The sequence below is a fragment of the Cyrtonyx montezumae genome, unplaced genomic scaffold (genome assembly GCF_038088225.1).
Source record: "Cyrtonyx montezumae isolate F1298 unplaced genomic scaffold, pur_monq_1.0 scaffold_8, whole genome shotgun sequence".
NCBI lineage: Eukaryota > Metazoa > Chordata > Aves > Galliformes > Odontophoridae > Cyrtonyx > Cyrtonyx montezumae.
Genome location: NW_027072089.1, coordinates 97,101,231 through 97,333,495, shown reverse-complemented (window position 1 = coordinate 97,333,495; position 232,265 = coordinate 97,101,231). Strand labels below are relative to the sequence as shown.

At 40.1% G+C, this 232,265-nt stretch overlaps 1 protein-coding gene across 1 annotated transcript; it reads right to left on the bottom strand.

The window, feature by feature from the left end:
• Positions 1–80,665: 80,665 nt before the first annotated feature.
• Positions 80,666–231,430, bottom strand: BMPER (BMP binding endothelial regulator). Its single transcript, XM_065752353.1, has 15 exons — positions 231,319–231,430; positions 230,553–230,638; positions 209,178–209,277; positions 198,430–198,512; positions 196,810–196,900; positions 195,925–196,007; positions 154,408–154,507; positions 150,943–151,052; positions 150,184–150,324; positions 147,845–147,949; positions 142,365–142,410; positions 131,762–132,091; positions 125,065–125,401; positions 87,914–88,044; positions 80,666–82,516 (listed from the first exon to the last, which is right to left on the bottom strand). The coding sequence occupies exons 1-15, from the start codon at positions 231,428–231,430 to the stop codon at positions 82,335–82,337; spliced, it is 2,037 nt and encodes a 678-aa protein (XP_065608425.1). The 3' UTR covers positions 80,666–82,334.
• Between the last annotated feature and the right edge of the window lie 835 nt (positions 231,431–232,265).

Below are 232,265 nucleotides of genomic sequence, written 5' to 3'. Positions count from 1 at the left end.
GCTTCCAGAAAACATCCCACATCACTTTCTCTTTTCTCACCTTGCTCTCTCATATTTATGGAATAAACTAAAACTTCTTGCACCATCTGGTTGTTTGTTTGTTTGTCTCTTTGTTCCCACACAGCTGATAGGCTCGAGCGTATGACAGGCACTAAGAGCCTTCTCAGTATTTCTTACACTCCTGTCTCCAAGTATTTTTTGTCGCTGTCACTGACCTGTTTTATTGTTGTCTGTTTTGCTAAAAATGCTTTTCGTTGTTGTTTGCTTGTTTTTGTATTTATTTTCAGAATTTTAGGCCATGGGCTGTCTATGATACCATGTCTATAATTAAACTAATTGTTTAGGAAAAATATACTTACTTTTTAATCCTCTACAAAGTTGTGTTTGCTCTCTGAAATTTCATGCTTTGGGTTTGCTCCCTCTGCCCTCGCCAGTATTAAGCAAGCTATTAGAATACCTCTGAAATTAATGGTGAAACAGAAGACTTTCCTGATTGAATCTCAAAAGCCTGTAGCAGGCAAGATCAAATCCCAGCAATTCCTCTGTGCAGAATTGATTCCTACATGTGACTTTGTTTTCCCCAGCCAGGTATTTCAGAAATCTCCAATAATTTCAGCTTGAAGAGTTTTAGGTAGCTTTACAAAGGGAGAAATTGAGTTTTCCCACTGTTTTAACATAAAATACTCTCGAATTATTATTCTAACACATATTTTTTCTAATGCATAACAAAATGCAATAGTGCTTTCTTAACCTAAGCTGCTTCTTTTTTAAGTCTCACTTTGACAGTACACAACAGCATAAGCATGCTTCCTAAATAGGAAAGATCAAACAACTTTGAGATAATCCTTAAGCAAAGAAAATGGATTATATGTAAGAAGAACAGGGAGGGCTTCTTTCAGAGGCCACTTCATTGGCTATTCTCAGACTCAGAAGCCACACAAAATTAGGTTCATCAAATCTAGCTTTGAGTCACAGGACCAGAGAACTTGAGAGCACACAGTGGGGAGACCTGCAGCTGCACTGTGAGATGGAAAACAAAATCACTGCAGTGCTGCACACCATGTTGATAATTTCCCCAGATTGGACTGATCTGAACCTTCTGATGTGTTAAGTTGCTCAAAAAATCTGGTACAAGTGAAAGACACATTAAAAAAAAAAACAAAACCAAAAAACACAACAAAAAAAAACAACACATCTGCTCCAGGCAATCTACATTTTTTTTAACAGAGAATTTACTTTGGAGTTGACTTTTCTGCTTTTATTCAGCATCAAGAGGAAACTGACAAAATATTACCCAAATCTGTATCTAGTGTCTTTGGAAGAGGAAGGTCAGCCTGCTTAGCTGGTGTGTCACTGCTTCCTCAGCATTCGCACCCACCTCTTCTGGCCACTCCAGATAGAGACAACATCAAATTTCTAAATCTTTTAAGACATTAAGTGAAAATGATCTTTTTGGATTTAACTTGTGAGTTCTGAAGTTAGTAAGGGGCTGGCGGCTGGAGTAGAAGAGACTTTCCATTCTACAGAGAAATGACTGTTTGACTTTTGTTCAGAATCTTTACTTGCTCAGTTTTGATATATTCAAAGACTTAATGGAATGAGATGCCAAATCTCCACCTGAGTCAAGACTGGTCTCTTGACTGGTCAGCATCCATTGAGCTTCGGATCAAATCCCCAGACTGCCAGCATGTGGATTTTTTCTACCAAGTGAACTTTGGGAGGAATCTTTTGCAAAAATATGTACTTCATCCTCAGTAAAGAAGTAAGGGCATAGACACAGAGCATTTTTCTAATAGTAATAATGAACGATGAGTACTTTATTTCTGTTCCACAGATAAATGAATGCTAAAATAAGCTTTTTTTTTTTTTTTTTCATATCACCATTGCTGTTTGTGGTCTCAATTCAAGGTGGTCTATTTTACAAAAATAAATGAATAAATAAATAAAATAAAAAATGATAAAAAGAAAAAGATAGATGGCTATTTATCTGTATTTGCAAATAAACTCTTTCAGAAGGATAACCAATTCCTAAGGAACTATCTTTGAAAAGAAGCAAGCAGATGAAGAAAATGCACAGAATGCCATTGAATCTGCAGACTATGTTAGCAGAACTATCAGAACCCTGGAATTTCAAGTTTCTCTTCCCTTCAACATACCCAGCAAGAAAATCATACATTTCACAAGGTCCTGATCTCCATTCCCTCCTTCTGCTGTAGATCAGGATTACTGTTCAGGGACAGAACCACAGGTAGCTTTAATGAAGAGAAGCCAAGTTTCTTGATATGAAACAGAAGCCTTATAAAAGTGCATTTCAATAAAATATTGAGGCAATCAGCATTCTATTGTTCACTGTACAACAAAGGAACACTTCTGTGTTTTAGAAGCTGAGCAGGTATCTGTCATTCAATCCTGCCCTGACTTAAGAGCTGCTCCCCCATTGGAAGTCAGATGCTGACTGGAGCTGATGAACCTCTCTCTTCCTCTGCAAGGGATGGAGAATAATCTAATGGCTAAGGTACAGGCTTGCAGTTCAGAGAAGATATTAAACTCCTTGCTCCTCTGCAAATTCCCACCTTCCTTTGACCAAGCAGTCCCTTTCCCACAGCTATGGGCTCTGTCTATAGAATGCAGGTGGTAAGACATACTCACACAAGGCCCTTGAAGAATCCAACTATGTGCTTAACTATTGTTTTGATAGAGCCTCTACAAATGGGGAGCTAACCCTCTGCTAAATAGGACTGAGTCCTTGCACCATCAGAGTCCTTGAGTGCCCAATCTGAACCAATGAAATCAGCACCAAACTCAAACTCCAAAGCAGGGGCAGGCAAAGCCGTCACTACATCTGTGTTGTTCACTTCAGAGAAAACTGAGACTCAGCAATGAATTTCTGTTGGGTAGGAGACTTGAAGAAATAAAGTTCTAGACAAAGTTTAATATGAAAGTTTAAAACTTGGTAAAAAGCAGTAAAAGAGAAAAAACAACATTATGACAAGCTTTCAGACTACATCACCAACATTCTCAGCTCAAATGGTACTACAGAGGCTACAAAGAAAGGAATGAGACATGAGTGAAAATCAGTCTAATCTGTTAGTGTTACAATATTGAGAAGTCTGGCACAAACCACAGTGGAGGACAAAAAATGGAGAACCTCTGTGCACACAAGAAAGTGGGAGAACAAAAGAATTTAAAATGCCTGTATCCCAGTTCTCCTTTCTGTGGTAGAAGTTGTGTCTGAAGTAATGAATACACTCTGTCTTCTGGCGATGAGCAGCAGCCTGTAAGTGCAGATTTACAATGGAGGTGGAAAGCTGTTAGAAGGATTGCAGGACATTTTATTACCAATTACAATTTCATGGCAGGGTTATTATTTATTAAATATAGAAGCAGTCAGCTGAATTCTAACTGCTCCTAGGCTTATTTCCACTTATAAAACAGCTCAAGAAATTATCTAGAGCTAGAGAAAAAATCTTTTGCCATAGCAAGCATGTTCCTCATGGCCTTCATGTCTGCACACATGATCACACATGGAGAGAAAGAAAGCAAACCACTCTTCTGAGAGAGAATAGGCTACGCTCTATTTCCCTTTAATAATACCTAAGGTGCAGTAAAGTGAATGTATTGCTGGCACTAACAGTCTTGAGGGGGACAATTTGAGTAGCATAAGTTCCTTGATTACCAAAGCTCAGAGTTTGAAACTCTCCTGAGAAGTACTTCACCCATAGCTCTCCCCTCCAAAATGAGCATGCAGACTGAATAAAATCTCACAGATAGAATCTGCTTCACAGCAGACCTGGTCGGTATTGGCCACCACACTGAACAAATAAAGCCTTTGATTATCATAGAATCATTAAGTCTGGAAAAGACCACTAAGATCATCTAGTCCAACTACCATCACCACCGTATGCACTTAACACATCCCTCAGTGCCACATCTGCACATTTTTTGAACACCTTCAGGGTTGGTGACTCCACCACCTACACAGGAAGACTGTTCCAGTGTCTCACCACTCTGAGAAGAAATTGTTCTCAATATCCAACATCTCGATTCTGAAGCAATGAAGAAAGAAGAGGAAAACAAAATTGCTCAACACACTAACTTGAGGGCAGAAAGGATATTCAAAGAAGCCACGCTAACCTAAGAAATATACAAAATTTAGTAAGAAGATTTTGGAAATTCTTGTAAGTACTCATGCTCTCTAGTGACTGGACATGCAGCAAGTTGTTACTCAACCAATAAATTCAGCCCAGTATCTTTATCTTTATTGGCATTTCAGTAAGATGCACACAATAGTTTGGATACTTTATGCTAATGATTCTTTGTTCACCATGGTAAATATATCACAACACAAATGTTCAACAAATGTCACAATTGGCACAATAACCCATCTCACCACTTTGCTCTACCTGCAGTGAGAGTCATGGGCAGACTGTGCCAGGTCCTCATGGAAATAAATGAGCTTAGCACTCTTCAGCACACAGATTGTGCACAAGTGCATGAACTGCTGATCTGGCTTTCTGGTGCTGCCTTGGAGTAGGCTATTGATTTCTTCATATGTTCATGATGAGATTCTTATATGTGCAAGCAGAGCTGAATTACTGTTTACATAGGCAGATGAAAAAATTTCAAGACCGTGTCCAAGCATAACACTGAATAAGGTTGTATTGTTCTTGTAATAAAGCTAGATAGATATAAAAATAATAAGTATCCATGTGGAAACAGGAGTGCGATAAGTTTTCAGTGCTTAATAATGGAGTGAGAGGAGTGGCACATATGAGACGTGACTTCTTAGTCATTAAAAACAAACCTGATATCATCATGAGATGTGTTGCTTCCTGCTGCCCAGAGCCACGTTTTCCAAATTTCTAAAAGGACTAAAACTGTTCTTTGGAAAGGACTAAAAGAGTTCTTTGCTTTATCTCTTTGGAACACCAAGAACTTTTGAAAAATAATTTTTATTGCTACATGTTCACATACATACCAAATTAGGGAGAGATTAAATGAAGGAAAAGCAAACCATCTCTGCATTTGAAGCATTCATCACTCTTTGTAGCACGATTTGCTTTAGGAGAATATGGTGTTTTCTGTGGTTATGAAGATGCAAAATGATTCTGGTCTTTATATGAACTACTGCTTGGGGATTAGAGGAGGATTTAATATCTTTCTCAAAGAAAGGATTAATTAAAGTGTCTCCTCTTAGTGAAGGTGATGAGCAAAACAATACATAGAGCTTTTGATTTATTTCTCTACAGAAATAAAATGTGTATGATGATTTTTCATTTCATTTTCTTTAAAAAAGGAATCATTTTAGAAATTTATCTGTCATAGGAGTTGCTTAAGGGATTTTAACATGCTTCAAAAATGTCAGCTAAAACTGAACCATTGGGTCTCCTTTAGAAAACCTTGACAGTCTGTTGTTACAAGCTAAGAAAATACTGCTTAAGCTTCACTAGGGATCTGTCCTTTTCTTTCATTTTTCCCACGCTTAACAGTGGAATTGGCTGGAAAGCCTATTAGTTTGCTGACAGCACTCCCTGTATTATTCATTTCTATGATCATCTCATGAAAAGTTTTGCTATTCTTTTCACAGAATACCTCCATTTTAATCAAAAAGCTGAAAGGTGAAAAAGTGGAAAAAAACAAAACATTTTTATGTTGGCAAAGATTTTCAGTTTTCAACTTTTACAATGTAATTTTTTTCTAACATAAATGTCAAGGCAACATCTGCCATGTAAAATATATTTAATCAAGTTTAATCTAATTCTACATAATTTTCAGCATGTTTTTTTTTTTCTTCCTATTGTTCCTTGCTAGATTTAGGAATTTGCTCATGGGTTCTTTAAGACTCTGGTAAAACTTGGACTTCTACATCACTAATGCATGACTGCTTATTATCAGAATATTTGCTGAATCTAATAAGAATGATGATGAAAGAGTGATACAGTGCTTAAGGACATGGCTGTGATTTCATTTAACCTGAAACTACAAGTGGGATTAATGACCCCTATATTCCATATACTCTGGAAGAGTAGTGGTGCCTAACTGTCTATAACTCATTTAGGTGCCCTGCTTCTGCACTGTCCTGTCAGCAAATTGAAGACAACAGAAACTTGCGATATTTGGTCTGGAACATTTGCCAAAAAATAATCAAACTTTCATCCAAATGCATCTACACTATTCATGCTTGTTTTAAAGCATGGCTCATAGGATAATTAAGGTCTTACTTCTCAGACAACTCAAATTTTTGCATTTTCTTATTAAGTAAAGGTGATGGAAGGATCATCAAAAGTCAGATACTGTACATAAGTAGGGTTCATTTTCTAGAGCTCAGATTTGATCTGTACATAGATATTTAAGTATGAGGACAATGCATTCCCCATCAGCCAAAGCCCTGAACAACTGCAACAATCGTGTCTAACTTCCTATTGTCACAGTAGGATTTGTTTTTAGCAAAGTACTGTTTACACACTCTCTGAAGCTAAGTCACTACTTGCAGGTTAATTGGAAATCCTTTATATGTGTCACTAATAAGAAGAATTGCTGTGGCTGTATTGAATACACAATTCAACGTGGAAGCGTCCAACACATTTCACTCAGTTAACTGAAGGCAGATAAAAGATGCTTCTACTGAAAAACATAAAATTCAAGGGAATGAAAAAAAAATAATGGAGGAGGAGGCAAATGATAAGCTGCTGAGAGGACCACCACTCATGGGAATAAAAAGCAAGACTTTTATTTCTGTGCTGAGTTATTGTCAGACTGTGCAGTTTCAGCAGTCCACGCTGCTGCTGTTTAAATGACACCCAGAATGAAAGATCAGTGTTTTTATTAAAATTAGAGAAATAGTAAGGAAAATCTCTTTAATCTAAGTCTTCCATTCCAAAGATCTTTATACAAGGTTTTCTAAGATATATTTTCCATTACCAGTCATCTTGCTACCTACGTCAGCCAGCAGCCCACGCTGTTAATCCCATGTGAACTTCAGGTACAATGCCTTTTGCCAACCTCTGTCCAGGTTACAAGAAAATGTCAGTATGAGACATAACACTAACTCATTGGAAAGCAAGAAAATATATTTGCAGGCTTTACAACTGTTGATTTAAGGAATTCAAATGAAAATGCAATTAATCTGGCCCTACCTCAGGGACTGAAAATCTGGAATGACTTTCACCACCCTGTGTCATTAGAGCATCTCACAGGAAACCTGCTGGTGCCCAGCCCCCTTTTTTCTCTCTCCACAAAACAGCAATTTAAGACAGCTGCAGTGAAAAAATAGATCAGTAAAAATTAAACAGACAAAATTTTCTTATTCATCACTTTTTTGTCAAAATGCTTTGACACCAAACTAATTAATCTTACTCAACCCAAACAAACATTTTTGTGAAAGTTATTGCACAGGGATAACTTTTAATATCCTGACACAAGGAGCAATTCTTAAAACATACCTGTTTGGTATTTTTTTTCTGACATTATATCTGGAAATTCATATATACAGTTTTGTGTTAAGTGTAAATATGGTTGGTAGAACACATTCTGTTCTGTTAGACCAAATTTCAGACCTTTCTGCATATTCACATGAAGCCCGAGAAATGTGAAAGCTAAGTTAATTTAGCAAAACCAGAAGGACACTTGTGCTATCAATGCATATGCCATACCAGAAGGGGAAGAGATGATGAATGGCAACCTGAGAGTAGGCTGTAAACCACATTCAAGAAGGAAGGCTCAAACTTCACAACCTTTCATGTGCAGCTGCTCTCCTGTAAAATCCCAGGACCTTATTTGTATTTTCATGCCCCAGATGCAAGCTGGTTGAAGCTTGTTGACCTTGCTGCTTGATGATGATGAACACAAGACAGAGCACTGCTGTCCTCCACCTCAGCAGGCACAATCTCTGTCCACAGCACAGCACAGCACAGGTGAGAAAAAGAGGATATTTTCATGCAAATAAACAATTTGAGGAGCTACCATTTTGTTTGCATTCCAGGGAATGTCTCTTGTACAGAGAACTGGAAGATTTGCCCTTTGGATTTAAACACCTCAGAACTGAGCAAGAAACATTGGCCTGAACTTTATAAGCAATCCAATCCCATCATTTTAGCACAGATATTTCCGAGCGCCAAAGAAAGGATCAATGGTCAGGTCAGGAGTTTTACAGTCTCTGCCATGGTCTTGTGAGGTAAGCATTGATTAACTGTCCTGGATTCAATATTTAATGCAATAAAATCATTTTTTACAGGTATGGAAGTGTGACTTTGTCATGCATTTTAATTATGCTTCAAAAAATGTCATGTCAGCATCTAATTTGTTCTGTTCAAATCCTAACATGCTCCAAAGATACATGCCTTCTGTTTGAAGAAGGTTAAGATAGTCAAGGGAGCAGATCAAATAATTAGGTGAAGGTGAATTTAAAATCACTGTTCCAGACTGTCAAACAGATAAGAGTTCAAAGTCTGATCAGTAAATTATACATACATAAAATATATATGTACGATTTCTCATTCCATTTTTGTAATTGAATAAAATTATATATGTTATATTAATTCATCCGAGACTCTCATGATATTCAGTTGTAGGTCAGCAACTACATCAAATAAGCTGTAATGAAGCCTTTGGGGTGCCTGTACAGAATTAAATTGAGAGTGGGGGTGCTGGTTGACAGCTTGCTGAATGTGAGCCAGCAGTGTGCCCAGGTGGCCAAGAAGGCCAACAGCAATATTGGAAATAGAGTTATCAGCAAAACCAGGGAAGATTTTGTCCCTCTGTACTCAGCTCCAGAGAGGCTGTACCTCAAGCACACTTTTGGCCCCTCACTGCAAGAAGAGTTTGAGTTGTTTGAGCATGTGCAGAGACAAGTGAATGAACAGGAAAGCTCCTATGAGGAGCAGTTGAGGGAATGGGGGGCTGTTAAGTATGGAGCAGAGCAGGCTGGGGGTGAGGGAGACAAAGGGACATAGTCTAGTGGTGGGCTTGCAGTGTTAGGTGGATGGTTGGACTTGGAGATCTTGAAGGTCTTTTCCAACCTCAATGATTCTGTGATTCCACATCATTGCATACCTGTAGCTCAGACTACCTGACATGCTGTATGCACACACCTTCTGTATTAGTTTATGGGGCTATAGTATATAATGATGAGGTGAGAAGGCATCAGCTAACCAATACAGCAGAATGAAAACAGAAAAATTCAACTTTCTTGCTTCAGGTCAGGTAATCTTTTTTTTTTTTTTTTTTTTTTAAATCGAATTAAACATAGATAAAGCTATAATGTTTCAAGATTTCCAAAATGAAGAAAATGTAACATTCCACAGAAATAGCGCTCAAGTACTAATTTCTGTAATCTTTTATTTTAGCTTAAATTTTGTTAAGATGTTAGATGCTATTCTTACTGGTTCTTACTGATTTGCCTACAGTCAGACAGAGTTTTTGCTGCATGGCATCATTTAAGAGCATGAACCTGCTGCTCAGGAAAGAAGAATCATAGAATCATAGAATGGTTTGGGTTGGAAGGGACCTTTAAGATCATCTAGTTCCAGCCCCCCTGGTATAGGCAGGGACACTTCCCACTAGACCAGGCTGCTCAAAGCTCCATCCAGCCTGGCCTTGAATGCTTCCAGAAAGGAAGCATTCACAACTTCACTGGGCAACCTGTTCCAGTGTCTCACTACCCTCACAGTAAAGAATTTCTTCCTAATATCTAGTCTAAATCTATCCTCTTCCAGTTTAAAACCATTTCCTTTCATCCTCTCATTACCTATCATTTTAAAAAGTTCCTCCTCAGAAGAAGACTATTTTTTTTCTTCTGTGTTGTTTCTGGTATCAGCAGAGCTGACAGGTAAGGACAGGGAAATATTCATCCAACTCCCTTATCTGGGCTTGGCTGCTATATAGGGTTTCACCAGTGGGACAGAGACTCAGAATCATAGAATCATAAAGGTAGGAAAAGACCATTAAGATCATCTTGTCCAACCATCAGTTCATCACCACTATGCCCACTAAAACATGTCACTCAATGCAACATTTACCTTTTCCTTCCTAGAACGTCAGTGATGGCAGAGAGGGCCTTGAGGAAGACTGCTACTCCATTAATTTTACTGCGGAAACAAGTGAAAAATAAATGAGAATTACCAATACTGATGTTCAAAATCAGCAACAGCACCCATCTATCCAAACCTGTGGCCTCTGTGCAACCTTTCGCATTACACATTCTGAGGGATTCAGCCCATGGGGAAATCTCTGGCTAGTTTTTGAGAACTACCACATGAAGGACATTAAAAGCATTTCCTGCTCCTCAGCTCTGCTTCTCGAGTTTTCATCTACATGCCATCCTGCCTCTATGACACTGGTCTGGAGTGGTGTGCTCTGGGCTTTTCCAAAGGACTTAGGCCCTTGAGAGTCAGTCCTGGTATGGCCCAGTCAAAAGATAGGAGGAGTCTGCAGAGCATGATCTCAGGATTTAATTAACATGAAAAATTTCTGTCATCATCTCTCTCCTTCTCTGTCTCTACTGACATCTCTCAGAAGGCCTGGGGTATTTCCCATGCACCTAAGAAAATCAAGCTGCCCTCCTCTCACTTCACTTTAGTACGGGGGACAACACAGACCTCGGTGTGCAATATTGTTGTAGTTTTAATGGTGGGTATCTCAGATCTGCCTGCCCTTTCACACCCTGCTCCTCATCACTGGACCACATCATCCCCTGCCATCTTTACAACATCCACTTGTAGTTTCTACAGGCTCACTATTCCACCAAAAATGTGGCCAGCTGTCCCAAGTTTAGGCTGGCTGCCGATCATTCTTAGGCCAAAAAATGGTAACTGTCTTTTACAGTGAAACACAACAGAACTTTTTATTGATGCACACACATGAGGGATCTCCTACATTATTTAATATTATTCATCTTTTAAAGCCGTCTTCAAATAAAAGCTTTAAAAGTATCTGACACTATTGCATTTGGGCTCTTCTCTAAGTATATTCAGCTCATAAGTCCTTTCTATCCTGTATAAATAGCAAGCTTTGCTGGCCTTTCTCACAGAAGTATGGAGCTTATCAAAGCCCTCTGGGGACAAGAACTCCATGTGTTATTCACAGGAATAAGAAGGAAATTTCCCACAGAGGTCACAGGCTGCAGGATGGGTCTCTTGAGGTGGTTACAGGTGTCTGACACACCAGTCCCACCCATATGGTTTCAGTAAAATCTTGGAGGAAGGATAAAACCAACAACAAATTACATAAAGCTCATCATGGTATTAGTCACATTACCGTATGGTTCTTCTATATCACTGAACTTTCTGCTGTCTCATATCCAGGAATACAATGGCATCTTCAGGTATTCCCAGCTGCTACACAGACATATTTCAGTATCCTAACTTAAAGCAGGGAAAGTTAAAAAAACAGGGCTTCTAGCTCATGGAGACTTACTACTCTTCACTCCCACAGTCCCTAGTCTTCCAATTCACCTTTCCAAACTTTTGCACAAATTGATGGCCCAAAGAGAGCAACTGTCTGTCAAGAACCAAAAATTCATGAGCCTTTGGCTTACAAAATTCAGAGACTCTATTAGCTCTGGTGTGTTTCTGCAGGAACTGCTTGGGATTCAGAAGAAACATGCTGAGCCTGAGGTGTATTCGATCCAGTACTTCAAATAAATCTTTGTCTTTTGATAAAAAAGAATCCTTCCTTCTACTTCACGAGCAGCTGTTTTTTCAAGTTCTGCCTCTCAGTCACTAATGATCCTTTTTACTGCCTATAACCTGTCAATACCATAAATTGCAGCGTCTCCTAAACAAGAGGTTTTACCAGGAGCATCCGGTCATTTATATATTCTACTCAGTATAGTGATGAAAACAACCTTATTGGAACAATTATGAACTCACCAGGACTTAGCTTTTGCATCTCTATTCACTACCATCAGCTGGTGCAGCAGACAGCCCTGATTCAGCGGGTAGGCTCCACATGCACTGCACTGGAAGTGTTTGGTGTTTACAGCACAGATCCTGCAAGTCAACAGGAGCTAACAAGGAGCAAAACTGCAGTTCTGCTTAAAGACCAGCTGCATTTACAACATTGCTGTTCCCAGCTGCTAGAAGTCTGAAAGTCATAGCCCCTCCTGCAGTTGTTGGTCAGCATCACAGCAATTCCACATACCTACTTGAGTTCTCCACCCAGAGGAGCTTTGCAATAGACAGGAGCAAAGCAAGACAAAAGCATAACCTCTGTTCAGGAAATGGTCACAACTTTAAAAGCCTGAAGCCTTCGCAGCTCTAAAGCAAACACCCTCTTCAGTGTTCCCAAATAGCTAACACAGTTACTCATTCAATAACACCTTTTCCATTAGCAAAAGCAAAATAAATGCAAATGAATAGAAGACATATTACATATTATGTGAACATTAGTGACTACCTCATTTAATTATTAATCTTTAACCTTCATGAGTGTAGTGACAACACACAATAGTATTTGCTACAGGCAACTGTTCTTTCAAACTCACAAAGCAGCATTATTTATAGCATCAGTACACATCTGAACAACAAAGGAACATGAAAGGTAGTTATGAAAGATGTGTTGTACGACAAGCAATAAATCAGACAGCACTGGATTGCCAAATGCTAAAGAAAAGGAAGCCAGTCGAAAGAAACATTACCAAAGCCACTTTAAAAAGTGCTTAATGAAGAACACATATTTGTTTCTTACTGAAGTCATTGCAGTTTATGCTTTTATTCAGAATTACGTGTGTTCTAATTGCTTAACTGAATCAGGAACTAAAGGAGGATGACACATGATGATTTCCATCCAACATTACATGATAGACAATGTTTTCAGGCACATCTCAGTTGATAACAATGAATATCAGTGACTGAATAAATCCTATCAGCATTTATTTCAGATTGAATTAGTAGCATTCCTGTAAGCATTCATTTTTCAATTCTCACTGAAGTGCTTTTGCTCATGAAAAACTGCTTCAGGAGGCTTAGATACCTTCAGGATCTGTTACAGCTAAACTCTTCTCCCTTACCCATCATTCCCATGCAGCACTGGGGTAACAACTCAAGAAAGGCAGGAATGAGACACTAAATTCCTATCTTTGGTTTCTGTGAGGACTTCCTATGATTTTCATATGTGTGGCATTCTTTAATATGTACATGGGTCACTCTGAAACTAATACCTCTTCTTTATTTCCATGGAAAGCACAACAGGTATAAAGAGAACAACAACACCATTTGATAGAGCAAATTCCCAGCTACAAAAATTATTTTACAGCACAGTCATCACCAGTAGTTGTGCATTTTGGCCATAGTGAACAAAAGCCTGCATACTGAACTCATAAAAATCTGCTCCAACGGAGGTGATCTAATGTTGCTGCTTCCATTGCTGAAACACACCACCCACTGCCTCACTGTGCTCACATCCACATTTGATCTCCCTAGACATTCAGCAAGCATCAATGAATGTCAGTGGGAGCAGTTTTTTCTGTATGGAGAAATTCACCTACACATCTTGGCTTCAGATACACTAGATACACTTCCATGTCAGATGCCATTTAGTCAGATAGCCCCTCTGTTGCCACCTGGCACATGGCAATAAATTAAAACGGAATATTGGCAGGAAGTTTCCAACTCTACTGTGATACCACCAACATCCAACTAAGATCTTATGGACTGACAAAATAAAATAGGAGGCATTACTTTCGGAGTAGCCTTCATATATATGAATGTGCATATTACCTTAAATAATGCAACAAAAACATTTTAGTAAAGGTATCTCCATATTTTCCCAGTTTCTTAAAGAAGCATTGGTCTTTCTTGTATTTAGTATGATTATTTTATTCAAATAATTAAGTTTTAACTGATATAAATTAAAAAAAAAACTTTTATAGCAAAAATGATCAAAAACTCAGAGCAGGTGGTCTATACAAAGACAAAAAAAATCTGTTTTATCAGGAGAGGAACTGAATAAAGAAATACATAGAAGCAGTCTTAAAATCTGTCAACATAAGATGCGCAAGACATGATGGACATATATTGCAGCAAGGATTTTAACATGCATATTAGGAACTGAAAAAATTCTAATTATAAGGCGAAGGAAAGCTCTGAGATCAATAGCCTGGGGAACTAATGGAAGACCATCCCAGGTGGTTCTTGTTTTGTTAAAAAAACATCCATCAAAAAAGGTTTAGGAATAAATTTGTCTTGTCACAGGAATAGGAGACAGTCTCTTGAGATGTCATTCACATGTGTTTCTTTTGACTGTAGGGTAAAAGCTAAGCAGAAAGTATTCGAGAAAAGAGGAATGGAGGAAAAATCACTGCAGTTTCCTTACACCAGAATGAAGAGTCAGATACAGTACTGTTCTTGCATAGCTGTGATAGCCCATTACAACTCTATGATGCACACACTTTCATTTTGATACGACTTTGACATGGTCCCAGATGACATTCTTGTCCCTGAAATGGAGAGAGGTTGGGACTATTAGGTAGATAAAGGATTAGTTGAGTGGTCAAAGCCAGAGGGTTATTGTCAACAGCTCCACGTCCAGGTGGACCTTGGTGCCAAGTGCTGTCCCCTAAGGTCCATCTTGGGATCAAGGTGCTTCAACATCTTTATCAACATCATAGACAGTGGGATCAAGTGCACCCTCGGCAACCTTGCTGATGACACCAAGCTGAGTGGTGCAGTTGGTACAATAGAAGGGTAGGGTGCCATCCAGAGGGACCTGGAAAAGTTTGTAAAGTGGCCCACATGAACAAAATTAGGTTTTACAAGACCAAGTGTAAGCTGTTGCACTTGAGCTGAGGCAATCCCAGACACGTATGCAGACTGGGAAGAACTCCTTGAGAGTAGTCCTGTAGAGAAGGACTTGGAGGTCCTGGTAGACAAAAAGCTGGACATGAGCCAGCAGGATGTTCTTGCAGCCCACGAGGCCAGCTATATCCTGGGCTGCATCTAAAGAGGGGTGGCCAGCAGGAAGAGGGAGGTGATTGTCCCCCTCTACTCTGCCTTTGTAAGGCTCCACCTGGAGTTCTGCATCCAGCTCTGAGGTCCCCAGAACAAGAAAGGCATGAAGCTGTTAGAGTGGGTTCAGAGGGCCATAGAGATAATCAAAGGGCTAGAGCACTTCTTCTATAACAACAGGCTGAAGAAGCTGGGATTGTTCAGCCTGGTGTAGAGAGGAATATGTGGAGGCCTCATTGTGGCTTTCCAGTACTCAAAAGAAGCTTATAAGCAGGAGGGACACTGTCTTTTTACACCATCTGATAACGATAGCACAAGGGGGCATGGTTTTCAACTAAAAGAGAGGAGATGTACATTCGATATTAGAAAGAAATTTTTAACTCAGAGAGTGTTGAGGAACTGGCACGGGCTATCCAGAAAGGTTGTGGATGCTAAGCAGCCTGATTGAGAACCCTGCCTGTGGCAGGAGGTTGGAGCTAGATGGACTGCAAGGTCCCATTTATCCTAAGCCATTCTGTGATTCTATGATTCTATCACCTCAGGAGTAAGAAACAACTGCCTACATACCCTACAAAATACCCCACGGGGTTTAGGCCGAGGCAGTTTTCAAACTGATAATATTAGAATGGAATTATAATACCACCAGGCTATTCTCTCTACTCTCTCTACTAAGACAAATGCAAATGCACCTGCTCTCTCTCAGTGGAATTCTGTTTTTTGTAAAAAGGGATAATTGGCTTCATTCTCATTTTCATACACATACATGCCCAACATGCAAAACTAGCCATTCGTTATTGGTGTTTGGCAATGAGAAGTGATGTATCTGACTGTGAGAAGCAATCTTTGGTACAGCGAACACCCTCAATCACTAAATTAGTTGCAGCTCCAGTTTATTATAATATGGCAGTGTCTTTGGAATAAAAGGCATTTGACTCATTCTCACTTTAAATAAAGAGAATCTGAGCAGCCACAAAGGTCGTCATCAAAGCAATGAGTCACAAAGTGAGTTTCAGACTCTGTTATGTAATGAATGCAAGCATATATCCTCCTTTGCTCAGAAATAAAGCAGAACCTCATGAAACGAATGAAAAATGCCCAGAAGGTGAAAACAGTTTTCTAGCCTTTGATGTAAGTCACTGCTCTTTTTCAGTTTGAAGACCCCCCATAAAAGTTTTCCATTGAAGCTTTATATCCTCTTTAGTGAATTTAAGCCTTTGCTGATAGCTTTCTCTTGCTCAATACTCCTACTGATCCCTTAGATGTTGAAAAATACAGACATATGTGAACTCCCTGAATCCAGTGAAATTTACAAGGGAAGAAAAATTATGTTCTTTGCAAGCATGCCTGAAAACATTCATAATTACCCAGCTGTTCTGCTTGCAGTTAAGGAAAGCCCGATCTGCTTTCTGTAAATAATCTAAAATGAACAACTTTCTGCCCTCAAAGCCATGACACCAAGGGGTGTTTCAAAATACGTACCTCACAGCAGATATAGGCATCAAATAAGGTGTCCACTGATTGCTTTTCCAATGTCTTCACGCTAACTTAATTTCAGAAGAGTTTTGGTCTATTGTTCCAACACCCACTGAAGTCAATAATATTGTTATTAATGAGGAACAAAAACCTCGTGCATTGCAGTTCTAGCATGTTTCCAGTTTTCTGTGAACAAGTAGCTAATGACAAAAAATACTGGACAATTCTGCACATTTGCTCCATACAAGGCACTCACCTAGATATTATTCCAGCTGCAGCAAGATCTAGCCTGATTTTAAAATTATTTATTCTAAGTTTGCTAAATTCTGCATAGAAATATGTAAGATTTTAGCTATTGATACCTGGAACAATGTATGCAACTTTGGAACTAACTCAATACAGCATTCTGAAGGCTTTCTGCAATGAACAGAAACCCTCCTCTTTGATCATCAGCCATTATCCTTCAACAAGTTGGAGCTTTTATCAGGCCATTACAGTAGCAATGTAAAACACAGCAAGGACTACATGATAGCTGTTTTTTACATGCTTTGAACAGCTGCACAAAACAACACTCTGCAAAGAGAAAACAATGAGATTTGCCTTGCCTCCATCTGAAGCTTTTAACCATTCATCTATTATTTATACCAATATGTAAAAATGAGCTGTACTTGGCAAGCCTGACAGCCCTGGAATTATCTAGATGAAGTGATACTGTGCTCAGCAGTTGACCTTCCTGCAAGTGAAGCATACCTGATACATCCTGACTAATAAGACACAATAAATTGTATCTTATTTTCCAGTTGGAAACATATAATTCTCTCCAGTTTCATCTCTAGATATATTTTATATGTGGTTCCATCCCATTTAAGTGTCACAGCATATGTACACACCTGAGATTTTTCACCCAGAAGCAGCACAGAAATATTAGAGATAATTGCAGAAGTGCTGTATATGTTGTTATGTCAGCATGCTGGGATACTGATCCTTCTTTATCAAATTTCTAGCTTGAACTGAAGATGTGCTTTCCTAACCCTCCTCTGCTCTCTTTAGGGATTCACTTCAAATGCACTTAATTTAGAGCTTTTCCATTCACTTTCTGGGTCATGTCTAAATGGCTTCACACCCAATACATAAATTCTACTCTTAATCCTCCATCTTTCCATGTGTTCTCTTCTACAGCAAATAACCTGAACAACCACTTCCCTTCCACCAACTGAAAAAAAAAAAGCTAGTTTAATCCATGGCATCATCTAGATCCTAGATTTTAAAGCAAACTCCACACTTATCTTCTGACTCTTATCACATGTATGGTTTGGGGATGGTTTTGGCGTACTCTTCTTCATCAACATCTTCTGGAAGATGTAAGAAACACAAAGTTTTCTTCTAATACCAAACAAAATTTAAGGGCTTCATTATAAGTTACAGAAAATCTCATCAGTTACAGTACAGTGACAGTGTTATTTTGAGGAGAACAGCAGCTGTGTTACAAGTGGTTTATATCCATGAACAGACTCAGCTTTTACATGTACATATAAATTTTCATGTCTCCATGTGGATATTTTCATTTAAAACATTAATACTTATCTGCCCAGTGCTTGTTAATTTCCCATGTTAAGAACCAAACAAAATTAACCATTGAAACATTTGAAACCACTATTTAATACTAGTTAATGTACTGCCTATAGCAGTAAGCATATTTCTTTTTCTCTGTGAGCATGCCCCAAACTCCATGACATGGCGTCTATTGTCTACTTGGTACTGCTGGTATGGTTACTGCAAGCTAACAAGATACTGAGTTCTCCGATGACAGAGAATGCCCTCTTTCTGCTTTACTTAGAGGTAAAAGGCATTTTTATTGAATGACCTGCTGCCTCACTCTGTCTGGTAAGGGTGATCACCCTTAAAGACCTTTACATACACCTACTGTGTAACGGGCATTCAAAATCCCTTGTGTTTGCATATCCCACACCAAACATCTTGGCATAGACATCATAATGTCCTAATTTCTGACCTCATTCTTGCCAGATTATCTCATAATATACAATGATAATAATGATATATCATATTCACAGTAGGTAGGGGCCAGAGAGAGTTTTCCAAAAGAGTCATCAAGTAGGTAGGTGCAGGTTTTTGATTGGGAAGACAGCTCAGGTAGCACTTTGATTTTCCCAGAACTTACACTGATTGCAGGAGCTGCAGCACTCTTCATCAGAGACCTTTCATTTGCTATGACATACAATGATCCTGTTCTGTGAAGATTTGTCAGTATGAACTGCCATCAGAATAAGCAGTCACTCATATACAAAACATCACTTGCCAGCAAAATATATATGAGTATTTCTATAGCATTTCTTGAATTGTTTTGATTTTGCAACACATTCCTGACAACCATCCTCAGCCTATCTTCAAAGACAGAGTACAACTTCCCACACATACCTTTCTCAAAGAACAAGATATGCTGTTATTTACTTTCCATTTTCCTATTTTGTTCTCCTTTCCTTTTTGGAAAGTCAGAAAAAAAGTGAAAGAGTAGAACAAAAACAGACTGACAGAAAGGAATTGTATTTTTTAAACTAAATTGCATTTCTGCCATTATTTTTAAAACTTCCTCATCATAATTTTAAAATTTAATCTAAATCTTACCTCCTGAAGTATTGTGTTTTACGTTATGTTCCTGACCTTCGATATGATTCTTCGGTAGTTTAGAACTTGTTATACCAGATAAGTTGTTTTAAGAACTCATTCAAGAAGTGTTTTGTTTCCATGTTTTTACAGTTACGTTAGGTTTGGAGGCATTTGCTTTCCCATTCTCTTCCCACTGTATTCCTGGTCCACTTAGGGAGAAACAAAAGAAAGCAAAACACATTTTCAACCTAGAGTTTTGCAACTCTTGTCATTTATTCACTAAAAATCTTCAGAAAGTCAAGCAGCCAATAGTTATTTATTCTTCGTAAAAACAAAACCCCCAAACCGTTCAATTTCTTAGATAAACTGACATGCCCAATTCATCTTGGGGTAAACAAAGCCAAATTCAGGAATCTCTAAATCAGCCCTTCAGACGAAGTCATCAGATTTCTGGTCTCTTCAGTCATTTGCTCAGTCCTGTTTCTAATGAGAAGCAAGGTTTTTCAACGAAGGAGCAATGAGAATGACATTCAGAAGTCTTCAGCTGAATAGCCTTCGTCTGGCAACTATGACTCAGTGTAATTGTAAAGTTTTAGAGCTTGGCTGCTTCAAAACTAATCTTCTCATTAAATGTTTAAGGTAAATGCAGAGCACGTTAGTTGCACTGTATAGCCATGCAAATTTATCTGAGGTTGGTTATGACTGAAACAGTCTTCATTTAGACTATTTTTTATTTTCTTCTTTTTGCAACCAAAATCAAAATAGCTCTTTCATTATCATTCTTTCCTTTTATATTTTCTCAAAATTCACAGACAAGAGTTTATCAGTCAGTAAGTAATTCATTTATATGTTCGTGCAATGGCATGAGAGCAAGGAATGTCAACGTGCTGCACCCCTTACTATGTTTCAACAAAGGAGTCTCCTCTTTCATCTCACAACTCTATCAAATAGATTTTAGAAAATACAGTTTTCAAAAGTTTTCATATGAGGACTGTTTGTCTCAGGGTAACCTTTCTCCTTCCATTGTGGAAGTTGTTGGGGTATTTACTTCCTCTGACAAGGACACGATCAAGTGCTAAAATTGTCACCACATAAAGTTACTGAGTTTAATGGCTCCTTTTTTTCAAGGGTACATGTCTTTAATCCGGCTCTAAACAGCACACTGAACCAATCTGCAGTGACTCATGTAACACATTTGTCCTTTCAAACGGCATGTTCCCACCAGCAGTAAAATAACACAACTTTCCAATTTCTTCCACAGGCTGTTCCTAATAACTCTGCTCAGAGGAAGAAGCAAGTGAACATAGTTAAATGGGTATGTTCTTCAGGACTGAACTACACTCAGCACTGCAACAACACTCTCACACCTCCAAACCCCCAAAACCTGGACAGAGATGAGCATTACACAAACTCTTCTCCACCACACCACAGAGAGCAGGGTTGGTGGTGGAGGGATTATGATTTACCTGAAGATGACTTGGAGAAGCTTGGAGTGCCTTAGATTATTCTTGTTCTGAGCATTCCTTGGTGAAACTGTAAATGTAGTACTGGATCTTCACTTGCTTGCTGTTAATTTATTTACATTTCTTATAATTAATAAAGATACAATCTAAGGAAAATGGCCTGACAGAAAGACATGCAAATTCACTGGAAAAACCTTTCGAACAGATTGTTGAAGATCAGCTATTCCTGGTTAACACTGCTCTTTTTTGTGACTTTTTCTTTACATACGCCCCTTAACACTATGTGAAAGACTCATCTCTCCACCTATGATGAGAAGGACAAATTCTTGGGATGCAGCAAAAGACCATCAAGCCTCAATTCCATTCTAGCAGAGTGTGCATAACACAGTACCTTGGACCCTGCAGGGAGGCATAATAACACCAGATGTGCTAAGACTCTCACAGCCCCGAAGGAGAAGCAAGGGTCCTTCCTGAGTTATGATGAGTATTTTTGAAAAGAAATATGGTTAAAACAGCCTTTAACTTTCTGAAAAGCAGCTGCACTGAAATTTTACAAGGAATTTAATAGAGGCTTCAGATATAAGCCCTGCCTGGCACATCAGTATGCTTGATTGAAGGGACACAGGCTGGTCCAGCCAGGAGGCATGCTGCTTTTAGTTAATGCATGTTACTGTTGCCAAGTAACATAAATTTGGTGCAATATTCAAATACTGCCATAAGTCATCAGCTCTCCTCCAGCTAGTCATCAATCTTGGAATAAACTCTTGGGATGCAAACATGACCGTTTCATCATTTCTTCACAAAGGAATTTTGCTTTTTCCCACCCTGTTTTCTCCTCTCCATTTCTTTCTCCTCCCAACCCACTGCGGAATAAAGACTGACAAAAACATACACTGGTCTGTGACCAACATTTCTTTAATACCCATTACTAAGTTAACAGCTACTGCTCTCAGTCCAGGGTTTTGCTCCCTAATCAGCTCAACATACCCAAAGTCAGGACTTCCAAGAGTTTCATTCTCACTCCTGGTGTGGTTTACCAAATCAGCCTTGCTTACGTGACCCAGGGGCTGTGCTAGTTTTGTTCAGAAGGAAGTCCTTATGCTCCATAATGTACAGTGAAGCTGGAAGAAGCAGAAAAGATGTCTTCCTAGACTGCACAGCAGTTTCCAAACTAACTGTAACATACACCGCAAGTATCATTCCATGAATTAATCAGAGACAGGAAGAGATGCCTGCTTACATAGTCCCAGAATTGAGTTAAAAATAGCTGTAAGAATTTTTGAAAAATATGAGTGGTCTGAAATGCTGCTCAGTGGTCTTGAGACTCTAGTGATCTATCCATGACCCGTATACCTTGAATTCCAGTGCTGTATGCAAGATTTCTCCTATCTGCACATGGCCAAGCAGAAGGATTAAATGAAAAATTTCTCCCTTCCTAAAATGGCACAAAAGGTGGCCATGGCTTTTCTGTATTACCCCCATTCCATTTGTCATTCCTAAAATAGCTATATAAGGCAGTCATCTTTACTAGCTGTTTCTAGAAGAAAGATATGTTTTCAAGCATAAAATATATGTAGGTTGCTCCAAAAGTAATGCCTCCTATTTATTTACATGGAAACTGTAGTGGGTACAAAAAGTATAATAACTCCACCTGATAGAGTAAAATCTCAGCTACAAAACTCTGTTTTTCAACATAGCTATCATCATTAGCTATAGCTCTTTCTTTTTTTTTTTGCCAGCCATGAATAAGAATCTGAATGCTGTGTTCATTAAAAATCTGTACCAGCAGAAGTGACGCACTGTTTCACAACTGTTGTGGTTGCACTGTTACTAGAAAAACGTTGCCCACACAGTCCATCTTTCATTGGCACAAAGATAGAAGTCAGAAGGTGCCAAATCCAGAATATATGGTGAACATGCTAGAACAGCCCAGAGAATACGAGCAATATGCTCTGTTATCTTCAAACAGATGTGGGGCCCGGCATTGCCATGTTGCAAGAGAAAGATTGTCATTTTCTCTGGACTGATTCTGGAAGTTCAAGCCATCAGCTTAGTCAGTATCGCAATGCAGTGATCAGAATTGATGGTTTGTCTGTGCTCCAGAAATCCAGAAAGATCACCCGTTTTCCATCCCAAAAGGGAGTGAACATCACTGAGAGGTGTGTCTTGAACTCTTCAATGGAGAATTCACATTTCACCACTCCATGCCTTGCAGTTTGCAGAAGCATCACCCAGCTAACGCGCTTTGTTACATTTAGCTCTGTTGTAGTGTTCCTTCTGCCCCAGCAGCTCTTGGCACAGCTCAGCCTTTTCATCATCTGGATTATTTTCCAGCTGCTTCCTCCACTCTCTGACTCCTCCAGCAGTCTTCTGGCAACATAGTCCCTCAGGGGACTTCTGGTGCCTGTCCCTCGAAACATCCTCCAGATGGAAGATCACAGAAATAAAATGCTGATATTGTCAAAGCCCAAAAGCTCTGCTGGGTCTACTCGGACAGCGCCACCAAGTTCAGACTTCCACCTCTTGAGATCCAGCACAGTGCTCATCTGAAACCGGTACTGGACAGAAATTTTATGCCATTTGTTTTCTTTTTTATAAGCTGTATTAAATTTCCACATGATCACCTTACTGAGCAATTTTAATTAGAGGGGGCTTTCATTAACATGTTTATTGGAATGGTTTGTGTTCTTAAATCTTCTCTATGTGAAATGTAATATGCTAGACTATATTTCCTTTAGTGTCAGAAGTAACAACTATTATCCTGTTTCAAATCATTACTTTTCAGCTCTTTCGATGGTACTTTATGAAAGACCTCTTCAACATGGATCAGCATTGTACAACCTGCCCTGCACACCTGTTTCGAGTTACTCTTCTCTTGAGATATTAAGAGTTGATACTACATTTTCAGAACACGTAACTGCAAGAAAATACAAGAAATATTTCACATTGTTGATGAACACCTAAGATGCACTCAGAATTTATGCAGGATCCTAAACTCCACCGTTTTACAAAGGTGCAATGACCCTACATACCTTTCTCATGCTAGGCTGTGTTGTTCTCTTTATTTGCACGCTCAGCAGCTGTATGGATGTACAGATTTTAGTCCACAGTGTAGGATGTGTGGACAGTGTATTTTTGGATACCAGTTTCTTGTTCCAGCTGCTTGGAAGCAACACTGGTAAGTAATGTTCAACCAGCTGTACTGTTCTCTCTCTCTCATGTCAGTGGACTTTCTCCCTCCCCCATAGAAACATTTCCTCATAAAGACACAGCCATAGGTTACCCCATAATAACATTCAATCAAGAATCCTCTCAGTTGACTATATGATACACAGCTTGTTGACATGACTGTTCCTCCCCCATCATCATTCTGTGACTGTCCCAGTCTGAGTTCATCTTTCAAATGAGAAGACTGGAAGTTAGCATGGTTGTCCTGATAAGCCCTTACAATGTCTTGTCCAATGAACCAAGCTACATCCCTGTCTTTGTTGAAAAGATGGACATGAATCTAGATTAATTTCCTCTTTTGCTTCTTTTCCTTAGCTAAGTTTACCTACTTCAAGTCATCCAAACTTTGTGCAAGATATCCCAGCTTTATAGATGAAATTACCCAAACCCTGCTGAACTGCCAATAGGGAATTAATTTCACATTCTGAATTCCAGACAGTGCCTTCAGCCTCTTTCCTTAACTCTGGCTACAACACACAAAAAACAGAACTTCTATAATCATGTATGTAACTCTGGCAAGCTCATCTTTCACATGTTCAAAAGGCTATGCTTCACACTTACCTTCAGCTGGAAATCATAGAATGGTTTGGGTTGGAAGGGACCTTTAAGATCATCTAGTTCCAAACCCCTTCTATAGGCAGGGACACCTCCAATTAGACCACGTTGCTCAAAGCCCCATCCAGCCTGGCCTTCATTGCTCCCAGGAAGGGAACATTCACAACCTCACTGGGCAACCTGTTTCAGTGTGTCATTGCCCTCACAGTAAAGAATTCCTTCCTAATATTTAGTATAAACCTACCCTTTTTCATTTTAAATCCACTTCCCCTCATCCTGTTGCTACAAGCCCTTACAAAAAAATATACTACTTGAACCAGAGCTGCACACTTAGATTGGAAAAAAAGCACTTTGCGAGTTCTGTGATAAGAAGTAAACATGAGATCTCTGTATTCCTTTCAGGTTTGTGGGGAAGCTCACTAATCTACTTACTACAAGTCCAGGATGAGCTAGAAGGATTACAGACACTTCTATGTTAGCATTTTAGTTCAAAACAAGAGTGTTCTTCTGAAGTGAACCTCCTGATCATACCCACTTACCTGCTTTGGTTCAAAAGAACACAAAGCGAATATCTTTCAAATGCTATCTATCTGGAAAGAAGCTTCCCACGAGTGCCCTTACAACACTTCAGTCACTGACAGACATGAACTCCACAGCACCAGACTAAACTAATCGGAAGTAAATCCTCCTGAAATATGTGTATTGCGGATGTAAGGTCTCCAGCATTAATTGTTTTGCTGTACAGATCCACCCCCACTGGCCCACTGCACAGACATAAGCAGGCAGCCCAACAAAAACATCATGCTTCTCAGGCACCTCTTCCTATTGCTTCATTTCATTACTGTAAAACATCAGGAGTTTCAGAGCTGAAATTCAGCTACATCTCAGATAATTCAGATATTTCTTCAAACACATCTGTGCTTGTTAAGGCAGAAAAAAAAATGGTCTAAAAATATTGTATGCGCTTACTTACTTGCCAGAAATGTGGTATTTCTGTTGGAGGTAACATAATGCAGACTCTTCTGCAGTTTGAACAATCCTTCCATGTCTGGCTGCAAAACTGTGTGAAAAAAGAATAAACAAAAAGTCAAAAACAAATAATCAAACATCCCCCACTCAAGTGAACTGAATGACTGAAGTGGTTTCAGAATTGCACTTTTCTTACAGAAGGGGAAAAGTTGAGGAAGCTGAGTCTCTGTAGCTTGGAGGAGTCTGGGAGGTAACCTTATTAATATTTATAAATACGTAAAGGGTGTGTGTCAGGAGGATGAAGCCAGGCTCTTCTCAGTAACTTATAATGACAGGACAAGGGGCAATGGGTGCAAGCTGAAACATAGGAGGTTCCACATAAACATGAAAAAAAAAATTCTTCATAGTAAGGGTAACAGAGCGCTGCCCAGGGAGGTCTTGGGATCTCCTTCTCTGGAAACAAAACCATCCTGGAGCATTCCTGTGTGATGTAATCTAGGTGTTCCTGCTCTGGCAGGGGTTGGACAAGATGATCTTTGGATGTTCCTTCCAGTCCCTGATAGTCTGTGATTCTGCAATTCTGTGATTTTTAACACTACTGATGTGCCAAATTCAAAATAAGGGCTTATACTTTCAGGAAAAGGAATACAAACATAATCACACGTAAGCAGCCCACAATTATTATTTCATCCTACCCTGTCTCACACACATGTAGCTACAACTACATTTATCTATCCCTGCCAACGCTGGTCTCCAAGAGGAGATTACCATGTGCTATCGTCTTACAATGCATTAATTAGATCCAGGGAAATTATTAATAATGTCCAACTTCTCTACCGAATTTCAGCTTTGTTTACTGACTGTAAATACATACATCTATGAGTCCCAAAGTACTGATTGCTATGAGAGGTCTGCTAAAATTAGAGATGCTGCTAAGCCCGTGAGGGCATGAGTAGCCCTTCCTGCCCCCAGTGGCCTCTCCCAGGGACAACTCTGCCCATTGTTCAGATGGCTTCTAGTCTTCAGTACAGTGCTCAGGGTTTTCCACGAATACTGCTTCCATAAATGCATTGCTAGGACATTTTTGCATGATGACTTACACAGCAGGGCCATGTGTTCCTCTAAGCAGCATATGACAAACTTTCTTAAAATAGCTACGTTAATAAATTCATGGATTTATTTGCAAAACACTGAAAGTACAAACACAAACAGAAGTCATATTCAAGGCACCGGGTCCAATCAAATATCAACCAGAGTAATAAATATTGGAAGGACTGAAAAAATAAGAGCAACTCTTTTGCATCTCAGCAACTCTTTTGCATCTCAGAATTCAATGTCTAATGACAAGGGAAAGAGGAAAGCTTTCCACAGATAAAATTTGGATGTCAGTCCAAGGGACCTGGAGGAAAATGAATACTTCTGTTTCCTCTGCTCAGTCTGGGCTACCTAGAAGCAGTCCATAATAGAATAAGTATTTTCTTCTTTGAATTAAACCATATGGTTTTGTGATTTACGTTGTTGAAGAATGAGCTGAAGCAAAAGTCCTCAGTTCTGTCCCCGCGTAGCCCCTTCCACAGTTGGTTTAAAACCCAGTCAAGCTAATCAATAGAAAGACAGATAGACAAAGGATGAAGAATTAACTTTTTCCAGGTGTGTTTGCATAAGGAGTATACTTGGAAACAGCTGAATTTAGTTAAGAAATTGCTTATTGTGAAGTCTTTAAATGGAATATTCTGTGAAGTAATTTGTTTGGGACTTGGTTAATGACAAGGACTCCATGGAAGCTTTCGTAAACATTAAGTCCTATTTAATCAGAAGGGTAATGCTATATAAGCGATGAAGTATGAGGTAGTTGTCATTCACTGCAGCGGTGACCCAACTCTGAGTTGTCTTGAATAAAAAAGCAAACCTAGTGTGACCCAGACCGCTGTAATTTCTCCCTTTTACAAAGATTACATAGACTAATTCTCCAAGAAGTTCTGTCAGAGATGGTCTTTTTAAAATGTCACACTAAGCACAACCCACATCAATTCAAAAATCAGAGGTAATTCCCCAAAATTGTATTTTTTAGTCTTTGAGCTTAACAACAATAACACAGAGGACACAAGCAAACTCACTCACTCTCTGAATGGCAGAACCACTAATTTAAGTGAAATTCTTATGGTTGCGTAATCTTCCGTCAGTTAATAATGTAAGTGTGGCCATACTAGATCTTATCAAAGGTCTGCCTAGCCTCATAGTCTCCTGAGAGTGGCAAGCACAGAACAATATTAATTAAATCTGCTCCTCCAGCTTCCAGCAAGCTGTAGATCCAGCAGAACAAGAAGTTGCAACAAGGTCAACAAGAATGGCAGCCCCATAAAGGCTGTTCATTTGCATATATTGAGAATAGAAGGAAGTTAGCCTTTCAGAATGCTGCACGTGAGGTTTTCCACAAAGAAAAGCTTTCTGAAAAGCCTGCAATAAGATACACTCCAAGAAAACATATAGCCTTGGGATTAAGTAATCATGCTTGGTAAGTGGTGAAACAGATGAATGCATTAAAAGACTCATGAGGAATCAAAGACCAGTTAACTTGCATTTGATTTCCTCCCAAAAAACTAAGTTTATCCAGTGATCTTCATTGTTTGGATGTCATAATTGCTTTTTCCACTTAGAAAATATATGTCATAAGTAGATCTTTATGAAAAGTCTGAATATATCAAAGCAACTGTGGTTAGATGAAAAAGGGGATTTTACCCATTCCAGGTCTGAAACCTCAGTCTGGAACCAGCTGAATTCCCATGGCCAGTTAGGCTCTGCTGCAGATGCTGTTTTTGACACGTTCTCTCTTCCCACCCAACTCCTGCTTCCCTCTTTTCTCAGGGAATTCCTAGCAGCATCCAGAAGGAAATATCTATCAGCTCATTCTGTGGGCAAGAAAATAAGCTGTCCTTTGAACTGTCTCTAACATGGTAATAGTAGCTGAAAAAGAATCATTAAACAGAAAAAAGAACAGTCTCCTGAAGGACTTATTTCCAAATTAATAATGCCTGCACTAAAAAGCATACAAGAAAGAAAGCTAGATTAAACCAAAATTGTATACTGGGGAAAGTATCACTGTGACTGAGAAGCATTTTGGCAGTCCTGAGCATTCCAACCAGAAGGAAATGCAACACTGTGAAGGTAGTCCATAGGAAGGCATCTAACTCCTCTAGCAAATCCACATTCAACAAGGCTGCAAAGTCAGGTCAGAATTTACATTTCTCATCTTTTTCTCTAGTATGTATAGTACCACTGATGTATACAAAATCAAGCAGCAAAACACCTGCCAAGGAAGAATACTGTCTGCATGGCATTTGGTACATTCACATTTATATCCATATTCAGAAACACTTTAGGATTTGTGGAAGGTGAAATCATTCACCCAAGACAGGATACCACAGACTCCAATCCTAAGGTTCATATAAAGTAGTGGAATGAAGCAATTTTGCAGGGATTACTGATTAAACTCTCTCAGCGTTTGAGCCATTATTTTTTTAAACTCACTTCGAGGAGAGCACTTAAAAAATTTACAATAGGTCCCACTATGAACGTGGGAAGAAAGTGAGATTATTTCATCCTCCTCTACAGTGTCCTTAACATTGAAGTAAAGTCTGCTAAGATTCAACATGCCAAACACAACATAGTCTCTGAGAACAGAATTGAACACATCTAAAAGCTATCTATGATGTTACCTCGGGCAATAATAACAACCAAGATACTTCTTAGGCAGCTACACGATTATCCAGTGTATATCCTCTTCATGCAAGGATGAATTAAATTTGCAAAAGCTACATGAAAAGAGATATACATTGAGGTATACAGCTTCCTTGCTCATATTTTCCATAACCACTCATTCTCTTCTCATAATCAAGTCCATGAATTTAATAAAAGGAAAGAAAGAAGGATTGGTTCAGCAGTCAGTTAACAATGAACTGCATTTGGGACTCATTTTCATTTGAAGTGGTGGGCTTCATTCAGTAATGAAGCTATGAGCAAAAGACAATTTGTTATTGCTTCTGGCTCCACACTGTAGTATTAACACCAGAAACTATACTGCCATTACCACTACAGTAACTCCAGCTTCTGCTCGTGAATCAAGATTTCAGATTTGCATTTAAAATCTGCCTCAAAAAATAACAGAATGTTTGAGGTTGGAAGGTGCCTCTGGAGATCTCCAAGGAAGATCTCAAGAAGAGCTGCTTGCTCAGGATTGTGTCTAGAAAGCTTTTGAACATCTTTCAAGGAGGAGACTCCACAGCCTCTGGGCAGCCTGTGCCACTGTTCAGCTGCTCACACAGCACAGAAGTGCTTCCTTGTATTGAAAGAAAACCTAGGTTTTGTTTGTGTTCTTTACCCTCTTGTCCTTACACTGGACACCACTGGAAAGAGTCTGTCTCACCTTCTTCACAGTCTCCTGTCAGGTTTTTGTTTTTTTTTTTTTTACAGACATCGGTAAGATCCCCCATGAGTCTTCTCCAGACAGAACAGTCCCAGCTCTCTCAGTTTCTTCTATCCCTGCATCATCTTGGTGGCCCTACACTGGACTTTTTCTAGTGTGTTCATGAATCTCTTATGCTAAGCAGCCTAGAACTGGACCCAGCACTCCAGGTACAACCTTGCCAGTTCTGAAAAGAGGACAAGGATCCTATCATTCCACTTGCTGGCAGCTCTATGCCCAACACAGCATAGGATACCAGATCCAACACAAAAAAAAGTGATAAACATGCAGTACTAGGCATAGGCCACAGCTTCTATTAGCCTAATTCATGAGCAGCTAATGATAATCTAATAGACAACCTATCTTTTAAATATCCTTTCAAAATGTAGCCCTTCCTTCTCAAGTCAGGGTATCTCAAGTGCAGTGGAATCTAAAGCAATAGCTTGCAAAAGCAATCATCTTTTTGGCTTCTGACTGTCTCTCACCTTGCAAGATCTACTCCCTAATACTACAGATGAGCTCTGTTCTATAACTTTCCAAACTAAAGTGATTACAACCAAAATTTACTCTGAATAAGATGTGTAATCATAAAAGAAATCATTCATTCCTACTCTAGTCTCTGCTGGCTGTTCCTAAATAAAGCTGTTCCTAACCAGTTTGCATGGTAATCTTTATGCTAAAAGAGAGCATTTATAGGCTAATAAGCAAGATTTAAAAGCAGAAATCTTTGGGCACCAAGGAATAAAAGTCAATATATGGAAATACAGGGTCTAAATCTGTGATATTAACTCAAGTCTTTAAATGCTAATCTACCTATCTCAGCACAGTCTTTCCTAATACAATAGTCTTTTTTTTATACCCAGACTGGTATTTATGAGTCAGTAGGTAACCAAGGGATACCACTTAAAGTAATCTGTTTGAAGGAGGTATATGCATTGCTGGTTTCTAATCTTGACTACCAGTGAGGCGCCCCTGTGAGACCACATTCATACACAGGAGGAACAGTCTGCTTTTCCCTGGGTAGCTTTTTCTGTTTTTCTAAATGTAGGGTAAACACTCCGTAGAAGAGCAAATGTGACACAAGTGGATGCAAAGGTACCATAAGGGCAAAGGAAAGCTTCATGTCCACAATAGCAAGCCATATATACCATGGGGACAGAACTGCAGGGTGAAACACTTTGTGGTGAGGGTCCAATTTCAAGGCTGCACTGCAATTGGTTTTATTTTCAGACTAACTGTAGTCTGGCCTCCCAGTCCAGATGGCCATTTGTGGCTGCAGCACTGTACTCCAACACATCTTCCAACTTCAATTCCTCTTAAAACAGAGTGGTTCATGAGCCCTGAGACCACTCCATAATACAAAACAAACCACAATAAGTGTGGGTAACCAGGATATTCACTTCAGAAGTGCACTCTAATCCAAACAAAACATTAATGTATGTGTACGCTCAGTGATTAATTGATGCTACCAAAATGCAGTTTTAGTCCATGATATACACTGCAACGGAGGGAGAGAAAATAGAGGAGAGAGACAATAGAAAAGAGGAAACCACTCAGAAGTCTGGCCAACTTCAAAACCTTTTTGCCAGGAACCGAAGAGCTCATCAGTTAGGTCTTAATGGTACCATATATCTTTTCTTGTACTGAGCCATCCAATATTTTTGTTCTTGTCATTTATTACATTGCCTATTGGTTGTGCTTTATTGTGCTTTATATAGAAAATCACACCTGATTTCAGGCATTTGAAGATTGTCGGGCACATCTGTGAGGGAATAAGATTTGTTTCAGTAATCTCACAGGAGGAAAGACATACAAAACTCTTCCCCAGAAAGAAAAATTTTAAATGAAAGATGATATAGGAATAAGAGCAAAAAGATACTCAATGGCAGAAAGTAAACAGAACATGGATAATCAAGATGTTTGGACAGTGCAACTAGTTTCCTGCAGAACCCAAGAGACAGATTTTCAGATGGAAAATAATCATTTTCTAGAGGAAATTGCTAGAAATAGCTGCCTACAATGCTGGACTTCAAACAAAAGTCCCTCCCCGTTCTATATGGATTGCATCAAATCTCAGCATTTTGGAGGGTCATGAGCACCCAGCGTCACAGAAGTTAACCTCCTGCTCTTACAGCAGGATGGTGGTTTTGCATCATCTCTGGACGAATGCAAGGGACAGTCAGAGCAACACCATTAGACAGAAGTAAGCCTTCAGAATCCAGAAGTCACTGCCAGACCCTGTCTTGGCCAAAATATAAGTAATCGTGGGCTCAGCTTCATTTTAGACACCACAGATCTTTTACCTACACAGCATCTTGCTCCAACGTGCCCAGTAGAAGAGATTACTGTCTTTGTGAAGGATGCATTTCTGTAAACATGCAAATACCTGTCCTTACAAACTGAATTCTAACATATCTAGCACTGGTTTTGGACTAGTAATGTGAGTGCATACCAAACCACAGACCTACCTGCTTTCAAAGCGCCTTCAGGAAATATTGCCTGATGACACTACTTCATTTACAGTGTATTATTTGCTTTCAAATGCTGAGATTCTTCTTTTTTTAACTATATGGAAAACTGCTAATTACTGCATATAGTGGGTTTGCGTGTGCATATACCAAGAGAGATATAAACAATCTTTCTTTCATTAATGATTTGTTCCAAAGTGCTTTGGAAATGAAAGGAGATCTACTTCGGTGTGGAATTAAAAATATGCACTGGACTGTTGTTATGGTAATGCCTTACCCTTGTAAATGTCAGTTATATGAAAACAAAAAGGAAGCTGAAAAACTAGAGAATGATTTCCTGAATTATAATATATCAAAGGGCTACAGTGAGATAAGAAAGAGAGCAAAACAGGAAAGCTAATTGCTAGGGTGGGTCCACAATAAATGTCAGAAAGGAATCAAAACACAAAGGTTATCAGCTAAACCACTAGGAACATCTACTCTTGCTACCTTCCTTTTCAAAACTATCCCCTTTTATTATCTGGGGATAATTCAGCTGTTGCATACATATGTATAAATCATATACAGACCTGAATGCCATATTTTGGTCAAAAAAATCAAAATATATATGAATATTACTCATTTTATTTTGCACAACAATAGAGTTTTTTTAATATTCATAAGAGAGGTCTATTACTGTTTTAAAGTGCACACTCAGTGCAGAAGAATGCCATTTTGAAACTAAGCATTCCAATGCTTTGATTTAAGAAGATTCACACTTCTTTTGATGTAATTTTTTTCATCCTTACAGCTAATACTAATCATTGGCTTCTTCAGAAATTCTTTCAGGCAGACTGAAAAGAGACTTCTTAGAAAAAATGAATAGAGGTATTTGTAACAGAATAAAAATAATTAAAAAAAATAATCAAACTCTGTATGGACACATCCAATGCTTTTCACTGAATTTACTTTCACAGGTCTTACTATTCCTTTGGGAGCACATCTTGCATCCTTGGCAACCTGTAGCAACTAAGTAATTAGCAGTGGTGATATTTCAGTCCCTCTCCTTCTCTCTGATTTGGGGAAAAAAAAAGATTTTTGAGGTAAAAAAGCTGGCAGATGGCTTCAGTCACATCAGAAAAAAACATAATTCATTAGATAAATAATTACCATCATAATTATGATTTTGTTCATTAACTTTATCAACATTCTGTCTCTAATGACTTGTGTCATTATTCAGATGATTGCAATACTTGCCCTTTCGTTATCTCCTTTGCAAGGAATTAAATCCAAACAAATGCAAAAGATTTCCTACATATGCTCACGCTTTTATCTACTTTTAGTACAGTTGGCTTTTAACTACCTTTCCTCCCCACTTCCATAACTGCTTATCATTTATCATCTGTAAAATCACTTATGCTTGAGAAGTTGTAGAGTTTACTGGCATCATTAACAGTGCAGCTTTCTGTCTAGCATTTACATTTGTATTTACAGTCCAACATTTGTTCCACACCCTGAAGTAGCAGAAATACCATATGCAAGGCAGCCCCTGGGGGAAAGAAAAGGATGAGTGCACCTGTCTGTATGTGTGAGCACTAAACAAACCACAGATATGCGACACCACAGGCAAACTTCTTACCGTTCTCTGTCCAGGGGACATTCAGAGCTTTCTGCTCACTCTGGTTGATGACCTGCCTATCCCCATTGACTTTACATTCATATGCATCATGACAAATACACAGCTTACAAATACACAGCTTACATGGCTGGGTATATACATCATTTGCATACAGCTGACCATACTAAGATGATTTTTCCTATCTTCTTGCAGCGGGAGGTCTCCAAATACCTTCCAGGGGATGAGATGTTGTTCTGGCAAGGGGCAGTATCAGAATCACAGAATCACACAGAATTGCAGGGGTTGGGAGAGACCTCAAGAGATCATAGAGTCCAACCCTCCTGCCAAAGCAGCTCCCTAAGCCCAGGTTGCACAGGTAAGCATCCAAGCAGGTCTCAAACATCTCCAGGGAAGGAGACTCCACCACCTCTCTGGGCAGCCTGTTCTCGTGCTCTGTCACCCTTACTGTGACACTAGGGTACCTGTGATCTTTGCCAAAACCTTGTTTCTCCTGGTGCCTAGTTCCGTGCCCCAAGTGTTAGGTCATGTCACTCAGTGTTAGCTTCAGGCCATTGGGAGAATCTTCAAACCTGAGAACCAACCACTCCTTTGACTGTAGCATTAAACCAGAGGTACTCTCCATCATGTACTCAAAACGAACTGCAGTGTTTTCTTCTAAATGCTACAACATGCATTTTCCTTCCTCATCCCTCACACGTACACAGTTGTATACCTCCAATCCATCTCTGTAACATGTAATTATTTTCAGTAGTGACATCATATCAGACTTGTCCTTTTGTGCTTAAAATCTTACGTATGTTCCTATCAGTCTTCTTTGAAATAAGGAGGTGCATATGTTTAATTAAAAATAATTGGAGTTGAGCATACTGTTACTTTGAAAACAGCTCCTAAGTACTTGGCTACATTTTTAAGTACCTAAACATTATTAAAATATGGGCTGTTGTGAACACAACTCATTCACATTTCCTGCCAAGCATCATTTTTATTTTGAGTTATAGTGAAATGTTACCTCTGTTATCCTTCCAATACTTTTGGCAACCAAATGCCAAAAATAGCAAGTTCTAAATTAGGGTTGTGAAGATGGGATGGAGCATCATCAAAAACTTGCATAGTGATAGCCTGCCCTGGTCCAATGCAATCAGGGCATACTGCAATCACAGAAGAAGGCAGAGAGGCCAGACCCCTCCCCTGCCTCATTATACTACCTGTTGCAGCTCAGCAATGTTCTGGAGTGACATCTGAACCCTGACCCACAGCCTAGCCTGCTGGTATCAGAAGTGGAGCAGATTTTAAACTAACTTGGTATAAATATCAGTCCTCTTAACTTTGTTTCAAATATCCTTCTCTGGCTACCTACTGAATTCTGCAGTCTCTACTTCAAATGATCAGTAAAGCATATGCCACAAAGTAAGAAGAAATGCAAAACAAAGTGTTAATTCTCCATATTCTGAAAAATAAATACATAAAACGAGCATATGTTTCCATTCAGAAACTTAGCAGTTCACTACCTCTGCATCTATTCTGGATTTTAAAAACATCCACTCAAGACATTCCAGTGAACATAACTCACAGCCTTTAACGTGTCTAAATTCCCATCTTTTGGGGTTCTGAATAAACTACTCCTTTTTTGCCAGGAGGAGACCAACATATAAATCAGACATTCTTCTGCTGCAAACAAGAAATCAGCAATGTGCAAATCATCAAGGTTGGAAAAGACCTCCAAGATCGTCTAGATCAACAGTTCATCTACCACCAATACTTCCCTTCCTAATCATGTCCCTTAGCACAATATCTACATGTTTCTTGAACAACTCTAGGAATAGTGACTCCAACACCACCCTGGGCAGCCAGTTTCAGGGCCTTACAACTCTATGAGGGAAAGTTTTTCAACTTGAACCTCCCTGGAGCAACTTGAGGCCATTTACTTTCATCCTATTGATGTTATCTGGGAAAAGAGGCGAGGCTGACCCACATCTCATCACCTTTCAGGTAGTTGTAGAGTGATAAGGTCACCCCCTGAGCCTCCTCTTCTCCAGATTAAACAATCTCAGTTCCCTCAGCCACTCCTCATAGGGCTTATGCTCCAGACTACTCACCAGCTTCATTGCCCTTCTCTAGGCATATTCCAGGACCTCCTTTCTTGTAATGAGAGGCCCAAAGCACTATGCTTAAAAATCTTTGTCTCTCCTTATATGCCATAAGCCTCAAGATTTCCCCTTTTCCACTGCTAACACTCCTGCGTCAGTGGTGCCAGGTATGTAAATAGCACTCCTACCATAAGTAAATGATTCTCAAAGCAATATCTGCTATAGCGGTTTAGCTTGAAATATGTGGCTTCAAGAAAGAAACAAGGACTTGGATGCCCCAAAGTCCTTTCCAGTTCTGTTTCTCTTCATCTGCTCAAATATAAGCCAATAAAGAGCACCAAGCCTTTCTCCAGACCTTCATGACTACAACATAACTACTAATCAATAAATACAGTGTCTTCTACTAGGAGGAAAAGGCTGAGCTGAAACCAAATGACAGCAAACTGCAGGAAGAAAAGTTCTAGGCTCCTTTATTCTGAGGCAGCCTAGGCACAAATCTCCATCATGACAGTGTATGGTGAGATTAACATTTAGTTGTCAGAGAGATGAGGACTGAACAAGCATTCTACAAGCCAGGTTTTTATTTTAAATACATGCCTGTTTCTCTCTTCTCTTTTTAGAAGACTGCTTATTTGACTGAACTACTTTTATTTTTAGCATATTCACTGACAAAGTCTATGCATTTCACATGAAATTCTCTCTACAATTGCATGAAACAGTCTATCAGATTTACTGTTGTCATCTCTCACACAGTTCTGTAGTATTTTCTCAGCTTCAAATTATCTACTTTCTTGCTTATATATACACTTACATGTATTCTTGCATATATATTCTTACACTGTATTAAAGTAGTATTTTAACACTGCAGTAATGTCTGAAATTGTCAATATACACAATGTAGAAAATTTTGAAAAGAAGAAAATATTGCCCAATGAATTCCTCAAATCTAATAGTTTATTTTTGGAAGCTCGTCGATGAGCTGTACAACTGAAAAATACAGTAGCTATAATTGACCACTAAAAGCTTCTTTCAGATAGGAGACAGAAAGAACATTGTGCTGAAGGGATTTTTATGGTGAGCTTTCTGATGAGCTTAATTCTTATTTTGATTGCACTGATGAAAGTAATGCTCCAAGTACAACAGAAACCTGAATTGAAAATCATAAAGATTCCCTTGTTTTATTATTCTTATTAGAACGTTCATTTTTCCACCAAAAAGACCAACACCTTCAGTTTCAGCTAGGAAAAAATCTCACCCATCAGCTGCATATCTCCTGGGATTCACTGGAGGGCTGAAGGAAACAAAGGGTCACAAATCCAATTCCAGGTGATACAGCCCCTGTGCAGGACATTCATTCTGTCACATTATAGCCTGAAAAGAAAAAATCCTCTACATTATGACAATCATGTAGCTGGCTTTCAGTAACAAAAGAGAAAAGTTCATAGTAAATCTTCCCATGTCTTCCACGATGCATTGATCATCTCTGAAATTACTTTTCTCTCTAGTCAAAGGAAAGAACCTTGATGACAGTTCAAAGTGGATGAATAATTAACACAAGGACAGCTTTTCCTTGGAATTGCAGTGAAGGAAAGCAATAACTTGGCACATCGCTCAGCTGAAAGGCTGGGAAAAAGAGAAGTGAATCTATCTGCTGCAATGAAGGACACTTAACAGCTTGGTTACTTTCTCGTTTCCTGTCTATTCCATTGTCAGAATACTGATGGAAAGACAGAAGAAAAATACTGAGGCCTGCTATATGAGAAAAGGAGTAGATATTTCACTGTTGTTGATAAAAGAGTGCTGAAGTAAAGAAAGAATGAAAGGTTACAGGATTCATATAAAAATGCATATTTTTAAAACCTTCAAATTAAGTCTATCTAAAACCGAAATAAATGCACATTTTTGATTACTTTACCAAAGTAAATCATCTGCCAAAGGAAATGTATTGTGGAATATCCTTCCCAAAACAGAGGTTTAAAATCAGAAGGAAAAAAAAAAGCTGACGTCTAGCTTAAGTCTTAAACTAGGGGTCTGCTTCTTTAGCCTGGAGAGGCCATAGAGATCCAAGTGCAAAACACACGAACGCCACATCCACAAAGGCTGACTGTGTTTCTTTCCTAATCTGAGAGCACAGCTGCATTCCTCTCATACTGACTGCAAGAATATCAGAGAGGAGCTCTATCAGAAAAATATGGAGATAACTGGCTTTTACCTACTGTATCATTGATTTTAATCTCACATTTTGGCAAATTAATCACAATCCCCTTGATTTAAGCAGGTACCGGACGAACCCCATTTGAGCGAACATTGTCTGAATCTCTAACAGCTGTTTCCCAGGTTACCTTGGTAAAAAAATAAGAGCGTAAGGGCCATTTATTCAAGTAGAAAGAGTTTCCTTGGTTAGAGACATTGCAGCTGCCTTGAGACTACCTAGAAATTAACTGTTCAAAATTTGGATGACATTAATTAGCTCTTCAGAAAGGAAATGTGTAATCTACTGCCACAACCATGAATGGAAGACTTCAAGAAACAGCAATTTGCTCAGGGCTGCAGCTGTAAACATAAAAGCACCAGCGTATGCACAACACATGCTTTCTCCTACAACAAACAAACACTTGGGTTTCCTATTTTAAGCCTCTGAACCTCATTAAGATACACAAGTATAAGAATCATCAAAACACCTTCAGCAGCTCAAATTGTTGCAGCTACTTAAACTGATTTCAAGAGCCTGTTAAATTTGTTCTGAAATTATTGAACAATACATGGCATACTTAAAAACCACAGCTGAAGGTGGGTCACTTCCTCCTCCTGGTGTACGTGGAAACACGTGGGTGCATTGGACTGTTTTTAAAAGCCTCCATGGGCTTTTAGAAGAGACTTGTGGCAAGCAAAGTCAAGGAAGAGTATGGGAAGACTCAGGCAGCAAAAGGCTTGTCCCATGGTTTTGTTTCTTCGTGGACACGTGATGTTTTTGAGTTTTTTGCCATGGGGACACTTTAATGACAACTTCTTTGTGCCATGATAATTAGGGCAGGGGTAAGGGTTTGGACAAGAACTCAGCCTACTGTAATTTGGGCAAAATAATCAGAACTGCTGCTAAACTCTTGTAATTATTGAGTCATCTTTTTTTTTTCCCTGAGAACTTTCTAGAGTTTTGGAAAGAAGGAATATTTGGAAATGGGAAAATTGAGGAAAGGAGTTCATCCAATGATTTTAAGTTCTGGTCACATTTTCAGACTTCAAATTTTATTATAATTTTAACAATAAACTGGAATTTTATTTCAACTGTAATAATGATTTTAATTTTGCAATATGAATTCACCTGCTAGAACTTGGAAAATAACATTGTGAAGTACTACACCTGACACCAGAAGACCAGAGGTCTAAAACAGGGTCCCAAGTTTATTCACAATATGTTATATTTATCAGATTGTAGTCATAGTCCGTACGCTGTCAGGAGACCCCTCTGCTCCACAGTTTTCATCCCCGAGGAAGTTCCTTAGTAAGAATGTGCCAGACAAAAGTTCCTTTTCAAAAGAGAATTCTCTGCTGACTACATGCACTGGATTGACTGATCCACCAGGAAAATCTGTTCAATTAAGTTCCTGTGTCAAACTCTGAACTGTTATCTAGTCCAGGAAGCATATTATGATCATAGTATAATGAGATGTCACTAAATCTTTTTTTTTTTTCCTGAACTCAAAAGAACCTGGCAGTTCTACATTATAAATCTAATTTTACAAAAGAGCTTCAGAACATCCATATTTGAGTTGGACTATTCACGCAGAAAATCTCTGCTACTGCTCATTCAAATGACTTAAATGTGGCAGTTTTATCTTGTCATATAGAAACCAAGTTAAAGAAGGTATGTCAATCATCGTGAATATGAGTCTACTTAGGACCAGTATTTCCCATTACATTATTTTTGCACCCATGCAAACAGCTCTAGTTCAGAGTTAAGTTAGTCAATAACACAGTAAAGAATTTAATACCACTGCAGAACCCACAAATATAAACAGACTGGTGCCTGCCTTCCCATTTCTGCAGGTCTGAGCTGTTCCTTACCAGGGATTGTTTCTATGAATTGCTTCACTGCCAGGATTCAAGGTCCAAAGCAATAACGCTGAACGGAAACAGATATTCAAAGCAGGTAAAATGCACTGGGGAGCTGAACCTTAAGCTCCCTCTTCATCGTGCATTTAGGGCTGTGTTACCTTCTTTTCAGAGTTCAAGCAGAAGTTAATTTGGTAAGAAGTGAAGGCATGAGATGAGAGTGCCTACCTGCTGGAAGTTAGAGGAGTGCCAGGATGTGCTGGGGGGCCACCTGGAACAGCAGGGAGGTGGCTGAGGATGCAGAGAGCCCACCACAGATGTCCCATCATGTGGAACATGTGTGATAATATGTCCCCACTGAGGTCCCTGGGTGATTCTCAGGTGATTATGGGTCATACAGCTGCTAACATTCAGTGCCACATCTTTAAAGTTGAGTCAAGAGGAAAAGGACTTGCTTCTGCAGTGTATTTCCCTGTGAGGTAACAAAGGCTGTGTCATGGTTTTATGATTTTTGGTACTGGTATTCCACATCATAACACCATGTAGTGAATTTAGAGTTAAAGAGTTAATGCTCCAGCTCCGTGGATCATCGATAGTTCCAGGTATACCTGTCTCAGAAGAGAAGAAGAACTCCATTCCCCAGAGGACTTTGCGATGCTTTGCGTTCTTACGTGTTTACGCTCAGAGGGAAAGATAAAAACTGTCTGCGGTCACGGGACACTCTCTTTCCTTTGGGATCGACTCAGCAGTGGGTGCTCGCTGCCGTCCGCCTTCAGCGTTAGCGTAAGGCCTTCGGTTTATCGGACACTCTCTCTTGCTCATTTTATTTGATTTATTAGCTTTAATTCCAATTATATTGTATTATATTGTGTTATTTTGTTTTCCGATATCTTATTTAGTAAATTAGCTTTCCTCCTCAGATCGTTGCCGCTGTTTTGTTTCTAGGCCCATCTCCCTTTTCCCTTCTCCCTTTCCCCCTTCCCCTTTCCTGGGGCGTGGGTTCGTGGGTCCCCCGCACCAATCGTCACGGAACCGGGCCGAACCTGCCCGTAAACCGTTGACATTTTTGGCGCCCAACGTGGGGCAAAACCGGCTGCCTTAGCCGAGCAGAGACATACTTTTAGAGTGAATCTCTGTCTCTCGTTAGCAGGCTTATCTGTATTGCAGGTGCTGTACGGCAAAACACGACCTTGAAGTCTGGGCGTACTGCCAGTTGTCCTGGGATATTTGTAAACTTTTTTGGGTACTGCCAGCTAGTTTTAGAAAAGAAAAAAAAATGCTTTCTCTTTTTAAACTGGTCTTAAAGGGACTGCATTTCATCGGTTTTTCCCTTGTAATGCTCAGAACGTACTGGGACTTAATTAAGTTTGCCAGTCTGATCCACGGAGCTTGGTCTCTATATGATAAACTAAAAACACTGATGGACATACCTATCTGGCTTCTGTATATGATGTGGCATTCAGTTCCGGAGGGAGTAACTCCAGATGAAGTTGCTAACTCTATGGAACTTGTGATTTTTAAACAGACTCCTGGCCTCTCCTTTGAATTCATTATGCGTTTTCTGAAAGCCCATCCAATGCTTGTTATGACTGTGGTATCAGTCTCCCTGAATGTACTTTTACTCAGTATTTGTATTTATAATATTTTGAGAAAACCCTCTCCAGAGCCAGAGAATACTGACTGGAAGGGAGTTTGGAGGGACTTAGGAGAGACTTTAGAGAAATGGGCATCACCGGTGTCATGGAACTTTTCTCCTGAACACCTGCAAGATCCTGAGAACTTAAGTAGATATTTGAGACAGGGATGTTGCGGCTCAAACAGATCTGAGGAGGCCCAAATTATTTGGGGTCTGGCTTATGCTTACCGGGCCTTATTCAATGCTATCCCAGAGAGGCATAGAGTTTTTGAAACAGAGCGAGAGAGTCTCCGAGCCGAAAGGGACAGTTTCCTGATCCAGAAAGAGAGTCTTTTAACTGACAATCAGACTCTCCAGTCCAATCTAGACGCCCTCCAATCCGAGCGAGACGCCCTCCAGACCAAGAAAGACACCCTCCAGTCTCAACAAGAAGTCCTCCAATCCGAGAGAGACGCGCTCCAGATTGAGAGAGACGCCCTCCAGACCGAGAAAGACGCCCTCCAATCCGAGAGAGACACCCTCCAGACTGAGAGAGACACCCTCCAATCTGAGAGAGACGCCCTCCAGACTGAGAAAGACGCCCTCCAGTCTCAACAAGGAGCTCTCCAATACGAGAGAGACACCCTCCAAACTGAGCGAGATGCCCTCCAGTTCGAACTCAACAACCCTCAGTCTCAACAAGATGGTCTCCAATCTCAGCAAGATGCCATCCAGTCCAAGCGAGACACCCTCCTGTCTGAACGGTACTTCTTCAGAACTGAGCGAGGTACCTACCAGCCACAATAGCCCCTGCCCCCCAGCCAGGTGGGGGAAAGGAATAATAGAGTGTATTGGACTGTGTGGATTCGATGGCCTGGCACATCAGAACCACAAAAATATAAGGCCCTGGTGGACACTGGTGCACAGTGCACTCTAATGCCCTTGAGTCACCAAGGGACAGACTTAATCTATATTTCTGGGGTGACTGGGGGTTCCCAAGAGTTAACCATGTTGGAGGCTGAAATAAGCCTCACTGGTAAAGACTGGCAAAAACATCCTATTGTGACTGGCCCAGGGGCTCCATGTATACTTGGTATTGATTACCTCAAAAGGGGATATTTTAAGGATCCCAAAGGGTATCGATGGGCCTTTGGAATAGCTGCTGTGGATGCAGACAGCGTTAAGCAGCTGTCTGCTTTGCCTGGCCTATCAGAAGATCCGTCTGTTGTGGGGTTGCTCCAAGTGGAGGAGCAACAGGTACCGATTGCTACAAAAACGGTGCACAGACGGCAGTACCGAACCAACAGGGATTCCTTGCTCCCCATTCATAATTTGATTCGTCAGCTAGAGAGCCAGGGAGTGATCAGCAAAACTCACTCACCTTTTAACAGCCCCATATGGCCGGTGCGTAAAGCCAGTGGAGAATGGAGGCTGACGGTAGATTACCGTGGCCTGAATGAAGTCACACCCCCACTGAGTGCTGCTGTGCTGGACATGCTACAACTCCAGTACGAACTGGAGTCAAAAGCAGCCAAGTGGTATGCCACCATTGACATTGCTAATGCCTTCTTCTCAATTCCTTTGGCCACAGAATGCAGGCTGCAGTTTGCCTTCACCTGGAGGGGCGTTCAATACACCTGGAACCGTTTGCCCCAGGGGTGGAAGCACAGCCCAACCATTTGTCATGGGTTGGTCCAAACTGCATTGGAACAGGGCAGTGCTCCTGAGCACTTACAATACATTGATGATATCATTGTGTGGGGCAATACAGCAGGAGAAGTTTTTGAGAAAGGAGAGAGAATAATCCAGATCCTTCTGCAATCTGGCTTTGCTATCAAGCGAAGCAAAGTGAAAGGGCCTGCACAGGAAATTCAGTTCCTAGGTATAAAGTGGCAAGATGGACGTCGTCACATCCCTACAGATGTGATTAACAAAATCACTGCCATGTCTCCACCCACTAGTAAGACGGAGACCCAAGCTTTTTTGGGTGTAGTGGGCTTTTGGAGAATGCATGTTCCAAACTACAGTCTCATTGTGAGCCCTCTCTATTGGGTGACGCGGAAGAAGAATGATTTTGTGTGGGGCCCTGAGCAGCAGCAGGCTTTTGAGCAAATTAAGCAGGAGATAGCCCGTGCCGTGGCCCTGGGGCCAGTGCGGACGGGACAGGATGTAAAGAACATCCTCTACACTGCTGCTGGAAAGGAAGGCCCCACTTGGAGTTTGTGGCAAAGAGCTCCTGGAGAGACCCGAGGCCGACCCCTTGGATTCTGGAGTCGGGCGTACAGGGGGTCTGAGGAGCGCTACACTCCAACTGAGAAGGAGATCTTAGCCGCGTACGAGGGGGTTCGAGCTGCTTCCGAAGTAATCGGTACTGAAACGCAGCTCCTCCTGGCACCTCGATTGCCAGTGCTGAACTGGATGTTCAAGGGAAAGGTTCCCTCCACCCATCATGCTACTGATGCCACTTGGAGCAAGTGGATTGCGCTGATTACACAGCGAGCTCGGATGGGGAACCTCAGTCATCCAGGAATCCTAGAAGTGATCATGGACTGGCCTGAAGGTAAAAAGTTTGGAACAATACCAGCAGAGGAGGTATCACGTGCCAAAGAGGCCCCACCATATAATGAACTACCAGACAATGAAAAGAGATATGCCCTGTTCACAGATGGATCCTGTCGCATTGTGGGTAAGCACCGCAGATGGAAATCTGCTGTGTGGAGCCCCACACGACGAGTTGCAGAGGCCACTGAAGGAAAAGGAGAATCAAGTCAATTTGCAGAGGTAAAGGCTGTCCAGCTGGCCTTAGATATTGCTGAACGAGAGAGGTGGCCAGTGCTTTATCTTTACACTGACTCATGGATGGTGGCAAATGCTTTATGGGGGTGGTTACAGCAATGGGAACAAAATGGTTGGCAACGGAGGGGTAAACCTATTTGGGCTGCTGAACTGTGGAGAGACATTGCTGCCCGAATAAAGAATATGGTTGTAAAGGTGCGCCATGTAGATGCTCATGTTCCTAAGAGCCGGGCAACTGAGGAACAACAAAATAACCATCAGGTAGATCGAGCTGCCAAAGTTAAGGTGGCTCAAGCAGACTTGGACTGGCAACACAAGAGTGAATTATTTTTAGCTCGCTGGGCCCATGAGACCTCTGGCCATCAAGGAAGAGATGCAACATATAAATAGGCTAGAGACCGAGGGGTGGACTTAACTATGGATGCTATTGCACAGGTTATCCATGACTGTGATACATGCGCCACAATTAAACAAGCTAAGAGAATGAAACCTCTTTGGGGGGAAGGGCGATGGCAAAAGTATAAATATGGGGAGGCGTGGCAGGTTGATTATATCACCTTGCCACGATCTCGCAGTGGTAAGCGTTATGTGCTCACCATGGTGGAAGCAACCACTGGGTGGCTTGAAACATATGCAGTACCCCATGCTACCGCCCGAAACACCATCTTAGGGCTTGAGAAACAAGTCCTATGGCGACATGGCACTCCAGAGAGAATTGAGTCAGATAATGGGACTCATTTCAAAAATTCTCTTGTAAATACTTGGGCCAAAGATCATGGCATTGAGTGGATTTATCATATCCCCTATCACGCACCAGCTTCTGGTAAAATTGAAAGGTACAATGGGTTGTTAAAAACCATGTTGAAAGCAATGGGTGGCGGAACATTTAAGCACTGGGAGAAGCATTTGGCAGAAGCCACCTGGTTGGTCAACACTCGAGGATCCATCAATCGCGATGGTCCTGCCCAATCCAGATCTCTACCTACTGTAGAGGGAGATAAGGTCCCTGTAGTACATGTGAAGAACATGTTGGGAAAAGCAATTTGGGTCCTTCCAGCTTCTGGAAAGGGCAAACCTCTCCGGGGAACTGTCTTTGCTCAGGGACCTGGGTCCACTTGGTGAGTGATGCAGAAGAATGGGGATGTTCAATGTGTACCACAAGGGAATTTGATGTTGGGGGAGTGCGGTCAGTAATTCCATGTATATACATATATATGTTGTGTGTGTATTTAATGCATGTTAATCATTGTTCTTCTATACATATATATCAAACATGATGTAGTGATGTGGAATAAGGGGTGGAATGTCATGGTTTTATGATTTTTGGTACTGGTATTCCACATCATAACACCATGTAGTGCATTTAGAGTTAAAGAGTTAATGCTCCAGCTCCGTGGACCATCGATAGTTCCAGGTATACCTGTCTCAGAAGAGAAGAAGAACTCCATTCCCCAGAGGACTTTGCGATGCTTTGCGTTCTTACGTGTTTACGCTCAGAGGGAAAGATAAAAACTGTCTGCGGTCACGGGACACTCTCTTTCCTTTGGGATCGACTCAGCAGTGGGTGCTCGCTGCCATCTGCCTTCAGCGTTAGCGTAAGGCCTTCAGTTTATCGGACACTCTCTCTTGCTCATTTTATTTGATTTATTAGCTTTAATTCCAATTATATTGTATTATATTGTGTTATTTTGTTTTCCGATATCTTATTTAGTAAATTAGCTTTCCTCCTCAGATCGTTGCCGCTGTTTTGTTTCTAGGCCCATCTCCCTTTTCCCTTCTCCCTTTCCCCCTTCCCCTTTCCTGGGGCGTGGGTTCGTGGGTCCCCCGCACCAATCGTCACGGAACCGGGCCGAACCTGCCCGTAAACCGTTGACAGGCTGTTTCCCCTTTCATGTCATCTGGGAAAGGCTTTCAGAGACTGAGCACGATCTTGTGCATTAATGATAGTTTGTCAGAACACTGAACTATGAAGTGCAAAAAACACCCATGTGCACGCAATACCATGCCTTACACTTCAGTCATCAAAAAGATGGAACATTTAATGATTAAAGGGAAACTTCTAAGGTTAACCTATGTGTCTTTAAAGAATTATAAAAAGACGGAAATAACAGATAATAAACAGAAATGCTTCCAACTGTCCCTCTCCAGAATCAACTCTTTGCCCAACATCATACAACAGGATATTTGTAAGCACTTCCAAACACGTGGAGCTGCATTCTCAAGAACAGCAAACCTAACAACACTGGCAAACATTGCTTACCTATCTGCCTTCCCCTTAGTTCATTTCACTCAATTCTCCAATTACCAAGCCCCCATTTATTTGAGGTTTGATGCATTTTGCATGCACAGAAAGTCTTCCTGGAGTTGGAAGGATGTTCATTTAATTGAATCTGCCTGACAGATGTGATACAGTGAGATAATCAGTACACAGTTGACAGATGTCTATGCTATGTATATACACATATTAGGAACCAGGGACATATATTCCTCGTATGGAAAACAGAATGAGCTGCTCATTGGAGTTGAGCTCAAAGTGGTTGCAGATTTACTTCATTTTAGCTAATTATACACTTTAAGACCATGGTGAACTTGGAGAAAGTTCCAGGCCACTGGCTGAATGAATTAATACCATTAGAGCCACCACTCCTGGAAAGATCATCCACTTCCCCCTTTGGGCCTCCTATATCCTTAACAGTGGCTCAGACTCTGAAGCCCCTTCCCACACAACCTCAAGCACTGAGAATTGGCTGAAATGCTGCAGACCTTGGAACACGTAGCAGGGAGCATTTTTCTACTCTTGCTCTGTACCAGCGCGACCTGATGGAGTGCCCTGCGAATTTACACTGGGGACAACAGATCAAGACAAAGACAGACTGACTGGAGATGTCCTTAAATGTGATGGTGACATCTGATTGCAGCTGACAAATAATGTAAACCAATTACTCGAACCCCACATATCTTCAAGCAAACTCTGACACCATACAAACTAAGCTCAGGGAAGGACTGCAGATGAAGGTGCTATTTTAAGACATTGTCAACAGCAGGGTAGGGTCCCCACAGATTATATCCAAATTTAAATGCTTAGATGCAAACCACCCAAGTATGATTATCGCAGTCCCTGGTAATAATCTCACTACTTTATTTCTAAACAGTAGAATTTTGACTCCTGCTGTACAAAAGCTATGCCACAGACTGCAAGTCCATCCTTCCTTTGGCAGTGCATCAGCCTAGAATTTCCTCCAGAACACTTCATAGGACTCAGTTCCTAAGCCAACTTATTGTGCCAGTGTCAAAGGCATGAGAAACTTGGACCTTCTCCTAAAATGCTGATTATTGAATTGAAACTGAAAATTGGAAAGAAATTAAAAGTGGGAAAAAAACTCACCTCATTCAGGTCCACATCTGCAGCAATCAAAGCTAGGGATTATGTGAACAGAGCCTGCAGTGGGCTGGCATCCTTTCTGTATGCTTCATGAAGTGAATCTGACTTTAAACCACCCACATCTCTATGCTCTCAGTGCCCATCAGCCTCACAGGAACACAGCAGTGAACTGCTGAAGGACTGCACAGCCCCTTATCTGAGGAGATTCTGGAGATAATAGTTTGCCTGTTTCCCTTCATCCCAGATGGAGTGATTGCCATGAGTCTTGCAGAAGCCACATGAACATTCTGGGGCCATTAGCCATGTGTTTGAACGTTCCAGTTCCAGGCAGTGAGATGTGACGCTGTCAAAGAACAGCAACGTCCTGGATGGGGACTTCAGGGACTTCCGAGTCATACAACTCAAATAGATGCAAGGAAGTAGTTGTGTGTTTCTCAGATAATAAGCAAGCACATCATTCTGTAAGAATTAATAAATCCCACTAAAACAGGCACATAAAAAAAAAAGAGCAGAAGCTAGAAAAGAATACAACCTCATCTTCTAAAAGGGAAAATAAAAGGTACCAGGCCTTTTTGAACTCAAAACTAAACCTGTATCTCAGCCTTCTTCATAGGCCAACCCTTCCTCACACCGTTTCTTTTTGTTTCTTCCTTTTCCATCTGAGGGATAGATATACATTGCTTTGTGGGTTTACTCTCCTAGAAGAGTCCTCTCTGTGGAACATTCCAGCCAGACAGCACACTATCTGGAGCTAAAATGGTAGTGGGCCCACACTAAACAGGCATAGAGAAGTGTACATTTATTTCACACCATCACAGCAGAAACACAAGACTTGTTAACATCAAGAGAAGTTACTGTGACACCTGTATCTGTATCTATTCTTATGGTATCGGACATATATAGATACGGATATACACATTTACCCTTCAAATTTGATTAAACCCTTAATGTCTGAAATCTAAATCCAAATCCCATTTATACTGAATCATAGATTATCAGTTACTCAGTTATTAACACTTTCATCTGCAAGCTTTTGTCTATGGTTTTCTAGCTGGAGTTGATATAAAAGGCTAATATTAAAGATCGAACAAAGTTTTGTTATATTTGATCAAAAATAGTTCCATGTTAAATTCAAGTTTTGTCAAACCTATGGATCCGACAAACACCCAGAATGTTATTCTAGGCCATTAGGACAATTAAAATGGTACAGCTATAGAAAATGAAATAGAAACTCAATCAAACAGGCACGCTCTGTTCAAATTACAGAAGTGCTGAATAACACCAGCCCAGATCTACATATTGAACTGCTACATAGCATCACTTTTTGCTGTTCAACAGTAGCATCTCAGAGCTATTTCATGAAGTCAGTTTCCTCATCCATCTCCCAAAATCCAACTCTTTATCATGTAAGGCACTTTAACATAGCATATGCAAGCAGGGTATTAATGATAGCAAAATGCACAGAACATGACTGCAGTGTCTAAAACATTTTGGATGTATTTTGAGATCAGTAGAACGGAAAAATCTAAAGCACTTCACATAATTGCTTTCAAGGCTTGGCAGCATCTGGAATTAACATTATGCAAAACATTAATTTTTTTTCTTAAGTTAAAATTTGATGGTAAAAAAGCCCTACCTGATAAAATTTACACACTGTAATAAAACCTATGTAGACCTTTTCCATTGCACTTCCAGAAGGGACTTCAATAATGCTGCCAATACATAAGAGATTGTTGTTTTCTTTTTATTTGCTAAGAACCATTAGAACTCTTTTTTATAAACAAAGAATTTGCACAAAACAGCTCTAACCAAATGTTTTGTGAAGGTGTGCAGTGTTAGAATATTCAGTGAGCATTAAAAGCTTTATAATGAGGATTCTGCAGGTGATAAGCAGAGATGCTTTGGGGCTTTCTGGAAAAGTCAGATGAAAGCAAAATATGGACAGATGACGTTTTCTCTCAGAACTGTCCCATTCTGTCAATAAGCTGTCTTAAAAAGGGTAAGCCTAACTCATCTCCTGAATGAATTTGATAGGCAATAGATAATCAAGACACCCCCACAGAGAAGTAAAAAGTGAAAATGACAGTAGCTAGACTTCCAAACAGGGAGATACCACACAGATGCTGTCTGTGATGGCTTGTAGTATACAGTGAGTGAGTTCAGAGGCACTCATTTCCAAAAACACATCTCCATATGTTTCTGCACTTGAGCACTGTAACAGGTACCCTCCAGCTGTCAATCTTGGCAACCATTCTGCTTGTGCAACTGGAGGTTGTGCACCTGGTGTTGGAAGATCAATTAAAAATGCCTGCATGCTGTCAACTGCCAAATTTTTCATCAATTGTGAAAAATGCATTCAACATTACTAGATTTTTTTTCGCTATTTCAAATTTTATATTAAAAACAAAGCTACAGTAGCAGTAATAGGACAGAAGGAAACATTATAGTTCAACAGCTGCAATATCCTTCCTCCTTTTCCAGTGCCCACATCTCCAGCAGATAAAGTGTTCCCACACTTTAGGATTTCTTGTATTTCAGATGAAATATCCAGTTACAAAAATAATTATTGCTTTCAAAGATCTGTGATAACTATGGCTTTGCTACTCAGAGTACAGGTTCATATGCACTGATCACCCATTATGAAATGGGTATTATATAAAACACTCAATTAACACTCAAGTAGCTGATTGAAGGATACTAGCTCTAGATAAGATAGATATTGCTGGGCTTGCTGCTCCCACTGCCGAGGAGATGCCGGGATGCAGTTGCTTACATGGTCTATGCAGAATGGATTAAGGTATTTGTAGAAACAGTGAAATGACCTGGCTTACCATCTCTGTCATAGAAACCTCTCTTTAGCCCAAGTTATGGAAAAGATGTAGACAAGCTTTCACTTCATAAATTGCACCAAAGAACATCAGTTAAGCACACATATCTAGCTACAAAATATCATCTTAACTCCCAATTAAAAATCATCTGCATGACACTTCCATTATGAGGGCACCCTACAATCTATCTAACCTTCACAAACATCAGAGAAGAAACACATGAAAATGGTTGGTTAAAGACTAAGGCAATTGCAGGAAGAACAAAGAATTGATTCAAAAGTCAGGCAGAAACCTACCCAGCATTGATGTCAAAACTCGAGTTCCCTAAAAGTAGCCTCCACTATATTGTTATCTGTGCATACAGTGCTAGTACATTGGAGGCTACTGAAAGTTCAGCAATACATAAACTTTTAATAGTTTAATAGTTAATACACAACTGAAAGATGCCTAAACTGATTGAAATTTCCAAACATTTCAAATTCCTCTTCTAAAACCTCTTCTTATCTGATGAATGAAAAAACAGGTAAGAAAAATTTTATGATACAGCAATCTACAAGGATATAAGAAGGGCATTTGATTTACAACTGTTTTCTGCAGAGGTATTAAACAAAGCTCTGGCACTAAAGACAAGAACAAAAACTGTGAAAAACATTGAGGGCAAAAGCAGTCAAAGTCTTTACTTCTTTGTGTGTGTTAAATCACGTGTACAATCGCTATAATGAAAAATCATACAGAGAAACCCTGTCAAACTAGTTGTTAGTGAATGGGATGACTAGCCTCTGCAACTCTCTGGTAGCAAAACTATTTTCTGACAAACTGCAATTTACCCAATTACTGCAGTATTTTAGAAGTCACAATGCACTATTTCAGTAAGAAAGTGCTTGAGAAAAGGAATCAATTCCCCAAAGGCTGCAGTACAGGTGCAACGATAAAACAAAAACAAACAAAATAGTTTTGTAGTTAGAAATTCCACTTCTTGAAGCATTTCTCAAGCGTTAGAGAAGAACTCCAATGAATTATATTTTAATGAGAATTTATATCATGGCTTATTTACATTACTTAATGATGGCAATAACAAAAATGTTCTGAGATCAATGTGAATACATATTTCATTGCTCCAACACTTTCTCAGAAGAGATGCTTATCTCTTCCGAGTCAGCAAGGGCTCGGAAGCCCATAAAGGATCTTCCTAAGAATTTAATAGTACCACAATGCATTTACAGTGTCAAGGAATAATCACTGCAACCGCTTGCTGGCAACTATCCTCTTTCCTGCAATCAGTACCTGAACTGCTCACTCAACACCCAGGAGAGATGCTAGAAGAGCATCAGTTTTAGATGTATGTAGACTTCACAAGAGCTTTAACAAAAGAGCTCTTTCAATTTATTAGTGTACCCCAAAATCATGTCCATCATGCCTTTGAGTACAGGGTAAAAAATCTTTTGCAGTAATTTGAACAGTATCTTATAGAATAGTTTGCCTTACTTTTTTTTTTTTGTAAGGCTTGATAATATAAATGAAGTTTTAGACTCTCCTTAGAGCAAGTTTTCCAGATCTGCTCTGTTACTAAGGAACTACATTGAAAAAAAGTTCATATCTTAATATAAATCTCAGATGTCAGCAGCTACAGAGCCTTGAGATAGTAGATGGCTCTCACGCTAAGAAGTCACCTTCCATGCCCATCAGGTCTCATCCTTCTCTGTTCCCCAGCCAATCTTCTTAAGTGACCAAACAACTGTGTTCCTATGCTGCAGAACACTATGCTGCTTCCAAAAAACACTTAACAGACATATAACAAGAACCTCAACATCAGCTCAGGTGAGAGAAGGGACTGTCTGTGGCATGTCTTTACTTTCTATGAAAGGAGATATGGCCTTTAATGGCCAAACATCCATACTAAAATAAGTCATCTAATGATCTACTTAACTGTTAACATCCTCTCCAAATGAATCTAACAGAAAACAGAAAATGTGGAAGTGTAATATTGTTTTTTTTCCCCCTCTTTTAATAGTGCTTTCTCTTATTCAAGATACTATTAGTGGAAGATGACAACAATAGATTACTTCAGTGAACACAGACAAGGTTTTTATGCTTTCAATTAGTATATGGCAATATTCTCATTTTACTGTAGGTACCTTAGTCTCTGTTAAGACATTCCATCTTCTAGACTATCTAAAAAATTCCTCTTCGCTTGATATCCAAAACAGCACAAACCCAGAAACGTTCACTTCCAAACCCTACCAATCTGAACTCATTAATGATCTTGTAGTATTAAGCTATCTCCCCTCCAGCGTTGCATTCCTAACAGAACGGTAAACTATGAACTCTCTGGATTCAGTATAACCTGATCCAGACATGAGTACAGACAGTAAACTCCTGGATAACTGAATTCATTTTTGCAGCCAAGTTAACAATCAAACCATACGTATGAGCTGGGAGTGGCTGTGCAGCAAAATTCAGCTGTGCTTTGTCATGCTATCAGTCCAGTGATATTCCAAGTACTCACATGAAGCAAGCTTGAGCTAGACATGCTGGATGAAATCCCTGTTCAAGTGCAATGCTGAAAGCCAAGTAGTCTGTTTCCACTTCCTTTTCTCTAATTCTATGCATTTATATTTTTAGCTCACAGAAATACTTGAGAAAGGACTATTGTATTAACAATCCTCTAATAGCCATGTGTGTCAAGAGTAACCACCAAAACCACTTAAGCTGCACATGTATAAACTTCATGTTAGGCAAAAAGGTAAGTGTTCTTGTTTAGCTTTTGATATTGCATGGAGATATCAATTTGTGGAACAAACAAAATAGAATCACAGAATCATCTGAGTTGGAAGGAACCTTCAACAGTCATCAAGTCCAGCTCCCCTGCAATGAACCAGTACACCTACAGCTAGCTCAGGTTGCTCAGAGCCCCATCCATCCTGACCATGAATGTCTTCAGGGATGGAGCATCCATCACCTCTACAGGCAACCATTTCCAGTAGCCCAACACCCTTACTGTAAAGAACTTTTTCCTTATATAAAACAAATTTCTCCTCTATTAGTTTCCTCTTATCCTACAGCAACAGACCCTGCTAAAGAGTCTGTTCCCTTCTTTCTTATAGGCTCCCTTTAGAAACTGAAAGGCCACTACCAGGTCACCTCGAAGCCTTCTCTTCTCCAGCCTGAACAGCCCCAGCTCTCTCAGCCTGTCTTTATAGGAGAGGCATTCCACCTCTTGGATCCTTTTTGTGGTCCTCCTCTGGATGTGCTCCAATAGGACCATGTCTCTCCTGTACTGAGCTTTCCACATCTGGATGAATGAACTGGATGAATCCAGTTGAGGTATCATACATCCTGTGGCCTGCAACGTCATGTATTAAAATTCTCTTTGTAGACATAAAAACCTGGTGACTCTTACCCAAGTAAAATTAAACTCTTACCCAAGTACAGCTAATTACATTGTTTTTCATATCCTTTGTCAGCCTACAACTCTCACTAAAAGAGAAAAATAAACAACATGTAGACCTGATCTTATATACTGTCAATTTGTAAGGCATTTACTTTACTCTGGCAAATGTTGTTCTATTAAGCAGCAGGAACTGAACTATTGCCAGTAAATTAAGAAGAAAGCTACATGCCTCCCCTGTATTGTATATTATTATTCATTGCAAGAGGATCAGCTGGTAAGGAGAGACTGTAGTACTCCTGATCTTCATCTCACAGGTTTTAAATTTATGAGTAAAGAAGGAAAATCTCAATTAGAAATGACATTGTAATTACTTAACCTCTTGAGATTCGAAACAGAGAATTATAAAAGGATGATCATTAAAGTCATTCTGGTAGAAAATCCATTCTTCTGCATGAACTTTGTATTAGGGCTGAGAGACTAAAAAGTATTTTTTCCTCTCATTTTGAAGCAGTATCTTTCCCACTGTTATCTTTCATGCTCTTAGCAACAGCCTCTTTTGAAAATTGCAGTACTGTACAGGACTTATAGCATATCTATATCACCCTTGACCTCCACCAAAAAGAAATCACCCTGAAGTGGCATGAAAAACTGCATGAATAAGTGCTTGGGAAACATGCTCCTTCAGCTTACCTTTTCATATCTTTAATAGTTATCTTCTTAGACTCAAAGTTAAGCAAGAAATTTATTCAAAAGCTGCATAAATCCAGAGCCTTAAGCCTGAGATTTGGGCTTGGCAGCTGATCATAAAGTTAAAGATTATTGCTTGAGCTGATCTGTATCACTGTATGGCCACTGGCTCATTCAACCTTTCACCAAATCAGTTCAGCCTGGTTAGGCAGAAGAAGGGCATCCAAGAGCAGTGCAAAAAATCTTCCAGGAGTTAAATCAGCTTCAGGGATGGCCTCAGATGCTCCAGAGCCTGAGAGATTTTCCCTTTTTTTTTTCCTTGCATGGTAACTAATGGAGAACATAATTCTCAAACTGAAAAGGTTGTCTGTAATTGAAAATATTCCCTCCCAATGACTGTAAAAGCTCACATTCTACTATCTTTGGAGCTTTTTGTTCCAGCGTGAATTTAGCACTTTACCTAGTATGCATGTAAGATAGACAGCCACATATGAGGTATGCACCACAGACCACATTCATTACTGTCTAAATGTGGACAAACTTTTTAAAGACTTTTTTGCATTATCAAGCCTTAGACGTATCTACTTTGCTGAAGAAGGACTGCATTACACACAGCCTCTGCAACACTACCACACATAAGGAAGTTTATGTCTTCCACCACTGCCTGTGACATATTTTCCATGCTTTAGAAAAGGCATGTTCTATTCCAAAATTAAGACAGCTGATATATGTCAATTGGTATTTGGCTGAATACTGTTGTACTCTATAAACCCCAAATTCCAGTCCCATGACATAACAAAAATATCTGTGGCCTTTAAAGATTTCAATTGTATTAGCTTGTATGAGTTGAGAAGCAAGGCTCTGAAATCCTTTTTGAAAGAAAGTACAGTCCTAGGGAAGAGATATGCTCACGCTAAAGACAAACCCACGCTATGCATTTCCAGGCAGAGGTCCCACAGCACATCTGCAATGCACAGGGACCCAGTCAATAGAAAGCAGAATCAGGAAGGACTGGAGAGAAGCCTATGGGAGGATAAAAGAATGGTCACTTGTGCACCTGTGAGGATGAAGAAAATCCTGTGAGTTGCTGGACTACTTGAACATTCACTAATACATTCAGTAATTCAGACTGCATTTTTTAGTCATCCTTATGTTTAGCAGGAGATTTTCATCCCATACGAGCTTGAGATTTATTTTCGTTCTGAACTTCAAGGAGACCGTGACTAACAAATTATACTGTTAGAACAGCAAGCCTCCTAAAGCAATCCTTTTAAACATTTCTCCAGAAGGAGAACTGGAAAGCAGCAACTAAATCTGCTGGGAAAGAAGAAAGCAACTACAACAGGAATTATGAATTTAGGCACAAAGCTTCAGTGTTAGGCATTTGATAATCTCACAGTTTTGTTCTGAAAATAGATCAGAGGGAGTATTTCTGTGCATGACTAGTACCAGAGAAAAATTCATTTTTTAAAATACAGCTTATGCACAGACAGCTGCAGAATGATTGCTACCTATTAGTGCTTTTCATTCTGCATGAAAATTCTGACCTGCTAGGAACTCCCTCTTCTCCCACTCCAAAGACTTAACAGACAGACCCCGAAGAGATTTTATTGCATCATTAGGTCAATAATTATGGCATGATTGTTTTGTATTTCATCTTGTTTTAGTTCTTCAAATACAGAATAACTCTCAGTTTCCTTCATCCAACAAAGTTACAGTCGTCTTCTGATAACAAACTAGGGAGTCAGATGCCATCTGGCCATACCAATCTGTTTGCTGCCTGCACACATCATCCAGACAAAACGAAATATGACAGTAGACAGCCTAACTGCAATTTAAATGGTAGATATTTCAAGCTGCCATACATTAATGGCAGCCTATACTTTTGGTACACGTACCATTTATTCAGATTGACAAGGTATGCTCAGGCTGCAGTGAGGACACACCAGAAACACTCCAAAAAGGATTCCACTTCTGAGAACAAATATACAGCAATTCTGACAAAATACAGGGCTGACAGACAAATTACAGTTCCTTCAACTCAGACTGGGTTTACAATGAGGGAACAATTACTGACACAAGCAGGCTTGCAGATACAGATTCAATTTCTTTTGTTCCCCTTTAAGAACTGTGCAAAAAGTGACACTTTTAACACAATTATGCCATTTAATTTTAGAACACCTCACTTTCTGAGTAAAAATTTAGATTTAGCTGCAAAAACATATGCTCTGCTATGAGATCCTTTTTTAAACTCAGTTTTATCACAATTTGTTCTGGGCACATAATCAAGGCATGTCAGTGACTTTTTTTTGCATGCCTTCAAACGATAACTGTGCCTAAGTTCTGGCTGTCCCACCTATCATTTTTTCTCATTAAAAAGTTATTGACATAGGAACATTTATACATCTATACATTTGTACATCTATAATGCCTCCTGTAAAGTGGCATCCATTCCTACTTCTTATCAAAGCTGAATTAATATTGTTTATGGAAGGTTCGGAGAACTCCACATATGAAGGAAGGTCAAAGGAACTGGTTTTTTGCAGCCTAGAGAAGAGACAGCTCAAGGGCATCCCACGAGAGATTTACAAATCCTGAAGCATAATTATAGCAGAGAGGTAGGAACTCCCTCCACAAAGATGCAAGGTGACAGAAAAACAGCAATGGGTACAAACAGCTTTAAAGTCCATCTAAACAAGGAAAAGAATGGCACTTGCAGAAAAAAAAGTATTGGAATAGTTTGTACTAGGGGCTCTCCCTGTCTGGAAATATCAAGACCTAACAGGGCCCTGAAAAGCACAATTTATGGCACTGCACACAGCAAGAGCCTGGAACTTCTGTCAGAGGTCCCTGTCATCCTGGCCTTTGCATAATTTTACAGAGCTATGCAGACTCTCTGTCTGGTCCATATTCAGCCCTGACAGAAGTGGGGAAAAAAGGGAAGCAAAGCTTTTGGCTTTCAAATGGATAACGAAATTGGATTGGTAGCAAGGTTTCAAGAGGAAAAAAAGACAAGGAAGAATGGGATAGCTAATGAAAAAAGAGAGATGACAAAAAATTATGAGGAAATCATTCAAATTTTTAGCAGCTCATTTCAGTTTGATCAGAAAGCTTTTGAAGATTTGATCATTTCCTGTGCTATAAAACCAACCAACTACTAAAACAAATGTAGCTGATTTTTAAGAACAATGGAGACATTATAGGCTAATTATTATTTCTAATATTCCTGTGTGTGTTGTGGAATGACCAGCCCCTTTGAAGTGTCTGTCTCCTTCTGAAGGGTATCGGAAGACAAGATGCTGAAGTAATGATTTAAACAGGTTAAAGAGATTGTTCCACGTTACTAAATCACCACTTACACAGTTCCTGTGACTGCTAGCTTAGAAGAACAGCCAAAAAAATGTATAAATGTCTGTCCTGTGAAATAATTTATTGCTATTACTCAGGCTCAGTATTATACTAGTAAAATTGTATTCCAGAGTGCTGGAATCATAAAGAGAAAAATACAGCAGAATATACCCAAAGAGATAATATAGCTGTGGGTCCCTAAGATTCACACTTCACATGACTACCAGAAGATGGAAAGAGAGAAAAGAGAGAAAAGAAGTGGAGGAGTAAAATAAAATTTGGTATGCAAAAATAACTCTTCTTAAAGTTGCTGCCTTTGTGGTTTATGGCAAAGCACGAAGAGAGTGACAGCTACTCATCCACCACGCCATCAGTACAGTCAAGCTGACTGTTTCTGCTGAGTGGCTCCTATTCAGTGCCCTCACTTTTACAGAACCAGTTTGGACATGTCTTACTCTGAGTTTACACAGTGCACAATGGACTCTGTTTTACCTCAGGGCTGGGCACACGTACCAACTGTAAATACTCAGGCATTGTAACACCTATGTCCTTTCTTTAGTCTACAAATTAATTCCACACTGGAGAAAAAAATTTTATACCTAAATATACACATATAAAGTTATGTTGGCAGTTGTGTATAAAGTTCAGCTTTCAAGCTCTCCTTCTGAAGATCAGAAGGACGATATATTTATATGCCATCTTCTTCCATCAAGAAAAGTAATTATAGTCTACCCCTTAGCCAGTCTGAAAAGCAACTGAAGTTCCTTTTATCATTCAAACCACTCTTCAACTGAGTCTTTCAGCCTTTCTCCAGAACTGTCTATCCAGAGTGTTTCCAGAACACTGATAGCACTCCTATGGGAAAACTAACAGGCGACTGCGTGGGCAGTGGGGCACTCAGAGGAGGCAGAAGTCTTTGGATCCCCAGGAGCCTTTCCCTTTCCTAGTGACCCAGGCTCACCTGGATGCCTCTGATGAGATCTTCTGTTCATCTCCTTCAGCGTTAAAACATTATCACTGCTCCCTCTAGTGGGTGTCCTGATCGCAGCAAATACTGCCCACTGACTTCAAGGGCAGCGGCTCAATACCAAGAAATGCACAGCAACAAAATCTGCAGGTGGGCCATTCGAAGAAAAAAAATAATCTCCTCTGCTCCGCAACTCATATTTTGAATGAGCAATAGGCACAATTATTTTTCCAGATTTACTGCCCATAGATAAAATCCTGACTGGTTTAACTGACAAAACTCCCACTGAAATCACCTTCTCATTAAGAAGAAATGATGACACAAGTGGAACAAAACCAACACCACTAACTGGAAGCACAGTATTGATTTGCGTGATCACTTTAGACACCTTTTAACTGCAGCAGTATTTTAAATTATTTTAAATTATTCTTCCCCCTCCAATGGGAAAAGAATTAGAAAAGCATGTCATGAAAAGAGCCCTTCTGAATGCAAATCAATGCCAGATGAAGTGATGGAGGCAGTTATTAACAGGCATATTGCATTGTTCCCATGTTGTATAAAACTATAGCTTCGACCAAAGTTGTGTTGAAAACATCTTTCAAGCTGATTGATTGAATAGTTTGTAGTGACATCTCAAGAGATGCTCAGTTTAGTAGGAAAAATCACAGGCTGTTTTTAAACAAAGAGCCATATAAAGAACATACCCATGTTCGCTGACATTTCAGTGTTAGCACGACATTATCTCATCACAGAAAATACCACTAAAACTAAATGTTTTGAAGGTTACATGGTTACATAAGCTTAGTATCTTCCAACTGCTTAAAATTTGGGAGACAAAAAAAAATCTGAACTACTGACCAAGAAGCAATCTCCATTTCTCTGGACTGCTGTTGATCTTTTATTATTATTATCTCACACTCTCTTGCCTATCTTTAAGGACTCTGTAGTTAATAGTGCTATTTGCACAGCCATAGGACCATTACAGATAAGATCCTAAAAGGACACTGGCACTTGACCTCCCATACTTCCCATTTCTAAAAAATGAGATGACAAAACTCCAGATACAGATACTATCTTCATTCATATGCCTGTGGCTGTCTCAGCCACAACTTGAAATACAAACATACTCTTTCTTTTTCAACTACCCTTAAGGAAAAGGCAGCACAATTTATCTGACCATGAAAAAAGAGAGGATACAAAAATTAGTATCTAAAGCCACAAAACCTCCCATTAGAAAGCTGATGAGCCTACACAGCAGTGACAGATACAAGAGGAAGTGAAGATTTACCATTAACCATTGAAAAGAGTTGTGCTTGATCGTATTATATGAAAACTCTATGTAAGATAGCACAACAGAGATTAAAATAAATCATTAAGAGATAATCTGAGTTAGCAAACAGGCAGAAAACAATCACTGGAGTGAATGATGTTTCCAAAATCAAATCCAGTCTTTCAGACTTTAATCACGCTAATTATCTAGCCATTTGTCCTTCATTAGTCATGAGCCAATTATCATAATATCAAGCTCTGATTATTTATTACTTTTCAAGAGATACAATTTGAAGACATGAGAACCATTACCCTTTTGGTCTGGTGTTTCTCAAATTCCATTTTGCACATATCTACATATGTTAAGCTAGAAAGGACAAAAACCCCACTATTTTTGGAAATAGGACCTTCCAGTTTTAGAATTGTGGTGAAGCTCTCTCTGCAGGCCTCTGCAAGCTCCCCTGCAAGAGCAGCCTCATGAGGAACCAAGGCAGGAGGGGCCGGTGTTCAAGGCTATAGCTCTTCTACTCCTGGACGGGTGAGGAAGCTATTCCACAAAGTCTTGATCTTACACAAACCAGAGCTACCATGTGCACCCTGCTTCTCCCTGGAGATAACAGATGCATTGATGTGATGCTTAATGTCATGGTTTACCATCTTGGCAACCTTTTTGACTTGCCTGGGCTGCATTGAGTGAAGAAAAACTTACTTAGGCCACATACACAATAATATAATATGGCTGCAAAAGCAAAGAGACCAGCACAAACAAGGAGTTGCTACAAAAAAAAGGAAAATTACTACTCACCCATCTCCAAAGCTCTAGCTTCACAGGGAAGGAACTCCACAAAGGAGTGCTCTTTAACAAGAGAGCCTTCCTTAGTAGCAGTCAGCCTTTAAATGAGGTCTAAGAGGGGTGGCTCCAGCCCTTCCAGTCACCCAGGTGAATTGCCTTCACCTGTGCTCCCAGTGCTGACCAGATCTTTCCTTCAGGTGCTTATTCAGTGGTTCAGACTGTGACTCAGCAGTTCCCATACAATAGCTAATATACATAATTGACAAAACTTTTTTATTAAAACATTAAAACAAAAAAGAGCATCAAATACATAAAACTAGTAGAATATTTTACTTTGTTATTGTGGCAATTCTCCAGTTCAAGCATTTCTACTCATGAACCAGTTAATAACTGTGAGGAAGTAAAATACTGTGTTATGATTCTGTAGAACTATCTCTTTTACAGTTAAAAGGGTCTGTTTCCTATGTTCTTGATGATGTGTATGTAAAATACCCCACCACGCAGCAGAAGGTGCTGAGGCAGGGCAAGGAGACTGACTCTGTGTTGTGTGCAGTACAGTGTCTGTTCCTCAGGCTGAAATGAGGGCAGTGTGTCCTGCTGTAGGGTACATTCCTGCATATGGGAGACAAGGAAGGGATGTGGGAACCTACATACAAGCATTAAAGGTTCCAAAAAACGAGAGACGATATTTTTTTAATAATAGAAAAAATGCTTATTTTGTGTTTTTTTTTAACATATTATTATTTTTTATTATTTTGAATTGTTAGTTTAAATTGTTGGTTTTCTACTCTTGAAAAAATGTCCAAGTGAAGCATCTGGACTGCACTTTCCTGCTGAAGTTCAGGACTTCTTCCTGTCCAAACTGAAGTCTGATTCTCCACAGGAACAGCTTCCACCTCCTTTCTTCTTGGCAGGGATGAGGGAGAAGGACAGGCTCATAACAGCCCTGGCTGTCAAAAGAAGAATTGCCAGGAAATGGAGGCTCCATGTGAGCCCGCAGGATGGCCCTGAGATCAAGCTCTCCTGGCTAACAGCAAACTTATTGGATGGATCAGCACCTACATCAAGGCAGCTGTTTGGAGGGAGGCATATGGATCCCAGTGCCCCTGAGATGAATTCTGGGGCACAATCTCTTCATGGTTGGCCTGACACTGACGGAGTGATGACCTGTCTACTCTGATGAGGCGGATCCACTTCCATCAGGTCATCCTCCAGAGATGGATCCACCTCCTTGGGCTCTTCACCACTGCTATGGCTGAATGTCATCACCCATTTCCATCGTCTGCCTACTCTGAAAAGGTGGATACTTCATCCTCACTCCAGGAAATAAAAACTTGTATTGTAAAACACTTGGAGAGAAACTGTCACTGGCTGATTCAGCTCAGCAACTGGTGTTCTGTATGCAGGGTTTCCATATTTATACGGCTTGAAACAGAAGATGGTCATGGCAATAGGATCCTGAGTGTCCTGTGGTGACCAAAAAATGGCAGTTGAGAGTTGGGGCCCACGGTCCATTCTCTGAGATGGTTCCAAGAAGGTACCAAGAGGGTTGGGGAACGGGACTCACAACCCTTCTGCAGCTGCCTGGAATGTGAACAGAGAATAAAGGAAGGGAGTTCTCAATGACTCTGAAGCTGACCGGGGTAGAGCCATGCCAGACAGCAGCAGAGAAGGGGCAAAGCATACTGACACCCCACAGGCAGCCAAGGGATATGCAATCATTAAAAACTGTTGAGTTTTAATGGTTCCGTCAGCTGTCCTTTCCCATCCCTGACCTCTGCATCTGAACTGTGAGAAGATGGCATATCTTCTGCTCTGATCCCAAAGGAGAAGGATAGGGAGAAGAGGGCCTGGCATCCTCTGGGTGACTGTAATGGAACAGCTGGGGGTGCAGCAGAAGACCTGTGAGGTTCATGGGGCCTGGTGCTGGGGTTCTCCACCCTGAGGAAGAGAAAGCCAGTTAAGGATTGCTGCCCTCAAGATGCTAAGTTTGTAAAATGTTGTGAAATACATGTTAGCATGTTAACAAGTCTGAAGTCAAGAACCAAGTAAAAATAGTGCAGTTCCATGACAAAGTGGTAATGATTATAGTGTCTCTTATTAATTACAAGTCCTGGGGCTCTTTTATGAAGTTAAATGTGTCAAATGAACCTTAGGTCTTGAGTCACAGAGAATAAAATAACTGAGCAACAAGAAAGATGTAAAGAAAACCAATGCAGCCTTAAATACAGTTGTTTTTTTTTCTAAACAGCCATTCTTCTGATACTTTAAAGATACCTATATAGTTAACACAGATTCAAGACCAGAAATATAAATATCAATAAAACGAAAAACTAAACTAAAGAAAGAGAGGTACTGTCTCTACCAGATCTTCGAATTATTACTTTTTACTTACTCATGATCACAGCAAGGTAAAACGCAACTGTATGTGACACATCTGAAAAAAGATTACCTGGAAGGGTTTCACAGCAAGCAGGAGGCTGGACAAAAAGACTTCTGGACATTAATAGTGGTGAAACAGACTGTGGCCTTCAGGTCCCCAGTGCTCCTAAGAAACAAATCAGCCACCCAGAATTAACTCTGATCCAAAAGGGGAAGACTGGTTTTCTATTCAAACTGTAACTTAGCAGTTCTCTCTGTAAAATCAGTAGAAAATTGTCTTCAGTCAGCGGGTTGAGTAGGAACCTCAGGACTGAAAACCTGATTCACTAAGTGAAACATCGTGATCGTGTGTGTGCATGTGTATGTATATATGTAAAGGAAACAAAGGCGGTGACAGAGCCTTTATTTGAGGTACAGGCACTATAGAAGGAGATACTATAGATAAGGGGAATGAACTTAGCCCTCCTGGAGACCGTTTAGGCTAAGGAATGCGGCCACCTCTCATTCAAGCACATGTGCACCGGAAGGAAGGGAGCCAGGGAGGGGGAGGGGCAACCCGCGCAGGCTCTGAGCTATCTGTGGTCCCGGAAGCACTGCTGCTCTGGTCACTCACGTGCTCATTCACTGGTTCAGGCTGTGACCAGGCAATCCTACAATACGTATACACACGTAGTATGCGTATATATACAGACACCCACATCTTAGTACTGGATGAAGATGCTCCAGTGTAGCCACCATATTTGCATATATTGTGAAGCAGTTTTCCAGTTTTATAACAGGCAAAATCAAACCTTTTATACCGCTATTTCTAAACGCTTTGTGTGTTTTGTGGTGAAAGCTAGAGTACTGTGCTCTCTGTAGGTGGGTTAATAAAAAAAAAGATTCATGTTTAGGGATTTTTTTTCAAACAAAAGGTAATTCCCATTACAAAAACAGAGCATTTAATTTTGAAGAGATTCGCTTTTGGAAGGAGTATGGCTGTTACAATGCTTTGCATATATTAATGCAAATCACAGACGCTAGAGTGAACTAAAAAATCTATTCCCAGAGAGATTAATCCAAAATGAAATCTTACTCTGTGATACTGGGTCCCCCTTTCATCACAAACCAACCAAATCAGAATTTGGATTGGGAGTCTCATGTGTTCTCATAACAGGGAGTGTTTTGATATTTATTTGCTTTGTTATTTCTAAGGAACACTTGCCTCATACTTGGCATGTACACATTCCAACAGCTTTGTAGCAAACAAGAACTATTTATAAGGACCATTTTGTTTTCAGTGATAAGCAGGTCAGCCACAACTTGAAAGATAGAGCTACTGCAGGGAAGTCTGGCAACCTACCACCACGAAATTTCATACTCAGTGTAGTTGCCACTTGTGGCTATAATTTCTGTGACATCTTATTTCTTCACTGGTGGGAGGATCATTGCATTGTTAGAAGGAAACAAGTAAAAACCTAAGCTAGCTTTCCAGGAGGCTATGCCCCAAGCATCATTACAACTGCAGAAGAAAAAAAGATTAAATAAAGTGCTTTGCCCTGTCCATAGCAAAGCATTTCCTGGAACATGGTATAGAGAAGCAGTCTCTGGCGAAGCCCACTAATAGCATTCTTATGCACATGCATTTACCAGTAAATAAATAAAAATAAGTGCAGACATCACCATTTCACTCTGGAAGCTGTTTTTTCCTCTATTTCAGGTGCCTTTCTGTTCATAGCAGCCTGCAGCTAAACTGATCCTATTGAAATGCTGTAACATTCCCCCATCTGTACAGAAGCGCTGCGTAAAGTCTTTCCATCTGTAGAATGCAGCCTTTCCTTTGCCCCTTGAGGAGTAGCACATCCTGCTGCTCACATCACCATGTATGTTTGCAGTGACCCCAAGCTGAAGGAAAATGAAAACGTGCTGGAACAGGCAGATTTACAACTGCATGCCAAAACACTCTGAAACTGAAACTGCAAGTAAATTGTTTCATCTAGAAAGACACTCACTCTTTTCCCATGTGACAGCTGAGTGAGCTCTGTATTCCAAACCCCAGGGACGACAGCAACAGCTGGAAAGGCAGAGCACAGGGCTGCAAGCACCTGGCAAGTAACATTCCACAAGTCAGGAGGAGAGACTTAGTTCTATCCACCACACACACAACTTCTAAAACATTTGCTGAAAGTGAACATTTGGGTAAATAAGGCTTTGCTATTTCCTTGCAAGGGCTGAAGTTAAATTTGAGAGAGCCAGAGGAACTGCTGGTGTTACAAGGGCAGCATATAATAGAATCACAGGATCACAGAGTAAGATTTGGAAGTGACCTCTGAGGACCAGCTAGCCCAGCTCCCCTGCAATGAACAAGGACACCACACCTAGAACAGGTTGCCCAGGGCCCGATCCAGCCATGCCTTGAAAGTCTCCAGGGATGAGCCATCAACCACAACTCTAGGTAACCTGTTCCAATGCCTCACTGCCCTCACCGTAAAAGATTTTTTCCTTGTATCTAACCTAAATCTACCCTCTGATCTTGAAGCCATTTCCCCTTGTTCTATCACCACAGACCATGCTTATTAGTCTGCCTCCTCCTTTCTTGTAGCTCACCTTTAGATACTGAAAGGCTGCTATCAGGTCACCTCACAGCCTTCTCCAAGCTGAAGAGCCCCAGCTCTCTCAGTCTTTCATCTTAGAAGAGGCATTCCATTCCTTGTATCACTTTTGTGTCCCTTCTTTGGATACACTCCAACAGGCTCATGTCTCTCTTGTACTGAGGACTCCACATCTGGACACAGTGCTCCAGGTGAGGCCTCACCAGCGCAGAGTATAGGGGCAAGATTACCTCCCTCGACTGGCTGATCTTTTCTTGCATCCTAGGATACAGTTGGCTTTCTGGACTGCAAGGGTGCACTGCTGACTCATGTCCAGCATGTCATCCACCAGTCTCTTTTGGCAGGTCTGCTCTCAATCCTTTCATCCCCCAGTCTGTATTTGTAATGGGGGTTTCCTCGACCCAGCTGCAAGACCTCACACTTGGATTTGTTGAACCTCATGAGGTTCACCTGGGCCCACTGTTTGAGTTTGTCTAGGTCCCTCTAAATGGCATCTAGTCCCTCTGGTGTGTTGACAGTAGGCCACAGCATGGCATCATCAGCAAATTTGCTGAGGGTGTACTGAGCCCCACTATCAGTATCACTGATGAAGATAAAGAGTAATGGCTCCAGCACTGACCCCTGGGGGACAGCACTCATCACCAACCTCCATCCACACATCGAGCCACTGACCACCATTCTATGGACTTGATTCTGCAGCCAATTCTTTATCCACTGAACAGCCCACCCTTCAAATCCATCTTTGCAATTTGAAGAGAAGGATGTTGTGGAGTACAGTGTCAAAGCCCTTATTGAAGTTGAGATAGACAACATCAGTGGCTCTTCCCTCATCTACTGACGCAGTGACCCCATCACAGAAGAACACCAGGTTGGTCAGGCAGGATTCAACCTAAACACGGGACACATGGGGATGAGCTCATATAAAGCCTGCAAAAAGGCAGATTGCAGTAATCGAACTGGAAAACAATGAGCTCTGAGGACAGGGGCTGCTTGCTCAGAGCCATGCCCAGAGCTCTCGCACCTTGAAGCCCTGCGCACTGAGCACTGAACACACTGTACCCCATGTGGCCTCATGCCAGCGCAACATCCGAGCGCATTTGGCTGTGAGGCCATGGAGGTGGCCACCAGATCCATCAGGTGGATGAAAGCCTGCGCACCCCACTGTGGCTTGCAGAGATGTGATTGTGCCAGTTTGGGAACTCTGCCCGGCGAGTGCCATGGGGAAGCACGCTTCTGGCTTGCTGTGCTGCCTGGAACACTGGTCCATGTGTGGGCGAAAGGCTTGGAGGGAAGCATGCACCGAAATTGAGACGTGCTGCTGTCGGACAGTACTCAGGGAAAAGGTGTTTACACTTGATAGATAGCTACAGGTACAAAGTGCCAAACTGGTTCCCCAAGCTTACAAGCTTCAAAGTAAAATCCTTCATTTATTCCTTTCTTGGGAAACGAAGACCTACAGAAAACCCTCAGGAGCCCTCAGTCTCTTAGTTATTACAGTTTACTGCCCTTGTCTATCACTTGATGAGAATGAACTGGTATCCAGTGAGTTCAAATTGCCATTCATTGTTCATTGGATCAAAATCTCCACTCATTTACAACTAGTGAAGGCATTCATGGAAATACAGTCTGCAAAGTTAACCAGTCTACTTTTTTCTTTGTTCGTTTGTTTCATTTAGCTAAGAAGTAGAGCAATATTTAGAACAAAAGTCACTCCAGAATAGTTATCAGAAAATTTGCCCCTTTATATTGAATCTTTCTTCAGAATTAACTGCTTAACTATGGTGTGTGGCTTGTTTACAGCTAATGAAAACAGCTTGTAGAGAATGATTTGCAAAGCTTTTATCTTCAAAGTAACCTAAATAATATTTTTGTTTGTTTTAAATGCTTTTTAGAAAATATGTGTACTTTGCTTTTTAGAAGTGTACTGTTTGTATTTTAGTAGTCCAAATAAAAATTGTTCTGATGTATTTCCTGCTAGTATAGGTCATTCATTATGAGTTCCATTAAGTAGAGTTACGAAGTATCACAAAAATTATAGCTTCCAGGTAGAACTTCAGTTAATCTTGCCCATATAATTACAGGGGGAAAACCATTTATAATGCATTCATAGTCAATATTTAACATCGCTCTGATAACATAATCATTATTCATTCTACTATCGAGATGAACGTTCAGGGTCATCCCAGCGTTCAGTCCGTGTTTGTAATGACCTTCAGAAATGCTTTCTCACTGTCAGTTGTGTGAAGTATTTTTGCCACATCTTTCTGTAGAAGCTGTTTTGCTTTCTCTGCTCTCTGGAACAAGCTAACAAAGTTAGAATAGGCAAGTGTGGCTGATGGGAAGTTCAAAACAGGAAAAGAATTTACTGTATTCTTCACAACTGTTAATATTTTTAATGAAGTGTTCAGCCCTGAAAAGAATCCAAGGTTTAGGCTTTGCTTACCCATGGTATAGCAGCAGGGTATCAAAAATAAGGAGCTGGATCTGCAGTTCCCAATTCTGATTCAGAGCTGCCTATTAAAACTGTATGGATTCAGCTCTGCAGCAGTGTAAGCTGAATTTTTCTATCAAGCCCTCTTCAGAGCAGTATTCAGACCTGGCTCTGTGTTTTGATCTCCTTTAAAGACAAAATCATATCTGTTTTCCTTCTGAATGGGACGCTGCTCCTTTAAGTAGAAAATGGCAAGAGTAATTGATGCAGCTTTACGGAAGTAATATTTATGCAAATTGATTATTTGACTAATAACTGATTTTTCTAAAAATGTTCCTTTTAAGTGATCGTAAAGACTCTGGTAAGCACTCCATTAGTTGCCATGCTGATAGATAATCATGAAGGTGAGCATTAGGGCCTGTTGAGGGAAACCTCTGCACTTGGAAGGGTTGCAGGAACTAAGCATGGACCATAAGAGCTCTCTAACTTGTTCTAATGATTCCTGGGAAAGTGATTGCTCTCACAACTCTGGTGCATTTCTCAGATGTGTCCTTAATGGGTCGCTGGTCTTCAGTGATAGGGATTAAAGGGCTTTGTAGGTTGATACAAGCTGGTGTGGTCTGTTTCACTGGAGCTACACCAGGATTGGATGGGTTTTGAACTTTATACTACCAGGCCTCAGTTCCAAACACTTCTGTATAAGTGTTAATCCTTAGGCAGTTAGGCACAACTGAGCATTTTGGTCGTGTTTGTTTGGCTGTAGTAAGAAGTACTGCTTTTGATAAAATGATCCTGTTCATATACAAAGATGGGGAAATACAACCTTTATAAACACAATTCTGTGCAGATAAAGCTTTCCTTCCATGAGGCTTCACATACCACAAGTCTTTCAAACCCTTTTAAGTCTCACTCTCTCAGTGATTTCTCCTGCTGCTAGCTTGCTTTCCAATTCCTTACACACACCACTGCAATGAAAACAGTGCCCCTAGTGCATAATTGCTGCTGGCTTTCAAGGCACTCAGCGCTGAAATCCTGCTCAGGCCTTTATCATTACACTCTGTGCCTTTGTATTGTGCTGTCTATTGATCCAGTGACATTAAAGAAGATGTGTAATTGCCTTTCTGTTTTCTCCGAATAAGTCCATGGCATACCTTTAGGTTCAGTGAGAGCTGAGCTTGGATGTAAATTGAACAGCAGCCACCCATTGCTGTACAGAACACCTCTAGAGCCAGTTCAGTGATCCAAGCAGCCAGGGTAAGAGTTTATTTCCAAGCCAGCAGACACTTGCTTAACTTCACTGAAAAAATTCATTCTTCTTCAGCTTGGTTTGTGCAGTTCATGGGGGGAGAGATAAACCCGTAGATAAGAAAAAGCAACTAATGCATCTTTAAATGATATACCTCAATGCCATCTGCTCACAGAGACTCTGTTATTGGTGTCCTGCAGTTACAAATTTCACTCTGGAGAAAACAGTAGACTTGTGAAATCTATCTATATTTATACAAGCATAATAGATAACTTCCTTCCAAGGAATAAAACTCCTTCTAGTATGTCCATTCTAAATTTCATCTGTATCCAGGCAGTCTCTGTTATTTTATTTTTTCCTCAGTGGGAACTGTAACACTGAGTAAGCATCCTTTTTGAGGTGCTCTGATCAGATACTTGTAAGCACAGCTGTAAAACATGGTCTTTTTCAGTCTAATCAGGGCTTTGCTCTGCGATTCTTCTAAAGCTGCATTATTGCTAGCACCCTGGAAGCAGGTCTGCATAGAGCCAGCTGTGCATTTTCTTCAGCTCACAGCTGGCTGTGGTAGGGACAGAAGGAGACAGGAGGACTTGAGCTCCAGTTGAGTCTTAGACTTGGTTGCCTTGGGAGGGCTCAAAGTAGAGAAGCACCATCATCTTCCATAGTAAAGGGGGATATGTTGATTTGGGGGGTATAGGGGAAGGAGGAAGAAATTGCCTTTACCATTTATATGACAACAACTTTGTCTCAAAAATTCATAATCATAATGATTTGCAACTTAAACAACTGTTTTGTTGGCCTGGACTGTTCAGTGAGTTCAAGATTAAACTTGGATTTCTCGGTAGTGAGCTGAAATCAGAGCAGCATTGATTGCTGCCTCAGCAGGACTGTGATCCGCTCGCAGTGGCCATGGAGACCAAGAACTTAAACAAAGGGAGAAGATGGGCCAGCAGCTGCAGCCGAACTGATGCTTGTTCATGAACAGACTCCGGACGATTTTGGCTGTAGTTGTGAACTCCTCAAAACACTCCTAGTATCACTGCTCAGAGGCTCCTTCAATTGCCTCTTCTACTGTGCTTTCAGAGAAAATTTGGCCTTTATGTTTGGCTATACCTCAGGCAAATCCGCAGCATTTCCCATCATTTGTGAACAAGTGTGCCATCACATGCCACTGAGACACTAGCAGCGGCATACCCTCATCAGCCTTGGAGTGAGGAACAAGGCCCCTTCACACAGCTTGCCCATGTAAGGCCTAACAGACCATCAGCCTTCTCACTGAGTTGGTGGCAGGTCTTCCACTCGCATGATCTGGGGCTTCAGTGGACCATCATGAGTCATCCGTGGACCACTCATTTCTGCTCTCAAACCTGAACTCTGTCTTTACTTGATCAGCAAAGCTAATGTTTTTTTTCTGCCTAAAGATATGATGCAGGGCATCTTATGGCACAATGTATTTTCAAAGTTAATCTGATCAGGCCCGCATTTTGAGTCACTCTGTTTTCGAACCACAGTAAATCCACTGCAGATGGGAGACTTGTGTCTCCAGGTTCAACTGGCAGGTCATCACATGCATCCTTATGCAGATGCAGTGGAAAAGCATCCAATTCATACGTTTAATTCCTTGAAGAAATCTTAACGCCAGCACTAGACCTGCAGCTGCATCAGGCTGGCTTGCCTTTCAGACTGCTGCAGACAGGGATGAGGATGGTCTCCCCAGCTGCTGCCATACGATGTGGAGATGGGTATCCACACTCACAAAGAGAATCTTTGCTTTGGGGACTTTCAGAGATAACCAGTTGTCTCACTAATAGGGAACCTGTCTTTGACCCTAAGTTTGTGGCAGTTCTGTAGTGTTACTGGCTACTTAGCAAGTAAGCACAGCATCTAAAAATGCTCAATTCTTTCACATCAGTGCAAATCCAGGGATTTAAGCCAGTTGTTTAGGCATAAAAGGTCTTCTTGATGGGCTTTTTATGGCCGTTCCACAGCACATGGTCTTCAGCTAACCAAGTACCCTTTGGGTTAAGCAGAGATCAGACAAGGTTGAGACTGATACACAACTACTGGCAACTGATGTCTATTTTTCTATTCCTTTCTATCTTTCTACTCCTGCTGTTTGTACCTTATCAGCATTTGTGCACAAGGAATCTCCCTCTTCAAAAAGTTCATTGTGAGCCCTTTCAGAAAAAAAAATGCATTGTTTTTGGTAAATACAACTTCTTGGAGGGGGCAGCTTCAAAAAGAGTAAGCCTTACTTAAAACTTTACTAAGCCAGTTGCTTAATTCTCTGTGGCACCCTGACTCATTGCCTGCTATCACAGTATTCTGTTTGCTCAGGATAGCTTTTTCTTATATATAATGACAGCTGCCTTATTAGGGATTCATCTTGAGATTCTGACACTGCAGAACGTATATAGCACCCTGGAGCTGCAGCACCTTGCTTATCTTGCTAATAAGATGCCAAGAGGAGAAACAATGACGCAAGTTCTGGGTTAGTCATGAGAAAGGTGCCACCCACGCTCGGGTTGTGCACAGCCACAGCACAGGCTGAGCTGTTGGTGCCAGAAAAAAAGAAAAAAAAAAGCCTTAATTCGCTGACAGGTGTAGGAAGCAATGCTTCCCCAGCGAGCGTTCAGCAGCATTAGTCTGGGGCTCATCGCACAGTTTTCTTCCTCTTCTTTTGTCCACGTGGCAAGTAGTACTTGGGAGCTTGGATTTCTCCCATTCATTTAGTAAACCTTGATGAGCCTGGAGGGAAAGGGCAACAATCAAGAGAGAAACGATCCTGTTATTGCCTAACTCCTTTCCAAATGTATAGTTCCTTATAGCACACCAGAGGCTATTTTGGAAGAACTGCTGTTGTATCCTCATCCTTCAAACATTGTGCACATTGTGTACACTCAAGTAAGTCAATCCTGCTGGGGGCTTTTCGTTCGAATGGCTGTTTTTTCAATTACACAGAAAACAAGAAGCATGGTTAAATTTCAGATTGCCAGTCTGTTGTCAGACATTGGCTTTAAAACGTATTTGTTAAGCACCATCTGCTGTACGTTCAGAAAATAGCAACTAAACCTGCTAATCTCTTCCCAGCTTTTAATGAAGTTAAAAACTATTTAAACATTCTCTGTTATCAAATACATTATTTCAGCTGCAGAATGTTAAAACTGCATCTATCTAGTAGTCCAATTACATTATCTCTGTAGAGTTACATACAGAACAAAGACTGGAACAGGCGCTTGGGGGAGAAGCTGTGTTACACAATGCCATGTCCTAGGTCAGGACAGTGAAGGAGACAGGGAAATAATAGCTGTGTTGAGCCTGACTTCCAGATGTACTAAATAAAATGAGGTGAATACAACTAAAGACAAAACATGGCCTTTCAAGGGCAAATTGAATGTGCGGTGACTGCAGGACACAGTGAAATAAACAGAAGCTACATATCAGTTCAAGATCCTAAATGGAGAGTATTAGCTTTTCAGTACAGTTTAATTATCAGATCTGTTAGTACAAATGCTCCCAGCCATCGCAGCTCTACTGACAGTGAGCTGTAGGTGATGAAGGAAAGCACTCCAATTACCAGCTTGAATTGAGTGAAAAGCCTGAAAGGAGTAAATAAACACAGAAAACATTTAAATGGAAAACAGCCACTGGACATTTCTTTTCCCTCAGCTTCTGTGTTGGACTTTTCTTTCATCTTTTTTTAAAAGATGATTTTCTTTCTGAGCAAAAACAAATGAAAAAGGATTAACACAGGCTGACCAAAACAATGAAGAAGGAGTATCCTGATGCTCAAAAGTGAAACTTTGAATTCTAGCCTATTTTCCAGGAAGCTCTTTTGTAAAGCTGGGCATCTTCACTATTTGTGGTGCTCACACTTCTCTACTGCATCCTATAGACTTGGGGTCAGAGCACTTGCAGCAGCAGGAGGTGTCCATAGGATCTACATTGTGCCTCCAGGAGTAGCACAAGTGCTCAGGAAAAGGTCAGTCTGTAAAGCCTTTATGTTGAGCAGCAAGGAGTTGGCTGTCTTTGAGATTAATCTCACCAACAGCCCAGTGAAGTCTGGCAAGAGAGAAATGAGGGTGAGGAACTGCACGCTGCTTGGAAGAATAACACAGCAGCATTCTTGGTGGGGATGCCACATCTAAAACAGCTTTGAAAAATGACACTGAGAAAGCATCATTAATGAGGCCAAGGTTAGAAATAAAAGTAATATGTGGTCGTGCAAGTAGTCACCTACCAGGCCTGCTCACTCAGCCTGTGAACTTCAGAGCCTGTCACCTCTGCATTTTTTCACATCCCTATAAGGGTACAAAGACTGGCAAGATGAGCCTGGCCTTCTCACAGTGAGCACTCCCCATGCTAAAGAAGCCTGTCATTGGGGCTTCACATCAGTATACTTAGTATAGACCAAGTAGGGAGTCCTGTATCATTTCCCTTTACTGTACGCTGCTGGTATACTGTGTTCAGATTTGGAGTCCTCAGTACAGGAGAGACGTGGACCTGTTGGAGTGCATACAGAGGAAGGCCACAAAAATGATCCAAGGGATGGAACATATCCCCTACAAGGACAGGCTGAGAGAGCTGGGGCTGTTCAGGCTGGAGAAAAGAAGGCTCTGGTGAGACCTGTTAGCAGCCTGTCAGTATCTAAAGATGGATGCAGGAAAGAAGGGGACTGGCTCTTTATCATCATCTGTGATGATAGGACGAGGAAATAGTTCTACACTTAAAGATGGGAGATAGAGGTTGGATATAAGGAAAAAGTCTCCTACAGTGAGGCTGGAGAAGCACTTGAATAGGTAGCCTGGAGAGGTAGTAGATGCCCCATCCCTAGAGATATTCAAGGCCAGGCTGGACCAGGCTCTGGACAACCTGGTTTAGCTGTGGATATCTCTGTTCATTGCAGGTTTGTTGGACTAGATGACCTTTAAATGTCCCTTCCAACTCTAAGGATTCTATGATTCTATAGCTATGGAGCATGTAGCACTGCTAGCCCTATGAATTTAAAGCAAACAAACTCTTACCTTCTGTGCTCTCCCTGTCTCAGCCCAGGAGTGTGAAATCCACCAAAAATATCTCCTTCTCACTCAGTCCTGGCCATCTGGGTTTATGAATTATTTGCTCTTTCCAAAGCAAGGCAGATTCCCCTTTGTGATAACTACTTAGAAGCTGCTCCCAAAGTTTCAGTGATTTTTTAAAGCATTACCAGTTACCAGTTTCAGAAGTAAATGGCAGTAAAGGAAGTGGCCAAGTGGTATCACATTAGCCAGACACAACCAGAAAAAAAGGAGGCAAATTATCAGCACCTAAATTACAGGAATACCTAAAAACAAAACCTCCTCACTCCTCCACCCCCACCCAGGAAATTACTGAATTTAAGATCATTTCTTGGAGGACACGGCATCAGCTGTTGTGTGGAAGATGTTATTCTGAGTTAGGCCATGTAACTCACAACAGCTGTTTTCACTGATAGCTATGAAGTAATCAAGCCTAAATTTTTATCTGCATAGAGACAATAAATATAAAGCTTATAGGGGAATAGAGACTTTACATATTCATCACAAACCTGCTTTTACAAAATTATATTAGTACAATATTCTTTCAGAGATTGTATAGACATGCAAAGACAGTCATGTCAAAGTCTTAAATAGATATCATAGTTTGTGAATGCACCTCAGGTGAAATCTCTTCAACATTTAGCATGAGTATGCAGAGCAATTCTAAATATTAAAATATGAACATTCTGCAGGGATGCTCTTGACACCACAAAGCATTCTATGCAAATTATGTATCAAATATTTCATGTAACCAATACAAACATTAATGGCTTCAAACATCTAATATGTGTTATGCACACTGTAATTTTCCCTACAGCTTCTCTTCCCCTCGATCATTTGCAGGGTAACAGTGAAGTATAATGAACAAGAGGTCAAAAAAAACCCAAACCAACCATGTGAAACTCCACCCCAAACTAAAAAAAAAAACTCATGCCCTTTGACAGAAGTATTATTCTATGAGTTCCTTCAGGGTTATTGATGAACATCAAGATGAAGAAATTCAGGGCTATATATCAGACACGAAGTCCAAACCCTTGCATATTTACACCCCAAACTAGCAAACGCCCAGGTGTCTGAGATGGGAGAAGTACCTTCCTCCAAACACTACTCATTCATTCCTCTCTATTCAAGACATAGTGAATTTTTAGCTGCTGAACCACATTAGTCCATTAACACATCTGGATTTCAATCTGTATTCTGTTGGACCCAGTTTAGTGCTTCTGTAGGTTTTGAAAATCACTCAGTAGTTGTTAAAGAAGTTGAATACTTGAATGAAATGCAAATGAAATAAAATACAATATTTAAAAATCAGTGTTGAAATACTTTTTTATCAACAATTTCTATATTCACCCTTCCTTTCTCCTTATTAGTAGTATTTACCAATGATCTGCGAAAGCAAGTTAGCTGCAGCAAATTACTTTTATTCTTTCCTTCATTTGAAAAGCATCATCTCCTACAGCAAATTATACATATGATTTGGGCTGGAGCTACTTTTATTCCAACACGATGATGTCAGAAATTGATATTGAGCTACAGCAAGAAGCAATTAGAAGTGAAATAATTGAGGGCAGACACATCAGGACTGTAGCCTACTCCCACAACAGTTTAAAACCAGTATTGCTAGCAGCATTTAATTCATCAAAATTCTTCCTTCCTTCTAGCAGTATAAAATAAAATAAAATAAAAAATAACTCCAGAGTGTCCCTTTTCCTTAAACACCTCTTTCTTTTTAACAAAACAAAGAAATAAAAAGGAGTAGGGAATAAGAATGTATGAAATCACTGCATTTACATTAGAAATCAGTCAAAAACAATCGTTCTCTCATCTTTTGAAGTCTCCAAAAAGCATCGACTTCTACGATGTTCTAATAGCAGATAGCAGCATGATCATAAAACAGATCTACGTATAGAAATGGTGAAGTACAAAATATCATGCTGCAAGATTTAAGATTTGATGCTGCAGGTGCTGAACTCTCTGGCCCTGGCCCAGCAAACCATTTAAGCATGCGGTTAGGAATCGGCATGCACGTTACCCCATTGAAACAAATGTAGTTATTCAAAGTTAGAGCACACGGTTAAGTGCTTTGAAAGATTGGGTCAATAAAATACCAACCACTTACTTCCAGAGCGTAAGTCTGAATTACTGCTATGTACAGGCATTACGTAGCTGTTTGTTATAGGGCTTATATGCCACTCTCTGAAGCACACTCTGAAGCATTTCTTCGCCGCAAGAAAAAAAAAGCGGATCTTTCTGTACAGGAAATTTCTCCATTCCCATCACTTCACTTACATGTACAAAACCAAATTATACTGATGCTCAGATATAAGCATCCCATGGGGAACTCATATCACTATCAAAGGTAACGGTGGTTATATGATGCTGCTTACTCCATCCCATTCTCACACACTCCATTAGAGCCGACTTCCTCCTGTATGCAAGCCTAGCATAACAGCTTGCAATGAAAAGGGTAAAGTCATGCTAATGGAAAATGTCATATTTCATAAGAAATACTGCGTGGTGCTGAGCAACTCAGCTGCCTGGTGAAAGAGTTGTTATCAAAAAGAAAGCTTGTGCCTCCCTAGTACTGAGTAGAACTTGCAGTTCTGTCTTAAAGGTAGGAGGAGGACTATTTCTAAAAGTGCATTTGTAGCCTTTGTTCAGACTGCTGTAGACTGGGGAATAGCTGTGTGCTCAATATAATACATATGAAGGAGGAAACCAAAACACATTTGTTATGCTCGTGGAAGCAAGAGAACTGTATTCTGCAGATGTTTGCTGCTCTCAGCTCAGGAAATAAGATCCCTTTCCTCAACTGAGGTGACTTTTACTACTGTTATTTACGGGTTGTGAAGTTGGGAGAGAAGTTCCTAATTTTAATTTAATTATGCCTTTATATACCTGTCAATATATACCAGTTCAGATCTCAACATATGATTCCACTGTGGTTATTGGTTTGGTTTGGTTTTGTTTTTGCTCAGGGACTTCAGACCAATTTTGCCTTTGTTAGGCAACAGTTTGTTTCTAACTTGTAGGGAGAAAATATCCACATAGGAAAAGAAAAAAAAAAACAAAACAGAAAGTAAAAATCTTATTCCTGTTTTCTCATTTCTTACTTTCTGCCTGATTATGTTCATGTTGTTGTACCATCTTCACTCAACTACAGGTGCCTGGCCAGAGTTACCTCACCTTGATAGCAGAACCCTATCCTGCTGTTAAGGAATGCATAGTGCTCAGCTATCATGGTGATGATTGCACTAGAAATACTGATCTGTGCAACAGTCTTTATAAGAGAAGAGAAGGAATTCTGTAAAGGCAGTGCAGTTAGGTTTTTGTCCTGAAACTTTGCAGTATTTCTTCTGATGTTTCTCTATGAAGGCAGAAATCTCTCTCACCACACGTTAGAACCAAACTTGCTCAACAAAGACAAAATTGGTCTGAAGTCTCTGAGTAAAAACAAAACAAAACCAGTAACCAGTGTAATCATATGTTGAGATCTCAACAGAACTGGTATATATTGACAGGTATATAAAAGGGCTTTCTAACATGGTAAAATCAGGGATAGCAGAGCAAGCGTTTGATCAGCATTTGTAATGTGATGTTCCTGTTTGTCAAGTACTGAAACCCTGGAATAATGCTCACTTCATTGGAACAGTTCTTGAAATCCTGAAACATCTCACAGCTCTGGACTAAATGCTATTGTCTGCACCGCTTTCTCCACCTCATCCAGCTGCAAATGCATGGGCAATTGTTCACATATCCCTTATCTCTGATGTTACCTTGTCAACTATTCGTGAAGGAGAAAAAAATATAACTCAGCAGTCACTCATCAGTTCAGCTTTTGCAGATTTTGGCTTCTGTCAGTGAGGAGCTAAGCAATGCCTTTGAACCCTGTGTCTAGACAAAGCACAATGGGAATAATTTATTTTAGTTATCTATTTACATAAGGCCACATCTGGGCAGCATATAGGAATATTTTCATTTTTACTCCAAGTTCACACCTAACTCTGCAGAAGAAAGGCATTCTTGGAAGATGTGAGAGTACCTAGAGGGTCTTGGGCTACAACTCAAATTGCTCTGCTTGGCTGTGGTTTGTAAACCTCAATATATGTGACAAAAGTAGACACAACTGAAAGTAAATGAGGAAGTAAATGTATTTTACCTCAAAAATGCCAACTGAAAGCTGACTTTGAAGCAACAGGGTTATGGGACAGATGGGATTAGCTGATGCAAAGCAGACCTAGATAGATTGGTAAAATAATTGCTGACGTTCCCCCAGTGAGGTTTAGCATTTTAGAACATTTTCTACCTACAAACTTGAAAAAGGTGCATAAACACAAATATCTAATTTCCCCAGTGAAGTACAGTGTATTAAATGACTTGCTGGGGAACATATAACAGGTTAATGGCAAAGCTATTGATTTAAGTTGAGTCCATCCACTGGATTACAGCACAGTTTCTCATACATCCCTTCTGGATCAGTTTTTGGTCGGAACCTCTTCTCCTTCAAATATACTTCACTTCTATCGGCAAAAAGTTATGTGCATAGATTGACCTAAGCACAAACAAGATCAAACCCATCTGTTTTGTATGGTGAATATACCACATGAATTGTTGGCCTTATGCTGCTATGAAAAATATGTTTTTGCCATAGCGTACTAAAAATTGGAGTATCAGTGAATTTTGTCAAAAATAAATCTCCATCAACGTGCAGGAAGTTTCCAGCCCTAGCACACTAGGGGTAATATTTCATGAGCCAAGAGAGGACAACGAGAAAGAATGCTGCATAAAAGAGGAAGATAGGCTGTAACTCAAACTTTCTGAGGCCTGTGGCCTTCTTATTATTTCTGTTATTAAGGTAGACTTCCAGCTTCTGCACAGTGTGGAAGATGGGCAAATGGGAGAATAGAGTGTGACAGCCCCAGCTGCGGCTGGCGTTGTGTGAACGCCTCAGTTGCAAGTGTACCCTGATTAGAACAAGGTAACTAATCATAGATAGGGATAGAAAAACCCACACCAAGCTGAAATGTAGGGGCAGTCTTTAGAAAAGCAGAACTCCTTTAGCTTATCCTATACCCATGATCTAGGCAGATGATAGCCTCACCAAGGCCTCAGTAACTGGAGTTTGGAGGAAGAAGCTCTGCAACACAGCTGTAGGGCACAATCATAGCTTAGAAGTAAAACCATTTTCCTTTCTTCCTCGGTTTACATCACTGAAGCAAAAAGCAGGGGGCTGCCCTCAATTAGGCAGATGTAGAAAAGCTAAGCTGAGGAATGAGTCCTCATTTTGAGATGACATATAGGTCAGGTTTCAAACAGAACCATTTAGGATTTCAAAAATAGAGTTCATCCTACAGATAGTCTGCATCACCTCTTCACCTGGCAGCAATTAAGCACTGCTTGAATGCTGTTGGTAGCGTGAGAGAGCTGGAGGGTTCTCCCCTCACCTTTCACTCACCTTCATTAGTCAAGAGAAGAAAAGAGAAGGACGCCTTTATACACTGTTCATCTATGCAATTCACTGTGCATGTATTTTTGTTTTGGAAACACAGTAAGTAATGAAAATCAATCAGCACTGAAAATGAATCCCAGCCTAGAGCTGTGCAAATAACCTTTTTATTGGTTAAGACCCCATATCTCAGCACCTAAAACTCACAGGCTGAAATGTTCTGCAGTATAAGCTGATGCTTTAAATTATTTTAATGACTACCATTTTATGTTTGAACTCTATGGACCAATTGCAATTGTTCTAAATTTCAGCTCCACTGTTCAGTTATCACATGAGCCGCATAAAGCCCTCTGAGTTTCCTGCTCTGAAGGGATCTGCACATTTGCAATTCTGCTTCCCAGCGCATTTCTGTATGTGGCTTTGAAACCCCGTTTGCCAGTAAAACTGTATTATTTGATTGTTCCAAGAAAACAGACACAAAATGGGACATAAAAAGAGCAAGCTGATTTTATTCAAATTTGGATAAACATCCGTGGAATGCTCCTGGCATTATTTGCCAGGACAGGACTGCAGAAAGCTGTATAACTCAAATGCATTGCACCCACTCACTCACTGCACACTCAGACCCTGCAAAGCTTCCTGGAGGGTGAATTAAAGGAGAAAATTGTTCAAAGCGTTGCTACAACATTACAATGTGCAGTTTCGAATGGCATAATGGAAGTAACTGTGTGGGAGGATATTACTTCATTACAGATTTCAATCAGATGCCTGAAGGTTTCTGTCTTCTATGGAGAACATGCCATCAGGTCCTAACGGAGGTTTTCCAGTGGAAGAAAAATACACCTTTACTCGCCCTCCCTTCAGACTTGAGAAAGCTGTATGGCTTTTAAAAGAGTTTCTAATGAAATCTCATATTATTGCTTCTCCCCTGGGACACTTCAAAAGTTGTGCAAACTTCACAGAGCCCACGTGTTCCTAAACTGGTAAAAAAGACCAGTAAGGAAATAAGCTGCAGATCTCCAATTAGCATCTGACATTCTCTGCTGTTTCTTTGGAAAGAGGAATTGGGCTTTCTTCTTAGCCATGCTGATAAATTAAATTAGTTATTAAACCTGGTGTTATTTCACGTTTTAAGACACACCAAAATAAAAAACTCCAGTTCACAGTGGGATTTGCTTTCTGCATAATATCTGGGGGAAATATGAAACAAGCCCAGCAGTTTAGACCATGCTAGAGGGGCTAAAATGTGCGTGAGTGTTTTCTTCAGGCTCCTTATTGTGTATTCACAGCTACTGCCAAGCACAACAACATAAATGGGGTATTAGGATATGAAATGGGAAGTGGTCACATTTTCAAAGCAGGCTGCTGGGTGCTGAACACTTTTGAAAAATCTGGCCCCTGACTCTTTGGTGCCGTTCCAGGAAGAAATCTCTCTCTGCTGGCATTTGGCCAATCAGCTCTGGAAATCCTTTTGCACAGTTATTTCAGTAAGGCGTAAAAGCCGATCCCTAGCTTTCTCTGCGTGATTAAGCACTGTCACCAATCACTATGCAGCTCTAAGGTATGCATGAAATATTCCCAGATAAATCCTTCATCTCCAGAGAAATGTGTTTCCCGTACAACTGTAAATCCGGGTTCTGTGTTGAAACTAATCCAGTCTGGCAGTGCTGCAGCCCTAGAAAAGTTTCCTTGGAAACGACGAACTCATGCAACAGCAAAGTCATCCAATCTTTTCATGCCACTATATTATATTAAAAACACCTGGTTTATTTATACAATGACTTACAGATAAGGGTTCTAGAAGTAATAATACATAAACTTTATAGCAAAAAATATACATATAATAATTCATCCTTTTATGATATGTAGAAATGATGTAGATCTGTGTGTGTGTACATGTATATAAATATATAGGTCGTACTTACGTTTAGGGCACTTGTGTATAGATACGTGTATCTACATACACACAGTATACATTTATATAACTTTGCTGGGGCCATGTGCGTATACATCAACACACATAAATACACTCGGGAGCATATTTACACTCTGTGAGCAGAGCTGTACTTTGCAGAACCTGCACATGAACAGCTGCAGTCCTTTGCTGTCTGTGAGCCTCAGATGGGTCAGTGACATTAGTGTCCATGGAGAGAAAACAAATGTCATCGCTGAGGACATAGGACTGGCTTGATGCATCTTCCTTTGTGAAGAACTAAATTTGCTGGACAGTGGCATCCTGCAACGCAGGGCTTGTTGCATGGGCCAATCTCATTCCAGTTGTCACATGTCTTCACACATCCCGGACCACAGGTGTCATAAACTGCACCGTGTTTACACTGGGTTGCTGAAAGGCAGTCAAAAGAAAAAAAAGATGCACATTACACCAAGCCAGAGCGTTACATATTTGGTTGCTTACACTCTGTTGAAGGTATCTAAAAGAACTGTTTGGTATTATGATCACCTGGAGGAAAAGTTACTTAAAAACGGATTCCACTGCGTGAAATGCAACATGCATAACACAGCAGATGTAAAGATAGTAAAGTTCCTAATGAAAAAGGTATCAAGTTCCTAACAGACTTGAAATATTTGAGAATTTTAACACCGCCAACAGTCTGTAGCTGTTTGGCAAGGTTTCTGTCTAGAGGCAGAAGTGTGTTTTGTTTTTAATGCTCAACACTGTTTACATATTTGTTATATATAATGCCTTTTATCAAAAATTCCTGAAATATTTCCATGGCTAGACAGTTACCAGTTCCAGTCTTACAGGAACAAAAGATAGTCATTCACCACAATAGACTTTCTAAGATTATACTTTCAATATTGCACTTTGCAGCATATCAAAACAATGATGTTAATTCAGCAGTTCCACTTCTTATATATTTATGTGTGCGTGTGTGTATAAATCAATGATTTCCATCCTTCATACTATTTTACCAAGGGATCACTGAAAAATGAAGATTCTCATACTTAATGATTCCAGTACCCCTTTGTTGATTTATGTAGTTGACAGTTCAATGGATTTCCAACATAAAAGACCACTGAGGTTTCAGCTAAAAGCACTATAAGCCCACCAGATCAATACTTAAACTCTTAGCATTTTATATCCTGCCTTTTCAGTATGGAGAATAATGCATGGTTCAATAGTGAATAAAAAGCCTGTTATTCTTTCTAACAGCTGTGCTGATGGCAAAAACAAGTACTAAGAAAATAGTTTATAGATGGTAACAGGCTCTCAAGCATCCAGAAACATCTCTATTTACAGAGGGATGGCTGCTTTACAAAGATTTCTTCAATTTTGAGAGACTGGAGGTCCAGATTTTATTAAACAGCTCTGTTATGAACCAAAAATGTTGTTTTGATGTACAGAATAGCCTTAGAGTGTCACTACAGCATTGATATTATTCACAAAGAGAAAATATTCAGGGGCAAAAAAATAAAAAAACTGATTAAAATACTGAAGTCTGTAATAGTGTACCAGGAAGTATGGTGGAAGTCTTTGTGCTAAGGCATCATCAGTTTTAGGGTTCTTCTTCATCATTAACAAAATGATCTTCAAAACATTGAGAGTTTAACTTCTTACACATTTTGTAGCATCTATAGCCATGCAAAAAGGAAGGAATTCTGAAAAGAATGCACACAACTTTTTCAGGACAGATGTTAAATGCACAGACAAAAGAAAAAAAAACGAAAAGGACAGTACAGCAGGCAATAACTCTGCAATTACAGCAAATTAAAGAGCTGAATATTAGGTAGAAATAAGACAGATCTTAGAAAGTAAAGTTAGTAGCTACGAGTATGTGAAAGCACTAGAACGATCTTCTCAAGAACTCTGTGAGACACCTTTTATTGAACATCATTTTAGAGTAAGTTTGGAAAATCATCTTTCAGCAATATTCGAGATGATAAGCTTATTCTGCTTGTTTGGTATATATATTTTTGGGGACCTTTTTCTGGCTATGCATTTCTGCCCTGCTCTGCATAACTTCTGTGTGCACTGAAGAAGGGAATAAGCAAAATAAAAAATTAAAATTAAATTTAAACTAAAGGGGAAATTTAGAAAGTCGGAGAAGCTTGCAAGCAGTAGTTGAGCATACAGTTAAAAACTAGATTCACTACAAACTCTGCACTTTCATATTGTGTTAAGAAGAGACTGAATTTCTAGTGGAATAGAAACAAAAATACACAAAACTTCCAGGTTTTCAAGAATTATGTTAATACATTTTGTAAATGTACTAATTGTGTAGGAAAGTAGACCAAGATGTTCAAAGCACAACATGAGTTCATTTAAAGAGTCTGTGACCTTAAGTTTTTAGGCTGTATACAACCTGTAAAGCTTTACAGTAGTAGTAGCCAGCCCTTTTGTTCCACCTGAGCTAAGTTTGGTGCCTTGGCCAGCACAAGGTCTCCTTTCCACTTGCTCGTCACTGCATTGAAGTAAAGAGAATATACTACAGACTGCCTTCAGCAGCTGTGGTACTCCTAAGTACTTCCTCATCTCTACTCTATCACACATGGATGTCCTTTTGTATGCCCAGACACCTTCTTCTGTTTGAGATGCCACACAGAAGGTACGATGGCTTTATTCTCTGCTGTAGTCACTCCATAATGGTGTTACTAACTTACTGTCAAGGGAAAAATCAGAAGAGTACAATGGCTGCTGTTTACATTACCTGGATGGTTTTTATTGTTGAGTACTTTGGTTGTTAACATGCGGTGTGATTGATCCAGAACATTCCACTTCATCAACAGTTTAAAAAATAAAAATAAAGACATTCTATAGTAGGCTTCCCAGGGACTGTTTAAGTGAGTCAGTACCATATAAACATGGAAAACAGAAGTGATGCATTTGCACTCATCTTCTGAGGTAAATTTCTCTCTTATAGAGCTAAGTTCTGCTAGTAGTAACTTCTTCAGTGCACCAGCAAAAAAAAAATAATAATAATAAATTAAATAAACGTACAAAAATTACTAATAATACTGCCTTTTGCAACGTTACCAGTCCCAACAGGACTTTTTCACTCTTCTAGAATATGTGTTTGGCATGACAGATGTGAGGTTCCTTCAACCACTTTCTGGCAGGATGATAACCAGCTCCAGTCCACAAGCCATGCAGTCACATAGATACAGCACTGTGCCTTAAACCTGCCTAATGAGGCTATACAGGTTTCAGACAAGAGCTGGTTTATTCCAGCCAGTTTGGCCCTTTCAAAAAGAAAGCTTTGTGTCTGTTAGTGCTCGTCCTTGTAGACATGGACATGATTATTTAGGAGGAATTTCTTCCCAACACAACAGCCAAAGTACCTAACATAGAACTACTGAAGTCTTCCCTTGCAGGATGATATCTGGTTGACCTGGTTCCATAGAAATTTCTGAACTACTATTTGTGCAGCTTCTTCTGTTGATTCTTTGGGCTTTCAAGGTATTTCATAGGACTTTAGACATTATATTCCTCATGGTGCCTGAAGATCATCAGCAGATCTGAACGCTAAACTCGTGATACACGTGTGCTGATCTTTCCAACTTTCAGTGCTTAAGAAGTTTCCACTTAAAAGTCAGAATATCCTTTCTGATACATACAGAATAAAATGATTAAAGAAAAGCAAGTTGTAGCAGGTAAAAAGAGTGACTGGCCAGAAAATTTCACAGCAGAAAGGAGACCCAGGAAAGAAGAGTCAAAATCAGGTATAGCCTCATCCTCCCCTATCACATAGGGATGAAAGCAGAAAATTGTTCAGTTTTGTGAGGCTGTTAGAGCATTTCAGTGTATCAGTGCTGCCATGTGCACTTAGCACTCTCTGCTTAGTCTGTGTAGTCATGCCCATGCTAAATGACAGCTGGTGCTCCCTTTACCAAGAAAGCATCAAAAGCCAACAAGCTTTGCACTAAATATTTCACCAAGGCCTAGAGGAGAACATGCTGATGAACTGAAGTAGAAGGAAGAGCATGTAGGAAATTCAGCCTCCTAAGCATCCTGTTTGGCTGGCAGTTCAGACAACACAAGCTTTCTAAAGATTATAAAAATGAGCTAAGTGTACAGCAGTCAGAGTAAAGGAACTGGCAACCACACAAGATCAGGTTTTATAACACACAATAGAATAATTAAAACCTAACTTTGCTCATAAATATACTCCATTTCCATCAGAACACAGCTCCTCCAAGTATCCCACCAGCTATGAAATGTCAAAAAGGAAATGAAAGTCACAGAACGCTGAAGTTTTATTATGGATATATTGTTTCATACTCAAAAACTTTCATCCATAATTAGGACAAAAGAACTGTAACTACAACTTTGTGGAATGAAAAGGTAAATTAAAGAATTAAATTCTTGGTATTGGCTGTTGGTAACATAAGGATGCAGTGGATGCACTTTATTTAATGTAATGCTTACAGAGCAACTCATTATAGAACACTGCATTACTTGTTTGACACTGTGTTTTGAGGGTACTTGACCATGTACAGATAGCCCATATTTCCTGCTTAACAAGATTTTCCTTTCATCTCTGTAAGTCTGAAATGAGGTTAAAAAATTCAGGTGCATTTATGAAATTCTTTCATTAGCTCTAATGGAAGATGTATGTTTAAATTCCTTCTTAGTGTTCTCTCAAGAACTTTTTTTGACCTCGGTAAAACAACAGAAAAAATGTGAGCAGAAGACTAAATTAGTGAAGTCATTATATGCCAACACTTTCACAGACTCTTTAAAGCAAGTACTGGAGTTTTTGTATGTTTTATAGCATCTGCAACAGTGAGGTCTTCTTCTGAAGAGCATTGGTGAAAAAAAAAAAAAAAAAGGGAAAGAAAAAGAAGTCAGGCTGCTCAGTTCAAGGTCTGTATGTATCTGCTACTGGATCAATAGATTAAAATTGCTTACATTATTAGTGCTGAGACCACATCCTTGAACAGTGCTTTCACTTACTGACACCTTGTTTGGATTATTCTGTTCCTTCGTAAGAAAAGATGAGCCTTTCGGGAACAGTCAATCAAATGTAATTTGTGCTGTCACTCACCCATTCCTGCTATCGTGTCCTCCACAGGAAAGGAAATTGAAGATGAGAGAGTAGACCCTGGGCCACAGACAATCACCAAAATCGACCACAGAGTGCTCTTTGACCAGCACTGAGTATCTTTCTCTCATATTTTTCCAACTCAAATTGCTTTACATAAATCTGAATACATTTCCAGGCAAACCAAGACCATTATAGAGTACCCTAAATTACTGAGACCATCATCAGGGGAAAAATTCATCTGCAATACTGTATTTTACTTCAAGTGATCATGACCACAGGTGATCACTTCTCATGGAAACAATTACTTACAATTACTTGTAATTAATGCAGTCCTAATCACATGCAGAATTTGGTCCAAGTACCAGGATTAATGCACATATGCATTTTGATATTCCCATTAACGGCATTCTTTCTTCTTCCCTTGTTGAACCTTTTGCAGTCATATATATAATGTTGTCTAGGGAGCTACAGCTGTGATTTAGCAGTAGGCCAAAATAACTTAAACACCTGCAACCAAATGTGTAACTATCCTAACAGAGAATGGAATGCATTTCTTTCTGAAAGTACGTAAGATTGTGCTAGATGGCATTAAAAGGGACAAGATTTGTAACTAAACAAACATCTCTAGTATTTGATAATTCAAGGTCCTAGCCAGTTTATATTTGAACCTCCTTCACCAGTACAAGAATAAGAGCCTGTTAATGTAAGCACTGAGGGAGTTTCAAAACTCTTACCTGCACAGTGCTGCTCAGGTATCCACTGCACTTTCAGACCTTCCCGCTGGCAGGCTCGGGCATATGCCAGGAATGACTCGCAGTAGCAGTTTTTATGAACTGGACACTCACACATGTCTGTCACACATGACCTGTAGAACAAAGGCCCAAAAGAAATAAGCAAGGACAGATTTTTCAATAATATTGCTGAGGTTTGAATCCTGTATTCTCCAGACACATGGAACTCAATAGCTCAATGCTACAGCAATTTGTGCTAAGCGACAAAAAAGGTGAATGCTTTTGTGCTGCCAAATTCAAAGGGCTCATCTCTTTTTCAATGTGCTGCTCTAATTCAGAGATAGCTACAGAGCAACAAGGAGAGAACCGCATGGGAACTGAAGTGTGTGAATAATAACTAAGAAATGTCAGACAGAGAGCACTTAGACCACAGAGGGAGGAAGCGAGCTCCACTTTTGCAATGAAATGCATCAACACACAGTAAAGACTTCTTTCTCATTCCCTAGAAAGTAATATTGTAATAAAATGATTAGTAATTATGACAGCAATGTTAAATAGATGACTTCAGCAGTTCATGAGTACATGTCCTTCCATGAGAACTTCCATGGTGCCTTCTCTCTAGATTGCCTTCAGCTTCTCCCAACTTTGAAGACCCCAAAGCATCTGTATGTGTGTTTTCTAACGAGTAGTACTGCTAAATGACAAACTTTATAAAGGAGCCAGACTGATGCGGCATAGCTGAATAGTTCTTATGCTAGGAAACCTTCCAAGAACTTGTCAATAGCACCATCTTCTTCCACTGTGAAAGATGGTATCACCATAAAACGTGGCAAGGAGAAAAGCTGCTAACATGGCCCTAAGCAAAACTGCTAGTGTGTGTCACCACTATACTTCAAGTTAGCTCACCCAGAATGTGTGCACATTTGGCACAGTTCTAAAATACAACTGGCAAGAGATAGCAGATTTGCAGTTGACAGTTTCTACATATGCAGAATTCTTAAGTGCTTCTGCAGATACAGAAATGTAAATTCTGAATTGCCAAGTATCTGCTGCTCTGAATGAAAACGGGGACAAGGTGTGAGACAACACATTCAGCTCCTGGAAAACAGCCTTGGTTCCTCTGGCTTCCTGGAAGTGCTGTGGACTTTGGAGATCAGCAGGCATGAGCCCCTTGCTCCTTGCATATCCATGTCTTCTTCATTTCTGAGGGTATGAGACAACACTTGCGGCAGGCTTGGATCTTCTATAACTAGAGGCTGAAGTCACATATGAGCTCTCCAAATCATTTATTTGCTCTTGCTGTGGATTAAAGGTACAGCTGTCTTTCGGAAAAGGATAGATAAGAGCCGCCTTAATCAAAACTTTCCTCATAGCCAGTAGGGGAAGTATTTCAGGCAAAGTCATTTACAGCCCTAGTGCCCATAGGATACTCTGGACTCATTGGGAGCCCTTTCTCTGAAACAAGGAGAGTCGTTTAGTTGCTGTCAAACACGGAAAAGCTTCTTTCTGCACATCCAACAATGCATCCTTGTTGGAGTAGCTGTCTACTTCAATGACTTTTCATATGGTCATACTTCTAGTTCTGCTTGACGTTTCCATAAACTTTTTATCATTTCTGCTCTCAGTGAATTCCCATCATGAAAGTACCTAAAACTTCAATGCAATGAGTAAGCAACATAAGTGTTAAGAGTAAAAAGGTTACCTGTCCTGCACTTATTGATATATATGATATGCACATAGAATTACTTTTGATTGAATCTATAACGTTCACATTTACAGACCTGAGATTTTCATTTGTAATAACATTACTTTCCCAGGACACTGTAGTACTTCCCTTTAGTTCTGTGGTCCTTTTACATATTGTCCAGTACCAGAATTTGCTGCAGGCGTATCCCAGCTGTAAGGAATGGATCAACAATGTCCTTGATACTGTTTGTCACTGTTAACTTTTAGAAGAACTCACATAAGAACAAAGGATCACTTTTTTAACACGACACACTGAATAACTTCACACTTTTACCTTTGGCCACAATATGCCTGCAAGGGATTGCTAGCATCCTGTCATGCCCATAGCAGCAACCACTTCAAGCTCCCATGCCATTTGGGATCTGTATGCATTGTTTTACAGATAAGTACATGCTTACTTCCTACTGTAGAAAATTATTATCACCAAGAACTTTTGTAATAATGTCCACAGTTGGTTATCAAAATATAACAAAATAGCATTGTATCATCTTTTTGTTTCTTTGCTGTTATCAATCAGTCACATTTTGTGGCTCTCCACTAAGATTTAATTATTAATGCTCAAGGTCTTTAGGGATGCTTGCCAGTGCCAGGATGGTTACATGTTAACACACTTCCTATCTTAGAAATTACAAAACCCAAAGCCTGAGGTACTCCTCCTGTTTTTGAGAGCATAAATACATTCTTTTAGTATTACTTAGAGGGGGATGCTACCCCCTACACAATGAGTTAATACAGCTTCATCTAGCTCAGGTGCTTGTATCAAGTCAGGAAATCTCTGGGCTCACCACCAGTCACTCATTTGTTTTAATTAATGGCATGCTCAAGGCAAGGCTAGCACTCACTTTGTCCAGTCTGGGCATGCTTTGGAGAATTAGGGGGCAAGGGAACTGTTTACAGTCTGCAGGTTGGCAGCATAGCAAACACACTGAGTTTAGCCTCTGTATGCACTCTCTCTATGCTATATCATTAGCCCTTGGGATGGAAACAGCCATGGGCATCCAGACAGCCTCCAGAATGAAAGATCTCCATTTGCCTGGGATCAGCACTGTTTGCTAATGAGCTCGACACAGTTGTCCAGTAAAAGAGTCCCTGGAGCGTGTTCAGAGAAGGGCAACAAAACTGGTGATGGGTCTGGAGCACAAGTCTTATGAGGAGCGGCTGAGGGAGCTGGGATTGTTTAGTCTGGAGAAGAGGAGGCTCAGAGGAGACCTTATTGCACTCTACCACTTCCTGAAGGGGGGTTGTGGTGAGGAGGGGGTGGGCCTCTTCTCCCTGATAAATAATGACAGGACGAGAGGGAATGGCCACAAGTTGCGCCGGGGAAGATTTAGATTAGACCTGAGGAAACACTTTTTCTCTGAAAGAATGGTCAGGCACTGGAATGGCCTGCCTAGGGAGGTGGTTGAGGCACCATCCCTAGCACTGTTCAAGAAGCGTTTAGATGAAGTGCTAAGGGATTTGATTTAGTAGTTCAGTGGGTAGGGATGGTGATAGGAGGATGGTTGGACTAGATGATCTTGTAGGTCCTTTCCAACCTAATGAACCTATGAACCTATAAAAACAGTAGCATGAGACATCCATCACTTTTTGGATCATTATACAGCTAATTGTTTGCATATTTTTGTTCTTCTGAATTATTTTATCCTGGTGATACTGCTGGGCGCACTCTGTAGGCTTGGCCAAGGAGAAGTCATCAGACTGCATGTTTTTTTATGAATGAATTACAACTGAGCAGTTGTAATTTTAAAGGGCAATTATGATGAAATTACTTTTAAAGGGCAATAATGATGAAAAATGATAGCAGAGGAAACTATATCCACACCATTCAAGTTTAGTCAATCAAAATATTTTTCTTAATGAAATTCCTTGGTGGCAAGTTTAATGCATTGATACTAATTATAGTTGGATGGATTGGCAGTTTGGTAGGAAGGAAAGGGAGGCTGTTATATCACTTCCAAAATCAGAGGGCTATAAGGGGATGCTTCACAAGATAGATTTGAAAAACTGTTCTTGAAAGCTGTCCTGATTCTTCCCTCTTTCAACAACCTTTGGTATTCTTACACCTATTTTTTTTTTTTACCCTCCCTATTGGCACATTTCAGAATTCTTTGTTACCTTAAATTCTTCCTCCTCTTCATTCATTCACTGAAACTGATAAATGGATTCTGTGACTCTAACTGCATGTATACAGAGGTTTTGGCTTATATGTACTCTAAATGGACTGCACTGCTCAAACGACAGAAAAAAAATATGCTTTTACTAAAACCCTGGAATGAAGCTGACAGTGAAGCTACACTGTCAAGTTACCATACTGTCCACTGGTGGGGACTTTGGGTCTTCAACAGTGTTGTGACTTTTCTGAGACCAAAATGTTTGCACTAGTTAACTAAAAGTCAGCATACATTTAAAACATCAAAACATTGGAGTCATTAAAAAATAATCCCGTAGGAAGACTGCAGTGGAAGTTACTTATAAAATGAAGCCATTTTACTGACAATGACAATACACACAGGACACTTCATGCAGCCTTAGCTCTTACCATAGTGAAATCATATTGAGAAGCAGTGTGTCATTCAAGCTCATGCTCTCTTTTTAAAAGACTCATTGCCAATTGCCAGAATAATACACTCATTTACATACCTACATGTGGAACATTGCAGGCTTTCACTGTTCAGTAACTTTTCTCCGTGTAGTAGTTGAGAAAACTAATGAGAACTCTCAAGAACACTGAATAAATAAAAGGCTTTGAAATTGTTCACGTCCAACTAGGGAAAAGGTGCTGTTCTTCCTGTGAGCCCTCCTTCAAAAAACATGTTATTTGGAGTCCCGGCTCTGAATAAGTACCAAAGCACAGCCAACCTCTCAATCCTCCACTGACACTATAAGCTTTGCTGCGATTCCTTTTGATGCTGCCTACACTGCCTGCAGGGTCTGTGTTAGAGATGCCGCTAATTGGGTGCCTGTAATCACAAACTGTTTCAAAGGGAAATCCATGAAAGTAAAGGCATCCGGCAGCTGGGGGAGACACCCTTGAAGGAGACACATACATACACACACTGCTTCTGCATCTTCAAAGTGAACTGCATGAGTATGCTCCTTCAGCAACAGCCCTTTTTCACATTAAACCATGGAAAGTCTCCAAGTCCCACAAAGGGCAAAGAACTGACTCCTGTGCTACATGAAAAAGAAGGAAGAAAGATCATGGCAGTGAATCCTACAGCCTTAGTCTGTGCCATGCAGGATTGAAATTGCAGATGTTCAGTTTCACGTGCTGAACATCAGCAGTCCTTTTCACTTTGGAGTGCGCACAACTCCAGCCATGTTAGGATGGACAGTGCCTTTTGCATTTTATTTTTCTCATTTATCAGCGAGAATGTGGTGTAGCACATCTTTCAAACCTTTTGGTGCCTTCGGGCAGTGGTACCATGCAGATAAAAAGCATGGCCTCTTTACTGTTGCACCAGTAGGTCTCAGCAGATATTGCAAAAGCTCTTTGAGATCATGCATCACCATCCCCATTTTATGTATGTGAAAACTGAGACATGAGTAATGAAGAGGCTTTTTCTTAACAGAGATAAGTTGTGTGTTTTCAAATTCTGAAGGCTGAAATGCCAACTGCTTTCCAGTCCCACCGGCCTGTGAGAGACTTTTTAGAAGAACAGACAGTATGCCAAATAGGAGTTTCAGTACAAGGTTGGCCCAATTTAGCACTGGTTTTGAGAAAAGCCAAACTCTACACAACAGCCAGGTTGTATTCCTATAATCACAGTGGAGTGCTTACAGTTCAGCAGCACAACTCAGGATTCGTTTCTCCCAATCCCAGATTTTTGCCTTTTATAGGAAAAAATAAACCAATGGCTCGTGACTATAGCTACATTGTTCAAGAAAGTTTCATAGAAATCATAGAATCATAAGGTTTTATATGTCTGTGTGGGTTGTTTCTCCTACCAAGTTTCAATAAATTGCCACTACTTATTTCTCCTGCTAGAGAAGCAATTTAAACAGAAGATGAACCATATTCCAAAATACAATGCAATAGCTCAGGCTGTTGCTTTTTTAAGCTCTGTTTTGCATGTTTAATCTTACTAAGTATTGAAGCTTGTTATTTGAAGTTGGAGACTTTCTATGGCTTTGAGATCATTCTCACTTTCTCCTGAACTTACACATTTTAATACAAAAGAAACAAACTTGTGAAGGAGGTAATTTTGGAAGCTGTGGAAAATACAGAAGTCCTTACATCAACCAAACATTCATTCAAAATAGTTGCCCAGGGGACAGACTTTCATGCAGTGGAGGGTCATTCTCATGGGACTGTATTTTTCTAAGACCAGATAGACCTGCAACATTCTTTGTGATTTTACTACACATTATAACAACAATAGCATTTCCTTAAGTTTGAGGCAACCTACATGCATTTTGTACTGGATACCCCTTCCATGGCATAAGAACTCCATTATCACTGAACTGGATAAAATATAAATAAATTTAAAATGTGGCACAGAAACAGAAATCACAGCACATCTTCTGTGAGCAGTGCATATCAGATCTATTGCAGGTTTAAGTTTTCCATGGGTTAATCTCATTAATGTAACAAGAGTACTGGCCATAATGCTTGATAATATCACTGTTATATCTGGCAGATTGCAAAGGAGTTTGCAGCACTGGGCATTTGAACCATGAGTTCAAATTTCATCCCCATGCCTCAATTTTTATGTAAATTTGAGTCAACCATGGCCTGTGGCTGCTGTGTGGATCCCAGAAGAAAGAAATGATAAAATGTGCAACTCCACCAGCTACAGGAAGAACTGTATATGATCTAAGATCTTCTGGGCACAACAGTCATTTTGCACACACACCAAAGAGTCCCAGTTTAACTGAATGCCAATGTTCTTGCTCCAGATGTAGACTTGGCACTCAGAGTCAATTAAACAGAATCACACCAGATAACCACATCCATCCCTGCCATGCCAAGGCTCTCTACCATAGCACTTGTTTAGAAGAGTACGGTTGACTTGGGAAAAGGATGTTTTAAATGAAAGTTACAATTATTGTTTGCAATTTCCAACATAGCGAAGATAGATAGTAATTCAGTTTTGATTTCTTTACATATATAGCTGCTTTAAAAGAAGTCAGAACCCATACTTTCCTCACTAAGGGCAAGCAAAAATGACATTTTCCAGTGACACTGAAGAAGTGAAGGTTCATACAGACTTTTGAAAAAGCATACTGTGCTGCACAATAGTGCCATAAACCTACACTACTTGCTGCCAAATGTATTATCCAAAAGTCTTTGGAAAATGCCAAGAAGAGTACTGTGTATATTTTTAACCTTTATATAAAGAGCATGCTGTGTCAGATTTGTGTTTTATTGCCTTAACCAGTATTACCCACAAGAATATGGTAAAATGAACAATGAAACGTCCTGGACAATTGTCTAAAATGGCATCAGACTGAAGCTCTATGGACACCCCTTGCCCAACACCATATTTATAATCTTCCCTGACTATGTAGTAACAGTGGAAAAGGCACTTAAAAGGTGGGAAGGTGGGAAAAAAACAACAACAAACAGAAAACCAACCCTCTCCACTTCTTTTCTCATTATAATTCTCCAGGTAGCATGTCAAGTAGTCTTTTTCTATCTTGTACTTGGACTCTTACAGGCTCAACAGCTTTAAATGCTCTTTCTGATCCTGCAAATGGAAAAGGTTGGCTAAAATCCCTCCATGGGGAAATAGCTGAGGAAGACAATGGAGTCCCACAGTGGGCTCCAAGAAGTATCTATATGACTCAGAATATTTCCTAGAAATGAAGGTTACAGTACAGTTGAGCAGCTGACTTGCCACCTTTACAGAGAGTGAGTTTTGCTCAAAAAACTCCAGCAGAATAGAGAAACATCATCTACAATCCTGAAAGAACTGACCCCTTTCACTCCCACTCATTTTCAGAAGGAGGAAGAATTTTTCCCTTCTATTTATTTTTCTGTCTCAGCTGTGCTGAGCCATGCAGAATTTAACTTTTAAACTCATGGAATTTACGAGAAATACCTGTACATATGAAACTAGTTTGGTTTGAGTTTGATTTTGTATATAACATACGCCTCAAAGTGAAACAGTTAAAAACAACTTCTCTGTGCACGTGTTAAAATTTTTCATCCAGAATCACTGTCATAAAGACAACATCCATTTGCAAATATGCATCACAGAATTGGTAAAAATTATAGTAGTGCTATGTCTAATGCTATGGCTGATCAGGTATTTGTGCAAAGCTTTCTGGCAAAAAGTCTTGGCGCTCTGATATCTTAATATTCAAAGTCAACTCCTACAGGATTTTCTACCAAAAATCCCGTCTTTCATGGCCCAGTATCCTAAGGACTGCAGCCTGTGTCCTCACTACTCATTCTCTCTGGCTAAAGCTGTAAACACTGCTGCAGTCTTTCAACCACATCAACCTGTTTTCTGTCTCAAGAACCTCATCATGTCTTTCTCAGGAGCCACAATGTAGACAAATTCCCATACTGCACAACCTTTTGTTTTGAATGCATTAAACCAGTAAGATTTCTTATTATATATCCTGTTTTAACATAATGCAGCACTATTCACACCCCTTCAATTGACCACATCATACCAGTATTTCAAATGTGCATACAAAATCTTTCTTATGAGATGAAAAGATAGGGAAAATGTCCTGGTGGACCTTCTGAATATGCATACTAGTACTTTTAAATTTCCATTCTGCTTGCTGCATGCATATGCTCAGCTTAGCACTTAGCTGCTAATATCAATTTGGGATTTTCAGTGTCCTCTGGCTTAGCTAACATGGAAAATCCATCTTATTTTGCAATTTTTGCATTATATAACTGACATAAATGTTTCTCTTTTTCTCTGTGTCTAGGATCAAATTTTATAAAAGATTTTACCCAGTCTGCAGTGTTCTTCAAGTGGAGACCGAACAGTCCTATCTTTGAGAAAACAACAGTCAGTCCAAGAAAAAAGAACGGACACGTTTTAATATCTAACTTTGTAGCATTTGAGTGATGCTTTCAATCAACAGTAAACTTTGGTTCTGTGTTTTGTGCAGTGCAAATGAACAAGGAATATGCTAAATGAATCTAATATGACTGCATCAGCTTTCACTTTAGTAGACAGAGGGCCTATTAGTGTAGTCTGTGTGACAATTCTCATCCAAGAAAAACCAAAGGCTTGCCAGGAGTTTATAAACATCCCAGACAGAACCTCAAAAATTATTCAGAGGTTATAAAGTCATGGCCCCAAAGCAATACAGACCATCTAGATATTGCCACAGTCATGAAATAGCCATATAAAATACCACAAGATTTAAATCTTCTAAAATGAAAATTCAAAACAGGTGATCTCCTTTTCCCTACCAACTAAATATACTGTGGCCCTGCTGTGCTATCTGTCATAAAAATATGTCATATCCAATAACACGCACAATGAACAGGACGCAGGAAATATTTCCATTGTATAAATATATGCTGAAGTTATCTTCAGCTTTTGATGATGGCTCACTGTATATATTTCCAAGGAGGTCTTGTGATATAATAATAAACAGTCTGGCTAGTTTAGAAACTCATAATATTAAACTTTGCATATCAGAGTTTGTGGCTTAACTTATATGCAATTAACTACAATCAAGCATATTTTTCCTCTAGGTGGCTGCAGAGCATTTAAAAAGCTGCCAGCTCCAGATGGAATATGAAATAGAGAAAGCAAAGAAAAGAGGAGACTACAACTGAGAAAACAGCCTACCTCCTCCTCTTGCTTCCTTTACAAAGCAGAAGCCAAAACTGCATTTCAACAGTCAGGCTCACAGTGATCATGTCACACTTTCAGCCCGTCACACACTCACACTGCGTTTCATCTCAGATACTTTACACTTCGCTCTTCACCACAGATAATGGAACTTGCAAGAAGTGGCACAAGAGACATCTTATTTGTTCAAAATACAATCTCTTCCTGAATTTATGACTTCCTGTGTAGTCTTGGCCCAGACCCATAGGAAGACGTAGGCACATTCAAGTATGATTTAGGTAGAGTTCATACACCTGATTCTAAAACTGTGGTCCTGGCTCAGCTGCCTGGGCAAGGCGTCCTGGCAATGCTGGAGACGTAGTATCTGCTTTTACATTTCTTCAGGCACCTATGCTTTAACTCCATATGTTCCTAAGATGGCATTGGCAATAGCAGGCAGAAGCCCAACTGGCATCTCAATCCTGAGGGCATCAGTGCACAGAGGAGTACTGTCTAACAGAAGTGGCATTGCTGTCATGGTCCTGTTCCAGATTCAACAGATCAGGGAATGACTATGACAGTTCAATAGTGAATCAGCACTCATCCATGAGTCAGAAACCAGGCTTCTAATCTCTGATCTATGATCAGTTTGTCTTAGCTTGCACTTCATATACAAAAAGCTTTTGATAAGCGGCACTCTGCGAGGTACCTCAGACGTTTAATCTTCCTAAGTGCAAGATCTCAACTGTAAAACACCACACAGAGCCTGAAAATACAAAGCCTGAAAACACTGTTCATAAAATGTTGGCTCTGGTGAAATCAATGGGAATTTTCCTACTGGCAACACAGGAGCTAAGACCCAAGACTGTCATCAACCTTTCTTGCTGTACTTCAAGGCTTTCAAGGATCCAGACTCTTTCAGAGCATGGATATACATTAAATTCAATCTTCCTGAATTAAAATGCTGTGAATTAAAATTTCCTGTACTAGACATAGTGACTCCACAACATATTGGCCTTGCCTGGGAGCCACAGGAACCCACATGGATGTTGTAAAGTCAGAATGACCTAATCCTGGGTGAGGTGGAATGAGATGATGTGAGGACACAGAGCCAAGGTTTGTTCTCCTTCTTGACAAACTTACCTTTCAGAGTGTTGGCTTGGACACAGTAGTTTACTTTGCTAAATACAAAGAGACCTCTGATGTGAATCAGCAGTCTTTAAAGAGAAACTCTGGCCATGACCATGAGCAAACCCTCCCTATCACAAAATGATCACAATCTCATTAGCTCCACACTTCTGAATCATTTTCTTGCTACTCTGTTGGTGATGACCAGTGCTGAAGTTAATAAGACTACTTTTGAGGTTTGTTTTGTATAAAAAGTCCTGAGCATATAAATTTGAGTTTGCTTCTTTCTGTTGTCTAGGCAGAGACTCTACCAAGGAGATCTGTGCCTGTTTTGTTAGCCACTATGAGCACACTGTCTGATGGAGCCATAAAGCAATTCATTCTTTCATCACTTTTCACTCTATAACATCTTCCCTGGTCTTTCCACACAAGCAGCAGAGAGATCTCCGGGTTGTACCAGTTTGTTATGAAGCTTGCTGTCAAACTTGGCAGTGGTTGCAAGCTACTTTTAACCTTTCTCACCAGCAAAGTTTGTGGGTAGAAATTTTCAACTGGCTACTCCTTTCAGCCTTCAGAAACAAGGAAGCAGCACAGCTGTGGTGAAGCAGCCAACACAGCATGGCTCCTAGAGAAAAGCCCAGCTGACAGGAGAGGGAAATCCCAGAAGGAAATATGGAAGGAAGAGTTGTTGCTGGAGGTTACACAGACTTCATAGCTCATGTTCACCCTGAGTCCTCAGGAACCACAACGTTTGGAGTCCATACCTCTGGGAGGCCACAGATTTCTTCCCTCTGAGGTGAGCATGTGGCATCCACTCAGTAGTTTGCTGCTCCCATGGATCTTTCTACAGGTGACAAGCCTGAGGGCCCGTATGAAAGCACGGGTGGATTAGCTCTGTCAAAACAAAGATCCTGTTTTTGTGCCAGTAAGGGAAAAAAAGGAGGGAGCAGGGAAAACATAAAACAGAGTGTATGATATATAGAAGGAAAATTGTTTTTTAATAGAATCTTTTCAAAGTTTTCCATTAAACTTAAGTTGCTTGCAGTGCAAGTCTTGGAATGTAACTCCCTCATCCCCTCAGGATGGTCTGCATTTTATTATGTTAGTAAGGAAGCCTAGCTTATTCCTAGCAGAGCTACTGTATGAAACATTTCAATCTCAAGCCAATGTGGCAGGAGTAAAAGCCCCTTCTGATTAATTTTCAGCCACAATTTTGGGGCCAGTAATTTAACACATTTTTTATCACGTGTAGAGGAAACGTTTATTACCAAGCAATAAGTAAACCAGAAGGGATCACATCATAATGAGTGAGAGGATACATACCCAAATTTTACTAGTATGATCAATAGATTTCAGCTGAGGTACCTAACCAGAACGAGCAAAAGAGTGTATCAGAAGAGCAGAGGAGGTATTGATCATGAGTCAAGGGAGATGAACTATTTAACGAGAGAACACTAGAAACTCTTCCTTCCCTCCTTCCTTCCCTGATTATTAGGAATAGCTGTGCTGAAAGAAGGGGAAGGCACTCATGAAGGAAACAAGTTGGGAAGCAGAATGAGAAGCAATGCTTTAAGACCATCACAGGAGAGCATGCAAGTATGCAGAAGGTGCTATTATACAAATCAATAGTAATTTTTACAGTTCAAATACATTAGGGAGGCTGAATGAAAGCTACGCCTACCAAAAAGAAACCAGCAGGATCATATGTGTCTAAAGAAACCTGTCTATATCTGTACAGGTCATTCATATCAACTCTGTATGACAAGTAGCTGTGGTCTCTAGGGTTGCCATTTAGAAGATTTAATAAGCACTGGCAAATTGCTGCACACTTAAAAATCAGGGGAAATGACCTTGTCTTTAATGTACAATACAATTCACAACATAGCCAGAGTCCCATCTTCTCAAGGTGTCCCATCTCCAGACAACTTTCTTTAGTAAAGACTGTGCCTTCTGATTTGATTCCTGACAAATTCTTCAGAATAGACTACAGACAGTGATGTGGTTTCTCTGAAGTTATTTCTCTGGATGTAGTCAGCTTTGAACCACTGCTTTCTCACAGTTTCTCCCAGAGATATATGGCCAGGACTCATTCCACTGAGCTGAAACATGATGGTTCTTGAATACATCATCTAGAGAGATCTGTTCTTCAAAATAGTGCAGAAGAAACATGTCAGGGTATGCGCGTAGGTGTATGGGTATATAGATGTGACCCTTTTCTACGGCTAGGTCAGTAACATAATAATCTGTGCATTGCATTTCAGGTTAGACATTCATGTTTACTCAATTGCCCTTCTTGTGTTGCATTTAATATTCTTCCATTTGCTAAAATAAAAGCACAAGAAGAAGATCATAAATTTTAACAATAGTTTCCTTGTAAAATAGGTTGATGAAATCATATAACACTTCCATGGAGATTTGTGCATCTTTAGTACACTCCACATGGCTGTCAATTGTTGTCAGACCATACTTCTGTAAGTAAATAGCACCATACATGCACTTAGAGTTTCTTCATATCTTAACATCTTCTTACAGAAATTATGTTACTGTGAACATCAAACCAAGTGTCTCTTACAGGTCCCTTTATGTAATGGTAGTAGCAGCCATGGAAAGAAAGAATCAGGAGGCAACACAGTTCTTGATCCCATCTGGATGAGGAGTACAAAAGGAATCATCACGTCTGTGTGAAGAGAGCGATGGTGATGGAATATTAACAGAAGAGGCAGAGTCCCCTGAGTCAAACACTGTGGGAATGAGTAAAAGCCACAGAAGGAAATGGAGGCTAAAGAGAAAGGCCCAGTAAATAGCTACAGATGCTGTCATTTGAAATGTGGGCTGAACCAACGCGGATGAAGCTGTACACTCATATAGCACCTACTAGCCTTGGGAAAAAAAAATGGAAAAAAGCAGCCTCACTGGTGGAGGAATATTCTTTTTAAGATCAAAAGTCAAGCAGCAATAAAATCCGTGTCAAAAAACATAGACGGAGGAGGTTGTGCATGCTCACTTGTGAACATCTGCACAGAGAAGCCTCTTAAGTAACCATGCAACAGCATGGAAGAAACATCTGCAGTGTGTAGACCACCAGCTGTGCAGTAATAATACTTTGAATATCCAGAGCGCCTTTCATCTGAATACTGCAAAGCATTTTCCAAACAAATTAAGCTTCACAACACCACTGCGAGCTTCTTATTTAATGGTAGGATTATTTCATCCTGCACCAAAATGCTATTGCCGCCAGAATGAAAAGTAACACCTGTTTATCATCCCATAGAAATGAACAATTTTCATGATGAGAAGTGACAAAAAGGCTGTAAGTTAAAGTGCAAGACTTGAGGTAGTCAGAATTAAATGTTTAGGAATTAAAACAGAGTATTACCCCCCCTTTACTTTTTATGCAAAATGTAACATTAATTTTTATGTCCACATGCTCGTACTCTTTGGTCTTTATTTCACATCGGGAAGAGAAGATTTCCTTGGGCATATACTTGTAGGGGTGTCTACAGATGTGTTTCAGAAGTACCGAGCATACCTTTCTTGGTTGTGTATGCTCAATAAAATGTATTGCTGTGCATTGCTAATAGCTTTCCTTTGTACTCCTTCAGATCTGTTTTTATAAGACGTCTTGATGGTTATATTAGAGTGCTGTCTTCCAAGGCAACATGCCATCTTGTAAGTTCTAAAACAAACTTCTTGCTGTGTGTGCTTTCAGCCCCATAGAGTACTCTGTGTAAGCAGTTCTATCCTGACACTGCGGGATTTGCAGACTGTACATTTCTCAAGAGTGAGAAGAAAGGCTGGAGAATATGTCACTTGCAGATAGGAAATATTACAGACACTCCATTAGGTTTTCCTCTCTCTGCTTAATACATCCACTTTTCAATCTCATTGAAATGTTAGTGGAGGAAGTAGTATGATGAGCAAGTTTCAATAGCAAAACAGACTAGTTCAAATTAAGTTCTGTACTGGCATAACAATGTATAAAACTATATCAGATAAGCCATTCCAAATTCTTCCAAGTTAAAGAATTATAAATCTTTAAAATGTAAAATGACCTTCTTAACTGTGCCAGACACTAGCATTCTTCACCTGCAAGGAAGGCTTTTTACTGTAATGGTTAAATTGAAAAATAGCTTGGATGGGTAAGTGGATAACTGAATTTGTAAGACATTGTTAAGAGTATGTGGATATCAAGCAAAAAGCTCTAGCTTCGTATACAGAGTGTATTTTATAAATATCTACAATGATCATGTCCAAGCTGGTTCCATCTGGGCATGTGGTTAACCTCAGACCAACTTCTCCCTTCTTCTGAGAAGCTGGTTATAGGAGGACACTGCCTGGCTTGAGAAAAGAAGGCTCTTTCATGGTTAAGATTTTCCAATAACACTCAGTGTTGGTATAACTCTGTTCTGTTGAAGCCCAGGGTGATTTTTTTTTTTGTCTGCAATGCCAGGTAAGGTTGGCCAGCACCAGCTGCTTCTGACGTCTCATCCTACACGACTAGCTCTGAAAACGTTCTCTCATACTTACATACTGATTTTTCTCCAAAAAGAACTGTTTCTTTTCTCCATGGATGCAACAGAACACCTGTGCCAAGTTACTTACTATCCCGCCAGGACCGGCTACTTCATTTCAAATAAACCATAAAATGGCATGAATTACTTGTGGAGAATTAAATGTTCCCTTTCAGTATATGCCTTCATTAGTTTTTTTCTCTTGTATGCTGGTTCTCTGTTTGTTTTACATATGATTTTCCTTAGCCAGATTTCAAAATGGTGAATTGGAAGATTAAGTCTTAAAAAGGAAAGATATCCTTTTTTGTTCTGTCATATGTAGCATAAGCATCCATCTACTTTTTGATACACAATCTCAACCTGCCTACAGCTTCACCAAACTCATGCCAACAGTATACGGAAAGTGCTAGAGACTTTGAAAGATTTCTGTCCACTGGAATTTTAACATTTCTTACTGACACCTATTCCACTTTATTTTCTGAGACCGTAAAATTTGAATTTTATTTAGTGTTTCAGTTTGGATAAAATTCAGAATAGAGACGGTAACAAAGCTGAGACCTAAGCCATACACTCACCAGTTGAAATGATAGCATTGCATTGTTTCCACAAGACAAGGAGAACCAAAATCTTCAATTCCAGACCCTACATCTGTTCCAATTTAGTAACAAACTAAACTCATTCTCCATCCCCCATAAGCATATCCACACATAACGCACAATGAAACACTCAATTTTAAGGACATTTGCCTCTGGATCTGGATACATGTTGGGCCACTGCTAGATTCCAGACACAACCATAAATCAGTTCAGTTTCACTAGAAAGAACAGAGATTCAAAGAGAGCTCCAGGCAAGGATCTCTACCCAGCTTTCCTAGCCCCAAATCTGGCTCTGTGGTAAAACATTATATTTATTTTCAGCAGTGGAATAGTATCACATATATTCATAGTCTCACCAGGGACAATTTATGAGATGTTTCCCTTAATCCCTCCTACATCTGGTCCTTCACAAAGCTTGCATCTTTCTTCAGAAATAGCATGAAAAGCATGTTATTTTTCTAATTCTGCTTTGAACCCTCTATTATAAAAATACAGTAGCGAGAAGAACAAGAATTGCTGGGAAGGTCAGCAAGGCAGTGTGTGCTCTAGGAATGCTGGAGGCCATGAGTTTGCCTGACCTCATGACCAGAATCAGTTTCCTGCTACTCGGGCTCAGAAAATGCTCTTCTCCCCTCTCTTTCCATTCAAATAGAACCTGAAATTCAAGGAAAACAGAACTACAAAGCTAACATGCTCCAAAGACTGCAAATTGTGAGCCAAGGATGGGTCACCCACTTACACATCTGTTTTGCACCATGAACTATTTGAGGGTAACAGCCAACACACTTGGTGTTTTTAACGTTAATCATAAGCTGCAGTGATAGTGAGCAGCCCTGACTGCCTGAGATCAGCACATGAGATTCAGAAGCATTCCATTTTCCCATTTTCAGACTTCATTTCACATTCAAGTACATGGGCAATTTGAAGCCCAAAAGCCAATGCGTAGCTCAAGTCAATGCAGTGTAAAAAATGTTATAGCCCCAAAACATAACTACATTCATGTGCTAATACATTAATGTTTTTCTAATGTCAAAGTAGTTTGAAATGCCATTTTATCCTATTTTTTTCCCTGCTAAGCTTGTCCAGTTTATGTGTGTTTTAAACTGTGAAACATCTTAAATACCATATTTACGAAGTACTTGCAGGTTGAGAGCCTTGGCATTAAAATCTCCTATTTCACAAGAAATGAAGTAATGTATTTGCCACAGAGTGTTGACAATAATCCCACTGTAGAGGTGGGGAAAGACTCACAGCATCTTTACGTTGTTTTTTCTGAGGATGCCACTTGGGAAGTTGCTAATTATTTATGTAAGTATCTAATAACATAGGGAAAATCACCATTTCATTTAATGCAACTTGCATACTTCTCACTGAATAGAAACAGCTTTATGCACCAGGCTCAACTCAAAACAGAGGCAGCTGTAAAACTATTTGCATTCACATCTGTGGGGACAGAAGAGAGAAATGAGGCCAAGCATTAACTTCTTCAAAACATGAAGATAATGGGCAGCTCTAACTAAGGAAGCCCTACCTTCCCCTCAGGAACCGGTTATGGGGAGGCACAGAAATAACGATGACATGGGGAAGTGATTTCTCCCAAGTCACTTCTTCAGCAGAAGGAGAATTGGCTCTGCCACCATCTTCCTTCCTTCTATCACCAGGCACTTCATCACTACAGGAGCATTCACTTCAGATCATCTCTGTGTGACAAGCAGAGGCTCTCTTATTTTTTATTTTTACTTGCAACGCATTCCTGAGGATGAACAAAATGTACAGATCACACCCTGTGACCACAGAGTGATATCAAAATCATGTTTCTGGGATGCACATGCTTCCGAGGGTTTCCTCTGATGCTGCCTGGAGCACCGCAGACATATGCTATCCGGCCTCTTCAAATTGCAGCCCCCTGCAAGGGCACGCCCAGCATACAGCCTCCTGCATCTGACTTCCAAGAGCAGCAGGGAACATATGCAGCTGGGGAAGTCGTCCCTGCCACATCACTATCAGTGGATTACTTGTCTGGTATTTTCCACACTCTGTAGACATACGTTGTCCTGGCTATATAACTTCAGACTAATCAGGGCTGAGCTATCCAGGTCAAAAATGGGTTATTTAGTGGTAATACTCAAAATGGAGACTTCATCTCAACAGCAGAAGAAACAAGCAGTCCTCCATACTAAAACCTGAAATAACACAACAGCAGTTTTCCAATAACTTTGTGAAAATCTGTTAAACTAACTAGGCACCATCAGTCATGATGGCAATCCCAGCACATATTTTCTTTTTCCTGTTTTCTATGCTATCAAGAGACACAGAGAGGTTTTTCCATTCATTATACGAATGGAAATGTGAGGTTAAAGGCTGAAAAAAAGAGCTTGGCTAGGAGCAGCTCTTCTTGACTGTTATAATTATCTATGATTATTGTTATTATTGTTGTATCATCAAAAGAAATAGCTCTATTGTTTTGTACAGCAGAAGTTGCAGGCCCTGTGATTCATTGCATGCAGTTGTACAGCACTGTAGGCTAGGCTTAAAATATGCTTCTCTATTAATCCTAAAATGACATGAACCTGCACATACAATTTCCTGGGGTGGCCTCAAGCAAACCATCTCAACTGCAGTAAGACAGATGAAAATTGTGCCATTATGGTCTAACCCTGAGCTAATGGAAAGGGGATGAGAGCTATAGAAATTGTCAGGCCACAGGCTTGTACTGTGAGCATGAAAAGAAAGCCCTTCTTTCATTCCCTGGTGCCAGTAACAAATGGCATTATGTGATTCCTTGTTCTGTTCTCACATCCTGCAACACAAACGGACAGTTTCTTAAGACCTCCACTTAAAAAGCAATAGTTAAAACAAATTTCTCCATCTAGATATCCTGTTGCATTGTCAGTCACACTTCTATCTTATCTTCAGGGAATTTCCAACCTCTTTTTATGCTGGTTGGAGTTTACATCCTACCACATTAGGGAAACACTTCTGGCCCCCGGAGCAGCCCTTTTCCCAGAAACCTACGTAGGAAAACTCATGGCACTCTGAAAGACCACATGGTGGAACTGAACCTTTTCATTCTAAATCCACTTTTATTGCCGTTTCCAGCCATCACAGGAATCGCACAGCATGCAAGTCAGAAAACGCAGACACCAGAGATCAGCTAAGTGGAAATGTCTCACTTGTGATGTGCAGATCAAGCACCCAGCTGTTGTCCTCAGCATTAGCCTCTCACAGAGACTCTGAAATCTGGGATGACCTGAGTGCTGCACCCATCAGACTGAAAAAATGTGCCAATTTTAACATCTACAGCCTGCATCTCCAGCTTCCCTTCCTTAGAACACGCTCCCTAGCAATGCTGCCATGAGTTTAACAGAGAATATTGACATTAGTGAAGCTGCTAGGTTCTTTGGAGACCTAAACACAGGACACCAAGCCCCTCCACAACCACATTTCTACTCTCTGCCCACTAACTGGGCAACAAGGACAAAAGTAAAAACCCCAGTGCTGAGCCAACGGATAAGCCGCCAGGAAATTTCAAACTGCTGCAAGCATGATGGCCAACGGAAACCATGATGTAAAGTTCAGAAGAAGGTCACTGCTTCAGAATCTATTTCTAAAGAGAGATTTTGTTATGGTTTTCCTTTCGCACGCATGCCTCAATACAGCTAGAGTACCAGAGACAGACAGAGAAGAAGGGTGGATGTATAAAAGGCATCCAAAATAAATTCTGAAGTACTTTTTGCCTGGGTGGTTCAAGCAGATATTTTCAGTGTTTGGTACAATTTGTGAGTCTGAACAATTCTACAATGCTGGGCATTAAAGAAGCTTAAGTGTCTCCCCATGTTCTGCACAGCTGATAACCCATTTGCATCGCAAGGTTGAGAGACCTGGACCGACAATCTGGAGCTGCCTAACAACCATTCACAGGGTTCACTCCGAATTTGGAGACTTCATCTTGCATGCTCACATTTTAAGGCTTTGACTGAGGAGTCCCGCAGGGGATACTCTATATGTGATACATGGCAGAGTTGAGACCAAGCCTGAAACTCACTCATTCGTCCATGTCCAAAGGACCTCATGAAGGCATTGTTAAAAAAAAAATTATCTTTCATAAAAGCTTTGGAGATTCAAAATCTAATTTCTGGCAACCTACAGACAGGGTGATGTTACTTTTGTCCCCTCCTGTCTCTAATAGGGCTACAGTACTGCTTGCAGGTTTTCATTTGTTGTCATAAAAGCACAGACAAGTATTACACTGAAGTGGGTACTTTTCTCCTTCACTAGGACTTTCACCTTTGTATTAAGCAAAATTAAAAAAACAAAATGAAAAAAAAACAGTCCTGGGTTTTCTGCCAGAAGCTGTGTGCTCTGCTTTGACTTTGGTCCACTAGGAGCTCTGCACATGCTAAGACAGCAGATTAAAGTTGTTTTTCTGGTGCAATTTGGACGTAGACTTAGGTTTTTCGGAAGTAAAATAGAAATATGACACGAGTTCAGCCCCAGTTGTTTTTTCCTCACACTGTGTTTCATGGCAGCTTTCTATATTTGAAGGCTATCATCCCACATGGAAACTCATCTCTTACAGCAACCCATAATCATCTGTGTGGCTATCTGGATCATGCCCACATAAGTACTGTCTGGGATTACAATGACAGAACGCAGGTGCAGGGATGATACAACCATCACAGCTACACTTCTGAGAGAGCAGTCAGCCTGAAGGTCACCTGTAATCCTACTGGCTGTACACACATAATCTGCTAACTGGCCACTAAGAAGTTTTTACTGGGCTGACAAAAATATACCTACAACCCATTGTGGACCCTACTCAGGCTTATACTTCTCATGAGGTGATAACTTGAAATTTCTCTGAAGTACAGAACAAAAACACACAGCTGAACATTGAGAAAAATCATCTCTCCCAGGAGGAGAAAACAGCACATCTTCTCTCCTTCACACCCACCAGGTGGGCAACACCAATACGGAGTCCTCTGATGAAGAATTAAATAAGTGGTTTGTGGGTAAGAAATAACAAAGGATAATTAAAATTGTACTTAACTTTATCATTGCCTTTCTTTGGTGTTTTCTGCAACACAAATGTCAAAAGATTAATATGTTTACTGTGCACAGATGTAATGGTAACCACAATTGCTTCCCAAGGAACATTCAGTACAGCACCACTGCAGGTCCCCCTCTACCACCACCACAGCCTTTTTCCGTGGCATCCCCTGGGGACTGTCACAGCTGAGAATACCAGCATGCAGTTCTCAAAGCATGAGGAGCCCTTCCTGGGCCTCAAAAACCAGGTCTGCTAACAATATGGGAAAAAAAGAGACATTGTCTACCAGAAAAAAAAACCAAGAGACACATCATGCAACCATGGGCTAAAAAGCACTTTAAGCCAAAAAGACAAAACTTTTGCATCTCTGTTCAAATCAGTGTTAAGCTCATTATGCTATGCTGATCTAAAATTATTATCAGCGGAAGGAAAAGCATGTTTACAGATTAGCCATAGAAATGTTCCATACCAACACTGAACAACATGACTGTGTCCTTACAGACATGCACAAAGACTCACACAAGGGTTTTCACTGAAGCCAATCAGCAAGTATTCAGCCAAGTGGCTGCCAGTTGCTGCAGATAAAATGCTCATCACATTGCAGTCTGGCTCACTGTACGTTAAGCACATTCAAGTGAGAACGTGAGTGATTCGTTTGGGCTATTTTCATTTCTGGGACACGAATCTGACCTCAGCCATTTGAGCTGATCCCTTTTCTGAGTGACTATCAAACTTCTCACAATGGCGGGAGGAAGATCTCCTCCTAGGCATAGCAGGAGCTTAGGATGTGTCAGATAAATCCATCAAAGAGGAGATTATTCCTGAATTCTAAAAGCCCACTGGAAATATATATATGACAGCCCCAAGGCCGTCTGACACTAGCATCCCTCAGCTGGGGTTGTTAGACAAACAGCTCATATTTTACTTAAGAGTGAAAAAAATCACACACTCTATGGTTCTCTGACACTCTTTAATCTTAACACAGCTGCAAGCTTCTTTCAACAAAGAAACCTTCTGGGTGAATATGACCTTTGGATAAATCCTTGCATATTCTCTGTGGTGGTATTTACTGTTACAGTTAGGATAATGATTCACTCTGTGAACAGCCCTGGGAGGGACTGCATTTTCCAGCAGCCCCACAGACCTGTAAATATGTTCCTCCATCACTGTCACACCTGTACTGCAAAAGAGGAGAACAAAGGGTCAAAGCAAAATAAGATATTCCTTCTCACCTTCATTTGGGTTACTGCACAGTTGGATGATCAGGAGAAGAGAGACAACACTCATGTTTACAAGATTTTTTGCAGAACCTTAAGAACATTTATAGGCAACTGGCTTCTGGAAAACTCTGCAAGAAGTTATTACTTTTTTCTGGAAATGCTAGCTATCAGGCCATAATGTTTTCCTCAGCCAAAAGGAGAAGTAAAGCATCAGTGCTCTTGCAGAACATTCACATTCAAAGCAGATCATGGATGTTACAAGAGAGGAGGACAAATCAACGCAATCCTTGAAAATTAAACCTTGCAAGGTTTCAGCAATACCATTACTCTTCAGCTAAAGCTGGTTCTCTTGCAGTTGACACTCAATATCACACACGCACACACAAGTTTATGTTCCTATTGCACATAAGGAAAATAATCCTCTCTTGGTCATTTTGCCCTTGGCTCAGAACACAATCCTTTTGCTGAACCACCAAGAAGCCTGAATTCAGTCTGACCATGTAATTTGACAGGCTCCAGACTGCCAAGGAAAGGAGGTGTCAAAAACTCCTGGGTAAACTACTGTTCCTTCTCTAACTATTGAATGAGTTATGGGCTACGTCGTGGAACACACAATTTTCTGTCTAGAGCTCTGAGAGCTGAACTAACTTTACTCTCACCATTTGACAAAAGATGGATCAAAGAGCTGGTTCATGTCAAACTGGAGGGCTTTCTCACATCCGAATGTAAAGAGAACTTCAGAATGTTATTGGGACCTTAAGCTTAAAGATTGAAGGATGTGATGCTGCCAGCCTCAAGCAAGCATCTGCAGGAGATTAATTTCACAGAGACTGAAAAAATAGCAGCGTTCAGAAGTTTAGTAACGTATATAATTCAGACAATAGTCAGAAGCAGGCAAAAATACATATGCTGCATATTTAGTCACTCAATATGTTGGTTTATATGATCAGGCTCTGATCTCTGACTTTCCTGGCTCAAACTCTCTTGTGTTTAGACACCTGATGTTTTTAAATGAGCAAACTTCTAACACAAAAGGAAGAGTAGTTGTGACCTGGAAAGCCTTTAGCTGTGTTTTCTCGCTTTCCAGCATGGAGGAATCTGTGTCACAAAAGTGCCCAGACTGTTTGCAGTAATGAGGACATAGTCAAGGACCAAATATATTTGAGGATCATACCAACTGTAAACTTCGGAAAACTGTGCTGTCACAGCTTGAGATAGAAACATTGCAGTAGGACACCATAAGATGCTCCAATTACTGCTGTTCATATTGTACCCACTCAGCACTTTCTCCCTTAGACTACCAATCTAGCATTTTCATGCACTCTACATAACCCCACCAAATCTGTTTCAAAGGCCACAATTAAAAGGCTCTTTAAAGCAACACTGTAATGCTATATTCTATAAAGTATTACAACAAGCATTATAACAAAGTCAGTTCTAAAGTTTGATTGAAAGACAGAGAAACAAGTTCCTATCCTTGTAGAAGGTTGCTATTGGATGTCTATACCAAGCAAACTTCTGCTTTCAGTCAGCATCCAGACTTACTAGGCCTTAGGGGAAAAAATCAAACTTAGTTTCCTCTCAGTCAGTATTGGTTCTCAAGTCAATAAATCATAATATTGACCACAATAGAAACCAGTAACTGTTTAAGATCTTCTTCTGGCTTTTAATTATAAACACTGAGGAAATTTGTCAATTCCTGACTTCCTACTCATATGGAAAAGCTTTTAAGCATTCTGCGTAGACCACTGTCTATCAGACTCATCACAGTTATGGAACTAAAACATATTCCACCAACAACTCTTTGAGCATGTACACAGGATCTTTAACTTTGGGTACGACTTTGAACCCAGTGTCTGCATCTGCTCCAAGGATAGTGAGGACAGTGAAGATAATAAATAGCATCTTTTTATGTTGCAAGAGTTATTAATTCCAGTCCTATTGTTAAATTTCTCGTGCTCACATAAAACTGCAGCTTCCAAATACAGGGAATGTCAAGAGAAATCTCTGTGCTATTCCATAACTAGAAAGCACTCCTGGCCAAGTACTTTATCATTTGGAAAGAAAGCATATGAATAGCATTGAGAGACAAAAGAGACAGGTGAAGGAAAAAATCCGGACTATGAGACAGCACAGTTTGTATGCAGCTGATAAGAGAAACACGCAAAGTGAATTCCTAGCCTCAAAAACCAGATGGGAATCCTGGCCTGGCTACCTCATAACACAGGCTGAAATTATGGAATAGATTACGTCAGCTCAGATAGCAGTCTAGAGATCTTGGGAGAGAGTATGGTCTTACGAGACACTACCTTGCCAGAGAAGGTTGTCCTCCCATTGTGTCTGTGCCATTATGTTTTGTGTGATCTAGCCAAGCCACACAAATATGCTTGTCACAGGTGACTGCTATCTGCTTTCCTCACATGGAGGGAGTGGATGAAACACCAGCTTAAAAAGACTACTTTGTAGAGATCAAAGTAACCAGAGAGATAAACCATCCAGAGATCAGTGCAGGTGAGTGAAATGAGAGCTGGAAGACAAACCAGGTGGCTCATTATTACTGGGCTGAAATGCTTCTGTACTGTATTTCAATTTTGTGCTTGTGGGTGTTTTGTTTGTTTAAATTAGAGATTTGCTGTTAATGTTCGCAGCGAAGAGACTTCTGTAAACTGAAGGATCATGGTTCAGATGGTAAGAACTGCGTATTTCAAATGTTGTCTAAATACAGTCTAATTAATACATAGAATCTGAAGTCATGTTTACAAAACCAATGGCAGATGAAATAATCACCTGTTTGTCAGACCTTGTAATTTTTCTGATTACCATATGACCTTCAACTGATATTTTGGTGGTCCTTCCCCATATTGCCAGCAAGTTGCCAATTGTACAACACAGAACTGTGTAGGCAGACAGGTGAGCAGAAGAACAAAGCAGACTTCCAAACCTCAGCATGGATCTTGATTCCAGAAAACAGGGTATGTTTATTTTCTTATATATTGACACCTTCTGTTACATAAGCAAGCCTTCTATATTCCATGCCTCAGTCCATTATTAAGTTTAGATCTTTTATTAGGTTTTTATTTGCATAGCTATCTTACTGCATGTGTAATGTAAAACATACTACTTACTAGCTGTGCCTTAAAGAGCAGAGATCTAGTTCCTTAAAAAGCAGCAATACTTTCTCCTGGAAGTTTTAAAAGAACGTGCACTTGAACCAGAATATGACAGTACACTTTTTGTGCATGTGAAACCACTTATATACATCAGAAGGACTTGAGCTTCAGGCACAGAACCAGCCACTTTCAGATTTTAATCTCAAATCTACTCTTGGCTTCCTGTACAGCAAAGGACTCTTTCTTCATTTCAACAACTTTAAACCAAGGTGCAGTGAGAATTAAATGTTTACACTGCAATTTGAAAATATAAAGTGCTAAGAAGGAGCACTTAGGAAATGAACTTTGTAAACTTCTTCCTTGCTTCCATGGTATCCACCATCCTCAACAGCCTCTTATTTCATATACTCATAGAGTACATAACCTTAAACACTCACTCACTGTAAACTACATACCTCACTTCAGAACTGATGTACAAAAATCAGCTGTCTGAATACCTTAACGCTTACGAGAGTTTCCTCTGGACTGATCATAGGAGAAATGACTTGTTATTAATTTCCACAAGCTGAATGTATTTTAGCTTTTATGTTTTAGGAATATTTTATAAGCAGAATGTTAGTTATAGGAGTACCCAGGAATACAAGAAAACATAGTTCCAACTCCCTTCAGTAACCTCAGCACATTCCCCACCAATTTTAATTTCAACTGTCTTAAGTGGGAGAGCTGGGGAGAGACTTAAAAGTTTTCATCCTCTTTATATTAAGATGAAGATGTGAAATCACTGCACCTGCTCTCACATACACAGAGCCCTCTCACTCCTTTTGGATGAGGAAGGGATCATTTGCTGCACATTTCAAAACTGGTGGCATTTTAGAGAATCACAGAATGGCCTGGGTTGCAGGGACCTCAAGGATCATGAATCTCCAACACCCCTGCCACAGGCAGGGCCACCAAGCTCCCAGCACCACACCACTCTCATAGAAAGAGCTTCCTCCTGACATCCAACTTAAATCTTCCCTCCCTCAACTTAAAACCCCTTGTACTGCTGTTATCTACCCTTTCAAAGAGTTGACTCCCCTCCTGTTTATAGTACCCTTTCAGAACCCTATAGGTACTGAAAGGCTGCAATGAGGTCACCCTGCAGCCTTCTTTTCTCCAGGCTGAACAAGCCCAGCTCCCTCAGCCGGTCTTCATAGGGGAGTTCCTTTTTAGTTCCTCCCCTGCTCCAACATGTTAGCAAAAGGCTGCTCTGATGAGTCCACTAGAGGCACAGATAACGATAGCTGAGCTGTGCATACACATTTCTAAATCACATCTCAATAGTTTAAAAGCTGCTCAATAGTTTAAAAGGGAACCTGAAACAAACACATGTGCATGCAGTTTACATTATGCAACTAATCAGAACATTAGTTATTCTGATGGTAAATACTCAAGATGTGTAAATATGCATTCCTGTATAAGTACAACTGCCTCCACACATTCTTGTTTTATTTCCTACAAGTCTTTCCTTTAATGCACTGCTGAGATTTTCTTGAATACAATAACTCTGGTGTTAAGATCTGAGCATCCCAAGACCTCATCAGCAACAGTTGCGTGCTTGTGGTGAAACAGGCTGTGTCTGCTTATCATACTCCAGTGCCTGGCACTCATCTGCATTTGCTCCTGATGCTCTGCTGTCAAGGGAGCTAACATTTTGCAGGTGGAATGGCAGCAGCAAGGGCCCTCTGAATGCCCTTGAGCTGTGCAAGGCAATTAAAGAGGCAATAGGCATGAACTGGAATACATGAACACTAGGAAGTATTTCTGTGCTGTATGGGTGATGCAGCACTGGCATAGGTTGCTCGGAGGCTGCAGAATTTCATTCTTGGACTTCTCCAAAAGTGTCTGGACATGGGCCTGAGCATCCTACTGCAGGCACTGGAGCCCAGGATGGACCAGATGGACACAGAGGTCCCTTCCCACCTCAACTGTTCTGTGATACTGAGTGCTTACAGGGAGGGACAGAGATCATCATTACAAATTGTTTTTGCCACAGGTGCCTACTAAAAATCTCACAATATATTTTGATATGTTGTGATAGATTGATCTCTAAGACTGGGAACAGCTTTCTCTGCTAAAAAATACCACCAGAAAGCTTGCAGCTCAGACTAGCCCATTTAAAGCCTCCAGAACAACTCCCTCACAAGTGGCAAGTCAGTTCACCACAGTAAAAGCAGACAGGATAAGCTGCTCTGGGCTGTCAAAACCTTTCTAAGGCAAACTTTTTCTCTAAGAGTTTTTTTTTGTGCTGGTCACAGCTCATGTCCTGCTTTGTCTGGTTATCCTGCCAGAAGCATAAATGAACTCATAAGAATAACAGGAGGATTAGGTTAAGCTTATTTTTAAAACGTTTCCCACAAATTCATCTCATTTGCCTGCTTATAAACACTCTCGTTCATCTTTTCTGTGTGTCTAATTAGGCAGGATATACTGCAGGTGGCTTAAAATAGGAGCTGAAATATAGTAGCTTTGCAGTTATGCATGTTAAAAGAAAGGTAATTAAAATTTCATGCTATGAGCTGTAAACTGATCATCTCAAGGGCCTGAAAGGAATTTCTCCACCATAAATGACATGGCACAGTTGGCCAGCTACAGTATGGGTGTGTTTCCTCTTCCTTGCAACAATTACAAGCTTCAGCCCAAGGCAGAATATGAGATGGGATTGGTTAGTTTCCTGAATTATTTATTGATAGAAATAGCATCTTTGTATTTTATTTAAAATCAATACCGCAATAAATTAAAACATAAAAAGCTAAAATTAAATAATAATAAGAAAAGCTAGCAAAGAAAGCCTTGCTGTGAACATGTCCTAGAAGCTAATTAAAATAAGATCGAACAGAGGTCTTGGACTCTGTAGCAGCTGTAGTTAAAATTCTACAGAATCTGAGAGAGGCACAGAATATACTGTAAGGATGCTGACAGCTTATCTAAATAGCATCCTTCCAAAAAACAAAATTTATTTTTGCAGTTAAGAAGAATACTTCAGAATAACAAGTATTTTCACTTTGGGAGTGGATCAAGTTGCACTTACTGACAGGTGGAGTCTTTTAAAACAGTTTCACAAGGGAGGATACCACTCTGTTCCTCCCCACACCTGCTCTTCTTTTAAAAAAAATCATGCATTGAATTATATTACTGAGACATCAGGGATATTTTCCAAGAAGTGAAAGGGCCTTTTCAAAAAATAATTTACACAACAGGGATGTGCTTGTGTTTTGCCAAAAAGTAATAGTTGGAGTGCACACTCATGCTTACTGATATAATGGCACTTTAAGACTGCAGTTCTAATAAGGACTTTGGGGATGGGCAGCTCTGCATTATAGAAGCTAGGCCTGGGATGTGTTTAAAAGCCTATCACATTAGCTTTGAAAAATGCAAGGGATGGTAGTACCAAGAGTTTTAGAATACTTCTATGAAAACATGAAGGGTGAATACCCTGAAAGAATAGTACCCACACAAAATAATGAAGGTGGACAGCATATTTTTGTATGGCTTATCCAGATGGTATAAAGACAACCAGCAAATTAGGAAAGGCTCACCTGGAACTCCACAGTGGAGGAATCTCCAACAAGAAACCCTTCCCCAGTGGTGGTCAGCCCTTAAATGGGGTCTGGGAGAGGTGGAGCCAGACTCCACCCTTTCCGGTCACACAGGTGCATTGCCTTCACCTGTGCTCCTGCAGCTGACTCAGTGCTCACCTCAGGTGATCAATCTGTGGTTCAGGCTGCAATTCAACAGTTCCCATACAACACCTCAGAGCCGAGAAGAAAGAAATACAAGTGACTTCAGATTAGTGAGAAAGTTGTGCATGGCCAGCCAAATTATATTGCCTTATTCACAAAGCCACCTCTTAGATCTGACTCAACTAAAAAGTGACAGGCAGACAGGATCTGGGTTCCCCAGTCTGGATACATTTCACTTTCTTTCATTATTGGAGTAGACAAAATCTTCTGTCTCTGAACCAGCTTAATCTGTGGTACAGAAAATGGCAGAAAGACTACTAATGCACAGTGCATTAGTAGCACAGGACTAATGATGCACAGACCTGTGTACTAAACCTGGATAGGTCAGGGACAGTCATAATGATGAAATCATTTCCTTCAAATATAGCGAAGTTCCCATGGCCTTCAATGAACCAGGATTTTATCCCACAACTCCAGGGCACAGTGGACCAAAAAAAAAAAAAAATCAATGAACTAAAAAAATTAAATCCAAATTAAAAAAAAAGCCTAACTTATTTTAAAAGCAATCCAGGAACAACCTTTTCTGCAAATGCTTTCCATACTGGCAAATAAGAAGTGCATTTATGGCACCCTACTTGTTCTGTTAGGTCTCTACCCCTCTCCCTGCCTTCCCTACCATACTTTACAATCACTTCTGTCATAGTCAAATTGACCTTACACTTTCACAGAGAGTCTTACATCTGTCAGACAGAGGGCAAAGCAGAAGACAATATTTTGTTATGAAACACCTGACTTGAATTTCATTGAGACGAGTAATAAACCACAGACAAATTAAGTTTTACTAGGCAGAAGCAGGTTTTTGTAATAAGCCTCTATATATCTGCATGCACGATAATCATAAATTGAGCCCTTTCCTGGCAAAGAGCAGAAAAAAAGCCTCATATTACACTTGCAAGCAGTAGAAAAAAATATCTTTCAGTGTAAAGAGACAGCATCAGGTAGGGCTGTGATCATGTAATTAGTAAGAAAAACAGACACATTCCAGACATGCCATCCTTTGCAGCAAAGGAAAATTCCCTGAGTTTTAATCACAGAATAGTATGTTGCTTCATCTGGTCTTCCTATAAAAATATTTCCTTGTTAAAAAAAATAAAAAATCATTAGATTTCCATATAGGGAAGCTCAAAGTGGGTCATTGGGGAAGCATGCGTTTTTTGGCTGGAAGCAAGCCATGGATGGTCCCAGGTGAATAGTGTCTGTCCAACACCACAGTCTTGTCAGATTTTGGAGCTCTCTCCACCCTCCTCCTCCCCTCTGCCCGTTCCCAATACCTCAACAGGAAAGGAGACATCTGTGAATCCTCTGGCACTGCTTCAATGTTTTACAGCTGTAATAACCACTGATACAAAGAGAAGAATGTTTTCAAGCCCCAAATTCCTGAGGTATTTTTTCTAAACAGACACAAGTAGATGGGGCTTGGTTACATGAAAAATACCTCACCAGGGGCAGGGGTATGGGAGAAAGATGAAGAGGAATCATGATCCGCAGATAATCGAGCTCAGCTTAGGTTCAGATTTATCTTTCCTAACCACTCAACCTATTTGTCCAAATCCAAGCTTCTAATCCTTAAAACTAAGCAGTACTTTTCTGGCAGCTTGCACTAACTCTTGCCTAATTCAGATGAAAAATACTACAGGAAGAGGCTTAGAACTGTGTTGATCTATAGGTTTTATATATACATACAGTAGCATTTTCACAGTACTCTTTATCATCAGTATATAAGTAGCAAAGTTTGATACTTGCTTCTAGGAATCACCAAGTTCATCAGGCACCACAAAGTTTGTTTTCTCCTACTTGTTAGTGGTGTCAGGAACCAGAACTCAGTCATGGTGCCTCTAACCTGTGCATCAGCAAGTTCACCATGGCATTATGCAAGGTTCACAAGTGGGAATAACTTCAATTCCTATAAGGGCAAAAGTCAAAGCAGCCCAGCCAGATGCAGAGAATGTGTTCTCATGCACCTGTACTTTTGTAAGGTTTGGGAACACCAGCTCTCCCATCCCATGTTCAGGTTTATTTCTTGGCACATTTCTCCAATATAGATCTATAAAAGATCACCTTGTGTAAGTAGAACAACATAAAGCAGAGTATTTCTGTACAGAAAACTTGAGTTATTAAACATTTAATAACTTAAGCAGCTGAAACTTGGGATCACTTCAAATAGTGAAAAGTTACAACAACACTGAACAGAGCAGACTGAGAAGGGGAGCATCTAGCTCATGGGAAACTCAACTCCTGGTGAAGATTTGCTTAAAAAAATACGATTATAATTTCAAATATTTTTCAATTCCTTCCAAACCAGAAGCTCCCTGGGTTGCACAGCTGCTCAGTGACAATTTGCCCAAGAAGCTGAGTAAATTGTTTCAACCTGAGCTCCTCTATTCTGTGGTTACACTGCTGTTAGTTCTCAGAATTAGAGTCAGATTCAGAAAGGAGGTCAGACACGAGCAGGAGCATTGTTACCTCATCACAAAGGTGAGCAGGAGCAAGAGAGGTGTCTGCATGGGCACCATCCACAGCTTCATACCACCAATATGATTTTTGAGCCAGCATTACTAGCCCTGACTTGGGCACAAGGCAAGCTGTGCTATCAGGAGGTGGAGATACAGCGGCTGGGGCAGGAACTACCCCAAACAGCATTCAGGGCTGTAGCCACCTTTCAATTGCACCACATGAGTCTCAGAGCTGCCTGGCTTCAGCTGGAGCAGTGCAGGAGGCTGCTGTGCCCACATGACAGCCAGGAGCAGAAAACCTTACAGGGAGGATTTTGCAATATGTGCCCTTGGCAGAAAACAGAAGGCTACAGAGACCCTAATTCCAACCACTCCTTGAACACAAGTGGGCCTTTCTGAAGTCATTCTTCAGCTGACATTTCTTTTGCACTATCCCGCTGAGTGAACATAGAGGCATAACCACATGAATTTTACAGCTGTAGGACATCATTGTCAATGGGAAAAAAAGCCCTAAAAACTTTTGCTTCAAACCCTTGGTCTCCATCTTTTAAATAGAGCTTGTAATTAACTTAGTAATGCTGCAGTTCACATGTTCTTTGCAGCCATTCATGGCATATCTGTCAAACCTAATAAGAGGGAGCTGAGGGGCTATACAACATTGCAATTTATGCACTTATGTACAACAGTAACATTTTCTTCAGTTAAATGGAAAGTTTGAGGAAAATTAAGCGTCTGAAAAGTTAACTATGCAAGGTTAAGTGATTAACTGAAAAAGAAACTCACTAATTCATTACGCTGGAATAAAATCAGCACATTCAAAAGGAATATTTAAGACAAGAACTGCAGAGTTAATTTGCAGTTCCCAAATGTCTTGGATTCAAGTAAATGGATTACAGAATCAGAGTCGTTTGAGTTGGAAGGCACCCTTAATGGCTGTCTAGTCCAGCTTCCCTACAATGAACACCTACAGCCGTATCAGGTTACTTAGAGCCCTGTCCACTCTAACCTTGAATGTCTCCAGGGATGGCACACCCAAAACCTCTCTGGGCAACCTACTCTGGTGCTTCACTACCCTTATTAAAAACCTTTTCCTAATATCTAATCTAAATCTACAACTTGGAAAACATTTCCTCTTGTCTTATCATGAAGCTATGTTAAACACTGCTCATCATAAAACATTGAATATGATTACATTTAGGTGTTTGAGACAAAAAAACACACCTCTTACAACATCTACAAGAGAGAAAAAGGTGGGTTTTTTTGTATGCTACTGAAAATTAGGAATATAACAATAATACCAACCATAACAAAAAATTAACTGTAAGAGTAAGAATAATAAAAAGACGTGTCACGAGCACAGTTTTTCCTATCTCAAGTAAAGAAATCTACTGCATGGCAAAAGCAAGACATTAAATATTTTCCTAAATTTATGACAGTAGTAGGAGCCTTAAGCAATGCTTGGCTAGCTACCCATGAACTCAGCTGCCATGTACACATATTACAGATGAGTGACACACTAATACCATGTTGACGCCATATTCCAATTCTATCTCTGATACCAATTTATTAATAAGCCTCCTTATAAGGTGTGAGGTAAACAACTCTCAAGGATGGTACTTCACAAAGATATAGTATAGATGATGGTATATTTTGAGTAGTTCTATATAGATAGGATACAAATAATACAAAAGAGAAAATGGCTCACCTTCAGGATGTCAAGGCTCACAGGGGACTCCACATGGGAGGGATCTCCGAGAAGAGATCCTTCCCTGGTGGTGGTCAGTCCTTAAATGGGGTTTGGGAGAGGTGGAGCCAGGCTCCACCCCTTCCACTTACACAGGTACATCACCTTCACCTGTGGCCCCATGGCTGACTCGGTGCTCACCTCAAGTGACCAATCAGTGGTTCAGGTCATGATTCAGCAGTTCCCATACATAAGGGCAGATATTACTAAGGGTATTAGCCCTGTGACTCCTTTCACATTGTTTCCTTTAGCCCAACTGATTTCTGTACAGAGCAGTGCTGCTGCACCTCCATCGCTCCCATCTCTACACCCTCTGCTGGGTGCTGCCTGCTCCTATGTCTCCCAAAGAAACTTCCAAGGATGTTGGCCATGGTTGAGCAAAGGAGATATGGGCTATACCATGAACTTGTCCCCAACACCACACGGCTCCCTGGCCTCACTTGCGTCTCACATCTCCATGCCCCTGCTCCTATGCAGCTCAATTACATACAATGAGGTAAGCCATAGGAAAGACTTCACTGAACACTGTAAGATCTCATTTCTCAAATCCCCCCTAAGGTGAATACCCTGAAAGAATAGTACCCACACAAAACAACGAAGAGGGACAGTATATTTTTGTACAGCTTATCCAGATGGTATAAAGACAACCAGCAAATTAGGAAAGGCTCACCTGGAACTCCACAGTGGAGGAATCTCCAACAAGAAACCCTTCCCCAGTGGTGGTCAGCCCTTAAATGGGGTCTGGGAGAGGTGGAGCCAGACTCCACCCCTTCCGGTCACACAGTGCATTGCCTTCACCTGTGCTCCTGCAGCTGACTCAGTGCTCACCTCAGGTGATCAATCAGTGGTTCAGGCTGTGATTCAACAGTTCCCATACACCTCCAAACCCCTAAATCCTAATTCAAGATCTTAAACAATACCATGATGATTCTTGATAATGTGGTGAGTTTTTTTGTGTTAAGAGCAGCATGACAAGATGATATCACTTATTATTAGTGCTGCTTACATTAAAGGGCAGCTTCAGGAGTCTGAATGCAAATTATCTTGCATTCATGATCAAAATATCCCTCTCTAATGTTTTTTTTTTTTTTTTGTCAAGGTGTAATCCAGGATTCTTATCCATATTTATGAAAATAGATCAGAAGTATTGGTGATGACTATCACTGCTTAATCTCTTCTTCACACAGAATTTACTAAAATCTCCTTTACCAAAATCTTCAGAATTGTTTCCCTACTTAAACTTGCATCTGTGAAGTTCAACCCTAAGTGTTATTTTTAGAGCATTGCTTAACAATACTGAACAATGAGCAATGTGTGAAAAGCAAACAAAAAGAATACTAATCTCAAACAAAACACAACAAAACAAAATTAGAAGCCTGTAAAGCGTGTCTAGTTACAATACAAAGAGTGGTATAAAATTAGATGCTAGGTTTGTTAGTTCAGAGTCTGGACTATTTCAAAATCCTTTCTTTTAGTCTTACATTGTGCTTCATTTTTCCAGGCGCTTTACAGAGACACAAGTCACCGAAGTTACAACATCAAAAAAAGGTGAAGGGTAAGGTGCAGAACCATTTCTCATGAGACGTCAAAAATCTATCAAGGTCAAACTCAGCACTTAGTTGTTCTTAACCCCACAACCATGCAACAAGATCTTTACACTTTCAAACATTAACCATATCCTTTTCACCTAACAACTGAGGCAGTCTTGCTGTATATGTTTTTTGGATGGCTAACAAAAGGAGAAACTACAGCTGTAAAAAGAATGAGACTTCAAATGAATTTGAGATGTCTTCACAGAAATTTCATCAGTAACACAGTGTCAGACAAATGTTTGCAATGTATTGTTCGCTGCTTTTTTTGGTATTTGGAGAAAACACACCCTAGTTTGTCAGGTTCCTGCTGAGTTTATTTCTATTTCTGAGAATTCTTACTAGCAGCAGGTCACTAGAAGAGCAGCACAGTGAAAATGAGGCAATGTTGATAATATAGGCAAGAAAGACCAATAAAAAATAATTCTTCGAGAATGCAGGATTTTAAATGGAAAAAAATCCATAATATGTTGGAGAGCAAAAACTGAGAACTTATCCCAATCAGAGAGAAGAAAAACAGAAACCTGAAAAAAACCTGACAGCAACATTCTACTTTCTTCAATGCTTTTGTTACCAGAAGCTTGTTCATAATGAAAAAATAATTGGAAAAATTTAGTTAAACCAACCATGGTGTCTCTGAAAAACATTCAGGAAAAATGCAGCTCCCATAAGTACTCACATTATATATGTGAACACACATATATATTTATATGTGTAAATATTTCTAATAAAAAGCTCCAAATGTCAACCTACTTGGAGTAATTCCCTAGTACAAAAAATGGCCAAAAATGGTTGTTACAACTTTGTCAGTTTCTAACAAGCAGCAACATCCTACTAAAGCTCTTCATTTCCTTCTGACTTATATTTTATCTGTGACTCCCATATTTGCATCTGAACATTCTAATAACCAGTGAGATCTAAATAGAAGCAAACGAACAGCCACTTCTGACAGGATATGATGGTCCTTTCAATGTAAATTCTCCTAAGAGAAAAATAAGCTTTTCTCCAAAAGGACATAATCTAATCAAATACTTGCTTGATGCCATTGTCTTTCCAGGACAGGAGACAATATTGTAAAGGAACAGAAATGCTTAATGGTAATTCTCATGTGCAAGATTTTTTTTTCTGTCTGCTTTAGCCAATATATAAATCATTTTCCACTGTAGTGTCAGGAAGTGTATTGCAGTAAATCAATCACAAACTACTTTTAAAAAGGGACAAAAAAAATCAACTGCAAAATGAAACAAATCTCTATATGCCTGTTTTCCATTTGTATTGTCATCACTTACCTTCAGAGAACGATGGAAGTGAGATGGGAATGCTGCTGAAATGCATCCAACAGACTCTCTGTACATGTGTTAGCATCTCTAGCGGCCTCTGCTGTGTCCCCAGCCATTGGAAAAGACAAAGTATTACAGCCTACCCACTGTATAATTATTACTTTTTGCTGGGCTGCTAAGCTGGGATATTCTATAGGAAGCTAAATGCAGAAACACAAATTGCGTGATTTCTTTCAGCATTTCCTGGTACTCAGCAGTATTCTGCTAGAGTAGATAAAAGTCTTTCTGCCTCGTTATAAAAGAAGAGGAAAGGCAATTCATGAGGGAAATGGAATCATTTTAGAAAGCTTTTCCTAATAAGCTCAATAGTTGAGCAGATGTGTGTGAGTGGGGAAAGCTGGGAGCACAGAGAGCAGGCAGCTCCATCCGTCATCACACAACTGTGACTCGGCTTGCTTTTATCTTTTATGTCAGGCAATCAAATGAAAAGCCAATTTTATTTACTGAGTGAGGGGCAAATAAACTCATGCCAATTAAAGAACAGAAATGATGTATCTGTGGTTTAGACTGGAAACATTTTAAAAATAAAAACTCTTAAATAGTTCACTCAGACAAGGCTTCTGGATCCTTTTCTGTCTTCGTTTGCTTCTATGGCAAGATGGGCATGGAATGAACATTTTGTTATCTCTGTCCTTTCAAATTTTCACACCCACAAACTACACCATCTAAGAGGATGAAGCAGTACTCGATATCTCTGCTTTAATTAAGCGATTTTCAAAACCTTCTCAGGAAGAATTCCCGGACCACAAGCAACAGCAATTACAGTCAGCCTAAGCTTTATAGCTGACTTTGAAATTAGAAGGAGCTTACTGAAATGTTTTGAAGTCTTTTGTTACTTTTCCCCTTTTCTCAGTCACCAAAAGCACTTTTTTTGTTCTCAAAGTGGTCATAAGTCTGCCTTTCTCCCTGTTAGCTGCTCCAGTTTGTATTATTAGCTTAGGACTGTCATTTTCTGATCCCTGTGTCAGAAAAATGTTTTATAACATAACTGCAGGCATAAGTGTAAGCCTGTTCACTAGTTCTTTGCAAAGCAGCTCAAAACATGCACTGAAATTACTGAAATTGGGCAAATTTTGTGTACTTTTTTTCTCACACAGTAATTTTTATTCCCTCTCTTCAGCAAGCCCCACTTACCGGTAAAAAGTTGTGTAATCCACCGTCGAATGACAGCTCTGAAAATCCCAGGCTTTGAGCTTCTGGCATTCTCGGTGAGCCCGGAGTTTCACCCTGACAGTCCCATGGCAGAGCTCAGGCACAGGTTTCCTCTGCGGGCGACTGCAGAACTCATTAGACTCCACACGCCACGATTCAGCAAAGTCGTCCACGTCAAACTTAAAATTCCCATCCCCCCCAATCAGGTCATCTCGCTTGTGCCCATTGTAGTTACCACACAGGCCACAGAGCCTGCCCTTCAGATGTGGTGCAGCCATGACTTCCACAAAACTGTCTCCGTCCCATGAGATTTCCAGGCCTAACAAAGAAAGAGATGAGACAAAGAGACACAGTTTCAAAAAAGAAAAAGAAAAAAATAAATTGAAGTTCATAAACTGTACATTACATATGTGAAACAGCGTTTAAGGGCACTTAAAGCAATTGGTTTATTCCTGATAATACTGTTAGATTTCTATGTACCTCTCAGTAAGCACCTCTGGCGAGTGCAGTGTTTCTTCAGTCACAGTTTATTATAATATAGTTGTTCCTCTCTGTGTTTACTTTTGTTTCTTTTTGCTATTGAATGGGGTCATCCTAAAAAATCCGGATCCAAGGCAGAACTGCTCTCAGCACTGAATGATGGTTATTGTGATATTCAGCAAATTGAATTTTCTAAGGCAAACTTCTATTAGATTTCAGGAGTGCCAGAATTTCAGCCACTGTCACCCATTGCACAAGTCATGGGTGTACAAAGATGCCCATGGGACTCTGACAGTGAAAACATTCTTATTCTCTTGACTAAAGAGCTAATACTCATTTGGGTAAAGACAACCATTCCAAAATCAGTACTTTGTGCAGACAGAGATTGAAAGATGAAAGCAAAAAGATGTCAAATGATAAAACTGCTGTAAGAAAGCATTCTGAAATGGGTTCAGGTGGGTCATTAAAAAAGAGTTAATTACCAACCTTTTGAAGTTGACAAGTCAGTAACATGGAATGATGGTAGACATGGAACATTCATCTAGAGGCCAGGATTTAAGTGCCCTCGTACAATCTGTTTTACAGTAAGGTTTCATACTTCCAGTGCATCAAAATCAAAATTGCTTTCTGCGGTTGAAATCTATTTTATGTCTATACTCACCTAAAAACTAAATGTCTAGCTTCAGTCAGCTATCTGTGTTCTCTCTTTAATGGAGAGAAACAGGTAGTTCGAGGATCACAACATAGGTGTCTAATACAGAGGGAATAAACTACTTTCTGAATGTCCTTCTGTTTCCAGAAACATTTTAGATGGTCCATAAAGCAGGTGGAGGCTAAAATTATAATTTTAACCTGAGTGAATTTATATGAAGTGAATTCTATCATCCAAGCAGTAAATATGTATCTCATAAAGGAATGCAATTTTGATATTGTAAAAACAACACCAAGCATCACTTAACTTCCATCCTAATATGGCCTTTGTCTGATGAATGCTAATGCTTCGCAACTCAGCAGTGCCCTCCATCTGAAGAACAAAAACTACTTTGCTGATGTTAATTTATTCTCATTAAGTACCCATGTGAGGCAGTTTTTTAAGGTAAACAAAGGAACCTGCTTTTAAACAGGATAATCCAGATTTTACTCTCCTCCGCGTCTGGCCAAAAATACCAAACATCACCGCACTGCGGTGCAGGACCAGGGATTCGCTCCAGATTTCTGCATTTGCTGTGTGGGCTGGTTTAGCACCACCCTTTCCTCTTGTAAATCAGCACTTGTCACTGTGCAATCCAAATCCTCCTCTATGCTCATGCAAATAATTAACATACCAATGATTCAGTTTGAGGATGGAACCTTTCTTTTTGCAGCACATCCCTATCATCACTGTCTCCTAAGACAACTCCTACCCTATCCATGGAGGATCAGGGTGAGGCCTAATGGGCCATAATCACAGAATCATTAAGATTAGAAAGGACCACTAAGATCATCTAGTCCATGCATCAACTACAAGAGCCCCTCGATGGCTGTAGAAGGGGTGCTGTGCCATCAGTACAGACTATTCTGTCCCTGTGTGATTTACACCTATCACCAAGGGTTTGGGAGATTTACTCTGCAAGGTTTGAAGATAATTCAGCATCAGTCAATCACCACAAATTATTTCATCATGTTTTCTTATTGTTATAGATATGCAAAGATACTACTAATACATACAATGACTTTGCCTGAAAGCAGCTTCAAATTCCCCCATAATCCCAGAATGGATTGGGCCCCTTTCTCCTCCAGAGGCATTTTACACTGAACCAACTGAGAAATTGTGCAAGACTACATTTGTTACTGAGGCCAGCACAGTGGCAAGGAGGAAAGCTGCCTTTTCAAGCTGCTTCGTACATTATCATTGTTGGACAAATTCAAATTCCAGCTGTCTTTGCTTCTGACAACGTTGAACAAAACAAAACACAGCTTGATTTGGAGACACCAGATTAATACTGCTGTGCTGGCATTTAGAAAAAAACTTGCCATTAACATATAAACTAAGATTTTTTCAGACTTGAGAATCATGTAAACTTTCTCAAAGTTTGAAGTATCGAGATCCAAGTCCTCAGACAGCTCTCTTCAGAAAACAACTCAATTTTTAAAGTAGTTTTCAACTTCTTCCCCCAAATGAGCTCCCTCAGAAGCTGCTGACTTTATGGTAGAGTCACAAAAGTCAGGTTAATCATTTAATAGTAAGTTTTCTTTTATAATGTCTTCTTTTTCAAGTTGTGACTTACTGACTTGCAGTGAAATCACCTGTACTTACTACAAAAGGCTAACTCTAAAACAATCCTCAATATCTGTGTATCCTTGGTGAGACACTGACATCTTGTCATACGTTGTCCTGTGAGCTCTAGATATGCAGACACGAATAACATAAAATTTTGATTTCTAACATCAACATATAAAAATGCACACTTCTAAAACTAGACATCCCTGCTCTGATTATGGGATTTGATTCATAAGAGTCACAGTTTAACTACCAGCAATGGGCATACTTTCTCTAGTTAGATATAATGTAATTATATTAAATTTGCTGTAATTGCTAAGATGCAAGCTTAGCATAGGAAATTCATCATGCCAGGTTGTCTTTAGCTTTACTAACAAGATATCTAGCTTTAATGAACGGCCTAGAGGTTTCTGCCCATAGTGGAGCTTCTTCCATTTTGGGGTAATGAGGAAGGGTATTTCATCTAACACGTATAACTCTGTCAGTACCTGGTTGCCCCATGCAGTGTGTGCCTTTTGTTTGTTCACACGCAGAAAATTCAGTTGGTTTCTGTAAACCAAATAGAGCTATGACAGATGGGATTATGCTATGGAGCAACGTTTAAAATGGTCTCCTTGGCAGACAGAAATTGTTTGGAAGAGTTTCCTGGTGCCTATAACTGCCTCTCTTTCCCTCCCAATGGATGAGTTTCCCATTCACTTGGACAAGAATCAGAATCCAAGTAAGTGGTGAGACTAGAAGCCAAAGGATGCAGCATCTGTCTCATCTGGAGATGTGCAGAAAAGGAACATTCTCAGAGTTACTTTTTAGTATATTCCAATTTTCCTCTTTCTTTGAAGGACACTTAACCAACTTGTTACTTGATTTCTTAACTTGGCACACTATGTGCTCTACTGCATTTAAAAGAATTTCTTCTGGATTTATGCACATCACACACTGAGTTTCACATGCTGGGAACTCCCATCAATTGTTCTGCATGATTTTTCATGGTAAAGGCATTCTCAGGAACTGGCAGATCATTCCTCCCTGAAGATTTAGGGCCAACGTGGTACAGAAAACCTCAGCAAAGCAGATACATGAAAAAGATCCGCACAGAAGAAAAAGAACAGCAACAAAAAAAAAACTCCTGCACTGCAGGGACAGATGAAATAACATCAATCCTGTTACCATCAACTCTTTTGTCTTAATACATTAATACACTCATTGTAGACAAGGATTAAAGACTATGCCAGACAGTACCAGGAGTACCTGCAAGTTCATGGTGCAAGAATTGCCGCTGTGGCATCCAGAGATAGAGCTCATGAGGAATTCAGGAACAAACAGGTTTTCACAGGAAAATGCCAATTCATCAGAAATTAAATGCATCAGGGAGGGATATCAGATTCAATGAACTTCCAACAGAACCCAGGCATGGCTCCAAGCTGGTTCCATGCCAGCTCGCCTGGTGGGCTGTCTGGAAGCCTGGACTCTCAGGATATGTAACTCCAGGGCAGCCCTACCATGCAGACTGCCTTGTAGCCAGGGACCACAAGGCTTCCTGAAGCGTTGGTCTCCTGTTTTAACCAGAGCTCAACTCCCAGCAATGCAAAGGGAAAACCAAAAGCTATGGGAATGCTGACTGAGCTGTAAGCACCAGACTCTACACTTTCCAGCCCAATTTTACTTTCAATTTTTCTTCTAGTTCAGTGGCTTTGCTTATTTTTCATTATCCTCTTCCTTTTCCTCCACTAGGTTGAGAAAGCATTATTTTTTTAAAAATCCATGTTTCATTTTGAAACAGAAAATTCTAATTTTTTTTTTCCCTTGGCATTTGGAATTTCTTGTGGAACAGAAATTTTGTCTTTAAAACAGTTCCACTCAGCACATTCCTCCTCTCAACAGCCTCTCTGCTGCTTATCCTTTCCCAGCAAAATGGAGCTGTGTTGTTCTCTGCCTCTTTCCACATCTTCTGTGACGAGGGAAGGAGGACTTGGCCTATTGTGCGGCCTTCAGTAGAGAGAAACCTAATCCTTCTCCGTTAAGGGGAGGAATTATTTAGACTATAATTTGCAGTGATTACACAGTGTTTGGTATGTTGTCATATGCCATGTTTGCACTCCCTCTGCCAACACATGGATGAGGATGTGTGCAGTCATTTATTAAGCTTGCACCAGAGACAAATGGAAAGCGGGATTAGCTGTCATTCATCTTCAATTGAAAACCTTTCCATGGCCTGTGGTTGGCTAATGAAATCCACATCGCCAGTATTCATAGTGTTCAGCTGGCTGCAAAGAAAAACCCTCAAGATGCTTTTAATTAGAAGTCGTGAATAATGGTCAACTTGTGTGCATTTTACAGACAGCCACAAAAATCTACATTGCCACTTTTAGGAATGAACCCAGAGCTGGGATCCACATTATACAGACTTACATTTCAAGGGGATATATGAACAGGTGTCTAAATTCTCAGTTCAACAGTGGGTGCTAGTGTACCCCTTGAAAAAAAAAAACCAACAAGCCTCTAGATAATGAGTATGACTATGCTTCATGCTTGTGACCATACCACTCCATAAGAAAGACTAGCTTCACTGTTTGCACATGGCATTTAATTGAATTAACAGTAAATAGTATTCTCACTGAAACAGTACTTCACTATTTTAGTGAAATCTCCCAGGACTACAGTGCTACCTAACACATGCTAATGAGGAAATTCTTCCACTCAGTATTTATCTATGCGAGCATACTATAGTCTCAAAATAGTTTATCAAAACAAATGTAAGTCTTCTGGTTTAGAATTTTGACAATAAATGTATTCTTTAGGTCTCTGAAGACCTGAGAATCTGCTACCTTTCCTCTTCTTCCTACAAAAAAATGTGCAAGATTTTCTGAAGTTTCTCATTTCCCTTTGCTTCTGATGCTGCAAAGTATGTTCCACATGGAGAGACTCTTATCCAAACACAAAGTAAGAACAAAACAATGGCATTAAACAGCAAATCAAGCCTTGGTATTCAAACAAGGATGTCCATTTTAGCAGGTAGCTTCAATGAAATGCAGCTGCCATCAGGCCTCCACTCAGCTCCTCTGCTCTGGGCTGAACCAACTAAGGGATCTCAACCCCTCCTCACACACCTTGCCCTCTAGACCCTTCCCCATCTTCACAGCCCTTCTTTGGATGCTCTGTAGAAGCTTTATGTTCTTCTCAGACTGTGGTGCCCAAACTATATGCAGTGTTTAAGATGAGGCTGCACAGCACAGAGCACAGTGGGACAAACCCTTCCCTCACTGATCTGGCAGTGTGGACCTGATGTACCACCCCTGGGTACGGTTGGCCCTTTGGGCTGCCAGGGCACACTGCTGGCTCAAATTCAACTTGCCATCAGCCAGAACCCCCAGATCCCTTTCCACGGGGCAGCTCTCCTGCCTCTTGTCCCCAAATCTGTACTTATGTCCTGGACTGCCCCACCCCAGAAGCAGAATTTGGCTCTAACTCTTGCATAATTTCATGCACTTGAAGACTTCCCAGCCCTCACATTTGTTAAGATACCTCAGCAAGGCCTCTTTGCTCTTGAGGGTTTCAAAAACTCCTCCAACAAAGTGCCATCCACAAAATTACGTAAAATAACTTCAAGTCCTGTTCCATTGTCTTTAAATGATGACACTGAACAAACCACTCCAGTTACTTGAAATGAAAATCATGGCATGTTTCTCTATGCAGGTAGTTAATTGTCAACTGCAGAATGAAATATAGTCTAGGAAGTATTCTGCAAAGGATTCACTCACAGCTGGATTTCTGTCTGCTTGTAGGCTGAACTTTCTTTCAAGAGTTATCAAGCACTTGGGTTACTCAGATTTCTAATTAATTATGAAATATATTTTTTGTCACTGTTACGGTTTTATACCAACTGCTGTTCTTGTTGCACTTGAGATGTTTTCCTAGAAGACACGCACACAGTTTCCCTACCTGCTTTGGTTGTCACTTTCAGCAAATAACCATCCAAATCGATCTGAAATTGTGGTGTCTCGCAGGGTAGTGAAATACGTGTCCCATTCCACTTCACTGTGAGGTGCTGCTGGAGGCTGATGGTGTTTCTGCCCAGCACAAGGTCCACTGACTTTGTCCAGGAGAAAGAACGGGTCCGACGGGCATCGTTTTTCACCAGCACCTGGAAGGGCGAGGCAGAGGAGGAGCAGTCTTTTGTCAAAACGTACTGACATGTTCCCTGAAAGTTAAATGTCCGTCCATCAAAAGTGTTGTAGTGAGGGTCTCCAAACACAGTGCAAACTCCAGGCTCTGCAGGTGAGTGAGAAACAAAAGTGCTATATCAGGATCGATCAAAGCTTGAAAAAAGCAGTTGATAAGAATTTAAAGGATGCTGCTCTCAACTAATCATTTACCCTGCAAGGCAGATTTTTTCCGAGGACCTATTTGTATGAAAATCTCGTGGTTTTAGCAAAAATCTTTCCCAAAGCAAATGAAAACTAAATGCCAATCAATCCTTTGGTCAACATGAGAAGGTTAACCTGTAGCTAGGAACCACAGACAAATCTTCCAAACTACAAGGCCCTTAAACATAATGTACCACTTGAACAGCTGATGTTGTTGCAGTGCCTGTAAGACTGTTCAATTTCACTGACAAAAAATGCAAGCCTCATTCATGATATCAGAGCAGGCAGGTGTCCGGGCAATGCAGAGTCCATGTATCCCTGGACATGTGTGATGGGAGCCTTCCAACTTGACTCCAGCTTTCCAAGCATTAAGTGTCTACTCTGACCAAATCATCTGGTCTCCTTCTCACTAACAGAGAGAAACAAACACAACTAGAAAGTCTTTCATCTCACTAGTTTTAGACGTCAAAATAGATGCCTTTTATTCCTAAATAAAAATATTTAGGAAGTTGCTCTCTGAAGGAGCCTGTCTCTTTCTGCTACCTGCACTGAGAGCTCATCTGGAGGCACTCCTCTCAGATAGTCTAACTCACCCATAATGAACTTTCACCCCTCACTTTCGTTGTGGGAGCAAAGCCTAATCCAGAAGTAGGATTCAAAATATCACCTGTATACTTCCAAGGTTCAGTTAGAATGTCCAAGATTAGGCAAGAGTGATTCCTTAAACTTAAAAGCCTTCAAGCCACTTCAGCAGGACCCTGTTCTGTCCATATTTTCCATAGGTGCATGTGCAAATATTGTACATAAATAGGTATATTTATATTTTTTCCAAATCTTCTGTAGTACCACTATTTCATTGCTGAAATCTATCACTAAGGAAATATGATCATCATTTACTGTACACATACTTTTTTAATACTACAAACTGTCACATGTTATTTATACAAAACTGGATTTTAATGGTTATTGTTCTCTCAACAAAAGCCAGTAGTACATGAATAGCATGATGCAATGACTATCTAAGGGCATAGTATCTCTACTAGTTATTTGCATTTTTAGAATTAGAGGGAGATGACTTATTGATGCTTGCAGCTCTATGCTGGTCAGAGAAACCACAATTCTCAAAGGCAGAACTCGTCCACATTCATGTCAACAATTCTGAGTTACCCTGCAGTTACCCAGCAATTGATTGAATTGCTTAGCAGTTGAGAAGAGCAGTAATTCGCATTTCAGCCTTTGGGTATAACAATAGCTCCTAACCACATCTCATTGCCTGTGTTCCTGGAAGAAGGAAGCTCAGGACAGAGAAATGTACACTGCTGCTGCCAGATGAATACCCATGGGCTTAGGCTGCTATTGAAAGATGACGCCTGTTTTAGGGGGACAGCTTGATACAGTAAGAAAATTTGGCTCAGTAATCAGAGAGCTGAGAACAGCATTAATAAAAAAAAAAACAAAACAAAAAACAAAATCCAACAGCTCAGGGGGATGGAGAATACCAGAGAATACAATTTCTTAGCTGAAAAAATTATCATACAATGTCTTCTCTGAAGAGGCAGCTAAAACAAAAATGGGAAATTCAAGCCTACAAAGAAAGAAGGAGGCATACATGTTACGGAGAAGAGACACAGAATTTCTATGATGGAGTGTAATGTAGTTCTGACTAAGCAATATACCTTTTGCAATTGGCCTACTTAGCCTATGGGCACCATACCACACTAAAGCACCTGTATTGTTCCTGATGTTTTCACTAGCTTCAGTTAAAGGCCATCCAGGGATATGTATAGAAGATGTGGATGAAGGGGTCTCCAGGACACATTACCTCTCCTTTTTCCAACTGTAATGCAGAATCACCTATACCTACATTATTTCTGATATATATATGTACATACCCTGTTTTCATAGAGCAGTAGTAACATAAATGCCATCACTACCTCCTGCAGCTCTTAATGACCCTTACTGTAAGGTCTTAAAACTCTAAATCCAATCTTCCCCATTGCATAGTGCAGCACCATCACAGAAGGGGCACCTGGATAAGATTTGTAATGGACTCCTAGCTTGCCACATCCATTCTTTCTCCTTAAGCCTTCGGTTAAGCTAACAACTATTCTCGCCATCATTAGCATTCTTCTTTACTATGTTTCATAGCTAGGGACCAGAAGCTGTGATTTCTCAAGCACAATCATGTCAACAGATCCACTTGAATTCAAAATCACAAAATCACAGAATTGTAGTGGTTGGAAGGGATCTCTAGAGATCATAAAGTCCAACCCCCCTGCTAAAGCATGTTACCTAGAGTAGACTGTGCAGGAAAGTGTTGGTTGGGTTTTGAAAATGCTCACAGAAGGAGAATCCACAACCTCTCTAGGCAGTTTGTTCTAGTGCTCTGTCACCTACAAAGTAAAGCTTTTGTACATATTGATACGGAATTTCCCCTGTTCCAGTTTGCATCTATTGCCTCTTATCCTGTTGCTGGCACCACTGAAAAAAGCCTCATCCCACTTGACTCCCAGCCTTTAGATACTCATAGGAATTGATAAGATCTCCCCTCACTCTTCATTTCTCCAGGCTGAACAGATTCAGCTCTCTCAACCTATCCTTCAGGTATGGCCCAACCAGGCGGAGTAGAAAGGGAGGATCACCTCCCTAAACCTGCTGGCCATGCTTTCTTTAATGTACTCCAGGATACCATTGGTCTTCTTGGCCACAAGGGCATACTGTTGTCTCATGGCTAACCTTTTGTCCACCAGGACACCCAGGTCCTTCTCTGCAAAGCTTCTTTCCAGCAGGTCAGCCCCCAACCTCTACTGATGAATGCAGTTATTCCTCACGAGGTGTAGGTCTCCACACTTGGCCTTGTTGAACTTCAGAAGTTTTCTCTCTGCCCAACTCTTCAGCCTGTGCAGGTCTCAGTGAATGGCAGCACAGCCATCTGGTGGATCAGCCACTCCTCCCAGCTTCACACCATCAGCAATCTTGCTGAGGATGAACTCTATCGCTTAATCCAGGTCACTGATGAATCACATATGATCAACATCTATGGAAGTCAGGGCCTAAGGACTTTAAGAAGTGCCAGAAAACCAAGATGCCCGAGTGTGCTTTTAAAAAGCATGCATTTTTGTGAATCTCCCTTTCCCATTACTAACAATAAGGATATCAATCACTGCTTTCCAAACTCCCTAAAATGATTAATTAATTGCTATTTATCCATAATTTTTTTTTTTTTTGGAAACTTCAAGTGAAAGGAACAATAGAGCTTCTAATCAACAGTACAATTTTCACAAAGAGAAAAAAAGCTTCCTGGTTTTATACAGAGACCATCTGACTTCACTGCTACTAAATCAAACAAATAAGTTTCTGATTTCCTTATGTATTCACGCAATTATGCTGCATGATGAATATTAAGATACATTTTATTACCTGCTCAGATTCTATTTCATTTTTTCAGGTTTTAATTTTTCTTTAAATATAATGAAAACTTTTCTGAAAACAAGGAACCTATAAAAACAATTAAGAGCCAAGCACTAGTGAAGATTTCACAGATGAGAACTTGTTTGCATTTTTAGAGCCCAAGAACTTAGAGATGTTATACACGTTACTATCCCACATGTTGGGAGAAGAACAGTTCCTCACCTATGAAAGTAGCTAAAAGGCAAGAACGAGAGAGGAACAAACATAATTCAGAGATGTGCAAGTAAAATTGATAATACCAATGGGATCCAAAGGAAATATTTATTTTTAATTTCTAATGTGTTATGCAGAGTAATGTTTTATGTTATGTTACATCGTGTCACGTCATATGTCAACTTGATACAGTGCAGTTAAAATAAAAAAGAATGTATTTTGGATTGGATAGCCGAGTGTCTGATCCAAACATTGCTGTTTTCTTTAATAACCGAGGAAATGGGGGAAGGAAAATCTACCTAAAAACAGACTGAATAATTGATTCTCCGATATCACTTTATAAAACATTCTGAAAGGTTTACTAAAATTCTGGGTTTTTTTAAAAATAAACCCACACACTGCAAGAGTGAGTGTGACAACTCAGGCACTGCCAGTAAGAACTGTCTGCCCTCGAAAGAAACCTTAAATACAGGGAGTAATGAGACTGCAAAAGGCAGGCAACATAAAAAGTGTTCCAGCCATTCTTAGGTTTTGAGTTGTTTGAGTGGGTTTCAACCACATCATATTTTATGATCAATTTGTTTCTGGATTTTATTGTGTTGGTGCTTTGTTTTTGTTTTCTGTTTTCCTCCTTTGGAAATAAAAAAGGCCTTTCTGCCTGTTTTTGAAATCTATTGGAAACACTTGTTCTCTAGTTAGTGTCATGTGTGACTTGCTCCTCTGTTGAGATGTAGTGGATGGAGAGTACAACTCCATTGCCAAATCTATGCTTCCCAACATGCGAATGTGAGCTGCGCTAATGAATCAGAGAGCTGAGGATGCAGATCTCTTCCCCTACAGTAAATTCTTGCCAGCTTATTGCAGATACTCCTTGTCTCTATCAGTTGTCTAGAGCGGAGTTAGATGAGGATAATTATATGTGATGCTCCCCCTAAGACTCTGCCAGCCTCCAACTATTTCCAGCTTAGGGACTTTCTGAGCTAGGCATGGTTTGTCTTTATGTAGTAACCTTTAATAGATTTCTTTTCCATGAATTTGTCCAGTCTCTTTTATACCCAGAAACATTTTTAGCATCCACAACATCCTTGGGCACAGTGCCTGACAATTTACTGTCACTTTCTTGTTCCAAACCTGCCATCTCTCAACTTTGGTATCTTCTGCTCATCTACACATGCACGTTTATATGAAGGCAAATACACCCAATATTCCCTCTCTTTCCCTGATTTTTAAAAGCACCATAGAACTATGCACAAAGGGGTGTGATTTCCCAAGCACCTAAGGCAGTTAAGGCACTCAACTCTGATTAAACATTATTAGAAGCTGGCTGCAAACACCTGTAAATGTCTTTTGGAAATCCCACATTTAGGTGCCCAAATCAATTTTCAAAACTCCTGGCTTTTATATAAACTTCTGGGAACAAGGCAGTTTTTACAATTGTTTTTTTTTAAACAACAAAATATGGACTTCACACTCCTACATTTGATGGTCTTCATATGTGACTCATGCATTTTGCCTAGTTCCCACCTAAGGATCTATAGCTTTCTTGCAAACCCACAATAATAGTATTTAGGTGCTAAAGTGAATACAGTGGAACTTTTGGCCAGCTCTCCTCACGTTACAAATCATGCACCCAATTCAAATGAAATACTGACTTTCATTAGGAAAGTTAACTAACTGGGAAGGTAATTGTAGACATGGAGCACAGGATTTGAAAACACATTTATCTGTACAAAAAAAAAAAAAAAACCCTGAAAAAGAAACAGCAAGGAAAAGAAGTATTTAGCATTCTTTGAGGTTTAACATACTCTCTTAAGGAGGAAAGAAAATTCATGAAGTCACAACCCTTTTTGTCCAATTTGAAACAAGTCTGACAGAGAGATGCTCAAGTTCAAGTAAGTAGTATGCTGAGTAAAGGTAAGAAACACTTACTGAAATAACAGGTTGCCAAAAAGTACTGTTATGTCTAAAGGCTACTGCACCTACCTCAAAGATGGTATATGGCCTTCATGGAAAGGCTAAATAATAATATACACTGTTTAGTTGAGGCCAGACAGACAGAACACACATCCTGACCAGCCAAAGAGCATAAGCATATTGGCTGGCCAATTAGCACATTTTTAGCTCCAGAGCAGCCACAGGATATATTGTCTCTAGCTGCGTTTATTATTTGTTAGGGTATAAAGGAAATGGGACACAAATCCATAGGAAACCAGGCTGTTAGCTCTGGTGCTCACGGAATAGCTTGTTTTATTTTTTCAGGACATCAGAGCAGTCAATTGAAGTCCAAGATGTCCAGATGTCTGGTCACACTCTTCTGGGCTTGTAGCTAGTTAAGAGTGGCCAAGAAAAATACACTTTAAATTACAACTAAAATTGTTTTGGACACTTTCTAAGTACAGAGAAGGAGGAAAAAATAGAAGTTTACCAGTTAAGAGCATTCTTTTTGCACATCTATAATTCAAAAAGATCCCAGCTTTTTAAAAATAAAATAAAAGTTTGAATGCAATTAGCCCATATGCTGAACTAAGCCCTAAATCAAGCAGAACAGACTATTAACTTTTGAAAGTTAGCTACAGAACACACATAATAGCATTTCATTAGCTTTTCTTTAAAAAATGTGTAGCCTTGAGTACTTTCCTCAGAACTGGTGCATAGTACAGCTTGATATAATACACCTTATAAGATGTGGTGTCAAAAACTCCACAGGAGTCTTTATGGTTTATTTCATAAATAAAATAACTATTCCAATTTGTCCAAATACATATTTATACAGTGGGCCATCACAGCTGAAATGCACAAGGAGCTAAATCATGAACACCATTCCAGTATGAATAAACAACTACAGTCTTTTTGGTGATGTATTTCTCCATGGCAAGGAAATAACACAAGAAATGAGACCAACAGAGTTCTTTGTGACCCTTTGTCCTGATTACTGCTTTCATAGATATCTACAAAGCATAACACTATTTTTTTTTTAATCTTTTGTTGTTGTTTTGAACAGTCATCAAAATTTTTGTATTTCTGTAAAAACAAATAAATAGGATCTGCATATAGGAACAGGTAAAAGCACTAACCTCGCAGTCCTTCGGGCTGGTCAGCTGGAGCCAAATGCCCTGAGTTTGGTTTAGTGCTATATGTCAATTTGAAAAGCTGCTGAATGATTGGTGAACAAAAGTTTCTGCCCTTCCCCCCAAAAAAGGTCTTTACTACAGAATTAATCATATGTCCTGCTAAACTTAGATGACTGCAGTACATTTTGAAAAAGTCTTTGTCCACAAGACCTAACAATGACATAGGTATGACTGTGTTAGGAGCATTGATAATGATTAAAAAATATCTGCACAGTCACGGTAGGAAGCATTACTGCATGCTGTAATTTCAGCAAAAGCTATCAATTCTTCAATGTCAAGGACAAAGATTTAGTCTCCACTGCAAATTCCCAGCTTGGTCTGAGAGCAGTCTGTTAATATTATTTGAATTCAGGTTTAGTGTTTTCTTTTTTTTAATATGAAAATGACCTTGGTCTAACACAGGATTACTAATTTATGGAATTGACGTCAGTGGTGATTTTTCTAAATCAAACCCAAAAGAGTACATTTCATTACATTTTTACAGCAGAATAAACTAAACTGTTGAATTTTCCACTGGTATGACCACTGTGTTTAATTAGTGATAACTGTACACCAGCCATGGAGCTTAAACAGCAACATGCCAAAACCAACCATAGTTAACTTCAGCAACAGTAGACAAAAGGGACTCCCTAGTCCGCTAGGAGACAAGGTACTTTTTCTCTCTGCAACAAACTGCTTTGAAAATAACCCTTTGATTTTTTTTTCTTTTCAGTTTAAAATGTATCCTTTAACAACGTGACTGTTTTTGACCCACTTCATAGAAATTGGCTGCATTTAAACTGTACTCAGAGCTCTCCTGTGTACAGTATGTTCTTGTACCTCCTATGTTGTTTTTACTTTGGAAAATTAATATCTTCTGGACCAACAAAAATGTCTGGTGTGTTAACATGTGGAGAGAGAATCAGTACGAGTGGGTGGGTGAGGGAAATGGCTATGCATGCGCATCTTATCAGAAATAGGTTGAACTGGCAAAGTTTATAACAACTGGACTGAGATTGCGATCATCACTGAAACTTATGATTTTACCTGTCAAAATGTAGTGATGAGATTTACAGCACTTCTGGCACAAAGGTGGAATTAGTTCCTTGCAAATGGCAGCTGTTAAAATGCTAATGGCTTCTAGTGCTGTATGAGAGTAGGTATTTAAAGTCTTCGATTACATTACCTGATAAAAGCTTGGAATTACTTCTAATCATAAAGTCTTAGAATCAGATTAACGTTAGCCCCTCCTCCAAATGCTAAATGAGCCCATAGTGAGACACCTCCCCAAACAAGGATCCATTTCATGTGCAACAGAGGAACACACCACTACAGGACATTTAGTGTGCCTCCCAGTCACACACAGTGCTAGTGCAAATATAAACCCATAAGGGGAGGCTAAGAGAACAGAGTTGTTAAGCCTGAAAGTTTTGGGAAAACCAAGAGCAATCTGACCATACCTGCAAGTAGGTTACTGAGAATATGGAGCCAATCTCCTAATGGAGCTGCACAGCAGAAGGACTCGAAACAACGAGCATAATTCAGAATAAGAGAGATTCCAACTTGACATAAAGAATAGAATTTTACCAGTCAAACTTTGGAGAAGGCTACCCAGAGAGGTTGTGGCATCTCCATTCCTTGTAGTTCAAAACACCTGGCTGAACATCACATTCTGTCTGGTGCTGAAATCTTTTTGAGAAGGAGGTTGGCCACAGTCTTCCAACTGTCAAGAACCCATGAAAGAACTAGATGTGTCAATTTCTTTGTACTAGAGATTTTCCAGATGTCAGGAAGGTTTACTGCTTCCTCACACAGTGGACCCATGCATGCGAACTGGGGGAGATGCTCTAACAGTTGCTGAATTAGAGTCCAAATTCCCATGGTATCCCTAGAATTCTTCTCTCTGCACACTTGTTTGTGGAAAAAAAATGACTGCTTTTTAAGTAAGATCAAACATCTGCCACTTCATTCGTAACAGAAATACAAATTTAATATCTTCTGCTGGCTGCTGATACTCTCCCCTTAATTTCACATCTTAAAGTCATGACTATTCTCTTACATCATCAACAAGTTCTGACTCTAAGGTCACCTGGCTCCTAGATGAGGTATTTTTACTTCTAAACATACATATTTTTTGCTTGCTTCCCCCACAAAACAGTTGTCACAAGTTATCATTATCTAACAGGGTTTCTGAAGGAAATGCCTTCTTCATAACCAATTACAAAAGAGGATTTTAAGCACTTTGAGGGAATGGATGGCCCCACTATTTACCTCCTTCTAACAATAAACTGCTCATATTATAAAAGAGCACATCAGAAAGGCCAAATGAGACTGAAATATAAGAGCAGAGGCAAGACGGCAATCAATAAATTCTTGGCACTAATAACATGTCACGTTCAAGCAGAGTGATAGGGAAATATCATTACCCTTGAAACTGAGCATACATAAATTCAGCTGCTAGTCACGTCAATCTTTCATTTCTCTCTCTTCTTGGTATTTGTTATTTCAAGCCTTTTTGAGTTTGATATTTGTATCTCACTTCATTTTGATACTAAGATTTATTTTATTACAAGTTACACATTCAGAAGCAATTGACGAACAGAGTGGAAAAAGGTAGCATATAGAATTTGTGCAATCCAAGACTATCCAGAAAGGAGTAGTTCAGTAAAAACAATTTGACTTTAGACAAAAGAATAAGAAACTTTCTCTCTAAAAAACTGTTCCTAAATCATAAGCCCCACTTAAACATTCTGTTCCTATTTGGTAAAATACTTAAAAATGTCCTGAAGGAAATAGATAATTGTATCCTGATAACTTCAGTGAAAAGACAGGTCTCTGTGTTGATTTAAATAGGACAACCTTAAGGGTAAGTATTTGTGCAAGTAGGATTTGCTGAGTAGGAAAGATTGCAAATGATACTGGAAGATGGTCATTCCTGAAGTGAAGAGTAAAGGAATGAAAAGGTAACGGTTGAGTTAAACATCACACAGACAGAAGAACAGCTTCCTACTGTACTTTCCATTGCTGTTCTGTAAAACTATTGAATTGTATATATGCTTTTATTGTTTCCCCTCTCTTGCACAGCAAGGTTGTTATTTACAGGTATAAAAGTCACCCAATCCTAAAAGGTGCAACTCTATATATACTGCTTATCTCATTACCTACAAATTTCACAGGCCAGGTATGTCCTTCAAAGAGCAACACCTCAGATTTAGCACAAAAAGCATCACTTGGGGAAAAAAAATATATATATATATATATTTAGACATTTTATTTAAAATTCATAGACTTATAGGAAACAAACTGTAGCCAGAAAGTCACCTGCCCTTTAGCAATCTAGAAAAAGAAGGCAGAAAGAAAATATATTTCTACTATATTTATTCCTATATTTATTCTCTTTCAAATAATAGAAAAGAATTTTTAAAATGTGAAGAATGAACTTACTTTCAGTGCAAATAGGACAGCATCCTTTTCTGTTCAGGATTTTACCCTAGTTGGGAGAAAGACAGGCTGATTTAATGAAAGAGTTTTTGGAACGACGACTGTGTTATTTTGTAAGGCTGGATAAGCTTTTGAAAATAGTTTAAGTTGTGTTTGAACTCAATGCCCTGGTTACAGCTTCAAATATCAGGTGCTAAAAACAGACAGAACTATTCAAAAAAGCTTCCTGGCAGTCTTATTAGAAATGTAACACTAAAAGACTTCTCTGTTACCAGTTTTCTCTTTAGAGAGTGTGAGAGAACATTGGACTCATGTATTCACAGATATCTAAAAGCAGACTAGTCATTTAGTTACCAAGATCACCACTTATTCCCACCTCTCAAAACACATATATTTCCTAATGTATACTTAGACTTCTGCACACTTATGCCATCTGAAGCCCTCCACACCCCAACGCCCTCCCATGCCCCCAGATGATTCATTTTCCAACAGAAGGAAGGAAGGAGGCAAAAGTAGATATCTAGTTTGGCCAGATTTCTTTCATGGCTTAATCCTGTAGTATCTCTTACCGGATCACATTATCAATCTCAGACCAAGTTGTCTGATGAAGTAAATGGGCACATGTCAAAAGACGTGCAACATCTAAAAATTAAAAATTTGGTCTAATCACCAGATCATGGATGAAAGACTCAAGTATTTACTCACCACTTTGCCCATGCCAGTTTTATTTACAGCTGTGCCTTATACAAGGCTGGCTAAAAGTAGGAATCATGCTTCTTTGTACATGCATTCATGCTCTTTTTCAGTCACCCTCACATTAAAAGATGTTCTTTCTGATTTTACTTAAATTCCCAAAAGCTTACCATCAAGTCAGAGGATAGGCCTGGAAAATTTCAGACTGAATGATATGTTTTTCCAAGTAAAAACTGGCAGGGGTTGTAACAGAACTAATGGTGATATTGGAGCTCACCCACATTCTTTTAAGTGGAAGGAAGAGGCATATGGCGCTGTGCTGTTCCCCGGCACCAACACTTCAGTCCAATAGCAGAACTGTAGCTGAACATAGAAAGTCCCCTTTGTGTAACCACTGGTCCTGTTCCCCACCAAGCAGGCAAGCAAGGAGCAGCCAGTAAGAGAGAGCAAATGGAGCTGCGATATTGTTTGCTCCAAGCACACTCAGCAGTAGAGAAATGCTCATGAAGACAAACAAGGAAGGGGTGGCAGGTCCATGCAGACACAGAGAAAGCAGGCCTAGACTGTAAGCCATATTGTTATCTACACTGCTTCCCACCAAAAACACTGCCAAGCTTTGACATTGTGTATGGGGAGGAATAAGCTCCAGGTGATGAGTGTGCTTGAGCTCATCACCTGGAGGGCATGGGAGGGCATAAAAGTCCAGTGTAAGCTTGTTCTTGCATGTGCAACTACACATGGAGAGAATGGATTTTAGGCATGTTTGGTCTTGAGAAGTGAGATGAATTTGAGTTTCACTGGCACGTGGGCAATGCTTAGACATTTGTGTGACCACCAGGCTCCAGAGCAGAGAAAATAACTGAGGACCAGACTGCAATAAAAGACCTATCAAGCACCTGCTAACACAAAATCCTTTTAAGAAAGAACCAGTAAAACTCCACAGAAGCACAGATCCTGGCAGCATTTATTTATACAGAAGGAAGACACACAGCTAAATGCCACACACTGCACACCAGAGCCTTACCTCTGTTTCAATAAAAGAGTTGAAATCATCAGCCAAGCTGGAAGTGGCAAGAACTCAAGTGAAATTGGAATCTCCAAGACAGCCTGCTGAGGCTGGTTACTTGAGCCACCATGTTGGCCTGAGATCCTGTTTTTGTCTTGTAGACTAAGGAAACCCGTTATTGCTAACATGTGCTGCAAGAGTTCGTTAGCATTGAAGGTTCCCTTAGGAGTGGGCTAAGTGATGTGATCCCATTTTTCCCTATGAATATTTATAAGCAGACCACATTTGAGTCTATTTATTTTCTGGGATTTTTCTTCCTTTTTTATGAGGTTTTCAATTTTATGTCTGAGGTTTTTGGATTTTTTCTAAGGCAGGGCTAATTGGGGGAGTTGTTTGGTTGTGCAATAGCAACAGCTGTTGTTTTTTTGTGCCTCATTTGGCACTAGAGTAAAAACAGCAATTTTTTGTTTGTAACAATAACAGATGTGTATAACATTAAATACCGTCTGTGTTAAAGATGGAAGAACATGCTCTGAATAAATTTTCAACTCACTTCAAGTTCATGGGTTCAAAATTTACCCTAAAAATCAAACTCTTCAAATATCTTCACAAGCCATAAATTTAATTCTATTAACTTTTGAGCTCTGGAGATCAGAAAAGGTTGCATGCTGTAAAATATAACAGTCTCTTCTCCGGAAGTACAAAAAGTGACATTCATGACCAGTGACCTTCTCCATAGGGTGGCATTATTAGTGGGGAATACAAAGGCATAAGGAGAAGATGCAAGGAGGAAATAGATAATGACAGATAATTATAAGGAAGATGGCGCAAGGAAAGCAGAAGGCTGGAGCAAGGCTAACAAGTTAATAAATTAGGTAAGAAAAGGTCTAATTGATGTCTGAAATTCAGTCTTGCGAATTTGATTGTTGAGATTACTCCACTTCTATATGGCATGTAAGCATGTGTTTAAGCAGACATGGAGGACCTTCTGCAAGATCAGACACAGGCTTAACAGTGTTGAATGAGGTCTAGTATGCACTGCACCTTACAGGCTGACGCTCCAGGTAACTGAGAGGAAATACCAACATAAAATCAATTGTCAGAAAGCCAGAAACAGGAACGACAAGCCACAGGGCTCACTAGAAGCCCAAGAAGGACTGATTCTACTACAGCTATGACAAGAGCAATTGAATTTGCAAGAGATAGCTTTTTTCATCTGCAACAGGGGCAATATAAGAAAAATGCTTCCTGTAATTACTGATACAGAATTAAACAGTCCAAAAAGAGAAGGATAAAAGGAACGGAAAAAATATGTGTAGATCTATGAATAAAATTAAAGAAATTGCTGAAACAGCCTCTGAAAATATGGCAGCCTGCCACCAATAGAATGAATAATACAAATGGTTGCACAGAATTAGAAATTTCTTTTAAAACGTCACTTTGAAACTTATCTTTTCAAGAAATAATTGACTAAAATCTACATTAACAAATAATATACCATTGTTTGTTGTTGTTGTTGTTTTTTTTTTTTTGCAGAAGAACATTTAGGTCAAGGAACAACATCGTAAGTTGCTTGTGAATCTTCAGTCCTTTCACACTCACTTGTGTGTGTCCTAGCACAGTTTTAATGAAATAAATCTACGTGGACTGATACCCTAAGGGGCAGTAAATAGCATTTTACTCCACAGCAGGCTCCAACAGCCAATAGAGACTGCTTCCTACAAGAAATGTCGGGAAGAGAAAAAAAAATTGAGCTCATACCGCTACAGTTTTCAGAGACAGTAGCATAAATCTATTCATGATATCCAGACTCTCAGTATCAGAATCACAAATATATCTTTATCTTGAATAATGTGGTGTGTTTAATTAATGTTTATAGATTTGTGACAAAATCTCATCAAAGAGAGCACAGCACAGATGAAAAGTGAAAGATTTAAACCCATTAGCATATATTATTTGCTTTAAAATTACTTGAGGTGGTACCCACTTGGAATAGGAAAATAAATCTCACTCTAGAGTTTACATTCCTTCTCCTGCTTGTCCTTCCAATTTAGACTGAAAGAGGAGAAACATAGCTTGTATCTGTGGAGGAGGGTGGTTTCACATGCAGCCTGGTATGGGCTCCATTTTAAGAGGGCAAGCAGGGTGAACAGGGTGACTGTTTAGATGCTAGAGGGAAGGGTTCTGCAGCATAACATAATCTGATCTTTTTAGCCCTGAGGAGCTGAACCTTTTCTGAAGAATCAACTAAAGGTTCAGTGCAGTTAAGGAGTATGCATTAACCTTGGAGCAGTTCATGTAACAGCAGGTTGGTACACCAGTCGGTTTGCACATCAGTCAGTTATGGTCCCACAGGACAGCAGATGATGAATTTTTACCCAGTTAGTGAAAACAGTACTGTCCATGAACAGGGAATTCATTCACAGAAGCAACTTTAATTGATTATCTCAATGCTATGATATATATATATATATACACACACACACACACACACATATATATATATGTAGTGCTGAAGTGGTTTATTTCACTTAATTATATTACAAACTAGTTATTTGATCTCAGAACCATCTTGAATGTTTGAAACACATCTGCATGGGGAAAATATAAACAAGATGCAGCACGTGCCAGGTTTAACAACAAAGAATTTGAGGAACCCTGAAGGGTCCAATCTCTTGCCCTCTGCATATGCTGTGAAAAGCAAGGAAGTCTGATCACCATGGGCCTCATCTGGCTCCCAGTAGAAGATTTTTTTTTCCTTTTTTTCCTATTTCCTGTGTGCAGTATCTTGTATGAGGCCCATTAACAGAACTACCCTGTGCAGTGAACCAGAGTGATAAGGAAAAGATTGTCCACTTTCCTGAGGATACAGACATCACTCCTGCAGCCCACTGGCACAGCAGAAACAGGAGCACCATGGTACAGGCTTTTTATTCTACCACAGCTTCTGGCTGTCGAAAGTTCACACATATAAAATTTTACAAACTAGAGTTTGTCATTTAAAAATTTTATACCTAGGTGTCTGTGACTCATATTTTCCCAACTGGCTTCCAGTATGGAGAAGGAAACATTGAGAAGGTATAATGCTAACCACTTGGCTCTCACTTCTGCAGCTCTGTTCAAAGATCTGACCTTACATGAGGTGCTATTTAGAGCTCCCTCTTCTGAAAGCTTGGACCATTAAAACAAAGTAATTTGTCAGTGACAGAAATCCAAGAAACAAAGGCTGATTTTACCTCAAGGTTTCATATAATACTAAATTTTTAAGCAGTTAAGTAAAACATAATTACACCATGCTCTGGGTTCACTTCAGACACTCATATAGTTTTCTTTTCAGGCTGAAACCTCAGAGAACATGGCATAGTTAGATTGAAATAATTTGATTTCATTTAATTTGCCTGTCTAACCAAGTTTTAACCAAGAAAAGCAAGAACAACCTTTTGACTCTTGCCTCAACATCTGCATGCTAAAGGTATGTTTATATAGTCACCTTACCACTCTACAAAGCTACTTAATACACGTGAAAGAGATGTTCCATTCCAGATACTTGAGATAAAGAAAGAAGAAAAGGAACACAGTCTGCAGGGCAAAGACAGAGGTGAGAAGCCCTTATGCGGAGTAGCAATAGCACACTTGGAAAACACCAGCCTAAATTAATATGCCAAAGAATCTCTGCTTTCCAATCTACATGCCCCAGTGCTAAGCACACACTTCCAAGAAACATTGACAAACATGCTGGTGGTGAAAAGGAAAGAAGAAAGCCATGCTCTTTTAAAAAACTTACATGAGGACAGCTGCTGACTGGAATGCACTGCTTCTTGCGACACTCTGTCTTGCCTTTCACACAAGCACAGATGGTACAGTTCACAGAGGACCACATCTCTCCATCCTGCAAGAGGGAACATGATCTAGTATCAGCTGGGGTGGCAACAGGAAGCTATTTCAGCAATGTATCATTGCACAAGAAGGCCTAACTTTCCCTGTTGGCATTATGTCATTGTTTAGTCTAAATTATTTTGAGGTGTCTGTCCGTATCCAGTTGTATAAAAGACACAGATCAAATTCAGAGGGGTGCTCTTACCCTTCATCCCTCCAAATCAAAAACTTACTTTTCCAAAACTAACCAAATCATACCAGTGCTTTCCATCAGTGTCCTGATCATTTGCATTCCTCTTCAATGTGTGTCTAAGATGTGATCACACCTACCAGAGATTTTCATTTAAGCTGACATAATTAAAAAAACCTGATTCATTTGGTTGAGCGACATCTTTAACTTGTTGCACGTGAAAGTATTTGATTAAGATGTCAGCATATAGTGAATTTATTCCCAGATGCAGCATCATTTTGGCTTTGGGCAGGAATGGTTGAATAATGAATTCTAATTTATATTATTTACATCAATTTCATAGACACTTGATCTTCTAAACATCTGAAAATGTTTAGAAGAGATACAGTGCTGAACTCCTCAAACGTACAGCAGGTAAGAAAGTCTATGGCTCATGAAGTATTAGGTGAAGAGCAAAATATGGTCATTATCCTCTCTTACTTGGGAAAGACTGTTCGTGGAACTGCCCTGGCTCATTTCTCCACGGTGCTTCATTTGCCAAGTGTGGTTCCTAAAACATTCTGTCTCACTCACTTACAGTCTAGTGCTAGCCTGCTTAGAGCCAAAATGTGCATGTTTTCTGTTTGCTGGACCTCTGTGAAGAAGGGGTGAGGACAGACCTGACAGGAGCAGAGAACAGGCAGTCCAACCAAACAGCTGTGAATAATTATATGCCCACCTCAACTTCACCATTCTGACCAGTGAGAAAATCAGACAATATCCAATATGCCAAGGAGTCTAACTTATTCAGTGCAACATGCACAGCTAAAGGCGCTCTCTCCAATATTCTGTATGTCTCTCCAATGTCAAGATCGCCTCATGTTTCTGAGGCAGCATGCATTCTACTGCACTTCTAAAGACCACTCTCCAAACATCTGCTACGGTATCAGAATATTTCACAACCAACTGCTACCCTGATTTTTGTTTCACAGCCACTTTCGCACAGGAGGGAATGCAGCTCTGAATGACCAGTCTAGCAATGAACCTGTTCCTGTTCTACTAGTGTTAGGCCATCACCTTCAACCGAGCTACACCAGATTTATCTTTTCTCATACAGGGCAAGAAATCAATGTACCGCCTTCTTATTATATTACCAAGCATTATATTGAGTAAGAAAATAATATAATCTTCATGCAAAGCAGACTGTTTTATGTGGGTGCCTAAGATGCAGGCACTTGTTCTTGGAGCACAATAGTACCAGTGTGAATGTTCCAATCAGATCCAGTATAGTCTCATTGTACAGTAGGTTCGCATGTAATTTCCAGAACAAACACTTAAGCTATGCACACAAAAGACAGGAAAAAATGGGAAGCAATTCTGGCTGAGAAAACAAAGTATTCAAACAGGATTTAACATTTGATCTGATTCAAGAGGCTCTTAATACACAGATGGCTCATAAGGTGACAATTTTTTTTTCTGACAGCATTAAAAAAACTGCACCACTTGGAAAAACATACAGGGTCTCAGTGACATGAGAAGTGCTTTGCAGAGTGTCCCCTGTGATTTGAAAACATTGAGTGAGAGTGCAGTAGGTAAGTGTTATTATATGGCTATCCCAATATGAGATGTCAGAGGTGCTGTCCTCAGCAGAGCCGTGAAATCTCAATGTGTAAATTTCAGTCAAGATGAACTTTGCACAGCTCCTATTGCTCAGTTGTGGAAGAAACTGCCTGAGCAGATAAAGCCCACACACTTCTCACAAATAACTTATCCATAAATATCAGCATTTGTTAGGAAAGCAGAGCATAGAAACATCATACTAAAAATGTATTACTTGAAACTTGGAGAGACACCACATCACATCAAGGAGGAACTAGTCTTAATTGCTGTGTATCAGCAAAATCTGCAGAGACTCAGAAAAAAATAGCAGCTGGCAAATTTTGCTGTGCTTTGCCTCTAAGCTGTTCCATCATCTAAAATGTCGGTGAGAATTCTGCTAGCAAGCAAGTCATGACACTAATTTACAGTAAGCCTGTGTTGTTTCAGCATATATTCTTGAACCACACCTGAAACTGTACCTGGAATATCTTATTGCCAAACTTGCACAATTTCATTTCTTCAGGAGCGATGTAGGAGACACATTGCTTGCAGCAGTGGTCTTGGTCTTTATTGCATTCTCCAGGAAGTAAGCACCTCTTCTTACATATCACTGTTGAATCCTGGGAAAAAGGACAATAAAAAAATCATTAAACTATCAGCTAGGTTTTTCTGCTCCTGTGCATCTTCATCAAAACTTTTCTGCTTTCTCAGCCATTGCATCTAAGCAAGCTGAGAGCCCTATTGCTTTGGATAGGTCAGCTAAGAGAAAACAAAAATAATTTACTGGATTAATGGAATCTTTCATGGTCTGTGAAGCACTCTGTTTACCTGCAAAATGTTGACTCTGATCTGGTGACACTTTGTCTAGGTGCAAAAGTGCATATAATCATAGTCATGCTACATCAACCAGATAAAATAATCACTTCCTTTTAGCAGCAATGTGTTAGCTCACCATGTAGTGAGTTAACTCTTCTTCCAGTGTAATGCCAGCTCAAAGAGAGTCATATAACCTGAGTAACTTTATTTTGCATCACACTGATAGGCATCATGTCCTAACTGAGGCACTCAATAGCTTTTTAAACTTTCCTAGCACAACTGCAAGAGCTCTTCAGACCCGACTCTCAAGGACCACACAAGATGCCAAAGCAGAACCCTATCAAGGCTTACAGTTCCACAACTTTACAAGTTAATGCCAAGTCAGACAACCAGTACGCGACTGCAAAGCACTGTGGACTTACCTTGCATGTACACATTGTACAGTTGTCATAAATAAATGACGATCCATTATCATACACATTGCTGTGAAAAAGACAGCTTCCAAATGGGAGGTCAAACACTTTCCTCTGTCCTGAACATAAACAAACAATAATAGAAACAGAATGTGGTTGAAAAGATGCCATACTGACAACAAAAATAGTAGGGCTTATTGTCACTAGACCAAATTCATCTGCAATGTGACATTTGCTGTGTGCTTCCATTTTTGTGTGAAAGAATATGTACTTCTAACAGTTCTCTGTTCTTCTAGCACACATTCATCTATACAAATTTACTGTGGGAGGGAACATTAATATGATTTATGGCATGTTTATATTGGAAAAATCTTTCTTCATCATAAAGTGCACAGTGTGGCTACATGAATAAAAAGTAAGCACTGCAAACTCTTAGGGTTTGTACATTTAAACTAGTTTAAACAGTCTTTAACTTAATGTAATAACTTATCAAATAAAGCAGCCTAAACTGGTTTTTAGCATATCTGCCTCAGGGGTTCACCGCAGCCAAACTAAACCAATTCATTGACAGTAATGCAAAAAAGTCATACACGTTGCCCAGTCTTGTTAAAATGGCCGGGTGTACCATGCTCTTGTTGCAAGAAATATAGGCATCTGCATAGTTCACAAGAATGAAGCAACAAAAATATTTACTTTCTAGAACACATTAAAAAAAATGGGCTGCATGAGAGCGAGGCACTGTTTAGAGCACTGTACAGGGACAAGACAGCAGCAACATCAAATCCTTCCTGAAGTCGGGCAGAGCTACAAGCACTTCGAGATCAAACTTGGAACACGTTCCATGATTCAACAAGTCTCTCTTATTCCTTAGCTCCTTTCCAAGTAAGCTACTAAGTGACCATTATGATACATAAGCATGGAGTCTCGACAAAAACCCTTAAATCACTGTACTTATCATTCTGGTTTAGAATAACTTCCCCTGTTTACTTTTGGTGGCAGCTAACTATTAAGTTCTTTTAGAAGTGGCTGCCAGTCTCCCAGGTTATCATTTCTGAAGTCTGATGTTTAATAGGCATCAGTTCCAAGGTAGCACTGCATGTAAATATAAGTTAGTGTGTACAAGCCCAACAGTTTAGCTCCCAAACTGACAAATCTTGGCAGCTGGGATAGCTGAAGTTTGTCCCAGTGTTCCAATTTATAAGCCCTTCCTTTTCCATTAAGTCCTGATAAAGGCAGAGTAGTTTAAAAGAAAAAGCTTCCAGTTTCCTCCAAGAAGTAAGTGAACAGAAGGATAAGCACACATCAGAATCCACTGGATTAGACTTAAGCTTTTACAAATCTTCACATGCAAATAACTTTTTTAAGAAGATAAGAAATAATTGCTGTTGTTCTTAGACACAATTTCAATAAATGTCTTGCAAGATAGGTACCTTGGACTAATTTGCCCTCACACAACCAACCTCCTTTTTATTAAATATGCATACTTTAGCAAAGGCTTAATTTCTCTCTCATGACTAACATATGAAATCAGTTGAGGATGCTCAGTAGCCCTAAAAGGAGCTGTTCCACATCTATGCACCACTTACAGGCAAAGCCAAGACATACCCCCATCTGTAACAACACATCTGAATCTCTATGTGGGGCCAGGACTTCCATCACATAACTTACATCAGCAAGTTAACAAAAGTCAAGCTCTCTCTCATGCTGTCTAGCCATGCCTTGCAAACCACCCAACACAATCCTGGGTGGCCAACCCAGTTCAAATAGTTGGTAAAAAAAAAAAAAAAAAAACAATGACGAAGGACTTACCCTTAAAAAGATGTGGTGGTGGAGATATTGGCTTAATGGTCAGCCTTGCTGGCTTATAACCATAGTTAAACTAATAATTCAAGTCTCAGTGGAATCAACTGCATTCTTCTAACATATTTACGCTGAGTATCAGAAATCCAATTGCAGGGAGGTCTTGCACATGATACTTTAAAAACCATGGCTTGGCATCCCTGAAAACAGTTTTTTTTCCTGCTGCTGTGCTCTTTGCTATGCATCTCTTGGCTCTACATTGTCTCCAGAACGTTCAGCACTTCACTGTGAATAGACATTACCTAGTCACAGGTAACCAACATTCTTTAATGTGATGACTGCATAAAATGGAAATCATTGTTACTGGCAAACTCATTTACAGACATTTAAGTGAAAAAAAAAAAGAATCTGTACAAAAATCCCTATGAAACATTCAAATATCAAAGCTGGCCTTTGTACACTTAGATCAAAGAGGGGAAGGTCTTGTTGGGAAAAGCATGAGGTGGAAAGAACAAGGGGAGTTTGCAGAATGAAAAACATCCTCAGCCAAAATAGCAGCTCAAAAACTCACTATTTGAACTGTTCTCCTCTCAGTTTCATTCCTTACTCTGCTTCTCTCTGGTTCTGTGGTTAAACATTCCGGGCAGATACTTATTTATAGCATTTCTCAACTAGTAAATAAGTAAGCAAATTCAGGCTTATTTCAAGTAGTCAAAAGTGTTAATTATTCTGAGAAACTGGAACTTTGTGTGGCTCACTGCCTCCATGGCCAGTGCTTTCTCTACCCTTATTCCAACCCTAGAAACAGACGAGAGACAGGAGTAATTATTTGGACAAACTGTCAAGAAGTTTCTGCTGAAAAACTGGCAATTACCAGTCCTGAAAATTTGCAAAAACTTACTCATAACCTTACAGACCAAATTAAACCTAATTTACATGGTAAGATCCCTGTTTACAGTGAACCTTGTTTATGAAATAGAGGGTCACACGCTGAGGAGTGTTAACCTGCTAATCAGATGAAATGGCACAAGCAAAATAAGGGCTCTCAAGAACTGCTGCATTTCTTGGCACGACTTAGAAGAACTAAACCTTCTCAAAAGCCTCTGACTTACTCCTTCAAAATGTGTTGGAAAGATGTAATTGAAAATAGTGCTGGCTGAAACTGTGATTCCACCTTAAGAAGGCAACAATCAGGCAAATTTCTGGGTCCTGGCCTCTCTGACAACAACTTCTAAGAATGTAATTTCAGCCCAGAAGTTTTCTTTGACCTGCATTTCCGCAAAGCCAAGAATGGAAATGCACACTTAACCAAAAATCTGAGAGGGAGAGGCCTTTCCTTTTGTGGTACATTCCAATGAAACATTTCCTCTCGCCTCAACCTCCTTCGCAAAGTATGTGTAATAAAGGTGGGAAACATCTCTATATCTGTCTCTCTAAGCAAGCCAACTGGCATATACTCAAATGCTCTTCTGCAGCTGTTTGCTGAGTGCCATCCATCCCAACTCTACAGACAGACCCCGAGTACGTACTGAAGCCTATATACTAGAGCAACTCTTGTTTCTTCCAACTCTTAGAATTTATCAGTATCAAGATTCACCAGTATTACCACCATACCATATGCTGTGCAGAAACAAATTACATAAATTACAAATTGCCAGGAAGATAAACACTCACCTAGGCATTTGGGGCAACACTGTCCTGCAGGAATGTGACTGAGGTGCTGAGGACACGAGAGAATGGGGCAGACTTCTTGGATGCACTGTGTCCTGCCACCCTGAAGGAAAATAGGCACATTTAGAAAAAAGCAAAGTGTCAAATAGACACGCACACACCCATACATACTGCTAACAAGGCTTGAAAAGCCTTAGCCAAAGCAGTTTTTGCCAAAAGAAATTTCTTCTTGCATCACACGCACGTGGATTGCATATAACTGTCCTTCAACACATTCTGCATCTCTTGCAGAGACGCTAAATTATTTGTATTTTTTCGTTCTCTCAATAAATGAATGTAACAGTTGAAAAAATAATGTATCTCTCTCTATTTCTTGGTTTGGACATGGAAAAAAAAGAGAATAAAATTACCATCCATGAACCTTTCTGGGTGCTCAGTAAAGTTATTGAGCAGCTTTTATTTTTCCCCTCCTGTGCCACACCCTCATAGGCTTGTCTGGAATGGGGGTTAAGTCATGAAGGAAGATGAGAGCAGGTGTTCTTCCACTATGTCCCTGATCTCAGAAGCCAAGTAAGTCAAAATAATTTAAGAAAGTACATTTTAGTTAGCCACTCAATCCAACTATACAAACCCAAAAGGCCTGTTTTCTTCAAAAAACTGAAAATTGAGAGAGTATATGAAATGTTCAGAATTGATGTGGCAATAAATAAATAAATAAATAACCTGTACTAGATACATCTGTGAGCCAATACATATCGTGGAAAAGAGAGACGAAAAGAACAGCAAAGACAGAAGCACTGTATATCTCTATAAGATTAAGTGCAGTTAGTGAAAAGAGATCTTTGTTGTCATTCCGCTCTGATCCGTAAATACTTCACCATGTCTGTAGAATATCACATTTAACTCAGGACTCTTAAAATGTTCTTCATATGCTCTTTAGAGATGTCCAGCTTATTACACTTCAAAAATCAGCTCACATTCTCCTCAGCAAGAGTAGACAGCCTTTTTCATCTAGCTATCCTGCCTCATTTATCACTCTGAGCTGTGCTTATCCTAACAATAACCTTTGTGTTCCTGGATGCTGAGATGGAAAGCTTATGAACAGTCTCCTCCCACGTATATGCTGGATGCCTCTTGAGGCTCCCTAGGGAAAGATGGAAAAACTGTTCATTTTGAAGAGCTCTGTGCCTGAAATGATATGCCATTCCACTCCTAATGGCCTCTGAATCACGTAAAAGCTTTTACATAGGGTAAAATCCACATATACACTATTACATAGAAAACAACATATTGACTGTACCCCCATTCTGTAATAAGTTTTCAGGCACTGGAGTCTACCTGTCCCGTGGGGCTACCAAAGCATCCTGAATGCATATGGCTAAGATCTGCTCATAATTCTTTCCCTGCTGCATGCAGAAACACAGAGGTTATTGTAGACCAAAAAGACTGCTCTAAATTAAGGGTCAGACCAGAAACTTGACAAAATGAAATGAATTCCTCACTGAAGTTATGATGCTGTGGGAATAGCTCTGTGAGAAGAGACACAGGTGCAGGATGAGAGAATAAATATCAAAGGAGATTTCTCCTGTCATTCTGTTCAGGGAAAAAGGCCAAGAGAAGACGAAGTTCAAACTTTGGTGATAACTCAATGAATTGCAAAAGATGGCAAAGAGGCCTCAGTCAGCACAGTGCCAGAATCAGGAATACAACCATGGGAGCTAAAGGAATGATCCAGAACATGGTGATCACAGATCTCTTGCAACCTTGCTGCTGTATTTGACAGTCACATATCCCATGCCTCTACGTATTTTGTAGAGTCTTTCTTTTCTGACAGATAGAATCAAAGTTCAGTGTTATAAAATACTGAGGCATGCCACGCAGGCTGTTGCACAGACTTTTTAAAAATATATATGAAACTCCCTAGATAACTAGTGAGTGAAAAATATCAACTATTTCTTCATTTTTACTTTTTGTTTACAGCTCCCTTTTATTACCAGCAGTGGCTTCCTCTGCACAGAACATTTGTCTTAAGCCCAGTTTCATCTCTCCTCTCACTTCACTGTTACACTCAATTCCAGCCCTAATGCTTCTAGAGTTTTAACAGAAAAACAACTTTCTAGCTCACTGCTGTCTCAGATATGCTCTTCCAAGTTCAGAAATCATCACAGGTTATATATTCAAAAAGAGACAAATAAGTAAGAATAATCCTACTTGCCCTAAGAGCTCTTTGAACGCTATAAGGAAATGCCAAAATTTACACAATAATTCTGTCAGCCTCTTTAATCTTAAATTTTTTGTAGGAGTATCTAGCTTTAGTCATCAACATTCAATACTCACAAAGTAAAAAATTCAGAATACTAGTTCACAAAGCAGGATTACCTAACACTGCCAATTCTTTATACAGCATGAAATAAAATGTACAGAAAAGACAGTATAACAAAGCTCATTAAAAATGCAAGGGAAATATTAAATCCTGAGAGCAAAAAGATTGGCTCCAGATAAGAATAAACCAGGATAAGCATTGTACAGTTAACACCTTGCCTCCCTCACCTCCCAGCTACATCCACAGCTCTTAGCTCATATTTCCCTGTTAAGTGTAACATCTCCCAGGCAGCCAGAATATTCCAGGTCTGAAGCAACACTTTCCAGTAAAATCAAACCTGAATTGGAAGCCAGTGCAGACCAATAAAGTACAGTGACATCTCCTTCCTGTGAGAAATTCTACTCAACAGCTAGGCAAATAAATTATTGAGTGATAGTTAGATGAAGCCTTAATCAGGATGCTGTCACACTCCACAGTCCTCTGGAGGGAATGGATTTCATAAGAGATCTGAGGTGTAGAGTGCAGAGGTTCACTGTTCAAGGTGAAAGCAAACAATAACTCTAATAATCCCTGCTGCCATCTCATACCTGCAAAACAAAGCAAGAGGATCCCTGGAATTGGCTCAGAGGGCAATATGGACTGAGGTACTGTTCTGTCTCAGCAGCTTTCTTACAGGCAAGGGAGCGAGGAAAAGACAGACCATCACTTTCTAGCTGTTCCATAAGATGCCTCTCCTTGAGGAAGAACTGCCTTAATCTCCCCTAAAAAAAAATGGAGCTATTCAGCTGTCCTTCCATCCACTTCTGACCCTGACTTTGACTATGATGCTGCACTGTTCAACAGGGACAGAAGAAACTCAGCAGAGACAAGATATACACAGCCAGGCTGTGTCAGACATTAGTGGAGACATGGAATAACAGAGAGGGTATAATTTCGGGACATGCCCAGTGTATGGTGTGTATGTAGCCTGTGTACTAGGACTGATGGAGGAAAACATGTCTGCAGAAAAAAATTGTCTGTCCAAAAATTCTTGAAGGCTGAAGAGCTGCTGCCATTGAACTCCAAAAGTCTTGGCCTGCATGTACAATGAGAGCAATAACAGTGACTATCACACTGAACAATGCTCTCAGGCATCCAGTTTAATTTTTAATTAGTCCCACATGGAGCCAGGAGTTGTCTATAAAAGTATGAATTACAAAATAAAGATAATATGTTAACAGTTAATATTATCAAGAGCTATATCTCTTTATTGTAGGTAAATACCCTGAATGAATAGTACCCACACAATATAATGAAGATAGACAGTATATTTTTGGACAGATTATCTAGATGGTATAAAGACACCCAATAAATCAGGAAGGGCTCACTTGTCACCAAAGGTCAAGCCTCGCCTGGAACTCCACGTACAGAGGGCTCTCCAACAAGAGAGCCTTCCTCAGTGGTGGTCAGCCCTTAAATAGGGTCTGGGAGAGGTGCAGCCGCACTCTACTCCTTCTGGTCACACAGGTGCATTGCCTTCACCTCTGCTCCTGCAGCTGACTCAGTGCTCTCATCAGGTGATCAATCAGTGGTTCAGGCCATGATTCAACAGTTCCCATACACTTGTGAGCATATAATTTTACATTTCTCTTTCAGGCTTTATCTCTGTGTAATAGTGAAGCTGTAAACCATCTAAAAATGAATCCTCCCTAGTTTTCCCCTGTGTTGACCTTGTGTTTGAAAGACTGCAAAGTCTCAAACAGAAGTAAAATTTCCATCAGTTTTGCAGAAGACCATGTCTGTGTACTGGGACTAGGATTCAGCCCAAACTGGATTATAAATTATTCTTCACTTTTTTTTTTAGAAGAATGAATAGTTCCCTTGCCAAATGAGTCTATCCTTATCAAATAAAATAAGTAATTTATAAAGAAATAGCAAGATTACCTTTATCTCAACTCCAGGACACATATTTCATATATTTAGAGCCAAGCGTGGTCTTAACAAGGGTTGCCATAAGAACTAAGACAGATATTCAAGACTGTGTACAGCTTTGAATAAAGATCACCAGCATGAAAACTATCTTTGAGAGTTCAGCAGGACCACCAATCACTAAGCAAGTCTGGCCATGCTATTGGGAAAAGAAGCCAAATAAATACATATCGGATGACTGCTTGCTTTCAACTATTCTAGCATTTTGCTCACGACTACAGCAAACATCGATAGCCACAATAAAAAACATTATTACTTTTGTGACAATCATGGCACTAAAGCAATGCATGGAAATCTGCTGATAAAGGAATAGGTCTATCATTTGAGGACCAGATAATGAGTATTACCATTCTAGAGAAGAAAAAGGTAGTTAAAACATACTGGTACTCTTATTTCATTATGCCATAATTGCTGACATGTATGAATTGGATAATATATGACTGGTATACAATTATTTATCACCAGGAGCTACATCTGATGTATTAATTATTGTGTGATAGTGAAGACATCCTCCTACCTTCCAAACGCGCACTAAATATGTAAAACTAGTCAGCAACATGTATTACGCAAACATCTTCAAAAGGCCCCTTGAATCAGGCACTTGTAAACTCATGCCTTGGGTTTACAGTCAGGTCTACAGTCCTCCACTTGTTTTGGAGGTAGCCTTCACATGCAGAAGTGAGAGGGTATCATGATTCAGGTGTAGGTTTTATTTGAAAATAGGTGTTATCTCCCAAATCAAATGACAATTCTGTTCTTATAAGAACTCTGGTGGCAGACAGCCTCTGGGAATACCTTCATACTTACACAGTATTGGAGGGTCCCTGCAAAAGCCACACTGTGCACAGTGACAACTCCCTGGAAAGGTCACTGGAGGGGGAAGTGGGCAAAGGAGCAAAACAGTTCTCAGCACAAAAGCAAATGGCGCATCAATCAGCACAACAAACAGGCAGACAGACAAGCCAGAGCTTCCCACATCCCAGCAGCTTGATATGTTGTCTAGACAAGGATTTTAAAAATGTCTCTTTAGAAAATGTTGGATAAAATTCAGAATAAGGAGATCTTGAACTTTAGTTCAGCACAAGAGGTATTTAAACTGTCTTGTGTGTGCTTCATTTTCATACTCTGGATCCAGATGTTAAAACCCTGATTTCTGTAGTATTGCTGCTATAGATAAGCTTTTGAAGAAGGTTCTAGTGACAGCTTAAAGTGGTGTCATAAGAATCGGCATGTGCAGCAAGTGCTCTGAAGAGCTCTTCTTCATTTTAGTATCAGATCATGCAAATGAGTATGAATATAAAATATTTTCATAAATGTCTTAAACATTAGCTAAAATCCATAAATGGCAAACTGAAAGATTCCCATGAATAAATTGCTAGAGTAACTTCTTGACAAAGTAAAGGTACAATTCTTAGACAAGTATTTCTGTTTTCTTTGAACCTGATGCAAAGACATTCCTTGTCTTAGTCAAGAGAAGCCAAGAGAATCCATCGATCTGTACCACCACTCCCTTTATGTGCAGCCTTATGATACAAGTACTTAGATGCAGTGCTTGTATAATCAACCAGTTGTATTAATTATTCAGTTCAATTAGTTGTCTCCAACTAATATGAATTCACATACCCAAGCATATAGAGAATTGCAAGTGAGGTTGCAAAGTGTCATGTAGTTGCAACATCCTGACCTAAAACCAGCAACTCAAAGATCTTCCACTTGGAAATTAATAGGTATGTGGTTGTATCCAGCTGCTGATGAATTATCTAAATTATTCATTATTTAGTTGTATCCAACTGCTGATGAATTATCTAAATTATTCATTATTTAGTAGTTCAGGGTAGGATGAATCCACTGAGATAGTCATGCTTTCCATCAACTAAATAGCATGTACAAAGTGACTCATGTAAGTAGCAAGGCAACCCAGTCTTGCCACCTACTTGACTGTCACATTTCTTGGGATTGCTTAGATGGAAAAAAAAATCTCTCTTTTTCAGAGGGAAATGGTATGCTGTGTTTGTTTGCAAATGCATACTTGGAATATCACAGCATCCTCTTGCAGGGTGAAATATGGAATTCTGTGCTATGTTTCTCCACTTAGAAATCAGGTGTTCAAAACGGAATTCAGCTCTCCTGCACAAGGAGGTGGAGGACCAAAGTATCCAGGAGGTGGAGGACCGAAGTATCTACTGCCTTGGGTGAAACAGAATATTCTGGAGAATAAAATCAAGCTTTGCACAGTAGCTGTCTTATAGTATACAAGGCCAGAGACAGTGCTCCTAAAATTTCAGTTGGAACCACCGAAGGGCTCCTCAGGGAGAGTCAGGCAGAGCCCTGATCTCAGCTGGGGGCTCAGCACAACCAGCACGTGGTCATATTTCTCTGGTCTAATAGCGCTGTGCAGAAGTGTTGCTCAGATTATATTGCATCTGGCTTCACAGTCCAGCTGAAATCAAATCACCCACTGACCCAACAGCATAGCTGCAGAGTCTAGCAGCTGAGCAGCCAGCAGCCCTCTCCCCTCCAGGGTTTACAATTGGAGGGCTTTTGGCTCTGTTTAAAGTAACATTGTAAATAGCCCCTCTTCACTTGGAAGCCATGAAAGATTTAATCATAGTGCGTTCTCTTTTACTTTCGGGCTGATTTCCTGAAGAAGGAAGGACTGTGCAGGCACAAACCAAGCACACCTGTAGCTTGTGAATCCCCAGTCAGCTCCAAACACCAAGGGACTCCACTGGTACAGAGATAAAATAACAAAAAAATCGAGAGATATAAAAACTCTAGGACGTTAAATTTCTACATGTTTTGATAAAAACAGATGGCTGCAGTGAGTACAGAAACCTAGTTGCTTTACGTAAGGGACACAAAAAAGCAGCCTCACTGTTAGGCAGCGGCTGTCCATCTGGCAATGTCTTCCAGACCCAATGCCTTTTGCTTGGTGCTCAAGTCGTGGAGGAGCTGGAGGAGAGCTCAGATTTTTGCAATTGGGCCAGATAGAGGAGCAAAGGGCTATAGAAACAGCCCATCTGTTGAGTCAGACCTTAATCACTTCAGCTCCTAGGACAATGTCTTTATTTTTAGGTTAGCAGGGGCAATGAGACATGAGGCCGGTCTGTATCCGATACCTACTGCACCATTCCCATGAGGTGTGACATTTTTTTACCCGACTTTCCTCTTTTCTTCCTCAGTACCTACACAGATTCATGATACCTGTGTTCCAGACTGGCCTGTAACTGAGTGATGGATTCTTCCAGCTGGAGCCCATATATTCTGCTTCAGGATCTGTTTTTTATTGATCACTTTCCACTGTGGTTCAACAGTATTTTTCCAGGGGCAGACCTGTTTCTCTCCACAGTTCTGTACTTCATTAGGTACTATTTAATGTCTCTAAACTTACACGCAGAAGCCAGAGCTTTCAACTCTGTAATACAAATGTCTATTCCTTCTCCTGCTAGTTGATAGTGAGTTCAAACAATCGACTCAGTATCTCTTTACAGCTCAGATATGTCTGTATTCACAGCACACCTCAAATTCTTTTGTGGGCTGTTTAGTTATCTTGGACATTGTTTCCAACAACAGTTTAAACTTACTTCTCAGAACTTTTTCTTCTCAGTGAGAGAGTATCTAAGAAGCTATAATCCTTTTCTCAACTCTTCCCATAATACTAATGCTACAGGTCAGTCTTTGTTTCTAGCAAGGAAAGTTTGGCCAGCATCTGAAATCCATCTTTTCTCTAGTCCAAATCCTTTCATACCACTTCCAATACATCCTGTCATTTCACACACTAATCAAATTTTTTTTCCTTTGCTGCAGATCTCATTGAACTGATAGCTGTCACTGCACCTCATATATCTCATGCTGAATAGTAGTATCAAAAGTCTTCAGACCTGTGAAATTGAAACTTGTTCTTCATTCATAGAGTGACTTAAAATACATGCTGTGACCATGGATACCACTTCACACAACCTCCCAACATATCTTGGTGTTTTCTGTGAACCATACCTCCTTCCATAGGCTGTGCTTTGACTGCTAGACTCCCTTCAGTTGCTGCCCAGGACACACTCCAATTGTACAAAGTCATCTTTTTGACTGCTGCTAGAGAAAATGGAGTTAGGGATGTCACTCCACACAGCATACCCTACAGCAGCATGCTTTCTTATAGTGCAGGAATTTAGATGAGCACACTCGGTGCAAGAGGTGCCAGACCATAAAAAACAGTGGGAACCTTCCCATTGATTGTCAGTCTGCTTCAGAGGACAATGCTTAGAGCACAAGACCTGAAGTTGAACAGAACAATGCTGAAAAATGAGGCGAGACAACCACTTTGGTGGAATTGGGCAGGGGGCAGCCCCACACTGCAGGAAGGGGCAGAGAGCAGCAGCTTTGTGGGGACAGTAGAAGGGAAGCAAAGGCATTGGCAAGGAGACAATTCTGGCATGCCACTGCAGGAGAGAGTTCAGCTATTTGTGATTAATTCAGCTGTTACACCAGAGGTCTCCAGTGAATACAGAACCTTTTGTGTGAGCCACATGATAATTTATTTATCTTCTGAAAATTACTGTTTCTATGAAAAAAAAAATGCAATAAAACGTTATTCTGGAAACTGTCTGTGGACAGAAAAACTATTAAAAACCACTAACAAGAATCTTCAGCTCATTCACCTTCCATGTCAGATAATAAGAAACATGGGGTTAAATCCAAGGGACTTTCCTAACTTCAGTTATTTAAAGTGAAGCAGTAGCCTTCTAAATCAGGTCCTGGCTTCTAGCAGCGATGACTTTTCCCCTTAATCAGTTGGAGGAGGCTTTGCTTTCATTGGCACTAAGAGCACATGAAGCACAGTTCAGTGGGTATACAGTTGTATATACACCATCACTGTTTTTGTATGATATTTCAGAGCCCAGTCCTGATGCTTGCAAAATAATATCCACTGACACAATGCATTTAAATAAATAGCACTTGCTTTTCCTAAGATGAATTTGCACAGTTTTCATTTGTCTGTGTGAATGCAGAGTAAGTTTAGTGATACTGCCCTACAAACTTTCCTTGCTATGTCCTAAAGAAAAAGGTTCCTGTATAAGCCCCACATTTTGGCAGCTATCACTGCTGTCTTCACCCCAAATTTCAGTTCCCACATTTCAGCATAACACTGGTCCCAACTCTTGAGAATAGTTTTTCCTTCAGCACAATCTGCTTGCAGAGATATGCAGTTATTAAATCCTTGAAATGTCCCAGGCGTGTTTCTTGCACATACAGAATATTAGTATCATTGTGGTCCTGAGAAAGGTGACAACTCCGACTCTCACTTCATCATCATTCTTTTAAATTCTTGGTCACTACAAGAAACTCTACAGATGTATCCATACAGCTTTGCCTTAGACATTAGTTTTAAATAAGTTACCTTCAGTAATCTGCAGAACTAAATTGAAAGATTGGGCTGAATTAAATAGCAAAATGCCCAAGTTTTGACATCTGACATTTTGACAGAAAAATAAAGGCTTTATTTTTAGCAGTGTGGATAATTTCTTGTGAACAATATGAAGTTCCTTTCATTACATGGCTTGAAGCTTCATTTTTGGAGATGTAAATATCTAAATAAGGTCATGAATAAAACCAGCTAAGGCTGTTCTTGGAAAAGAGTACACAATTCAGAAGATGGTGCCTACACACCTGACTTTGGAAATGTTGTTACTAAGTCAAAAACTGCCAGAATAATTCACACCAAGTAGCTGTTTCATGTAAAGAGAACAGATCTGTTTCAGTGATCCAGGGCAATGAGATACTGGAGAGGCTGGCTTGATCCTTCACTGGCAGTTTCTGCAATTTATGGATGCTGTAACCTGAGGGCTTGGTGATAAAACACACTGATATCTGTAGGACATCTGTGGTAAAAGAAACCATCCTGTTGTATGTAGGTCACTCCAAAAGTAATGCCTCTTATTTATTTCCATGAAAACTACAGCAGATACAAAAAGCACAACAGCACCATTTGATAGTACAAATTCTCAACTATAAAACACTATTTTTCATCGCAGCCATCATCATTAGCTATGCATTTTCACCAGCAATGAACAAGAGCCTGCATGCTGTGCTTGTCAAAATCTGAAATAAGGATGACATACAGTTTTGCAGCTGCTATGATGGCAGATGGCATCGTTCTTAGGAAGAAAGTTGCCCATACAGTCCATTTTTCATTGACCCAAACCAAGGGAAGTAAGAAGGCATCAAATCCAGACTATGCAGTGAGTGTGGTAGGACAGTCCAGCCAAAACTGGCAACATGCTCCACAGTTTTTAAAATGGTATGGGGCCTGGCACTGACTTCTTCTCCAGCCTGACTCTGGAAGTTTCAGCCTTCAGCTTAGTCAGTGTTGTGATATATAACTCACAGTTGATGGTTTATCTTGGTTCCAGGAAATCCGTAAGGAGCACTGTCCTGTCCTCTCCTGTCCTCTCCCTACCCTACCCTACCCTACCCCACCCCACCCTACCCTACCCTAACCTATCCTAACCTATCCCAAAAGACAGTGCATATTACTTTAACTGCTGAGTCTTGAACTTTTTCTTCAAGAGATGGGAAAACTCACATCACCACTCCATGGTCTGTTGTTTTGACACATCCTGACAGACTTGCATATAGTATTTTTTCTGGTCCCATGTGAACATTCATGGTACCCACCTGAAACAAACTTTGCAATATTCTAATGCTGAAGCCGTCATTTCCAATGCATTGAAGCTGATATTCAGCTCTGTACACAGTTCCCTAGTTCTAATCCACTGATTCATGAGGATGAGCTGATCAAGACGCACTTCATTTCATGATGTGACAACTATGCATAGCCATCCTGAACATGGCCCTAATAGTAAAGACACTACTTCTGTCATTTTACAAGACCTTTAGTATATGCACACACACTCCTTAAATGTTGTGTTTTATGTGTACTGCTGAGGTAAACTCTGGAAATACAGGATTACATATGCACTGCTCCCTTAACGCATCCGTCAAAGATTTTTATTAACAGGAGATTCTGTTTGTCACAAGCACTTCCCAAATAAGAGTTAAAAATATACTTTAAGTGTTACAGAGACTTCAGCAGGAGAAAGTGTTAAACCACAGCCCAGTCAGAGGATTTCTTGGAAATATAATTTTAAGAAAACTATGCCCCCTTTATGAAACCAGTGGGTTATGAAACCATGAAATTCTAACAGGAATAGCGTCAGTCCACCTGAGGTGGTGTGGAATTAGGCCCACCATAGATCAACAAGATATTTCCATTATCACTGTGCACTATAATTCCCCTATTTTGTACTAAACTAGAGATGCCCTTCCCCAGAGGTATGGCTTGGCTGTACACCAGTGTGCAGTACACTCTAGCCTGAGATCAAGAGAAAATCACACATTTTGATATTAAACAGAAGCTTTAGCAAGGGTTGCTGAGGAATCTGCAGGTCTCCAGGAAAAGACTTGGGAAGCACTTTGATTAGGACTTTTTTACAAGTCCTTCTATCACTTCCTCCTTTATCCAGGGGTAATGATTTACAGAAGCATCAGTAGCAAATCCTGACACTTTCCAGTCCTGGTTAGCAAGACTGATAGAGGAATCACAGTTCTTCCCTTCTTCCTAGCTTACAAACCATCTGCACACACACAGGAAGAGGGTGGATGCAATCCTAACAAGTCCTCTTTCTTCTTTACACCAATGCATGACTATGTCATAAACTCAGATCTCCACCATCTTCCATTTTTTTATCAGTGGGATCCTGTTGCTAATTACTGAGTTCTCATTGGCAGCAATGCATCTGTAAAAGGTTGATGTCCAGATCTATAAAGAACATACATTTCTCAGGGACAATTTAGTAATGATATTGAACCCATACAAAGAAACATTAAACCATTTAGGCACCAAGCACTCTAAAGCTGGTTGTAGTTTGGCCAGGCCAGTTCTTGCACCTGCCTGAAGGTCTGCTGCTGTTCTTGCTCTGGATCAACACGAATATGACAAGCCAAGCAGCATGGCACTTACCTCTGACCTATGCTCACATGACATTCATAGTCTGATTAGTTTCATATCTAACTAACAAGGCCACGTGGAGTATGTTTAGGGCACAGAAGAATAACCTTCACAGAGGAAGGTCTTATTAAGTCTAAGAAAGGGGGTGAATTACAACACATACATGTATTTCACATTCTGACTCCTCATCAAAACCCAGTACTAATTGCTAACAGAGATTATAAGAAAGTATATAGAATTTGGTTAGGGTTGCACGTGTATGTCTGTCCTTGTTACTGGAAGTCTCCTTTGTACTTGTCTGATGATATAAAATGGTTAATCATCTTAAAATCATTTAAAGTAGCTCATTAAAGATTTCCAAAGTAAACAAAATCATACATTTTAATGCATAGGACTTGATGAACTACAGAAAAGGAATTAATTAGCAAATCAAGACATTTCAAAAACTGAATTATTTCTATTGTAACCCTTATCGCACATGCAGAGAACTTTGACAAATTACTTCCCCAAAAATTCTTGCCTTTTTTTTTCTCTGCTCTTTGTTTTTTTTTAACATGCTCCTGAATCCACAGCCTCCTCCTCAGCAAGTTTTCAGCATTTGCAGTGTTCTCAGCTTCATACGCTTTCAGTTACTAACTTTCACTCTACTCATTCTGGCCTTTCAGGAAAGTTTTTTGATAATGTGAGAAAGTGTCATTGGAAATTATTTTAAAGCAGAGAGCAGCTATACACTCCAACCTAATATTTTAAGTTAACATTAATGGAAGCTATACCTTTCAAAATGATACAGTGATTTTAACTATTTAAAAAACAGACTCATCATATAAAACAGCTGCCATGTTTATTTAGATAAGTGCTCCTCTGCTCTTATAAGTGGAGGCTGATGACAGATGTGTTTTTAAGGCAAAAATATTAACTCTAGAAATGTCAGCATCTGCTTCTTTTCAGCCCAGCCTTACAGATTCACACATAATTTTTCATCCACAAGAAGAGTTTCTTTTTTCTTACAGAGAATCTAAAAACATGGGTGTAAATTACTAATCCCAAGGCCTGACAGTTTTATTAGCATGTCACTAGTGCTACACGTGTTAGGTCTGATTAGACACACAGAGCTGCTGGTTTCCACGGCCTGTTCCTTATGGGATGAGGAAGGCTTTCACTTCCCCTTCAGGAACTTTCCAACTGACTACTCCACCTCTGTGAATCAGTATTTGCTCAAGAGATGCCATAGAAAATAACTGTATGTAGCTCCTGATGTTACTGGGGAAAGAGAGCAAAAAAACCCACAAAAGAACACAAAGCAAAATTCTTTACAAAATTCAAGAAAAATGCCAGCCTTCTAAAGCACATAGTTAGCATGCTATTCTTCCTTTTCATATATTTAATATAGTATTAAATAGTATATTAAATCAGTAATATATGACATAGATGAATCTGTATGGCTTACTCACTGCACACAAACAGAGAAGACCTCCTGTGCTTTACTTTACATGACAGTGGAGCACTGTGGATTCAGATTGCATATCTAAGAAATGCGAGTCAAATTAATGTGTTGTTAAGAACAGTTGTGGACAACCAGACCATGAAACTTCGGCACAGCTTTTAGAAGACAGCTGTCATTAGCAGTTCAAGATAAATTATCTACCAATTAGAGCAAATAACTGTAAGAATTGACCACAATAGTTAAGAAGAATGACTGAAAAGGCACACAGAAGTCACGTACTCATCACTAGCCCATGCTACTTGAGACTCTTTGAATATCCAAGACATTCTCATACATAATACTCAAGATATTCCCAGCATATTAAGAGATTTTCCATTGGAGATCATGAGGGCTACTCAACAGCACATAAAATGCTCAGGTTGAATAATCAAATGCAGTCCTACCCTGAATTGTAGCTGTTCTCCATAGCCAGTTATCTATACTTCAGAATGTTCTTTGCTTATTACCCAGACATTTTAGCGATGGAAAAACCATGCACAGAAAGCAGCAGACAAATCTCCTCCTTTCCCATTTTGAGCATGTTAGAGATGAGACATCATCTGTGGCTTGTATGCAGGTCTCCCTTGTCCTGCAGCATGGTACTGTACCTGAGGTAGTATGTCCAAGAAAGGGCAGACCATGGCCTGAAAACTTGAAACTGCCCATATCTGCTAGAGATGCAAGGGCAAAGCACTAGCACTAAATGACACAACAAAATTTTCCCAGTTTTCCTTGGAGTGAGAGAGTGTAGATCTTCTGCTGTAAGAGTAATTTATGTACTTATATATATGTGAACTATATGATATGAGATTTAAGCATCTACTAAAAAGCCAAAAAACAAAGTTCTTGCCTGATCAGATTTATTATCCAAATGGGCAACAACGAGGCAAAGCTATGGGAATGAATGGGAAGCAGCTTGACAAAACTGCACATACAACTGTCCCGTAAGCTTTGTGATTTCTTTATTTGCTCACATACTTCTTCAAGTTATCTTGCCCTTGCCCTTTGGCAAAAACATATTTTTACAGATGGGTCTAAAAATAGCAAGAGATGATAGAAACAGAGGACTGAAAAAGGCAAGAGTTGCCAAGTAAGCCTGCATGAGTTCTCCGCAATTCTGTCTCCAAGTTAAACTGATATTAGGACAGCCATTGCTGTGGATGTTCTATTTTTGTTTTTTTCTGTTGGTGACAAACACCTCTGTTACTGACTATGCTTAATATTCCTGAACCCTCAATTTTCAGAATAAAACAAATATTAATTTTTTAAGAAGTTATTTTAACTGACAGCAAGCTGTATTTATAAAATAATATTACAGAGTTTGACTAGCAATTCCACTTCCTTTGTAGTTCAAAGACTCTACAGGGACTTTATTTTCAAAATAATTTTATGTTTTCATTAGGAGAAAATGCTTTTTCTCTCATGAATATTCAGATTGCAGAAGAAGATAAGCTTGAATTTTTTGCAAGTGTTAGTATAACTCTGCCAAATCCTGGTTAGGATTTGAAAAAGATTATATTTTGAGAAGATTAGATTAAAAGGTTACTCTCCATTTGGGGACTTCCATTTCTCCCAAGGCCGCTAAATCATGCGGTAAGGTTGTCCAGATTGTAATCTGCAAGTGCAAACTGTCTTCCCTTTTACTAATTACATTTTATTTGCAAAGCAGAAAACAATCCAAATCTACTCAAAAGTCTACTGCACTTTTCAAGGAAGGAAAGTTTTGCAGACATTTTCAGTGGTTGAGGACAGCCATCACCTTCCAAGTGCCAGGTGCTTTCCAGGTGACACGAGCAAGAAAAGTAGCCTAGGAGAGGCAGAGTAGGGCAGAGAGTTTGGCTTAGGCATAATACGGTTTCCTTCTTAGGCATAAATTAACAGAAGAAGCAAAATAAGAATGAAGAGCAGTTCATCTGAGGGCATCCCTCAGAATGCGGCCTACTCTTTCCATGAATCATACAATCATAGAATAGCTTAGATGGTCTAGTTCCAACCCACTGCCATGGGCCAGGACATTGAAAGAGGTGCAAGAAGACCGCCTTTAAGTGAAGACACAGAAAGAAATCCATCATTATCTCTGAAAACATTATGATTTGTGTGTGTCTTTGTGAGACTTTCCCCCACAAATTTCTTCTGTTTTGGATAAACCCAAAGAAATGTAAAGAAAAAGGGATTATTTTTCAATTCCATCCTCCCCCCAGCTCTCCTCCCAAATGTGAAACACTTGCTTAGGAAGGGCTCCTCTTCAAAGCTAAATGAAATCTTCTCTGTATTATCCCCTCCATCCATGGCCCTCTCAAACATTCTTAATTAATTTTATTGCTGGTTTCAAAGAGCTCTCCAAGTTGGCTCAAATCCCTTTGGATCACATATCAGCATTAGCAACAGAAGATATATTACCACTTTCTCTTTCCCCTCCTTTTCCAAGAGGAAGAAAGGAAGGACGATCAGTCACGTTATCACCATAGAGTATGAGGCAACTACTGTATCTGAGGCAGACTCTGGACTCCTCATGTATAAATTTTTGTACAAACTCCTAACACGATAATGCTACATTAGGTGGGTTCTTTGTTTATTTCCTTTTTTGTTTGTTGCTTTTTTTCTTCTAAGTTTGATGTTTTGTGTGGCTTTCTTTTTCTTTTTCTTCTGTAGAAAATTCTAAAAAAAATCAGTCTATTCTGTAATAATTTCATTATGTCAAGACAGGTCTGAATGACTTTTTTTTATTTATTTCCTCCTTTCAGTTTTACTGTAAAGCTCACAAAATTAACTGTGATTTTTCAAAAGCACCAGAACTTTTGCATAGATACAATGGACTCTGTGTAAGCAAGACAGGATACTTCCTAAAGCAGGGATTTCTCAAAAAGAGTCCAGGAGCTTTCCAGAGAAGTCAATTAAAGCATTATGGCCAAATTCATACAAAACAGAGGGAAGTGCCATTCAAAGACAGGCAATTTGAACAGTGAAATAGCAGGTACTTATACCAAGGCTAAATTTGACACAAGTTATTTTAGTGGATTCTTAAAGTAATTCACTTTGTTCCTAAAAGAGTGAAAGAGAGGGAAGGAGGGAAAAAAAACTGTACATATGTTAGACACTCATTGAGGGATTCTTCTGCTGTAGTGCAAATTCTTTACAGATTGCACTATACATTTTGTACCATTTGCAAAATCATGACAAAAAAGAGAGAAAAAACACTTTTTCTCCCCAGAGTCATTTTTTTTATTGCAAGCAGGGCTTCAGAGTGCTATTTGAGTGGGATACAATGACATGCTAATTGCAGCTATTTTGAAATGCAGTAAACCAAGTAACTTTTTTTTTTTGGCTAAAGTGTATGTTGAAGATGAGTTCTGAAGCCCTCCTCCAGCATAAATTAGAAGAAGTAAGACAGTTAACATATTGTTAAAGAAATGTTTCACCTGTGAAATTTCAAAGGAAAAAGCACAGTTCTTCCCTTTCCTTGTTCTCACCAGTAAGACTAAATTAGAGATCTGTAACTTCTGCTTCTCTCTGTTTCTAATCAACTAAGGTTGGTTAAAGATAGTTCCTATACGGAGTAATTCAACAAGATCTGCAGGCAGAAAATTAGAAATGCTAAAGCCCAGCTTGAAATTAGGCTGGCTACTGCTGTAAAGGAGAACAGGAAACCCTTTTACAAATATATTAACAGCAGGAGAAAAACTAAGGAAAATTTTCCTCCTTTACTCAACGAGGCAGGCAATATAACCACAGATGATAAGGAAAAGGCTGAGGTTCTCAATGCCTTCTTCACATCTGTCTTTAATAGACAGGACAGTTATCCAAATGGTACTTGCCCTGACCTGGAAGTCCGGGACGGGGTGCATAATGCACCCCCTGTGATTCAAGCAGAGACGGTCAGAGATCTTCTCCTCCATCTGAACTGCCACAAGTCCATGGGGCCAGATGGGATCCACCCAAGGGTGCTGAGGGAGCTAGCAGAGGTGATTGCCGAGCCACTTTCTGCCATCTATCAGCATTCCTGGTTATCTGGAGAGGTCCCACAAGATTGGAGGCTTGCCGATGTGACTCCCATCTTCAAGAAAGGCCGTAAGGAAGACCCGGGGAACTACAGGCCTGTCAGCCTGACCTCGGTATCAGGGAAAGTTATGGAACAGATGATATTGAGGGAGATCACACGACACGTGCATGGCAATAAAGGGATCAGACCCAGCCAGCACGGGTTCACCAGGGGCAGGTCGTGCTTGTCCAACCTCATCTCCTTCTATGACTGGGTGACCAGACAGGTAGATGAGGGAAAGGCTGTTGATGTAGTCTACCTGGACTTCAGCAAGGCCTTTGACACGGTCTCCCACAGTATTCTCCTAAGGAAACTGGCAGCCCGTGGTGTGGACAGGTTCACTCTTCTCTGGGTGGAGAACTGGCTGGAGGGCCGTGCCCAGAGGGTAGTGGTTAATGGAGTTAAGTCCAGCTGGCGTCCTGTAACGAGTGGTGTCCCCCAAGGGTCAGTTTTGGGGCCCATCTTGTTTAATATCTTTATTGATGACCTAGATGAGGGAATTGAGTGTACCCTCAGTAAGTTTGCAGATGACACAAAGCTGGGAGGATGTGTCAAACTGCCTGAGGGTAGGGAGGCCCTTCAGAGGGATTTGGATAGGCTGAACAGCTGGGCTGAGCAAAATGGGATGAGGTTCAATAAGACCAAGTGCCGGGTCCTGCACTTTGGCCACAATAACCCCATGCAATGCTATAGGCTTGGGGCAGAATGGCTTGAAGAATGTAGAGAGGAAAAGGACCTGGGGGTGTTGGTTGATGCTCGGCTCAACATGAGCCGGCAGTGTGCACAGGTGGCTAAGAAGGCCAACAGCATCCTGGCCTGTATTAGAAATAGTGTAGCCAGCAGGAGCAGGGAGGTGATCATCCCCCTGTACTCAGCTCTGGTGCGGCCGCACCTCGAGTACTGTGTTCAGTTTTGGGCCCCTCACTACAAGAAGGACATTGAGGCCCTGGAGCGTGTTCAGAGAAGGGCAACAAAACTGGTGAGGGGCCTGGAGCACAAGTCTTATGAGGAGCGGCTGAGGGAGCTGGGATTGTTTAGTCTGGAGAAGAGGAGGCTCAGAGGAGACCTTATTGCACTCTACCACTTCCTGAAGGGGGGTTGTGGTGAGGAGGGGGTAGGCCTCTTCTCCCTGATAAGTAATGACAGGACGAGAGGGAATGGCCACAAGTTGCGCCAGGGAAGATTTAGATTAGACCTCAGGAAGCATTTCTTTTCTGAAAGAGTGGTCAGGCACTGGAATGGCCTGCCTAGGGAAGTGGTTGAGGCACCATCCCTAGCGCTGTTCAAGAAGCGTTTAGATGAGGTGCTAAGGGATTTGATTTAGTAGTTGGGTAGAGATAGTGATAGGAGGATGGTTGGACTAGATGATCTTATAGGTCCTTTCCAACCTTATGAACTTATGAACTTATGAACAAACAGAAGTAAGTGGAGTAAAAGGATGGAAAACAGCAGTAAACTCTTTCCTAGAAAATGTTTATTTGAACTTGAAAGTTAAAAATGTTAGGGGTTGAACTGAGACACGCTGTTGGGAATTTGGCTGTTGGTGAACAACCAGCCTCTGTGGCACTTCCTTGTTAGGAACCTTCTGCATGAGCAAAAAATTCTTCTCTGATTCATCCTTGCTTTCTCCCTTAGTTGAGAAGAAAATTTTTAATGAATCTTTTAAGTTCCTTAGATCTTCTTGGAAAACCAAATGCCTTTACTACTGCAAACCTGGAAGAAATGTTGTTTCTCATACACAGACCCAAGAACGTGGTGCAAAGACATACAGATGTGTCATAAAGCTCTTGGGAGACTCGGGAGTTCTCCTGATAATGACTTATTTGTGGGTATGGTCATTTAAGCAGTAACACAGGACTATACTAGTGCCCAGTGGAGATTAATTGAACAACATGATTTCCAGCATAACCACATGCCATGAGTCTCTTATTTTTGCCATCTCACTTAGTCTTTTCCTTCTCATCTTCAGAGATATGTGCTTTTCACAGAAACATTTAAATTGCCTTTTAAATCTCATGTCACAGATCCAGTCCCCCTCTCCTGCGTTGCCTTTGCCTCCTTGGTAGCACTAAAAGTGCTATGAAGCTGTTTGTTCAGCACTGAGCCTGAGTGACCCCCAGTAGCAGCAATTCATGCAGCAATATCTCTGCTGGGCTCTCTCCTGGGTTCCCAGGAATCTTTCATGTGGCCTCAGCAATAGGATGGCTGGGAACAGGGCAACATGCAGCTCTGCAAGTCAACCCTTCAGCCAAATCCTCCCACCTCCATGCCACTCTGCACCTTTGTTTTCTCTTGATGAGCTTTCTGTTCCCCAGGAGCTGAATTAGGGAAGACCATTAAAACAGCCCCATGGAGGTAGCTGAAATCTGTATGCTTAATTAGGAAATGCTTGCTTGTACAGATGAGATTTCTTCCAGGCATTTCCAAACATTTACAGCAATGAAGCAGAACCTAGCAATCTTTTGGCTGATCCTTTCCAGTAAACAGCTATCCATTTAACTCCAAGGGAAACCGAGATAAAAGAGGCTTATGAACAAGATGTTGTCGCAAACAAAACTAATTGCACAGAGGTTTGCAAACAAGGTGTCCTTGCTCACAAACTTCTACAGAAGTTTGCAAATTCCTCTCCGCTTGGTGTCTGTATACTCCCACCAAATATGGCTTCAGTTACAAAGGTCAATCGACAACTTGAACTTATGAACTTTGGGCTTACTGTGCAGGCTTAGTACGCTAATTAATATTAGCTTCTCCACCCTGGGCAGCATAAAGTTAGAATTAATTATACACGCAATGTGTGGTACACGTGGGTGCCACATCCCATACAAGGGGGAATGTGTATTAGGAAAATCAGAATGTCTGTAACCTGCAAGTATTTAAGTCAGTGAGGATAGGAGGAGGAATAATACAGTCATGAAGAAGGAGAAGAAAGAGGTTATGATTTTTGACAGATTCAGAGACCCTATGGGGAAAATGCCCCCAGCAGATTCGCCCTTTATTCAAATAAAGAAAACTAAAGTCTCTCTGTCTCTTTTCAAGGTAGAGATAGTTGAGCGAGCGTATTTGAGCAAAATTTTGCCAACAAAAACCAAGTACAGGTAAGTTTGTATCAGGCACCACAGACACAGGAAATTCTCAGTATTTATTCCCTATAACATCAAATAGAGAAAGAAAAAAAAAAATCTGCCTTCCCAAGGTCTGATCAATGACATGAGATCTTCTGTATTCAGTATTGAGCCAGTAAATTTCCAAACTAGGAACTGAATGCTAATTCGATTCAAAAATGTAAGGACCATAAAGATGATTAAAAAAAATATTTACCTCATTGCTGACCAAAAGAAGGGAAAGGGTAGGTGTGAATACAGGCAGCATCTGTGATCTAAGATCACCAGCTGAAGGTTGCCTTCCAGATCTAATCGCTGCTAACTGGAGGCTATCCCATACTATGAGTTTTGCCAGGGAAAGGGGCTGTATTAGCTTCAAGCAAAGGCAGACAGGTTATCTCAAGCTACCTATATAAGCTGCTTGAGATTATACAGCTGCCTTTGCCTGAAGCCCATTTAGTGTGTGGTGTGTGCTTACTGGATCCCTTCCACTGGTGGAGCTCAGGAGACAGGAATGTTTGCAAGATGGGAAAATCAAGCATCTGGAGATGGTAACATCATAACCAGCACAGCTGTCAGCAAAGAGAACATCTGTCTATTGCTGAGGTCTCCATTTGCAAAGGAAAGAAAAATGCTCTCTCCCACAAGCTCATTTGGTGACAATACAAGTGCTCACTCATTAACAATATGACTTATGCATGCCTGAGCTTTTCTCCAGTGTCAGTTAGGCCATGCAATTGCCATGGCTAGATTGACTTGGATACAAAAGTAAATTGGAGTATATTGAAACAGCAAAAATATCTCTCTTTTTTTTTTTTAATCCTAAGTTTTCATGTAAATGTGACACAGTAAAACTAGGAGAGGAAATTGCACAATGAAGAATATTGTCTGTGACATTTTAGCGTTACCTGTACTATGTATATGTTGGGTAATAATGATGCAATTCCCTCAGACTACTTTCTTTCCTAAAGAACATGACACGTGGTTCTTAAAGCTTAATTCTTTTTCCATCTAATAATTATATAAGTTGTCAAGCTGCTCTCCCATACACAGGCCAAAACATTGTTTATTAACTGCCTGGGGCTCTTTCTGAAGCACCATAGAGGATTTGGCGAGCCTCTTAGATCTAACTAACAGTGTCATGTATAGCCCATCTGCACTGACCCATTCATCATGCCAAAGAAAATGCTACCACAGGACATTTGTTAAAACTGAGGGCATTCTAGATTTAGTAAATCCAGAACACAAAAGCAAATCGTAGTCTCAAGCCTATCTCACCCAAGAACACAAACTGTGTTACAGTATTTCTACAGCAAGAGCAGCATTGAGCAGGAACACTTACCACCCAGAACTCAACAGGAATCTTTCTGGACTGGAAATATCCTGATCTCATGCCTCCCAGGCACTGCTGGCTTCACCCAGCATGAAATCACTGCTAATGCTGCCTGTGTCTCGCAGTAGTTTATTTAATTCCAAAATACAATCAATTCTTATTTTATTCCAACTTGCACATTCCTACTATGATTTCTTTAGGTTCTCTCCTATTCTCATGACATCAGTGAGAGGCTGTCTTGCTCTTATTAGCCAATAAGTTTTCAAAGAATTGTTTTAAGAGAGGGAATTCCTGCCTAAGAGCATAAGAAGCCATTTCTCTATCTGGCTGCTTCACATTTTTCTTTTATCAAATTCTGTTCCTTCTGAGCAATGCATTTCTGACTACTCCCCACCAGGTCAGTACTCCATACCTCATGGCACCTCTTTCCACTACTGCAAATTACACAGAAATGATTTGCTTTCCACCAACAAAGAAAGATAAACATATTCATGCTCTGCTTTTTCCATGCTTGCTTAAATACATCTCTGCTATTGCTCCTGACAGTCTGTATTGCAGAAGGAGCAACAGGGGAAAAAATATATAACCACTTTTTACTGAATTCCACTGTATAATGGTTCATTCTTCTAATACATTTCCTGTGTTTTGAGAATGTTCCATGTTTTAGGGTAAGGTAAATAAATCCTGTAACTCACACAAGTGTTCTATTTTTGACAGTTCTCAAGGATATCAGATTAATGGACAGTGTTCAGCATCACAAAAATACTGTGCAAGAAAAAGGGAAAAGCCATGTTCCCTGGGAAAATGCATGGAGATTAAGTGTTTCAGCATGAAATGTATTTCGCTGCACTCCTTCTGGCTCTTTGCCTACCTTCATGTGGGGAGAAAGAATAAGGTGTGAAGCCAGATCAAGCTTCCTCTTCTTCTCCAACAGGACAAGCCACAACCAAGGAAAGAACGCTGCCAATAAGCCCTGTGTGCAGATGCTTTTCAGGAAAGCAGGACGGGCAGTCCCAGTGGAAGGTGAGCTCACACTGAAGTGTGGTTGGCCATTTGCCCATTTTCTCCAGAGAAGGTGTTACCAGTCCAGGGATATACTGCAGTTGAAGTCATATGGATTTTTCCCTACTTCCTAAGATTCTTCTTCATTAAGGCCATCACTAAAGTAACATTAAAACATTTATCTTGTTTTCAGCAGGTACAGATATTATGTATTCCTGTTCACAGTTAAAACACAAGAAAATTCAGATACAACTTCTAATTCTGTTTCTCTTGCAATCAGCATATGTGCGAGAATATTTCCATCAACATAAGGCAGAACTCTGCTTGCAGGATGTAACTTCATTGAAATTGTCATTGTTTTGTCCAGCTTTCATTTGTAGCTATTCAATGAAAGCTTAACATCTGTATGTCACATTCTCTCCTCACACTTAGTGCTTTACAAAACTTGCCATATGCCAGAGTTATTGCTGGTCACTGGAAGATATTTCTTCATCTCCACTTTTTGGAACATCATCTCAGTAAGTGACCCAAGAAGCTTCTACAGAGACAAACAGTGCCATGTTTGGCCACTATGCAGTAGCATACTGAAAGAGCTGCGACCATCCCATTATCCCAGTTAAAGGTTCCCCCACTACGAAGCAAATGCATACTACATCATTCAGAACAAGTCCTATCAGCAAGTTTGAACACAGGTTAAAAAGGCAAGTTCACTTAAAAAAACAGATTAGAAGTAGTAAAGATACAAAAAAGATCATCCAAATGCACGGTTAAGCTTTTCCTAAATAACAACTTCAGCTGCTGTAAGAACTCAGGCACTTTCCACTTAAGATAAGCCAGCCTGACTCCATGCCCTCCATGCCCTGAAGACAGACCCTATAGCTTCTGCTATCTTCTCCATTTGTAAGTCCATGAAATATTATACTAATAGTGTGCTCAGGTGGCCAAGAAGGTCAATGGCATCCTGTCTTGTATCAAGAATGGTGTGGTGAGCAGGACCAGGGGAGTAATCCTGCCCCTGTACTCTGCACTGGTGAGGCCCAACCTTGAGTATTGTGTTCAGTTTCGGGCACCTTAGTACAGAAACGACATTGAGGTACTGGAGCAGGTCAAAAGAAGGGCAACAAGGATTGTGGAGGACGATCAGGACAGACTAAGCAAGTGGGGCTGTTTAGTCTGGGGAAGAGGAGGCTGAGGGGAGACCTTATTGCTCTCTTCAAATACTTGAAAAGTGATTGCAGTGAAGAGTGGGGTTGGTCTCTTCTCACTGGTGACAGGTGAGAGGACAAGGAGAAATGACCTAAAGTTGCACCTGGCTAAGTTTAGGTTGGATATCAGGAAACACTTCTTTATAGAAAGGGCTGTCAAGCACTGGAATAGGCTCCCCAGGGAGGTGGTTGAGTCACCATCCCTAGATGTATTTAAAAACTGTCTGGATGTGGTGCTCAGGGACATGATTTAGCAGTGGGTTGTTAGTTATTAGTGGGTTGTTAGAGTTATTGTTAGAGATGTTAGGATAGTATGGTTTGGTTGCCATTGGACTTCATGATCTTGAAGGTCTGTTCCAACCTGAGCAATTCTATGATTATATGATAACTATACAGTTAACCTTAGTGTCAAACTAATTGCTTTTCTTGTAATTTTCACTTTAAATACATCTGTGCTTTATCTATTATCTTATTTTAATATATTCTCTTACCTTGGAAGCCAATAAAAACGCATTTTCATCACCAACAAAAAGATGAAGTATTAACAGTGCAGGCAGCTACAGTTATACAGAGTCACTCTTGAGAAGCTGGAGTACATTCTGGGATTCTTTGTCAAGTGAACAGTGATGCATTTGAAAATAACCTAGTCATCTGCTGGAACAGATCTAGAAAACTGATGGAATTCTTAAAAGTAGTAAAATGTCTTATAAAAATTATACTTAAAAGTGCAGACCTTGAACTGGTCAGCCTTTCATGTTGTTAGGTGTGCTTCATACAAACTACACACCAAGACATTTTGGGTGACCCCATTTTCCATCTTAGTTACCTTAATAGGCAACTGAAGCTACTCTAGATGGCCCACCACACAGCCAACCAAGCTCCTACAACATTTGAGCACAGATGTTGTGCCAAAGGCATCCATGCTCAAAAAAAAAAACAAAGTTGGGAACTAAACCGGGCAGTTTAAAGAGCTGTAACTGAATAGCTGAAGTGAGTGCTTAAAGAAACTAAGGAATAGATATAAACACCATCAAATTAATCAGAACAACAGAATAATTCAGATTGAAAGGGACCATAGGAGGTCTCTAGTTTGGCCTCTTGCTCAAAGTTTAGACCAAGGTGCCCAGGGCTATATCCAGAGAGGTCTGCAAAGGATGAAGCCTGCACTACCTCCTGGACACCTGCTTCCATGCAGAACTGTTCTCAGGGGGCAAGGTTTTTCCCTACATACAGTCCAAACCTCAAACATTTCAAGTTATGTGCGTTGTCTCTCACTGTTCTACCATGCATTGCTATGAAGTGCCTGGCCCTGGCAGTAACCTCTCTACAGATGCAGAGGAACTCCCACCAGGCCCTTCTTGAAGCTACCCTCATTCTAATAGACAGGAGTTCCAGCCCTGGCCACCTTGGAGGCCTCCCCTGATGCCACTTCAGTTTGCTGATACCATAGAATGGCTTGTGTTGGAAGAGACCTCGAAGATCATCTAGTTTCAACTCCCTGCAAAGGGCAGGATTTCTGGCCACTACGTCAGAATGCCCAGGAATCCAACAAGCCTCATCTTGAATGTCTCCAGGATGCGGCATCCAAAACACATCACAGTGTCTTTCATGTATTGGAGGGCCAAAACTAGATGCAGCACGAACATATGGTCTGATGAGTGAAGAGAGATGCTCCCTTCCCTGGACCTACAGGTCATGCTTGAACCCATAGAGGCTAGATGCTGTCGGCCTCCAATGCTAGCAGATCACACTGGCTGGGGGCTCACATTCACCTCCCTACACACCACCTTCACACCTTCTCCTATAGAAACAAGGTAAATAGAATGTGAATGGAAATTACTGGGGCACAGATTGCTTCTCCTTCTAAACTGTCTTAGTACTTTGCACAGAGTCTCCTAAGTATTTAACTGAAGAGGTAGAACCTCCTGCTAGTAAAATCAAAAGAGCAAGGAGGCTGCTTTTCTGGGGATCCTGCTGCTCCTTAGATCTAAAAGAGGAAGGCCCAATGGTAGCATACCACCCGAGAGCCTATCTTCTTACAAGGGTGGCTGCAAAAGGCTCCAGTCCTTTACTCTTTTCCTTCTTCTTTTCTCAGCCTAGTAACAGTGTTACCAAACTTTATATGCATTACAGCACACATTTGCTCCTACCTACTGGCTCCAGTGGTGACTTGAATGATGACCAGCTCACCCGCATAGGAACATGGCTACCCACCGCACTTCAAAATTGAAGAATTCTGCTGAGTCCTAATGGCCTGTATGCAGGTGAGTTCCCTTGTCTGTATGGGCATTCCTTGCAAGTCAAATAACCAGACAGAAGGTTATCCTGCACCCTGAGAAGCTTCACCCTGTTTGCTGTTCCAGGCTATGTTCAGCCATGTTAGCTGCTACACCTTCTTGGGAGTTTGCTATACTTGCAGAAATATTTCAGAACTCTGCACACTGTAATCTAACAATTGGTGATTTCATTTATCTTCATTTTGAAAATAAGCAACAACTTGAACTTGCAGCTGACTGGAATCCAATTCAATACTACTCTTTTTAACTCCCCAGCAGAGTGAAACTGTTAAATGTCCTTCCTTTGTGTGCTCTCATTTTAATTAGGCTCAAAAGTCATATACTAGTACTTGTCATTCCAGTATTCCAATTTGTTATCAATTAATACATCTAAAAGTTTATTTCAAAAACCATAATGTCACCAGAAATAAAATCCAAGATTTTTTTCCCTGCTGACCTCTTAGTTTCATTACCAGAGACATGATTATGGGAAGAGGTGAAAGCAAAGAATAGGATAACTATTTAAAGGCATTACTCACACATCTGGGTAGAAATGCATACATAATAACATCATCAGCTAGGAAGCTAGCTCAAAAACAATCAAGTACTTTCATGTTCCAAGGAATTATTTTAAAATGATATTTTCACTGTATGCAGAAATGGAGTTGATGAAATCTCTGAATATGGTTCTTATTAAACATTTGTTGTCAAGATTAACTGTCCAGTTAGTCATAATGGATCATTTTTGTACTTAGCAGTTTATAAACTTGGGGACAGTCAAGCTTCTTGTAGTACTTCACAGTGCCTGTATGTTTCTGTAATGAACTGACTGCATCTTGGGTAACTGTTCCTTTTGTATTGCCCAGAATTACATTTCACTTTCTGCAACCACATTTTCTGCTGGAAAGAAAATATTCTTATTCCAGCCTTGATCATAGTCAAGAATAAAACCCTCCATTTTCCAATACCATAGGTTTGTAACATGTGGCCTTCTTTAAGGATTTCAGACTGGCTGCTCTGAAAGTAATGCCTCCTATTTTATTATGTTGGCCCACAACGTCAGAGACAGATGGTGGTGGTATGGGAGTAAAGGTTGAACCTTCTCAACCATATTTTGTTACATTTCGTTGTGTTACAGATGGCAGCAGAGGGGCAGTCTGACCAAATGGCATCTGACATGGAAGTGCATATGAGGCTAAGGGGCATCACTAAATTCCTGCATCCAGAAAAAAATTGTACCCAATGACATTCATGAATGCTTGCTGAATGTTTATGGAGACCAGACAGCAGATGTGAGGTGGTGGGTGGTGTGTTTCAGCAGTGATGACAGCAACGTTAAAGACAAGCCACATTCCTCCATGAACAGCTGTCATGCCACAAAAAGAAGAGCATCTTGATCAGCTCATCCATGCAAATCAGCAGACCAGGAAACTGCGTGTGGAACTGAATATGAACTATGGGCTGTTGGAAACTATTGTGGCAATACAGCACCAGGTGAGACACAAAGGATCAGAAAGAGCACTGTATGCAAGTTTGTCAGGATCTATTGATCCAAGGCTGAAGGTAAGTTTCTTGGATCACATCATTACCAGTGATGAGACTACACACTAGAGTCAAAACAGCAGTCTGTGGAGGGGTGACATGAACTCCCCATCAGTAGAAAAAGTTTAAAATTCAGCAGGTAAACTGATGTGCACTGCCTTTTGGAATAGGAAAGAGATGATCTTTCTGGATGTCCTGGATCTCAGACAAACCATCAGCTCTAAGCACTGTGGGGTAAACAACTCCCAAGGATGGTACTTCACAAAGAAATAGTATAGATGATCATATATTTTGAGTAGTTCAAAAGAGAAGATGGCTCACCTTCAGGATGACAAGGCTCACAGGGGACTCCACGTAGGAGAGATCTCTGAAAAGAGATCCTTCCTTGGTAGTGGTCAGCCCTTAAATGGGGTTTGGGAGAGGTGGAGCCAGGCTCCAACCCTTCCACTCACACAGGTATATCACCTTCACCTGTGAGCCCACGGCTGTCTCGGTGCTCACCTCAGGTGACCAATCAGTGGTTCAGGCCATGATTCAGCAGTTCCCATACAAGCACTACATCACAATGCTGACTAAGCTGAAGACTCAAACTTCCAGAGTCAGGCCAGAGAAGAAGACAATTTTTCTTTTGCAACTCAATAACATAAAGTTGCATGTCAGTGCTGGTACAGATATTGACAAGCAAGGTAACGCAGGCTCTTGTTCATTGGTGAAAATGCATAGCTGGGAGTGGTGACTATGTTGAAAAACAGTGCTTTGTAGTTGAGAATTTGTTCCATCAAGTACTGTTAATGTGCTTTTTGTATCTATTGTAGTTTACATGCAAATAAATACAAAGCGTTAATTTTGGAGAAAATACACTACACTACTTTCATCAAACTCCCTTAACTAAGCATTAGTATTTAGAGGTGGAATTTTGAGTGGTTCTAAGAAGGTCAAATTGGCTAATTAATGACTGTTTTCTTCTTCTACATTCTGTGTACAATTTGGTCTTAGATTGCACATGCACTTTGATGTTACGTATGTCTTTTTACAACCTGACTAATTCTGAGCACACTGAAACACTGCTGATACAGCCTTGCTAAATTTGGGCATCAAGGAAGTCAGAAATTCTAAAAAATCAATCTTGATTGTAGATAAGAAAAAAAAATTGCTCTCTAATTGCACTCATTTTTATGGCTTATTATGGCCTTAAAAAAAATGCCATAAAAATGTAGTTTACGTTGTTTTTAAGACAGCCACTTAAAGGAGACCATGGCCCAGACCACTGGCAGGATTCAGTCTTTCTGCATTCAGTGATTTACTGTAGGGAGCGTATCTGCTTTGTGAGAGAAGAAACAGAGGTCATCACCTGCACCCTCCAATTTTTTAATATTGCACTAGACATCTATGGGCTTTTTTGTTGTTTGGTATCTTTTTTGTTGTTGTTGATCTTTTTTGTTGTTTTTGATTGGTTGGTTGGTTTTGTTTTGTTTTACAACAGTTTACAGCATCTAAAACACCTAAAATTTATTGTAGAAAGGGAGCGCCGGTCGGCAGCATCCCTACAGCACCCAGCTTCTCGTGCTGCTGTTTTTCACCCAGGGCTCAGCGTTAGCCCTGCCGCCTGTGGCCGCTAGGTGGCGCTGTGAAACTATACTCAGCGCCCGCCCGCCCGCCGGCAGCGCCCCCACGCGGCAGGGCGGGGGACAGAGAGAGCACGGCAAGGCGAGAGAAAGGTGCATTCAAAAACGCATCCACCATCACCGTGCACACAATTACACACGCTCCTGAATATACAATACCACCTACAGAGGCACTCCCCCCCCCCCCCCCCCCCCCCCGCAAACACATACAAGTTTTTCCTGTTTCTCTGGGATGTTCCAGCTTAAAAACAACGACAACAACAAACACACACTTTCTCCCACTTCTCTCCCTCAAAATTATATTACTTCTTTTTGCAATACAGCAAAACAATCCATCCAGACTAAATTTTCTGTTTGACCTCCAAGCCATTATGCAAGATGTTTCTGTAAAGTTCACCAGCATTTTCTCCTGAGTATCAAAGCAACAAGTTACAAATGCAGGACTCTGTCTACCCTTGAATTAACACTACTGAAATGAATCTAATTAAACCAGGAAATCATACATCCTGTGGGATTACAGGGAAAGTGCTTTGTTTCTAAAAATTTACTGATAGTGAAGAACACTCTTGAAAGGCAGCAGGCTGTTGTTTTGACAAGGTTCTAGTAGTAGATGCCGAAATTTTGCAGCGATCACAATTAGTTTTCCATTTTTATACCACCCAACCCACACCTGGATTCCATTTTTATGAGCAACGTTATCTTAATTTTATCACAGAAAACCACACTCATTTTAATTTGTGTAACCTTTTAACTTTGGCCTCATTTAATTCAGGTGAAGAAGGAGACATCAAGTCTAAGTGAAATCAGCTTTAAAAGAGATAGAACAAACTTCTTCCCCAGGGCCAGGGATTCAAAGCCAGTGTTGGGAAGACTTTCTAACTTGAGTACAAGCTGGTGGTATCTATCAGAGCCTTATTTAAAGCTGTTTATATTTTCAATCTGAAAGCCAAAACTAAAAGCATAATCATAAGCTACTCTGATTGAAAATTTACATCCTGCTTTTCAATGCTTTCTTTTCTTCATTGAAACTGTAAGCCCTGAATCTTCAGACATCTTCATTTCTGTCAACAGACCAGAAGGAAACACTGTTTGATAATATTTCATAGGGCTGACACATTCTTATCCTGGAGTTCTGGCTCTTGAAGACACATTGTCACACTCCTACACATTTTCAACATTCTGATTTATTATACCAGTAATTTTACAAGCTTTTATGGAAGACTAAATTTTATATAAATTTATGTTCAGCATTTGGGGAAGCAGAGTTTAATACATTCAAAGTTATGCACTACCCAGAGAATGTGTTCTTAAATCATATTTAACTAATAGAAGTTACAGTTATATTTATTCTGTAGTTGAATCACAGATACGCTTTTTTGGCATTCTAGATAATGAAAAGTTCAGGCTATTCTGACTGAGTACATGTGGTACATTACATTTTATTTAAGTTCTCCTTCTGTGGGCAAGTGCCATCCTTAGGAGAAATTGTTCCATCTGATAAAAGATACTACGAATTTCAAATGAGCATTTAGAATTATTTTTGTGATACCACCTTAAAAGCTGCTACTTCCAGTCTTACTGGTTTATTTTGCTGGCAAGAGCATAGATACGGTGCAAATTCTGTACACAAGAAATTATGAATTCTCTTGCTGCCTTTGCTTTCATCTGCCCACTTCCAGGACACGTGTTTACTTCCCCACTTTAATAAGCACAAGCATTTATAAAGAGATAGAGCTCAAAATCGCAGAAGAGATGAAGGAATTAGTGGGCAGCTGGGAATTGCAGATTTTTATCTCTGTACCACCTGGATACCCCTAGGTTTTTGTGGGCAAGTTGGCACCTTGCCTAGTTGTAGTAACCCCAGGGTCCCACTGGGTTTGAATCATATTAACTCCCCTTCAAGCACCATGTTCTCTACACACAGTTCTACAATCCCAGTGTCATGAAGGAAAAATTTCCTTTCCTAATCATGACTTGTCTCCCTTCTGCTAAACCTTGTAACATCCTGAGAACATCCTCCCAATTGGAAACCTTTTACCTTATGTGAAGTATCATGCAGAAATCAAAAATAATGATCAGTGTATACAGGGCTGCTCCCTAAAGTCGTAGGAGCTGTAGCAGAGTACAAGAAAGAGCTGTCCAAATATAGTGTGGTACCTATGCCATCTTCTCTTTCTGTAAGTTTGAAGAAAGACTGAGACAAATGGTTTCCCAGAGTGTAACAGCAATGATAAGATAGTTAGAAATAGAAAGACAGGCACTCGTTACAAAAAAAAAAAAAAAAAAAAAAAAACCCACAAAATGTCTTTCTGGTCACTATGGGTATTAATGTTATCTTAATTTGACTCTCACCAGATTGAGAGAAATATTACAGAAAAAAAATAATCTCATGAGTAATAACAAACATGATATGCAGGTCCATGATAAGTTTGCCGTACTGGATGTACAAGTGTGTTTGTTCTCTGTCCTTCACCCTTCCTGTAACTTACTCTTCACTTTATGTAATTGCTTACTATTATCCCTGCTGCACTGAATACTTAGGAAGCAAGAATGTGTGCTTCAAACAGCATAAACACTTGAGCTTCAAGTGATGCCCATTTGAACACAGCATAAAACACCACAGCCCATACTTCAGGAAGCAGAGCTATTACTGCTGACCACAAGGAATGTAACAACACCAAGGGGAAAGAAAATGCCTGCCTGACTTGGTTTCCACCAGGTATCAACTTTTATGGTTCCTATTCCCATTTAGACACTTTACAGAGTGCTTGCTGCGTCAGAACCAGGCTCGCCATCATAAAGTCACAGAGGCAGACGCTCTGTAACTACAGCTGATAAGAGATTTTACACATCCACGTTAACTACAAAGTGCAGTGGATAGAAGAAAAGGTAGTAGGCGCAGAATTTTCCATCCCTGCAGGGTTCTAGATGTGTACATATCCACACCTACTTAAGTGCAGTAGTAAAAACCTAGATAGGGGAAGAATAGTAATTACAGGAATCTAGGAGAATCTTAAAAACAAGGTCAAAAAACAGAGAGCAGGGCAGTTCTCAATTGCCTGCTCAGAGAGCAAACAGTGATCATCAGCAACTGTGATTGCTAAAAATTGCTATTCAGATTCATCCTAGAGAAGTTATGCTGCAGCTACGAAAAGGGGCAGAGAACAAACTGAGCACTGAAAAGGAGCCTTAGGCTTCGCGTGTATTGTTTTACTTATTTTTTATTTTCAGCACGTTGAATATTTGGGTGCAGGGCTGAGGACAGCAAAAGAAACACTACCCTCATTGCTATGCTTACAGAGCAGAGGCCAGCTCTGAATTTTTTTTCTGTGAAGAAAGATATTATTGGCAAGGGCACATTAGCTTCTGTCCTACACACAAAAGAACTTCTGGTGCTGTGTTCTGGAGAAAGAAAAAAAGGGAAAAGAAAGCACACAAAGCATGCAAGCTACTCAAATCCTTCTGGGCTCGGTTGCCTCAAACATCAGATCTGAATCTTCTGAAAACCCCAGACTCTGCGCTTTATATTGCATTGGCTCTGACACACAAGCGCAGTTCATAAAGAAATTTCCATTTCAATTATTTTAGCACACAGTATCAGAAAATGCCACTAGCTAAGCTCCTATTTAAAACAAACAAACAAACAAAAAAGAAACAAAAAAACCCCACATCCCTCTACTTTCTGTGGAAAATGTCATTGCTCCACTACAAAGCTTCTGGCAGAGAGCTAAAAACTTGTTTTTTTTTTCATTGAAGTTTGGGCCTGTCAAGTTTAGGGTGCTCTAGTCATATTTAGAATGGAAGTTTAGGCAGTGTGGGAGTGGGGCTTTCTGGAAGAAACTTAGACATTTATGCAACATCTATCACCAGGGTTAGAAAACTTTTTTAAGGGCCCATCTTTCATATTTCAGCATCCACAGTGGAAGACGAGGGCTTAAGTTCTGCTGATTCCAAACTCAAGTTGCTCATGAGCAGTTCTGCATCCTTCCTACAGATTGATTGCCAAAGATACTACGGTAGTTTGGCTCCTGGTCAAAATTCACTTCTGATAGGTTAAAAGCAGAATAAGTAAATCATTGTCATGTCTCAAAGCATTTTTTTCTTTTCTGTTTCCTAAGCCTAATTTGATAGTCAATTATTCTGACTACACCACTTCTCAAGCCTAAAATGATGAGTTATATACGAAAGTTTCAGACTCACGTAGTCTCGAAAATCAAATTTTCTGGGTATAATTTTTCTCTCTTCCACAATCCCACACATTTATCACTTGTAATTAAATAGGAAAAAAATATGTAAAGGGGTCAGTGTTTTTCAGCTAGTTAAACTCTCTTGTGCAAATTCCCTTAGCAGTATCGTACATACTAAAAATTCTTGTCTTGGCACTCAGAGTGATGTGTGCAAGTTTAAAATCATTACCTGTTGTAATCCAATAACAAACTCCAAAGTTGTGACATCCAAGTTTATTTAAACTGAAAGAGTGACAAACATGAAAGCCAAGCACTCCCCTCAGTCTTTCCGTCATTGTAACGCCAGGCAGAAGAGACTTGGACTCTTCATAAAACGTTTGTCAAACAAAGGCCCTGCTAATTGACGAGCTATTGCTTTTACTGCTTCCTACCACAACTTGTGGGAATCTCTTAGACCCAAATCAATTTTGCACACAAGCGTTCCCACGAGATGCTGTACGCATACCCCATTTGAAGCCACTTACAAGAAATGCTGGAGCAGGCTCACATAAAGCCTTTGTGAAATCTTCTGAAACCATGTGCAACCCTTTCATCCCCTGCTGGCCAGAAGGTTTTTTGTTTGTTTGCTTATTCTAAGCAGCTTCTTTGTTTTCTGTCTTACTGCCGTGCTTTCCCAAAATGATAGTTTCTTGTCTTTGCAAGGAGTGAGTTATAGCAGAGATGTTTGCAGACTTCATTGAAGCCCTATGTCAATAAAAGTAGTCCCCTCAATGGAGACTGCTTGTTAACAGCTCTCTGTTACTATTAAAACTCTGTGTACTTAATTCTTTGTCAATAGGAACAATCGATCTCAGCCTGTTAATTGGGAAAAGTTTAACAAGACAGGGAACAGACACCTGACAGCATAAGCTCTATGTTCCTTTGCTCTCAAGAACTATAGCAAGCTACTCTCAATGTGTAAGCTTCTTTTATCACCATTTAAAAGTGCTCAACTTATTTTTTTTTCTTTATATGCCTTAGTAATGCAACATGCACCCCGCTATATGCATTCGTGTCATTTAAATGATAATAAGCCCTGTACTCTTTTCTCTGTACTGCAGCAGCAGTCATTCACGCAGGGCACAGACAGGAGGGGATGTTAACCAGCATTTACTTGGCTTCCTCAGGTACTTAAGAAGTTTTCATATCTTCTACTATCCCTTAATTCATTAATTATTGCAATACCATCTTGGGTCATCAAACTGCAAAGACAATTGCAGTCTAAACACATCATACCTGAGGAAATTAGTTTTTTTTCCCCACAATTCCTCAGTCTTTCCACTCTTCAATTAGAAAATATTGCCCTAGAAATCTGCCAGATCACCCATTCATCTTTCTTTAAACTCTTTTTCCACACTCTCTTCTCTTAGGGATGGGAATTGAGTCCTTCAGACACAATTATATTATAACACAGCGGACACTGGTCAAAGATCATAGATGCCATCTCAGAAAATATGAACTAGGTAATGTGACCTATGTGAAATGATGGAGGAAAGGGAGTACAAAGAAGCAAAGTCAAAGCAGCATGGAGCTTGCTGAAGTGTGGAAGGTGAATTTGAACTGATCCCTGAGGGGCAGGAGAGGCCAACAATGTCTTTGAGGGAAGAAGGGATATGACAATTATGTGATATTTTCAGGGCCCATTGTCCTTAAAGATTCACCTGGATCTTTCATAAGCTGCTCATTACCTCTGCTTTCCTGAAAATAAAACTTAATTTGGCGTGGGCTCTTGCAGCACAGAAAGTGCATCAATCCACACCAAAGTTAAAAAGATGTCAAGGAAACAGTACAGGAACAGACTTAGCTGGGAGCATACACAGATCAGGTGAGCTAGAAAGATCTACAGGTAGAAGATATGTAGGATGACATTAATTTGAATATTCGGATATTTATTCACACGGAAGGAAATCTGATCATGGAGATTCAAAATGCCTATGAAAGCAAGTCATTTATACTTAATAATTACACTGAATTGTGAAGCACTGCTAGTCTAGAGCATACTTGTCTTTCAGAAAAACTTTTTTTTTTAATAGAAGTAAAATAAGAAAGTAAAAATATAAAATAAATTTTATTTTTAACTTTGTTACAGCTGTAACTTAAATTATTTTTAAGTTCTTATCAAACACAGTTTTTTAGAAAAATAGATCAGATGCTTTGAGAGAAATCAGGACAAGATTTTAAATGGCTATACAGCACCTTCACTGGAGGAAGGGAATAAAATACTCAGTCTTCCAACCAATATTTAAAGAAATTCCCCAAAGTTTGAACAATTTCCTTTGTTTTTCAGTTTGTTGTTTCCAAAGTTAATGCGATTTAATATTTCAGACACAGTACATATAATGTATAATCCTCCAAGGATGCAGAAGATAGAAAAATAGTCTAAGTCTGAAGAAAACCAGATAAAGAACAAATAACAGGACATTGCTATCTGTCTGTGTCACATTATTTTTCTTGCCAAGTTCAGTGCATAACCAGGTCCATACTCTTTTACACCTACCATCACAGCCATACTTGTACACCTAGCTGAAAGGTTGTATTTTTATTAGGCTAGAAAAGCAAACCTTGAAGACTTGCAAAAAACCTGGAGGTGGGGGGGTTCTCAGAGAAACATTGAACATCTCTCCATATCCCATTTCTGAAGGCTTACTGCTCTCCCCTTTCATTGACATAAGACAAATACTTCTTACATCAACTTTGAGCAAATAAACACTATTCTTACAAAAAGATCTACTCCACTTTTTCATCCCGTCTAAAACTCAGTCTCCATCTCTTAGACCTCAAAGTGGAGCAGTCAGTATCTGCTGTAATTTGGAGTTGTATCAAAGCATGTCAAGTACATGGAAATTTAGAAAGATGGGCATTTGGCACTGCATCAAGGACGTGTATTTGAATTTGGACTTAACTGGTACTGCCAACCTTCACTGAAGATACACGTAATTATGCACTTTCCATGCTTAATTACAAGATTCCCTGTAGACTGGAGTTGTTGTGGGAACATATTTCAGCAGCTCCCAATATTTGTTAAAGTAAATCTTCTAATGCAGTATCAGGATGCTCCATCTTCTATCTGACTGCAGGGGTGGAATCCATTCCAGCTATCTTCAGCCATCTCAGGGGCTGTGGGAGCCACAAAGGCTCCCCCTATAGTTAGTGGAGAAAGATAGGCATCTGCAAGGGTAATCCATCCCACCTCTCTGTTAACTGAAGAGGAGCCCAGATAAGTAGTTAAGACTAGACATTTTTTTCTATATGTCCAGAGTTAGACAAGAATTTCACCCTCAGTGTTCAAAACACTAGCATATGCAGTTTCTCCTTATTTATCACCATTGCAACGTCTGTTACTCATTGATTTAGGAACAGATTTCTTGGTGCGATTTCCTCTTCTTTGTGCAAAACTTTCATTATGCAGTTTTTGCACTCTAACACTTGGGAACATAAACAACAAGACATTTCCTGCACAGACCCACAAGTACACCTGCAGACCAGCAGTGGTGTGCACACTGAGTCCCTCTACACAGGAGCACAAAAGCCCTTGATGTATGCATGAACATGGAGCTGAGGCCACTTTTAAATTCAGTTATCCAAACCCCTGTGTTCTGCTTTCATCCCTTTAAGTTTCACTTGTTTTGCAACGTTTCAGGAGAGCAGCCGTGAGGATAGCCCCACAATATGCATCCCTGCTGGACAGATGGGCGGCACAACCTATCCTGTTTCCAATCCAGCAGTAATACATGCATCCCTCCACCATTCCAGTAATACCATAAACTAGCCTGCAATTGTTCCCCAAACGCAACCCACTGATCGCAGCTGGGGCTTCAGGGGAAGACCTGCCCTCGGTGGAGATGTCTCCACAGCACAGCACACACTCAGCATGGCAGCACCTCGTATGGTTGCATGCCTCACATACCTGAACACACAGCGTCTATGGTCAGGGTAACAAGCAGAGTGAGACAGTGCCTGTGGTCAGAGGGGCTAGTTGTAAGTTTGGATACTGCCATTAAAATATAAGCTTCTCCATGGTTACCACTCTCATGTAAGGTCATCTTCCTGCTGAGCCTCCTCTCCTCCCTCCCTGTTTCTCTCTCCTGTCTTCTTACTATGAAGTTTTATTTTTTCAAATGTGCTACATCAAAAGAGAAAATGAAAACATTTAAGATAATCACAGTCTGACTACTTCAATGCAGGCTGTAAGAAAGGAAACATGTAAGCCAAGTGCTCTCACCATGCAAGCAGAAACACTCTCAGACTCATAAAAGTAGTATCTGAGAAATAACACTTGATTAAAGCAGCCAGTCCTTCACTTAAGTAGGTGCTTATGGTAGGGAAAATATCCAAGATCTCTTTAGACCACTCCACTGGCCTATCAAGAAAAGCAGGACCAGGCTAGACAGATGAATTATTGAGAGATAGCTGGGTTTCAGCCGACATGAGAGGAGAGATCCCTATTATCCTGTCCACCTTTCTTACACAAATGCATCTCCCCAGAGAAACTGAGTCATTAAAAGGCAGCTCATTCACTCCTGACAGGCAGTATGCATTGAGTGAGAGGTGATACATTTTCATTTTCGGCAAGAAATCTTAGTCACCCTAAGGAGTAGATGGCTCGGGAAAGTGGTAATGGTATACGGAGTCTTTCATCCCCATGTCACCCCTGTGAGGGCAGCCTGGCTTGGTAGCAACCCAAAAGTTATTAGCTAATGGGTTGTTGCAATGATCTACGTGAAATGAGCCTGGTGAGTTTGGTCTGGCTTTCAGTAGACAATAACAAGGATCGCAAGTGGTGATAAACAGAAACTGTGCTAACAAGTTGACAGCATGGCAGGCAAGTACTGAAGGAACTGCATGTTGCTTCCTTTATGGCCAGGGGCCTGCAAGGAGACAGAGCTCCCTAAGCCCTAATGCCCTGCTTTGTCCTGATTTGCACAAAAAATGCACATTTAAAAACAATAAAAAAAACAACGACCACTTCACATTCCTTGGGAGCTCAACAGTGTCTAGTAGGCACCACTTTGAGCTGAAAATACCACAGACTTGAATGACCAAAGAGCTTTATGAGGACTGGGCTCAGCAATCCTGAATTTCTGAAATATGTGGAGTGTTGAACACATCATTTTACAACTGTAAAATTTCCTTTTGTAAGTAATCACTCATTGTAATGGATTTATTAAGTGTGGAACAGCCCTAGTTTCTCTAGAAAAACAAACCACAGTCATCTCTCCTTGCTTTCTTCCAGTTTAGTGCTGCTTCCAGTCCCCAGGGACAATGATGGCCCTTTGTAGCTCAGAATAGTTCACTATTAGAAAAGTTCATTCCTAAGCAAAACCCAGAAATCATGCTTGAGTGAGTGTTTTGCACCATCACCATGCCAGAAATACGGAAACACCATACCTTGACAACAACTTGTGCCACTTCCTCCATTACATTTCTACAATTTACTTACTAAGTAGTTACAACTGCAAATCATCACAGAAGAAATCTAAATTGGAGCAAGGAGCTACCTTTAATCTTTTCAATCCTGCACAAGTTAAAGCACATCACACTCAAGCCTGTTCCCATCGTATCACAGGAGTAGATTGGTATCTGCACATCCACCAACTGCTTAGATAAGAGATTCAACTGGAAACTCATTCCTGAAAGAGCATGGATGCAAAGCAGGCAGTAAACAGCTACTGCAGCCTGAGGACGCTTCTAATTTAAATTATGCAAGAGTTAACATGGGTTCAAATTCTTTTAGGAAATGGGCAAAAGGTACTATAAAAATAAAAAAGGAACTATAGAGAGAAAGTAGGTGTAGAATACACAGACACTTTTCTTTTGCTGTCTATAAGATTCAGCCTTACAGCTGGACATTTTATACAGATATAATTACCATCCCAAATCATCACATTGCCTTCCTCAGAAAGGATCATTAAGCCTCTTGCTTGAGGCTTTAAACCTCTTACTATCTGTAGCTGATTTGTTTCCTTCTCTAATGTACCTGGGACTGGTTACTGTCAAGGAAAGGCCTCAGGTCTGACCCTATATGCCTATATTTCTTTATCTTTTCTCCTCAGAGATATCCCACTCCCCCACTGTGCTCTTCCAGGCGCAGCTGCTTTTGCTATTTAGGGAATAAAGGAAAGTTGATAGAAGAGATACTGGCACACTAACAACAGGGCAATATGCAGCATCTGTCATGTATTTAGGAAAAAGGCAAAGCACAGTCCAAGAAGACTCAAACTCGTCTCCACAGACTTGTTAACCACTCAGATTTGTCTTTCCCTCAAAGTATCACCAGGGAAAGCTTCCGTGTAAAGATGCTGCCTCACCACTGCAGCTGAAGGGCAAGGAGACCTGATGAGAATGCAGAGAACTGTACCCCTCTGCTCAGGACAGCAGAGCCAGGGTTGTAGATCACCACAGCATATTTTCATTATTACAGGATTAAACTTAAAAACAAACAAACAAAAACTAACAAAAAGAACCAACCCCGAGCTGCCCAGGTCTTATCAGGAGTGGTAATGATTTAGCGTACATTAGAATGACTTTTTCCACTCTCAAAACAGCCCATGTTCTCTGCAGTGTCTTCATTAAATGTGGGTGTATAAATACTTATTTTTTAATCCTATCATTCTTTTTTATTTTAATGATGCAGGAGAGCTGTGTCTGGTACTGACAAAACATTCCACTGAAAAGTAAAGTTCCCCAGTCTTGCATTTTCTGCTGTTAGCCAGCCATCATTTGCAACAAAAGCAGTGATCTGAGCTTTGCATTTTACTGATCTCACAGATCACACCAGGGAAGTCAAAGTTATCTACCCCAGTTACACAGCATTATCTCTTAGCTTGATGGAAGTGAAAGAGAGGCCTGTGCTCATTACCCAAAGGATGCAATTATTACTTCCCCTCAATATTGTCGCTAGTCAAGGATGAAATACAGGATATGACCTTTTCATTAAGCATCAAGTCAAAATCCATCTGGGACAGCCTAGGGAGGTTACCCTTATCCTTTCACTCAGTAATTCAGAGCAAAAGTCCTTGTTGCGGAAAGGAGTCCTTGCAAATGGTCAGCACTTACTAGATGTTTCCTTAAACTGATCAATGGAGGAAACCCATAAAGCTTTTTCTCTCCTGCATGATCCCATCACAAAAAAAAGCCACTAATTTTCCACATCAACCCACTCCCCAAATACCATGTTCCATCTCCACGCAGTGTGTGGTCACAAGAAAGATAATAAACTGTAAACATGAGTGATACAATATATTAGCGCAGGAAAAAACCTTCAACAGATATCTTAACTCCAAGAGAAGAGCAGCACTGAATTCCTTATATTTTTTTGTTTTGTTATGACAATAATAACATGCCTTTTGAAGTTCATACAGGGAAATACAATGCCAAAAGGCAAATACTTACAACACAAGAGCACTTGGTGCATTTATTTCCTTCAGGCCTAAATTCTTCTCCTTCATTGTAATGTCTCCCTTCAAATATGCAACCTAGAAAACAGTATTTGAGTAAGTTTAGCTCAGGATAGCACACTGTCTTTTTTACTGTAACACACCCTTCCACTGTGGATGGAATATGAAAAGTAGATCATACATCCTCTCTTATACAAATCACTCCAGAAGCCTTTACAAAGGCCTTGAGAATCCCAAAATATATTTTTGGGGAAAGCATTCTTCTAAAGCAGAAAAGTCGGTACCAATGAAGTTGAGGCTAAATGAGATCTTATTCAAAAAGCAGCTTTGAAACATTTCCTAAACTGTTTACTTTCTCTCGCTGCTCGTTCTTAGTCCTTGAGTTCATGTTAGATGTTGGCAAATATTTAAAAAAAATAAAGCATAATAAGCCCATAACTATCACAACAAGACCAGCACTTGCCTACAAAATTTCTGTTCAAATTAAATTAGCCATAGAACCAGGTTAATTTGCTATTCTGCTTCACAAAGGTAATACATACACACTATCTTTCAAAAAAGAACAATCTTTTAGGATTACTCTTCTATTTCCTCTCCTAACAAAATTTCAATCATCAGCCAGGAAAAAAAAACAACCAGCTGACTGACTCTGAAAAAATGATGTAAAGACATGCAGCCACTGCCACAGGCTACATGTTCTCTACTAAAAATACTAAGCATGCTCTTTTGTCACGTAGCTTATTACATGAGCCAGTAGCCCATATTTTGCTAACTAGTGAAGTTTAAATGTGGAGTTAGATCCACCTCCCAGGTAATACTGGTTACCATTACAAATGCAGTTGCATACATGGAGCAGCAATCTCCCCATGGAATATCTCACCTGGACACACAGGGCAACACATCCCCACAACTTTGGATGGGTTTTTGCAATGAACAACACACTGTACCTCCGACTCTATTATCACTCCCTCCTGCAAAAGAGCACATTGGACATGTTCATTGTCATTGTTGTGATTGCTTTAAGAAGCTAAAATCCACAGTTATTAACAGCACAAATACAGCAGGGCAAATGATGTGGAGAACTGGGTGCCAATGGCCCTTTTCTTTCTGTGGCTGCTGCCTGGTATCAGGATGCAGGTTAATCCTCAGCCAAAAGATTCACTTGAGTCTCCCTGACTCCAGATGCAGGATTTGCCTTAAAATGCACCAGGTAAGAAAGGAAGCACCTTTTTAGGAGAAGGAATCCTGCCTTATCAGGCATCCTTAGCTTTAGCAATCTGCCATGCAGCTTTGATGGAACCAGACACAATGTATTCTCCCCCTCTCCCCTCAGAGGAAAAAGACTTAACAGATAAAAGCATCTTGTTTTGTAGAGGTGAGATGCTTGTCTTTGATGCTTCTCCTGATAAGTATTAGTAAATTAACATTTCCTGTACTTCTTGTTCAAGGAGTCAAAGACCTTTTGAACAAACCTGGGTATGAGGATCAGTGCACAAAATGTTACTACACTTTCTTGCTGCTTGCAGCTTTGCATTTGGAGGCAAGAGAAACCTGGTGAGGTTTTTTGTTTGTTTGTTTTTTGTTTTTTTAAACCTGTGGGCCTAGGGTAAACAGAATTACTCAATTGTGCATTTAGGTACTGAAATAGGCCATAAAGAATTGCTCATTTCATGCAACTAGTAGTGGTCAGAATATCTTAAGTTCCATCTTTGAGTTCTTTGCATTAAGTGAAACAATACGAAATACTGCTACTTCATCTTTATTCTTCCTGGTGTATCTGTCTTTAAAAATATGCATTGGTTTCATAGAGTAGAAGCATCACAGAAAGAAAAAATTCAAAACCTTTTTCTCCTATTGGTGGAAGATCTTCATCCACAGTAATCTCTCTTGTTCGTAGCTGTGATTCTTAATAGCTGCCTAAGTGCTACTATTAGAAATGGATCAAGTTATCAGCAACAAATCACAGAGCTACTCAGGCAGAAACTAAAACTGCTCACACAATTACTTGTTCTGTGCCTGTAAATAGTCAGTCTTGCAAATATTATGGTTGCAGATAGATAGAAAAGCTGCCAAAAACATCAGTGTTAACAGCGCAGAAACTGAAGATTTGATTGTGGGTTTCTCCTGAAGGACATTCCAGGTATATGGACGACATACACACAAAAGCACTGAATTACTAAAATAATAATTTGTATTTCAGAAAATACTTGCTGAGAAAAGATGAATTTTTTCAAGGCCAAGACAGAAGGAAGCAGCACTGCAAGTTTTCCATTTCAGCACTGTTTAGGTTTCAGAGTACTCAGCTCACATACAACCTACAAATCTGGATGTCTGGATACAGTGGGTCATTTCTGAATGGATTTCAGGTAGTTTGAATGCAAAGTCGTTATTGTACTTGGAGTATAAAATATTTTGCGTTATTTGAACTGGATAACGAAGGCTCTGAGTTTCATGGGAAAAGTTCATGACTCAATTACTATGGTACTTATAACATGCTTACCTGACACTGGTATGTAATACAGGGATTGCTAGGGAGGTGCCATCTCATAGAGCTGTTGTACGTCTTTCCTCCAAAACTGCAGTCTGGAGGGAGAGAAAGAAGCATATGTCAGTCCAGCTAAATGCACCAATCCCCTGGAAGGCTACTGCTGAGGATCCAATTTGCCTAAAAACGTGCATCACTGGTAATTCAGTGGCTTGTTCAAGAGCAGACTGTACTCTCCTACAGTGGAGGAGAGAAGATGAGAAGAGTCAAAAAACGTCAGTTGTCCAGTCTGTCTCCATCCATTACCAAATCCCTCAGGACAGCTCTTCAGACAGTGCAGCTGAGAATGAATGCACTGACATCAACAGCACTTCCGCTCCTTTTTGCCTTTCCACTTTCATGACACATAAGATCAACAACCACGTAAACTAAAAGCCATCAAGCTCTCCATGTGGGGGGAGGGTAGAGACAATCTGGAACCCCAAAGGGTTTAGCTTTGTATGTCTTTCTGTATTACATTTTAATTTTGTTAACAGCAAACAGGTTGGTTCACCCACAAACAGGTGCTGTGCTCATTTTTTCTTTAATGCAATATGAAGTTTTGTTGAAGCCTTCCAAAAGGAAAAGAAAAAAAAAGTTCGCCTTTTTATTATATGATACTACTAGTTTCCTTCCCATTCTTTTCACTGTTTTCTGATATTTTGCAAAAGAGATAATAAACAACAACAAGAGAAGTATAAAATAAAACAGTGGAATTAAAAAGTAGAAATAAAGTATTTGTTAGCAAAAAGCTTGTTCGGTATCAAAATTGTACAAATTAAAAATTAGTTACTTGGAGAGAGAAAGCAATTCTGATCAAAAAATTTTAAAAGCAACACATACCCAAATTTCTACAGGAAAAAAAAAAATGCCCCCATTTTCCTTTTATTGCTGTTAACAGTTTTTTCCTAGACTATTTTATTGAAAATGGAATTGACCAAAAAGCCCAAGAAATGAGCAGAAGTCCTGACAGAGATTCTGAAACAAGCATATACACTGAATCATCAAGCACAAAAATAAGATGAGTCAATTAACGCCACAGAGCTATAGACCAACCTATACCTTCTATCAGTCACTGTCTGATGCTGGTGCCCTGTCCTGAATTGCTTTGGGCTACATTTTGCACCCTTCTGAAAACAAAGACAAGTTATCAGTCCTACACCAATAAATCTTCTACTCAATGTGCAAGAAAACTTTTGGATAACAGCTCTGAATATCTGATGACCTTAAAATACCAACAAAATCCAAACCAAAATTGAAAGGAAACCAGGTGTATCAAGATTACTTACAAACTCACTGACTACCTCCAGTTAAGGTCTTAAACAAAAGGAGACTTGTACTGCAGTATTTTCAGCATTTACTTCTATGCTAAGAGCAAAACAAGAGAATTCTGCAAGTAATCTGGCAATTTCACTAGCTTAAGCTAAAAGCAGTATGTTCTTAAAAACGATGATCAGTAAAATCTTAAGATCTCATCTTAAGATCCGGCTGTGATAACTCAATCCTTGACAAATACTGTAATACAGCTCTGATTCTTTTTTTTTCTTCCTCAGTAGCAAAGCCCCTACATAGTGATTCTGAATAATCAAGTGTTCACATTCTGAGTGTATTAATAAGGCTCTGTATGAGAACTTATACTTGGTGGTCAATATTAAGGAGGAACTTGAAGTCTTACACATTTCTTAATCATTTTTAAGCCCCATTCTGAAAAATATCATCTTTGTATTGATGTTTGTACCAAAAGAAAACAACCAAGATATGTACAACATTTGTCATAATCCTACTGCCCAGGGCAAATCCTGACAAATGCAAAGCATTTTAGTAGTCTATCTGCAGAAAACAGGCCATATTGGGATTCTGAGTGCAATTCAAGGAAGTTTAAACACACGCTGGTCCTCTAAGCACTCAAAATAGAACAAGTTATGTTGTTGAACACCCACATGTGTTTCACCATATAGGTCTAGACTCTTCAGTGCCATGCAGAACCACGGCCCCTCTTGGAACCTACTTTTGATTACAAAATAACTCACATATTTGCTCACCACTCATGTTCTTTATGTTATCTCTGTAAGAAAGTAAGCAATGCTGGGCTAATCTGTACGTACAGATTAAACTGAAATTTTAAGTTTAAGGATTAGACTGGCCAAAATCACAAAGGCAGAAGAAACACCAGCAAATATCTCTGCAGAAAGCAGCAATGTGGGAGCCAAGCTCCACCCGTACATCAGCCACATACTCCAGTGACACAAGGGGCTTGTTGTCAGCACTGCTTGACTGCACAACAAATGTCACTATGGCAGGGAGAGCTTGCAGGTAGCAAAAATAAAATTTTGAAAGGGAAACTAGAATGGAAAAGTCTTAAGACCTAGAGGTATTGCGACTGAACATTTGCACATGCCAGAGGGTTGAATGAAGAATTCAGAGCAACATTGTGTAAGCACCAAACTATGCCCAGCATCTCTTCTTCAAAATGGGAAGAAAACAAAGCCTACATATCAGCTAGTTTTATTGATCCTCAGTTTCAGCGTACAAATCTCTTATTTGACAAATGAGAACATACACCTGGACTAAGACACTTAATGCCAGCATGGAAGCCTATGAGCCTCATTCAAATTCATCGAGCCAAAACCTTCCTGCCCTAAAGTGCCAACTCAGTTTAGCCATCCTAGCTCACCCATTGTTAAAAATCCACCTTCATACTTGTCTGGTAAAGCAGCAGACACTGGATGATTCATGTCTGAAGACCTTAGTGCAGGTGCTGATACCTATTTCTACAGAGTATGTCCTAACATACTTCAAGCTCCTAAAAGCCATTTTAATTCCCTTTGGAAATATTATTACACTACATTACTATCTCCATCCGCCATTTGAAAGGGAGAATAGAGGAAAATAATAAATCAAGAAAGACCAGAACCTAGCACAATCCCTTGAACGCTAAGCCCTTACTTCAGACTGAATGCACACAAAAAACTCTGGAAGAAAAAAAAAATCTAGAGAAGGTTTCCAAGAGATGAACCTCCAAAAGCTCATGAGAAGAGATTCCAGTCAGTGCACTGTTAACCAGTAATTTTATTCTCATGACTTACAATCCACCAGTAAAACCTTTAGGATTCCACGTATGGAAGGACATTGAATATCACTGGTCTGTATCAATTTTAAATGGAGCTAATGTAATTCATACCAGTCAAGAGGTGTGACCTAATTTTTTAGTCTCTCCTGCTTCTTTCTTTAGGAACTACTGGTGTTTCATTAATGTAATATATTAACTTTAAGTTAGTTGTAGGTTTTGTTCCTATTACCACTTTCAATCCAAATAGTTCAGATAAGTCCTAGATAAACATGCAAGCTGAAGGTTGCTTATCTGAATCAAACCAAACACTTTGAAGTTGTTCAATTCTGATATATGCAGTGAAAACTGCAAATTACCTTAAAGTGACTTAATAAAGGCAAAATGATCCTCTAGACTTGAGTCATTCCTGTACAATAAATTAACAAAAAATGGTTCTAATTATAAAGCTTAGTTTCTTCTAATTTATTAACTTATCAGTTTTGGTTCAACGTTGTACACTCTTTCTTTGAGTCTCCTGGTTGCAAACAGTATAAACCAATCTTTAGCTGATTTAATTTGAAAGAGAGCAATTTAATTACAAAATAAGCACTCACCCAGACTTGGACTAAATTAACAAAATGTGCAAGTTACAGCAGATTTCATTAATTGCTTATAAGCAAGCTGACAATCAGGAAGCCATTTATCATTCCAGATCCTACAACATTTTTAAGTGACCATTCTTTCTTCCCCAAACACCCAAGCACAGAGCAGTACCATGAAAAGGGAAACTGACTGGAGAAAACAGTTTAGTAATGCTAAAACTCAACCCCTGTCCTCAGAAGTTCACTAAAAACAAGTTTTTATTACTCAATTTGACATTTCCTAATAAGATTCCAGAAGAGATTTTTGCTTATTTTAGGCTAATGAGGATTTTATAGACAAGTCACTTCCGTATTCTCCCAAGACAAAATGATGGAGCATGATAGACTGGCTCCCCATTCCTCATTTCTTCAGCATTTTTCCTTCTTCTATTAGTCTTTTTCTTGCTTTCCCTCCACTTTCTATTTAAAAAATAACCTCTCTATTGACATGGAAAATAAACATCAGGAAAAAGAAAACAGCCAGAAGACATGTTTTATTTAGTTTTTGATAAATTAATCCTCAGGGAGGATCCAGGCATGCTAACACTAAATACCAGATCTAGCCAAGCAAAAAAAAAAAAAGAAAAAGAAAAAGAAATCAAAACAAAAAATAACTTGCACATTGTGTAGTATTAAATCTGTTGGCAAAAATATGAGAACTCTGAATCACATATACACTTACTAGAAAATATATTTTCACGTGTCTTAACAATGGTAAAGCCACTGACAGCTACTATAAAATAAAACTTCATATTGGGTAATCCTGGTCTTCTTTCATCAACACAGAAGTAGAAAAATATATACAAAATCTCCCAGGCTTATTAAGTCATTCTCTAAACACTGACAATCCAACTCTTTCCCCTCTAACTGTGTACAATCAAGCCTATTTGCAGCTGAGCCACTGCAATCATCATGACCAAGAGATACGAGACTCAGGGGCCATACAAAGGGCGTTCAACACAGTGGAGTAAAATGGCCATGGGAGTGAGCTATGCTGGAACTGCAGCACTCAAAAGTATGTGATGCAATCCAGCTCATGTTCGTTGAACAAATAACAGCAGAAAGCAAGACATAACCCCCTCCCAGTGTTTTGGTTTTGCTCCCCACTAGAATTGAATTTTGCCTTTCCAAATGTTTCACATTTCACCTATAAATAGGAGTTGGGGAAAAGTCACTATGTGGGGTCCATCAGAACCTTGAAATCCAAAATACTGTATACTTAGATCTACCACTGAATCCTGATCTGATACCAAATGCTCTAGCCAAGACTGACATCTGGAGAACTACATCTGGAGAACTGTGACCTCCTATGGCTGTGAGGAACGTGATGAACAATGGCATCATTTATTCCTGATTTCCTCATATCAGCAAAATCATTCACAATCAGTACACCCTATAATTTCAAAGATCAATGTAAAAAAATTTAATTCCAGTCATAGTTTTTATTGTATTGTTTCAGAGCAATGTTATATGGAAAAGCAGAATTGCAAGTCATGAATTTTCTTCTGCTTTGCTGCACCAGACACGATGCCCACACACAAGGTATCAGTGCATCTGTGTATCACCACAGATGTCTCACACTGTTTTCTAATATGAGAATTCTGAACAACTTCTATGTGATTGCTAAGGTCTGGGTATCTGGTGTTTGACTGCAGAAGTATTTATGATAACGTGACAAATAGAGAATTAAAGTAATCAAGTGAACAAGGAATTCTAAAATTTAAGACGCTATGGTGAGGCCATAGTATATGACAGAAACTAAAGGGATACGTGGTGAGACTTTCATAAGAAAAGAACTCAAAGGAAGTGGTGATACAGAGACATTTTCTTAGGCATAGCCAGAAGTAACAAAAGCTGACACTACAAAGGGAGACGCTATCCTTAGTAGCAACCTGTCACTGCTACAAAATCCCTGCCTTTACTTGAAATCCAAAGTTAGAAACTGAATGAATGTTGAAGTTAACTTGAACCCTAGCCTCAAGAAACTGGCCTCCTGGCTCAGAACTGCATCATGTTAGCAGGAGTATGAGAGGCAGTGAGAAAAGCCAGCTGAAGAGTCAGCCTTGATAGGCCCTAAAACCATCTCTTTTCATACCCAGTTTCAAACTGATATCAGAATTAGACTATTCAAATGAAAGTTTTAAGTAAGACAATATATGATTATCTTCCCACCACATAGCCTTCCACCCACCTTTATCTCAAGAGTTTGCCCTTAGGTGTATAAGGATAGGCTGCAAGTTATAGTGCCCATCAATGCCCCCACACAAAGTTCACCACCAAACTGGCATTATCTAGTTCATACTGAGAATATTCACAAGCAAATTAAGTACTGAACATAAGGCTCCTTCAAGGCATTAGTAGAATAGTCAGGATAGCGATGAACTCATAATCTCACTCTAACTTCTTCTCAGGACAGCATTAGTAGAGGAAACCAGTTCATTCATAAAATATTATACCTGTAGGTTAAACACCCTGAATGAATAGTACCCACATAAAATAATGAAGGTGGACAGCATATTTTTATATGGCTTATCCAGATGGTATAAAGACACCTGATAAATTAGGAAGGGCTCACCTGTCACTGAAGGTCAGGGCTCAGCTAGAACCCCACACAGTCGTGGTCAGCCCTTAAATTGGGTCTGGGAGAGGTGGAGCCAGACTCCACCCCTTCTGGTCACACAGGTGCATTGCCTTCACCTGTGCTCCTGCACCTGACTCAGTGCTCACCTCAAGTGATCAATCAGTGGTTCAGGCCGTGATTCAACAGTTCCCATACAATATCCTTCCAAGAAATGTACAATTAACTGTGATAGCTGTGGATATTCAATATTCTAAGAAACTAGCCATGCCTTTGCCTGGACTTTGATTTCATTGTCTGGTAGACACCTAATAAAAGGAGAATAGCTGGTGAAACTCTAACTTCATTTATTTATTTATTTTAAATAAAGAAATTTACAATACAATAACTCTCCTCAAAAGTTAAAAAACGCAGAAAAAGCAAAATTGCATGTGGCAATTGAAAGAAATTTCAGAATGGTAATTGGTACGTGTTGTGACAAATACAGATCCTGTTTTTGCTTTGCAAATCCACGGAGTATTCATATTCATAGGATAAAAGTAGGCTATGGCGCACAATTTTAGAAATGCAAACTTTATACAGCCCTGATCTGGTAATACTTCTTCACAGAGCAAACAACTTATTATTGGAGGTGCAGAGAGCTCTATATCCAAGTGACAGGTCTCCAACCAACTAAATAAGAAAATGCTGCCAAATCTATTTCTATAATCTCAGTGATCTCATATGTTTTCATTAAACATATTAAATAAAATGAAAGATGAAAAGTGGCCTATTTATCCTATGCTAAAGTAATAAGAGGGCTTAATTTTTTTCATACTTTCAAAATGAATAGTACGCTAGAGGTGTATGGTATGTTTTATAAACTACACTAAGTATCTGTCAGAAGAATAATCTCACTGAAAGTTTTCCCTATTATGCTGGGTTGTTTACATTCTGCTTGCAGCAGGGAGCCATAATCACAGGTCTACATTTCTCTGTTCCAGACTTTGCACAAACACACAGTGAGCGGAGCCCTGCCCCATTGACTTCACTATCCAGGGTCCTCTGTGCTGAAAGTCAGGATCAGCATTAAAATACATTACTGGTCTGGAGGATTAAAATATTAAGTGAAGCCAAATCTCTTAATGTGTTAGGGACAACATATTGTTTTCATCACCATGAATGTCATTCTATTTTTCCTTCTGATTGCAAAAGCCGTTACTTGCTGCTGTTCTCATTTTCCTTTTTTTGTTTATGCACAGAAAGGAACTGAGTGCTAAAAATTGTCTAAGTAGCATAAAGATACCAAAGCAAGAGCAAAGGACTTATGTTCAGCATAAAATCATTTGCAGAAGAGATTCTCCATCAGCAATTCAGAATCTCCTGTGTGCAAACATAAAAACTCAGCTGGATGCACCACTGCAGGCATATGGTATTTCTTAATTCCAGTAAGGTTTATGCTATCAGAAATACTGGGCATACATACTCAGCCCTCATGCCTTCCCTAGAGCAGAATAAAATATCCCAGCAGCAGTGTCACAGATGACTCACGAGTGGTGGTTTCCATTCTGGAGACATACTCTTTGGTTTTGATGTTATCCTCCTGCTGTTCTATTCAATGACAGCAGCTACCCATTCATTCATTCATTCATTTCTTCACAAGCTATGAAGACCTGAAGCTATCTGAAGCAGCTGGCAATAGCCCATAAAACCTGATTAGGCCTTTCTAAGCTATGGGAACTATGCCAAGGGGGGGAAAAAAAAGCCATCAGGTTCTGCTGCCTTTTTTTATTTTTTATTTTTTGTAACATTTTTTTCATGTTTAGAAGAAACACAATCAGCAAAAATCAGTTTCCCTTTTCCTGCCTGCATTCCCTATGGACATTCTGGCAGACTGACAAAGTAGTAACTGAGAACAAACACTGCAGGGTCAATCCCAGCTGCAGCTGAACTCCATACTAAAAGTTCTGGAGATCTGTGAGGACACCAAAGGGAGCTGCTGTGACACTAAAAAGGGCTGAAGAGGCTCATAGCCAGGCTAGTGTATATATCCTTCACTCCCCAAATGCTTCCCACAGGTCACTTGTTTTAGATTTTTGCAAAGAACAGAACAGGAGTTTTAGCATCATTCAGAAGAGCAGGGAAGCAAGCAGCTTTCCCAAGGAGAAGGTGGTTCCATCAGTCTCTTTCTATGGCACCAGAGCAACCCAGATGCATTACATCGAGACCTATGCAGTTACACAGAGACAGATGCAGTTACACAAATGCATAGGTAGCTTTACCTTTTGCTTTACCTTTCAGAAAGAAAAAAGTATTCAGTAGTTCAGCATTTCCTTTGCAAGATTAAGCCCTCAAGAGCCTTTTTTTTTTTTAATTCTAAAATTTAAAGATGCCCTTGCATCTTAAGTACATAGAAACTGCCATCTTGAATCAGACTGAGCATCCTTCTAGCCAAGTACCTTCTCTCTGATGGCATCAATTTCCTTTGCCATTTTGTCACCAGCTACAAAAGTCCTCAGAACCTTCTGCGGTTCCTCATGGTTAGTTCCACTCTCATGCTACACTACAGTATCAGCAATCTTTTTGTCACTACACACTCTGATATATCATTTTCAGCATCTTGACAAGTTAAGAACCTTGAAGAAACTGCTGGTAACCTTTTTTCATTACAAAAGCAATTGATCATTGTCACCACCTGTCTGTTATTTGCTAATGAGAAGACTTTGTCTACAAACTTGGGGCTGCCTAGTTTCTGTAGGAGCATTTGGTGAGGAATATTGTTGGATGCCTAATCCAGGAAGATATCAGCTGTATCTCTTTGCCGTATACTTAACTAACCCATTCAAAGAACTCCAGCAGTTTTATAAGACAAAGCTCTTTCCTCTTAGTCTCCTAATTCTAATTTTTAACACTTTTATTAATTTTCCTGTTAGAGACACCAGACATACAAATCTGCAGATGCCAGTCTCAAGTCTATTAATAATGTATAATGTAATATTTACTCCAATTCAGGATAATAAAAACAATCTAACAAGGAATCTGAACTAAATTCTCAATCAAATGATAATACTTATATACACTAATGTTTGCATCCTCATCTTTGAAATATTAACTTTTTTTTTTTTTAGTGCAGAATCACTGTATGCATGAATGTGCATACATAAAAAAATTGCAGGAAACTGACCTACATTGAGCTACACATCCTTTTATCAAAATGGAGAACTAATCTCTAGCATAATCAAACCAAAAGTAGGATATTTTCTGCTATAAACCTAACACTTAACTAAAATTTGACGAAATAAATGAACTACATTTAACTTATGTAAAAACTACAAATTCTTCTTCAGTAATACTTTTTTTTTCCCATTTCATTCATTTTTCTTCTAAGAATCAGTCTTAGACAAACCTTCAGACTGGGGCTTGCCAATCCTATTCTAAAGTTGCAGCACGACTGAAGATTGGCTAGCATAATTCCGCAGTCATTTGGGAAAAACGCATATCCATCATGTTTCTTCTGTCTGAATTTCAATGAAACCTGTTCTGCATTTGTATTTCCTCTGGGAAGGCAATAAATGCTCACATTTCCCAACAATTTATCCTACTGCATCTCTCTTCTAAAGCCACTATAACACCACCAGGGAATTAAACAACACAGAAAAAAGAAGAAAAAAAAAGAGAAAAGTGAAGCTGTCTGAATTCCTCATTCTCAACCTCATGGGCTGCATCAGCAATCTCTCAGCAAAATCAATACTGTATATAACTTATTTTAAAAAGTCTTTTTCAAGTTAGTCTATTTTCACATTTTTCACATGTGCAAATATAATAGCTGGATACTGTGAATGTTTAAACAATTTATTTTATATATATATATCTGGTAATTAGCTCTTCCTAAAGAGCTTTGCGTAAACAATGTTGGTTGAGAAATACATACACAGTGTTTAGATTGTTACCTCATTTAACATTTAACAAAAATGTCACTGATATTACTATTTGAACTAGGAAACATTCAGTAAAATGAATGAAATTTGGTTTATCTGTTCCTAGTACTGGGAAAAAAAGAAACAGACATGGATAATTACAATGTTTTTTATTAATAGCAAGCATTATTCCTGCTATGTCCAAGCATGTGAGAAGTTAAAGAAATTCTTATGGACATAAGACCATAAGGAGATTGATTTTGATGTAAAGTATTTCCAATAGAAAAAGTCAGATCAAGAAATACTACTCAAAAGACTGACAACATACCAATGAAGTACAATCAGGATGTATATCTAGAAGATTGCCAAGATCTAATAATCGCAGAATGAATATGTGCATTTATATATCTTCACCAGCTTTTTAAATGTATTGATTATAATTGTGTTTAAAGCTTTGGCGACTAACTGAGAGCCTTCTGACTTCGTCCCATCTCTGGCAATATAAATTTGAACAGATAACACTTTTTTAAAGAGAGAAAAAAACAGAAAGAGCACCACACCTTTGCAACGTTCACAGCAAGCTCCTCTCTGCTTAATGACAAGAGCACATTCTTTGGAAAGCATGGGACACTTCTCTCTTCTGCATGTCACTTCCTTATTCTGAAAAAAAGAAAAAAGATAAACTACATCCATGGTTTAGTTTCTTGCAACTCAGAAAATCAAATGTGAGCTCAGCCATCTGCTCTATTGCTTCTGAAGTTTTTGTGATTGAAAACACCCTCTGCTCTTGAAGGACTGCACTAAAAGATAGACTCTGAATTGTCCAGAAGCATGAGTGAATAGTGTTTACTAAGACAGTAATTCATAACCACAACACATTACAGTATAGAAAATGTGCCTTATTGAAGATATCCACTTGAGGACTTGAGGTCCTGAAGTGTTGCCCCATGAACCACACAGTTTAAGACTCAATTTTCATGCTGACATAGGACAGACATCTGAGGGTGAGTTGGCATATTTAGAGAAACTCTCTGGCAGCACTGAAATCGTGTTTAGCTAGCAGTATTACCTGACTATGCAGGAGTACTTTGAAAGAGGCTGCTATACACTATATTATAAAAGAAAATACTGTGATTTATCTCCTTCTCCCCAAAATACTTATAATCAATTAAATAGTACAAGCAGGTAGAATTACTGTACATTATAGTGTTATCTTTCAACACCAAAGGGCCAGTAATGATGAAGGCCAAAGAGCACATTGGTCATATTAAGGAATGTCAATATAGGTTGTGTGACAATAAGCAGAAAAAAATGTTCCATTTATAGCCTGACTTTACCCTGTGGTGTTAACCACTCTGGTTAACCCTACCTTTAAATAAAGACAGAAAACAAATACTTTTGGGTTTTTTTTAGTCAAATTTTGATACTTGAAATTCCTGACTGAAATTAGACCTCTGAAGTGACCTTTGCCTGTAATTAGTAGCTCCATTCGTTAAGTGACACAGGTGGACGTTACTAGACCTCATCCAATCTTATGACTTAATTAGAGAGCAAACAGTCAAAGGACAAGAAAAATGTAAATCATAAAACTAAGCCATGCTTTCCAGTCCTTTTCTTTTGCTCCCTGTGGCCTCATTCAAGGTGCGAGTGGAGGATAACACACAGATTTTATTACACTCCCGCCCTTTGTCTAAATAAGAGGTTTATTTTCTTCAAAGTCACTGCCTGATCTGATGGGAGCTATAAAGGCTCTTCAATCTTATCAGTGTAAATGAGGAATAACTCCAGCCAAGACACTGTGAAATCAGTAAGTGAGAATCTGGCTTTAAATTGCTGCTCAGCTGAAATGCAGCACACTAGCTACTGTGAAGAGGCAGGTCACTGCTAGTCACCAATACATGCTGGTTGCTTTGCATTCCTTCAGCATTGCAGAGCAAGCATAAATGCAATGTAACAGGCTAGTTAGGTTGAATTTATGAGAATGCTCCAGTTCTGGGTTGGCACAAAGCAGCTGCATCAGCAAGACTGCCTCAGCAACTCCTTTTTAGAGCACAGGGTGAAATTCTGGTTTTCTTTACATGAATATAGTGCCCCTGATTTGCTTTAATTCAGCCTGATGAAAGACAGCAGAATCAACTTCAATGAATCAACTACACAATCCTATTTTGAAGGATTCTGATAAGGTCCACTTGTCTTTAGCAAAGTTTTGTTCAATGCAAGATTTAAAAGTGTAGTAGCCCCATTCGCTTTACCTGCAGAATAGTCTTCTGCACAGTGAAACTAAGTTTGAGGAAAAAGCAAAATTTATTGTGCAGTATGTTCCTTTGGAGAACATGACTGGCCTAGCTGAGACACATCGTAGTCTCACTGGATATGCAACACGTGGTGCTCCACTAGGCCAATCTAGCTAGGTAGAACCTATGTTATGGGCTTGGCAGGCAGCTGCCCATCACACTCCCTGAGGAAGGAATCACTACTGAGGATGAAAAGTAGAAGAGTAAAAGAGATCTATATAGCTTTTTGATCACTGATTCCCAGAATGCCCTGGAACAATGCTGGGAGGGACACTCAGGGATCACTGAGTCCAAATCTTGGCTCCACAATGGACCACCCAAAATACAAACCATTTGTCTGAGAGTGTTGTCCAAATACTCCTTGAACACTAAAAGGCTAAGGCCATACTCCTGCGGCAAGTGTCTCCCGTAGCCCAACTTTCCAGCTACCTTCTATCCCCTTTCTCTCAAGCATGGGCTTCCTTGCTCTGCCCTCTGGTGTATCCTGATATGGTCATTCCTTTACAGGAAATCTTCCTAAGGATGAGCCCAACACGCCATACTTAAGCAGAAGATGCTTGCTAGATATTGTTCCTAACTTTGGCCTAGATCACTTAAATAAGAAATAATCTTTGCCAATCACAAAATTTGGTACCACTGAGCCAACTGGGAAGTGCAACTAAATTTGGTCTCACTCTCTTTCCCTTATCATCAGCAACACTAGTGGCTAAAGCCCAAACTCATGACCTTTGTTTCAGGTAAGGATCATGTAACTGGAAAGAGAAAGAACTGAGTGTGAGTCACAACCCAGCTACAGACGGAAGATTCTGCAGTTCATGACCTGGCAAAGAGACCGAGGACTGTTTTACATTAAGTAGCTATTCCAAGTAGATCATTAAATGTTCATGGTACCACTTTAAAAATTAAAAAGAAAAAGAAAAAAAATTAAAAAAGGAAAAGAAAAAGAAAGAAAAGAGTAAGATAACTTTGTCCTTTTGAGAAGCAGCAGCAGCCTCCTGCCTAAAGGACCAGCTCTGTGTGCCCCAGGTAAACAGAGCCAGTCCTTTGCCACCAGAAGAAAGGCAGTCAAGCCTTGAAGCGGAGTGAGATTTGCAAAGCTGATGTTCCTCCTCTGCAGCCAGTGTTGCATGCAAGCACCAGAATGCTCAGAAACTGGTTGTGTCAGATACCACCCTAAAGGTGCCTAACTCCCTGTGCAAACAAAATATGGAAAAAATAGGCCAGGAGATGTGGAGGAAAGGGTTAATACTGTGCTGATCCAGCATAGGACAGCAGCAGCAGATAAAACAGGGCTGGTAAATCATTGTTTAGTCTATTGCAGTCAGGCATTATCCACTGCAGATCTCCCAGGCCCATGGGGTGTAAAAGTAAAAGGATAAAACAAAGAGCAATTGTCACCAGCAGCTATTTTTTACACTGTTGTCCAAAACACTGTTCTTAATGCACACTGTCCATCTGCTTGTTTCAATTTTGTTACCTCATTCCTCCCCCATTTCACGAGGGTGAAGCGGGGTACAAGAGCCAATGGACTTCAGCAACAAATCTTTTCTTCCCAAATGCATTCCCCTTCTACCCCCAGTAATCATAAAATGTCACTACTTGTCTCAACCATACATTTAAAATGTTGCTAAGTAGCTGCATGCAGGAAGGTTGTATTATCAAACCTCCATCTGTGTTGTCAACAGCGTCCCTGGAGTTGTTGAAAGCTCTCAGATGCTTTGATTTTTGCTATTCTTAACAGAAAACTTCTTAGACGGCAACATTCAGAAGCCAACAGTTACAGGAGGGTAGGAGATTTTTTCCTTTTGTTTAAAGGACATGCGCTCTGGCACCTAGAAGTGCGGAAGAGACACACGGCTCATAAATACATAAACCATTTGCTAAATCAGAAACCTGGGAGTCAGTCAAAATCCATAATAGGATCCCAAGATTCATAATAAATAACTTTTAATTATAGTCCTGCACAATAGTTATTTTAAACAGATGGCTTATAGAGTCACATCTGGGATTTTTTTTTCCTGTTTTTTAATTTAGTGCTCAGGCACACACACACACACACACACACACACACACACACACACACAGAGAACATCGCAAGACCTCAGCTAAAGTTTTTATTAGTGTTGGAAAAATACGTATTTTCTAAAAGAGGTCAGGGTGATCCAGAACAATGCTGCCACAGCTGATGCAGCTCCCCATGAGCACTCGGTAAAGGGCTCACACTGGAATCTCAGGCTTCCTCAGAAGGGAAAATGTAGGGATGTGCTGAAGCATCACCCTGGACCCCTCTCCTGCACTAACAGAGCCCAGCAGTGGAGAAGTTGTTTTTTAAAGCATCTGGAGAATATCAGGAAGTTTTGTCAGGTGCCCACATTTCTCCACTCTCCCAGACTCTGCCAGTGGGAACCAAAGGTCTCTTCTTGAACCTGGCTTGCAAAGGTGATGTCAAATTCCCATACAAGAGAGGTATATGAACCAGGGCTAATATCAGTGTTGCTGCTTCACGTTACCTCTCAACGTAATTTGTTCAGCTTCCACATACGCTTACATATACACATACATATTTTTACCTTCCGTCAAAGACCTCTGCACAAAATAGCCCTGTCTAGGGACAAAATATATCAAACTAAAGGCATTAAACTACAGTTAAATAAGATGCCAACACGAAAAGTAAAAAAAAAACAAAAAACAAAACAAAACAGAAAAAAACAACAACAACAAAAATACCCTAAAAATAAATCTGAATATTTGGCAAAGATCTTAGAGAGGATGTGTGCCAAACCACAGCTTGGAAGCTGCAGCCAACTTTCTACAGGGTTCCCCACTGGGCTCCAGCCGGCTCACAGCAGCCACCAGGAGGATGGTGCTTTTCAACCTGGATGTGGCTTGGAAGAGATAAAAATTGGGAGTCCGTTTCGTTTCTTCAGCAGTACTGCAAGCCCCAGCCTTGGCTGTCAGCCGGCTGCGGAAGGCCTTGCAGATGTGGATTCTCAGGGGGCTAGATTTCCACTGTGAAATTCTCAGTTTTCGTCTCTTTTTCTTTCCTTTTTTTTTTTTCCCCTTTTTTTTTTGTAAATGCTTTTAGAAGACTAGCACTGTGTTTCTGATATCCTGAGGATGTTGTGTATTCATACGGAAAAGGAAAAATGCTGCTTAAATTTTCATTTAATCAAAGAAAGTGATAGAGAACTTGTTGTAAAAGCAAGAGGGATAGATTTGGAAGAAGTAACAGCTACTGTTAATGGCTAATCCTGAAACTGTTCACTTTTGACCATTTCTCATCACAGTACCACTAGTATGCTCATCAGTAACACTCACTGATTGTACTCCTCCTGGAGCAGTTCAGAGCCTCCTGAAGCTCCTGCAAGAATAATCCTCCAAAACAATAACAATTTTCAAACAATGGTGAAAGCTACCCACAGGGAATTTGGGATGGGGCTTTCCAGTGTGAAGAAAGAGTTATTTAAAATGAAGGAGGCCTGTGCACTTCAGTCACTTCTGAAGCATGAGGCACGGTGTGGGCTGTGTCAGGGCCAAGGCAGCTTCACAGCACCCACAGAGCCATGCTCACCCACACAAGACACAGGGCCAACACTGGCCACAGGTTCTGTCCCTCTGCAAAGCTGAGGAGCACAAGCTTTGCACCCATTATATGCAGACAGCCCCAATATTGTGCCAGTTTGAACTCGAGAACAGGCTGAGGCACGTGCACAACTCATGCTCTAGACAAATCCTGAGGCACTTTCTGAAAATACACCCCTCTTCTTTTGGCACTCTTGCCTGGAATTTCACATCTCAGGGCTGGTCTGCAAACTTCCCTGCTACTGGGGAAGCTGATCATGCAGGTGAGACCTGCCTAGCACTGTGGGACTGCTGTCTGTAGGGATCCTTTCCCTGCCTGAGCAAGAGCTGCGCAGTATGGCCTCAGGGAGGAGACACCGCTCCCCAAGGAGAGCTGTTTGCAGGTATTTCAGACCACTGTCAAGGACCAGTGAGAAGGTCCAATTTCCCTTATTCCTTACAACTGTCCTTTTTTTTTCCTGCACAAAAACAGATTTCCTTGCTTAAACAAAAAATGGTCGAGCATACTAGATGTTCTTTCAAATTTCGGGTGGCAAAAATATTTATTAAGAAACAATAGCCATGGTAAAATGATACCATTCCTTTTGTTTACCCACATAAACTCACAGACACAAAGGCACACACTTCACCATATGGAGAGAGAAGACCTATTTATTTTAAGCATGTCCTCCATTTTAATGGATCTGTTCACGAGGATGCAGACAAACGTGGTGCAGTACTTCCAGCCCTGCCCATAGTGCAACACATCTATGACTTCAGCATAAATTGCACTAGACAGATGCAAATGACATTATTTCATCAGAAACAAAATAGGTCAGTACAGACAAGAGAGCATCTTTTTCCTTTTTTTAGCAGTGCATAGGGTAGCCTCTGATTCACTAGCTCATCCCTGTAACCTCTTTGGTTTATCTGCTTTAGTTTAAAGCACTAGCCCACCACACACGTAGAGCAGGGAGGGGGGCTGCAGCTCTCTGTGGTGGTACCAACCACTGACTCCCTAGGAAATGGGATTTTAAGCAAAGGTCCTGCTGAAAGCTGACACCAAAATTCACTGCAAATGGCTATTCCTCACCACTGAGATGAAGACATTAATAAGTGCAAGTCATTCAGGATACATCACTCACAACCCATTCTAGACTGAACAGATATTTTTTTTCACTGTGTTTAATGATGTTCACCAGCATGAGGAAAGTGACCTCTGTGGCTCACTTCAATCCTGATATTCCCTGACAGCAGCCTGCTGTACTATCACATGGTGAAAAGGAAGTGTTTTCCCCTTACGTTTGCTTGCATTAATGAAACTGCATAGGCTGCAGCTGGAATCAGGGTCCTGTAAGATCAAGTACTGTCTGAGCACACTGTAGGAGTAGTTATCCCTGCTCCAGTGTGCTTGTTGACAAGCTGGCACAGATGGATTAAATGACCACAACATCACTTTAAGCCAGAAGGAAAGCCAGAACAGGATCCAGACCTCTTTGCTCACCATCTCCCTATCTCCACCTCCACCTTTAAGTGTCACCTAGCCTTAGAGCTCATTAACTGTACAGCTAAAGGCAAAACTCTTCATGTGTCAAGAGAATAGTACATGATGATCATGCATGTTGCAGTCTTTAGAGTTTCCCAGAAGTTTGTACTGCACTCCAAAACACTACCTATAGTTTTCCAGGAATCAGGATTCATGGTAGACATACATTCTGGGGTTCTTGTAAAGAACAATACCTTTGCAATTCACAGTGTGTATGCATTTAAAATTCACATCTTTTTTTCCCCTTTCTGTCTTTTCAACAACAACAACAAAAAAGTGTTTTTTGGGCTTTGTTCATGGAGAACTCACATTAATTATAAAAGCCAGCTACAGCTGATGCAAATACCTAAAAAAAAAGAGTAGTTATAGGCAATACCTGTTAATTTAAAGCTACTGGTGGATACATGTATCTGTGATGCTAGAAAGGGTTGTGTCCCACTGAGCTCATGCTTTGCCCCTTGCCGGATATTTCCAGTCACTCAGATCAGCCAGTAAAACTGGCTGGAGAAGAATCAAAAACAAGATGTGCCAGAGGTTTAAAACAGATTGTTAAACCATGTGAATTCAACAAATTTTAGATCAAGCTACCAGGTCATGTTCTGCCCTGTCTCAAAAATTAACATTAACCTAGTTTAATCAAAAGAGCCTCCTAACAACATGCTACGTATTTTTCTTAACTATCACCATCCTGGTTCTATAGTCTGTGTCTATCTAATTTTCCAACAGACATACTACCAATAAAAAAAATGTAAAACCATGAAAACTGGAAGGAAAAAAGAAAAAAAAAAACATATAAAAATCTGAGACTACCAGTTCAGAATTCCCATTTTTTGGATGAGTTCACTGAAGCTGAATACTGATTGATGGTCATTTCTTTTCTACTGATGTAAATAAAAGTTCATTTGAAGATTATTTTAAAGAGGTGCGTGGACTGATATTTTGTAAAAAATCATGTCATCATATTTTGATGAGCTAAACCTACAAATGTATGTTGCCCAAACAAAAGTTAGTTGTCATTGTATCTTTATTGCCTTCTGTGTCTGAAGTCTGCTTACTCAGCCTTTACACGGGAGATTTAGATAGTGGCAAATATACCGGTCTTGGGTTTGAGCCTGTTCTAAAAATGTTGAACAAAGCAGCCCTTGAGGCAATGTACTTCTTAAAGAGTTTAAAAAGCCCAATGGGCCTCCTAACTTTGCAACAAGTCATATCCCATGAAGAAATTCACTTCTGTACAACACAAAAACGGAGCTAGATTAAAGAAAAGGGAAGAAAAAAAAGCAAGGTCCCCTGCTGCTCTGTCTGGCCAGAATCATGTCTTTTACTGCCCATATCCTCTAAAGAAACGATGCTCTCATGATATATTACCCTAATACATCACCAAGTGACAGTTTTCTCATGATACAGTATCCTCAAAGATGTGATGCTTGCCAGAAGCAGAAACAGGAGATTTTGGATGGGGAGGGGAGGGAAGGATTTTCTGTTTTCTTCCAAATTTTCAATCTACAATTTATTTGTAATGTTTTGTTGTTGGGTTTTTATATATATATATATATTTTTTTTTTCCCAGGAAAATCCTTGTCAATCCCATATTCATAATCCAGAAGACTCCAAGAAACTTCACTTTCAAACTGGAAAGCACCAAAAAAATCCTCTTCATTAAATTGAAGCAAGTTTTGAAATAGGACCAAAACAGTTGAAGAACAACAACCAAAGAAGAATAGTAGCCCAAAAGAAAGCAACAAGAGTCTGTTCTCTATTATAAAATCAGGACACTGGTCTTTTAATGAACTTTTAAGTAAGCAGAGCACTGACCCTGCATTTGTTTTCTCATGTGGTGTTGCCTGTGCTACACGGCGCTGGTTTTGGGGAAAAATAAATAAATAAAAAGAGGTAATTCAGAAAGAAACAGCATTTTGGCCAAGACTTGTCCGAACTGGGTAAGAGCTTCCAGGGTCTTGTTCTGCTGCCATCAGTTTATGGGGCTCATTCCTTACTTCTACAACTGCTGTGCCCCATCAGCATTTGGGAATACCTTCAACCAGTTGGTAGTAGTGAGAGAGGGCTGAGGCCATGGGAAAACTGAGCTAGCGAAAGATATGACACAGTGATGTTTTATGTGACACATCTCTTTACTATGAGTTCCTGCTTTAGCTCCACTCAGATTTCTGATGGACACAAAGGTTTACTGCTATAAGAAAGACAGTGGAATAAGCTTTCCCTTTGTTGTGTTCAAATTGACTTTGGATTTTGGCTTTCAAAGCTTCAGACAATGCTGCAAGTTACCAGGAGAAAAAACACATTTAGACTTGTGAACTGAGCAAAAGTGTTATGGAAGTCATTGAGAGGAAACAAAAAGACAAAGCTGTCAAAGTCACTTTCACAGTCCTTTTGCTGACTTTTTGTGGCCTGGCCCTTGCTGCTTTTGGGCGAGAGGTAGCAGCCCTCACTTACAGTGCTGCTTGCTCAGCCACATGACAATACCATTGCCATCAATTAAACCACCCACATGAATTCAGAGGTTTCAGCTGAGCTCTTCAGCACAGACACACGCACAATGCCCTATGTACTGGGTAGACCCAGTTAATTAAACAGCTATTTTTAAATATGGCTCTGGAAAGAACATTACACAACTACTTTCTGCTTGAAAAAATGCAGTGGTTAAAACAAGTTTTTGCACAATTTTTGCCCTGAAGGGAAAGTTCTCACTTCTGAAAAAGTAAATTCCCTTCTTTCTGTTTTGCACATGTACATACAAACAGATCTGGGAATGTCCAAAGCTGGTGAATCTTGACTATAATAATACATTGAATAGAGCAATAGATGCAGATTTTTCTCAGTCTATGTCCCCTTGACGCCTTCCTTCTTGCACTGCTGGAAGTTAAAAAAAAAGGAAGAAAAAAAAAAAGAAGAAAAAAGAAACGTTTCTGACAAGTAAATGGAGCTGACATTAGAGTGAAGCTATGAGGTGAATGGGGTATGCACAAGCCATTTGTCATCTTGACAAAGTGATTTTCAGTCACCAGTGGGACACTTTAAAGACATCTGAACAGTTGGCCTTGACCACCAGCATTTCTTATGGCTTATAAGGAGCCCCGTGGGATCAAGAACACAACCTGTTTTGGAAGCGATTCCTGCAGTGGTACCTCTTGATAGATGTAATAAAGGCAACGTGATATATCAGGTGCCATTAAGATCTTTGCTAGCAGATTATATTTACATAAGTATGGAGTGCAGATAGCATCTTGTTAACCCAATTAATGAGACTCAAATGTCAGGAAAGGGATTATGACTGGCTGGAAGTCTGGAGTGCTAAGAAATGCAGCCACAGATGACTTCATTGTGTGGGACAGCGCTTTTCCCTTTGAATAACAAGAACTCAGGCATCAGCACTACTACCCAGGCAGCCAGGAGGAAAATCACAAGGGAGGGGGAAAGATGGCCCAAAACCCTAAGGTTTCACACCTTCAGCATAGGCAGAGCTCTTTATGATGAGAGACTTTAGAGCCATGTAAAAATGAGAACCTGAAGCTGAACTGAAGAAAACTGAAAAGTAAATTCCCGAAGTCTTAGAAATTTAAGATTTTATTAGCTGTACCTTATTCTGCAGTATGAGAAGGCCCTCATCACCAAGTTATATCCTAGACTGGGTTGGAGGAGAAGCAACATTTCTTCCATGCTTCTCTAGCGTAGAGAAGATCGAGACATTTCTTGACCATAATCTCTCCATTCTCCAATCTCTCCATAATCTCTCTTGCTCCTGATGCTCTTTACAACAAGCTGTCTTACACAGTCTCAAATTACTAAGCCACACGACACAAGAGGAAATGCTCCAGTCATCCATTAGTGATTGACTGAAGGTCATAGCGGTGAACCCTAAATGGCAAAGAATGAGGTACTAGGCCCAAAAACAGAGAGGGGTTCAGGGTACAGCCTTGCACTTGGTACCTTCCATCATCTCTCTGCTCAGCATAACAACTTAAGAAATCCCATTCTGTGTTGTCTTCTCAGTGAAGGAGTTAAGACAGTTAGAGACTGCATGAGACAACTGCCCAGTCTAAGCAGTGTCTGGTAGGTTAACCTACATTCTTTAATGGGAACTGTATCTTACATGCTGTCTTGCATGGAAGAGGCGATGCCCAGCAAACAGACTGGAGCTGCCTACCCAAATCTGTAGCTGGATACCTTCCAGTGAACCTCCCTTTTGTTGTAGCTGATTTGCTTTATTTTTCCCTTTTTGGCTCCCACCTTTGCATGTTTCCATATGTGGACTGGTTTAATTACGCCAAGAAACCTGATAATATCAAAGATATAAATTCTATACTAAAATGATTATATACAGATTTAGGCAACAAAAACACATCCCTCTTGTAACAACATGTACATAAAACCACTCTAATTTTTTAGAACCATGGCCTGAAATTCCAGATTTTTTTTTTTAAATTTCCACTACAGATTGATTTTTGAGATCTTGCTTGAGGATTAGGAAACTTTGCCAAGTTAAATTGGACATATACAGATATTTTTCCAGAAGCTATACAAATTGCATGCTTCTTCTATTTCCTCACTGTTTTCTTGTCAAACAAGCTCTGGTTCACTATTAGTGCGCAATGCTACTTCTCATATGTCCACATCAGCAAGTTTCTCCAGAAATGCTTAATGAATTTAGATCACAGACAAACTAGGCCCAAAGCACACTTCTGTTAGAAAGGTTTCTTGCACTACCACGCTGAAACCATTTTAATGCATAATTTTAATTGTGCAGCTTATTTTTACCCACTGCTTTTATAAACCACTCATCCACCACCCCTTGATTTGCAGACTAAAAGCTTGCACACTTTGCATTCTGCCTGTCAACATAATTTTATTCAGCCACACTACCCTGTTCCTTCCTGCTCCAATGATTCCCAAGAAGCAGAACCTGGAGGTGCTTTGCTAAATGGCACCATCAAATCTTAACAAAGCCTTAGAGCCTGCTTTGTCAGCTCTCTTGCAAAAGATGCCTCAGTTGCATAAAGCCACTCAGACAGAAAAGGAGGAGACGATTTCAGGACATTCAGCGTCTGTTATTTTTCCTTCACTGAGAGCTCGTAAGATAAACCAGAAAATCAAATGCAAATGTATGACTCTAAGTGGACACCAGAATAAATTTGGGTGGTTCCAAACTCTGGAAATAGACCCAATTGCCATTGGAGCCACTTGGCTATTAGGAAAAATGTTCTTCTCAGATAGAGTTTTAAGGCATTAGAACGAGTTGTCCAGGGAAGTGGTGGAGTCACAGTCCATGGAGGTGATAGAGAAACATGTAGATGTGGCATTGAGGGACATGCTTTAGTGGGCATGGTGGGGATGGGTTGGCAGTAGGACTAGATGACCTTAGTGATCTTTTCCAACCTTAATGATTTTAAGATTCTATGAATAAAACTGAGTATAAAGATGCTAGGAATTATTAACAAGCACAAAAACCAATGAGTTGTCAGAAATCCCTTCTTCCTGGACAGAACAGGGTGTGACAGTTGCATCCTTCCTCCTGCTTCCATGCCCCACATAACATCTCAGCTACAAGAGAGAAAGTCTTTAACATTGAAGCTTTGAGAACATGCTTATTTAAAAAACTAGGACCTCAGTTGGTCAGTGAAAATGACAGATCTTTCTCATCCATTTTCTATATGCCATTTTATCATATATCCATCCTTCACGCTCACAAGATCTAATGGACTTCCAGCTCTAATGCTATTTACTGCCTTCTGTAGTGCTTCATGGCACAAATATATTCCTCCCTCTCTGAAAACTACAACAGACAACACAGAAAATGAACACCACAGACAGGAGGTTGTTGTGTAAAATAGATGTGGAAATGAACCTAGGAACACCTGAAGAGGATGCAAGTCACAGACAGCACATGAAAAAAATAATAATGTGCATCTTTTCACTGAGAAAGCAGTAAGCAGTCCTAGTTTAACAGCCCATTTTAGAGCACTATCTGAAGAGGATTCCAGACATGGGGGCAAACTGAAGGATGAAAAGGAGAAAAGAAAAAAAAATAGCAAAAACTGGAAAAGAAATCAAATAGGAAGGACAAAAAAAAAAAAATAGAGGTCTCAGAAAGTAGGCAAGGTCAACTCCTAAGGATGACAGAAGCGCAAGAAGAGACAAAGCTCACGTTGCACTTAGAGAGCTCAGCACTTGATTCAGACGGACACAAAATGGAGTACAAAGCTAAATCTGACAAGTGGTCAGAGTAGAGATTTTTTAACTGCAGCTTAATGCATGTGATGAAGAGGACAAGAGGCCTCAGAGGAAGTAATTACAGCAGTTACTAGGCACAATATGAGCAAGTACCAGCATGATAGTCATTTTAATAGTAGTTTTACAGGTAAAAGGTTTTATACAATATTGTTGAGTTGTTTTATTTTTTTTTCATAATGGCCTTTTATTTGACCGTAAGCTCTATATAATAAAGGTTGCATTTTCATTTGATTTTTTGGTTGTTGGTTAATATTTTTCTTCCCTCAAAAATTCCTATTAAAACATGACGGGGATATAAAAACAGATATTTTGTGGGGGAAAAAAATATCTATTTTTATATAGCAGCACAAAGCAGAACACCAGAAATACTGACACTGTGAACCATTCACTTACAGGACCATAATTCTTAAGAAGACTGTTAACAACTCAATGGAAGAAACTTGAAAGCTAATAAAAACTATATACAGGTAACTGTATGCTTTTAAAATGCCATTTTGATATTGGACCAGCTCTTTAATAATGTTTTTCTTATTGGCAATAAAAAAGTGCCTTAACTTTGACTGATCCATTTTGCACTTATTGTAGATACATTCCAAAGACATTTGCAATTTATATTACATTTTTCCATTTAGTTTATGGCATTTTTGTGCCCTTCATACTTTTCTCCATATCATTTATACAATTTAAATATGTTCTTTTGTATTTGAGCTCTCTGATCCATTAATTTCTCCAACAAGACTCATTTCCATATTTGATGCATCAGATCTTCATCATTATTGCGGTGACATATCACCACTCTTCCAGGAAAGTTTTGCCAAGACCTATAATCAGTTCAGCACTGTGTGCATATGTCTGCCTGCTTGATACAGCTGACTCTATGTTAGAAATGTGCAAGTAGTGATTTTCTCACTAGCCCACGTGGTCTGAGAACACCATGAAATAGCTTCTTCAAGCCTACAGATTTCCAGAAAGGCTTAACCACAAACTGTCATGTATGACTGCACACTGTCTACAAAATACATGTCATGATAAAGCATAATGAGCTAAGGGCACAAATACCTATTTAGGGATATATAAATCTCACCCACAGTGTGAAGGGTTTTGAGAAATTTTTCTTCATGTTAGCTCCAGCCTTCTCCTCTGGCTAAACACCCATCAGTGGCTTGAGTACCTCTTCCAACTGAGTTTCACAGAAATCAGAAATGCCAGCACAAGAACACTGGGTCGGCCTCCTGCTCAAAGTGGGACTGATGGCAGCACAGCACTTTTTGATCTGAAAGGAATCCAGCCTGCAGGCTGTGGGACTGCTCTGGGATGTGAAGTGATGTGAAGCAAGTGGACTTCAAAAGAGACACAGATGGCACAGACCCAACATACTGCTATTCAACCCATATTTGTTCCTCAGAAGTGAAAATTACCTGGAGATGTTACACGTGGTGCTACTTGGCCAGGGTGGCCGTATCTGTATATGGCACTAAGCTGTCTTGAACACTGCCTCAACAATGCTGTTGTAAACCTAGAGAAACAAGTCAGAGTCAACATCTTCTGCCATCAACTACTCATGTTTCGTTCTCAGATCAAAGTGTCACATTATGCACAGGTATTGCATTAGTTAAGAGCAGAATATACCTGAATCATTTTAGAAGAGCCTATCAAAGCAATCAGTTGTATAACAGATAATTAACCTGCTTTGGCTCTTGATTCAATTCACTTTGCACTTGCAAAACTATCTTAATCTACACATGCTATTCCTTGGTCTCCCTAAGAAAGTACATACTGGACTCCCAGTTGCACCAAACATGCAGTTTTAACTGGTTTTTGTTTTCTGGGTTTGTTTTTGGCACTGTATTTTTTTTCCTCCTCATTTATAAGATGTCATATACATCTGTATCTTTTTTTAAGTCGGATAAAAACTAATAAAGCTTTCATCATGTTGGGGCATGTTTGTGTTCCAGGAACTCTTCAAACATTGATCAAAACAATGTTTCCTTTTGCAGTAATACAGGGTTGAAAACTACTACCACACTACCGTATCTTAGGCTTTTTTGTCTTTTTGTTTGTTATTTTTGTGGGTAAAAAGAAAACTGATTATATTAAGCAGTAATAGAGACTGAGAGTATTTAAATTGAAAGAAGATGCAATCTTGGTAGATTCTCCAGTTGATGTATGTAAACTATTGAAATTATATTCAATAAAGTAGGTATGAAAGAATTGTTTGATGATTTTTTTTTTAATATGCACTTCTCCACTGAAAGTCATCTGGGCTGCATTATACCTTGACGCAACAACAATTGAATCCTGATGTACAAAAACACTACCATCTTCATGAACATGTGTCAAACACTTGCTCTCAGGCTAGCTATGCACTTTTGAATTGCATATTGTGCCATGGAAATCAACTATGTTATAGGTAAAGAATCTCAGCAAACCTAGCAGCTTTCTTGCTTTAGCCTACAACATGGAGTTGAATCTTATTGGGAACAAGGAGAACTGGGACAGAGGTTCTTTCTTCCTTCCATTTTTGGTTTGTTGCGCTTGGTTTCTCTACTGAGTTGGTTCAAGCTAGGTAGAACACTACATCTTATAATGAAAATTTTAACATGATTTTTTACAAGCAAAGGTCAAATTCTACATTGCACATTTGGATTTAAAAACGGAAATTTAAACTACAGAATGATGTTTCTAGCTGAATAAAACTTATGCCAAGCAAAACTCTGATTTCTAGTTTCTTGGGCTCCTGTCTCCAAACTTTCCTCAGGTTTCCAACACTTGGTTATATTTTCTGGCTCACATTTATTTCCTTCTGTTCTGGATTTAGGCGATAAAAGGTTGAGACATACGATTACCACTCCTCAGGTGCAGTTGGCAAATTTGAAGCACAGGCATGAGGGAAGGGAGAAAGGGAAAAGTAGGGGGAATGGCACTGTTGTAGATGTAGCTTGTCAAGATCACTGCTGGCTTTTATCAGCTGTTTCTTGACAAAACTCACTTTGTTCTAAAGCATTTAAGAAAATAAAATACATCCCTTCCTGACAAAATAAGAGTGATTTCCTGTCAAACTGAGATATGTTCTTGTGATGTACAGGATATCACTAGCTAAGGTGCACTTATCTATTTCCTTGCACTTCCTGGCTTCTCACCTATCTCTTTCAACTGGCATTTTTGAGCCACTCATTTTAAAATGACGTACATCCACCACCGGCCAATGAATAGGTTATTCTTGGATCCCTGCTTGCTTCTGGCAAGATGCTCAGGGTTCACATAGATGATGATATATGAGCCCAAAATGGCACAGCACTCCTCACCACCACCCATCAGCACTGTCATCCCTGAGCTCATCTCACCTTCACAATAGTCAGCACTCGAAGTTTAATTCAGGCTAAGCTAATTCTGGGAGGTTTTTACATTTTCATCCTAACATTATACACAGGTTCTCATTTCACCCATTTCTGTCGGACTATAGCATTTTTATGTCTTTTCCACACATATATATTTCTTGAAAGCAAATGCTATAATATCAGGTGTGAGACTACTTCTATTTTGAGTTTTAGATATCTTCCAGCCAAAAAGCTGTACCAACAAAAACTCTATTGCACTTGGTCATTTACTGTACTGTACCAAAGTTGAACTTAAAATATTCCATGCCTATTTTATATGCTCACACCCATATAAAAGAAATGTAATCAAATGTTCCCCCAATTCTCCATTAATAGCATTTTCCTCTTGACATTTCAAAATCCTCAGAACATATCTGCACTACAAAAAGACCAAAACTTACCAAAGGGTGGTAAATTTTCACATTTATGAAATTCTGTTTCTATATAAGACCAATTCACTCAAGCGTCTACAACCATCAGAATAAAACATTCATGTCTGAAATATTTAGGTCTGCATCTGAAGATGTGACATGTTTGGGTCCCCACAAAACTTAAGAAGTGTATAAAACCTTCCTCTGGATTGAAATAAGCACGTGTTCCCACGGTTTTGTAGGAATATTATAGAGGAGAATTTTTGTATTAGGTAGCCTAGATACAACCCCAAGCAGTCTTAAAGTATTTAATGCCTGGAATAAAAAAATCAATTTCTCAAACTGAATCAATGTAATTCCATTATGAGTACTATCAATGTTATACATTTTTACCTCAAATCTACCCACGCCCTCTTGTGAAGTGAAAGTGGATGGTTTTGTAGTCAAAGCATTGAACGAAGAGTTAGGAGACCTAAGCTTTCATCACGTTCCTTCAAGAAATTGCTTGTGGATAAACTACAGTGTCTCTCTGACTTTGATGTTTTTCTCTGATAAAAACGAAATTAAGAATAAATAAATAAAAGCTCACTCCTTGCAGTCAGTTGTAATTAACGATCATTTCTTTGGAGATCAAATTCATTCATTTTTAAGTACTTAGAGATGATTAGCTGGACAGCAGTATAACAGTGCTGAAGTATAACTGTAAAAGCTCACTTTGAAACTATTGCCTTACAGAGACCATTTTTAATGGGCATTATTGTGATAATAAAGCCAAGACATAGAGTATAACATAGAGACCTCTAAATTTTGATCTCGTCAGAATTTACCGTAATGAGTAATCACATCCAATAGGTAAAAGTTAAAATAACTTTATTAGCCATAAGTAAAGTGTAAAGCTTATAGTGACTTTATTAGTTCTCATCTTTCCTACCAGAAGATATTTTCTAGGACTTGTAACTTCATAGCAGTTTAACAACAGAAGGATCACAGGATCCTCTTGACTTGATTTCCTCTGTATCTCTAGCCACAGACTTTCATCTGATTACTTCTGTGCTGAACTGCATATTCGTAACTAACGCATACTTCCAATCTTATTATCGCTTGAAAGCATCACAAAAGCAAAAATCCAACATCATCTGCAATGCCTTGTTCTGCTGATATTTCTTGCGTACAGAGCCACAGTGTACATTCACACACACTCCTAGTCTGACCTCTGTTTCCATATATTAGGGACAAGCACCAGAATGGTTCTGTACACTCCACTACATTTCAGTATGACAAGTGAAGAAGTCCACAATAGTGTTATCTCACGATGGACACGGAGCCTTTCTATTAGAAAAGCATTACCTGTACTTTAGAAGTGAATGATTTACTGTGTGCAGCATATGAAATCTCCAGCACATGTCCCCCACTCTGAATTCCCTTATCACTGTAACTTCTTTTTCCACGTTATAGCAGATGCTTATGAGTGAACTCATCTCATTTCGTAGCTGCGCTTGGCTGCCTCTAAAAGATCCTCAGTGTTCAGGGTTTTGTGTTGCCAATAACTCTCAAATGGGACCTACAATCTTTAGTGAAGCAGCACCCACAGAAGCCAGTGTCTACTCTACTTACTTTGTTCATGTTCCTATCACAAAAATCAGTGCAGCCAGTCTCCTCCCATCAGTGAGAATAGACAACTCTTGGGTTCTGGACTTTCGAGCAAAGCTTCTCAGTATTGTATGAGGAATTGCATTTGTAATTGCACTTTGCAACCTTTGTTGCACTATGGGAACTTATTCATGACCTGTGAGTTTCTAGATTCTACCACATTTGCTCTCATATTACATCTTCCTTTGCCCTCCCAACCTATTCAGCCTGTTAAGAGAGATTGTGAGATGGGAACTGCCTATCTCATGCTGCCTTCCTTCTCCTGCCTTACTAGGATGCGATCCTGCGCTGTTCAGGACACAACCTGCAGAGTCAGTTCTGTAAAACACTCGGTGATTTGGTTCCAGCATTTCAGTTCCATCTTCTCTCACTTTTGAGATGGAGAAGACCTAGAAAGACTTTATTTAGATACTCCAATTCTTCTCCAAGCCATTCAGATTTTTATAGATTATGCAGTTCTCTAATACAGCTTGCAGCTATGGAAATGCATCACTGATAGGAGAAACCTGTCATCACTCAATCCAGTATTTCAGTTACCCACTTTCTTGTCGGTCTTAAGCACCCACTACCCCACCCACTAGCACTTCCTGAAGGGAGGTTGTGGTGAGGAGGGGTGGGCCTCTTCTCCCTGATAAATAATGACAGGCTGAGAGGGAATGGCCACAAGTTGCGCCGGGGAAGATTTAGATTAGACCTGAGGAAACATTTTTTCTCTGAAAGAGTGGTCAGGCACTGGAATGGCCTGCCTAGGGAGGTGGTTGAGGCACCATCCCTAGTGCTGTTCAAGAAGTGTTTAGATGAGGTGCTAAGGGATTTGATTTAGTAGTTCAGTGGGTAGGGATGGTGATAGGAGGATGGTTGGACTAGATGATCTTGTAGGTCCTTTCCAACCTAGTGTATCTATGAATCTATGAATCCTTTGTTGAATAGTTTGTCCTCTCTGAACACCAATTGTTTTCTTCCTGGAAGAGCTGATTAAGTTCTCTTTTTTGTTGCTCTCTTTTTATGATACAGACATAGATCAGGTTTACCCGTGTAGAGGATGATCAGTCTTCCAGAGAAAGTGCTTCACAGAATCATCTTAAACAACTGATATTTCCAGTTGGGTGGAAGGAAACCTGGTTCTCTTCTCCCTCCTGGTCACAAATCACCATATTATATCTTTTGTTTCTGATCTCCCCAGACCTCCTACTATTGATCTTTTCCCTCATGATAACAAAGATTTCAGCAACCACCTGTCCAATAAGTCACTGCTTGGAATGCTGTACAGTGTCAAAGTCAGCACCTCCACACCAGTTTCCTTCTCCTCTACCAGGCCTCCTGGCTTCCCTCTCAAGGCAGATCACATTTACCCTTTGGCAGAAATAAAACATCACATCCAATGCAGTAACTTGCTAGGTATCCATATTCTTAAGAGAATGCAGCATTCTCCTTGCACTGAAGGCAACCAAGTGCCCTCATTTGCCATTTCTCTAAAGTATGCCCTAGTAACTGCGAAGATACAGAGTTCTTACATCCAATGTTTTTTGCACTTCTTCATGTTCATGCACTAAAAGGGTGCTCATTGATTTTATAAGCCAAGGTCTAGAGAGATCTATAAATATAAGTATTTTACCCTGCATTATTGCCCTGATGTCCAAGACTGAACTTCTGCTCCTTCACAGATAAATTGCTTCCTCGCTGGTTAACACCAGCTTCCATTAGCAAGAGTGGTGGCAGACATATTTGGGAAGGTGATCCATGATAAAACACAGCTTCGTGTCTTTTTTGTTTTCCCTTTGATTTCTTTACTCACCACATCCCATGCTTCTCCTTTCCCCACACCACTCTGTTCAGAAGAATCAATAACTTATTCTTTATCACTATTAGCTAAAAAGTTATTGTTGAGCCTCACTTTAAATCCACTGAAGTCAATGTGACATACATCAAATTCAAAGGGCTTAAGATCAGGTTCCTACAGTTGCCAAAAGTGCCTTCTAAAACTCAGCCTGAAACAATTCTTTAAGTCTTTTATAGGGTTATAATAGTCCAGGCTAATGCTAATCAGATTTATAGCAGTAATAGAAGTGGGGGGGGGAACCTTAAGATTTTGTTCCTAAAGTAAAAAAACATTCTGTGCATTCCGCTACTCAATAACTTCCAAAACATAAGAGCATAGCACTTGCTGGTCTATGCTTCCCTTTGCATGCAACAGCACATTAAGGTTTATAACTTTCTCTAAAGCATGTTGTGCAAAGTTTTATTTAGAATAACTATTTTTCAATAACCCCTAAGCCTTGGCATGTCCAGCTGAATTGCTCCCAAAATGCTCAGCTCTGAAGTTACAAGGAAAGGGAATGTTTCTCCCCAAAATGTGTATTGGTGCATAACGTTATTAACTGCTACATCCCCAGCAGAGCGGGCAGTGCCATCCTGGAGCAAAGCACCAATTCAAGCATCCCTTGTGCTTTTGCTGTCTTCTGATCCCAGTGTGTACAGCACCTTGCAGCCTCCACCTCACGCCCTTGTGTCAAGGGAAGCCAATCACACGGAAGCTCAAAGCAGCAACATTTCTGACCCCTGCCTGTCACTCCCTTTGCTGAGCTACACCCACAGGGTTTCATGCACACCTCTGATTCCTGAAAGCAGCTCCAAATTCACACACTACACGCAGTTTCACAATGTCACGTTAAAGTCACATCTAAGTTTGTGCCTGAAAGTTTTAAAAGTCAAACCACAGCCAGATCAAGGATTGGGTTACTTTCCATTAGCTTAGTGCTGAGATAACCCCACATTACATGAAGGCAACAAAGGTACCCGAGGTTTGATTGCACAAAATATTCCCCTCTTTGTTCTGTTACTTTTAGTGCAGGCCTGAATGTTCTTATTATCTGAAATCCAAACTTACCAGGCAAATACACATTATACAAGGGTTGTCTGTGATAAATGGTATCTGTAGAATTTCCCCTTCGTTTTCACATTTTGCAATGGATCCTGAAAGAGAGATCAAAATTAAAAAAGACTGATGTATTTCAATTCTCCCAGACTGTTATGGGTGATGTCTTGTCAGTCTCACTTAACCCCTGCTCAGTTCCTAGCCTTCAAGTTCTGCCCCAAGTTTTGCAGCTAGGAATGCCAAAGGGAGTGGAGAAATGACTGTCCCTTTATTGGTGGTACAGACTCAACTTGCTTTCTGACCCAGTTATAGCCGAGAAGGATGCTTTTTCTTTTCTCAGATGATGTGTGGAGAATAATGAGTACTCCACGCAATGCAGGACACTTCTGTAATGACAGATGCAGAGCTCACTGAAATCACTGCGAAGCTGTCCACCGCATGCTGGGTGTTGGACCAGGAGCAGGGCACAAGCGTTAAACCGAGCATCCTCCCGGCGCCTGACAGCCAATTGGCGACGGCGTGGAAGCGAGCGGGCTGACTGTCAGACGGAATCGAATTAAGAATCCCTTTATGGCCCTATTAGCCGGCATTGTGTCATGCTGGAATCGCTTCCCACTCGTGCTAGAAATTGATTTGCGTTTCCCTGCGTGCCTCAGAAAGCGAGAAATATAATCCTCAAGGGGGGAATCAAATAAAAAAGAAATGGAAGAGAGGGAAGCCCATCTCTTCCATTCACCTGCCCCGAACCCGCCTTCGCTCCCGCAGCCCCGGCCCTTACCTGTGAGCAGGGAGGAGGCCGGAGCCCCGGGGAGGCAGAGGGCGCCCAGGAGGACGGCAGCGGCCGGGACGAGGCCGGACGTCCCCGCCGGGCGCCCGCCGGGCCGGGGCATGGTCCCGGGCTGCGCGCCGCGGGTGCCGCTGCCTGCGGGATGCCGGAGCCCACGCCGACCCCCGGCTCCGGGCTACAGGAGGGCTCGGGGGGGAGGGAGGGAGATGCCGGCCCGCCGGGGAGTCCCACCCCAGGGAGGGGACTGCGGGTGCGGGAAAAGCAGCTGTCAGCGCCAGCCCCTCGGCCCCGCACCCCCTCTTTCCATCACCCCCCTCCCCTGCCCGCATCCCTTCTTATACCTTCCTCTCCCCCATAGTCCCTCCTCCAGCACCCCCCGGCCCCACGCCGCCTCCCCCCCGGCGCACACACGCGGCCGCGCTGCCAGCCCGGACCCCGCTTCCCCGCCGGGAGGTGCCCGGCCACTCCCTCCCGGCCCCGCCAGCACCGCCCGGGCCAAAGCGGCGTCGGGGGCTGCGGGAGGGGCGGGGAATGGGAGCGCTGCGAGGAGCTGAGGAGGAGGAAGAAAGGTAAAAGAGGGCCGGGAGGGGAGAAAGCTCGGCTCCTCGGAGTGGTCCGCTGCTCGCGCAAAACCAGGTGCCTAGGCAGGGAGAGCGGGCCCGACAGCTAGTGGCAGTGCCATTCGTGCTTGGGGACAGCGAGTGAGAAAAGGAGGACGAGGGACGAGCGGGGGAACCGGCTGTGGGGCTCTGCTCCCCGTCTGCCTCCTGGCCGGGACCGCGAAGCTCCCCTCCTCCCCTCTCTCTTTCCCCTCCGTGCTGCCGGGGCCGCTCCTCTCGCCGCAGCCTGAGCCGAGGGGCTGCCCCGGGCATCCCACCGCCCGGCTGACGGCACCTTGCCCAGACCTGCGCTGCCGAGTCCGTCCGTCCCCGGTAGGT

Coding starts and splice junctions, on each gene's coding strand:
- BMPER (XM_065752353.1), bottom strand. CDS start 231,430: ATGCCCCGGCCCGGCGGGCGCCCGGCGGGGACGTCCGGCCTCGTCCCG. Junction 147,950..150,183: donor TTGGCAATAAGATATTCCAG/GTACAGTTTCAG, acceptor TCCCTCTTGCAG/GATGGAGAGATGTGGTCCTC. Junction 132,092..142,364: donor CTGTCCTATTTGCACTGAAA/GTAAGTTCATTC, acceptor ACTCACCTGCAG/AGCCTGGAGTTTGCACTGTG.